General features: G+C 48.3%; 1 protein-coding gene across 2 annotated transcripts; it reads left to right on the top strand.

Annotated features, from left to right (window-relative positions):
- The first annotated feature begins 83661 nt into the window (after positions 1-83661).
- On the top strand, positions 83662-247741 carry LOC134983048 (glucose-6-phosphate exchanger SLC37A1-like). Of its 2 annotated transcripts, none has more exons than XM_063948746.1 (20): positions 83662-83757; positions 111999-112106; positions 122948-123029; positions 124080-124209; positions 124295-124373; positions 139416-139551; positions 140326-140402; positions 143188-143354; positions 153895-153929; positions 157013-157090; positions 172013-172147; positions 183090-183180; positions 193227-193289; positions 194486-194571; positions 211273-211321; positions 216249-216322; positions 227640-227718; positions 229553-229650; positions 229935-229999; positions 243687-247741. In XM_063948746.1, the coding sequence occupies exons 2-20, from the start codon at positions 112051-112053 to the stop codon at positions 243700-243702; spliced, it is 1596 nt and encodes a 531-aa protein (XP_063804816.1). In that variant the 5' UTR covers positions 83662-83757; positions 111999-112050; the 3' UTR covers positions 243703-247741. The 2 variants fall into 2 exon arrangements, with proteins under 2 accessions (XP_063804816.1, XP_063804817.1); XM_063948747.1 differs by lacking the exon at positions 83662-83757 and adding an exon at positions 83794-83879.
- The last annotated feature ends 40617 nt before the right edge of the window (positions 247742-288358 follow it).

Genomic DNA, 288358 nt, shown 5'->3' with positions numbered 1-288358 from the left:
CAGCATGGCAGTGCCCTATAACCAATGTCCTCACTCCACATGGCACTGCCCTATGACCAATGTCCTCAGCATGGCACTGCCCTATAATCAATGTCCTCACTCAGCATGGCACTGCCCTATGACCAATGTCCTCAACATGGCACGCACTTCCCTATGACCAATGTCCTCACTCAGCATGGTACTGCCGTATGACGAATGTCCTCACTCCGCATGGCACTACCCTTTGACCAATGTCCTCACTCAGCATTGCACCGCCCAATGTCCTCAGTATGGCACTGCCCTATGACCAATGTCTTCAGCATAGCACTGCCCCATGACCAATGTCCTCACTCAGCATGGCACCGCCCTATGACCAATATCCTCACTCAGCATGGCACCACCCTATGACCAATTTTCCCAGCATGACACCGCCCTATGACCAATGTCCTCACTCAGCATGGCACCCCCCTTTTACCAATGTCCTCATCATGGCACCGCCCTATGATAAATGTCCTCAGCATGGCACTGCCCTATGACCAATGTCCTCACTCAGCATGGCACCGCCCTATGACCAATGTCCTCACTTAGCATGGCACTGCCCTATGACCAACATCCTCAGTATGGCACTGCCCCATAACCAATGTCCTGACTCGGCATAGCACCGCACTATGACCAATGTCCTCACTCAGCATGGCACCGCCCTATGACCAATGTTCCCAGCATGGCACCGCCCTATGACCAAAGACCTCACTCAGCATGGCACCGCCCAATGACCTGAGTATGGCACTGCCCTATGACCAAAGTCCTCACTCAGCATGGCACCGCCCTATGACCAGTGTCCTCACTCAGCATGGCACTGCCCTAAGACCAATGTCCTCAGCATTGCACCATCCTTTGACCAATGTCCTTAGCATGATACCGTCCTATGACGAATGTCCTCATTCAGCATATCACTGCCCTATGACCAAAGTCCTCACTCAGTATGGCACCGCCATACGACCAATGTTCCCAGTATGGCACTGCCCTATGACCAATGTCCTCAGCATGGCATCGTCCAGTGACCAATGTCCTCAGTATGGCACTGCCCTATGACCAATGTCCTCAGCATAGCACTGCCCTATGTCCAATGTCTTCACTCAGCATGGCACCGCCCTATGACCAATTTTCCCAGCATGACACCGCCCTATGACCAGTGTCCTCACTCAGCATGGCACCCCCCTATGAACAATGTCCTCAGCATGGCACTGCCCTATGACCAATGTCCTCAGCATGGCACCGCCCAATGACCAATGTCCTCACTCAGCATGGCACCGCTCTGACCAATGTCCTCACTCTGCATGGCACTGCCCTATGATCAATGTCCTCACTCAGCATTGCACCGCCCAATGACCAATGTCCTCAGTATGGCACTGCCCTATGACCAATGTCCTCAGCATAGCACTGCCCCATGACCAATGTCCTCACTCCGCATGGCACCGCCCTATGACCAATGTCCTCACTCAGCATGGCACCGCCCTATGACCAATGTTTCCAGCATGGCACCGCCCTATGACCAAAGTCCTCACTCGGCATGGCACCGCCCAATGACCAATGTCCTCAGTATGGCACTGCTCTATGACCAATGTCCTCAGTATGGCACTGCCCAATGACCAATGTCCTCACTCCGCATGGCACTGCCCTTTGACCAATGTCCTCACTCAGCATGGCACCGTCCTATAACCAATGTCCTCAGCATGGCACAACCCTATGACCAATGTCCTCACTCCACATGGCACTGTCCTATAACCAGTGTCCTCACTCAGCATGGCACGGCCCAATGACCAATGTCCTCAGTATGGCACTGCCCTTTGACCAGTGTCCTCACTCAGCACGGCACTGCCCTATCACCAATGTCCTCAGTATGGCACTATCCTATCACCAGTGACCTCACTCAGCATGGCACTGCCCTATGACCAATGTCCTCAGTATGGCACTGCCCTATTACCAATGTCCTCACTCAGCATGGCACTGCCCTATGACCAATGTCCTCAGCATGGCACAACCCTATGACCAATGTCCTCACTCCACATGGCACTGTCCTATGACCAGTGTCCTCACTCAGCATGGCACCGTCCTATAACCAATGTCCTCAGCATGGCACAACCCTATGACCAATGTCCTCACTCCACATGGCACTGTCCTATGACCAGTGTCCTCACTCAGCATGGCACGGCCTTATGACCAATGTCCTCAGTATGGCACTGCCCTATGACCAATGTCCTCACTCAGCACGGCACTGCCCTATCACCAATGTCCTCAGTATGGCACTATCCTATCACCAGTGACCTCACTCAGCATGGCACTGCCCTATGACCAATGTCCTCAGTATGGCACTGCCCTATTACCAATGTCCTCACTCAGCATGGCACTGCCCTATGACCAATGTCCTCAGCATGGCACTGCCCTATGACCAATGTCCTCAGTATGGCACTGCCCTATCACCAATGTCCTGATTCAGCACGGCACTGCCCTATCACCAATGCCCTGACTCAGCACGGCACTGCTGACCTGCATCATCCATCAGTCAGTAGTTGTTGTTGGATATACAACCATGCGGCCATTGGGGTGTTGATGGCATTAGAGTGAGAAATGTCAGCCCTCAGTACTCACCAGGCAGATGAAACAGAGGTAAGGGCAGTAACAGAAGCAGGGGATGCCGATCCTGATGGTGGCAAATCAATAAAACGTCTGTCATATCCAGTGTCCATAAGATCCTTGGTGGCTACTGTCACGTCTGCCCATTCAGTGGTGACGGACAAATAAAACAGGAGTCCTATCTTAGGAGACTGATATGGAAAGCCAAGGCCAAAAAATGTCTGTACGATGTGTTACTAACAGCAACGACTGCAACGGTGTCTTTTATTTATTACTAGTTCTTTCTGCAGCAGGGTACACTGGTATTCCATAGGGAATACATCAGGGTGTAGAGCAGGGCCGGATCTAGGGGGGGTGGGGCGAAGGGGGCGACCGCCCCCCCCCCCTAACACAGTCATAGCCACACCCACTTTTGAGCAGAAGAGAGCTCTCTGGGGAGATCCTGAGGCAGAACGATGTGCTGCAGCTTATACCACAGCAGCACAGAGGAGCCAGGATAGCAAGGGTTACAGAGCATTTGCCCCTCACTTGCTGGTGTGTGGGTACTAGGGCTAATAAATACAATTACCCCATAGCACAGTCACATGTACATATGTAGCCCCTATAATATATGATCATATATGGGGGATAAATGTATATAATTGTATGATATAAACTACACATGGGTGTGAAGTCCAGAACAATAATAGCCCAGGTTTATAGGGATATGGACCATGGGGATCAAAGTGGCATGAGCTGGGCTTGAGACTTTTCTAGAAGTACCTCATGCAGGGAAGTTAAGTGCCCGCATGCCAAAGATGAACTGAGAGAGCTGGAGGGAGAGACGACAGTTAAACGGACGGAGAAGGAGTGCCTGGGACTCAGCTGGAGGAGACAGAGCTGCGTACTGCCTGAGGACTCTAAAAAGTGCGACAGACCTGGCTCTGGACGGCGGCTCTGGGGGAGAGAGACTGATCAAGTTCCCCGGCGGCCCCCGGTGAAGTGGATAGCGAGACCGCAGTGTGGACGTCTGCGGCGAGCGGCAACGGGCTCCGACATCAGCAAATCCCGCTGGGCGGAGCGGAAGAGGAGTCTCCTGATCGTGACCCCGTGTGGCGGTGGGCAGCGAGATTGGCGAGTCCACAGCCATGCTATCCCTCGCTGGGCGGATCAAGAGGCGGAGCTGTCCCACAAATCAGGCCCCAAAGTGGTGAGTGACAGTGGGAGGTGGCCGGGAGCGGCGAGTGACAGCGGGAGGCGGGTCTGAAAGCTTCCCTCAGCAAGCTGCACTCCGTAGACTAAACCAACGGCCAGGGACAGCCCCGATGAGGCGGAACAGGAGTGCCTTGTAAAATTATCTCCTACTGAGCTCCCGCAGCAGCACCCCTGTTATAGATACAACCAATTACATTATACAGCTAACCCCAGATACAATGTTACATTTATTGAGCTTAGGCCCATGAAGTCCAGTACCAGAAAAATTAATCTTAAACAGCGCAGACATGATTATTGACAGGCTATAGGGATGGGACTGGTTATGTGTGCATAATGGAATGTAACTGGCAGCTTGAATACTACTGCATACTTCCCTGTATGCTTTCATCCTATGCATCACACTGCTGTCCACAAAGACTCTACTAACTGTTTCATTGCCAGCTAGACAGCAACTAATTGCATGCTCTCCCTTTTTCGCTATCAGAAGGTTCCTAGGAATAGCACAGGATTACTAATTCGCCACGTAATTGACCCTGGAAGACATTATTACTCTTCACAAGTTATTATAGGGAGACAAGAATTTGGGATTAAATCCAAGCGCTATTGTTGACGACTCAACCGACTAGAGATACATTGTTTCTACATACGCAGGATATTGGGGTATATGCAATTGCGGTCGAATTCGCGGCAATTATCGCCGTTTTTTTAATTCGACCAAATTCGCCAGGTGAATCCCGGCAGGTGCCTGCCGAGATTCACCATATTCAATGAAAAACGGATTCGCCAGAATCGCGGGCGAAAATCGGCCGATTTGGCGGATTTTGCCGCGATTTTAAAAAACGGGAAAAAACGTGAAAAACCTGGAAAAAAAAATGGCGTGGGGTCCCCCCTCCAAAGCATAACCAGCCTCGGGCTCTTTGAGCTGGTCCTGGTTCTAAAAATGCAGGGGAAAAATTGGCCAGGGATCCCCCGTATTTTTAAAACCAGCACCGGGCTCTGCGCCTGATGCTGGTGCCAAAAATACGGGGGACAAAAAGAGTAGGGGTCCCCCGTATTTTTAACACCAGCATCGGGCTCCACTAGCTGGACAGATAATGCCACAGCCGGGGGTCACTTTTATGCCGTGCCCTGCGGCCGTGGCATCAAAAATCCAACTAGTCACCCCTGGCCGGGGTACCCTGGGGGAGTGGGGACCCCTTCAATCAAGGGGTCCCCCCCCCAGCCACCCAAGGGCCAGGGGTGAAGCCCGAGGCTGTCCCCCCCCATCCAATGGGCTGCGGATGGGGGGGCTGATAGCCTTTGTGAAAATTAAAAGATATTGTTTTTTCCATTAGTACTACAAGTCCCAGCAAGCCTCCCCCGCAAGCTGGTACTTGGAGAACCACAAGTACCAGCATGCGGGAGAAAAACGGGCCCGCTGGTACCTGTAGTACTACTGGGGAAAAAATACCCAAATAAAAACAGGACACACACACCTTGATAGTAAAACTTTATTTCATACACCGACACACACATACTTACCTATGTTGACACGCCGACTGCCACGGTCTCCGACGATCCGAGGTACCTGTGAAAAAATGGTACTCACCTTCCAGCGTCCAGAGGTACATCCACGTCCAGGGTATAATCCACGTACTTGGTAAAAAAAAAAAACGAACACGATCCACCGGACTAATGAAAGGGGTCCAATGTTTTCACATTAGACTCCTTTCCCCGAATGCCGGGACACCACGTGACTCCTGTCACTGATGTCCCTTCAGCCAATCAGGAAGCGCTACTTCCGTGGCGCTCACCTGATTGGCTGTGCGCCGTCTGGACTCTGACAGCGCCTCGCAAAGCCGCTCCATTACTTTCAATGGTGGGAACTTTGCGGGTAGCGGTGGGGTCACCCGCCGGTCAGCCGCTGACCGGCGGGTGACCTCACCGCTAGCCGCTAAGTTCCCACCATTGAATATAATGGAGGGAGCTATGCGATGCGCTGTCTGAGTTCAGACAGCGATCAGCCAATCAGGTGAGCGCAACGAAGTTGCGCTTCCTGGTTGGCTTAGAGACCTGTCAGTGACAGCTGTCACTGACAGGTCTCATTCGTGGAAAGGTGTCCCATGTGTCAGCATGGGACCCCTTTCAGTCCGTTATGGAGCGGGTATTTGCAATTTATTTTTTTGCCAAGTACGTGGATTTATCTCTGGACCCTGGTTGAGGTGAGTATATTGAACTTTTCTTTTCAGGTATCCGTGGATTCTACATGGAGAAGAGGACCGATGTCGGCGTGTGAACATAGGTAAGTATGTGTGTGTCGGTTGTGTGTAATAAAGTTTTACTGTCGACGGTGTGTGTGTCCTGTTTTTATTTGGGTATTTTTTTCCCATTAGTACTACAGGTACCAGCGGGCCCGTTTTTCTCCCGCATGCTGGTACTTGTGGTTCTCCAAGTACCAGCTTGCGGGGGAGGCTTGCTGGGACTTGTAGTACTAATGGAAAAAACAATATCTTTCTATCACAAAAGGCTATCAGCCCTCCCATCCGCAGCCCATTGGATGGGGGGGGACAGCCTCGGGCTTCACCCCTGGCCCTTGGGTGGCTGGGGGGGGGGACCCCTTGATTGAAGGGGTCCCCACTCCCCTAGGGTACCCCGGCCAGGGGTGACTAGTTGGATATTTAATGCCACGGCCGCAGGGCACGGCATAAAAGTGACCCCCGGCTGTGGCATTATCTGTCCAGCTAGTGGAGCCCGATGCTGGTGTTAAAAATACGGGGGACCCCTAGTCTTTTTGTCCCCCGTATTTTTGGCACCAGCATCAGGCGCAGAGCCCGGTGCTGGTTTTAAAAATACGGGGGATCCCCTGTCAATTTTTTCCCCGCATTTTTAGAACCAGGACCAGCTCAATGAGCCCGAGGCTGGTTATGCTTTGGAGGGGGGACCCCACGCCATTTTTTTTTATGATTTTACCCTTCCAGCATAAAAAAAAAAATAAAAAAAAAAAAAATCAATATTTTAAAAAATATATAAATAATATTTGTGCCTCCCAAAAAAAAAAAAAAAGTACCTAATCCCTTCTAATATAAATAGATCTGCTATTCCCAAAAAAAACAACACCAAAAAAAACATGTTTAAAATTTTTTTATTTGTTTTCACCCTCCAAAGTGTGGCGGATTGAAAATGACGAATTTGCTGTCTAAAAGCACTGCTGTCGAATTTCCAAACTTGAATTGAATATGCTTTGGTCGAATTTCAGCACTTGTATCATTGCAGAAAAGTCGAATTTGCAAAAATTCGAATTTCAAAAAGTCGAATTTTGAAAGTCCGTTTTTTGGTCGGAAAGCACTGGATTGCATAGGGGAATTTTTTTTTTTGGTCGAAAATGACCCGAAATTCGACAATTTCGGGAATTCGACCACAATTGCATATACCCCATTGTGTTGCTACGGCCTGGATAGCTTACTAACTCTTAGTGACTAGTAGTTTGGTACCCTATTTACAGTACCACTATTGGATTTTAAAACAACAGTTGTGGCCACACCTAACCATTGAACTTTAAAGTGATCACTTAAGGTAACTTATTAGGTAAACTGCGCAGAAGGTACAAGGTAAAACCCGGGTCCATAGTCCATCAGACTGTGGTTATTTTATATTTTTTGTATTGCATGCATTGACTTTGTGGCATCATATTGTAATAAGTATTGTTTTAGCGGATGTAAAGCATTATTTGATTTGATCTACATGATGATCTGGCAAGATAGGAGCTTATACAAAAGTGACGGCCTGCACCCATCTTCAACGGGAACGAAAATACTAACTGAACAGTTTGGATGCTTCATCAAGAGCTATTTAAACTAACAAAGGGGGGCAGTGAACCAAATAGGAATAAAGAAATCTGCTCCCCCAACACAGAGGTATTGTTTCTGCAGGCAAAGGGAATAGGAAGCATATCCACAGCAACAGAAGATAATTCAGATCAAAACCAAATAAAAATAGGCAGAGAGAAGAACATAGCTAGGAACAGAAAAAGCACAAACAAAACTCTAAAAGCTATGTGTGCAAATGCTAGGAGCTTAGGAAATAAAATCCCAGAACTAACTGCAATAATGACAAGGGATGATCTAGACATTGTGGCAATTACAGAGTCATGGTACAATGAAAATCATGACTGGGACATAGCTATACCGGGATATACTTTGTTTAGGAAGGACAGAATTGGAAAAATCGGGGGAGGGGTAGCAATGTATGTAAAAAATGCCATAAATACTACATTAATACAAAGTATTGAAGAAAAAACTGAGGCCCTTTGGGTGACCATAGAAACAGGGGAAAAGTTGATTATTCGTATTGGCGTGATATACAGGCCACCAGGTCAGGAAGAGGAACTTGACAAGAACCTATTGCAGGACATAACTAAAATGGCATTAAAAGGAGAGGTAATAATCATGGGAGACTTTAATCTTCCTGATGTAAACTGGGAGGTGTCTGTTGCTAGTTCCACTAGAAGTAGGAACATTTTAAATTCCCTTCAGGGAGCATCCCTCCACCAATTGGTGAGGGAGCCCACTCGGAAAGACGCAATATTAGACTTAATACTTACAAATGGAGACAGATTATCAGACGTAAAAGTGGGTGAAAACCTCGGATCCAGTGATCATCAAGCAGTATGGTTCAGCATTAAGACAGAGACTGACTCGTCCCATACAAAAACAAAGGTGTTGGATTTTAGGAAGGCTGATTTTGTAGGGATGGGAAAATGTGTAAGCGATTCTTTGGCAGAGTGGAGGAACTTGGAAACAGTGCAGGAGAGGTGGAAAACATTCAAATGTGCAATATTGAAGGCAACAGACCTTTGTATCAAAACTGTTAGGAAAAACACAAGGAAAAGGAAGCCAGTGTGGTTTGCAAAAGAAGTAGCAAATATTGTGAGAGCAAAAAAGATGGCTTTTAGGAAATATAAGCAGACACAAAATAATGAAGACAAAAAGATATATCTTGTTAGACAGAAGGAGACAAAGAAGGTAATCAGATGTGCAAAGGCACAAGCTGAGGAGAAAATGGCCCAGTCAGTGGGTAAAGGAGGCAAAACTTTTTTTAGGTATATAAGCGAAAAAAGAAAAACAAAAGGCGGAATTATAAAACTAAAGACGGACACTGGGAATCTTGTTGAGGGAGACAATTTAATAGCAGATCATCTTAATGATTATTTTTGCTCAGTATTTACTACTGAAAGAGAGGGGAAGGGGCCACAGTTAAGTTGCAGGGATATTCAGGAAAATGAAACAAGTACATTTACAGAGGAGAAGGTCCTAACAGAACTCTCAAAGCTGAAAGTGGACAAATCTATGGGGCCAGATGGGATACATCCAAGGATACTAAAAGAACTTAAAGAGGTGCTGGTAGCACCATTGACAGAATTATTCAACCAGTCATTAGCTACAGGAGAAATTCCAGGGGACTGGAAAAGAGCAAACGTAGTCCCACTGCACAAAAGTGGAAGCAAGGAAGAGGCAAACAACTACAGACCAGTGAGTCTTACATCAGTAGTAGGGAAATTGATGGAAACACTCTTAAAAGAAAGAGTTGTAGATCATCTCAAATCCGGCAATTTACTGGATCCCAAACAGCATGGATTCACTGGGGGAAGATCATGTCAAACAAATCTTATTGACTTTTTTGATTGTGTGACTAAAGTGATGGATAAAGGTGGAGCCATGGATATAGCTTATCTTGACTTTAGTAAGGCTTTTGACACAGTTCCACATCGCAGACTGCTAAATAAACTTGAAAGTTTGGGATTGGATATTAGGATTATTGAATGGATAAGATCTTGGTTGAAGGATAGAAAACAGAGAGTTGTGGTAAATGGAGTGCATTCACAGGAGGGAAATGTTACCAGTGGAGTACCCCAGGGATCTGTACTTGGACCAGTGCTTTTCAATATCTTTATTGGTGACATTGCAAATGGGATTAAAGGGAAAGTATGCCTTTTTGCAGATGACACAAAGGTATGCAACAGGGTAGACACACCAGGTGGGGTAAAACAAATGATTGAGGATCTAGGTAGACTAGAGGAATGGTCAAGAGTCTGGCAATTACAGTTTAATGCCAAAAAATGCAAAATCATGCACTTGGGTCTCAAAAATCCTAAAGCTAAATACAGTATTAATGGCACTATACTGGAAACTACTGAGGAGGAAAGGGATCTAGGAGTCACTATTTCAGATGACTTAAAGGCAGGTAAGCAATGTAACAAGGCAATGAGGAAGGCTAGTCAGATGCTTGGCTGCATTGGGAGAGGAATCAGCAGCAGAAAGAAAGAAGTAATAATGCCACTGTATAGGTCATTGGTACGGCCTCATCTAGAATACTGTATTCAGTTCTGGAGGCCATATCTTCAAAAGGATATTAATACATTAGAAACTGTACAAAGGAGGGCAACTAAAATGGTGCATGGCCTACATCACAAAACATACCCAGAAAGACTAAGAAATCTCAATATGTATAGTTTGGAGCAGAGAAGAGAAAGGGGGGACATGATAGAAACTTTCAAATATATGAAGGGTTTTAACAAAGTCCAGGAGGGAAACATTCTCCAAATGAAGAGAAGCAATAGGACACGAGGACATGCACTGAGACTGGAGGGGGGGAGGTTCAGGGGAAATTTGCGGAAAAATTATTTCACAGAAAGGGTAGTGGACAAGTGGAATAGCCTCCCATCAGAGGTGGTAGAGGCTAAGACAGTAGAGCAATTTAAACATGCATGGGATAGACATAAGGATATCCTTACAAAGAAATAAGGATCAAATAAGGTTAGTGATAAAAAAATAATATATAAAAAAAAAAAAAAGGGGCAGACTAGATGGGCCAAGTGGTTCTTATCTGCCGACAAATTCTATGTTTCTATGTTTCTAATTAAATGTTAAGGGTGACAATAAAGTTACTTACCTAAGGTCGCCTGTCCGGTGTATTCACGAGATCCTGATCCTGGAGAGTCCTGTACCGTGAGGGCAACCTGAAAACCAAGAAAGTATCGGATTAAGTAGGTAAGGCGATCTCCCTATATTAAATCAATATCTACGGAAAGACACTCACAACACCCACTGCCTATATTAGGGAGGGTTCTCTCAAGCAAACCCGGGTGTATCTATATTTGCTTGAGTGGAGGCACGCCAAATTATACATAGCCCTCAATATAGTGAAGGGGTAGGAGGGTTACATTTGGAGGCACTGCTGAGATCCGGAGACAGGGGTCTCTGTTTACCAGACAGATAGAATGGAGGGGATTAGTAAGGAAGATATTTTTCGTTGGTGCAGAGAGAAGGATATAGATGTCGAATGTAGCTTCGGATTGAGAGGAAATTTGACCAGTGCTAGTGAGGATAGTATGCTCAACGCGGTGAAATTTCTTTATGGAGTTAGTGAGCCGAGTATTGTTGATAAATGGAAAGGGTCCAAAGGTACTATTACCGCTATTTTAATCACTAATAAGAACCCACTAGATCCAATGTTACTCCCTGGCATGGTGGTGGTGGATGGAGTCCTGGGATGGAAAGTCCACCTGGTGTGGCCTGAAAGGAACGCTAGTGGAGAAGAAGATGGTCCATCTTGTGATGAACAAGGAACTGGGGAACCACAATTCGGATGTGGTGTCCCGACCACCAGCCCTGATACTGATCAACTCACCCACCCAAAGGAAGCTGTGGAGAATCAGGTAGAAACTGTCGTGGGCAAGATGGTTAGCCACTTGGAGAGGTGGCACTTCGAAGGCGGATATCGTCGACTTAGGATATTCTCGGGAATCACACCGGTACCAGCAGGGGAGGAGACCTACGAGCTGTGGAGGGAGGCAGCCACGCAACATTCTGAAGAGTGGCAGTGCCCTGAACATATTAAACGGCAGCGGGTGGTTGAAAGCCTACGAGGGCCGGCTATGGGGGTGATTCAAGCCACCCGGAGGAGCAATCCCACTGCTACTCTGAAAGACTATGTGGAGGCTCTAGATTTTTCCTTTGGTACCTTGGAAGACGTAGGTGATCTACTGGCTCGACTCAACCATACATACCAGGAGCCAGGAGAAACCTTGACACATTACGTGTATAGAGTCGATAGGTTAATATACAAAATTGTAGATAAAGGGGGGATCGAGAAGGAGGCGGTGGACAGAAGAAGACTCACACAGGTACTAAAGGGGGCATTAACCAACAGTCCTGTAGCGCAAAGGCTCCGATGCACCATGAATGCTAATCAGCCTCCGACATTGAATGAGCTCGTGCGAGAAGTGAAACTGGAAGAGGTACAAATAGAAAACCGTGAGAGAACCATCAAGAAGGTCAAAGTAGTTGTACCGACCCCTTCTCCACCCTCTATAGATGAGCGACTGGTGAAGTTAATAGAGGAGCAGAATAAAAAAATTGAACAGCTAATAGCCCTACAGACTAATCCTCCTTATAGTCAGGGGATACATCCTGACTCTGGGAGGGGAATAAGTGTAAGGCGGGAAAGTCGATTCCCCATAATTTGCTATAGTTGTGGACAATCGGGTCATAGATCATTTGAGTGCCCCATGTATGGACACTTCCGAAGAGGAAATAGTAATAGCAATAGTTACCGGAGACGACCGTCCCCACCGGAAAACTCCAACGGGAGTTCTGTGGACCGCTCACAGGCTCCCCAATAATTACTGTACATGCCATGGGGAGTGCTCAGTGGTCCAATGAAATTCCTGAGAGCCTGATGGGCCATGCACCAAGAATAAAGGCTATGATCAACGGACACGCCTGTACAGTCCTGCTGGACAGTGGATCACAAATATCCATCATATTTGAATCCTGGTATCAGACCCATTTACAGGATGTACCCATACATCCTCTTAGTGGACTCACCATCTGGGGGTTGAGTGAGCAAAAATACCCCTATTTAGGATATATTATCACTCAAATTACCTTCGACCCTGGGTTGATTTCCCCCAATGAAATGGTACCGTTTGTGGCATTGGTTTGTCCGGATTCCCCCGGAGATAATGGAGATCTGCCAGTGATTGTTGGGACAAACACCAATATGTATAAGAGTCTCATAAAATGGTGTGAGAAACAAGACTTGAATGACTTACCGATCAAGATAGACAGTCATATGGCGCAGTGTCGACAAGGAGAAGTTGGTTCAGAGACCGGTACATCCATACCCGATTCAGGGGTCAACAAGCTGGAGGCCTGTTTCCAAGGTAGCGACATAGACGCAAGGAACAAAAGTCTACTATTGGAACAATTACAGCTGCGAGAGTCGGTATTCTCCCAAAGTGAGTGGGACCTAGGAACGGCAAAGGATGTAGAGCATCATATTAAATTAACCAATGACACCCCATTTAGGGAAAGGTCTAGGAGATTAGCTCCAGCAGATTTCGAGGATGTGCGGGCGCATCTAAGAAATCTGCTGGAGAATCAGGTGATTGCTGACTCAGTGAGCCAGTATGCATCCCCCATTGTTGTTGCACGGAAGAAAAGTGGGGAGATTCGGCTGTGCATTGATTACAGGACCTTAAATAGCCGTACAGTGCCGGATCAATATACCGTACCGAAAATTGAAGAGGCATTGGATTGTCTACAAGGCAGCCAATGGTTTTCCGTTTTGGACTTGAGGTGCGGTTATTACCAGATTCCGATGAACATCGAGGATAGAGCTAAGACCGCTTTCATCTGTCCAATCGGATTTTTTGAATTTCTAAAAATGCCACAGGGTATCACAGGAGCGCCAGCCACCTTCCAGAGGACCATGGAGAAGACCGTAGGCGATATGTGCTACAGAGAAGTCTTGGTTTATTTAGACGATATCATAGTATTCGGAAAGACACTGGAAGAACACAATGAAAGACTCTTAAAGGTTTTAGACAGACTTCAATGTCGCGGGTTAAAGCTCTCTATTGAGAAATGCCAAATGCCAACTGTCGATCTACAGTAAAGTACCTCGGACATATTGTCAGCCGGTAGGGGATCTCTACTGATCCAGACAAAGTAGCCACGGTGAGAAATTGGCCACAACCTAAAAACCTTAAGGATCTCCAGTCCTTCTTAGGGTTTTGTGGCTATTACAGGAAATTTGTGCCGCAATACTCTAAATTGGCTAGACCGTTAACCAATCTGACCAGAGGATATCCACCGAGTGCCCAGAAAAGAAAGCCCCACACCAAGGAGGCAAAAGAGTACTTATGCCCTCGGGAAACTTTTGGAGATAGGTGGGACGCAGAATGTGAGGAGGCATTTATCCACCTAAAAGAGAGTCTATCAAAGTCACCAGTGTTAGCGTATGCCGACCCTGAACTCCCTTATGAAGTTCACATCGACGCCTCCTTTGAGGGACTTGGGGGAGTGCTGTACCAGTGGAGGGATGGACAGCTCAGGCCTATTGCATATGTCAGTCGTGGTCTATCTGGAAGTGAGAGGAATTATCCAGTACATAAGCTGGAGTTTTTGGCCCTTAAATGGGTGATTAGTGAAAAATTCCATGACTACCTATATGGAGCCTCATTTACTGTACATACGGATAATAATCCCTTGACATATGTACAATCCACCGCTAAACTGGATGCCACTGGTCATCGATGGTTGGCCACATTATTGAATTATAACTTTACTATCAAATATAGACCAGGTGTAAACAACCAGGATGCAGATGCTCTATCTAGAAGGGTCGATAATGAAGTCTCTACCTCCTCCGATGAATGGATAGAAGTTCCGGCTGCTATGGTCAGGGGGCTGTGTCATCCAGTTCGAGCAACTCCTCCGGTACCCTTGGCCGCTATAGTTACCACTGGGGCCTCGGCCCAAGCAATCCCGGCCTCTTATCGATGGTTTGACCCTTCTGCCATGGACGGGTTAGAAAGGATACCACCAGATGACCTAGCACAAGAACAGAAGAAAGATATTCACATTGGACCTATTATACACTACCTGGAGAAGCCCTCTTCCTCCGTCCCAATGTCAGGCCTCTCTAAAGAAGCTAGAATAGAAAAGATTAAGAATCTCCGGATAAAGAGAGGATTGCTTTACCGATTTACCAGAAGGTCTAAAGGCGCTACAAGAATGCAACTAGTGTTACCAGTCAGGTATAAGACCATAGTACTGCAAGCGTTACATGATAATCATGGTCATTTAGGGCAGGAAAAAACCTTGGGACTGGTCACTGAAAGATTCTTTTGGCCATTCATGAGTCGAGACGTGGAACAATTTTGCAAGTCCTGTGGAAACTGTGTGTTGAGGAAAACGATACCCCGGACGACGGCTCCACTAGTCAACATCAAGAGTTCGGGACCCTTTGACCTGGTATGCATCGACTTTTTATCTCTAGAGGGACCTGATGGACGTGACAGCCATATCTTGGTAGTCACTGATCATTTTACTAGGTATGCTCAGGCCTATGTAACTCCAAATCAACGAGCGGGGACTGTGGCTCGTACCCTGTGGGAGAAATTCTTTGTTCACTACGGGCTACCGGCCCGGATACATTCCGATCGAGGACGAGAATTTGAGAGCCATCTTATTAAAGAACTGTGTCACTGTTGCGGTATTAAAAAGTCGCGAACAACTCCATACCATCCACAAGGAGATCCACAACCGGAACGGTTCAATCGTACCCTATTAAATATGCTTGGCACCTTGAATCCACAACAGAAGCTGAAGTGGAAACAGCATATAACTTATCTGGTCCATGCATATAATTGCACCAAGAATGATGCCACTGGGTATTCCCCTTATCTACTCATGTTTGGTAGGGAAGCCAGATTACCCATCGATGTGTGTTTACCGACACAAATTAACCCTGCTTCTTGGGGTTCTCATTCTCATTATTTCACGATCCGGGTATCTGGAGGCCATTTCTCACCCATCAGATGCCTCCTAAGGCTGGCTCAGCGTTCCAGGACCGGATTCCGCTGTTCCCACATGCAGAATGTCAGAGTGGTGATTTCATCAGCCGCGGCCTCCGCTGTGCCCGCGTGGTTAAATGTGCGCTTGTCAGTCTGGCGTCTCCTGTCTCCTGTGGCCGGCGTCGCCATTACTGTTTCAATTCTCACATGGATTACAAACCAAACTTCCCTCCAAGTGTCTGCATGGGCGCAGCCATCTTGGATTTTGTCATCTGATCATTTCCACCAATCTGCTGTCTGTATTGTTGATTTGCATAATTGCCTAGCCAACCCCTTCCTTGCTGCAGGTATAAGTAAGCTGTGCCTGAGCAAGGAAGGCGTCAGTGCTTTGGTTGTCTAACCTAGTTCCAGTTTGTCTCTCTCCTGTGGTTGTCTTCCAGGTTCCAGCTCCTGTCTCCAGACTTCTGCTACAGAGACCCGCACCAGCATTCCATCTGCGGTGTAGCCTGACTCTCCGATCCATTCTGGACTCACCTGTTTCCAGCTCAAACAATCACCTGCTTCCAGCCCAGCTTCCAGCAGTGTACAGCTTCTCTTAAAGGGCCGGTGTCCTTTCTGCAGTTTACCACTCTCCACCGGTATTATTATTTCACCGCTCTCAAACAATCACCTGCTTCCAGCCCAGCTTCCAGCAGTGTACAGCTCCTCTTAAAGGGCCGGTGTCCTTTTCTGCAGTTTACCACTCTCCACCGGTATTATTATTTCACCGCTCTCAAACTCCAAACTTCATTATTATTTCATCGCTCTCAAGTTTGTTTATTATTTAACTGGTCCCAGCCAGTATCCACCCCGTATCAACAACAGTCTGGTTCCAGCCAGTATCCACAGCAGCCGTTTTATCTCCAGCAGCCCAGCCTTTCCTGGAACACCGGCTGGTACGATCCTGGGTTCTCTCCATTGCTACAGTCAGGCCTGGTAAGAACTTTCCAACTAGAAGATTATAAGAACTGTCTCACACTACCAGTGCCTGTGGCCCTTGCCACCCTGTAGTACCCAGGAATTGTATTTATCCTCTGTTGACTTTTATGTTTCCTTTTACTGCTGCTGTGTTACGGAGTTTGTCATAATAAACATCATTGACTTTTATCCTGGTTGTCGTGGTCACGCCTTCGGGCAGTTATTCTACATGTTACTTACATGTCTAGGGGTCTGATACAACCTCCCAGGTTCCGTTACATCTCAGCCCCTACAACTGAGGCTGCCTCCCGTCAGCTCAGGCCCTCAGTTGTGACACATTATTTATTGCAACTCCGACAGCAATTACACGAAGCATACCAATTGGCTCGAACTACTGCCGGGAAAATGGGAGAAAGGAACAAAACACAGTATGACCGGAAAGTGATAGAGCATTGTTTACAGCCCGGGGACCGGGTTTTACTCAAAGTATTAGGTGCTCCTAGACGGCAGAAAATCAGGAACCGATGGAAGGAGGAACCATATGTAGTAGTGAAACAGCTTCCCGATATTCCTGTGTATCAGCTAACTCCGGAGAACGAGGGGACGATAGTGACTTATCATAGACAACACCTTCTGCCTATCGCGCAGGATATCAGATGGAATGAGTCCAGGCCACAAATGGATCAAAGTGGAAAACACAGAACATCACCTTCATCATACATCCCAGAATCGTTCTATCGGGAAGACGATGAAAGGGAGCTGGAAATGGAACAGTTTGGGTGCGGAGTATACTATAAGGATGACGGCTGCATGGGACATAGTAGTACGAGTAAGTTGGACCGAGAACAGTCCGAAGTGCAGTTAACCACCCAAGACTGGGGGGTAGTGGATACGATTAGTAACCAAGAAGAGGAATGGGAAGAATCTACTAATCCAGGGAAGGATAATATCGGGAGTACTAGTGAAACCAATACGAGTAATGAAGAGTGTACTAACGTCACTACATTAGGTTATGGACCGTCATCACCACGGCCCCAGAGGATAAGAAAACCGCCCAGAATTCTTACTTATGAACGATTGGGTTTACCCACTGAGGTTCCCCTGATAATCCATCCTCGGGTGGTATTGCCATGGCCTTATTTTGGATGTGGGATATGAAGCGGTAAAGGAACCTGATAGGAAAGTTAAGGAGTATCCAGGTGTCTCGCATATCATAGGGGTGGTGATACCGATGCAGTGCATTTCGGAATCCCCAGGGGGAGAATGTAGCCCCTATAATATATGCTCATATATGGGGGATAAATGTATATAATTGTATGATATGTATGATATAAACTACACATGGGTGTGAAGTCCAGAACAATAATAGCCCAGGTTTATAGGGATATGGACCATGGGGATCAAAGTGGCATGAGCTGGGCTTGAGACTTTTCTAGAAGTACCTCATGCAGGGAAGTTAAGTGCCCGCATGCCAAAGATGAACTGAGAGAGCTGGAGGGAGAGACGACAGTTAAACGGACGGAGAAGGAGTGCCTGGGACTCAGCTGGAGGAGACAGAGCTGCGTACTGCCTGAGGACTCTAAAAAGTGCGACAGACCTGGCTCTGGACGGCGGCTCTGGGGGAGAGAGACTGATCAAGTTCCCCGGCGGCCCCCGGTGAAGTGGATAGCGAGACCGCAGTGTGGACGTCTGCGGCGAGCGGCAACGGGCTCCGACATCAGCAAATCCCGCTGGGCGGAGCGGAAGAGGAGTCTCCTGATCGTGACCCCGTGTGGCGGTGGGCAGCGAGATTGGCGAGTCCACAGCCACGCTATCCCTCGCTGGGCGGATCAAGAGGCGGAGCTGTCCCACAAATCAGGCCCCAAAGTGGTGAGTGACAGTGGGAGGTGGCCGGGAGCAGTGAGTGACAGCAGGAGGCGGGTCTGAAAGCTTCCCTCAGCAAGCTGCACTCCGTAGACTAAACCAACGGCCAGGGACAGCCCCGATGAGGCGGAACAGGAGTGCCTTGTAAAATTATCTCCTACTGAGCTCCCGCAGCAGCACCCCTGTTATAGATACAACCAATTACATTATACAGCTAACCCCAGATACAATGTTACATTTATTGAGCTTAGGCCCATGAAGTCCAGTACCAGAAAAATTAATCTTAAACAGCGCAGACATGATTATTGACAGGCTATAGGGATGGGACTGGTTATGTGTGCATAATGGAATGTAACTGGCAGCTTGAATACTACTGCATACTTCCCTGTATGCTTTCATCCTATGCATCACACTGCTGTCCACAAAGACTCTACTAACTGTTTCATTGCCAGCTAGACAGCAACTAATTGCATGCTCTCCCTTTTTCGCTATCAGAAGGTTCCTAGGAATAGCACAGGATTACTAATTCGCCACGTAATTGACCCTGGAAGACATTATTACTCTTCACAAGTTATTATAGGGAGACAAGAATTTGGGATTAAATCCAAGCGCTATTGTTGACGACTCAACCGACTAGAGATACATTGTTTCTACATTCGCAGGATATTGTGTTGCTACGGCCTGGATAGCTTACTAACTCTTAGTGACTAGTAGTTTGGTACCCTATTTACAGTACCACTGTTGGATTTTAAAACAACAGTTGTGGCCACACCTAACCATTGAACTTTAAAGTGATCACTTAAGGTAACTTATTAGGTAAACTGCGCAGAAGGTACAAGGTAAAACCCGGGTCCATAGTCCATCAGACTGTGGTTATTTTATATTTTTTGTATTGCATGCATTGACTTTGTGGCATCATATTGTAATAAGTATTGTTTTAGCGGATGTAAAGCATTATTTGATTTGATCTACATGATGATTAATTAAATGTTAAGGGTGACAATAAAGTTACTTACCTAAGGTCGCCTGTCCGGTGTATTCACGAGATCCTGATCCTGGAGAGTCCTGTACCGTGAGGGCAACCTGAAAACCAAGAAAGTATCGGATTAAGTAGGTGAGGCGATCTCCCTATATTAAATCAATATCTACGGCAAGACACTCACAACACCCACTGCCTATATTAGGGAGGGTTCTCTCAAGCAAACCCGGGTGTATCTATATTTGCTTGAGTGGAGGCACGCCAAATTATACATAGCCCTCAATATAGTGAAGGGGTAGGAGGGTTACACATAGAACGATCACAAAGCTCTATCTCAGTCTCACTCAAAAAGTTCAGTCAGAATTGAGAGAGGAGGAGTTAGGATTGCAGATGGGAGGAGTTGGGACTGTAGAGGGAGGAGTCGAGATTAAACAGTAAACCGCCCTCCCTAAAGAAAAGTCTAGATCCGTCCCTGGTGTAGAGTAGGATCTTCAACTGAGGCACCAACAGGCTAAAGCTTTGACTGTTCCCAGGATGCACTGCACCGCCTCCTCTGTAACTCCGCCCCCAGGCACTGCAGCTCAGTTTGTAAGTTGGTCCCTGCAGAGCAGGCAGCCCTGAAAAGAGCATTTTTAGAAGACTTTAAGGGCCGCAGCACTTTCTATGTCACTCTGACATCCTGTGCTGCGGCTCCATCACCTCCCCCAGCAGCGCTGCATACTCCCGCGGCCGGGTTCCCAGGTACTTGCAGCAGAGGCGCACCGGTCATCAGGCACACCACCACTGACGTTCTCCTGGATAGTGTGGCTGCACATCAGGGAGGAGGTAAGAGAGCCCCCCAGGTGGGACCCGCCAGTTAATCGTGATCCGGTCGTGGTCCCAGGAGACGGACCGCACCGCTGGCATGGACACTGTGCCGCACAGGGACCCTATTACATCCACCAGGTCAGGAAGCGCAGGTTGTTTCACATGGGCTCCACAGTACCCGGTGATGAGGACCAGCATTGGGGATAAGGCGCTGACCTGTAGCCCCTCCCCCAGCTTCGGGCGCCATCTACTGCTGGTGTTCCCGCCCTGGAGCTGCATCTCTCTCTCTCTCTCACTCCCTGACAGAGATTTTGGCGCCATCTTTACTACGAGCTGGGCTGATCTCCGGGACTGCAGGGCTCTGTCTCCTCTGTAAAGCCGCCTGTCTCAGTGTATTGTACATGTCATTTAGACAGTGTTAGTTAAGAACAAGTGTACTGCTATCTGAATATTTAGTACAAGTATTCTGTGATATACATCCAGTATCTACTGTGCATTGTTATATCTGTATACATACATATCTCTATGTAGTGTTACTAGCCCAGTGCAGTTTTATTGTTATATGTAATAACTTCTGCATTGTACCTGTGACTGAGTGTGCCTGTAGCTGCTGTGTGGATTCCATCATTCTCCTGTATCACATATTACTATCACTATAATCTGTACCCTGGGGGCTAGGTGCGTCAGGGTCCTGTGTGTGTGTGTGCATGTGTGTGTGTGTGTGTGTGTGTGTGTGTGTGTGTGTATATATATATATATATATATATATATATATATATATATATATACACACACAATTTGATATTTTTACTGTGTGTTTATCACCTCATATTGCTTAAATCCTCTGTTTGTGCTCTGTGTTTATGGTTACATAACGAGGTTATTTGCAGGTATTGTGTTTGTCTGGCTATATTGTACTGTTACGCCCTAAGGCTACGTTCCCTATAATGTCTGCTACACAGGGCGGGAAATCTGCAGACGCTTCTGCATCCTGCAGTACTGGCGCCACGGATTTACCTGAGGGGGAAGTTTTAGCTGCTGGTGCAGATACGGAGTGCCATACACCCAGTCTACCTGCAGTACCTGTGGCCAATCAGGAACCACCTTGGGCACCGTTCTCAAGTATGCTGAGTACACTTGTGACACGTCTTGCGCCCCCTGTGGGACCTCCTGTGCCATTGCAGCCACATATTGTCCCTGTAGTTAATCCGCCCTGGGCTGATACTCTGTCTACTCAATTAAATCAATCCTTGGTTAGACTAAAATCTACCCCACACCCTTCTGGGGCCAAGGGGTCATCTAAAAGGGCCATTTCTTCTTCACAATCCACTAATATTTTGGATAATTCTTCAGATGAGGATAGGGAATATACTGATCCGTCAGACACTGATACAGTTGTTTCTGATGAGGAATCTACAACCCAGGTTGATGTTCCTGACCTGGTGGAGGCTATTAAGTTAATTCTTCAAACAGATGATGACATTAAGCCTACAACTTTGTCTAAGAAACCTGATAAGTTCAAACGTCAGAAGGTTGCTATGGTAGGCTTACCACATTCTGACCATTTAATTGACATACGTCAGGAACCCTGGTCTTCAGCAGGAAATACATTTTCCCTGTCTAAAAAGATGCCAGCTCGTTAATCTATCCAAGCGGAGTTGAGTAACAAGTGGGAAACTACACCGCTGGTGGACTCTCATGTCGCCCATCTTGTGGTGTCATCTACTCTGCCTGTCACCACTGTCACCTCACTTAAGGAACCAACAGATAAGCGTGTGGAGGGATGCCTGAAGTCTATTTACTCCCTTACAGGTGCTGTACATAGACCCACTATGGCAGCCTCCTGGGCTGCGAAAGGAATTGAAGCATGGGTTCAGGCAATTGAGGATGAGCTGCCCTAGGATTTTTCTGACACTGCCAGACAATATCTGTCTTACATTACAACAGCCTCCCACTATATTCAGGAGGTGGCCTCTGATGCAGGGGTCATGGTGGCCAAGGCGTCTACTACGTCTATCCTGGCTCGTCGTATTATGTGGTTGAGGTCCTGGAAGGTGGACCTGGACTCCAGAAAGACCTTGGAGGTGCTCCCTTTTAAGGAAGATATCCTATTTGGGGAAGATCTGAACAAGATTGTAATTGATTTGGCTACTGCCAAGACTGCGTGTCTACCAAATACTAATCCTTCTGTTCCGAAGGCTAAGAGTACCACCTTTTGTTCCTTTCGGCCTCCAGGAAAAGCAAAGGGTCAGTCGTACGACAGGTTCATGCTTCCAAAACCACTAAACCTAAATCTAAACAATCCTGGGCTGCCCGTCAACCTGCTTCCAAACAACACAAGCCTGCTGCATGATGGGGCGGGCCAACCCCTGGGGTACCCCAGGGTGGGAGGCCAACTTCTGCAGTTCGCCCAGGCCTGGTTAGAGACCACTTCAGATGCCTGGGTGCAGCAAATTGTCTCTCACGCAATCTTTTTCAAGAAACGTTCCCCTCCCCAGTTTTGTACAATGGTTATCCCTGCGGATCCATTAAAAGCGCAAGCTTTACACTTGGTTGTACAATCCCTCCTGGATACAGGAGTGGTAGTGCTGTTGCCTCTGTCTCAGAGAGGCAGGGGATACTATTCGACCCTGTTTCTAGTTCTTAAGCCAAATGGGTCCTTCCGGCTTATACTCAATCTCCAATAATTGAACAAGTTTGTAGGAGTATCCAAATTCCGTATGGAAACTGCGCTCTATAGTGCTGGCCATGGAACCCGAAGACTATATGGTATCACTGGACATACAGGATGCTTACCTGCATATACTATTTGCCATGTCGCATCAGCAATATCTGCGGTTTGCTATTGGCAACCTACATTATCAATTTCAGACACTGCCTTTTGGATTGGCCATGGCCCCTCGAATCTTCACCAAGGTCATGGCCGTGATGACGGCTCTTCTCTGCTGTCGGGGAATTAGAATCCTGCCGTATCTGGATGACTTGCTGATCCTGGCGAACTTCCAAGAGATTCTCCTCAGTCATCTGGAACTGATGGTCCAATTCCTACAAGCCCACGGGTGGCTCATCAACTGGAAAAAGTCCTCGCTGGTCCCTGCTCGGAGCATGGTGCACCTGGGGTCACTACTGGACACACACAACCAGCAATTGTATTTGTCTCCAGAGAAAATTCTGAAACTTCAGGACAGGATCAGATATTTCCTCTCTCACCAAAGAGTGTCGATACACTCGGCAAAACAAGTACTAGGCCTCATGGTGTCGGATTTCAACATGGTAGAGTACGCTCAACTCCATTCCCGCCCTCTGTAGAGGTTAATCCTTTCCAAGTGTGTCCCTCATCGGATCAGGTCTCAAATGATCTCCTTGACTCCGGAGGTTTGTCTGTCACTGAGCTGGTGGCTACAGGACCAACAGTTGAGCAGGGGCCGTCCCTTCTGGATCTCCAACTGGGTCCTCTTGACAACGGATGCCAGTCTGCGGGGTTGGGGTGCGGTGTTGTAGCAACACTCTCTCCAGGGTCGGTGGACCAGAAAGGAATCTCTCCTCCCGATAAACATTTTGCGGGCAGTGTTCAATGCGTTGACACTGGCCCTGCCTCTAGTACAGAACAGGCCTGTTCAAGTACAATCAGACACCACCACGGTGGTGTACATAAATCATCAAGGCGGCACTCAAAGCCACAAGGCAATGCTGGAAGTATCAAAGATCCCCCGTGGGGTGGAATGCTATCTGCCAGCAATGTCAGCAGTGTTCATTCCCGGAGTTCTCAACTGGGAAGTGGATTTCCTAAATCATCAGGACATTCACACTGGAGAGTAGAGTCTTCATCCGGAAATCTTTCAACTCCTAGTGGACAAGTGGGGTCTACCAGATGTAGACCTGATGGCATCTCGACAAAATCACAAAGTTCTGGTCTTCGGATCAAGGACAAGGGATCCTCAAGCAGCATTCGTGGACGCACTGGCAATTCCATGGAACTTACAGCTGCCATACTTGTTCCCAACAGTGTCACTCCTGCCCAGGGTACTGCGGAAGTTCAAGAAAGAAAGAGGAATACTTCTTCTAGTCGCTCCAGCGTGGCCCAAACGGCATTGGTTCTCAGACCTCCAGGGTCTATCGATAGAGCATCCTCTTATACTTCCTCAACTCCCAGACCTCCTCGTTCAGAACCCTTGTGTCTACCCTGACCTGGCCAGACTGGCTTTGAAGGCGTGGCTCTTGAAGCTTCACTCCTGAGGGTCAAGGGATTATCTGAGGCGGTTATTCAAACTATGTTAAAAGCCCGTAAACCGGCTTCTGCACGGATTTATCATAGGGTCTGGAATTCTTACTTCACCTGGTGTGCTGGCAAGAATTATGATGCATATACTTTCAAAACTTCCAGACTTTTGGCTTTTCTGCAACAGGGCCTGGACTTAGGTCTTTGGCCTGCCTCAAGGTTTATATTTCTGCCTTGTCAGTGTGGTTTCAGAGAAAAATTGCCTCTCTCCCTGACGTTCATACTTTCACTCAGGGTGTTTTATGGATTCAGCCTCCCTATGTCCCTCCGGTGGCTCCATGGGATCTGTCTGTTGTTGTGAATGTCCTACAAGAGTCTCCATTTGAGCCTCTTGAGTCTGTGGACCTTAAATATCTTACGCTTAAGGTCGTGTCTTTACTGGCTATTGCCTCTGCTAGGAGGGTGTCAGACTTAGGCGCTTTGTCCTGTCGTCCACCCTTTCAGATTTTTTCACCATGACCGGGCAGTTCTTAGAACTCGCCATGGTTATCTACCTAAGGTGGTGTCATCTTTTCATCTTAACCAAGAGATTGTAGTTCCGGCCTTCATCTTTCCTGGTTTGTACTCAAAAGAGCGGTCTTTGGATGTGGTAAGGGCTTTCCGTATTTATTTCCCTCAGGAGGTCCGATTCTCTTTTTGTACTTTTTGGTTTTCACAAACGTGGCTGGCCTGCGAATAAGCAAACCTTGGCCAGATGGATTAGAATGGTGATTGCACAAGCCTATGCGCAGACCGGACTTCCAGCTCCTGCTGCTATCAAAGAACATTCTACTCGGGCTGTTGGAACTTCTTGGGCGGCCCGCTGTGGCACGTCCGCTGAACAATTGTGTAAGGCGGCTACGTGGTCCTCTGTGAACACGTTCATCAGGTTCTATGCCTTTGATACTTCCGCCTCCCAGGATGCTTCCTTTGGACGCCGGGTTCTTGTGCCCTCCACAGTGCGTCCCCTCCCGTGAGGAACTGCTTTGGGACATCCACGATGTTATTCCCTGTGGAATACCAGTGTACCCCGCTGCAGAAAAGGAGACATGATAAGACTTAAGTCTGGTAAGAGGTACACTGGTAAGAGGTTCATTGGGTTCCACAGTGCGCCCACCCTGACACACCTTGCTTCTTTGGGTTGTATGGCATTAGCCGCTGGTCCCTTCTCCTGTCGTGAGAATGTGGTTCTATGTGGCTAACATCTGCCTTTTCTCTTATCTGCTCCTGCATTGGACTGAGCTCCAGTGCCTTTAGGTGGGATTAAAGAGGAGGCGGTGCAATGCATCCTGGGAACAGTCAAAAATTTAGCCTGTTAGTGCCTCTGATCGAGATCCAACTCAACACCCTTATGTTATTCCCTGTGAAATCCAGTGTACCTCGCAGAAAGAGATTTAACCATGGTAATTCTACCATAAATCTCCTTTTATGTAGCACCTCCCATATCCCGCAGCACTTTACAGAGAGCATATTAGTCAGTCACAGCAGCCCCTACCCCAGTGAAGCTAACAATCTATGTTCTCATTCACTACTAGCAGTTCTGTTTTGTGTGCTAAAGCATCCTGTCACAAAACGGAGGTTTACAGCACTTCCCAGTCGCACTTTGACCTACCTGCGGCGCAGTCCAAATCACTGTCCACCATTCGCTGATCCATTCAGCGTCCCGCACTGTCAATCACAGCATCCATTTCAGGATAGTTAGGCTTCAGCTCCTTCCCGGCCTGCTAGGCCTCAGTCCACTCTGCAGCCTAGCCTGGAGTACTGCATGTTCCTTCCTGATCAGCTGACTCTGCAGAGAACTCTCCAACCAGGTAGTGTTGCCCTGACATGTGATTCCTTCAGCCTATCACCAGAGAGCAAGGGGTATATATTCCAGCTCTAAGCAATGGGAAGCTGTTAGTGCAGGCTTTCCCAACCACGGTCCTCAAGGCACACCAACAGTGCAGGTTTTAGTGATATCCAGGCTGCAGCACAGATGGTTAAATCAAATTAACTGAGCTACTAATTAACTCACCTGTGCTGAAGCCTGGCTATCACTAAAACCTGCACTGTTGGTGTGCCTTGAGGACCGTGGTTGGGAATGTCTGTGTTAGTGCTTTGTTGTCCTCAAGCCTGTAGAGAGCGCCTGCAATCTCCTGCTTAAAGAGACAGTGCATTACCATCTTCAGCACTTCCTGACTCCTATCTACAGGTTATCTGCAAACCTGCATTGCTGGTTATCTCATTTCCAGTATACCTGCAAACCTGCACCGCTGGCTATCTCATCTCCAAGATATCTGCAAACCTGCATCGCTGGCTATCTCATCTCCAGGATATCTGCAAACCTGCATCGCTGGCTATCTCATCTTCAGGATATCTGCAAACCTGCACCGCTGGCTATCTCATCTCCAAGATATCTGCAAACCTGCACCGCTGGCTATCTCATCTCCAAGATATCTGCAAACCTGCACCGCTGGCTATCTCATCTCCAGGATATCTGCAAACATGCACCGCTGGCTATCTCATCTCCAGGATATCTGCAAACATGCACCGCTGGCTATCTCATCTCCAGGATATCTGCAAACCTGCACCGCTGGCTATCTCATCTCCAGGATATCTGCAAACCTGACTGCTGGCTATCTCATCTCCAGGATATCTGCAAACCTGACTGCTGGCTATCTCATCTCCAGGATATCTGCAAACCTGACTGCTGGCTATCTCATCTCCAGGATATCTGCAAACCTGCACCGCTGGCTATCTCATCTCCAGGATATCTGCAAACCTGCATCACTGAGTATCCTGTGCTGCTGGTTCAATCCCAGCTTCCAGCTATCGGTTTTCTACCCCAAGTGTCACTCAACTGTTATTGCACTGGTATCCCAAGTGTTCTAGTTCCCCGTAGTTGTATAAGCCATAGACTGTAGCCAAACCTGCCACGCCTGTATGAGCAAGTCATATATCAAGCCTGCACTATTCCATCCTCTGGACTCCAGCCAACTAGCTACTAGACCTCGTCCGGTTCCACAAGTACCAACAGCCGTGACACATCATGGAAACTTGTGCTCATGTATGTTCTCTGCTACCTGGTGGGCTGCTCCTGCTCTGATAAGGTTCCGGTATCAATGGTCAACCATGTTATGGTCGACAGTCATTAGGTTGACCACTATTGGTCGACATTGGCATGGTCAACATGGACAAATGGTTGACATACGGAAATGGTCGACACATGAAAGCTTGACGCATAAAAAAGTTGACATGAGTTTTTTATTTAATTTTAATTTTTGGTGTCGTTTTTTGCGTAAAGTGACAGGGAACCCCAATTAGTGCACCGCGTCCCCTCGCATGGCTCGCCATGCATTGGGTAAGGTGCCTCGCTGCGCTCGGCACAGATTACCGTTACTGATCGTAGTCCACGTGGATCGTAAAGTATAGAAAAGCTCCCCAAAAGACAAAAAAAATGAGAAAAACTCATGTTGACTTTTCATGTGTCCATGTTGACCAATAGTGGTTAACCTAATGATTGTCGACCATAACATGGTCAACCATCCAAACGGATACCCTCTGATAGACACTAATACTTGTGCTTATACATGGTCTCTGCTCTCTGGTGGGCTGCTCCTACTCTGATAGACACTAATACTTCTGCTCCCTGGTAGGCTGCTCCTACTCTGATAGACGCTAATACTTCTGCTCATGTATGGTCTCTGCTCCCTGGTGCGCTGCTCCTACTCTGATAGACACTAATACTTCTGCTCCCTGGTAGGCTGCTCCTACTCTGATAGACGCTAATACTTCTGCTCATGTATGGTCTCTGCTCCCTGGTGCGCTGCTCCTACTCTGATAGACACTAATACTTCTGCTCCCTGGTAGGCTGCTCCTACTCTGATAGACGCTAATACTTCTGCTCCCTGGTGTGCTGCTCCTACTCTGATAGACACTAATACTTCTGCTCATGTATGGTCTCTGCTCCCTGGTGTGCTGCTCCTACTCTGATAGACGCTAATACTTCTGCTCATGTATGGTCTCTACTCCCTGGTGTGCTGCTCCTACTCTGATAGACACTAATACTTCTGCTCATGTATGGTCTCTGCTCCCTGGTGTGCTGCTCCTGCTGTGATAGACGCTAATACTTCTGCTCATGTATGGTCTCTGCTCCCTGGTGTGCTGCTCCTACTCTGAGAGACGCTAATACTTCTGCTCATGTATGGTCTCTGCTCCCTGGTGGGCTGCTCCTACTCTGATAGACGCTAATACTTCTGCTCATGTATGGTCTCTGCTCCCTGGTGTGCTGCTCCTACTCTGATAGACGCTAATACTTCTGCTCATGTATGGTCTCTGCTCCCTGGTGGGCTGCTCCTACTCTGATAGACGCTAATACTTCTGCTCATGTATGGTCTCTGCTCCCTGGTGTGCTGCTCCTACTCTGATAGACACTAATACTTCTGCTCATGTATGGTCTCTGCTCTCTGGTGTGCTGCTCCTACTCTGATAGACGCTAATACTTCTGCTCATGTATGGTCTCTGCTCCCTGGTGTGCTGCTCCTACTCTGATAGACGCTAATACTTCTGCTCATGTATGGTCTCTGCTCCCTGGTGTGCTGCTCCTACTCTGATAGACGCTAATACTTCTGCTCATGTATGGTCTCTGCTCCCTGGTGTGCTGCTCCTACTCTGATAGACACTAATACTTCTGCTCATGTATGGTCTCTGCTCCCTGGTGTGCTGCTCCTGCTCTGATAGACGCTAATACTTCTGCTCATGTATGGTCTCTGCTCCCTGGTGTGCTGCTCCTACTCTGATAGACGCTAATACTTCTGCTCATGTATGCTCTCTGCTCCCTGGTGTGCTGCTCCTACTCTGATAGACGCTAATACTTCTGCTCATGTATGCTCTCTGCTCCCTGGTGTGCTGCTCCTACTCTGATAGACGCTAATACTTCTGCTCATGTATGGTCTCTGCTCCCTGGTGTGCTGCTCCTACTCTGAGAGACGCTAATACTTCTGCTCATGTATGGTCTCTGCTCCCTGGTGGGCTGCTCCTACTCTGATAGACGCTAATACTTCTGCTCATGTATGGTCTCTGCTCCCTGGTGTGCTGCTCCTACTCTGATAGACGCTAATACTTCTGCTCATGTATGGTCTCTGCTCCCTGGTGGGCTGCTCCTACTCTGATAGACGCTAATACTTCTGCTCATGTATGGTCTCTGCTCCCTGGTGTGCTGCTCCTACTCTGATAGACACTAATACTTCTGCTCATGTATGGTCTCTGCTCTCTGGTGTGCTGCTCCTACTCTGATAGACGCTAATACTTCTGCTCATGTATGGTCTCTGCTCCCTGGTGTGCTGCTCCTACTCTGATAGACGCTAATACTTCTGCTCATGTATGGTCTCTGCTCCCTGGTGTGCTGCTCCTACTCTGATAGACACTAATACTTCTGCTCATGTATGGTCTCTGCTCCCTGGTGTGCTGCTCCTGCTCTGATAGACGCTAATACTTCTGCTCATGTATGGTCTCTGCTCCCTGGTGTGCTGCTCCTACTCTGATAGACGCTAATACTTCTGCTCATGTATGCTCTCTGCTCCCTGGTGTGCTGCTCCTACTCTGATAGACGCTAATACTTCTGCTCATGTATGGTCTCTGCTCCCTGGTGTGCTGCTCCTACTCTGATAGACGCTAATACTTCTGCTCATGTATGGTCTCTGCTCCCTGGTGTGCTGCTCCTGCTGTGATAGACGCTAATACTTCTGCTCATGTATGGTCTCTGCTCCCTGGTGGGCTGCTCCTACTCTGATAGACGCTAATACTTCTGCTCATGTATGGTCTCTGCTCTCTGGTGTGCTGCTCCTACTCTGATAGACACTAATACTTCTGCTCATGTATGGTCTCTGCTCCCTGGTGTGCTGCTCCTACTCTGATAGACGCTAATACTTCTGCTCATGTATGGTCTCTGCTCCCTGGTAGGCTGCTCCTGCTGTGATAGACGCTAATACTTCTGCTCATGTATGGTCTCTGCTCCCTGGTGGGCTGCTCCTGCTGTGATAGACACTAATACTTCTGCTCATGTATGGTCTCTGCTCCCTGGTGTGCTGCTCCTACTCTGATAGACGCTAATACTTCTGCTCATGTATGGTCTCTGCTCCCTGGTGTGCTGCTCCTACTCTGATAGACACTAATACTTCTGCTCATGTATGGTCTCTGCTCCCTGGTGTGCTGCTCCTGCTCTGATAGACGCTAATACTTCTGCTCATGTATGGTCTCTGCTCTCTGGTGTGCTGCTCCTACTCTGATAGACACTAATACTTCTGCTCATGTATGGTCTCTGCTCCCTGGTGTGCTGCTCCTGCTCTGATAGACGCTAATACTTCTGCTCATGTATGGTCTCTGCTCTCTGGTGTGCTGCTCCTACTCTGATAGACGTTAATACTTCTGCTCATGTATGGTCTCTGCTCTCTGGTGTGCTGCTCCTACTCTGATAGACACTAATACTTCTGCTCATGTATGGTCTCTGCTCCCTGGTGTGCTGCTCCTGCTGTGATAGACGCTAATACTTCTGCTCCCTGGTGTGCTGCTCCTATTCTGATAGACACTAATACTTCTGCTCATGTATGGTCTCTGCTCCCTGGTGGGCTGCTCCTGCTGTGATAGACGCTAATACTCCTGCTCATGTATGGTCTCTGCTCCCTGGTGTGCTGCTCCTACTCTGATAGACACTAATACTTCTGCTCATGTATGGTCTCTGCTCTCTGGTGTGCTGCTCCTACTTTGATAGACGTTAATACTTCTGCTCATGTATGGTCTCTGCTCCCTGGTGGGCTGCTCCTACTCTGATAGACACTAATACTTCTGCTCATGTATGGTCTCTGCTCTCTGGTGTGCTGCTCCTACTCTGATAGACGCTAATACTTCTGCTCATGTATGGTCTCTGCTCCCTGGTGTGCTGCTCCTACTCTGATAGACACTAATACTTCTGCTCATGTATGGTCTCTGCTCTCTGGTGTGCTGCTCCTACTCTGATAGACACTAATACTTCTGCTCATGTATGGTCTCTGCTCTCTGGTGTGCTGCTCCTACTCTGATAGACGCTAATACTTCTGCTCATGTATGGTCTCTGCTCCCTGGTGTGCTGCTCCTACTCTGATAGACACTAATACTTCTGCTCATGTATGGTCTCTGCTCTCTGGTGTGCTGCTCCTACTCTGATAGACGCTAATACTTCTGCTCATGTATGGTCTCTGCTCCCTGGTGTGCTGCTCCTACTCTGATAGACACTAATACTTCTGCTCATGTATGGTCTCTGCTCCCTGGTGTGCTGCTCCTGCTGTGATAGACGCTAATACTTCTGCTCATGTATGGTCTCTGCTCTCTGGTGTGCTGCTCCTACTCTGATAGACGCTAATACTTCTGCTCATGTATGGTCTCTGCTCTCTGGTGTGCTGCTCCTACTCTGATAGACGCTAATACTTCTGCTCATGTATGGTCTCTGCTCCCTGGTGTGCTGCTCCAACTCTGATAGACGCTAATACTTCTGCTCATGTATGGTCTCTGCTCCCTGGTGTGCTGCTCCTACTCTGATAGACGCTAATACTTCTGCTCATGTATGGTCTCTGCTCCCTGGTGTGCTGCTCCTGCTGTGATTTACGCTAATACTTCTGCTCATGTATGGTCTCTGCTCCCTGGTGGGCTGCTCCTACTCTGATAGACACTAATACTTCTGCTAATGTATGGTCTCTGCTCCCTGGTGGGCTGCTCCTACTCTGATAGACACTAATACTTCTGCTCATGTATGGTCTCTGCTCTCTGGTGTGCTGCTCCTACTCTGATAGACGCTAATACTTCTGCTCATGTATGGTCTCTGCTCTCTGGTGTGCTGCTCCTACTCTGATAGACGCTAATACTTCTGCTCATGTATGGTCTCTGCTCCCTGGTGTGCTGCTCCTACTCTGATAGACGCTAATACTTCTGCTCATGTATGGTCTCTGCTCCCTGGTGTGCTGCTCCTGCTGTGATTTACGCTAATACTTCTGCTCCTGTATGGTGTCTGCTCCCTGGTGTGCTGCTCCTACTCTGATAGACGCTAATACTTCTGCTCATGTATGGTCTCTGCTCCCTGGTGTGCTGCTCCTACTCTGATAGACACTAATACTTCTGCTCATGTATGGTCTCTGCTCCCTGGTGGGCTGCTCCTGCTGTGATAGACGCTAATACTTCTGCTCATGTATGGTCTCTGCTCCCTGGTGTGCTGCTCCTACTCTGATAGACGCTAATACTTCTGCTCATGTATGGTCTCTGCTCCCTGGTGTGCTGCTCCTACTCTGATAGACATTAATACTTCTGCTCATGTATGGTCTCTGCTCCCTGGTGTGCTGCTCCTACTCTGATAGACGCTAATACTTCTGCTCATGTATGGTCTCTGCTCCCTGGTGTGCTGCTCCTACTCTGATAGACGCTAATACTTCTGCTCATGTATGGTCTCTGCTCCCTGGTGGGCTGCTCCTGCTGTGATAGACACTAATACTTCTGCTCATGTATGGTCTCTGCTCCCTGGTGTGCTGCTCCTACTCTGATAGACGCTAATACTTCTGCTCATGTATGGTCTCTGCTCCCTGGTGTGCTGCTCCTACTCTGATAGACACTAATACTTCTGCTCATGTATGGTCTCTGCTCCCTGGTGGGCTGCTCCTGCTGTGATAGACGCTAATACTTCTGCTCACGTATGGTCTCTGCTCCCTGGTGCGCTGCTCCTACTCTGATAGACGCTAATACTTCTGCTCATGTATGGTCTCTGCTCCCTGGTGGGCTGCTCCTACTCTGATAGATGCTAATACTTCTGCTCCCTGGTGGGCTGCTCCTACTCTGATAGATGCTAATACTTCTGCTCATGTATGGTCTCTGCTCCCTGGTGGGATAGCGTCTACTTTGATAGACGCTAATACTTCTGCTCATGTATGGTCTCTGCTTCCTGGTGGGATAGCGTCTACTTTGATAGACGCTAATACTTCTGCTCATGTATGGTCTCTGCTCCCTGGTGTGCTGCTCCTACTCTGATAGACGCTAATACTTCTGCTCATGTATGGCCTCTGCTCCCTGGTGGGCTGCTCCTACTCTGATAGACGCTAATACTTCTGCTCCCTGGTGGGCTGCTCCTACTCTGATAGACGCTAATACTTCTGCTCATGTATGGTCTCTGCTCCCTGGTGGGCTGCTCCTACTCTGATAGACGCTAATACTTCTGCTCCCTGGTGGGCTGCTCCTACTCTGATAGATGCTAATACTTCTGCTCATGTATGGTCTCTGCTCCCTGGTGGGATAGCGTCTACTTTGATAGACGCTAATACTTCTGCTCATGTATGGTCTCTGCTCCCTGGTGTGCTGCTCCTACTCTGATAGACGCTAATACTTCTGCTCATGTATGGTCTCTGCTCCCTGGTGTGCTGCTCCTACTCTGATAGACGCTAATACTTCTGCTCCCTGGTGGGCTGCTCCTACTCTGATAGACGCTAATACTTCTGCTCCCTGGTGGGCTGCTCCTACTCTGATAGATGCTAATACTTCTGCTCATGTATGGTCTCTGCTCCCTGGTGGGATAGCGTCTACTTTGATAGACGCTAATACTTCTGCTCATGTATGGTCTCTGCTCCCTGGTGTGCTGCTCCTACTCTGATAGACGCTAATACTTCTGCTCATGTATGGTCTCTGCTCCCTGGTGTGCTGCTCCTACTCTGATAGACGCTAATACTTCTGCTCCCTGGTGGGCTGCTCCTACTCTGATAGATGCTAATACTTCTGCTCATGTATGGTCTCTGCTCCTTGGTGGGATAGCGTCTACTTTGAAAGACGCTAATACTTCTGCTCATGTATGGTCTCTGCTCCCTGGTGTGCTGCTCCTACTTTGATAGACGCTAATACTTCTGCTCATGTATGGTCTCTGCTCCCTGGTGTGCTGCTCCTACTCTGATAGACACTAATACTTCTGCTCCTGTATGGTCTCTGCTCCCTGGTGGGCTGCTCCTACTCTGATAGACGCTAATACTTCTGCTCATGTATGGTCTCTGCTCCCTGGTGTGCTGCTCCTACTCTGATAGACGCTAATACTTCTGCTCATGTATGGTCTCTGCTCCCTGGTGGGCTGCTCCTGCTGTGATAGACGCTAATACTTCTGCTCATGTATGGTCTCTGCTCCCTGGTGTGCTGCTCCTACTCTGATAGACGCTAATACTTCTGCTCATGTATGGTCTCTGCTCCCTGGTGTGCTGCTCCTACTCTGATAGACGCTAATACTTCTGCTCCCTGGTGGGCTGCTCCTACTCTGATAGATGCTAATACTTCTGCTCATGTATGGTCTCTGCTCCCTGGTGGGATAGCGTCTACTTTGATAGACGCTAATACTTCTGCTCATGTATGGTCTCTGCTCCCTGGTGTGCTGCTCCTACTCTGATAGACGCTAATACTTCTGCTCATGTATGGTCTCTGCTCCCTGGTGTGCTGCTCCTACTCTGATAGACGCTAATACTTCTGCTCATGTATGGTCTCTGCTCCCTGGTGGGCTGCTCCTGCTGTGATAGACGCTAATACTTCTGCTCATGTATGGTCTCTGCTCCCTGGTAGGCTGCTCCTACTCTGATAGACGCTAATACTTCTGCTCATGTATGGTCTCTGCTCCCTGGTGTGCTGCTCCTACTCTGATAGACGCTAATACTTCTGCTCCTGTATGGTCTCTGCTCCCTGGTGGGCTGCTCCTACTCTGATAGACACTAATACTTCTGCTCATGTATGGTCTCTGCTCCCTGGTGGGCTGCTCCTACTCTGATAGACGCTAATACTCCTGCTCATGTATGGTCTCTACTCCCTGGTGTGCTGCTCCTACTCTGATAGACACTAATACTTCTGCTCATGTATGGTCTCTGCTCCCTGGTGTGCTGCTCCTACTCTGATAGACGCTAATACTTCTGCTCATGTATGGTCTCTGCTCCCTGGTGTGCTGCTCCTACTTTGATAGACGCTAATACTTCTGCTCATGTATGGTCTCTGCTCCCTGGTGTGCTGCTCCTACTCTGATAGACACTAATACTTCTGCTCCTGTATGGTCTCTGCTCCCTGGTGTGCTGCTCCTACTTTGATAGACGCTAATACTTCTGCTCATGTATGGTCTCTGCTCCCTGGTGTGCTGCTCCTACTCTGATAGACGCTAATACTTCTGCTCATGTATGGTCTATGCTCCCTGGTGGGCTGCTCCTACTCTGATAGACGCTAATACTTCTGCTCATGTATGGTCTCTGCTCCCTGGTGTGCTGCTCCTACTTTGATAGACGCTAATACTTCTGCTCATGTATGGTCTCTGCTCCCTGGTGTGCTGCTCCTACTTTGATAGACGCTAATACTTCTGCTCATGTATGGTCTCTGCTCCCTGGTGTGCTGCTCCTACTCTGATAGACACTAATACTTCTGCTCCTGTATGGTCTCTGCTCCCTGGTGGGCTGCTCCTACTCTGATAGACGCTAATACTTCTGCTCATGTATGGTCTCTGCTCCTTGGTGTGCTGCTCCTACTTTGATAGACGCTAATACTTCTGCTCATGTATGGTCTCTGCTCCCTGGTGTGCTGCTCCTGCTGTGATAGACGCTAATACTTCTGCTCATGTATGGTCTCTGCTCCCTGGTGGGCTGCTCCTGCTGTGATAGACGCTAATACTTCTGCTCATGTATGGTCTCTGCTCCCTGGTGTGCTGCTCCTACTCTGATAGACACTAATACTTCTGCTCCTGTATGGTCTCTACTCCCTGGTGGGCTGCTCCTACTCTGATAGACACTAATACTTCTGCTCCTGTATGGTCTCTGCTCCCTGGTGGGCTGCTCCTGCTGTGATAGACGCTAATACTTCTGCTCATGTATGGTCTCTGCTCCTTGGTGTGCTGCTCCTACTTTGATAGACGCTAATACTTCTGCTCATGTATGGTCTCTGCTCCCTGGTGTGCTGCTCCTGCTGTGATAGACGCTAATACTTCTGCTCATGTATGGTCTCTGCTCCCTGGTGGGCTGCTCCTGCTGTGATAGACGCTAATACTTCTGCTCCTGTATGGTGTCTGCTCCCTGGTGGGCTGCTCCTGCTGTGATAGACGCTAATACTTCTGCTCCCTGGTGGGCTGCTCCTACTCTGATAGACGCTAATACTTCTGCTCATGTATGGTGTCTGCTCCCTGGTGTGCTGCTCCTACTCTGATAGACGCTAATACTTCTGCTCATGTATGGTGTCTGCTCCCTGGTGTGCTGCTCCTGCTGTGATAGACGCTAATACTTCTGCTCATGTATGGTGTCTGCTCCCTGGTGTGCTGCTCCTACTCTGATAGACGCTAATACTTCTGCTCATGTATGGTCTCTGCTCCCTGGTGTGCTGCTCCTACTCTGATAGACACTAATACTTCTGCTCCTGTATGGTCTCTGCTCCCTGGTGTGCTGCTCCTACTCTGATAGACACTAATACTTCTGCTCCTGTATGGTCTCTACTCCCTGGTGGGCTGCTCCTGCTGTAATAGACGCTAATACTTCTGCTCATGTATGGTCTCTACTCCCTGGTGTGCTGCTCCTGCTGTGATAGACACTAATACTTCTGCTCATGTATGGTCTCTGCTCCCTGGTGTGCTGCTCCTACTCTGATAGACGCTAATACTTCTGCTCATGTATGGCCTCTGCTCCCTGGTGTGCTGCTCCTACTCTGATAGACGCTAATACTTCTGCTCATGTATGGTCTCTACTCCCTGGTGCGCTGCTCCTACTCTGATAGACGCTAATATTTGTGCTCATGTATGGTCTCTGCTCCCTGGTGTGCTGCTCCTACTCTGATAGACACTAATACTTCTGCTCATGTATGGTCTCTGCTCCCTGGTGTGCTGCTCCTACTCTGATAGACACTAATACTTCTGCTCATGTATGGTCTCTGCTCCCTGGTGGGCTGCTCCTGCTGTGATAGACGCTAATACTTCTGCTCATGTATGGTCTCTGCTCCCTGGTGGGCTGCTCCTACTCTGATAGACGCTAATACTTCTGCTCATGTATGGTCTCTGCTCCCTGGTGGGCTGCTCCTACTCTGATAGACGCTAATACTCCTGCTCATGTATGGTCTCTGCTCCCTGGTGTGCTGCTCCTACTCTGATAGACGCTAATACTTCTGCTCATGTATTGTCTCTACTCCCTGGTAGGCTGCTCCTGCTGTGATAGACGCTAATACTCCTGCTCATGTATGGTCTCTGCTCCCTGGTGGGCTGCTCCTACTCTGATAGACGCTAATACTTCTGCTCATGTATGGTCTCTGCTCCCTGGTGGGCTGCTCCTGCTGTGATAGACACTAATACTTCTGCTCATGTATGGTCTCTGCTCCCTGGTGTGCTGCTCCTACTCTGATAGACGCTAATACTTCTGCTCATGTATGGTCTCTGCTCCCTGGTGGGCTGCTCCTGCTGTGATAGACGCTAATACTCCTGCTCATGTATGGTCTCTACTCCCTGGTAGGCTGCTCCTGCTGTGATAGACACTAATACTTCTGCTCATGTATGGTCTCTGCTCCCTGGTGTGCTGCTCCTACTCTGATAGACGCTAATACTTCTGCTCATGTATGGTCTCTGCTCCCTGGTGGGCTGCTCCTGCTGTGATAGACACTAATACTTCTGCTCATGTATGGTCTCTACTCCCTGGTGGGCTGCTCCTGCTGTGATAGACGCTAATACTTCTGCTCATGTATGGTCTCTACTCCCTGGTAGGCTGCTCCTGCTGTGATAGACACTAATACTTCTGCTCATGTATGGTCTCTGCTCCCTGGTGGGCTGCTCCTGCTGTGATAGACGCTAATACTTCTGCTCATGTATGGTCTCTACTCCCTGGTGTGCTGCTCCTGCTGTGATAGACGCTAATACTTCTGCTCATGTATGGTCTCTGCTCCCTGGTAGGCTGCTCCTGCTGTGATATACAAGAAAACTTGTGCTCATATCATATCCTCTATAGAGAGGGGGTATAGCGAGTATTATGAATTAGAGAGGGGGTATAGCAAGTAATTGGAGGAGTTATAGAGGGGGGTATATGGAGTAATAGGAGGAGTAATAGAGAGGTGGTCTAGCACGTAATAGGAGGAGTTATAGAGAGGGGTATAGTGAGTAATAGGAGGAGTTGTAGAAAGGGGGTATAGCGAATAATAGGAGGAGTTTTAGAGAGAGGGTATAGCGAGTAATATAAGTTATAGAGAGCGGGTAAAGTGAGTAATAGGAGGAGTTCAAAGAGCGGGTCTAGCGAGTAATAGGAGGAGTTATAGAGAGGGGTATAGTGAGTAATAGGAGTTATAGAGAGGGGGTACAGAGAGTAATAGATGGAGTTATAGAGAACAAGTATAGCAAGTATTATAAATTATAGAGAGGGGGTATAGCGAGTAATAGGAGGAGTTATAGATGGGGTATAGGGAGGAATATGAGGCGTTATAGATGGGGTATAGGGAGGAATAGGAGGCGTTATAGAGGGGGTATAGGGAGATATAGGAGGAGTTATAGAGAGGGGGTAAAGGGAGGAATAGGAGGGGTTATAGAGAGGTGTTCTAGGGAGGAATAGGAGGGGTTATAGAGAGGGGGTCTAGTGAGTAATAGGAGTTTTAGAGAGGGGGTCTAGTGAGTAATAGGAGTTATAGAGAGGGGGTCTAGTGAGTAAAAGAAGTTATAGAGAGGGGGTACAGGAAGTAAAAGATGGAGTTATAGAGAACAAGTATAGCGAGTATTATTAATTATAGAGAGGGGGTATAGCGAGTAATAGGAGGAGTTATAGAGGGGGTATAGGGAGGAATAGGAGGAGTTATAGAGGGGGTATAAGGAGGAATAGGAGGGGTTCTAGAGAGGGGGTATAGGGAGGAATAGGAGGGGGTATAGGGAGGAATAGGAGGGGTTATAGAGAGGAGGTATAGGGAGGAATAGGAGGGGTTATAGAGAGGGAGTATAGGGAGGAATAGGAGGGGTTATAGAGAGGGGGTCTAGGGAGTAATAGGTGGAGTTATAGAGAGGGTGTATAGGGAGTAATAGGGGTTATAGAGAGGGGGTCTAGTGAGTAATAGGCGGAGTTATAGAGAGGGGGTCTAGTGAGGAATAGGAGGAGTTATAGAGAGGGGGTCTAGTGAGGAATAGGAGGAGTTGTAGAGAGGGGGTATAGGGAGGCGTTATAGAGAGGGGGTATAGGGAGGAATAGGAAGAGTTATAGGGGGGTATAGGGAGGAATAGGAGGAGTTATAGGGGGTATAGGGAGTAATAGGAGAAGTTATAGAGAGGGGGTCTAGCGAGTAATAGGTGGAGTTATAGAGAGGGTGTATAGGGAGTAATAGGGGTTATAGAGAGGGGGTCTAGTGAGTAATAGGAGGAGTTATAGAGAGGGGGTCTAGTGAGGAATAGGAGCAGCTGTGAGGTGGAAATATATGAAGTAACGAGGTAAATTCCAGAGAGGGTTATAGGGAGTAATGGTAGGAGTTAGAGAGCGGCGTATAGGGAGTAAAAGGAGTTATAGGGAGGAGTTATAGCTAGTAATAGGAGGAGTTATAGAGAGGGGGTATAGCGAGTAACAGGAGGAGTCATAGAGAGGTATATAGGAAGTAACAGGATGAGTTAGAGAGAGGGTATAGCGAGTAATAGGAGTAGTCATACAGAGGAGTTATAGGGAGTAACAGGATTTGTTTTAGAGAGAGGGTATAGTGAGTAATAGGAGGAAGTAAAGAGCAGGTATAGCGAGTAATAGGAGGAGTTATAGAGAGACGGTATAGCGAGTAATAGGATGAGTTTTAGAGAGGAGGTATAGGGAGTAATAGGAAGAGTTAGAGTGAAGGTGTAGTGAGTAATAGAAGGAGTTTAGAGAGGGGGTATAGTGAGTAATAGGAGGCCTTATAGAGAATGGGTATAACTAGTAATAAGTGGAGTTTTAGAGAGGGTGGTATAGTAATAGGAGGAGTTATAGAGAGGGAGTATAGGGAGTAGTAAGAGGGCTTATAGATAGGTGGTATAGTGAGTAATAGGAGGAGTTTAGAGATGGGGTATAGGGAGTAATGTGAGAAGATTAGAGAGGGAGTAATAGGAGGAGTTATATAGAGAAAGAGAATAGGGAGTAAAAGGACGAGATATAGAGAGGGGGCATAGTGGGTAATAGGAGGAGATGAGAAAGGGGTTTATAGGGAGTATTAGAAGGAGATTATATAGGGGGTATAGTGAGTAATAGGAGGACTTGGAGAGAAGCGTATAGGGAGTAATAAGAGAGGGTATAGTGAGTAATAAGAGGAGTTATAGAGAGGGGGTATAGTGAGTAATAGGAGGAGTTATAGAGAGGTGGTACAGGGAGTAATAAGAGAAGTTTTAGAGGGAGTAATAAGGCTTTATAGAGAGGTGGTATATAGAGTAATAGGAGGAGTTTAGAGAGGGGGTACAGGGAGTTATAGATAAATGGTATAGGGAATAATAGGAGGAGTAATAGAGATGGGGTATAGGGAGTAATAAGTGGATTTGTAGAGAGGGGTATATGGCGTAATAGGATGAGTTATAGAGAGGGGGTATAGGAAGTAAAAAGAGGAGTTATAGAGTGGAGGTGTATTGAGTATACCCCTTCTTTAAACTTCTCCTATTACTCAATACACCTCCACTCTATAACTCCTCCTTTTACTTCCCATAACCCCTCTCTATAACTCATCCTATTACTCCCTATACCCCTCTCTACAAATCCACTTTTTACTCCCTATACCACATCTCTATTACTCCTCCTATTATTCCCTATACCATTTCTCTATAACTCCCTGTACCCCCTCTCTTTAAACTCCTCCTATTACTCCGTATACCACCTCTCTATAAAGCCTCTTATTACTCCCTCTATAACTTCTTTTTATTACTCCCTGTACCACCTCTCTATAACTCCTCCTATTACTCACTATACCCCTTCTTTAAACTTCTCCTATTAGTGAGTAATAGGAGGCATTATAGAGAGGGTGTATAATGGGTAATAAGAGGAGTTATAGAGAGGGGGTTTAGGGAGTTAGGTGGTATAAGGAGTAATAATAGGAGTTATAGAGAGGGTGTATAGGGAGTAATAGGAGGAGGTATAGAGAGGTTGTTTAGAAAATTCTAGGAGGAGTAATAGAGATGGGGTATAGGGAGCAATAAGATGATTTATAAAGAGGGTGTACAGGGAGTAATAGGAGGAGTTATAGAGAGGGGGTATATGGAGTAAAAGGAGGATTTATAGATAGGTGGTATATTGAGTAATAGGAGGAATTTAGAGAGGGGGTATAGTCATACTTACCTACCTTGCTGCCTCCTCTTCCGGGAGGAGGCAGCGTTGTAGGTGTATGGGGGGCATGGCCGGCAGCAGGAGAGCCGGTTCGGAGGCGTGGCCGGCAGTAGAATGGGCGGTCCGGGGCGTGGCTTTGCGCTCGCGTCATCGTGACTCCGCCCCCCGCTGTGCCGAGAAACGAGGCGCTGCACAGCGGGGGGCAGAGCTACGATGACGCGATTCAGCGCGAATCGCGTCTTCGGACCCCCTCGGGCCGCCCGCACGTTCTCTGCTGCGGGCGGCCGAGGGGGAGAGCGGGAGGCTTGCCCACCTTTCCGGGGGGCCGGGAGGGTCACCCGATTTTTAGGAGCCTCCCGGCCATTCCGGGAGTGTAGGCAAGTATGGGTATAGTGAGTAATAAGAGGAGTTATAGAGATGGGGTATAGGGAGTAATAGGAGGAGGTATAGGGAGTACTAAGAGGATTTATAGAGAGGAGGTACAGTGAGTAATAGCAGGAGCGATAGAGAGGGTGTATAGGCAGTAATAGGAGGATTTATAGAGAGGCGGTATAGGAAGTAATAGGATTTATAGAGAGGGGGTATAAGAAGTAATAGGAGGAGTTTAGAGAGGGGGTATAGTGAGTAATAGGAGGAGATATGGGTATAGTAAGTAATAGGAGGAGATTAGAGAGGGGGTATAGGCAGTAATAGGAGGAGTTATAGAGAGGGGGTATAGGGAGTAATAGGAGGATTTATAGAGAGGGGGTATAGGGAGTAATAGGAGGACATTAGAGAGGTAGTATAGGGAGTAATAGCAGCAGCTGTAGAGGGGGATTATATGGAGAATTGGAAGGGTTTATAGAGAGGGGGTATAGGGAGTAATAGGAGGAGATTAGAGAGGTGGTATAGGGAGTAATTTGGAGGATTTATAGAGAGGGGGTATAGGGAGTGATAGGAGGACATTAGAGAGGGAGTATAGGGAGTAATAGGAGGAGATTAGAGAGGGGTATAGGGAGTAATAGGAGGATTTGTAGAGAGGGGGTATAGGGAGTAATAGGAGGATTTATAGAGAGGGGGTATAGGGAGTAATAGGAGGATTTATAGAGAGGGGGTATAGGGAGTAATAGGAGGATTTGTAGAGAGGGGGTATAGGGAGTAATAGGAGGATTTATAGAGAGGGGGTATAGGGAGTAATAGGAGGATTTATAGAGAGGGGGTATAGGGAGTAATAGGAGGATTTATAGAGAGGGGGTATAGGGAGTAATAGGAGGATTTATAGAGAGGGGGCATAGGGAGTGATAGGACATTAGAGAGGGGGTATAGGGAGTAATAGGAGGAGATTAGAGAGGGGTATAGTGAGTAATAGCAGCAGCTGTAGAGGGGGATTACATGGAGAATTGGGAGGATTTATAGAGAGGGGGTATAGGGAGTAATAGGAGGAGATTAGAGAGGGGGTATAGGGAGTATTAGGAGGAGATTAGAGAGGGGTATAGTGAGTAATAGCTGCAGCTGTAGAGGGGGATTATATGGAGAATTGGAAGGGTTTATGGAGAGGAGGTATAGGGAGTATTAGGAGGAGATTAGAGAGGGGGTATAGGGAGTAATAGGAGGAGATTAGAGAGGGGGTATAGGGAGTAATAGGAGGAGATTAGAGAGGGGGTATAGGGAGTATTGGGAGGAGATTAGAGAGGGGGTATAGGGAGTAATAGCAGCAGCTGTAGAGGGGGATTATATGGAGAATTGGGAGGGTTTATAGAGAGGGGGTATAGGGAGTAATAGGAGGAGATTAGAGAGGGGGTATAGGGAGTAATAGGAGGAGATTAGAGAGGGGGTATAGGAAGTATTAGGAGGAGATTAGAGAGGGGTATAGTGAGTAATAGCAGCAGCTGTAGAGGGGGATTATATGGAGAATTGGGAGGGTTTATAGAGAAGGGGTATAGGGAGTAATAGGAGGAGATTAGAGAGGGGGTATAGGGAGTAATAGGAGGAGATTAGAGAGGGGGTATAGGGAGTAATAGGAGGAGATTAGAGAGGGGGTATAGGGAGTAATAGGAGGAGATTAGAGAGGGGGTATAGGGAGTAATAGGAGGAGATTAGAGAGGGGGTATAGGGAGTAGAGGAGATTAGAGAGGGGTATAGTGAGTAATAGCAGCAGCTGTAGAGGGGGATTATATGGAGAATTGGGAGGGTTTATAGAGAGGGGGTATAGGGAGTAATAGGAGGAGATTAGAGAGGGGGTATAGGGAGTAATAGGAGGAGATTAGAGAGGGGGTATAGGGAGTAATAGGAGAAGATTAGAGAGGGGGTATAGGGAGTAATAGGAGGAGATTAGAGATAGGGTATAGGGAGTAATAGGAGGAGATTAGAGAGGGGGTATAGGGAGTAATAGGAGGAGATTAGAGAGGGGGTATAGGGAGTAATAGGAGGAGATTAGAGAGGGGGTATAGGGAGTATTAGGAGGAGATTAGAGAGGGGTATAGTGAGTAATAGCAGCAGCTGTAGAGGGGGATTATATGGAGAATTGGGAGGGTTTATAGAGAGGGGGTATAGGGAGTAATAGGAGGAGATTAGGGAGGGGTATAGGGAGTAATAGGAGGAGATTAGAGAGGGGGTATAGGGAGTATTAGGAGGAGATTAGAGAGGGGTATAGTGAGTAATAGCAGCAGCTGTAGAGGGGGATTATATGGAGAATTGGGAGGGTTTATAGAGGGGGTATAGGGAGTAATAGGAGGAGATTAGAGAGGGGGTATAGGAAGTAATAGGAGGAGATTAGAGAGGGGGTATAGGGAGTAATAGGAGGAGATTAGAGATAGGGTATAGGGAGTAATAGGAGGAGATTAGAGGGGGTATAGGGAGTATTAGGAGGAGATTAGAGAGGGGTATAGTGAGTAATATCAGCAGATGTAGAGGGGGATTATATGGAGATTTGGGAGGGTTTATAGAGAGGGGGTATAGGGAGTAATAGGAGGAGATTAGGGAGGGGGTATAGGGAGTAATAGGAGATTAGAGAGGGGGTATAGGGAGTATTAGGAGGAGATTAGAGAGGGGTATAGTGAGTAATAGCAGCAGCTGTAGAGGGGGATTATATGGAGAATTGGGAGGGTTTATAGAGAGGGGGTATAGGGAGTAATAGGAGGAGATTAGAGAGGGGGTATAGGGAGTATTAGGAGGAGATTAGAGAGGGGTATAGTGAGTAATAGCAGCAGCTGTAGAGAGGGATTATATGGAGAATTGGGAGGGTTTATAGAGAGGGGGTAATAGGAGGAGATTAGAGAGGGGGTATAGGGAGTAATAGGAGGAGATTAGAGAGGGGGTATAGGGAGTAATAGGAGGAGATTAGAGAGGGGGTATAGGGAGTAATAGGAGGAGATTAGTGAGGGGGTATAGGGAGTAATAGGAAGAGATTAGAGAGCGGGTATAGGGAGTAATAGGAGGAGATTAGAGATAGGGTATAGGGAGTAATAGGAGGAGATTAGAGATAGGGTATAGGGAGTAATAGGAGGAGATTAGAGAGGGGGTATAGGGAGTATTAGGAGGAGATTAGAGAGCGGTATAGTGAGTAATAGCAGCAGCTGTAGAGGGGGATTATATGGAGAATTGGGAGGGTTTATAGAGAGGGGGTATAGGGAGTAATAGGAGGAGATTAGAGAGGGGGTATAGGGAGTATTAGGAGGAGATTAGAGAGGGGTATAGTGAGTAATAGCAGCAGCTGTAGAGGGGGATTATATGGAGAATTGGGAGGGTTTATAGAGAGGGGATATAGGGAGTAATAGGAGGAGATTAGAGAGGGGGTATAGGGAGTAATAGGAGGAGATTAGAGAGGAGGTATAGGGAGTAATAGGAGGAGATTAGAGAGGGGGTATAGGGAGTATTAGGAGGAGATTAGAGAGGGGTATAGCGAGTAATAGCAGCAGCTGTAGAGGGGGATTATATGGAGAATTGGGAGGGTTTATAGAGAGGGGGTAATAGGAGGCGATTAGAGAGGGGGTATAGGGAGTAATAGGAGGAGATTAGAGAGGGGGTATAGGGAGTAATAGGAGGAGATTAGAGAGGGGGTATAGGGAGTAATAGGAGGAGATTAGTGAGGGGGTATAGGGAGTAATAGGAGGAGATAAGAGAGCGGGTATAGGGAGTAATAAGAGGAGATTAGAGATAGGGTATAGGGAGTAATAGGAGGAGATTAGAGATAGGGTATAGGGAGTAATAGGAGGAGATTAGAGATAGGGTATAGGGAGTAATAGGAGGAGATTAGAGAGGGGGTATAGGGAGTATTAGGAGGAGATTAGAGAGGGGTATAGTGAGTAATAGCAGCAGCTGTAGAGGGGGATTATATGGAGAATTGGGAGGGTTTATAGAGAGGGGGTATAGGGAGTAATAGGAGGAGATAAGAGAGGGGGTATAGGGAGTATTAGGAGGAGATTAGAGAGGGGTATAGTGAGTAATAGCAGCAGCTGTAGAGGGGGATTATATGGAGAATTGGGAGGGTTTATAGAGAGGGGATATAGGGAGTAATAGGAGGAGATTAGAGAGGGGGTATAGGGAGTAATAGGAGGAGATTAGAGAGGAGGTATAGGGAGTAATAGGAGGAGATTAGAGAGGGGGTATAGGGAGTAATAGGAGGAGATTAGAGAGGGGGTATAGGGAGTAATAGGAGGAGATTAGAGAGGAGGTATAGGGAGTAATAGGAGGAGATTAGAGAGGGGGTATAGGGAGTATTAGGAGGAGATTAGAGAGGGGTATAGCGAGTAATAGCAGCAGCTGTAGAGGGGGATTATATGGAGAATTGGGAGGGTTTATAGAGAGCGGGTATAGGGAGTAATAGGAGGAGATTAGAAATAGGGTATAGGGAGTAATAGGAGGAGATTAGAGATAGGGTATAGGGAGTAATAGGAGGAGATTAGAGATAGGGTATAGGGAGTAATAGGAGGAGATTAGAGAGGGGGTATAGGGAGTATTAGGAGGAGATTAGAGAGGGGTATAGTGAGTAATAGCAGCAGCTGTAGAGGGGGATTATATGGAGAATTGGGAGGGTTTATAGAGAGGGGATATAGGGAGTAATAGGAGGAGATTAGAGAGGGGGTATAGGGAGTAATAGGAGGAGATTAGAGAGGGGGTATAGGGAGTATTAGGAGGAGATTAGAGAGGGGGTATAGGGAGTAATAGGAGGAGATTAGAGAGGGGGTATAGGGAGTAATAGGAGGAGATTAGAGAGGAGGTATAGGGAGTAATAGGAGGAGATTAGAGAGGGGGTATAGGGAGTAATAGGAGGAGATTAGAGAGGGGGTATAGGGAGTAATAGGAGGAGATTAGAGAGGAGGTATAGGGAGTAATAGGAGGAGATTAGAGAGGGGGTATAGGGAGTATTAGGAGGAGATTAGAGAGGGGTATAGTGAGTAATAGCAGCAGCTGTAGAGGGGGATTATATGGAGAATTGGGAGGGTTTATAGAGAGGGAGTAATAGGAGGAGATTAGAGAGGGGGTATAGGGAGTAATAGGAGGAGATTAGAGAGGGGGTATAGGGAGTAATAGGAGGAGATTAGAGAGGGGGTATAGGGAGTATTAGGAGGAGATTAGAGAGGGGTATAGTGAGTAATAGCAGCAGCTGTAGAGGGGGATTATATGGAGAATTGGGAGGGTTTATAGAGAGGGGGTATAGGGAGTAATAGGAGGAGATTAGAGAGGGGGTATAGGAAGCAATAGGAGGAGATTAGAGAGGGGGTATAGGGAGTAATAGGAGGAGATTAGAGAGGGGGTATAGGGAGTAATAGGAGGAGATTAGAGAGGGGGTATAGTGAGTAATAGGAGGAGATTAGAGATAGGGTATAGGGAGTAATAGGAGGAGATTAGAGAGGGGGTATAGGGAGTAATAGGAGAAGATTAGAGAGGGGGTATAGGGAGTATTAGGAGGAGATTAGAGAGGGGTATAGTGAGTAATAGCAGCAGATGTAGAGAGGGATTATATGGAGATTTGGGAGGGTTTATAGAGAGGGGGTATAGGGAGTAATAGGAGGAGATTAGGGAGGGGGTATAGGGAGTAATAGGAGGAGATTAGAGAGGGGGTATAGGGAGCATTAGGAGGAGATTAGAGAGGGGTATAGTGAGTAATAGCAGCAGCTGTAGAGGGGGATTATATGGAGAATTAAAAGGGTTTATGGAGAGGGGGTATAGGGAGTAATAGGAGGAGATTAGAGAGGGGGTATAGGGAGTATTGGGAGGAGATTAGAGAGGGGGTATAGGGAGTAATAGCAGCAGCTGTAGAGGGGGATTATATGGAGAATTGGGAGGGTTTATAGAGAGGGGGTATAGGGAGTAATAGGAGGAGATTAGAGAGGGGGTATAGGGAGTAATAGGAGGAGATTAGAGAGGGGGTATAGGAAGTATTAGGAGGAGATTAGAGAGGGGTATAGTGAGTAATAGCAGCAGCTGTAGAGGGGGATTATATGGAGAATTGGGAGGGTTTATAGAGAAGGGGTATAGGGAGTAATAGGAGGAGATTAGAGAGGGGGTATAGGGAGTAATAGGAGGAGATTTGAGAGGGGGTATAGGGAGTAATAGGAGGAGATTAGAGAGGGGGTATAGGGAGTAATAGGAGGAGATTAGAGAGGGGGTATAGGGAGTAATAGGAGGAGATTAGAGAGGGGGTATAGGGAGTAGAGGAGATTAGAGAGGGGTATAGTGAGTAATAGCAGCAGCTGTAGAGGGGGATTATATGGAGAATTGGGAGGGTTTATAGAGAGGGGGTATAGGGAGTAATAGGAGGAGATTAGAGAGGGGGTATAGGGAGTAATAGGAGGAGATTAGAGAGGGGGTATAGGGAGTAATAGGAGAAGATTAGAGAGGGGGTATAGGGAGTAATAGGAGGAGATTAGAGATAGGGTATAGGGAGTAATAGGAGGAGATTAGAGAGGGGGGTATAGGGAGTAATAGGAGGAGATTAGAGAGGGGGTATAGGGAGTATTAGGAGGAGATTAGAGAGGGGGTATAGGGAGTATTAGGAGGAGATTAGAGAGGGGTATAGTGAGTAATAGCAGCAGCTGTAGAGGGGGATTATATGGAGAATTGGGAGGGTTTATAGAGAGGGGATATAGGGAGTAATAGGAGGAGATTAGAGAGGGGGTATAGGGAGTAATAGGAGGAGATTAGAGAGGGGGTATAGGGAGTATTAGGAGGAGATTAGAGAGGGGGTATAGGGAGTAATAGGAGGAGATTAGAGAGGGGGTATAGGGAGTAATAGGAGGAGATTAGAGAGGAGGTATAGGGAGTAATAGGAGGAGATTAGAGAGGGGGTATAGGGAGTAATAGGAGGAGATTAGAGAGGGGGTATAGGGAGTAATAGGAGGAGATTAGAGAGGAGGTATAGGGAGTAATAGGAGGAGATTAGAGAGGGGGTATAGGGAGTATTAGGAGGAGATTAGAGAGGGGTATAGTGAGTAATAGCAGCAGCTGTAGAGGGGGATTATATGGAGAATTGGGAGGGTTTATAGAGGGGGTATAGGGAGTAATAGGAGGAGAATAGAGAGGGGGTATAGGAAGTAATAGGAGGAGATTAGAGAGGGGGTATAGGGAGTACTAGGAGGAGATTAGAGATAGGGTATAGGGAGTAATAGGAGGAGATTAGGGAGGGGGTATAGGGAGTAATAGGAGGAGATTAGAGAGGGGGTATAGGGAGTATTAGGAGGAGATTAGAGAGGGGTATAGTGAGTAATAGCAGCAGCTGTAGAGGGGGATTATATGGAGAATTGGGAGGGTTTATAGAGAGGGGGTATAGGGAGTAATAGGAGGAGATTAGAGAGGGGGTATAGGAAGTATTAGGAGGAGATTAGAGAGGGGTATAGTGAGTAATAGCAGCAGCTGTAGAGAGGGATTATATGGAGAATTGGGAGGGTTTATAGAGAGGGGGTAATAGGAGGAGATTAGAGAGGGGGTATAGGGAGTAATAGGAGGAGATTAGAGAGGGGGTATAGGGAGTAATAGGAGGAGATTAGAGAGGGGGTATAGGGAGTAATAGGAGGAGATTAGTGAGGGGGCATAGGGAGTAATAGGAGGAGATTAGAGAGCGGGTATAGGGAGTAATAGGAGGAGATTAGAGATAGGGTATAGGGAGTAATAGGAGGAGATTAGAGATAGGGTATAGGGAGTAATAGGAGGAGATTAGAGAGGGGGTATAGGGAGTATTAGGAGGAGATTAGAGAGGGGTATAGTGAGTAATAGCAGCAGCTGTAGAGGGGGATTATATGGAGAATTGGGAGGGTTTATAGAGAGGGGGTATAGGGAGTAATAGGAGGAGATTAGAGAGGGGGTATAGGGAGTATTAGGAGGAGATTAGAGAGGGGTATAGTGAGTAATAGCAGCAGCTGTAGAGGGGGATTATATGGAGAATTGGGAGGGTTTATAGAGAGGGGATATAGGGAGTAATAGGAGGAGATTAGAGAGGGGGTATAGGGAGTAATAGGAGGAGATTAGAGAGGGGGTATAGGGAGTATTAGGAGGAGATTAGAGAGCGGTATAGTGAGTAATAGCAGCAGCTGTAGAGGGGGATTATATGGAGAATTGGGAGGGTTTATAGAGAGGGGGTATAGGGAATAATAGGAGGAGATTAGAGAGGGGGTATAGGGAGTATTAGGAGGAGATTAGAGAGGGGTATTGTGAGTAATAGCAGCAGCTGTAGAGGGGGATTATATGGAGAATTGGGAGGGTTTATAGAGAGGGGATATAGGGAGTAATAGGAGGAGATTAGAGAGGGGGTATAGGGAGTAACAGGAGGAGATTAGAGAGGGGGTATAGGGAGCAATAGGAGGAGATTAGAGAGGAGGTATAGGGAGTAATAGGAGGAGATTAGAGAGGGGGTATAGGGAGTATTAGGAGGAGATTAGAGAGGGGTATAGCGAGTAATAGCAGCAGCTGTAGAGGGGGATTATATGGAGAATTGGGAGGGTTTATAGAGAGGGGGTAATAGGAGGCGATTAGAGAGGGGGTATAGGGAGTAATAGGAGGAGATTAGAGAGGGGGTATAGGGAGTAATAGGAGGAGATTAGAGAGAGGGTATAGGGAGTAATAGGAGGAGATTAGTGAGGGGGTATAGGGAGTAATAGGAGGAGATAAGAGAGCGGGTATAGGGAGTAATAAGAGGAGATTAGAGATAGGGTATAGGGAGTAATAGGAGGAGATTAGAGATAGGGTATAGGGAGTAATAGGAGGAGATTAGAGATAGGGTATAGGGAGTAATAGGAGGAGATTAGAGAGGGGGTATAGGGAGTATTAGGAGGAGATTAGAGAGGGGTATAGTGAGTAATAGCAGCAGCTGTAGAGGGGGATTATATGGAGAATTGGGAGGGTTTATAGAGAGGGGGTATAGGGAGTAATAGGAGGAGATAAGAGAGGGGGTATAGGGAGTATTAGGAGGAGATTAGAGAGGGGTATAGTGAGTAATAGCAGCAGCTGTAGAGGGGGATTATATGGAGAATTGGGAGGGTTTATAGAGAGGGGATATAGGGAGTAATAGGAGGAGATTAGAGAGGGGGTATAGGGAGTAATAGGAGGAGATTAGAGAGGAGGTATAGGGAGTAATAGGAGGAGATTAGAGAGGGGGTATAGGGAGTATTAGGAGGAGATTAGAGAGGGGTATAGCGAGTAATAGCAGCAGCTGTAGAGGGGGATTATATGGAGAATTGGGAGGGTTTATAGAGAGCGGGTATAGGGAGTAATAGGAGGAGATTAGAAATAGGGTTTAGGGAGTAATAGGAGGAGATTAGAGATAGGGTATAGGGAGTAATAGGAGGAGATTAGAGATAGGGTATAGGGAGTAATAGGAGGAGATTAGAGAGGGGGTATAGGGAGTATTAGGAGGAGATTAGAGAGGGGTATAGTGAGTAATAGCAGCAGCTGTAGAGGGGGATTATATGGAGAATTGGGAGGGTTTATAGAGAGGGGATATAGGGAGTAATAGGAGGAGATTAGAGAGGGGGTATAGGGAGTAATAGGAGGAGATTAGAGAGGGGGTATAGGGAGTAATAGGAGGAGATTAGAGAGGAGGTATAGGGAGTAATAGGAGGAGATTAGAGAGGGGGTATAGGGAGTATTAGGAGGAGATTAGAGAGGGGGTATAGGGAGTAATAGGAGGAGATTAGAGAGGGGGTATAGGGAGTAATAGGAGGAGATTAGAGAGGAGGTATAGGGAGTAATAGGAGGAGATTAGAGAGGGGGTATAGGGAGTAATAGGAGGAGATTAGAGAGGGGGTATAGCGAGTAATAGGAGGAGATTAGAGAGGGGTATAGCGAGTAATAGCAGCAGCTGTAGAGGGGGATTATATGGAGAATTGGGAGGGTTTATAGAGAGGGGGTAATAGGAGGAGATTAGAGAGGGGGTATAGGGAGTAATAGGAGTAGATTAGAGAGGGGGTATAGGGAGTAATAGGAGGAGATTAGAGAGGGGGTATAGCGAGTAATAGGAGGAGATTAGAGATAGGGTATAGGGAGTAATAGGAGGAGATTAGAGAGGGGGTATAGGGAGTATTAGGAGGAGATTAGAGAGGGGTATAGTGAGTAATAGCAGCAGATGTAGAGAGGGATTATATGGAGATTTGGGAGGGTTTATAGAGAGGGGGTATAGGGAGTAATAGGAGGAGATTAGGGAGGGGGTATAGGGAGTAATAGGAGGAGATTAGAGAGGGGGTATAGGGAGTATTAGGAGGAGATTAGAGAGGGGTATAGTGAGTAATAGCAGCAGCTGTAGAGGGGGATTATATGGAGAATTGGGAAGGTTTATAGAGAGGGGGTATAGGGAGTAATAGGAGGAGATTAGAGAGGGGGTATAGGAAGCAATAGGAGGAGATTAGAGAGGGGGTATAGGGAGTAATAGGAGGAGATTAGAGAGGGGGTATAGGGAGTAATAGGAGGAGATTAGAGAGGGGGTATAGTGAGTAATAGGAGGAGATTAGAGATAGGGTATAGGGAGTAATAGGAGGAGATTAGAGAGGGGGTATAGGGAGTATTAGGAGGAGATTAGAGAGGGGTATAGCGAGTAATAGCAGCAGCTGTAGAGGGGGATTATATGGAGAATTGGGAGGGTTTATAGAGAGGGGGTATAGGGAGTAATAGGAGGAGATTAGGGAGGGGGTATAGGGAGTAATAGGAGGAGATTAGAGAGGGGGTATAGGGAGTATTAGGAGGAGATTAGAGAGGGGTATAGTGAGTAATAGCAGCAGCTGTAGAGGGGGATTATATGGAGAATTGGGAGGGTTTATAGAGAGGGGGTATAGGGAGTAATAGGAGGAGATTAGAGAGGGGGTATAGGGAGTAATAGGAGGAGATTAGAGAGGGGGTATAGGGAGTAATAGGAGGAGATTAGAGAGGGGGTATAGGGAGTATTAGGAGGAGATTAGAGAGGGGTATAGTGAGTAATAGCAGCAGCTGTAGAGGGGGATTATATGGAGAATTGGGAGGGTTTATAGAGAGGGGGTATAGGGAGTAATAGGAGGAGATTAGAGAGGGGGTATAGGAAGCAATAGGAGGAGATTAGAGAGGGGGTATAGGGAGTAATAGGAGGAGATTAGAGAGGGGGTATAGGGAGTAATAGGAGGAGATTAGAGAGGGGGTATAGGGAGTAATAGGAGGAGATTAGAGAGGGGGTATAGGGAGTAATAGGAGGAGATTAGAGAGGGGGTATAGGGAGTAATAGGAGAAGATTAGAGAGGGGGTATAGGGAGTATTAGGAGGAGATTAGAGAGGGGTATAGTGAGTAATATCAGCAGATGTAGAGAGGGATTATATGGAGATTTGGGAGGGTTTATAGAGAGGGGGTATAGGGAGTAATAGGAGGAGATTAGGGAGGGGGTATAGGGAGTAATAGGAGGAGATTAGAGAGGGGGTATAGGGAGCATTAGGAGGAGATTAGAGAGGGGTATAGTGAGTAATAGCAGCAGCTGTAGAGGGGGATTATATGGAGAATTAAAAGGGTTTATGGAGAGGGGGTATAGGGAGTAATAGGAGGAGATTAGAGAGGGGGTATAGGGAGTATTGGGAGAAGATTAGAGAGGGGGTATAGGGAGTAATAGCAGCATCTGTAGAGGGGGATTATATGGAGAATTGGGAGGGTTTATAGAGAGGGGGTATAGGGAGTAATAGGAGGAGATTAGAGAGGGGGTATAGGGAGTAATAGGAGGAAATTAGAGAGGGGGTATAGGAAGTATTAGGAGGAGATTAGAGAGGGGTATAGTGAGTAATAGCAGCAGCTGTAGAGGGGGATTATATGGAGAATTGGGAGGGTTTATAGAGAAGGGGTATAGGGAGTAATAGGAGGAGATTAGAGAGGGGGTATAGGGAGTAATAGGAGGAGATTAGAGAGGGGGTATAGGGAGTAATAGGAGGAGATTAGAGAGGGGGTATAGGGAGTAATAGGAGGAGATTAGAGAGGGGGTATAGGGAGTAATAGGAGGAGATTAGAGAGGGGGTATAGGGAGTAGAGGAGATTAGAGAGGGGTATAGTGAGTAATAGCAGCAGCTGTAGAGGGGGATTATATGGAGAATTGGGAGGGTTTATAGAGAGGGGGTATAGGGAGTAATAGGAGGAGATTAGAGAGGGGGTATAGGGAGTAATAGGAGGAGATTAGAGAGGGGGTATAGGGAGTAATAGGAGAAGATTAGAGAGGGGGTATAGGGAGTAATAGGAGGAGATTAGAGATAGGGTATAGGGAGTAATAGGAGGAGATTAGAGAGGGGGGTATAGGGAGTAATAGGAGGAGATTAGAGAGGGGGTATAGGGAGTATTAGGAGGAGATTAGAGAGGGGGTATAGGGAGTATTAGGAGGAGATTAGAGAGGGGTATAGTGAGTAATAGCAGCAGCTGTAGAGGGGGATTATATGGAGAATTGGGAGGGTTTATAGAGAGGGGATATAGGGAGTAATAGGAGGAGATTAGAGAGGGGGTATAGGGAGTAATAGGAGGAGATTAGAGAGGGGGTATAGGGAGTATTAGGAGGAGATTAGAGAGGGGGTATAGGGAGTAATAGGAGGAGATTAGAGAGGGGGTATAGGGAGTAATAGGAGGAGATTAGAGAGGAGGTATAGGGAGTAATAGGAGGAGATTAGAGAGGGGGTATAGGGAGTAATAGGAGGAGATTAGAGAGGGGGTATAGGGAGTAATAGGAGGAGATTAGAGAGGAGGTATAGGGAGTAATAGGAGGAGATTAGAGAGGGGGTATAGGGAGTATTAGGAGGAGATTAGAGAGGGGTATAGTGAGTAATAGCAGCAGCTGTAGAGGGGGATTATATGGAGAATTGGGAGGGTTTATAGAGGGGGTATAGGGAGTAATAGGAGGAGAATAGAGAGGGGGTATAGGAAGTAATGGGAGGAGATTAGAGAGGGGGTATAGGGAGTAATAGGAGGAGATTAGAGATAGGGTATAGGGAGTAATAGGAGGAGATTAGAGAGGGGGTATAGGGAGTATTAGGAGGAGATTAGAGAGGGGTATAGTGAGTAATGTCAGCAGATGTAGAGAGGGATTATATGGAGATTTGGGAGGGTTTATAGAGAGGGGGTATAGGGAGTAATAGGAGGAGATTAGGGAGGGGGTATAGGGAGTAATAGGAGGAGATTAGAGAGGGGGTATAGGGAATATTAGGAGGAGATTAGAGAGGGGTATAGTGAGTAATAGCAGCAGCTGTAGAGGGGGATTATATGGAGAATTGGGAGGGTTTATAGAGAGGGGGTATAGGGAGTAATAGGAGGAGATTAGAGAGGGGGTATAGGAAGTATTAGGAGGAGATTAGAGAGGGGTATAGTGAGTAATAGCAGCAGCTGTAGAGAGGGATTATATGGAGAATTGGGAGGGTTTATAGAGAGGGGGTAATAGGAGGAGATTAGAGAGGGGGTATAGGGAGTAATAGGAGGAGATTAGAGAGGGGGTATAGGGAGTAATAGGAGGAGATTAGAGAGGGGGTATAGGGAGTATTAGGAGGAGATTAGAGAGGGGTATAGTGAGTAATAGCAGCAGCTGTAGAGGGGGATTATATGGAGAATTGGGAGGGTTTATAGAGAGGGGGTATAGGGAGTAATAGGAGGAGATTAGAGAGGGGGTATAGGGAGTATTAGGAGGAGATTAGAGAGGGGTATAGTGAGTAATAGCAGCAGCTGTAGAGGGGGATTATATGGAGAATTGGGAGGGTTTATAGAGAGGGGATATAGGGAGTAATAGGAGGAGATTAGAGAGGGGGTATAGGGAGTAATAGAATGAGATTAGAGGGGGGGTATAGGGAGTAATAGGAGGAGATTAGAGAGGAGGTATAGGGAGTAATAGGAGGAGATTAGAGAGGGGGTATAGGGAGTATTAGGAGGAGATTAGAGAGGGGTATAGCGAGTAATAGCAGCAGCTGTAGAGGGGGATTATATGGAGAATTGGGAGGGTTTATAGAGAGGGGGTAATAGGAGGCGATTAGAGAGGGGGTATAGGGAGTAATAGGAGGAGATTAGAGAGGGGGTATAGGGAGTAATAGGAGGAGATTAGAGAGGGGGTATAGGGAGTAATAGGAGGAGATTAGAGAGGGGGTATAGGGAGTATTAGGAGGAGATTAGAGAGGGGTATAGTGAGTAATAGCAGCAGCTGTAGAGGGGGATTATATGGAGAATTGGGAGGGTTTATAGAGAGGGGGTATAGGGAGTAATAGGAGGAGATTAGAGAGGGGGTATAGGGAGTAATAGGAGGAGATTAGAGAGGGGGTATAGGGAATAATAGGAGGAGATTAGAGAGGGGGTATAGGGAGTAATAGGAGGAGATTAGAGAGGGGGTATAAGGAGTAATAGGAGGATATTAGAGAGGGGGTATAGGGAGTATTAGGAGGAGATTAGAGAGGGGTATAGTGAGTAATAGCAGCAGATGTAGAGAGGGATTATATGGAGATTTGGGAGGGTTTATAGAGAGGGGGTATAGGGAGTAATAGGAGGAGATTAGGGAGGGGTATAGGGAGTAATAGGAGGAGATTAGAGAGGGGGTATAGGGAGTATTAGGAGGAGATTAGAGAGGGGTATAGTGAGTAATAGCAGCAGCTGTAGAGAGGGATTATATGGAGAATTGGGAGGGTTTATAGAGAGGGGGTAATAGGAGGAGATTAGAGAGGGGGTATAGGGAGTAATAGGAGGAGATTAGAGAGGGGGTATAGGGAGTAACAGGAGGAGATTAGAGAGGGGGTATAGGGAGTAATAGGAGGAGATTAGAGAGGGGGTATAGGGAGTAATAGGAGGAGATTAGAGAGGGGGTATAGGGAGTAATAGTAGGAGATTAGAGATAGGGTATAGGGAGTAATAGGAGGAGATTAGAGATAGGGTATAGGGAGTAATAGGAGGAGATTAGAGAGGGGGTATAGGGAGTAATAGGAGGAGATTAGAGAGGGGGTATAGGGAGTATTAGGAGGAGATTAGAGAGGGGTATAGTGAGTAATAGCAGCAGCTGTAGAGGGGGATTATATGGAGAATTGGGAGGGTTTATAGAGAGGAGGTATAGGGAGTAATAGGAGGAGATTAGAGAGGGGGTATAGGGAGTATTAGGAGGAGATTAGAGAGGGGTATAGTGAGTAATAGCAGCAGTTGTAGAGGGGGAATATATGGAGAATTGGGAGGGTTTATAGAGAGGGGGTATAGGGAGTAATAGGAGGAGATTAGAGAGGGGGTATAGGGAGTAATAGGAGGAGATTAGAGAGGGGGTATAGCGAGTAATAGGAGGAGATTAGAGATAGGGTATAGGGAGTAATAGGAGGAGATTAGAGAGGGGGGTATAGGGAGTATTAGGAGGAGATTAGAGAGGGGTATAGTGAGTAATAGCAGCAGATGTAGAGAGGGATTATATGGAGATTTGGGAGGGTTTATAGAGAGGGGGTATAGGGAGTAATAGGAGGAGATTAGGGAGGGGGTATAGGGAGTAATAGGAGGAGATTAGAGAGGGGGTATAGGGAGTATTAGGAGGAGATTAGAGAGGGGTATAGTGAGTAATAGCAGCAGCTGTAGAGGGGGATTATATGGAGAATTGGGAGGGTTTATAGAGAGGGGGTATAGGGAGTAATAGGAGGAGATTAGAGAGGGGGGTATAGGGAGTAATAGGAGGAGATTAGAGAGGGGGTATAGGGAGTAATAGGAGGAGATTAGAGAGGGGGTATAGGGAGTATTAGGAGGAGATTAGAGAGGGGTATAGTGAGTAATAGCAGCAGCTGTAGAGGGGGATTATATGGAGAATTGGGAGGGTTTATAGAGAGGGGGTATAGGGAGTAATAGGAGGAGATTAGAGAGGGGGTATAGGAAGCAATAGGAGGAGATTAGAGAGGGGGTATAGGGAGTAATAGGAGGAGATTACGAGAGGGGGTATAGGGAGTAATAGGAGGAGATTAGAGAGGGGGGTATAGTGAGTAATAGGAGGAGATTAGAGATAGGGTATAGGGAGTAATAGGAGGAGATTAGAGAGGGGGTATAGGGAGTATTAGGAGGAGATTAGAGAGGGGTATAGCGAGTAATAGCAGCAGCTGTAGAGGGGGATTATATGGAGAATTGGGAGGGTTGAGAGGGGGTAATAGGAGGAGATTAGAGAGGGGGTATAGGGAGTAATAGGAGTAGATTAGAGAGGGGGTATAGGGAGTAATAGGAGGAGATTAGAGAGGGGGTATAGCGAGTAATAGGAGGAGATTAGAGATAGGGTATAGGGAGTAATAGGAGGAGATTAGAGAGGGGGTATAGGGAGTATTAGGAGGAGATTAGAGAGGGGTATAGTGAGTAATAGCAGCAGATGTAGAGAGGGATTATATGGAGATTTGGGAGGGTTTATAGAGAGGGGGTATAGGGAGTAATAGGAGGAGATTAGGGAGGGGGTATAGGGAGTAATAGGAGGAGATTAGAGAGGGGGTATAGGGAGTATTAGGAGGAGATTAGAGAGGGGTATAGTGAGTAATAGCAGCAGCTGTAGAGGGGGATTATATGGAGAATTGGGAGGGTTTATAGAGAGGGGGTATAGGGAGTAATAGGAGGAGATTAGAGAGGGGGTATAGGGAGTAATAGGAGGAGATTAGAGAGGGGGTATAGCGAGTAATAGGAGGAGATTAGAGATAGGGTATAGGGAGTAATAGGAGGAGATTAGAGAGGGGGTATAGGGAGTATTAGGAGGAGATTAGAGAGGGGTATAGTGAGTAATAGCAGCAGATGTAGAGAGGGATTATATGGAGATTTGGGAGGGTTTATAGAGAGGGGGTATAGGGAGTAATAGGAGGAGATTAGGGAGGGGGTATAGGGAGTAATAGGAGGAGATTAGAGAGGGGGTATAGGGAGTATTAGGAGGAGATTAGAGAGGGGTATAGTGAGTAATAGCAGCAGCTGTAGAGGGGGATTATATGGAGAATTGGGAGGGTTTATAGAGAGGGGGTATAGGGAGTAATAGGAGGAGATTAGAGAGGGGGTATAGGGAGTAATAGGAGGAGATTAGAGAGGGGGTATAGGGAGTAATAGGAGGAGATTAGAGAGGGGGTATAGGGAGTATTAGGAGGAGATTAGAGAGGGGTATAGTGAGTAATAGCAGCAGCTGTAGAGGGGGATTATATGGAGAATTGGGAGGGTTTATAGAGAGGGGGTATAGGGAGTAATAGGAGGAGATTAGAGAGGGGGTATAGGAAGCAATAGGAGGAGATTAGAGAGGGGGTATAGGGAGTAATAGGAGGAGATTAGAGAGGGGGTATAGGAAGCAATAGGAGGAGATTAGAGAGGGGGTATAGGGAGTAATAGGAGGAGATTAGAGAGGGGGTATAGGGAGTAATAGGAGAAGATTAGAGAGGGGGTATAGGGAGTATTAGGAGGAGATTAGAGAGGGGTATAGTGAGTAATAGCAGCAGATGTAGAGAGGGATTATATGGAGATTTGGGAGGGTTTATAGAGAGGGGGTATAGGGAGTAATAGGAGGAGATTAGGGAGGGGGTATAGGGAGTAATAGGAGGAGATTAGAGAGGGGGTATAGGGAGCATTAGGAGGAGATTAGAGAGGGGTATAGTGAGTAATAGCAGCAGCTGTAGAGGGGGATTATGTGGAGAATTAAAAGGGTTTATGGAGAGGGGGTATAGGGAGTAATAGGAGGAGATTAGAGAGGGGGTATAGGGAGTATTGGGAGGAGATTAGAGAGGGGGTATAGGGAGTAATAGCAGCAGCTGTAGAGGGGGATTATATGGAGAATTGGGAGGGTTTATAGAGAGGGGGTATAGGGAGTAATAGGAGGAGATTAGAGAGGGGGTATAGGGAGTAATAGGAGGAGATTAGAGAGGGGGTATAGGAAGTATTAGGAGGAGATTAGAGAGGGGTATAGTGAGTAATAGCAGCAGCTGTAGAGGGGGATTATATGGAGAATTGGGAGGGTTTATAGAGAAGGGGTATAGGGAGTAATAGGAGGAGATTAGAGAGGGGGTATAGGGAGTAATAGGAGGAGATTAGAGAGGGGGTATAGGGAGTAATAGGAGGAGATTAGAGAGGGGGTATAGGGAGTAATAGGAGGAGATTAGAGAGGGGGTATAGGGAGTAATAGGAGGAGATTAGAGAGGGGGTATAGGGAGTAGAGGAGATTAGAGAGGGGTATAGTGAGTAATAGCAGCAGCTGTAGAGGGGGATTATATGGAGAATTGGGAGGGTTTATAGAGAGGGGGTATAGGGAGTAATAGGAGGAGATTAGAGAGGGGGTATAGGGAGTAATAGGAGGAGATTAGAGAGGGGGTATAGGGAGTAATAGGAGAAGATTAGAGAGGGGGTATAGGGAGTAATAGGAGGAGATTAGAGATAGGGTATAGGGAGTAATAGGAGGAGATTAGAGAGGGGGGTATAGGGAGTAATAGGAGGAGATTAGAGAGGGGGTATAGGGAGTATTAGGAGGAGATTAGAGAGGGGGTATAGGGAGTATTAGGAGGAGATTAGAGAGGGGTATAGTGAGTAATAGCAGCAGCTGTAGAGGGGGATTATATGGAGAATTGGGAGGGTTTATAGAGAGGGGATATAGGGAGTAATAGGAGGAGATTAGAGAGGGGGTATAGGGAGTAATAGGAGGAGATTAGAGAGGGGGTATAGGGAGTATTAGGAGGAGATTAGAGAGGGGGTATAGGGAGTAATAGGAGGAGATTAGAGAGGGGGTATAGGGAGTAATAGGAGGAGATTAGAGAGGAGGTATAGGGAGTAATAGGAGGAGATTAGAGAGGGGGTATAGGGAGTAATAGGAGGAGATTAGAGAGGGGGTATAGGGAGTAATAGGAGGAGATTAGAGAGGAGGTATAGGGAGTAATAGGAGGAGATTAGAGAGGGGGTATAGGGAGTATTAGGAGGAGATTAGAGAGGGGTATAGTGAGTAATAGCAGCAGCTGTAGAGGGGGATTATATGGAGAATTGGGAGGGTTTATAGAGGGGGTATAGGGAGTAATAGGAGGAGAATAGAGAGGGGGTATAGGAAGTAATAGGAGGAGATTAGAGAGGGGGTATAGGGAGTAATAGGAGGAGATTAGAGATAGGGTATAGGGAGTAATAGGAGGAGATTAGAGAGGGGGTATAGGGAGTATTAGGAGGAGATTAGAGAGGGGTATAGTGAGTAATGTCAGCAGATGTAGAGAGGGATTATATGGAGATTTGGGAGGGTTTATAGAGAGGGGGTATAGGGAGTAATAGGAGGAGATTAGGGAGGGGGTATAGGGAGTAATAGGAGGAGATTAGAGAGGGGGTATAGGGAGTATTAGGAGGAGATTAGAGAGGGGTATAGTGAGTAATAGCAGCAGCTGTAGAGGGGGATTATATGGAGAATTGGGAGGGTTTATAGAGAGGGGGTATAGGGAGTAATAGGAGGAGATTAGAGAGGGGGTATAGGAAGTATTAGGAGGAGATTAGAGAGGGGTATAGTGAGTAATAGCAGCAGCTGTAGAGAGGGATTATATGGAGAATTGGGAGGGTTTATAGAGAGGGGGTAATAGGAGGAGATTAGAGAGGGGGTATAGGGAGTAATAGGAGGAGATTAGAGAGGGGGTATAGGGAGTAATAGGAGGAGATTAGAGAGGGGGTATAGGGAGTAATAGGAGGAGATTAGTGAGGGGGCATAGGGAGTAATAGGAGGAGATTAGAGAGCGGGTATAGGGAGTAATAGGAGGAGATTAGAGATAGGGTATAGGGAGTAATAGGAGGAGATTAGAGATAGGGTATAGGGAGTAATAGGAGGAGATTAGAGAGGGGGTATAGGGAGTATTAGGAGGAGATTAGAGAGGGGTATAGTGAGTAATAGCAGCAGCTGTAGAGGGGGATTATATGGAGAATTGGGAGGGTTTATAGAGAGGGGGTATAGGGAGTAATAGGAGGAGATTAGAGAGGGGGTATAGGGAGTAATAGAATGAGATTAGAGAGGGGGTATAGGGAGTAATAGGAGGAGATTAGAGAGGAGGTATAGGGAGTAATAGGAGGAGATTAGAGAGGGGGTATAGGGAGTATTAGGAGGAGATTAGAGAGGGGTATAGCGAGTAATAGCAGCAGCTGTAGAGGGGGATTATATGGAGAATTGGGAGGGTTTATAGAGAGGGGGTAATAGGAGGCGATTAGAGAGGGGGTATAGGGAGTAATAGGAGGAGATTAGAGAGGGGGTATAGGGAGTAATAGGAGGAGATTAGAGAGGGGGTATAGGGAGTAATAGGAGGAGATTAGTGAGGGGGTATAGGGAGTAATAGGAGGAGATTAGAGAGCGGGTATAGGGAGTAATAGAAGGAGATTAGAGATAGGGTATAGGGAGTAATAGGAGGAGATTAGAGATAGGGTATAGGGAGTAATAGGGGGAGATTAGAGATAGGGTATAGGGAGTAATAGGAGGAGATTAGAGAGGGGGTATAGGGAGTATTAGGAGGAGATTAGAGAGGGGTATAGTGAGTAATAGCAGCAGCTGTAGAGGGGGATTATATGGAGAATTGGGAGGGTTTATAGAGAGGGGGTATAGGGAGTAATAGGAGGAGATTAGAGAGGGGGTATAGGGAGTATTAGGAGGAGATTAGAGAGGGGTATAGTGAGTAATAGCAGCAGCTGTAGAGGGGGATTATATGGAGAATTGGGAGGGTTTATAGAGAGGGGATATAGGGAGTAATAGGAGGAGATTAGAGAGGGGGTATAGGGAGTAATAGGAGGAGATTAGAGAGGGGGTATAGGGAGTATTAGGAGGAGATTAGAGAGGGGGTATAGGGAGTAATAGGAGGAGATTAGAGAGGGGGTATAGGGAGTAATAGGAGGAGATTAGAGAGGAGGTATAGGGAGTAATAGGAGGAGATTAGAGAGGGGGTATAGGGAGTAATAGGAGGAGATTAGAGAGGGGGTATAGGGAGTAATAGGAGGAGATTAGAGAGGAGGTATAGGGAGTAATAGGAGGAGATTAGAGAGGGGGTATAGGGAGTATTAGGAGGAGATTAGAGAGGGGTATAGCGAGTAATAGCAGCAGCTGTAGAGGGGGATTATATGGAGAATTGGGAGGGTTTATAGAGGGGGTATAGGGAGTAATAGGAGGAGAATAGAGAGGGGGTATAGGAAGTAATAGGAGGAGATTAGAGAGGGGGTATAGGGAGTAATAGGAGGAGATTAGAGATAGGGTATAGGGAGTAATAGGAGGAGATTAGAGAGGGGGTATAGGGAGTATTAGGAGGAGATTAGAGAGGGGTATAGTGAGTAATGTCAGCAGATGTAGAGAGGGATTATATGGAGATTTGGGAGGGTTTATAGAGAGGGGGTATAGGGAGTAATAGGAGGAGATTAGGGAGGGGGTATAGGGAGTAATAGGAGGAGATTAGAGAGGGGGTATAGGGAGTATTAGGAGGAGATTAGAGAGGGGTATAGTGAGTAATAGCAGCAGCTGTAGAGGGGGATTATATGGAGAATTGGGAGGGTTTATAGAGAGGGGGTATAGGGAGTAATAGGAGGAGATTAGAGAGGGGGTATAGGAAGTATTAGGAGGAGATTAGAGAGGGGTATAGTGAGTAATAGCAGCAGCTGTAGAGAGGGATTATATGGAGAATTGGGAGGGTTTATAGAGAGGGGGTAATAGGAGGAGATTAGAGAGGGGGTATAGGGAGTAATAGGAGGAGATTAGAGAGGGGGTATAGGGAGTAATAGGAGGAGATTAGAGAGGGGGTATAGGGAGTAATAGGAGGAGATTAGTGAGGGGGCATAGGGAGTAATAGGAGGAGATTAGAGAGCGGGTATAGGGAGTAATAGGAGGAGATTAGAGATAGGGTATAGGGAGTAATAGGAGGAGATTAGAGATAGGGTATAGGGAGTAATAGGAGGAGATTAGAGAGGGGGTATAGGGAGTATTAGGAGGAGATTAGAGAGGGGTATAGTGAGTAATAGCAGCAGCTGTAGAGGGGGATTATATGGAGAATTGGGAGGGTTTATAGAGAGGGGGTATAGGGAGTAATAGGAGGAGATTAGAGAGGGGGTATAGGGAGTAATAGAATGAGATTAGAGAGGGGGTATAGGGAGTAATAGGAGGAGATTAGAGAGGAGGTATAGGGAGTAATAGGAGGAGATTAGAGAGGGGGTATAGGGAGTATTAGGAGGAGATTAGAGAGGGGTATAGCGAGTAATAGCAGCAGCTGTAGAGGGGGATTATATGGAGAATTGGGAGGGTTTATAGAGAGGGGGTAATAGGAGGCGATTAGAGAGGGGGTATAGGGAGTAATAGGAGGAGATTAGAGAGGGGGTATAGGGAGTAATAGGAGGAGATTAGAGAGGGGGTATAGGGAGTAATAGGAGGAGATTAGTGAGGGGGTATAGGGAGTAATAGGAGGAGATTAGAGAGCGGGTATAGGGAGTAATAGAAGGAGATTAGAGATAGGGTATAGGGAGTAATAGGAGGAGATTAGAGATAGGGTATAGGGAGTAATAGGGGGAGATTAGAGATAGGGTATAGGGAGTAATAGGAGGAGATTAGAGAGGGGGTATAGGGAGTATTAGGAGGAGATTAGAGAGGGGTATAGTGAGTAATAGCAGCAGCTGTAGAGGGGGATTATATGGAGAATTGGGAGGGTTTATAGAGAGGGGGTATAGGGAGTAATAGGAGGAGATTAGAGAGGGGGTATAGGGAGTATTAGGAGGAGATTAGAGAGGGGTATAGTGAGTAATAGCAGCAGCTGTAGAGGGGGATTATATGGAGAATTGGGAGGGTTTATAGAGAGGGGATATAGGGAGTAATAGGAGGAGATTAGAGAGGGGGTATAGGGAGTAATAGGAGGAGATTAGAGAGGGGGTATAGGGAGTATTAGGAGGAGATTAGAGAGGGGGTATAGGGAGTAATAGGAGGAGATTAGAGAGGGGGTATAGGGAGTAATAGGAGGAGATTAGAGAGGAGGTATAGGGAGTAATAGGAGGAGATTAGAGAGGGGGTATAGGGAGTAATAGGAGGAGATTAGAGAGGGGGTATAGGGAGTAATAGGAGGAGATTAGAGAGGAGGTATAGGGAGTAATAGGAGGAGATTAGAGAGGGGGTATAGGGAGTATTAGGAGGAGATTAGAGAGGGGTATAGCGAGTAATAGCAGCAGCTGTAGAGGGGGATTATATGGAGAATTGGGAGGGTTTATAGAGGGGGTATAGGGAGTAATAGGAGGAGATTAGAGATAGGGTATAGGGAGTAATAGGAGGAGATTAGAGATAGGGTATAGGGAGTAATAGGAGGAGATTAGAGATAGGGTATAGGGAGTAATAGGAGGAGATTAGAGAGGGGGTATAGGGAGTATTAGGAGGAGATTAGAGAGGGGTATAGTGAGTAATAGCAGCAGCTGTAGAGGGGGATTATATGGAGAATTGGGAGGGTTTATAGAGAGGGGATATAGGGAGTAATAGGAGGAGATTAGAGAGGGGGTATAGGGAGTAATAGGAGGAGATTAGAGAGGGGGTATAGGGAGTAATAGGAGGAGATTAGAGAGGAGGTATAGGGAGTAATAGGAGGAGATTAGAGAGGGGGTATAGGGAGTATTAGGAGGAGATTAGAGAGGGGTATAGTGAGTAATAGCAGCAGCTGTAGAGGGGGATTATATGGAGAATTGGGAGGGTTTATAGAGAGGGGGTATAGGGAGTAATAGGAGGAGATTAGGGAGGGGGTATAGGGAGTAATAGGAGGAGATTAGAGAGGGGGTATAGGGAGTATTAGGAGGAGATTAGAGAGGGGTATAGTGAGTAATAGCAGCAGCTGTAGAGGGGGATTATATGGAGAATTGGGAGGGTTTATAGAGGGGGTATAGGGAGTAATAGGAGGAGATTAGAGAGGGGGTATAGGAAGTAATAGGAGGAGATTAGAGAGGGGGTATAGGGAGTAATAGGAGGAGATTAGAGATAGGGTATAGGGAGTAATAGGAGGAGATTAGAGAGGGGGTATAGGGAGTATTAGGAGGAGATTAGAGAGGGGTATAGTGAGTAATATCAGCAGATGTAGAGAGGGATTATATGGAGATTTGGGAGGGTTTATAGAGAGGGGGTATAGGGAGTAATAGGAGGAGATTAGGGAGGGGGTATAGGGAGTAATAGGAGGAGATTAGAGAGGGGGTATAGGGAGTATTAGGAGGAGATTAGAGAGGGGTATAGTGAGTAATAGCAGCAGCTGTAGAGGGGGATTATATGGAGAATTGGGAGGGTTTATAGAGAGGGGGTATAGGGAGTAATAGGAGGAGATTAGAGAGGGGGTATAGGGAGTATTAGGAGGAGATTAGAGAGGGGTATAGTGAGTAATAGCAGCAGCTGTAGAGAGGGATTATATGGAGAATTGGGAGGGTTTATAGAGAGGGGGTAATAGGAGGAGATTAGAGAGGGGGTATAGGGAGTAATAGGAGGAGATTAGAGAGGGGGTATAGGGAGTAATAGGAGGAGATTAGAGAGGGGGTATAGGGAGTAATAGGAGGAGATTAGTGAGGGGGTATAGGGAGTAATAGGAGGAGATTAGAGAGCGGGTATAGGGAGTAATAGGAGGAGATTAGAGATAGGGTATAGGGAGTAATAGGAGGAGATTAGAGATAGGGTATAGGGAGTAATAGGAGGAGATTAGAGAGGGGGTATAGGGAGTATTAGGAGGAGATTAGAGAGGGGTATAGTGAGTAATAGCAGCAGCTGTAGAGGGGGATTATATGGAGAATTGGGAGGGTTTATAGAGAGGGGGTATAGGGAGTAATAGGAGGAGATTAGAGAGGGGGTATAGGGAGTATTAGGAGGAGATTAGAGAGGGGTATAGTGAGTAATAGCAGCAGCTGTAGAGGGGGATTATATGGGGAATTGGGAGGGTTTATAGAGAGGGGATATAGGGAGTAATAGGAGGAGATTAGAGAGGGGGTATAGGGAGGAATAGGAGGAGATTAGAGAGGGGGTATAGGGAGTATTAGGAGGAGATTAGAGAGGGGTATAGTGAGTAATAGCAGCAGCTGTAGAGGGGGATTATATGGAGAATTGGGAGGGTTTATAGAGAGCGGGTATAGGGAGTAATAGGAGGAGATTAGAGATAGGGTATAGGGAGTAATAGGAGGAGATTAGAGATAGGGTATAGGGAGTAATAGGAGGAGATTAGAGATAGGGTATAGGGAGTAATAGGAGGAGATTAGAGAGGGGGTATAGGGAGTATTAGGAGGAGATTAGAGAGGGGTATAGTGAGTAATAGCAGCAGCTGTAGAGGGGGATTATATGGAGAATTGGGAGGGTTTATAGAGAGGGGATATAGGGAGTAATAGGAGGAGATTAGAGAGGGGGTATAGGGAGTAATAGGAGGAGATTAGAGAGGAGGTATAGGGAGGAATAGGAGGAGATTAGAGAGGGGGTATAGGGAGTATTAGGAGGAGATTAGAGAGGGGGTATAGGGAGTAATAGGAGGAGATTAGAGAGGGGGTATAGGGAGTTATAGGAGGAGATTAGAGATAGGGTATAGGGAGTAATAGGAGGAGATTAGAGATAGGGTATAGGGAGTAATAGGAGGAGATTAGAGAGGGGGTATAGTGAGTAATAGGAGGAGATTAGAAAGGGGGTATAGGGAGTAATAGGAGGAGATTAGAGAGGAGGTATAGGGAGTAATAGGAGGAGATTAGAGAGGGGGTATAGGGAGTAATAGGAGGAGATTAGAGAGGGGGTATAGGGAGTAATAGGAGGAGATTAGAGAGGAGGTATAGGGAGTAATAGGAGGAGATTAGAGAGGGGGTATAGGGAGTATTAGGAGGAGATTAGAGAGGGGTATAGCGAGTAATAGCAGCAGCTGTAGAGGGGGATTATATGGAGAATTGGGAGGGTTTATAGAGAGGGGGTAATAGGAGGAGATTAGAGAGGGGGTATAGGGAGTAATAGGAGGAGATTAGAGAGGGGGTATAGGGAGTAATAGGAGGAGATTAGAGAGGGGGTATAGCGAGTAATAGGAGGAGATTAGAGATAGGGTATAGGGAGTAATAGGAGGAGATTAGAGAGGGGGTATAGGGAGTATTAGGAGGAGATTAGAGAGGGGTATAGTGAGTAATAGCAGCAGATGTAGAGAGGGATTATATGGAGATTTGGGAGGGTTTATAGAGAGGGGGTATAGGGAGTAATAGGAGGAGATTAGGGAGGGGGTATAGGGAGTAATAGGAGGAGATTAGAGAGGGGGTATAGGGAGTATTAGGAGGAGATTAGAGAGGGGTATAGTGAGTAATAGCAGCAGCTGTAGAGGGGGATTATATGGAGAATTGGGAGGGTTTATAGAGAGGGGGTATAGGGAGTAATAGGAGGAGATTAGAGAGGGGGTATAGGGAGTAATAGGAGGAGATTAGAGAGGGGGTATAGGGAGTAATAGGAGGAGATTAGAGAGGGGGTATAGGGAGTATTAGGAGGAGATTAGAGAGGGGTATAGTGAGTAATAGCAGCAGCTGTAGAGGGGGATTATATGGAGAATTGGGAGGGTTTATAGAGAGGGGGTATAGGGAGTAATAGGAGGAGATTAGAGAGGGGGTATAGGAAGCAATAGGAGGAGATTAGAGAGGGGGTATAGGGAGTAATAGGAGGAGATTAGAGAGGGGGTATAGGGAGTAATAGGAGGAGATTAGAGAGGGGGTATAGTGAGTAATAGGAGGAGATTAGAGATAGGGTATAGGGAGTAATAGGAGGAGATTAGAGAGGGGGTATAGGGAGTAATAGGAGAAGATTAGAGAGGGGTATAGGGAGTATTAGGAGGAGATTAGAGAGGGGTATAGTGAGTAATAGCAGCAGATGTAGAGAGGGATTATATGGAGATTTGGGAGGGTTTATAGAGAGGGGGTATAGGGAGTAATAGGAGGAGATTAGGGAGGGGGTATAGGGAGTAATAGGAGGAGATTAGAGAGGGGGTATAGGGAGCATTAGGAGGAGATTAGAGAGGGGTATAGTGAGTAATAGCAGCAGCTGTAGAGGGGGATTATATGGAGAATTGGAAGGGTTTATGGAGAGGAGGTATAGGGAGTATTAGGAGGAGATTAGAGAGGGGGTATAGGGAGTAATAGGAGGAGATTAGAGAGGGGGTATAGGGAGTATTGGGAGGAGATTAGAGAGGGGGTATAGGGAGTAATAGCAGCAGCTGTAGAGGGGGATTATATGGAGAATTGGGAGGGTTTATGGAGAGGAGGTATAGGGAGTATTAGGAGGAGATTAGAGAGGGGGTATAGGGAGTAATAGGAGGAGATTAGAGAGGGGGTATAGGGAGTAATAGGAGGAGATTAGAGAGGGGGTATAGGAAGTATTAGGAGGAGATTAGAGAGGGGTATAGTGAGTAATAGCAGCAGCTGTAGAGGGGGATTATATGGAGAATTGGGAGGGTTTATAGAGAAGGGGTATAGGGAGTAATAGGAGGAGATTAGAGAGGGGCTATAGGGAGTAATAGGAGGAGATTAGAGAGGGGGTATAGGGAGTAATAGGAGGAGATTAGAGAGGGGGTATAGGGAGTAATAGGAGGAGATTAGAGAGGGGGTATAGGGAGTAATAGGAGGAGATTAGAGAGGGGGTATAGGGAGTAGAGGAGATTAGAGAGGGGTATAGTGAGTAATAGCAGCAGCTGTAGAGGGGGATTATATGGAGAATTGGGAGGGTTTATAGAGAGGGGGTATAGGGAGTAATAGGAGGAGATTAGGGAGGGGGTATAGGGAGTAATAGGAGGAGATTAGAGAGGGGGTATAGGGAGTATTAGGAGGAGATTAGAGAGGGGTATAGTGAGTAATAGCAGCAGCTGTAGAGGGGGATTATATGGAGAATTGGGAGGGTTTATAGAGGGGGTATAGGGAGTAATAGGAGGAGATTAGAGAGGGGGTATAGGAAGTAATAGGAGGAGATTAGAGAGGGGGTATAGGGAGTAATAGGAGGAGTATAGAGATAGGGTATAGGGAGTAATAGGAGGAGATTAGAGAGGGGGTATAGGGAGTAATAGGAGGAGAATAGAGAGGGGGTATAGGGAGTATTAGGAGGAGATTAGAGAGGGGTATAGTGAGTAATATCAGCAGATGTAGAGAGGGATTATATGGAGATTTGGGAGGGTTTATAGAGAGGGGGTATAGGGAGTAATAGGAGGAGATTAGGGAGGGGGTATAGGGAGTAATAGGAGGAGATTAGAGAGGGGGTATAGGGAGTATTAGGAGGAGATTAGAGAGGGGTATAGTGAGTAATAGCAGCAGCTGTAGAGGGGGATTATATGGAGAATTGGGAGGGTTTATAGAGAGGGGGTATAGGGAGTAATAGGAGGAGATTAGAGAGGGGGTATAGGGAGTATTAGGAGGAGATTAGAGAGGGGTATAGTGAGTAATAGCAGCAGCTGTAGAGAGGGATTATATGGAGAATTGGGAGGGTTTATAGAGAGGGGGTAATAGGAGGAGATTAGAGAGGGGGTATAGGGAGTAATAGGAGGAGATTAGAGAGGGGGTATAGGGAGTAATAGGAGGAGATTAGAGAGGGGGTATAGGGAGTAATAGGAGGAGATTAGTGAGGGGGTATAGGGAGTAATAGGAGGAGATTAGAGAGCGGGTATAGGGAGTAATAGGAGGAGATTAGAGATAGGGTATAGGGAGTAATAGGAGGAGATTAGAGATAGGGTATAGGGAGTAATAGGAGGAGATTAGAGAGGGGGTATAGGGAGTATTAGGAGGAGATTAGAGAGGGGTATAGTGAGTAATAGCAGCAGCTGTAGAGGGGGATTATATGGAGAATTGGGAGGGTTTATAGAGAGGGGGTATAGGGAGTAATAGGAGGAGTATAGAGATAGGGTATAGGGAGTAATAGGAGGAGATTAGAGAGGGGGTATAGGGAGTAATAGGAGGAGATTAGAGAGGGGGTATAGGGAGTATTAGGAGGAGATTAGAGAGGGGTATAGTGAGTAATATCAGCAGATGTAGAGAGGGATTATATGGAGATTTGGGAGGGTTTATAGAGAGGGGGTATAGGGAGTAATAGGAGGAGATTAGGGAGGGGGTATAGGGAGTAATAGGAGGAGATTAGAGAGGGGGTATAGGGAGTATTAGGAGGAGATTAGAGAGGGGTATAGTGAGTAATAGCAGCAGCTGTAGAGGGGGATTATATGGAGAATTGGGAGGGTTTATAGAGAGGGGGTATAGGGAGTAATAGGAGGAGATTAGAGAGGGGGTATAGGGAGTATTAGGAGGAGATTAGAGAGGGGTATAGTGAGTAATAGCAGCAGCTGTAGAGAGGGATTATATGGAGAATTGGGAGGGTTTATAGAGAGGGGGTAATAGGAGGAGATTAGAGAGGGGGTATAGGGAGTAATAGGAGGATATTAGAGAGGGGGTATAGGGAGTAATAGGAGGAGATTAGAGAGGGGGTATAGGGAGTAATAGGAGGAGATTAGTGAGGGGGTATAGGGAGTAATAGGAGGAGATTAGAGAGCGGGTATAGGGAGTAATAGGAGGAGATTAGAGATAGGGTATAGGGAGTAATAGGAGGAGATTAGAGATAGGGTATAGGGAGTAATAGGAGGAGATTAGAGAGGGGGTATAGGGAGTATTAGGAGGAGATTAGAGAGGGGTATAGTGAGTAATAGCAGCAGCTGTAGAGGGGGATTATATGGAGAATTGGGAGGGTTTATAGAGAGGGGGTATAGGGAGTAATAGGAGGAGATTAGAGAGGGGGTATAGGGAGTATTAGGAGGAGATTAGAGAGGGGTATAGTGAGTAATAGCAGCAGCTGTAGAGGGGGATTATATGGAGAATTGGGAGGGTTTATAGAGAGGGGATATAGGGAGTAATAGGAGGAGATTAGAGAGGGGGTATAGGGAGTAATAGAAGGAGATTAGAGAGGGGGTATAGGGAGTAATAGGAGGAGATTAGAGAGGAGGTATAGGGAGTAATAGGAGGATATTAGAGAGGGGGTATAGGGAGTATTAGGAGGAGATTAGAGAGGGGTATAGCGAGTAATAGCAGCAGCTGTAGAGGGGGATTATATGGAGAATTGGGAGGGTTTATAGAGAGGGGGTAATAGGAGGCGATTAGAGAGGGGGTATAGGGAGTAATAGGAGGAGATTAGAGAGGGGGTATAGGGAGTAATAGGAGGAGATTAGAGAGGGGGTATAGGGAGTAATAGGAGGAGATTAGTGAGGGGGTATAGGGAGTAATAGGAGGAGATTAGAGAGCGGGTATAGGGAGTAATAGGAGGAGATTAGAGATAGGGTATAGGGAGTAATAGGAGGAGATTAGAGATAGGGTATAGGGAGTAATAGGAGGAGATTAGAGATAGGGTATAGGGAGTAATAGGAGGAGATTAGAGAGGGGGTATAGGGAGTATTAGGAGGAGATTAGAGAGGGGTATAGTGAGTAATAGCAGCAGCTGTAGAGGGGGATTATATGGAGAATTCGGAGGGTTTATAGAGAGGGGGTATAGGGAGTAATAGGAGGAGATTAGAGAGGGGGTATAGGGAGTATTAGGAGGAGATTAGAGAGGGGTATAGTGAGTAATAGCAGCAGCTGTAGAGGGGGATTATATGGAGAATTGGGAGGGTTTATAGAGAGGGGATATAGGGAGTAATAGGAGGAGATTAGAGAGGGGGTATAGGGAGTAATAGGAGGAGATTAGTGAGGGGGTATAGGGAGTAATAGGAGGAGATTAGAGAGCGGGTATAGGGAGTAATAGGAGGAGATTAGAGATAGGGTATAGGGAGTAATAGGAGGAGATTAGAGATAGGGTATAGGGAGTAATAGGAGGAGATTAGAGAGGGGGTATAGGGAGTATTAGGAGGAGATTAGAGAGGGGTATAGTGAGTAATAGCAGCAGCTGTAGAGGGGGATTATATGGAGAATTGGGAGGGTTTATAGAGAGGGGGTATAGGGAGTAATAGGAGGAGATTAGAGAGGGGGTATAGGGAGTATTAGGAGGAGATTAGAGAGGGGTATAGTGAGTAATAGCAGCAGCTGTAGAGGGGGATTATATGGGGAATTGGGAGGGTTTATAGAGAGGGGATATAGGGAGTAATAGGAGGAGATTAGAGAGGGGGTATAGGGAGTAATAGGAGGAGATTAGAGAGGAGGTATAGGGAGGAATAGGAGGAGATTAGAGAGGGGGTATAGGGAGTATTAGGAGGAGATTAGAGAGGGGTATAGTGAGTAATAGCAGCAGCTGTAGAGGGGGATTATATGGAGAATTGGGAGGGTTTATAGAGAGCGGGTATAGGGAGTAATAGGAGGAGATTAGAGATAGGGTATAGGGAGTAATAGGAGGAGATTAGAGATAGGGTATAGGGAGTAATAGGAGGAGATTAGAGATAGGGTATAGGGAGTAATAGGAGGAGATTAGAGAGGGGGTATAGGGAGTATTAGGAGGAGATTAGAGAGGGGTATAGTGAGTAATAGCAGCAGCTGTAGAGGGGGATTATATGGAGAATTGGGAGGGTTTATAGAGAGGGGATATAGGGAGTAATAGGAGGAGATTAGAGAGGGGGTATAGGGAGTAATAGGAGGAGATTAGAGAGGAGGTATAGGGAGGAATAGGAGGAGATTAGAGAGGGGGTATAGGGAGTATTAGGAGGAGATTAGAGAGGGGGTATAGGGAGTAATAGGAGGAGATTAGAGAGGGGGTATAGGGAGTAATAGGAGGAGATTAGAGAGGAGGTATAGGGAGTAATAGGAGGAGATTAGAGAGGGGGTATAGGGAGTAATAGGAGGAGATTAGAGAGGGGGTATAGGGAGTAATAGGAGGAGATTAGAGAGGAGGTATAGGGAGTAATAGGAGGAGATTAGAGAGGGGGTATAGGGAGTATTAGGAGGAGATTAGAGAGGGGTATAGCGAGTAATAGCAGCAGCTGTAGAGGGGGATTATATGGAGAATTGGGAGGGTTTATAGAGAGGGGGTAATAGGAGGAGATTAGAGAGGGGGTATAGGGAGTAATAGGAGGAGATTAGAGAGGGGGTATAGGGAGTAATAGGAGGAGATTAGAGAGGGGGTATAGCGAGTAATAGGAGGAGATTAGAGATAGGGTATAGGGAGTAATAGGAGGAGATTAGAGAGGGGGTATAGGGAGTATTAGGAGGAGATTAGAGAGGGGTATAGTGAGTAATAGCAGCAGATGTAGAGAGGGATTATATGGAGATTTGGGAGGGTTTATAGAGAGGGGGTATAGGGAGTAATAGGAGGAGATTAGGGAGGGGGTATAGGGAGTAATAGGAGGAGATTAGAGAGGGGGTATAGGGAGTATTAGGAGGAGATTAGAGAGGGGTATAGTGAGTAATAGCAGCAGCTGTAGAGGGGGATTATATGGAGAATTGGGAGGGTTTATAGAGAGGGGGTATAGGGAGTAATAGGAGGAGATTAGAGAGGGGGTATAGGGAGTAATAGGAGGAGATTAGAGAGGGGGTATAGGGAGTAATAGGAGGAGATTAGAGAGGGGGTATAGGGAGTATTAGGAGGAGATTAGAGAGGGGTATAGTGAGTAATAGCAGCAGCTGTAGAGGGGGATTATATGGAGAATTGGGAGGGTTTATAGAGAGGGGGTATAGGGAGTAATAGGAGGAGATTAGAGAGGGGGTATAGGAAGCAATAGGAGGAGATTAGAGAGGGGGTATAGGGAGTAATAGGAGGAGATTAGAGAGGGGGTATAGGGAGTAATAGGAGGAGATTAGAGAGGGGGTATAGTGAGTAATAGGAGGAGATTAGAGATAGGGTATAGGGAGTAATAGGAGGAGATTAGAGAGGGGGTATAGGGAGTAATAGGAGAAGATTAGAGAGGGGTATAGGGAGTATTAGGAGGAGATTAGAGAGGGGTATAGTGAGTAATAGCAGCAGATGTAGAGAGGGATTATATGGAGATTTGGGAGGGTTTATAGAGAGGGGGTATAGGGAGTAATAGGAGGAGATTAGGGAGGGGGTATAGGGAGTAATAGGAGGAGATTAGAGAGGGGGTATAGGGAGCATTAGGAGGAGATTAGAGAGGGGTATAGTGAGTAATAGCAGCAGCTGTAGAGGGGGATTATATGGAGAATTGGAAGGGTTTATGGAGAGGAGGTATAGGGAGTATTAGGAGGAGATTAGAGAGGGGGTATAGGGAGTAATAGGAGGAGATTAGAGAGGGGGTATAGGGAGTATTGGGAGGAGATTAGAGAGGGGGTATAGGGAGTAATAGCAGCAGCTGTAGAGGGGGATTATATGGAGAATTGGGAGGGTTTATGGAGAGGAGGTATAGGGAGTATTAGGAGGAGATTAGAGAGGGGGTATAGGGAGTAATAGGAGGAGATTAGAGAGGGGGTATAGGGAGTAATAGGAGGAGATTAGAGAGGGGGTATAGGAAGTATTAGGAGGAGATTAGAGAGGGGTATAGTGAGTAATAGCAGCAGCTGTAGAGGGGGATTATATGGAGAATTGGGAGGGTTTATAGAGAAGGGGTATAGGGAGTAATAGGAGGAGATTAGAGAGGGGCTATAGGGAGTAATAGGAGGAGATTAGAGAGGGGGTATAGGGAGTAATAGGAGGAGATTAGAGAGGGGGTATAGGGAGTAATAGGAGGAGATTAGAGAGGGGGTATAGGGAGTAATAGGAGGAGATTAGAGAGGGGGTATAGGGAGTAGAGGAGATTAGAGAGGGGTATAGTGAGTAATAGCAGCAGCTGTAGAGGGGGATTATATGGAGAATTGGGAGGGTTTATAGAGAGGGGGTATAGGGAGTAATAGGAGGAGATTAGGGAGGGGGTATAGGGAGTAATAGGAGGAGATTAGAGAGGGGGTATAGGGAGTATTAGGAGGAGATTAGAGAGGGGTATAGTGAGTAATAGCAGCAGCTGTAGAGGGGGATTATATGGAGAATTGGGTGGGTTTATAGAGAGGGGGTATAGGGAGTAATAGGAGGAGATTAGGGAGGGGTATAGGGAGTAATAGGAGGAGATTAGAGAGGGGGTATAGGGAGTATTAGGAGGAGATTAGAGAGGGGTATAGTGAGTAATAGCAGCAGCTGTAGAGGGGGATTATATGGAGAATTGGGAGGGTTTATAGAGGGGGTATAGGGAGTAATAGGAGGAGATTAGAGAGGGGGTATAGGAAGTAATAGGAGGAGATTAGAGAGGGGGTATAGGGAGTAATAGGAGGAGTATAGAGATAGGGTATAGGGAGTAATAGGAGGAGATTAGAGAGGGGGTATAGGGAGTAATAGGAGGAGATTAGAGAGGGGGTATAGGGAGTATTAGGAGGAGATTAGAGAGGGGTATAGTGAGTAATATCAGCAGATGTAGAGAGGGATTATATGGAGATTTGGGAGGGTTTATAGAGAGGGGGTATAGGGAGTAATAGGAGGAGATTAGGGAGGGGGTATAGGGAGTAATAGGAGGAGATTAGAGAGGGGGTATAGGGAGTATTAGGAGGAGATTAGAGAGGGGTATAGTGAGTAATAGCAGCAGCTGTAGAGGGGGATTATATGGAGAATTGGGAGGGTTTATAGAGAGGGGGTATAGGGAGTAATAGGAGGAGATTAGAGAGGGGGTATAGGGAGTATTAGGAGGAGATTAGAGAGGGGTATAGTGAGTAATAGCAGCAGCTGTAGAGAGGGATTATATGGAGAATTGGGAGGGTTTATAGAGAGGGGGTAATAGGAGGAGATTAGAGAGGGGGTATAGGGAGTAATAGGAGGAGATTAGAGAGGGGGTATAGGGAGTAATAGCAGGAGATTAGAGAGGGGGTATAGGGAGTAATAGGAGGAGATTAGTGAGGGGGTATAGGGAGTAATAGGAGGAGATTAGAGAGCGGGTATAGGGAGTAATAGGAGGAGATTAGAGATAGGGTATAGGGAGTAATAGGAGGAGATTAGAGATAGGGTATAGGGAGTAATAGGAGGAGATTAGAGAGGGGGTATAGGGAGTATTAGGAGGAGATTAGAGAGGGGTATAGTGAGTAATAGCAGCAGCTGTAGAGGGGGATTATATGGAGAATTGGGAGGGTTTATAGAGAGGGGGTATAGGGAGTAATAGGAGGAGTATAGAGATAGGGTATAGGGAGTAATAGGAGGAGATTAGAGAGGGGGTATAGGGAGTAATAGGAGGAGATTAGAGAGGGGGTATAGGGAGTATTAGGAGGAGATTAGAGAGGGGTATAGTGAGTAATATCAGCAGATGTAGAGAGGGATTATATGGAGATTTGGGAGGGTTTATAGAGAGGGGGTATAGGGAGTAATAGGAGGAGATTAGGGAGGGGGTATAGGGAGTAATAGGAGGAGATTAGAGAGGGGGTATAGGGAGTATTAGGAGGAGATTAGAGAGGGGTATAGTGAGTAATAGCAGCAGCTGTAGAGGGGGATTATATGGAGAATTGGGAGGGTTTATAGAGAGGGGGTATAGGGAGTAATAGGAGGAGATTAGAGAGGGGGTATAGGGAGTATTAGGAGGAGATTAGAGAGGGGTATAGTGAGTAATAGCAGCAGCTGTAGAGAGGGATTATATGGAGAATTGGGAGGGTTTATAGAGAGGGGGTAATAGGAGGAGATTAGAGAGGGGGTATAGGGAGTAATAGGAGGAGATTAGAGAGGGGGTATAGGGAGTAATAGGAGGAGATTAGAGAGGGGGTATAGGGAGTAATAGGAGGAGATTAGTGAGGGGGTATAGGGAGTAATAGGAGGAGATTAGAGAGCGGGTATAGGGAGTAATAGGAGGAGATTAGAGATAGGGTATAGGGAGTAATAGGAGGAGATTAGAGATAGGGTATAGGGAGTAATAGGAGGAGATTAGAGAGGGGGTATAGGGAGTATTAGGAGGAGATTAGAGAGGGGTATAGTGAGTAATAGCAGCAGCTGTAGAGGGGGATTATATGGAGAATTGGGAGGGTTTATAGAGAGGGGATATAGGGAGTAATAGGAGGAGATTAGAGAGGGGGTATAGGGAGTAATAGAAGGAGATTAGAGAGGGGGTATAGGGAGTAATAGGAGGAGATTAGAGAGGAGGTATAGGGAGTAATAGGAGGATATTAGAGAGGGGGTATAGGGAGTATTAGGAGGAGATTAGAGAGGGGTATAGCGAGTAATAGCAGCAGCTGTAGAGGGGGATTATATGGAGAATTGGGAGGGTTTATAGAGAGGGGGTAATAGGAGGCGATTAGAGAGGGGGTATAGGGAGTAATAGGAGGAGATTAGAGAGGGGGTATAGGGAGTAATAGGAGGAGATTAGAGAGGGGGTATAGGGAGTAATAGGAGGAGATTAGTGAGGGGGTATAGGGAGTAATAGGAGGAGATTAGAGAGCGGGTATAGGGAGTAATAGGAGGAGATTAGAGATAGGGTATAGGGAGTAATAGGAGGAGATTAGAGATAGGGTATAGGGAGTAATAGGAGGAGATTAGAGATAGGGTATAGGGAGTAATAGGAGGAGATTAGAGAGGGGGTATAGGGAGTATTAGGAGGAGATTAGAGAGGGGTATAGTGAGTAATAGCAGCAGCTGTAGAGGGGGATTATATGGAGAATTGGGAGGGTTTATAGAGAGGGGGTATAGGGAGTAATAGGAGGAGATTAGAGAGGGGGTATAGGGAGTATTAGGAGGAGATTAGAGAGGGGTATAGTGAGTAATAGCAGCAGCTGTAGAGGGGGATTATATGGAGAATTGGGAGGGTTTATAGAGAGGGGATATAGGGAGTAATAGGAGGAGATTAGAGAGGGGGTATAGGGAGTAATAGGAGGAGATTAGAGAGGGGGTATAGGGAGTATTAGGAGGAGATTAGAGAGGGGGTATAGGGAGTAATAGGAGGAGATTAGAGAGGGGGTATAGGGAGTAATAGGAGGAGATTAGAGAGGAGGTATAGGGAGTAATAGGAGGAGATTAGAGAGGGGGTATAGGGAGTAATAGGAGGAGATTAGAGAGGGGGTATAGGGAGTAATAGGAGGAGATTAGAGAGGAGGTATAGGGAGTAATAGGAGGAGATTAGAGAGGGGGTATAGGGAGTATTAGGAGGAGATTAGAGAGGGGTAGAGCGAGTAATAGCAGCAGCTGTAGAGGGGGATTATATGGAGAATTGGGAGGGTTTATAGAGAGCGGGTATAGGGAGTAATAGGAGGAGATTAGAGATAGGGTATAGGGAGTAATAGGAGGAGATTAGAGATAGGGTATAGGGAGTAATAGGAGGAGATTAGAGATAGGGTATAGGGAGTAATAGGAGGAGATTAGAGAGGGGGTATAGGGAGTAATAGGAGGAGATTAGAGAGGGGGTATAGGGAGTAATAGGAGGAGATTAGAGAGGAGGTATAGGGAGTAATAGGAGGAGATTAGAGAGGGGGTATAGGGAGTATTAGGAGGAGATTAGAGAGGGGTATAGTGAGTAATAGCAGCAGCTGTAGAGGGGGATTATATGGAGAATTGGGAGGGTTTATAGAGAGGGGGTATAGGGAGTAATAGGAGGAGATTAGAGAGGTAGTATAGGAAGCAATAGGAGGAGATTAGAGAGGGGGTATAGGGAGTAATAGGAGGAGATTAGAGAGGAGGTATAGGGAGTAATAGGAGGAGATTAGAGAGGGGGTATAGGGAGTAATAGGAGGAGATTAGAGAGGGGGTATAGGGAGTAATAGGAGGAGATTAGAGAGGAGGTATAGGGAGTAATAGGAGGAGATTAGAGAGGGGGTATAGGGAGTATTAGGAGGAGATTAGAGAGGGGTATAGCGAGTAATAGCAGCAGCTGTAGAGGGGGATTATATGGAGAATTGGGAGGGTTTATAGAGAGGGGGTAATAGGAGGAGATTAGAGAGGGGGTATAGGGAGTAATAGGAGGAGATTAGAGAGGGGGTATAGGGAGTAATAGGAGGAGATTAGAGAGGGGGTATAGCGAGTAATAGGAGGAGATTAGAGATAGGGTATAGGGAGTAATAGGAGGAGATTAGAGAGGGGGTATAGGGAGTATTAGGAGGAGATTAGAGAGGGGTATAGTGAGTAATAGCAGCAGATGTAGAGAGGGATTATATGGAGATTTGGGAGGGTTTATAGAGAGGGGGTATAGGGAGTAATAGGAGGAGATTAGGGAGGGGGTATAGGGAGTAATAGGAGGAGATTAGAGAGGGGGTATAGGGAGTATTAGGAGGAGATTAGAGAGGGGTATAGTGAGTAATAGCAGCAGCTGTAGAGGGGGATTATATGGAGAATTGGGAGGGTTTATAGAGAGGGGGTATAGGGAGTAATAGGAGGAGATTAGAGAGGGGGTATATGGAGTAATAGGAGGAGATTAGAGAGGGGGTATAGGGTGTAATAGGAGGAGATTAGAGAGGGGGTATAGGGAGTAATAGGAGGTGATTAGAGAGGGGGTATAGGGAGTAATAGGAGGAGATTAGAGAGGGGGTATAGGGAGTATTAGGAGGAGATTAGAGAGGGGTATAGTGAGTAATAGCAGCAGCTGTAGAGGGGGATTATATGGAGAATTGGGAGGGTTTATAGAGAGGGGGTATAGGGAGTAATAGGAGGAGATTAGAGAGGGGGTATAGGAAGCAATAGGAGGAGATTAGAGAGGGGGTATAGGGAGTAATAGGAGGAGATTGGAGAGGGGGTATAGGGAGTAATAGGAGGAGATTAGAGAGGGGGTATAGTGAGTAATAGGAGGAGATTAGAGAGGGGGTATAGGGAGTAATAGGAGGAGATTAGAGAGGGGGTATAGGGAGTAATAGGAGAAGATTAGAGAGGGGGTATAGGGAGTATTAGGAGGAGATTAGAGAGGGGTATAGTGAGTAATAGCAGCAGATGTAGAGAGGGATTATATGGAGATTTGGGAGGGTTTATAGAGAGGGGGTATAGGGAGTAATAGGAGGAGATTAGGGAGGGGGTATAGGGAGTAATAGGAGGAGATTAGAGAGGGGGTATAGGGAGCATTAGGAGGAGATTAGAGAGGGGTATAGTGAGTAATAGCAGCAGCTGTAGAGGGGGATTATATGGAGAATTGGGAGGGTTTATAGAGAGGGGGTATAGGGAGTAATAGGAGGAGATTAGAGAGGGGGTATATGGAGTAATAGGTGGAGATTAGAGAGGGGGTATAGGGAGTATTAGGAGGAGATTAGAGAGGGGTATAGTGAGTAATAGCAGCAGCTGTAGAGAGGGATTATATGGAGAATTGGGAGGGTTTATAGAGAGGGGGTAATAGGAGGAGATTAGAGAGGGGGTATAGGGAGTAATAGGAGGAGATTAGAGAGGGGGTATAGGGAATAATAGGAGGAGATTAGAGAGGGGGTATAGGGAGTAATAGGAGGAGATTAGAGAGGGGGTATAAGGAGTAATAGGAGGATATTAGAGAGGGGGTATAGGGAGTATTAGGAGGAGATTAGAGAGGGGTATAGTGAGTAATAGCAGCAGATGTAGAGAGGGATTATATGGAGATTTGGGAGGGTTTATAGAGAGGGGGTATAGGGAGTAATAGGAGGAGATTAGGGAGGGGTATAGGGAGTAATAGGAGGAGATTAGAGAGGGGGTATAGGGAGTATTAGGAGGAGATTAGAGAGGGGTATAGTGAGTAATAGCAGCAGCTGTAGAGAGGGATTATATGGAGAATTGGGAGGGTTTATAGAGAGGGGGTAATAGGAGGAGATTAGAGAGGGGGTATAGGGAGTAATAGGAGGAGATTAGAGAGGGGGTATAGGGAGTAACAGGAGGAGATTAGAGAGGGGGTATAGGGAGTAATAGGAGGAGATTAGAGAGGGGGTATAGGGAGTAATAGGAGGAGATTAGAGAGGGGGTATAGGGAGTAATAGTAGGAGATTAGAGATAGGGTATAGGGAGTAATAGGAGGAGATTAGAGATAGGGTATAGGGAGTAATAGGAGGAGATTAGAGAGGGGGTATAGGGAGTAATAGGAGGAGATTAGAGAGGGGGTATAGGGAGTATTAGGAGGAGATTAGAGAGGGGTATAGTGAGTAATAGCAGCAGCTGTAGAGGGGGATTATATGGAGAATTGGGAGGGTTTATAGAGAGGAGGTATAGGGAGTAATAGGAGGAGATTAGAGAGGGGGTATAGGGAGTATTAGGAGGAGATTAGAGAGGGGTATAGTGAGTAATAGCAGCAGCTGTAGAGGGGGATTATATGGAGAATTGGGAGGGTTTATAGAGAGGGGGTATAGGGAGTACTAGGAGGAGATTAGAGAGGAGGTATAGGGAGTAATAGGAGGAGATTAGAGAGGGGGTATAGGGAGTAATAGGAGGAGATTAGAGAGGGGGTATAGGGAGTAATAGGAGGAGATTAGAGCGGAGGTATAGGGAGTAATAGGAGGAGATTAGAGAGGAGGTATAGGGAGTAATAGGAGGACATTAGAGAGGGGGTATAGGGAGTATTAGGAGGAGATTAGAGAGGGGTATAGTGAGTAATAGCAGCAGCTGTAGAGGGGGATTATATGGAGAATTGGGAGGGTTTATAGAGAGGGGGTATAGGGAGTAATAGGAGGAGATTAGAGAGGGGGTATAGGGAGTAATAGGAGGAGATTAGAGAGGGGGTATAGGGAGTAATAGGAGGAGATTAGAGAGGGGGTATAGGGAGTAATAGGAGGAGATTAGAGATAGGGTATAGGGAGTAATAGGAGGAGATTAGAGATAGGGTATAGGGAGTAATAGGAGGAGATTAGAGAGGGGGTATAGTGAGTAATAGGAGGAGATTAGAGAGGGGGTATAGGGAGTAATAGGAGGAGATTAGAGAGGAGGTATAGGGAGTAATAGGAGGAGATTAGAGAGGAGGTATAGGGAGTAATAGGAGGACATTAGAGAGGGGGTATAGGGAGTATTAGGAGGAGATTAGAGAGGGGTATAGTGAGTAATAGCAGCAGCTGTAGAGGGGGATTATATGGAGAATTGGGAGGGTTTATAGAGTGGAGGTCTAGGGAGTAATAGGAGGAGATTAGAGAGGGGGTATATAGGGAGTATTAGGAGGAGATTAGAGAGGGTTATAGTGAGTAATAGCAGCAGCTGTAGAGGGGGATTATAATGAGAATTGGGAGGGTTTATAGAGAGGGGGTATAGGGAGTAATAGGAGGAGATTAGAGAGGGGGTATAGGGAGTATTAGGAGGAGATTAGAGAGGGTTATAGTGAGTAATAGCAGCAGCTGTAGAGTGGGATTATAATGAGAATTGGGAGGGTTTATAGGGTGCATTAGTTTAGTAACATTTGGTTCCGTGTTGGCGAAACTTTTTTTGTTGGTTTATTTTTAGTGAATTATAAATGAATATTCAGGAGATCTGTAACCGGTTTCTTTCCGTTCACTGTCTTCTAATATCCTTCAGTAGATCCTGCAGACTAGAGTATTGGAAATACCTGTATTACTATCATGTCATTATTAGGTCTGATTGATATCCCATGTTACATATAGGAATATAAAGAGCAATGAAGGTTGTACTATAATATTGTCCTATATATATAATCAGCTGCATTCCAGCCTATGACGCAGGAGCTTTGTGTGTCTGTGCATTATTAGATATTAGTGTCACAGTTGTGTTTCTGGTACAACCTGTCTGGGCACCTGCAGGTATTGGGGGAGGAGACACAGGTGCTGTCAGTGTGCACAAGGAAGGCGGTGGCTCAGTGCCTCTCAGTAACCAGGAGGCAGCCAGAGACTCTGCAGCAGGTGAGCGATGTGTCTGTGTGTTATGTGTGATATGTGTGACGTTACTGGTTGTGTCACAGCACATGCAGCTCCTGGGTGTGGATCATGTATCATTGCAAGTCTATTTCCTCTTACTGATGCTGGTGCGTTGTGTGAAGTTTTATTCCTGTGACCTGTAGTTTCCTCTTTGCTGTGTATATATGTGTGTGTGTGTGTGTGTATATATATATATATTGTGTGAAGTTTTATTCCTGTGACCTGTAGTTTTCCTCTGTGCTGTGTATATATGTATATGTGTATATGTGTGTGTGTGTGTGTGTATATATATATATTGTGTGAAGTTTTATTCCTGTGACCTGTAGTTTCCTCTGTGCTGTGTATATATGTATGTGTGTGTGTGTGTGTGTGTGTGTGTGTGTGTGTATATATATATATATATATATCTATATATATATATATATATATATCTATATATATATATATATATATATCTATATATATATAAAGTTTTATTCCTGTGACCTGTAGTTCCTCTGTGCTGTGTGTTTGCTTTACACGTTTATTTAGTGTTTTATTATGATGCTAAGAGACCCGCACCCACTGATTATACTGACTGACACCTGGCTGTGTACTGTGTGTGTAACTATATATAATGTCACTAGAACCGTGCGTGTAACTATATATAATGTCGCTAGAACCGTGCATGTAACTATATATAATGTCACTAGAACCGTGCCCTCCTGTATACGGCCAGTCAGGGGTTCCCAAACTGTTTTGTGTCACGGTGCCTTAGAGTATCAGAATCTTATTCACGTCGCCCCTGGACCAAAAGCTTCTTATAGAAGAATTCAGAAATAAATCTGAAATGAAGTAAGTTGTTATATGTCGTCCTCGGGGTCAGGTGTGTGGTGGGAGACGGGATACGTCTGTTTCTCCACATGTTATATGTCGTCCTCAGGGTCAGGTGTGTGGTGGGAGACGGGATACGTCTGTTTCTCCACATGTTATATGTCGTCCTCAGGGTCAGGTGTGTGGTGGGAGTCACGTCTGTTTCTCCACATGTTATATGTCGTCCCCAGGGTCAGGTGTGTGGTGGGAGACGGGATACGTCTGTTTCTCCACATGTTATATGTCGTCCTCAGGGTCAGGTGTGTGGTGGGAGTCACGTCTGTTTCTCCACATGTTATATGTCGTCCTCAGGGTCAGGTGTGTGGTGGGAGACGGGATATGTCTGTTTCTCCACATGTTATATGTCGTCCTCAGGGTCAGGTGTGTGGTGGGAGACGGGATATGTCTGTTTCTCCACATGTTATATGTCGTCCTCACGGTCAGGTGTGTGGTGGGAGACGGGAGTCACGTCTGTTTCTCCACATGTTATATGTCGTCCTCGGGGTCAGGTGTGTGGTGGGAGACGGGAGTCACGTCTGTTTCTCCACATGTTATATGTCGTCCTCAGGGTCAGGTGTGTGGTGGGAGACGGGATACGTCTGTTTCTCCACATGTTATATGTCGTCCTCAGGGTCAGGTGTGTGGTGGGAGACGGGAGTCACGTCTGTTTCTCCACATGTTATATGTCGTCCTCACGGTCAGGTGTGTGGTGGGAGACGGGATATGTCTGTTTCTCCACATGTTTATATGTCGTCCTCAGGGTCAGGTGTGTGGTGGGAAACGGGAGTCACGTCTGTTTCTCCACATGTTATATGTCGTCCTCACGGTCAGGTGTGTGGTGGGAGACGGGATATGTCTGTTTCTCCACATGTTTATATGTCGTCCTCCGGGTCAGGTGTGTGGTGGGAGACGGGAGTCACGTCTGTTTCTCCACATGTTATATGTCGTCCTCAGGGTCAGGTGTGTGGTGGGAGACGGGATACGTCTGTTTCTCCACATGTTATATGTCGTCCTCAGGGTCAGGTGTGTGGTGGGAGACGGGAGTCACGTCTGTTTCTCCACATGTTATATGTCGTCCTCACGGTCAGGTGTGTGGTGGGAGACGGGATATGTCTGTTTCTCCACATGTTTATATGTCGTCCTCCGGGTCAGGTGTGTGGTGGGAGACGGGAGTCACGTCTGTTTCTCCACATGTTATATGTCGTCCTCACGGTCAGGTGTGTGGTGGGAGACGGGAGTCACGTCTGTTTCTCCACATGTTATATGTCGTCCTCACGGTCAGGTGTGTGGTGGGAGACGGGAGTCACGTCTGTTTCTCCACATGTTATATGTCGTCCTCCGGGTCAGGTGTGTGGTGGGAGACGGGAGTCACGTCTGTTTCTCCACATGTTATATGTCGTCCTCAGGGTCAGGTGTGTGGTGGGAAACGGGAGTCACGTCTGTTTCTCCACATGTTATATGTCGTCCTCGGGGTCAGGTGTGTGGTGGGAGACGGGAGTCACGTCTGTTTCTCCACATGTTATATGTCGTCCTCGGGGTCAGGTGTGTGATGGGAGACGGGAGTCACGTCTGTTTCTCCACATGTTATATGTCGTCCTCAGGGTCAGGTGTGTGGTGGGAGACGGGAGTCACGTCTGTTTCTCCACATGTTCTATGTCGTCCTCAGGGTCAGGTGTGTGATGGGAGACGGGAGTCACGTCTGTTTCTCCACATGTTATATGTCGTCCTCAGGGTCAGGTGTGTGATGGGAGACGGGAGTCACGTCTGTTTCTCCACATGTTATATGTCGTCATCAGGGTCAGGTGTGTGGTGGGAGACGGGATATGTCTGTTTCTCCACATGTTATGATTGTCAGACACCAGCGCTGGTTTTCCCTGTAACATTGAACTTAATTACTTTTAATTGGTCCTGGACCATCAATTCAAGGCCCCCCTGCAAGTGTCCCGAGGCGTCCCGGGGGGCCACCACACATCCCAGGGGGCCACCGCACACACAACCACTGAGCTATAGTATTCTGTGGGATATATATTATACTGTGGCAGGGGTATGTACTATGCTGCTGGGAAGTTGTCCCCATCCTCCCCATTCCCTGTGTCTGCACCCCCATAGTGCACTTGTGTATCCACCGTCCCACTCTCTGTGGCAGGGGTATATACTGTACTGCGGCAGGGGTATATACTAAATCACTGGGTAATTGTGCCCCCCATTCCCTGTGTCTGCACCCCCATAGTGTACTTGTGTATCCACCCCGCCAGTCACTGTGAAGTTTTAGCATAATCCTCTGCATACAGATAAGGGTGTAATGAGCCCTTGGGGGGGGTGTACAGCAGACAGATTAGAGTTTATGCTGTCTCTGACTACAGATAAGAGACGTCTCATTGTGTTTTCTAATCTCATTGTCTTTGTGGGATCTTGTGCATTTGTCTGACTTGTTTATTATGTAGATTTTGTCCTGTTGTGGTTCTGTGATTGTATCAGGTAGAACAATTGCCACACGGCTGTGATTGTGTGCAATGTGATTGTGTGCAATATGATTGCGGCCTAGTTATGAAGCTATAAGGAATGTTGATAATATAATGTTCTCGCCCTGGTATAATCCGCATTTATCAGGTGTTGGCGATACCAGTCCGCAGCGACAATAGGGAATGAGGCCATGTTTAGGACTGCGTGCGCTGACCTGGAAACGCTGATTTCAGCTTTTAGTTCCTTTTATTATATGAAGAAAAAGATGAAATATTGTCTACAACGCCTGTACTCAGACGCCACGTCTCCTATTGTGCTGATTATATTGTGTACACTTCTGTAACGCCTCACTGGCGCCTCCTGCAGCAGGAACCTGGATCCGGAGCCCGTCTGGAAGAATCAGACATAACAACATACGGGATAGATGGTAAGATAATGTAACCATCTGTGCTGAAACAGGGATATACTTATAACCTGGCATGCCAGTGAGGACCTCTGACATACCACATGAAGGGCTGGATGCATCATCGCTTGGAGAGTGATAAAGTCAACCAATCAGCTCCTCTCATGTCTCAGACGCAGCTGTATCATGGCAGTTGGTAGCTGATTGGTTGGTATTTTATCTCTCTCCATTTTATCACTGTCCAAGCAATGATGCATCTGTCCCTTCATGTGGTATGTCAGAGGCCCTCATTAGCATGCCAGGTTTTCAGTATATCCATGTCTCAGCACAGATGGTTAAATCACACTGACTGAGGTAATAATTAAGTCACCTGTGGCCAAGCAGGGTATACTACAACCTGGACCGTTGAGGACCTCTTATGTATGATTTACCTGCAGCCTGGAGGATCCTGGGTCATATTACTGGGGTATATCACTATATTATTATATTATATTGTTCATGTGAAGCGCCATTGTCCCAATTATCATTGTCTGTATAGGTTTGTGTATTAGAAGTTGTTGATGACGGAGGCGGCTTCCTGTTGCGCTTGTGTAAGTGTCGCAGCCTCCTCTGTACACCGTCTCCAACCGCGTCGTGTCTGGGATTTACATTTCTAACAAACACATGCAGCATTTATAGAGGGATTATTACATTGCCGGATATAGATGTGCGCTATAGAGGGATCATTACATTGCCGGATACAGATGTGCGTTATAGAGGGATCATTACATTGCCGGATATAGATGTGCGTTATAGAGGGATCATTACATTGCCGGATACAGATGTGCGCTATAGAGGGGTCATTACATTGCTGGATACAGATGTGCGTTATAGAGGGATTATTACATTGCTGGATACAGATGTGTGTTATAGAGGGATCATTACATTGCCGGATACAGATGTGCGTTATAGAGGGATTATTACATTGCTGGATACAGATGTGTGTTATAGAGGGATCATTACATTGCTGGATACAGATGTGCGCTATAGAGGGATTATTACATTGCCGGATACAGATGTGCGCTATAGAGGGGTCATTACATTGCTGGATACAGATGTGCGTTATAGAGGGATTATTACATTGCTGGATACAGATGTGTGTTATAGAGGGATCATTACATTGCCGGATACAGATGTGCGTTATAGAGGGATCATTACATTGCTGGATACAGATGTGCGCTGTAGAGGGATCATTACATTGCTGGATATAGATGTGCGCTATAGAGGGATCATTACATTGCCGGATATAGATGTGCGCTATAGAGGGATCATTACATTGCCGGATACAGATGTGCGCTATAGAGGGGTCATTACATTGCTGGATACAGATGTGCGTTATAGAGGGATCATTACATTGCCGGATACAGATGTGCGTTATAGAGGGATCATTACATTGCTGGATATAGATGTGCGCTATAGAGGGATCATTACATTGCCGGATACAGATGTGCACTATAGAGGGATTATTACATTGCCAGATACAGATGTGCGCTATAGAGGGATTATTACATTGCTGGATACAGATGTGTGTTATAGAGGGATCATTACATTGCCGGATACAGATGTGCGTTATAGAGGGATTATTACATTGCTGGATACAGATGTGTGTTATAGAGGGATCATTACATTGCTGGATACAGATGTGCGTTATAGAGGGATCATTACATTGCTGGATACAGATGTGCTCTATAGAGGGATCATTACATTGCCGGATATAGATGTGCGCTATAGAGGGATCATTACATTGCCGGATACAGATGTGCGCTATAGAGGGATTATTACATTGCTGGATATAGATGTGCGCTATAGAGGGATTATTACATTGCCGGATATAGATGTGCGTTATAGAGGGATCATTACATTGCCGGATACAGATGTGCGTTATAGAGGGATCATTACATTGCTGGATATAGATGTGCGTTATAGAGGGATTATTACGTTGCCGGATACAGATGTGTGTTATAGAGGGATCATTACATTGCCGGATATAGATGTGCGTTATAGAGGGATCATTACATTGCTGGATATAGATGTGCGTTATAGAGGGATCATTACATTGCCGGATATAGATGTGCGTTATAGAGGGATCATTACATTGCCGGATATAGATGTGCGTTATAGAGGGATCATTACATTGCTGGATATAGATGTGCGTTATAGAGGGATCATTACATTGCTGGATATAGATGTGCGTTATAGAGGGATCATTACATTGCTGGATACAGATGTGCGTTATAGAGGGATCATTACATTGCTGGATACAGGTGAGCGTTATAGAGGGATCATTACATTGCCGGATACAGGTGAGCGCTATAGAGGGATCATTACATTGCTGGATACAGGTGAGCGCTATAGAGGGATCATTACATTGCTGGATACAGATGTGCGTTATAGAGGGATCATTACATTGCCGGATATAGATGTGCATTATAGAGGGATCATTACATTGCTGGATATAGATGTGCGTTATAGAGGGATTATTACATTGCCGGTTATAGAGGGATCATTACATTGCTGGATATAGATGTGCGTTATAGAGGGATTATTACATTGCCGGATATAGATGTGCGTTATAGAGGGATTATTACATTGCTGGATATAGATGTGCGCTATAGAGGGATTATTACATTGCTGGATATAGAGGTGCGCTATAGAGGGATCATTACATTGCTGGATATAGATGTGCGTTATAGAGGGATTATTACATTGCTGGATACAGATGTGTGTTATAGAGGGATCATTACATTGCTGGATACAGATGTGCGTTATAGAGGGATCATTACATTGCTGGATATAGATGTGCGTTATAGAGGGATCATTACATTGCTGGATACAGATGTGCGTTATAGAGGGATTATTACATTGCCGGATACAGATGTGCGCTATAGAGGGATTATTACATTGCCGGATACAGATGTGCGTTATAGAGGGATTATTACATTGCTGGATACAGATGTGCGCTATAGAGGGATCATTACATTGCCGGATACAGATGTGCGCTATAGAGGGATCATTACATTGCCGGATACAGATGTGCGCTATAGAGGGATTATTACATTGCTGGATACAGATGTGCGTTATAGAGGGATTATTACATTGCTGGATACAGATGTGCGCTATAGAGGGATTATTACATTGCCGGATACAGATGTGCGTTATAGAGGGATCATTACATTGCAGGATATAGATGTGCGTTATAGAGGGATTATTACATTGCTGGATACAGATGTGCGTTATAGAGGGATTATTACATTGCTGGATACAGATGTGCGCTATAGAGGGATTATTACATTGCCGGATACAGATGTGCGCTATAGAGGGATTATTACATTGCTGGATACAGATGTGCGCTATAGAGGGATTATTACATTGCCGGATACAGATGTGCGCTATAGAGGGATTATTACATTGCTGGATACAGATGTGTGTTATAGAGGGATTATTACATTGCTGGATACAGATGTGCGTTATAGAGGGATCATTACATTGCTGGATACAGATGTGTGTTATAGAGGGATCATTACATTGCCGGATACAGATGTGTTATAGAGGGGTCATTACATTGCTGGATACAGATGTGTGTTATAGAGGGATCATTACATTGCTGGATACAGATGTGCATTATAGAGGGATCATTACATTGCCGGATACAGATGTGCGCTATAGAGGGATTATTACATTGCTGGATACAGATGTGCGTTATAGAGGGATTATTACATTGCCGGATACAGATGTGCGCTATAGAGGGATTATTACATTGCTGGATACAGATGTGCACTATAGAGGGATCATTACATTGCCGGATACAGGTGAGCGCTATAGAGGGATCATTACATTGCCGGATTCAGATGTGCGTTATAGAGGGATTATTACATTGCTGGATACAGGTGAGCGCTATAGAGGGATTATTACATTGCTGGATACAGATGTGTGTTATAGAGGGGTCATTACATTGCTGGATACAGATGTGCGTTATAGAGGGATCATTACATTGCTGGATACAGATGTGTGTTATAGAGGGATTATTACATTGCTGGATACAGGTGAGCGCTATAGAGGGATCATTACATTGCCGGATACAGATGTGCGTTATAGAGGGATTATTACATTGCTGGATACAGGTGAGCGCTATAGAGGGATCATTACATTGCCGGATATAGATGTGCATTATAGAGGGATCATTACATTGCTGGATATAGATGTGCGTTATAGAGGGATTATTACATTGCCGGTTATAGAGGGATCATTACATTGCTGGATATAGATGTGCGTTATAGAGGGATTATTACATTGCCGGATATAGATGTGCGTTATAGAGGGATTATTACATTGCTGGATATAGATGTGCGCTATAGAGGGATTATTACATTGCTGGATATAGAGGTGCGCTATAGAGGGATCATTACATTGCTGGATATAGATGTGCGTTATAGAGGGATTATTACATTGCAGGATACAGATGTGCGTTATAGAGGGATCATTACATTGCTGGATACAGATGTGCGTTATAGAGGGATCATTACATTGCTGGATACAGATGTGCGTTATAGAGGGATTATTACATTGCCGGATACAGATGTGCGCTATAGAGGGATTATTACATTGCCGGATACAGATGTGCGCTATAGAGGGATTATTACATTGCCGGATACAGATGTGCGCTATAGAGGGATTATTACATTGCCGGATACAGATGTGCGTTATAGAGGGATTATTACATTGCTGGATACAGATGTGTGTTATAGAGGGATCATTACATTGCTGGATACAGATGTGTGTTATAGAGGGATCATTACATTGCTGGATACAGATGTGTGTTATAGAGGGATCATTACATTGCTGGATACAGATGTGTGTTATAGAGGGATCATTACATTGCTGGATACAGATGTGCGCTATAGAGGGATTATTACATTGCTGGATACAGATGTGTGTTATAGAGGGATCATTACATTGCCGGATACAGATGTGCGCTATAGAGGGATCATTACATTGCCGGATACAGATGTGCGCTATAGAGGGATTATTACATTGCTGGATACAGATGTGCGTTATAGAGGGATTATTACATTGCTGGATACAGATGTGCGCTATAGAGGGATTATTACATTGCTGGATACAGATGTGCGCTATAGAGGGATTATTACATTGCCGGATACAGATGTGCGCTATAGAGGGATTATTACATTGCCGGATACAGATGTGCGTTATAGAGGGATCATTAAATTGCAGGATATAGATGTGCGTTATAGAGGGATTATTACATTGCTGGATACAGATGTGTGTTATAGAGGGATCATTACATTGCCGGATACAGATGTGCGCTATAGAGGGATTATTACATTGCTGGATACAGATGTGCGTTATAGAGGGATTATTACATTGCTGGATACAGATGTGCGCTATAGAGGGATTATTACATTGCCGGATACAGATGTGCGTTATAGAGGGATCATTAAATTGCAGGATATAGATGTGCGTTATAGAGGGATCATTAAATTGCAGGATATAGATGTGCGTTATAGAGGGATCATTACATTGCCGGATACAGATGTGCGCTATAGAGGGATTATTACATTGCTGGATACAGATGTGCGTTATAGAGGGATTATTACATTGCTGGATACAGATGTGCGCTATAGAGGGATTATTACATTGCTGGATACAGATGTGCGCTATAGAGGGATTATTACATTGCTGGATACAGATGTGCGCTATAGAGGGATTATTACATTGCCGGATACAGATGTGCGTTATAGAGGGATCATTAAATTGCAGGATATAGATGTGCGTTATAGAGGGATTATTACATTGCTGGATACAGATGTGTGTTATAGAGGGATCATTACATTGCTGGATACAGATGTGCGTTATAGAGGGATTATTACATTGCTGGATACAGATGTGCGCTATAGAGGGATTATTACATTGCCGGATACAGATGTGCGCTATAGAGGGATTATTACATTGCTGGATACAGATGTGCGCTATAGAGGGATTATTACATTGCCGGATACAGATGTGCGCTATAGAGGGATTATTACATTGCTGGATACAGATGTGTGTTATAGAGGGATTATTACATTGCTGGATACAGATGTGTGTTATAGAGGGGTCATTACATTGCTGGATACAGATGTGCGTTATAGAGGGATTATTACATTGCCGGATACAGATGTGCGCTATAGAGGGATTATTACATTGCTGGATACAGATGTGCACTATAGAGGGATCATTACATTGCCGGATACAGGTGAGCGCTATAGAGGGATCATTACATTGCCGGATTCAGATGTGCGTTATAGAGGGATTATTACATTGCTGGATACAGGTGAGCGCTATAGAGGGATTATTACATTGCTGGATACAGGTGAGCGCTATAGAGGGATCATTACATTGCCGGATACAGATGTGCGTTATAGAGGGATTATTACATTGCTGGATACAGGTGAGCGCTATAGAGGGATCATTACATTGCTGGATACAGGTGAGCGCTATAGAGGGATTATTACATTGCTGGATACAGATGTGCGCTATAACGGCATTATTACGTCATAGTGACGACATCCGTTCTGCCCTGGCTCTAGTACCAGGAAGCAATTTGACTTTCAGGATAGAAGAATGTTCCGTGTTGGTGAAAGGTTGCAACGATCATTTAATACTGTACAACCAATAAACTCCTCTCACCGCACAAACCACAGACGGATGTGAGTTCTGCTTCCTGGATGTTACATAGAGCTCTGCTCATTACCACTATACTAATTGCTCTGTCACACGTGGCTGCTGCTGTGTCCTGTTCCTGTCCTGAATCCTGGACGCCTGCCCTGCTGGTATGTCTGTGTCCTGTCCTCCTGAATCCTGCACGCCTGCCCTGCTGGTATGTCTGTGTCCTGTTCCTGTCCTCCTGAATCCTGCACACCTGCCCTGCTGGTATGCCTGTTCCTGTCCTGAATCCTGCACACCTGCCCTGCTGGTATGTCTGTGTCCTGTCCTGAATCCTGCACACCTGCCCTGCTGGTATGTCTGTGTCCTGTTCCTGTCCTCCTGAATCCTGCACACCTGCCCTGCTGGTATGTCTGTGTCCTGTTCCTGTCCTCCTGAATCCTGCACGCCTGCCCTGCTGGTATGTCTGTGTCCTGTCCTCCTGAATCCTGGACGCCTGCCCTGCTGGTATGTCTGTGTCCTGTTCCTGTCCTCCTGAATCCTGCACACCTGCCCTGCTGGTATGCCTGTTCCTGTCCTGAATCCTGCACGCCTGCCCTGCTGGTATGTCTGTGTCCTGTTCCTGTCCTCCTGAATCCTGCACACCTGCCCTGCTGGTATGTCTGTGTCCTGTCCCTGTCCTCCTGAATCCTGCACGCCTGCCCTGCTGGTATGCCTGTGTCCTGTTCCTGTCCTGAATCCTGGACGCCTGCCCTGCTGGTATGCCTGTGTCCTGTCCTCCTGAATCCTGGACGCCTGCCCTGCTGGTATGTCTGTGTCCTGTCCTGAATCCTGCACACCTGCCCTGCTGGTATGTCTGTGTCCTGTCCCTGTCCTCCTGAATCCTGCACGCCTGCCCTGCTGGTATGTCTGTGTCCTGTCCCTGTCCTCCTGAATCCTGCACACCTGCCCTGCTGGTATGCCTGTGTCCTGTCCTGCTGAATCCTGGACGCCTGCCCTGCTGGTATGTCTGTGTCCTGTTCCTGTCCTCCTGAATCCTGCACACCTGCCCTGCTGGTATGTCTGTGTCCTGTCCCTGTCCTCCTGAATCCTGCACGCCTGCCCTGCTGGTATGTCTGTGTCCTGTTCCTGTCCTCCTGAATCCTGCACACCTGCCCTGCTGGTATGTCTGCGTCCTGTCCCTGTCCTCCTGAATCCTGCACGCCTGCCCTGCTGGTATGCCTGTGTCCTGTTCCTGTCCTGAATCCTGGACGCCTGACCTGCTGGTATGCCTGTGTCCTGTCCTCCTGAATCCTGGACGCCTGCCCTGCTGGTATGTCTGTGTCCTGTCCTGAATCCTGCACACCTGCCCTGCTGGTATGTCTGTGTCCTGTCCCTGTCCTCCTGAATCCTGCACGCCTGCCCTGCTGGTATGTCTGTGTCCTGTCCCTGTCCTCCTGAATCCTGCACGCCTGCCCTGCTGGTATGTCTGTGTCCTGTCCTCCTGAATCCTGCACGCCTGCCCTGCTGGTATGTCTGTGTCCTGTCCTGAATCCTGCACACCTGCCCTGCTGGTATGTCTGTGTCCTGTCCCTGTCCTCCTGAATCCTGCACACCTGCCCTGCTGGTATGTCTGTGTCCTGTCCTCCTGAATCCTGCACGCCTGCCCTGCTGGTATGTCTGTGTCCTGTCCTCCTGAATCCTGCACGCCTGCCCTGCTGGTATGTCTGTGTCCTGTCCTCCTGAATCCTGCACGCCTGCCCTGCTGGTATGCCTGTGTCCTGTCCTAAATCCTGCACGCCTGCCCTGCTGGTATGCCTGTGTCCTGTTCCTGTCCTGAATCCTGCACGCCTGCCCTGCTGGTATGCCTGTGTCCTGTTCCTGTCCTCCTGAATCCTGCACGCCTGCCCTGCTGGTATGTCTGTGTCCTGTCCTCCTGAATCCTGCACGCCTGCCCTGCTGGTATGTCTGTGTCCTGTCCTGAATCCTGCACACCTGCCCTGCTGGTATGTCTGTGTCCTGTCCCTGTCCTCCTGAATCCTGCACACCTGCCCTGCTGGTATGTCTGTGTCCTGTCCTCCTGAATCCTGCACGCCTGCCCTGCTGGTATGTCTGTGTCCTGTCCTCCTGAATCCTGCACGCCTGCCCTGCTGGTATGCCTGTGTCCAGTCCTAAATCCTGCACGCCTGCCCTGCTGGTATGCCTGTGTCCTGTTCCTGTCCTGAATCCTGCACGCCTGCCCTGCTGGTATGCCTGTGTCCTGTTCCTGTCCTCCTGAATCCTGCACACCTGCCCTGCTGGTATGTCTGTGTCCTGTCCTGAATCCTGCACACCTGCCCTGCTAGTATGTCTGTGTCCTGTCCTCCTGAATCCTGCACACCTGCCCTGCTGGTATGCCTATGTCCTGTCCTGCTGAATCCTGGACGCCTGCCCTGCTGGTATGTCTGTGTCCTGTTCCTGTCCTCCTGAATCCTGCACGCCTGCCCTGCTGGTATGTCTGTGTCCTGTCCTCCTGAATCCTGCACACCTGCCCTGCTGTTATGTCTGTGTCCTGTCCTCCTGAATCCTGCATGCCTGCCCTGCTGGTATGCCTGTGTCCTGTTCCTGTCCTGAATCCTGGACGCCTGCCCTGCTGGTATGCCTGTGTCCTGTCCTCCTGAATCCTGGACGCCTGCCCTGCTGGTATGTCTGTGTCCTGTTCCTGTCCTCCTGAGTCCTGGACGCCTGCCCTGCTGGTATGTCTGTGTCCTGTTCCTGTCCTCCTGAATCCTGCACGCCTGCCCTGCTGGTATGCCTGTGTCCTGTTCCTGTCCTGAATCCTGGACGCCTGCCCTGCTGGTATGCCTGTGTCCTGTCCTCCTGAATCCTGGACGCCTGCCCTGCTGGTATGTCTGTGTCCTGTCCTGAATCCTGCACACCTGCCCTGCTGGTATGTCTGTGTCCTGTCCCTGTCCTCCTGAATCCTGCACGCCTGCCCTGCTGGTATGTCTGTGTCCTGTCCCTGTCCTCCTGAATCCTGCACGCCTGCCCTGCTGGTATGTCTGTGTCCTGTCCTCCTGAATCCTGCACGCCTGCCCTGCTGGTATGTCTGTGTCCTGTCCTAAATCCTGCACGCCTGCCCTGCTGGTATGTCTGTGTCCTGTCCCTGTCCTCCTGAATCCTGCACGCCTGCCCTGCTGGTATGTCTGTGTCCTGTCCTAAATCCTGCACGCCTGCCCTGCTGGTATGCCTGTGTCCTGTTCCTGTCCTGAATCCTGCACACCTGCCCTGCTGGTATGTCTGTGTCCTGTTCCTGTCCTCCTGAATCCTGCACGCCTGCCCTGCTGGTATGTCTGTGTCCTGTCCTCCTGAATCCTGCACACCTGACCTGCTGGTATGCCTGTGTCCTGTCCTCCTGAATCCTGCACGCCTGCCCTGCTGGTATGTCTGTGTCCTGTCCTCCTGAATCCTGCACACCTGACCTGCTGGTATGCCTGTGTCCTGTCCTCCTGAATCCTGCACGCCTGCCCTGCTGGTATGTCTGTGTCCTGTCCTCCTGAATCCTGCACGCCTGCCCTGCTGTTATGTCTGTGTCCTGTTCCTGTCCTCCTGAATCCTGCACACCTGCACTGCTGGTATGCCTCGTCTGTCCTGTCCTCCTGAATCCTGCACACCTGCACTGCTGGTATGCCTCTGTCCTGTCCTGCTGGTATGCCTGTGTCCTGTCCTCCTGAATCCTGGACACCTGCCCTGCACGTATGTCTTTGTCCATACTTCTCTCCTCTGTGACATGTTCTGTATACTCAGGGAATATGCTCTGTATACTCGGGGAGTATGCTCTGCGCTGGTATCGCACAGCTGATCCATCCTTCTCTCCTCTGTGACATGTTCTGTATACTCGGGGAATATGCTCTGCGCTGGTATCGCACAGCTGATCCATCCTTCTCTCCTCTGTGACATGTTCTGTATACTTGGGGAATATGCTCTGCGCTGGTATCGCACAGCTGATCCATCCTTCTCTCCTCTGTGACATACATGTTCTGTATACTCGGGGAGTATGCTCTGCGCTGGTATCGCACAGCTGATCCATCCTTCTCTCCTCTGTGACATACATGTTCTGTATACTCGGGGAATATGCTCTGCGCTGGTATCACACAGCTGATCCATCCTTCTCTCCTCTGTGACATGTTGTGTGTACTCGGGGAATATGCTCTGCGCTGGTATCGCACAGCTGATCCATCCTTCTCTCCTCTGTGACATGTTCTGTATACTCAGGAAGTATACTCTGCGCTGGTAGCACACAGCTGATCCATCCATCTCTCCTCTGTGACATGTTCTGTATACTCGGGGAGTATGCTCTGCGCTGGTAGCACACAGCTGATCCATCCTTCTCTCCTCTGTGACATACATGTTCTGTATACTCTGGGAATATGCTCTGCGCTGGTATCGCACAGCTGATCCATCCTTCTCTCCTCTGTGACATGTTCTGTATACTCGGGGAGTATGCTCTGCGCTGGTATCGCACAGCTGATCCATCCTTCTCTCCTCTGTGACATATATGTTCTGTATACTCGGGGAGTATGCTCTGTACTGGTATCACACAGCTGATCCATCCTTCTCTCCTCTGTGACATACATGTTCTGTATACTCGGGTAATATGCTCTGCGCTGGTATCGCACAGCTGATCCATCCTTCTCTCCTCTGTGACATACATGTTCTGTATACTCGGGGAATATGCTCTGCGCTGGTATCACACAGCTGATCCATCCTTCTCTCCTCTGTGACATGTTCTGTATACTCGGGGAGTATGCTCTGCGCTGGTATCGCACAGCTGATCCATCCTTCTCTCCTCTGTGACATACATGTTCTGTATACTCGGGGAATATGCTCTGCGCTGGTATCGCACAGCTGATCCATCCTTCTCTCCTCTGTGACAGGTTCTGTATACTCGGGGAATATGCTCTGCGCTGGTATCACACAGCTGATCCATCCTTCTCTCCTCTGTGACATACATGTTCTGTATACTCGGGGAATATGCTCTGCGCTGGTATCACACAGCTGATCCATCCTTCTCTCCTCTGTGACATGTTCTGTATACTCGGGGAATATGCTCTGCGCTGGTATCGCACAGCTGATCCATCCTTCTCTCCTCTGTGACATACATGTTCTGGATACTCGGGGAATATGCTCTGCGCTGGTATCGCACAGCTGATCCATCCTTCTCTCCTCTGTGACAGGTTCTGTATACTCGGGGAATATGCTCTGCGCTGGTATCACACAGCTGATCCATCCTTCTCTCCTCTGTGACATACATGTTCTGTATACTCGGGGAATATGCTCTGCGCTGGTATCACACAGCTGATCCATCCTTCTCTCCTCTGTGACATGTTCTGTATACTTGGGGAATATGCTCTGCGCTGGTATCACACAGCTGTTCCATCCTTCTCTCCTCTGTGACATACATGTTCTGAATACTCGGGGAGTATGCTCTGCGCTGGTATCACACAGCTGATCCATCCTTCTCTCCTCTGTGACATGTTCTGTATACTCGGGGAGTATGCTCTGCGCTGGTATCGCACAGCTGATCCATCCTTCTCTCCTCTGTGACATATATGTTCTGTATACTCGGGGAGTATGCTCTGTACTGGTATCACACAGCTGATCCATCCTTCTCTCCTCTGTGACATACATGTTCTGTATACTCGGGGAATATGCTCTGCGCTGGTATCACACAGCTGATCCATCCTTCTCTCCTCTGTGACATGTTCAGTATACTCGGAGTATGCTCTGCGCTGGTATCGCACAGCTGATCCATCCTTCTCTCCTCTGTGACATACATGTTCTGTATACTCGGGGAATATGCTCTGCGCTGGTATCGCACAGCTGATCCAACCTTCTCTCCTCTGTGACATACATGTTCTGGATACTCGGGGAATATGCTCTGCGCTGGTATCGCACAGCTGATCCATCCTTCTCTCCTCTGTGACAGGTTCTGTATACTCGGGGAGTATGCTCTGCGCTGGTAGCACACAGCTGATCCATCCTTCTCTCCTCTGTGACATGTTCTGTATACTCTGGGAGTATGCTTTGCGCTGGTAGCACACAGCTGATCCATCCTTCTCTCCTCTGTGACATACATGTTCTGTATACTCGGGGAGTATGCTCTGCGCTGGTATCGCACAGCTGATCCATCCTTCTCTCCTCTGTGACATACATGTTCTGTATACTCGGGGAATATGCTCTGCGCTGGTATCGCACAGCTGATCCATCCTTCTCTCCTCTGTGACATACATGTTCTGTATACTCGGGGAGTATGCTCTGCGCTGGTATCGCACAGCTGTTCCATCTTTCTCTCCTCTGTGACATACATGTTCTGTATACTCGGGGAATATGCTCTGCGCTGGTATCGCACAGCTGATCCATCCTTCTCTCCTCTGTGACATACATGTTCTGTATACTCGGGGAGTATGCTCTGCGCTGGTATCACACAGCTGATCCATCCTTCTCTCCTCTGTGACATGCTCTGTATATTCGGGGAGTATGCTCTGCGCTGGTATCCCACAGCTGATCCATCCATCTCTCCTCTGTGACATGTTCTGTATACTCGGGGAATATGCTCTGCGCTGGTATCGCACAGCTGATCCATCCTTCTCTCCTCTGTGACATGTTCTGTATACTCGGGGAGTATGCTCTGCGCTGGTATCCCACAGCTGATCCATCCTTCTCTCCTCTGTGACATACATGTTCTGTATACTCGGGGAGTATGCTCTGCGCTGGTATCCCACAGCTGATCCATCCTTCTCTCCTCTGTGACATGTTCTGTATACTCGGGGAGTATGCTCTGCGCTGGTATCACACAGTTGATCCATCCTTCTCTCCTCTGTGACATACATGTTCTGTATACTCGGGGAATATGCTCTGCGCTGGTATCGCACAGCTGATCCATCCTTCTCTCCTCTATGACATACATGTTCTGTATACTCGGGGAATATGCTCTGCGCTGGTATCGCACAGCTGTTCCATCCTTCTCTCCTCTGTGACATACATGTTCTGTATACTCGGGGAATATGCTCTGCGCTGGTATCGCACAGCTGTTCCATCCTTCTCTCCTCTGTGACATACATGTTCTGTATACTCGGGGAGTATGCTCTGCGCTGGTATCGCACAGCTGATCCATCCTTCTCTCCTCTGTGACATACATGTTCTGTATACTCGGGGAGTATGCTCTGCGCTGGTATCGCACAGCTGATCCATCCTTCTCTCCTCTGTGACATGCTCTGTATACTCGGGGAGTATGCTCTGCGCTGGTATCGCACAGCTGTTCCATCCTTCTCTCCTCTGTGACATACATGTTCTGTATACTCGGGGAGTATGCTCTGCGCTGGTATCGCACAGCTGATCCATCCTTCTCTCCTCTGTGACATGTTCTGTATACTCGGGGAGTATGCTCTGCGCTGGTATCCCACAGCTGATCCATCCTTCTCTCCTCTGTGACATACATGTTCTGTATACTCGGGGAGTATGCTCTGTGCTGGTATCGCACAGCTGATCCATCCTTCTCTCCTCTGTGACATGCTCTGTATACTCGGGGAGTATGCTCTGCGCTGGTATCCCACAGCTGATCCATCCTTCTCTCCTCTGTGACATACATGTTCTGTATACTCGGGGAATATGCTCTGCGCTGGTATCGCACAGCTGATCCATCCTTCTCTCCTCTGTGACATGTTCTGTATACTCGGGGAATATGCTCTGCGCTGGTATTGCACAGCTGATCCATCCTTCTCTCCTCTGTGACATGTTCTGTATACTCGGGGAGTATGCTCTGCGCTGGTATCCCACAGCTGATCCATCCTTCTCTCCTCTGTGACATACATGTTCTGTATACTCGGGGAGTATGCTCTGCGCTGGTATCGCACAGCTGATCCATCCTTCTCTCCTCTGTGACATGTTCTGTATACTCAGGGAGTATGCTCTGCGCTGGTATCGCACAGCTGATCCATCCTTCTCTCCTCTGTGACATGTTCTGTGTACTCGGGGAATATGCTCTGCGCTGGTATCTCACAGCTGATCCATCCTTCTCTCCTCTGTGACATACATGTTCTGTATACTCGGGGAATATGCTCTGCGCTGGTATCACACAGCTGATCCATCCTTCTCTCCTCTGTGACATGTTCTGTGTACTCGGGGAATATGCTCTGCGCTGGTATCGCACAGCTGATCCATCCTTCTCTCCTCTTGTGACATGCTCTGTATACTCGGGGAATATGCTCTGCGCTGGTATCGCACAGCTGTTCCATCCTTCTCTCCTCTGTGACATACATGTTCTGTATACTCGGGGAATATGCTCTGCGCTGGTATCGCACAGCTAATCCATCCTTCTCTCCTCTGTGACATAGGACTGCCCGCTGCCCTACACTGGTGCGGAGGTCCAGGCAGCCCACCACTGTGCACGGCAAGCAGCAGTCTATGTGTGATGCTGCCGGCTGAGAGCTCTGCACAGGGGAACCTCAGGACTTGGGTTCTGCATTGCACCATTCATGCTGCTCTAGGTCTATTAATGTTGCACCCTGCTGATCTGCAGTCATGTGTCACTCTCCCATAGACATATATCATACTCGCCCATCTTGTTGTTCTGATAAAACAATAAAATGGATTGCTGCACAAAAGTTTTGGACAAGGTGATAAAATAATGCCCTCGAGCTGCCACTGACACATCAGGAGTTGCGCTGACTGTAATCTGGTATATACAGTACTGCACGTTTATACTGTATGTGATCAGTGGGAGTGACCCATCTGAATTGCCTAGGTGGGAGCTTTAGCTACAGTATGCCATACTTACCTACCTTCAATTTCTCCTCTCCCGGAGAAGCCCGCAGAGGAGATGATTCCGGAGACTTCGGGGGGAGGAGTTGGGCTGTGACATCATCAAGCCCCGCCCCAGATTGTAAAATGCTGTGATTCGTGGGTCAGTGGGAAGGGGGCGTGGCTAAAATTACACAATTTACGTCTTTTGAACCCCTCCCCTCAGACCCGCGAATACGGGAGGTTATCTCTTCATCCTGCCCGCATCACTATGGTGCGAGTAGAATGCGGGAGACCTGCCTACACTTCTAGGGGTGCTAGGGACTACACCCAAAAAACGGGAGCCTCCTGCAGCTTCCGGGAGAGTAGGCAGTATGTGTACAGAACACTTTAAGGTCTCTCCTTTTACTTAGTGGTGTTTTGTAACTGGAATAACATTCATTTTAGTTTTGTGTGATTTTATCACAATTGCCGGTATGGGGTTTTCTTTTCTTTATTGACGTAGCATAACTGGAATAAAAAGTAAATCTACATTGTATGTCCCCCCCCTCCTCTCCTATACTAGGTAGGTGCCTCTATACTCCTCTCTTACACTAGGTAGGTACCACTGATCAGCTGCTGGGCTGTACACGCACTGGGGGTTTCGGGGGGTAGGTGCCTCTATACTTCTCTCTTACACTAGGTAGGTACCACTGATCTGCGGCTGGGCTGTACACGCACTGGGGGTTTCGGGGGGTAGGTGCCTTTATACTCCTCTATTACACTAGGTAGGTACCACTGATCTGCGGCTGGGCTGTACACGCACTGGGGGTTTCGGGGGGTAGGTGCCTCTATACTCCTCTCTTACACTAGGTAGGTACCACTGATCTGCGGCTGGGCTGTACACGCACTGGGGGTTTCGGGGGGTAGGTGCGTGCCTCTATACTCCTCTCTTACACTAGGTAGGTACCACTGATCTGCGGCTGAGCTGTACACGCACTGGGGGTTTCGGGGGGTAGGTGCGTGCCTCTATACTCCTCTCTTACACTAGGTAGGTACCACTGATCTGCGTCTGGGCTGTACACGCACTGGGGGTTTCGGGGGGTAGGTACGCTGCATTAGTTCTATGTGAAACAGTTGCACGTGTGTCAGACGGGGATGTATCCATGTGACCAAAATCTTGCCTAGTGCATCATATTGGTTACTGCTGGCTCGGAGTCCAGGAGCAGAGCATTGTGTCCTCCTGGAGAGGGTCATGTTGGGAGGTATGACATAGGTATGAGCACTGGGTCAGTATTAGGTTACAGCACAGGTGATGGTAATCATACAGTAAGAGGGAAGAGCAGGAGCAGAGCATTGTGTCCTCCTGGAGAGGTCATGTTGGGAGGTATGACATAGGTATGAGCACTGGGTCAGTATTGAGGTACAGCACAGGTGATGGTAATCATACAGTAATAGGGATGTGCAGGAGCAGGGCATTGTGTCCTCCTGGAGAGGTCATGTTGGGAGGAATGACATAGGTATGAGCACTGGGTCAGTATTAGGGTACAGCACAGGTGATGGTAATCATACAGTAAGAGGGAAGAGCAGAGCATTGTGTCCTCCTGGAGAGGTCATGTTGGGAGGAATGACATAGGTATGAGCACTGGGTCAGTATTAGGGTACAGCACAGATGATGGTAATCATACAGTAAGAGGGAAGAGCAGAGCATTGTGTCCTCCTGGAGAGGTCATGTTGGGAGGTATGACATAGGTATGAGCAGTGGGTCAGTATTGGGGTACAGCACAGGTGATGGTAATCATACAGTAAGAGGGAAGAGCAGGAGCAGAGCATTGTGTCCTCCTGGAGAGGTCATGTTGGGAGGTATGACATAGGTATGAGCACTGGGTCAGTATTAGGGTACAGCACAGGTGATGGTAATTATACAGTAAGAGGAAAGAGCAGGAGCAGAGCATTGTGTCCTCCTGTAGAGGGTCATGTTGGGAGGTATGACATAGGTGTGAGCACTGGGTCAGTATTAGGGTACAGCACAGGTGATGGTAATCATACAGTAAGAGGGAAGAGCAGAGCATTGTGTCCTCCTGGAGAGGTCATGTTGGGAGGAATGACATAGGTATGAGCACTGGGTCAGTATTAGGGTACAGCACAGGTGATGGTAATTATACAGTAAGAGGGAAGAGCAGGAGCAGAGCATTGTGTCCTCCTGGAGAGGTCATGTTGGGAGGTATGACATAGGTATGAGCACTGGGTCAGTATTACGGTACAGCACAGGTGATGGTAATCATACAGTAAGAGGGAAGTACAGGAGCAGAGCATTATGTCCTCCTGGAGAGGGTCATGTTGGGAGGAATGACATAGGTATGAGCACTGGGTCAGTATTAGGGTACAGCACAGGTGATGGTAATCATACAGTAAGAGGGAAGAGCAGGAACAGAGCATTGTGTCCTCCTGGAGAGGGTCATGTTGGGAGGTATGACATAGGTATGAGCACTGGGTCAGTATTAGGGTACAGCACAGGTGATGGTAATCATACAGTAAGAGGGAAGAGCAGGAGCAGAGCATTGTGTCCTCCTGGAGAGGTCATGTTGGGAGGTATGACATAGGTATGAGCACTGGGTCAGTATTAGGGTACAGCACAGGTGATGGTAATCATACAGTAAGAGGGAAGAGCAGGAGTAGAGCATTGTGTTCTCCTGGAGAGGTCATGTTGGGAGGTATGACATAGGTATGAGCACTGGGTCAGTATTAGGGTACAGCACAGGTGATGGTAATCATACAGTAAGAGGGAAGAGCAGGAGCAGAGCATTGTGTCCTCCTGGAGAGGTCATGTTGGGAGGTATGACATAGGTATGAGCACTGGGTCAGTATTAGGGTACAGCACAGGTGATGGTAATTATACAGTAAGAGGAAAGAGCAGGAGCAGAGCATTGTGTCCTCCTGGAGAGGGACATGTTGGGAGGTATGACATAGGTATGAGCACTGGGTCAGTATTAGGGTACAGCACAGGCGATGGTAATAATACAGTAAGAGGGAAGTGCAGGAGCAGAGCATTGTGTCCTCCTGGAGAGGGTCATGTTGGGAGGTATGACATAGGTATGAGCACTGGGTCAGTATTAGGGTACAGCACAGGTGATAGTAATCATACAGTAAGAGGGAAGAGCAGGAGCAGAGCATTATGTCCTCCTAGAGAGGGTCATATTGGGAGGTATGACATAGGTATGAGCACCGGGTCAGTATTGGGGTACAGCACAGGTGATGGTAATCATACAGTAAGAGGGAAGAGCAGGAGCAGAGCATTATGTCCTCCTAGAGAGGGTCATATTGGGAGGTATGACATAGGTATGAGCACCGGGTCAGTATTAGGGTACAGCACAGGTGATAGTAATCATACAGTAAGAGGGAAGAGCAGGAGCAGAGCATTATGTCCTCCTGGAGAGGTCATGTTGGGGGGTATGATATAGGTATAAGCACTGGGTCAGTATTGGGGTACAGCACAGGTGATGGTAATCATACAGTAAGAGGGAAGAGCAGGAGCAGAGCATTGTGTCCTCCTGGAGAGGGTCATGTTGAGAGGTATGACATAGGTATGAGCACTGGGTCAGTATTGGGGTACAGCACAGGTGATGGTAATCATACAGTAAGAGGGAAGAGCAGGAGCAGAGCATTGTGTCCTCCTAGAGAGGGTCATATTGGGAGGTATGACATAGGTATGAGCACCGGGTCAGTATTGGGGTACAGCACAGGTGATGGTAATCATACAGTAAGAGGGAAGAGCAGGAGCAGAGCATTATGTCCTCCTGGAGAGGTCATGTTGGGGGGTATGATATAGGTATAAGCACTGGGTCAGTATTAGTGTACAGCACAGGTGATGGTAATCATACAGTAAGAGGGAAGAGCAGGAGCAGAGCATTGTGTCCTCCTGGAGAGGTCATGTTGGGAGGTATGACAGGTATGAGCACTGGGTCAGTATTAGGGTACAGCACAGGTGATGGTAATCATACAGTAAGAGGGAAGAGCAGGAGCAGAGCATTGTGTCCTGGAGAGGTCATGTTGGGAGGTATGACATAGGTATGAGCACCGGGTCAGTATTAGGGTACAGCACAGGTGATGGTAATCATACAGTAAGAGGGAAGAGCAGGAGCAGAGCATTGTGTCCTCCTGGAGAGGTCATGTTGGGAGGTATGACATAGGTATGAGCACTGGGTCAGTATTAGGGTACAGCACAGATGATGGTAATTATACAGTAAGAGGGAAGAGCAGGAGCAGAGCATTGTGTCCTCCTGGAGAGGGTCATGTTGGGAGGTATGACATAGGTATGAGCACTGGGTCAGTATTAGGGTACAGCACAGGTGATAGTAATCATACAGTAAGAGGGAAGAGCAGGAGCAGAGCATTATGTCCTCCTAGAGAGGGTCATATTGGGAGGTATGACATAGGTATGAGCACTGGGTCAGTATTGGGGTACAGCACAGGTGATGGTAATCATACAGTAAGAGGGAAGAGCAGGAGCAGAGCATTATGTCCTCCTGGAGAGGTCATGTTGGGGGGTATGATATAGGTATAAGCACTGGGTCAGTATTAGTGTACAGCACAGGTGATGGTAATCATACAGTAAGAGGGAAGAGCAGGAGCAGAGCATTGTGTCCTGGAGAGGTCATGTTGGGAGGTATGACATAGGTATGAGCACCGGGTCAGTATTAGGGTACAGCACAGGTGATGGTAATCATACAGTAAGAGGGAAGAGCAGGAGCAGAGCATTGTGTCCTCCTGGAGAGGTCATGTTGGGAGGTATGACATAGGTATGAGCACTGGGTCAGTATTAGGGTACAGCACAGGTGATGGTAATCATACAGTAAGAGGGAAGAGCAGAGCATTGTGTCCTCCTGGAGAGGTCATGTTGGGAGGAATGACATAGGTATGAGCACTGGGTCAGTATTAGGGTACAGCACAGATGATGGTAATCATACAGTAAGAGGGAAGAGCAGAGCATTGTGTCCTCCTGGAGAGGTCATGTTGGGAGGTATGACATAGGTATGAGCAGTGGGTCAGTATTGGGGTACAGCACAGGTGATGGTAATCATACAGTAAGAGGGAAGAGCAGGAGCAGAGCATTGTGTCCTCCTGGAGAGGTCATGTTGGGAGGTATGACATAGGTATGAGCACTGGGTCAGTATTAGGGTACAGCACAGGTGATGGTAATTATACAGTAAGAGGAAAGAGCAGGAGCAGAGCATTGTGTCCTCCTGTAGAGGGTCATGTTGGGAGGTATGACATAGGTGTGAGCACTGGGTCAGTATTAGGGTACAGCACAGGTGATGGTAATCATACAGTAAGAGGGAAGAGCAGAGCATTGTGTCCTCCTGGAGAGGTCATGTTGGGAGGTATGACATAGGTATGAGCACTGGGTCAGTATTACGGTACAGCACAGGTGATGGTAATCATACAGTAAGAGGGAAGTACAGGAGCAGAGCATTATGTCCTCCTGGAGAGGGTCATGTTGGGAGGAATGACATAGGTATGAGCACTGGGTCAGTATTAGGGTACAGCACAGGTGATGGTAATCATACAGTAAGAGGGAAGAGCAGGAGCAGAGCATTGTGTCCTCCTGTAGAGGGTCATGTTGGGAGGTATGACATAGGTATGAGCACTGGGTCAGTATTAGGGTACAGCACAGGTGATGGTAATCATACAGTAAGAGGGAAGAGCAGGAGCAGAGCATTGTGTCCTCCTGGAGAGGTCATGTTGGGAGGTATGACATAGGTATGAGCACTGGGTCAGTATTAGGGTACAGCACAGGTGATGGTAATTATACAGTAAGAGGGAAGAGCAGGAGCAGAGCATTGTGTCCTCCTGGAGAGGTCATGTTGGGAGGTATGACATAGGTATGAGCACTGGGTCATTATTAGGGTACAGCACAGGTGATGGTAATCATACAGTAAGAGGGAAGAGCAGGAGCAGAGCATTGTGTCCTCCTGGAGAGGTCATGTTGGGAGGTATGACAGGTATGAGCACTGGGTCAGTATTAGGGTACAGCACAGGTGATGGTAATCATACAGTAAGAGGGAAGAGCAGGAGCAGAGCATTGTGTCCTCCTGGAGAGGTCATGTTGGGATGTATGACATAGGTATGAGCACTGGGTCAGTATTAGGGTACAGCACAGGTGATGGTAATTATACAGTAAGAGGGAAGAGCAGGAGCAGAGCATTGTGTCCTCCTGGAGAGGTCATGTTGGGAGGTATGACATAGGTATGAGCACTGGGTCATTATTAGGGTACAGCACAGGTGATGGTAATCATACAGTAAGAGGGAAGAGCAGGAGCAGAGCATTGTGTCCTCCTGGAGAGGTCATGTTGGGAGGTATGACAGGTATGAGCACTGGGTCAGTATTAGGGTACAGCACAGGTGATGGTAATCATACAGTAAGAGGGAAGAGCAGGAGCAGAGCATTGTGTCCTCCTGGAGAGGTCATGTTGGGATGTATGACATAGGTATGAGCACTGGGTCAGTATTAGGGTACAGCACAGGTGATGGTAATCATACAGTAAGAGGGAAGAGCAGGAGCAGAGCATTGTGTCCTCCTGGAGAGGTCATGTTGGGAGGTATGACATAGGTATGAGCACTGGGTCAGTATTAGGATACAGCACAGGTGATGGTAATCATACAGTAAGAGGGAAGTGCAGGAGCAGAGCATTGTGTCCTCCTGGAGAGGTCATGTTGGGAGGTATGACATAGGTATGAGCACTGGGTCAGTATTAGGGTACAGCACAGGTGATGGTAATTATACAGTAAGAGGAAAGAGCAGGAGCAGAGCATTGTGTCCTCCTGGAGAGGGTCATGTTGGGAGGTATGACATAGGTATGAGCACTGGGTCAGTATTAGGGTACAGCACAGGCGATGGTAATAATACAGTAAGAGGGAAGTGCAGGAGCAGAGCATTGTGTCCTCCTGGAGAGGGTCATGTTGGGAGGTATGACATAGGTATGAGCACTGGGTCAGTATTAGGGTACAGCATAGGTGATGGTAATTATACAGTAAGAGGGAAGAGCAGGAGCAGAGCATTGTGTCCTCCTGGAGAGGTCATGTTGGGGGGTATGATATAGGTATGAGCACTGGGTCAGTATTAGGGTACAGCATAGGTGATGGTAATTATACAGTAAGAGGGAAGAGCAGGAGCAGAGCATTGTGTCCTCCTGGAGAGGTCATGTTGGGGGGTATGATATAGGTATAAGCACTGGGTCAGTATTAGGGTACAGCACAGGTGATGGTAATCATACAGTAAGAGGGAAGAGCAGGAGCAGAGCATTGTGTCCTGGAGAGGGTCATGTTGGGAGGTAGTACATAGGTATGAGCACTGGGTCAGTATTAGGGTACAGCACAGGTGATAGTAATCATACAGTAAGAGGGAAGAGCAGGAGCAGAGCATTATGTCCTCCTGGAGAGGGTCATATTGGGAGGTATGACATAGGTATGAGCACTGGGTCAGTATTGGGGTACAGCACAGGTGATGGTAATCATACAGTAAGAGGGAAGAGCAGGAGCAGAGCATTATGTCCTCCTGGAGAGGTCATGTTGGGGGGTATGATATAGGTATAAGCACTGGGTCAGTATTAGTGTACAGCACAGGTGATGGTAATCATACAGTAAGAGGGAAGAGCAGGAGCAGAGCATTGTGTCCTCCTGGAGAGGTCATGTTGGGAGGTATGACATAGGTATGAGCACTGGGTCAGTATTAGGGTACAGCACAGGTGATGGTAATCATACAGTAAGAGGGAAGAGCAGGAGCAGAGCATTGTGTCCTCCTGGAAAGGTCATGTTGGGAGGTATGACATAGATATGAGCACTGGGTCAGTATTGGGGTACAGCACAGGTGATGGTAATCATACAGTAAGAGGGAAGAGCAGGAGCAGAGCATTGTGTCCTCCTGGAGAGGTCATGTTGGGAGGTATGACATAGGTATGAGCACTGGGTCAGTATTAGGGTACAGCACAGGTGATGGTAATCATACAGTAAGAGGGAAGAGCAGGAGCAGAGCATTGTGTCCTCCTGGAGAGGTCATGTTGGGAGGTATGACATAGGTATGAGCACTGGGTCAGTATTAGGGTACAGCACAGGTGATGGTAATCATACAGTAAGAGGGAAGAGCAGGAGCAGAGCATTGTGTCCTCCTGGAGAGGTCATGTTGGGAGGTATGACATAGGTATGAGCACTGGGTCAGTATTAGGGTACAGCACAGGTGATGGTAATAATACCTGGAGAGGTCATGTTGGGAGGTATGACATAGGTATGAGCACTGGGTCAGTTTTAGGGTACAGCACAGGTGATGGTAATAATACCTGGAGAGGTCATGTTGGGAGGTATGACATAGGTATGAGCACTGGGTCAGTATTAGGGTACAGCACAGGTGATGGTAATCATACAGTAAGAGGGAAGAGCAGGAGCAGAGCATTGTGTCCTCCTGGAGAGGTCATGTTGGGAGGTATGACATAGGTATGAGCACTGGGTCAGTATTAGGGTACAGCACAGGTGATGGTAATAATACCTGGAGAGGTCATGTTGGGAGGTATGACATAGGTATGAGCACTGGGTCAGTATTAGGGTACAGCACAGGTGATGGTAATAATACCTGGAGAGGTCATGTTGGGAGGTATGACATAGGTATGAGCACTGGGTCAGTATTAGGGTACAGCACAGGTGATGGTAATAATACCTGGAGAGGTCATGTTGGGAGGTATGACATAGGTATGAGCACTGGGTCAGTATTAGGGTACAGCACAGGTGATGGTAATAATACCTGGAGAGGTCATGTTGGGAGGTATGCTCATATATGCGCGTGTAAATCTGGCTGATACAAGCCAGTGCCTCTCCAGCCATTTACCTCACCGCACGTCACGGCTTCAGACTGACAGTAACAAAACCTGTACAGGGGTCTATCCCCCCCAAGAAGTACCTCCCCAACCACTGGCCAAGTCCGGTATTGGAGATGCGCTGAGGTAGGGACACAGTTCAGTATAAATAATGATCTGTAGGGGGCAGCACAGGACAATGACTGTCTTCTGTTTTGTTGCAGCCGGACCTGTCTCCATAAGTAAGCCGAGCTCTACATCATCTCTGGGCAGTAAATGGCTGTTGTGCCCCCCGGAATCCGTGTCCTGCTATCTTTTTCAAAAGACCAGTGGTGAGTACCCCAGGATCCCACGTATTCCTACCTCCATTCTGCTATCCCGCACACATACCATAGCTATACATTGCAAAGTAGCTGTTCCACAGAGAATGCTGGCGTAGGATGTCTGACTCTGTATAAGGACAGAAAGGTGAGGGTAACGCAGAGAACAATGACGTAGGATGTCTGACTCTGTATAAGGAGAGACAGGTGAGGGTAACGTAGAGACTAATGACGTAGGATGTCTGACTCCGTATAAGGACAGAAAGGTGAGAGTAATGCAGAGAATAATGACGTAGGATGTCTGACTCTGTATAAGGAGAGAATGGTGAGGGTAACGCAGAGAATAATGACGTAGGATGTCTGACTCCGTATAAGGACAGAAAGGTGAGGGTAACGCAGAGAATAATGACGTAGGATGTCTGACTCTGTATAAGGACGGAAAGGTGAGGGTAACGCAGAGAATAATGACGTAGGATGTCTGACTCCGTATAAGGTCGGAAAGGTGAGGGTAACGCAGAGACTAATAACGTAGGATGTCTGACTCTGTATAAGGAGAGAAAGGTGAGGGTAACGCAGAGACTAATGACGTAGCATGTCTGCTCTGTATAAGGACAGAAAGGTGAGGGTAATGCAGAAACTAATGACGTAGGATGTCTGACTCTGTATAAGGAGAGAAAGGTGAGGGTAACGCAGAGACTAATGATGTAGGATGTCTGACTCTGCGTTAACCTCACCTTTCTGTCCTTATACAGAGTCAGACATCCTACATCATTAGTCTCTGCGTTACCCTCACCTTTCTCTCCTTATACAGAGACTAATGATGTAGGATGTCTGACTCCGTATAAGGACAGTAAGGTGAGGCTAGCGCAGAGACTAATGATCAAGGATGTCTGACTCTGTATAAGGACAGAAAGGTGAGGGTAACGCAGAGACTAAGTATGTAGGATTTCTGACTTTGTATAATGACAGAAAGGTGAGGGTAATGCAGAGACTAATGACGTAGGATGTCTGACTCCGTATAAGGACAGTAAGGTGAGGCTAAAGCAGAGAATAATTATGTATGATGTCTGACTCTGTATAAGGAGAGACAGGTGAGGGTAACTTAGAGACTAATGACGTAGGATGTCTGACTCTGTATAAGGAGAGAATGGTGAGGGTAATGCAGAGACTAATGACGTAGGATGTCTGACTCTGTATAAGGAGAGAATGGTGAGGGTAACGCAGAGAATAATGACGTAGGATGTCTGACTCCGTATAAGGACAGAAAGGTGAGAGTAATGCAGAGAATAATGACGTAGGATGTCTGACTCCGTATAAGGACAGAAAGGTGAGAGTAATGCAGAGAATAATGACGTAGGATGTCTGACTCCGTATAAGGACAGTAAGGTGAGGCTAAAGCAGAGAATAATTATGTATGATGTCTGACTCTGTATAAGGAGATTTTATACAAAAAATACCAAGAGAGGTAAGAAAGAACTCTCCTAAGGTGGGGCACTCGAATGGTATTGATATCTATGTGCTACACCATTGGATCAATTATAGGGAGGAAAATATGAGAAGAGTATAGGAAAAGATAGAATTAGAAAAACATGCTACTAAAACTTAACTTTTAATGAATCAATATTAGAAATAAATGAGAGATTGCACTCTCGATCTAAATTGATGTGATTTTTAGATCAAGAGAGTGCAATCTCTCATTTATTTCTAATATTGATTCATTAAAAGTTAAGTTTTAGTAGCATGTCTTTCTAATTCTATCTTTTCCTATACTCTTCCCATATTTTCCTCCAATGGTGTAGCACATAGATATCAATACCATTCGAGTGCCCCACCTTAGGAGAGTTCTTTCTTACCTCTCTTGGTATTTTTTGTATAAAAACTGATTCTAACTCTCAGGGAGCACCCCCCATCCTGTTTATTTAAAAAAAAAAAAAAAGGACACATGAGTGTCAAACACAGAAACTTGGGGAAAGGGTATCATTGAATATTTTTTCACACTGTCCTTATGATTCTGACCAAATAACTGTCCCTAACACTGTGCGGTCAGTAAATTCTTCCATTCTGTATAAGGAGAGACAGGTGAGGGTAACGCAGAGACTAATGACGTAGCATGTCTGACTCTGTATAAGGAGAGAAAGGTGAGGGTAACGCAGAGACTAATGACGTAGGATGTCTGACTCCGTATAAGGACAGAAGGTGAGGGTAATGCAGAGAATAATGACGTAGGATGTCTGACTCTGTATAAGGAGAGAAAGGTGAGGGTAACGCAGAGACTAATGACGTAGGATGTCTGACTCCATATAAGGACAGAAGGTGAGGGTAACGCAGAGACTAATGACGTAGGATGTCTGACTCCGTATAAGGACAGAAAGGTGAGGATAACGCAGAGAATAATGACGTAGGATGTCTGACTCCGTATAAGGACAGAAGGTGAGGGTAATGCAGAGAACAATGACGTAGGATGTCTGACTCCGTATAAGGACAGAAAGGTGAGGATAACGCAGAGACTAATGACGTAGGATGTCTGACTCCGTATAAGGACAGAAAGGTGAGGATAACGCAGAGACTAATGACGTAGGATGTCTGACTCCGTATAAGGACAGAAAGGTGAGGATAACGCAGAGACTAATGACGTAGGATGTCTGACTCCGTATAGGGACAGAAGGTGAGGGTAATGCAGAGAACAATGAAGGCCATCGCTTATGACAACGGATAAAACACATGATCTGACGGACCCTGATTGGAATGAATGTTGGCGCTCAGCGGTGCGGGCATTGGCTAGACGGCTGCACTGGGGATTGTACGAGGGCAGTGACTGGTAAAGTGCACACCGCGTGGCCAGCTGACAAAGAACTGGGTCTTGATGTAAATGGCTACGGAATGCTCGAGCGGAACAGAGAGAGGACGGACTTGTTCAGCCCCACAGATGGGCAACCGTGCGCCACATTACTGATACTGTGATTGAGGGACGGATGCAGACGCCTCTCGGTGCACAGTACAATGTGTGAGCTACACATTGCGCTCTACTGCAGACAGCGTGTGACGCCTCCACTGGTCTGGAGAGTCATGGCGATGTGAGAGGGATCTATGCTTCTGTGCTGTTGTCTCCATATCCTCACCCTACTACCTGTATGATCTATGTGCCATGATGTGCTGACCAATAGCGGTGTTCCTGCGTCGCTCCGCCCTGCGTGTAGCAGGCAGCCATGGTGTATGGACGGAGATCTTGGTTCTGTAGCCCATACAATGTAATGTGTGGTGCGCTGTTCAATGGCCGGCCATCTGCATGGCTCCAAGGTTCAGATTATTCATTATTTCATGCACGGTTACCTCGTGCATATATTACCTTAGTGGAGCTCCCCCTGCTGGCGTGGTGGATGTGAGGGCAGATGACTACCATCACTATCTATCTATATAATAGCCCAGATCTGTGACTCTGTGCCTATGTGTCTAACGCTGGGCGTCGCTAGGAGCTCTCATTGGTTTAGCAGCTGGTCTATCACACCCAGTCCACAGCTGATTGGGCGAGAAACGCCCTCCCACACAGGTTACATCCAATGGGAGGTTCTGCCCTTTGGCTGCTGTGTTTTCACAGAGCAGGATTAACAATGGGTCTGATGGAGCTGCAGCTCCAGGCCCACACCCCGATATAGGCCCCCTGCATCTGCAGCAACACACCCTCCAACACTTTACACACAAACATTGATACACATTCGAATAGGGGGCGTGGCCACGGGTGCAGTGCCGTGGCCACGCCCCTTTTCCTATACTTTCTATGGAAGTTTGTAGAGCCAGAAATCTGTACAGACCATAAAAAAAAGATCCTGTACCTGCCAGAAAGGTGCAGCTGGAGGGTATGTATCTGCAGCAAGTCTCTGCGCTGTATATAGGGGAAAAAATAGGATTTTAATACCTACCAGTAAATCTTTTTCTTAGTCCGTAGAGAATGCTGGGGACTCAAAAAGGACCATGGGGCATAGACGGGATCCGCAGGCGACATGGGCACACTATAACACTTTTACTGGGTGTGAACTGGCTCCTCCCTCTATGCCCCTCCTCAAGACCTCAGTTATAGGAACTGTCAGGGGAGACGGACATTTCAAGGAAAAGGATTTTGTTAAACTAAGGTGAGACACATTCCAGCTCACACCTCAAACACGCCGTACAACATGGCATACAACTAAACCCAGTTAACAGTGTGAACCAAAAAAGATCAGCAACAGCCTGACCCTTACCAAACACAACCTTGGTGTAACTTAAACAATAACTATGTACAATTACTGCAGATACAGCCCGCACTGGGACGGGCGCCCAGCATCCTCTACGGACTAAGAGAAAAGGATTTACCGGTAGGTATTAAAATCCTATTTTCTCGTTCGTCCTAGAGGATGCTGGGGTCTCCAAAAGGACCATGGGGATTATACCAAAGCTCCAGACTGGGCGGCAGAGTGCGGATGACTCTGCAGCACCGATTGAGCAAACAGGAGGTCCTCCTCAGCCAGGGTATCAAACTTGTAGAACTTAGCAAAGGTGTTTGATCCAGGCCAAGTAGCAGCTCGGCAAAGCTGTAATGCAGAGACCCCTCGTGCAGCCGCCCAGGATGAGCCCACCTTCCTAGTGGAATGAGCCTTCACCAATTTCGGTAACTGCAATCCAGCCGTAGAATGCGCCTGCTGAATCGTGTTACAGATCCAGCGAGCAATAGTCTGCTTAGAAGCAGGAGCGCCAACATCTTTGGCCGCATACAGGACAAACAGAGCCTCTGTTTTCCTCACCCGAGCCGTTCTGGCTACATACATTTTCAAAGCTCTGACCACATCAAGGGACTTTGAATCAGCCAAGGCTTCAGTAGCCACAGACACGACAATAGGTTGGTTCATGTGAAACGAAGAAACCACCTTCGGTAGAAATTGTTGACGAGTTCTCAACTCCACTCTATCCTCATGAAAAATTTGATGGGGGCTTTGTGAGACAAAGCTGCCAATTCGGACACCCGCCTTGCGGATGCCAAGGCCAATAGCATGACCACTTCCAAGTAAGAAATTTCAACTCAACCTTTTGTAAAGGCTCAAACCAATGTGACATAATGAACTGTAACACCACGTTAAGGTCCCACGGTGCCACGAGGGGCACAAATGGAGGTTGGATGTGCAGCACGCCTTTCACGAAGGTCTGTACTTCTGGAAGCGAAGCCAACTCCCTTTGAAAGAAAATTGATAATGCCGAAACCTGCACTTTAATGGAGCCTAACTTCAGGCCCGCATCCACACCCGCTTGCAAAAAATGGAGGAACCGACCCAGCTGAAATTCTTCCGTAGGAGCCTTCTTGGCTTCACACCAAGACACACATATTTTCTCCAAATACGGTGATATTGCTTCGCCGTTACCTCCTTTCTAGCCTTAAGTAGAGTGGGGATGACTTCCCCGGGAATACCCTTTCTGGCTAGGATTTGGCGTTCAACCGCCACGTAGTCAAACGCAACTGCGGTAAGTCCTGGAACACGAATGGTCCCTGCTGTAACAGATCCTCTCTTAGAGGAAGAGGCCAGGGATCTCCTGTGAGTAATTCCTGAAGATCCGGATACCAGGCACTCCGTGGCCAATCTGAAACAACGAGTATCGCCTGGACCCTTGTTCTTCTTATGATCCTTATCACCTTTGGGATGAGTGGAAGTGGAGGGAACACATAGACCGACTGAAACACCCACGGTATCACCAGAGCGTCTACCGCTTCTGCTTGAGGGTCCCTCGACCTGGAACAATATGTCGGCAGCTTCTTGTTGAGGCGCGACGCCATCATGTCTATTTGAGGAAGTCCCCAACCACTTGTCACTTCCGCAAAGACCTCTTGATAAAGACCCCACTCTCCTGGATGGAGATCGTGTCTGTTGAGGAAGTCTGCTTCCCAGTTGTCCACGCCTGGAATGAAGACCGCTGACAGAGCGCTTGCATGCTTTTCCACCCAGCGAAGGATCCTGGTGGCCTCCGCCATCGCTGCTCTGCTCTTCGTCCCGCCCTGGCGGTTTTTCCGAGCCACGGCTGTTATGTTGTCCGACTAAATCAGGATGGGCAGGTCGTGAAGATGTTCCGCTTGTAGCAGGCCGTTGTAGATGGCCCTTAATTCCAGAATGTTTATGTGCAGACAAGCTTCCTGGCTTGACCATTTTCCCTGGAAATTTCACTGTGTGACTGCTCCCCAACCTCGGAGACTCTCGTCCGTGGTCACCAGAATCCAATCATGGATACCGAACCTGCGACCTTCTAGAAGGTGAGAACTTTGGAGCCACCACAGGAGAGAAACCCTGGTCCTGGGGGACAGAGTTATTTTCCGGTGCATCTGTAGATGGGACCCTGACCACTTTCCAGTAGGTCCCACTGAAACGTTCTTGCATGGAACCTGCCAAACGGAATGGCCTCGTAGGCCGCCACCATTTTCCGCAGCACTCGAGTGCATTGATGAATCAACACTCTTGGCGGTTTCAGAAGTTCCTTGACCATGTTCTGGATTTCCTGAGCTTTTTCCAATGGGAGAAAAATCCTCTGCCGTTCCGTGTCCAGGATCATGCCCAAAAACTACAGCCGAGTTGTCGGAATCAACTGCGACTTTGGCATATTTAGGAGCAGCACCTGCAGGGAGAGCGCAAGGCTTTTTAGCAACTGCTCCTGTGATCTCGCCTTTATCAGGAGATCGTCCAATTACGGGATAATTGTGACCCCTTGCTTGCGCAGGAGCACCATCATTTCCGCCATTACCTTGGTGAAAATCCTCGGGCCGTGGAAAGACGAAACGGCAACGTCTGAAATTGGTAGTGACAATCCTGATGCGGAGGATAAATGGGGACATGCAGATAAGCATCCTTTATGTCCACTGACACAATCAAATATCCCCCTTCCAGACTGGAAATCACCGCTCGGAGAGACTCCATCTTCAATTTGAAACTTTTCAAATACACATTGAGGGATTTTAAATTCAGAATTGGTCTGACCGAGCCGTCCAGGCCTGAATAAAACCCTTCTCTCCGCTGTGACGGGGGAACCTCGACAATGACCCGCTGCTCACATACTACCTCTCTTTCCAGAAGAGAAGCTGGCAAGGCTGATTTTAAAAATTGGCATGGGGGCACGTCTTGAAACTCCAGCTTGTAACCTTGGGTCACAATTTCCAGTACCCAAGGATCCAGGCCCGAGAGAACCCAGACCTGACTGAAGAGTTGAAGACGCGCTCCCACCGGTGCGGACTCCCCCAGGGGAGCCCCAGCGTCATGCGGTGGATTTGGCAGAAGCCGGGGAGGACTTCTGCTCCTGGGAGCTTGCCACAGCCGGCGATCTCTTTCCCCTTCCCTTACCTCTTGCCGCAAGGAAGGATGACCCACGTCCTTTCCGGAATTTCTGCGACCGAAAGGACTGCATTTGATATGGAGGCATTTTCTTTTGCTGTGGAGGAACAAAAGGCAGAAAAGAGATCTTACCCGCGGTAGCTGTAGAAACCAGGTCCGCAAGGCCTTCACCAAACAAAACCCCACCCTTGTAGGGCAGAGCCTCCATAGCCTTCTTCGAATCAGCATCACCATGCCATTGATGAGTCCACACATTGCCCTTCTAGCCAAGACTGCCATGGCATTGGCCCTTGATCCCAAGAGGCCAATATCCCTCGCCGTCTCTTTTAAATAGACTGCAGCGTCCCTGATATGACCCAGAGTCAACAGCACGCTATCACGATCCAGGGTGTCTATGTCCGATGACAAATTATCCGCCCACTTTTCAATCGCGTTCCTCACCCACGCCGAAGCGACAGCCGGTCTGAGGAGTGTACCTGTCGTGACATAAAAAGATTTCAAGGTAGCTTCCTGCCTCCGATCAGCAGGATCTTTTAAGGGACGCCATTTCAGGAGATGGTAGTGCCACTTTCTTGGATAAGCGCGCTAGAGCTTTGTCTACCGTGGGTGTTGTCTCCCACCCAACCCTATCCTGAGAAGGAAACGGGTATGCCATAGCAATTCTCCTGGGAATGTGCCACCTCTTGTCTGGCGTTTCCCAGGCTTTTTCAAAAAGAGCGTTCAGTTCATGAGAGGGAGGAAACGTATCCTCCGGTTTCTTCCCCTTATACATACAGACCCTTGTATCAGGGACAGCGGGGTCTTCCGTAATACTTTTATAGTCACAATCATATATTGAATACTCTTAGCCACCTTAGGATGCAACTTCGCATCATTATAGTCGACACTGGAATCAGAATCCGTGTCGGTATCAGTGTCTGCTATCTGTGTAAATGAACGGTTTTGGGACCCCGAGGGGGGCCTGAGTGTGTGGTATCACGTCTCCCATGGATTGCGTCCATGCTTGGTTCTGAGACAACCTCTTGTGCAACAAAGCCACGCTGTTATTCAACACACTCCACATCTCAACCCAATCAGCAGTCGACGGTGCCGACAGTCACTCTTTCATTTTGTTCAGCTTTCACACTAACCTCCTCCTGGGAAGAGCATTCAGTTTCTGCCATGTCGACACGCATGTACCGACACCACCACACACACTGGGCTAAAGGGGACAGACCCACAATAAGGCCTTTCAGAGAGACGGAGAAGGAGTTTGCCAGCTCACACCCAGCGCCACACCAGTCTGAAAAGCACAATGCCCCAGACCTATAAGCGCTTGTAATATAATACCACCAATCACCAAATTATGTGCCCCCCCCCCCCCCTTCGTTTTGAGCACCCTGTTACTTGTGACAGCAGTGGAAGGGCCAGGAGCAGCGTCTCTGCAGCAAGCTGTGGAGAGAAGATGGCGCTGGTCAGAGCTGAGGAGGAAGCCCCGCCCCCTACAAGGCGTGCTTCGGTCCCGCTATAATTATACTGGCGGGGGTCTCAAAACAGTGCCTATGCACTTTATTTTAGCCAGATGCACCCATGCAGTGCCTGTGTCAGCGGGAGCAATGGCGCACAGCGCTACCACAGCGCGGTACCTCAGGAAGACTGAAGTCTTCTGCCACCTTCCGATGTCTTCTTTGCTTCGGTTACTCACCTGTCTTCAATCTTCTGGCTCTGTGAGGGGGACGGCGGCACGGCTCTGGGAACGAGCAGCTTGGCGACCCAAGTGATTGGACCCTCTGGAGCTAATGGTGTCCAGTAGTCTAAGAAGCAGAGCCCATCAGTCTCACAGAAGTTGGTCTGACTTCTCTCCCCTCAGTCCCACGCTGCAGGGAGCCTGTAGCCAGCAGGTCTCCCTGAAAATAATAAACCTAACATAAAGTCTTTTCAGAGAAACTCAGGAGAGCTCCCTGTGTGTGTCCAGTCTCTCCTGGGCACAGAATCTAACTGAGGTCTGGGGGAGGGGCATAGAGGGAGGAGCCAGTGCACACCCATTCAAAGTTCTTATAGTGTGCCCATGTCTCCTACGGATCCTGTCTATACCCCATGGTCCTTTTGGAGTCCCCAGCGTCCTCTAGGACGAAGGAGAAAACATCCTTTTACTGCAGCGTCCTATGTTCTGCTGCCAGTCCACCTGCCCCCTCCGCCATCAACAATACCCACTCCCTAGCCGCGGCGCAGGTGGAACAAAAGCTGCTGCGGCCGCCGGCATAGATGTGGATGAGAGCGGCGCAGCGGAAGGCTTTCATAGCCGTCCCTGCGCCGCATACTCTCTGAGCCCCGAAGCCTCCTCTGCGCGTGATGTTATAGAATTGCCTCCCCGCCACAGCCGCGCCCAGATCCCCAGAGGCCCTGACTCCGCAACACAGCACCTGGGCGCCGGCCTGGAAGCCCCGAGATGGCGAATGTAACGGATAGAGAGGGTGATATCGCGGAGGGTAATGTCTGGACGCTGAATCAATGTAAAAGGTGACAGTGCAGTGCAGTGGGTGTGCAGTGTCACTGACACTGCACAGCACTCTCACCTTTTATATTGATTCAGTCAGTTCTGCCAGCCAGTGTCCCAACGCGCCGCATTACAGGGAAGTACACGCACTAAATAAACTACAGCTCCCAGCAGCCCTTAGTGCCGAAGCATTCTGATGCTAAGGGCTGCTGGGAGCTGTAGTTTATTGTGTGCATCTTCTTCCCTGTAATGCGGCGCGTTGGGACACCGGCGCTAACAATAGTGACTGGCTGCTGTGCGAGTCTCCGGAGAGCCACTGCCAAAGAGAGGACAGCACAATGACCTCAATTCTCTCCTCTTTTGTCAAAGCCATCTTCAGGTACCTGCAACAAAAAGTGTTGTAACTTTAGAACCATAAATGCTATTTCACATCTGTTTCCAGCAATTAACTTTTCAGCAAATTCTGATGATGTTTGACATGTTACACGATCCCCTTTCTATTAAAAAACTGGACTTAGATTCAAGATGGCTGATTTCAAGATGGCGCCAATGTTTGGTACATACCCTAAAAGAGCCCACCTCACCCATACCTTACTGGAGTATTCAGTTTTCCCATTTCCTGCACAGTTTCTGAAACAAGGGGGTGTTTTGCGACTTTTGAATCAATCAAAATTTTATATATATATATATATATATATATATATATATTGTGTTTTACAGTGTATGTATATCTACAGTATTTAGTATTTTCCCTCATCTATGGTCTATTATACCATTTAACTAGCAGTAACTTACTTCCCTTCTCCTCTTAACCTACCTCCAGTAGTATAATTTTGACCTACCTGTATGAGGTTGTAAGCCTCTGTACACCGTAATGCCTAGTCACCCCTCCTCCTGGTATTACACCTTCATGGCCACCACCACTTCAGGGACACGATGCAGGTAAATGTATGATCAGGGTAAGGACCCCCTGACACCCCTACCATCTCTAATGCTTCCATTATCTGGTCAGCCACTTACTGATACTTATTCTTTCACAGGTTCCGTGCTCTGGTCCTGGTCCTGACCTACCTTCTCTATTGCAGTTTCCATCTGTCCAGGAAGCCGATCACCATCGTCAAGGTAACCATGATGTGTATAGGGCGTAAGGTTGGGCTCAGGACTGGCTTTGGAGGTAGAGCAGGCGTGCCACTAGGGGGCGTAGCGGGGATACAAGTGTATTAGCCTAGTATGGCTGCTTGCTGTAATCAGGCACTAGCTGGTTGGGTGAGCTGTAAAACAAGGACTAGTCTATAATGGCTATAGTACCCGGGCTACTTAGCGAAGCTGGTTATATGACTTACAGCAGAAGGACTAGTTAGTGATGCAGAAGGACTAGTTAGTGAAGGACTAGTTAGTGAAGCTGGTTATATGAGCAACAGCAGAAGGACTAGTTAGTGATGCAGAAGGACTAGTTAGTGAAGGACTAGTTAGTGAAGCTGGTTATATGAGCAACAGCAGAAGGACTAGTTAGTGAAGCTGGTTATATGAGCAACAGCAGAAGGACTAGTTAGTGATGCAGAAGGACTAGTTGGTGAAGGACTAGTTAGTGAAGCTGGTTATATGAGCAACAGCAGAAGGACTAGTTAGTGATGCAGAAGGACTAGTTAGTGATGCAGAAGGACTAGTTAGTGAAGGACTAGTTAGTGAAGCTGGTTATATGAGCAACAGCAGAAGGACTAGTTAGTGATGCAGAAGGACTAGTTAGTGAAGGACTAGTTAGTGAAGCTGGTTATATGAGCAACAGCAGAAGGACTAGTTAGTGAAGCTGGTTATATGAGCAACAGCAGAAGGACTAGTTAGTGATGCAGAAGGACTAGTTGGTGAAGGACTAGTTAGTGAAGCTGGTTATATGAGCAACAGCAGAAGGACTAGTTAGTGAAGGACTAGTTAGTGAAGCTGGTTATATGAACAACAGCAGAAGGACTAGTTAGTAAAGCTGGTTATATGAGCTACATCAGAAGGACTAGTTAGTGAAGCAGAAGGATTAGTTAGTGAAGCTGGTTATACGAGTTACAGCAGATGACTAGTTAGTGAAGCTGGTTACATGAGCTACAGCAGAAGGACTAGTTAGTGATGCAGAAGGACTAGTCTGCAGAGAGTAATAAAGGTGTTTCTGACGTCTGTTCTCAGGGAGAATTACACAAACACTGTTCTGAACCCAACGAGATTGAACTTCACAGCTACAAGGAGTTTGTTATCTTGAAGCAGTCGGCTGCGCACGCTGTGCACAATGCGTCTCGCTGCGGCTGGGCCCCATTCGGTGAGACCTTCTAATGACTTCTCCTGTGTTAGTCTCTGTAGGTTCCATATGCACAATTCCGCTCACCTTTCCCATCTCTCCTCAGATAAGAAGAACTATAAACAGTTACTGGGTGCCTTGGACTACTCCTTCCTATGTGCGTATGCTGTGGGGATGTTCCTCAGGTGAGTGAGGAGTAATGGACCAGCCTGGGGAAGAATCAGTCCTCTGTCCCCTGATCCACCTCCTGTATCTTATGTGTAGATGCTGATGTCACAGGTGTAACAGGACCAGCGCAGTGATGTCACAGGTGTAACAGGACCAGCGCAGTGATGTCACATACACTGGTCGCGCAGTGAAACGGATGTGTGATATATGTCCCAGTTCTGTAAATGTCTACCCCAGGGATCTATACTGGGACCAGTGCTCTCTAATATCTTTATTGGGGACATTGAAAACAGTATTGAAGGGAAGGTATGACTTTGTGCAGATGACACCAGGAGGGGTAAAATAAATCATTGAGGATCTAGGTAGACTCGAGGAATGGTCAGGAGTGTGGAAATTACAGTTTCTCTAACGTCCTAGTGGATACTGGATTAGTCTAGTATCATGGGGTATAGATGGGGTCCATTGGAGGCTGGCACTTTAAATTTCTTCAGAGTCTGCTGGCCCCTCCCTGCTATGCCCCTCCCACATACACAGTTTAGAAAAATGTGCCCAAGGACCCGGGTGCATTCTCTTGAGCTCCAGCGAGTTTTCTTCAGAATTTGTATTAGTTTATTATTTTCGGTTAGAGCTGGCCGGCACCAGTCTGCCTGCGTTGTGGGACTTAGGGTGGGACCAAACAGTATCCCTGCTGTCAGGGCATAGCTCCTTAAGGGGGTTGCTTTGCTCGCCCACAGCGGTGAGCGCTCTCCCCCACAGCATGCCGTCACCCCTAATGGCGAGTACAGAATCGGGGTCCCGGTTAGTGGGTCCCCAGTTCCGCTGGCAGCTTTAGGACGGCGGGCACACAGCTCAGAGAGGGGCTGCTGTTGTCCCTCTGTATAAGCCCACAAAGTGGCGCTGATGCCAGAAAGGGGTTTTAACCCCATTTTCTGTGTATATTGTAACCCTGCCAGTATAAATTGTGTGGGAACACCGCGCGCCAGTAAGGGGGCGGGGCTTCCTGGAGAGCGGGACCAGCGGCTCAGGGCGCCAGTTCCTGCTGCTTCACAGACAGGCTGCATGCAGAGAAGCGCTGCTCCTCCAAGGACCCTCAAAAGCAGCGTATTTGATACCAAGGGGGTTTGTGATGGGGTGGAGTGATATACTATGTGTATATATAATATTTTAGGTCCCTCCTATAAGGTTCCTAGTTACTGCCGGCACAGCACTGCTTTAGCTGTAGAGGCAAGGTGTGCTGGTTGTCTCCCTCACCCTAACAGGCTCTCTGGGTTACTGTGTTTTCACCTGTGTGTGTGTGTGTGTGTGTGTGTGTGTGTGTTCTGCTGTGCAGTATGTTGGGCAAGAAAGTCATGTGTCAGTCCTGCAGCACAAAGCTTTCCCCTCCCCGGGGGGATCTCTGTTGTGTGCACAGTGCAGCCCTCCATTCACAAGGAATCAGCACTCAGGAGCCAGTGTGGCTGATCTCAATTAAAGGGATGATTACAGACATATCATCTGAACTGGCTACTGCCAGGCAGGAGAGGCAAGATTTAAAAAATTCTATGACTGATTTTATGTTACAGAATTCTGACCAGAGGCCAGCTTCTCAGCCTCCTCTGCTTATTTCACAGAAATGCACACTGCCCCATGTTCTCCATTCTGACTCTGATGACGATATGCCAGACCTTGAGGAGGGGGGAGTGGAAGCCCTTATATACTCTATTTGGGATGTACTGAATATTCCTGATCAGGAGACGGAAATAGTGGAAGAGTCATTTTTTTTTAATGTAAAACCAAAATCTACTGCTACGTTTCCAGTCTCAAAAGAATTAAACACGCTGTTTAAGAAATCATGGGTTATTCCTGATAAGAAATTTCAGATACCTAAGCGGTTACTGACATGGTTTCCTTTTCCCCCTGAGGATAGAAAGGTGTGGGAAAAATCCTCCTACAGTGGATACTTTGGTGTCCAGGCTGTCATGTAAGCTTGTCCTGCCAGTACCGGGCGCTATCTCCTTAAAAGACCCTGCTGATTGCAAAATTGAAAATTGAGACTACGCTGAAATCTATTTACACAGCAGTGGGAGTTGCTCAGAGACCCACAATTGTTTGTGGTTGTATTACATGGGCCATTAAATGGACGGATAATATAATTAAAGTTTTTGACACTATGCCTCAGGATGAGATTGTCACACTCCTGCAGCATGTGGAGGATTCTGCTAATTTCATGAGTGAAGCAATCAAAGAGATTGGCCTGATAAATGCACGCTCTACAGCTATGGCCGTGTTGGCACGCAAAGCGTTATGGCTGCGGCAGTGGACAGCGGATTCTGATTCCAAAAGGGGTGTTGAGAATCTTCCCTTTATGGGGGAGGCTTTATTTGGTGAAGAACTAAATAAGTGGATTTCACAAGTGACGGCAGGTAAGTCGACCTATCTACCATCGGTGGCCCCTCCGGCTAGACGTGCTTATCCCGGCCCCTCTCTGCTGTCCTTTTGAGTGGCCAGGTTTAGGGGCAAAGCCAGGGTTGGTTCCAACGCCGCAAGATGAAACTGAGGTAAACCGTGCTGACTAGCGGCCGCTGGTTCCCTGGAGTAGAGCGCAGGTTCTGCCTCTTCCAAGCCCTCCGCCTGACGATTGGCCCCATCTTCGGGAAGACTTACAGGTGAGTGAGCGCCTCAAATTTTTCACAATTTAGGTACGAGAACGAATCTACAGGGGCTTACCAGTTGGAGTTTCAAACGCTCCCACCTCACAGACTCTTCACGTCAAGCTTGCCAGATTCACCTAAAACAAGGGATACCTTGCAAGAAGCCATTCAAAACTTGCAGGGAATGCAGGTCATTGTTCCAGTCCCACCTCTACTCCAAAACAAAGGCTTTTATTCCAGCATGAAAAACAAAGAAATAGGGAATGCACCTGGCGCTAATCACCGACCAGAGTAGAAGCAGCAGATCTCTGAGGGATGATCCAAACACCCTCTGGTAAAGAATATACAAACAAGAAGTGAGACAGCGCTACTGACCCTGGTTTAGAGATTAAAATTATATTTATACAGTGTACATACACAAAGATGACAAAAAAATATTTCTAAATATAAACAAGAAAAGGTACCGGCCAGTACCACATTGAATTAATAAAATTTCATCATAAATTACAATTCTTAATTAATTGCACATCTATAAATGAATAATTTTTACGAATTTAATATTAATAATAATATACACATATAAAATTGCCCTAGCGAATTAATGAGAAAATATATATATATATATATATATATATATATATATATATATATATATATATATATATATATATATATATATATGCTCTGAGCTTTAAATAAATGCTGTATTGGCAGTCCCGGTATTTAACACAATGACTTTTTATGTCCCAATGAACAAGCATATATTTCCTTTATCCAGGCAGCCTTTCAATCATCCAAAATATGGCAAGGTTAGTATTGTTATGTAGCCACACAGAGTTCGCTAAGCAGCAATAGAAGAAGCAGTCCTGTGAGATTTACAAGAAATGATTGCCAGTAGCCAATATTAGAAGCAGGATTAGTAGATTAGGTTAGCCCCTGTTGTACATTACTTCAGGATTAGAGCACATTTTAGCAAAGCACTCAAATAGATGTTATCCTTTCCAGCTGCACAGGCTAGCAGCATGCAGTTATTGGGGTCACCAAAGCTTCACAACACTCATAACCCTGTGCACTAAGGTATGAGTGATAACAATTCACCGGCCGGTAAATGAACGTAGTGAGCCACACACCCAATTTTTGCAGGGGGTGAGAGACTGTCTCTAGACTCTGGACTCACAGTACTTGTCTTTCTCCCTCTCAAACGCGTTTCTCCGCCTCAGGGTCCGTTTTCAGCGGCTTCATCAGTGTCAGATGTGTCTGCCTGTTTCATTGAATCTTTAAATACCGGACTCGCCGGTTCGCGCATGCGCATTGTGCTCGCGGTTCGCGCATGCGCATTGCGCTCGCGGTTCAAGCCTCGCTATCGGCTGTGTGCACTGAGCATGTGCGGCCAGTGTATTCATTGACCAAATACCTTTTTATTATTTCAAGCCTCCTGTGCATTTCAACAGTGGCTATTTTATACATACAATATCCAGAGCCATATAAACAGGGTCAAGGGCACCCTTTAATCCTATTAATCAAACAGCACATCTTAAATGTAAAATTTAAATAATTTAAATAATAACGATCATGATCATTTCATAGAAATATTAATCGTCATCACTTTAAAAATCTGCACTCAATACAATATCTATTTATTATCCACCTTATTTTTCTATATATACGAACACATACATACACACATACATACGTGTATGCATATATGTTCATATGTGTCCATAATAATTCACACACAAGTATTGTCAATCAGATCCCGAACAAATGCCATCTAGTGGCCAATCTTTATATGGACATGACCTAATAAACCACATATATAAATATATCAGTCTCCACTACAGAGTTTCCAGAATCTCTCCTAAATAATCACTATATCAGACCAATTCACATTATTAATTCTCCAACTATATTCTGCAATACATATTTCTATTAATTAAATCGCAATATGAACATTGTTAATTCTTAATTATTCATTATTCAAAATGGTATCACATCTCTTCTGACCCCAAATATATTTTTTATCCATATAACGTCAACCCAACTCAATATATTAAAGATTTACCTATAACCCCAATGGGGTCAATCATTTACTTATAATACCTCATATATCTCTCCAATGAGGAAAATAAACACTGTCAAGAAAGAATTTATATATACAGATCCTTAAATTCCATTCAATTCCACCGTATCATTAAGGCCGCCCGGCACCAACGTGTCCATTTTATATATCCAGAACGCTTCCCTTCTACATAGAAGGTTATACCGATCTCCTCCTCGTACTGTGTTCTTTATTTGTTCAATAGCTATCATTGAACTATTTTCAAATTTTGAATTCTGGCATTGTGCTATATGGCTGGACAGTGGGTGCCGTGCGCCTTTGGATACATTTCGTCTATGTTCCATGTACCTAATGTGCATAGTTCGTGTAGTCCTTCCAATGTATAGTTTCCCACATACACAGGTGATCACATAGATGATATATGTGGAATTACAATTCAAAAATTCCCCTATCAAAAATTCTTCTCCAGTGTTAGAAGATGTAAACGTAGTACTTTTTCTAGGTGTATTTTTACAGGACCAACAACTAGACCTACCACATTTGTGGAACCCTTTTGGTTTTTCTGGTAACCACATTTTTTCTGATTTCAGTGGTTTCGATCTTTCAAAATGACTCGGGACCAAAATGGAACGCAGATTATCTGCCTTCCTAAAAATTGTTACTCCCTTTGGATCCAATTGAGGTTTGAGGACTTCATCCAACATTAAAAGGGGCATATTCTTCTTAATGACCCGTTCAATTTGACGGGCACACCCATTATATTGTGTGATGAAAGACATACTACTTTTATCGTTCTCCTCAACAGTATATTCACCCATTACCTTTTTTCCTTTTGTTAATCTCTTAGGTTTCAATAGTGTTTCCCTATCCATACATTCAACTTCATACTTAAAAGGAACAGACACCGAGTGATCCTAACAGCCATAGGACTAACTGAATGTGATGTGTTTTATTTATTCATTTATTTTTTAATATGAGGAGAGTAATTGTTAATTTTACTTATTACATGTGTTTTTACTAAAAATAAATTGGTAAAGTATTGCATTAATCCGACCACTTCATTATTAGCGCTGCCAATCCATAATTTTTCTCTTACCTGTTGGTCTACCTGTTCTCTCCAATTCCTGTCATTCCCAGATTTCTGAAAAGACTAAAAAGGGAAATCGTTCACACAATTCTAAATTCCCCAGATTGGCCTTGCCAGGCTTGGTATGCGGATCTCCTAGCCATGTACCTTGAAGAGCCCTGACCTCTGCCACTTCAGGAAGATACTCTTCTGCAAGGACCATTTGTCTATCCAGACTTACCGTGGCTACGTTTGATGGCATAGAAGTTGAAAGGGAGATTTTACCCAGGAAAGGTCTTCCCGGCAAGTTTACTGTATCTCTACTATGGTCCAAGCATGGAAGGTGGTCACGTCAGTACATTACCATTGCATATGGAAGAAGTATGTCTCTTGGTGTGAGGATCGACTGGATTCTACTGTGGCTTTTCATCTAGGTCGGTTCTTACTCTCCCTGCAGGCAGGTGTGAATATGGGCCTATGCTTAGGCTCCATCAAGGTTCAGATCACAGCCTTGTCTATCTTCTTCCAGAGACAGTTGGCTGTTATCCTGGAAGTCCAGACGTTCTTGAAGGGTGTCCTTCGTATTCAACCAACTTTTGTGCCTCCTATGGTGCCATGGGATCTCAATTTGGTTCTGACCTTTCTCCAATCAGACTGGTTTGAACCTTTACACAGGGTGGACATGAAGTATTTGACATGGAAGACTGTCATGTTGTTGGCCTTGGCCTCTGCGAGGCGTGTTTCAGAGTTAGGGGCCTTGTTCTGTAAAAGCCCTTATCTGATGTTCCATGAGGATAGAGCGGAGCCCAGGACTTGCCTGCAATTTTTACCTAAGGTGTTGTCTGCGTTTCACATCAATCAGCCAATAGTGGTTCCTGTGGTGTCTGACACGTCTGATACGCCAAAGTCCTTGGATGTGATTCGGGCTTTGAAGGTTTATGTCAAGGGAACAGCTCATCACAGGAAATCTGATTCGCTTTTTGTTCTCTATGACGCTACCAAGATTGGTTGTCCTGCTTCAAAGCAGGCAGTTGTGCATTGAATCAGGCTTATGGTCCAACATACAGCAGCTTTGCCACTGCTGAGGTCTGTTTAGGCCCACTCCACGCGGTCGGGGGGTTCTTCTTGGGTGGCTGCCGGGGTGGTGTCTCTGCTTTACAGTTACGACGAGCTCCTACTTGATCAGGTCGGAACACGTTTGTTAAAATTTACAGGTTCAATACCCTGGCTACAGAGGACCTTCAGTTTGGTCAATCGGTTTTGCAGGGGTCTCGGCACTCTCCCGCCTGGTTTGGGAGCTTTGGGACTTCCTCATGATACTAGACCATTCCAGTATTCCCTGGGAAGTTAGAGAAAATAGGAATTTAATGCCTACCTGTAATTCCTTTTCTCGTAGTCCATAGGGGATACTGGGCGCTCGCCTCTGTGCTTCATTTTTTTTTCTGCAGGTGTTGTTCTTGTTTGGGTCTGCTGTTGCTGTTCCTATTTTCAAGTTGTGGTTTGTATTGCTATCCTATTGTTGTGTTGTGTGCTGGTTCGTTTCTCACTACTTTCTTGTCTATTTTCCTCCTCCTCAAAATATGTCCATCTCCTTGGTCAGTTTTTCTAGACTAAGTCTGCAGGAGGGGCATAGAGGGAAGGAGCCAGTACACAGGAGAAATTTTAAGTGCCAGGCTCCAATGGACCCCATTTATACCCCATGATACTAGACCATCCCAGTATCCCCTACGGGCTACAAGAAAAGGAATTACCAGTAGGTATTAAATTCCTATTTTTATGCCAAAAAATGCAAAATCATGCACTTGGGTTTCAGAAATTCAAAGGCTAAATACAGTATCAGGGTACTATACTAGAAACTACCGAGGAGGAAAAGAATCTAGGAGTCACTATTTCAGGTGACATAAAGGATAAATATAGTATTAATGGCACTATACTGGAAACTACTGAGGAGGAAAGGGATCTAGGAGTCACTATCTCAGGTGACATAAAGGATAAATATAGTATTAATGGCACTATACTGGAAACTACTGAGGAGGAAAGGGATCTAGGAGTCACTTGACATAAAGGATAAATATAGTATTAATGACAGTATACTGGAAACTACTGAGGAGGAAAGGGATCTAGGAGTCACTATCTCAGGTGACATAAAGGATAAATATAGTATTAATGGCACTATACTGGAAACTACTGAGGAGGAAAGGGATCTAGGAGTCACTATCTCAGGTGACATAAAGGATAAATATAGTATTAATGGCACTATACTGGCAACTACTGAGGAGGAAAGGGATCTAGGAGTCACTTGACATAAAGGATAAATATAGTATTAATGACAGTATACTGGAAACTACTGAGGAGGAAAGGGATCTAGGAGTCACTTGACATAAAGGATAAATATAGTATTAATGGCACTATACTGGGAGCTACTGAGGAGGAAAGGGATCTAGGAGTCACTATCTCAGGTGACATAAAGGATAAATATAGTATTAATGGCACTATACTGGCAACTAGTGAGGAGGAAAGGGATCTAGGAGTCACTATTTCAGGTGACATAAAGGATAAATATAGTATAATGGCACTATACTGGGAACTACTGAGGAGGAAAGGGATCTAGGAGTCACTATCTCAGATGACATAAAGGATAAATATAGTATTAATGGCACTATACTGGAAACTACTGAGGAGGAAAGGGATCTAGAAGTCACTATTTCAGGTGACATAAAGGATAAATATAGTATTAATGGCTCTATACTGGAAACTACTGAGGAGGAAAGGGATCTAGGAGTCACTATTTCAGGTGACTTAAAGGATAAATATAGTATTAATGGCACTATACTGGAAACTACTGAGGAGGAAAGGGATCTAGGAGTCACTATTTCAGGTGACATAAAGGATAAATATAGTATAATGGCACTATACTGGAGACTACTGAGGAGGAAAGGGATCTAGGAGTCACTATCTCAGGTGACATAAAGGATAAATACAGTATTAATAGCACTATACTGGAAACTACTGAGGAGGAAAGGGATCTAGAAGTCACTATTTCAGGTGACATAAAGGACAAATATAGTATTAATGGCTCTATACTGGAAACTACTGAGGAGGAAAGGGATCTAGGAGTCACTATTTCAGGTGACATAAAGGATAAATATAGTATTAATGGCTCTATACTGGAAACTACTGAGGAGGAAAGGGATCTAGGAGTCACTATCTCATGTGACATAAAGGATAAATACAGTATTAATGGCACTATACTGGAAACTACTGAGGAGGAAAGGGATCTAGGAGTCACTATTTCAGGTGACATAAAGGATAAATATAGTATTAATGGCACCATACTGGAAACTACTGAGGAGGAAAGGGATCTAGGAGTCACTATCTCAGGTGACATAAATTATAAATATAGTATTAATGGCACTATACTGGAAACTACTGAGGAGGAAAGGGATCTAGGAGTCACTTGACATAAAGGATAAATATAGTATTAATGGCACTATACTGGAAACTACTGAGGAGGAAAGGGATCTAGGAGTCACTTGACATAAAGGATAAATATAGTATTAATGGCACTATACTGGAAACTACTGAGGAGGAAAGGGATCTAGGAGTCACTTGACATAAAGGATAAATATAGTATTAATGGCACTATACTGGAAACTACTGAGGAGGAAAGGGATCTAGGAGTCACTATTTCAGGTGACATAAAGGACAAATATAGTATTAATGGCTCTATACTGGAGACTACTGAGGAGGAAAGGGATCTAGAAGTCACTATCTCAGGTGACATAAAGGATAAATATAGTATTAATGACACTATACTGGGAACTACTGAGGAGGAAAGGGATCTAGGAGTCACTATCTCAGGTGACATAAAGGATAAATACAGTATTAATGGCACTATACTGGAAACTACTGAGGAGGAAAGGGATCTAGAAGTCACTATTTCAGGTGACATAAAGGACAAATATAGTATTAATGGCTCTATACTGGAGACTACTGAGGAGGAAAGGGATCTAGGAGTCACTATCTCAGGTGACATAAAGGATAAATATAGTATTAATGGCACTATACTGGGAACTACTGAGGAGGAAAGGGATCTAGGAGTCAGTATTTCAGGTGACATAAAGGATAAATATAGTATAATGGCACTATACTGGAACTACTGAGGAGGAAAGGGATCTAGAAATCACTATCTCAGATGACATAAAGGATAAATATAGTATTAATGGCACTATACTGGAAACTACTGAGGAGGAAAGGGATCTAGAAGTCACTATTTCAGGTGACTTAAAGGATAAATATAGTATTAATGGCTCTATACTGGATACTACTGAGGAGGAAAGGGATCTAGGAGTCACTATTTCAGGTGACATAAAGGCTAAATATAGTATTAATGGCACTATACTGGGGACTACTGAGGAGGAAAGGGATCTAGGAGTCACTATTTCAGGTGACATAAAGGATAAATATAGTATTAATGGCACTATACTGGGGACTACTGAGGAGGAAAGGGATCTAGGAGTCACTATCTCAGGTGACATAAAGGATAAATATAGTATTAATGGCACTATACTGGGGACTACTGAGGAGGAAAGGGATCTAGGAGTCACTATTTCAGGTGATATAAAGGATAAATATAGTATTAATGGCGCTATACTGGAACTACTGAGGAGGAAAGGGATCTAGGAGTCACTATCTCAGGTGACATAAAGGATAAATATAGTATTAATGGCACTATACTGGGGACTACTGAGGAGGAAAGGGATCTAGGAGTCACTATCTCAGGTGACATAAAGGATAAATATAGTATTAATGGCTCTATACTGGAAACTACTGAGGAGGAAAGGGATCTAGGAGTCACTATCTCAGGAGACATAAATGATAAATATAGTATTACTGGCTCTATACTGGAAACTACTGAGGAGGAAAGGGATCTAGGAGTCACTATTTCAGGTGATATAAAGGATAAATATAGTATTAATGGCGCTATACTGGAACTACTGAGGAGGAAAGGGATCTAGGAGTCACTCTCTCAGGTGACATAAAGGATAAATATAGTATTAATGGCACTATACTGGAAACTACTGAGGAGGAAAGGGATCTAGGAGTCACTATTTCAGGTGATATAAAGGATAAATATAGTATTAATGGCGCTATACTGGAACTACTGAGGAGGAAAGGGATCTAGGAGTCACTATTTCAGGTGATATAAAGGATAAATATAGTATAATGGCTCTATACTGGAAACTACTGAGGAAAGGGATCTAGGAATCACTATCTCAGGTGACATAAAGGATAAATATAGTATTAATGGCACTATACTGGGAACTACTGAGGAGGAAAGGGATCTAGGAGTCACTATTTCAGATGACATAAAGGATAAATATAGTATTAATGGCTCTATACTGGAGACTACTGAGGAGGAAAGGGATCTAGGAGTCACTATCTCAGATGACATAAAGGATAAATATAGTATAATGGCTCTATACTGGAAACTACTGAGGAGGAAAGGGATCTAGGAATCACTATCTCAGGTGACATAAAGGATAAATATAGTATTAATGGCACTATACTGGGAACTACTGAGGAGGAAAGGGATCTAGGAGTCACTATTTCAGATGACATAAAGGATAAATATAGTATTAATGGCTCTATACTGGAGACTACTGAGGAGGAAAGGGATCTAGGAGTCACTATTTCAGATGACATAAAGGCAGGTAAGCAATGTAACACAGCAATGAGGAAGGCTAGTTAGATGTATAGGTCATTGGTGCGGCCTCATCTAGAATACTGTGTTCAATACAAAAAAATACACGAGGACATGATAGAGACTGTCACATATATCAGGGGTATCACCACGGTACAGGAGGAGACATTCCTCACAGGGAGAGAAGTAATAGAACACGAGGACGTGATAGAGACTGTCACATATATCAGGGGTATCACCACGGTACAGGGGGAGACATTCCTCACAGGGAGAGAAGTAATAGGACACGAGGACATGATAGAGACTGTCACATATACCAGGGGTATCACCACGGTACAGGGGGAGACATTCCTCACAGGGAGAGAAGTAATAGACCACGAGGACATGAGAGAGACTGTCACATATATCAGGGGTATCACCACGGTACAGGAGGAGACAATCCTCACAGGGAGAGAAGTAATAGGACACGAGGACATGAGAGAGACTGTCACATATATCAGGGGTATCACCACGGTACAGGAGGAGACATTCCTCACAGGGAGAGAAGTAATAGGACACGAGGACATGATAGAGACTGTCACATATATCAGGGGTATCACCACGGTACAGGGGGGAGACATTCCTCACAGGGAGAGAAGTATTATGACACGAGGACATGATAGAGACTGTCACATATATCAGGGGTATCACCACGGTACAGGAGGAGACATTCCTCACAGGGAGAGAAGTAATAGGACACGAGGACATGAGAGAGACTGTCACATATATCAGGGGTATCACCACGGTACAGGAGGAGACATTCCTCACAGGGAGAGAAGTATTAGACACGAGGACATGATAGAAACTGTCACATATATCAGGGGTATCACCACGGTACAGGAGGAGACATTCCTCACAGGGAGAGAAGTAATAGGACACGAGGACATGAGAGAGACTGTCACATATATCAGGGGTATCACCACGGTACAGGGGGAGACATTCCTCACAGGGAGAGAAGTCATTAGACCACGAGGACATGAGAGAGACTGTCACATATATCAGGGGTATCACCACGGTACAGGAGGAGACATTCCTCACAGGGAGAGAAGTAATAGGACACGAGGACATGAGAGAGACTGTCACATATATCAGGGGTATCACCACGGTACAGGGGGAGACATTCCTCACAGGGAGAGAAGTCATTAGACCACGAGGACATGAGAGAGACTGTCACATATATCAGGGGTATCACCACGGTACAGGAGGAGACATTCCTCACAGGGAGAGAAGTATTAGACACGAGGACATGATAGAAACTGTCACATATATCAGGGGTATCACCACGGTACAGGGGGAGATATTCCTCACAGGGAGAGAAGTAATAGGACACGAGGACATGAGAGAGACTGTCACATATATCAGGGGTATCACCACGGTACAGGGGGAGACATTCCTCACAGGGAGAGAAGTAATAGACCACGAGGACATGAGAGAGACTGTCACATATATCAGGGGTATCACCACGGTACAGGAGGAGACATTCCTCACAGGGAGAGAAGTAATAGGACACGAGGACATGAGAGAGACTGTCACATATATCAGGGGTATCACCACGGTACAGGGGGAGATATTCCTCACAGGGAGAGAAGTAATAGGACACGAGGACATGAGAGAGACTGTCACATATATCAGGGGTATCACCACGGTACAGGGGGAGACATTCCTCACAGGGAGAGAAGTAATAGACCACGAGGACATGAGAGAGACTGTCACATATATCAGGGGTATCACCACGGTACAGGAGGAGACATTCCTCACAGGGAGAGAAGTAATAGGACACGAGGACATGAGAGAGACTGTCACATATATCAGGGGTATCACCACGGTACAGGAGGAGACATTCCTCACAGGGAGAGAAGTAATAGGACACGAGGACATGAGAGAGACTGTCACATATATAAGCGGTATCACCACGGTACAGGAGGAGACATTCCTCACAGGGAGAGAAGTAATAGGACACGAGGACATGAAAGAGACTGTCACATATATCAGGGGTATCACCACGGTACAGGGGGAGACATTCCTCACAGGGAGAGAAGTAATAGGACACGAGGACATGCACTGAAACTGGAGGGAAGGAGTGTCAGGGGAAATGATGCCACAGAAAGGGAAGTGGGCAAGTGGAATAGCCTCCCAGCATAGGTGGTAGAGGGTAAGACGTGATTAATGTAAACATGATCAAAATACAAAAACCTGGCGCCACTGATACAATAAAAACAGGACTGCGCTTCTCATCCAGGTATGAATATTTATTGCACAATTTAGCATATATTAAAATACTATAAGACACCGGCCGGTATCACACACAATAATTATAATTGCAGCTTTTATGGTTTAATTAGCAACAGAACTAAATATTAGAATATATATGTCATGGTTATGGAGCATTTAGCGGGTCATACGTATTATAAATATATATATATATATATATATATATATATATATCAATACGTATAACCCGCTAAATGCTCCATAACCATGATTTTAGCAGCAGGCACTCTCTCAATGTATATGCATATTAGTGTAAAGTCCAGCTATATATATGCAGGAGTTAATCAGCTTATATTACCCATCTCCGGACTCCATGCATTTTCCAACAGCCAATTTTTTAAATGTGCAGGCGTCCCTGCAATTCACCTTATACACAGTAAGTCTAATACATGAGTTCTCTGTTAGTAAGTTTAATAAGCACAATGGGAATAGAGCCTACTCCTTATTCCCCTTCGCACTGGGGTCCACGTGCGATCAACCTTCTCTTCCCCCTTTAGATGTTTGCAATGGGGTAGTTAGGCAGTTTACTTGGCCGGCCGGTAACTCACGTGTCGGAGGATATACACTCCTCTTACTTTGACAACCACAAACGCGTTTCCCCGCTTATATTGATCATCAGCGGCTTCCTCCGTGTATATGTTTTAATGTAAACATGCATGATATAGACATAAGGATATCCTCACACAGAAATAAGGATCAAATATGGTTTGAGGTTACCATATGGTTAAATAAGTGGTTCCTATCTGCCGTCACATTCTGTGTTTCTATGTCGTTTTTACAACATTATATTATTATATACTCTGTTTAAGGATATTATGCACGAGACTTAAAGGCAATTATGTAAAAGTTGATCATGTGCCGAGCCTCTAATTTAAACACTGGAAAATCGAAGTGTCCCTTTCTAGTAAATGTGCTAGTGTTCATTCTACCACCCTGTACCTTTCACAACCCATGCTGTTCCTCTTTCCTGCCTGGGGTGTCGCTCTCTGCTGTGGTGATTCTAGCACACTCTGGTCTGTATCTCAGTGCTGAGGAACACAGGGGGCTAGAATGAACACTATGTGCAGGGCCTCTGGTATAGACATGGCAGCCCTCCGTATCATTGCCTGCACGCCACAGAGCTCCTGAGGAAAATGGAGCAAAGACTGTTTACCAGACATCGTGTCGGCACATTGCACAAACCTGAATTACAGTAACGATCCAGCAAATCTTTGAACTGACGCGTTCCACATTGTAGAGCAGCTTCTCGTCTGAGAATTTACAGTGTATCCTCTTTTCTCCCCCTCTCAGTGGGATGATCGGAGAACGTTTACCCCTCCGGTACTTCCTCTCCTGGGGCATGGTGGCCAGTGGCTTCTTCACCATTCTCTTCGGATTAGGCTACTTCTACAATATCCACAATCTGACCTACTATATCATCATCCAGGTGAGTGGCGCCCTGTACAGACCCTGCGCAGGGTGCATACGCCCACGGTACAGTGATGCAGGTTTCAGCTGTGGACTTGTCGCTGTCTGTACACTCGGCGTGCTATTAGTCCTCAGCCTTGTATACTGCCATATTTCTTCCTATCCCTGGCTCTGCGACACACCCTCGCTGACCCTTGCTGCAGTGAGCTCGTCCCGTTACAGCCCAGACACTCCTCATGGCTGCAAGTGCAACTGAAATGCGTGCACTTTGGGGTCTGTTTACGAAGCCTTGGATGGTGATAAAGTAGCAGCCAATCAGCTCCTGTCATGTTACAGGCTGGGTTTGAGGATCTGGTTGGCCGATACTTTATCTCCGTCCACTTCACCTCCATCCAAGGCTTTAGTAACTAGACCCCCTTGTTTGCAGAGTGAAAACATACAACATCTGTTCTGCAAATAGGCGAACATTCTGGATCAAGTCCATTGGAAGCTTCATTGTGTCCCAGATCCAGAATGGGATTCCTAATAGATTGTAAGCTCTTGTTACCAGGGCATTTACTCCATTTATCTCTCAGTAGTGTTGTTTATTGTGCTCCTAATATCAATATATTTCATTATTACAATGTTGGCTTTTTATTTACATTTATTTATATAATTCACCGTATTCCATTACAGATGTTATAACCAGTAATAAAATAACCATGAATATTTACAAAGATGTCTTGATGCTCGGTATAGTATTGTCCCCTTTATGTAAGTCTTCTATTTACTTAGTGATATTTTCTCTTCCCAGGTGTTTAATGGTTTGGTCCAGACCACAGGATGGCCATGTGTTGTAACCTGTATCGGAAACTGGTTTGGGAAAGGACGGTGAGAGAGGAAAATAAATCCCATTGGCCCAATAGGCTGGACGTAATAAAAGCTGATCGTTGGCAGCAGGAGGGGGACTGAAGGGTCCTCCCTTGTGGGGGTGGTTTGGGGTTCCGACACCAGGTTACTCCGTGGGCGATGGTGTAGTGGGTTACACCCTGGTAGGGGTGGTTTGGGGTTCTGGCAGTGGTACTCCCTGGTGGGGATGGTTTGTGGTTCTGGCAGTGGTTACTCCCTGGTGGGTGGTGTAGTGTGTTCCTCCCTGGTGGGGGTGGTTTGGGGTTCTGGCAGTGGTTACTCCCTGGTGGGGGGTGGTTTGGGGTTCCAGGAGTGGTTACTGCCTGGTGGGTGGTGTAGTGTTCCTCCCTGGTGGGGGTGGTTTGGGGTTCTGGCAGTGGTTACTCCCTGGTGCGAATGGTTTAGGGTTTGGGCAGTGGTTAATCCCTGGTGGGGGTGGTTTGGGGTTCTGGCAGTGGTTACTCCCTGGTGGGGGTGGTTTGGGGTTCGGGCAGTGGTTACTCCCTGGTGGGTGGTGTAGTGTTCCTCCCTGGTGGGGGTGGTTTGAAGTTCTGGCAGTGGTTACTCCCTGGTGGGGGTGGTTTGGGGTTCTGGCAATGGTTACTCCCTGTTGGGGGTGGCTTGGGTTTCTGGCAGTGGTTACTCCATGGTGGGGGTAGTTTGAGGTTCGGGCAGTGGTTCCTCCTTGGTGGGGGTGGTTTGGGGTTCTGGCAATGGTTACTCCCTGGTGGGGGGTGGTTTGGGGTTCGGGAAGTGGTTACTCCCTGGTGGATGGTGTAGTGTGTTCCTCCCTGGTGGGGGTGGTTTGGGGTTCTGGCAATGGTTACTCCCTGGTGGGGGGTGGTTTGGGGTTCGGGCAGTGGTTACTCCCTGGTGGATGGTGTAGTGTGTTCCTCCCTGGTGGGGGTGGTTTGGGGTTCCGGGAGTGGTTACTGCCTGGTGGGTGATGTAGTGTTCCTCCCTGGTGGGGGTGGTTTGGGGTTCTGGCAGTGGTTACTCCCTGGTGGGGGTGGTTTGGGGTTCGGGCAGTGGTTACTTCCTGGGGGTGGTGGTTTGGGGTTCTGGCTGGTGGTTACTCCCTGGTGGGTGGTGTAGTGTTCCTCCCTGGTGGGGATGGTTTGAGGTTCTGGCATTGGTTACTCCCTGGTGGTGGTGGTTTGGGTTTCTGGCAGTGGTTACTCCCTGGTGCGAGTGGTTTAGGGTTTGGGCAGTGGTTACTCCCTGGTGGGGGTGGTTTGGGGTTCTGGCAGTGGTTACTTCCTGGTGGGGGTGGTTTGGGGTTCTGGCAGTGGTTACTTCCTGGGGGTGGTGGTTTGGGGTTCTGGCTGGTGGTTACTCCCTGGTGGGTGGTGTAGTGTTCCTCCCTGTTGTGGATGGTTTGAGGTTCTGGCAGTGGTTACTCCCTGGTGGGGGTGGTTTGGGGTTCTGGCAATGGTTACTCCCTGGTGGGTGGTGTAGTGTGTTCCTCCCTGGTGGGGGTGGCTTGGGTTTCTGGCAGTGGTTACTCCATGGTGGGGGTAGTTTGAGGTTTGGGCAGTGGTTCCTCCCTGGTGGGGGTGGTTTGGGGTTCTGGCAATGGTTACTCCCTGGTGGGTGGTGTAGTGTGTTCCTCCCTGGTGGGGGTGGTTTGCGGTTCTGGCAGTGGTTCCTCCCTGGTGGGGGTGGTTTGGGGTTCTGGAAGTGGTTACTCCCTGGTGGATGGTGTAGTGTGTTCCTCCCTGGTGGGGGTGGTTTGGGGTTCTGGCAGTGGTTAATCCCTGGGGGTGGTGGTTTGGGGTTCTGGCTGTGGTTACTCCCTGGTGGGGGTGGTTTTGGGGTTCTGGCAGTGGTTACTCCCTGGCGGGTGGTGCAATGGGTTAATCCCTGGTGGGGGTTGTTTAGGGTTCTGCCAGTGGTTACTCCCTGGTGGGTGGTGTAGTGTGTTCCTCCCTGGTGGGGGTGGTTTGCGGTTCTGGCAATGGTTCCTCCCTGGTGGGGGTGGTTTGGGGTTCTGGAAGTGGGTTACTCTCTGGTGGATGGTGTAGTGTGTTCCTCCCTGGTGGGGGTGGTTTGGGGTTCTGGCAGTGGTTAATCCCTGGGGGTGGTGGTTTGGGGTTCTGGCTGTGGTTACTCCCTGGTTGGGGGTGGTTTTGGGGTTCTGGCAGTGGTTACTCCCTGGCGGGTGGTGCAATGGGTTAATCCCTGGTGGGGGTGGTTTAGGGTTCTACCAGTGGTTACTTCCTGGTGGGTGGTGTAGTGTGGTCCTTCCTGGTGGGGGTGGTTTGGGGTTCTGGCAGTGGTTACTCCCTGGTGGGGGTGGTTTTGGGGTTCTGCAGTGGTTACTCCCTGGTGGGGGTGGTTTGAGGTTCTAGCAGTGGTTCCTCCCTGGTGGGGGTGGTTTGGAGTTCTGGCAATGATTACTCCCTGGTGGGTGGTGTAGTGTGTTCCTCCCTGGTGGGGGTGGTTTGGGGTTCTGGCAGTGGTTCCTCCCCGGTGGGTGGTGTAGTGTGTTACTCCCTGGTGGGTGTGGATTTTGGGGTTCTGGCAACAGGTTATCTCCTGGCAGGTGGAGCAGTGGGTTAGCCGCTGATGGAGCAGAGGGGGCAGCGGGCTATTTCTTGGTGGGGGAGGAGAAGGAGGATGAGGGTATGACCGCTGTGATAATACTGTAGGTGACAGTAACGGCCGGTAGACCAGACTTAGAGACGGTTTGCTGGTAGTTTTATATGTGACTGTAATGTATCGTCTGTTGGCGCGCTATCCAGTATCTCTCTATCTCCCCCTACAGGAGAGGCTTCATTATGGGCGTATGGAACTCACACACGTCGGTTGGGAATATTCTGGGATCTCTGATCGCTGGATTCTGGGTGTCTACATGTTGGGGAATGTCCTTCATAGTTCCCGGCCTAATAATCTGTGTGATGGGCGCCATCTGCTTCTTCTTCCTCATAGAGCGTATGTACTAAGCCGCTCATCCTATATGGCACATTGAGGGTGAATTATATTATCTCTGTATGCTATAGAACAGGCAGTCCCAAGCACGGTCCTCAAGGAACACCAACAGTGCAGGTTTTAGTGATATCCAGGCTGCAGCACAGATGGTTAAATCAAAATACCTGAGCTACTAATTAAGTCACCTGTGCTGAAGCCTGGATATCGCTAAAACCTGCACTGTTGGTGTGCCTTGAGGACCGTGGTTGGGACTGCCTGCTATAGAACATAAGTTCTCAAACTCGGTCCTCAGGACCCCACACAGGGCATGTTTTGAAGGCCTCCTCACAGAATTGCAAGTGAAATAATTAGCTCCACCTGTGGGCCTTTTAAAATGTGTCAGTGAGTAATTAATACACCTGTGCACCTGCTGGGTTACCTGCAAAACATGCGCTGTGTGGGGTCCTGAGGACCGAGTTTGAGAACCTCTGCTATAGAAAATACATGGCTGTTACTGGAATTGTACGCTGCTCCTTTATTCTACACTGAGGCGCCATAGAGGGATAAATTGTCCCCAAGACATAGCGCTTTCTCAACCTTTATTTTCTGATTTCACTGCGACAAACCGGTGACGTTTCTGTGCCATCCCCCATGTGCTGTCGGTGGTACGTTCTCCTGTATCTGTGCCGTCCCCCATGTGCTGTCGGTGGTACGTTCTCCTGTATCTGTGCCGTCCCCCATGTGCTGTCGGTGGTACGTTCCTCTGTATCTGTGCCGTCCCCCATGTGCTGTCGGTGGTACGTTCTCCTGTATCTGTGCCGTCCCCCATGTGCTGTCGGTGGTACGTTCCTCTGTATCTGTGCCGTCCCCCATGTGCTGTCGGTGGTACGTTCCCCTGTATCTGTGCCGTCCCCCATGTGCTGTCGGTGGTACGTTCTCCTGTATCTGTGCCGTCCCCCATGTGCTGTCGGTGGTACGTTCTCCTGTATCTGTGCCGTCCCCCATGTGCTGTCGGTGGTACGTTCTCCTGTATCTGTGCCGTCCCCCATGTGCTGTCGGTGGTACGTTCTCCTGTATCTGTGCCGTCCCCCATGTGCTGTCGGTGGTACGTTCCCCTGTATCTGTGCCGTCCCCCATGTGCTGTCGGTGGTACGTTCTCCTGTATCTGTGCCGTCCCCCATGTGCTGTCGGTGGTACATTCCTCTGCATCTGTGCCGTCCCCCATGTGCTGTCGGTGGTACGTTCTCCTGTATCTGTGCCGTCCCCCATGTGCTGTCGGTGGTACGTTCTCCTGTATCTGTGCCGTCCCCCATGTGCTGTCGGTGGTACGTTCCCCTGTATCTGTGCCGTCCCCCATGTGCTGTCGGTGGTACGTTCTCCTGTATCTGTGCCGTCCCCCATGTGCTGTCGGTGGTACGTTCCTCTGTATCTGTGGCGTCTCCCGTGCGCTGTCGGTGGTACATTCCTCTGTGTCTGTGGCGTCTCACGTGTGCTGTCGGTGGTACATTCCTCTGTATCTGTGACGTCTCCCGTGCGCTGTCGGTGGTACATTCCTCTGTATCTGTGCCGTCCCCCATGAGCTGTCGGTGGTACATTCCTCTGTATCTGTGGCGTCTCCCGTGTGCTGTCGGTGGTACGTTCCTCTGTATCTGTGGCGTCTCCCGTGTGCTGTCGGTGGTACATTCCTCTGCATCTGTGGCGTCTCCCGTGCGCTGTCGGTGGTACATTCCTCTGCATCTGTGGCGTCTCCCGTGTGCTGTCGGTGGTACATACCTCTGTATCTGTGGCATCTCCCGTGCGCTGTCAGTGGTACATTCCTCTGTGTCTGTGGCGTCTCCCGTGCGCTGTCGGTGGTACATTCCTCTGCATCTGTGGCGTCTCCCGTGCGCTGTCGGTGGTACATTCCTCTGTATCTGTGGCGTCTCCCGTGCGCTGTTGGTGGTACGTTCCTCTGTATCTGTGCCGTCCCCCATGTGCTGTCGGTGGTACATTCCTCTGCATCTGTGGTGTCTCCCGTGCGCTGTCGGTGGTACATTCCTCTGTATCTGTGGCGTCTCCCGTGTGCTGTAGGTGGTACGTTCCTCTGTATCTGTGGCGTCTCCCGTGCGCTGTCGGTGGTACGTTCCTCTGTATCTGTGGCGTCTCCCGTGCGCTGTCGGTGGTACATTCCTCTGTAGCTGTGGCGTCTCCCGTGTGCTGTCGGTGGTATATTCCTCTGTATCTGTGGTGTCTCCCGTGTGCTGTCGGTGGTATATTCCTCTGTATCTGTGCCGTCCCCCATGTGCTGTCGGTGGTACGTTCCTCTGTATCTGTGGCGTCTCACGTGCGCTGTCGGTGGTACATTCCTCTGTATCTGTGGCATCTCACGTGTGCTGTCGGTGGTACATACCTCTGTATCTGTGGCATCTCCCGTGCGCTGTCAGTGGTACATTCCTCTGCATCTGTGGCGTCTCCCATGTGCTGTCAGTGGTACATTCCTCTGTATCTGTGCCGTCCCCCATGTGCTGTCGGTGGTACGTTCCTCTGTATCTGTGCCGTCCCCCATGTGCTGTCGGTGGTACGTTCCTCTGTATCTGTGCCGTCCCCCATGTGCTGTCGGTGGTACATTCCTCTGTATCTGTGGCGTCTCCCGTGTGCTGTCGGTGGTACATTCCTCTGCATCTGTGGCGTCTCCCGTGCGCTGTCGGTGGTACATTCCTCTGCATCTGTGGCGTCTCCCGTGTGCTGTCGGTGGTACGTTCCTCTGTATCTGTGGCGTCTCCCGTGTGCTGTCGGTGGTACGTTCCTCTGTATCTGTGGCGTCTCCCGTGCGCTGTCGGTGGTACGTTCCTCTGTATCTGTGGCGTCTCCCGTGCGCTGTCGGTGGTACGTTCCTCTGTATCTGTGGCGTCTCCCGTGTGCTGTCGGTGGTACATTCCTCTGTATCTGTGGCGTCTCCCGTGTGCTGTCGGTGGTACATTCCTCTGCATCTGTGGCGTCTCCCGTGTGCTGTCGGTGGTACGTTCCTCTGTATCTGTGGCGTCTCCCGTGTGCTGTCGGTGATACGTTCCTCTGCATCTGTGGCGTCTCCCGTGTGCTGTCGGTGGTACGTTCCTCTGTATCTGTGGCGTCTCCCGTGTGCTGTCGGTGGCACGTTCCTCTGTATCTGTGCCGTCTCCCGTGTGCTGTCGGTGGCACGTTCCTCTGTATCTGTGGCGTCTCCCGTGTGCTGTCGGTGATACGTTCCTCTGCATCTGTGGCGTCTCCCGTGTGCTGTCGGTGGTACGTTCCCCTGTATCTGTGGCGTCTCCCGTGTGCTGTCGTGGTACGTTCCTCTGTATCTGTGGCGTCTCCTGTGTGCTGTCGGTGGTACGTTCCTCTGTATCTGTGGCGTCTCCCGTGTGCTGTCGGTGGTAAATTTCTCTGTATCTGTGGCGTCTCCCGTGTGCTGTCGGTGGTACGTTACTCTGTATCTGTGGCGTCTCCCGTGTGCTGTCGGAGGTACATTCCTCTGTATCTGTGGCGTCTCCCGTGTGCTGTCGGTGGTACATTCCTCTGTATCTGTGGCGTCTCCCGTGTGCTGTCGGTGGTACATTCCTCTGCATCTGTGGCGTCTCCCGTGTGCTGTCGGAGGTACATTCCTCTGTATCTGTGGCGTCTCCCGTGTGCTGTCGGTGGTACATTCCTCTGTATCTGTGGCGTCTCCCGTGTGCTGTCGGTGGCACGTTCCTCTGTATCTGTGCCGTCCCCCGTGTGCTGTCGGTGGTACATTCCTCTGTATCTGTGGCGTCTCCCGTGTGCTGTCGGTGGCACGTTCCTCTGTATCTGTGCCGTCCCCCGTGTGCTGTCGGTGGTACATTCCTCTGTATCTGTGGCGTCTCCCGTATGCTGTCGGTGGTACATTCCTCTGTATCCGTGGCGTCTCCCGTGTGCTGTCGGTGGCACATTCCTCTGTATCTGTGGCGTCTCCCGTGTGCTGTCGGTGGTACATTCCTCTGTATCCGTGGCATCTCCCGTGTGCTGTCGGTTGTACGTTCTTCTGTATCTGTGGCGTCTCCCGTGTGCTGTCGGTGGTACATTCCTCTGCATCTGTGGCGTCTCCCGTGTGCTGTCGGAGGTACATTCCTCTGTATCTGTGGCGTCTCCCGTGTGCTGTCGGTGGTACATTCCTCTGTATCTGTGGCGTCTCCCGTGTGCTGTCGGTGGTACATTCCTCTGCTTCTGTGGCGTCTCCCGTGTGATGTCGGTGGTACGTTCCTCTGTATCTGTGGCGTCTCCCGTGTGCTGTCGGTGGTACATTCCTCTGTATCTGTGGCGTCTCCCGAGCGCTGTCGGTGGTACGTTCCTCTGTATCTGTGGCGTCTCCCGTGTGCTGTATTCCTCTGTATCTGTGGAGTCTCCCGTGTGCTGTCGGTGGTACATTCCTCTGCATCTGTGGCGTCTCCCGTGTGCTGTCGGTGGTACATACCTCTGCATCTGTGGCGTCTCCCGTGTGCTGTCGGTGGTACGTTCCTCTGCATCTGTGGCGTCTCCCGTGTGCTGTCGGTGGTACATACCTCTGCATCTGTGGCGTCTCCCGTGTGCTGTCGGTGATACGTTCCTCTGCATCTGTGGCGTCTCCCGTGTGCTGTCGGTGGTACATACCTCTGCATCTGTGGCGTCTCCCGTGTGCTGTCGGTGATACGTTCCTCTGCATCTGTGGCGTCTCCCGTGTGCTGTCGGTGGTACGTTCCTCTGCATCTGTGGCGTCTCCCGTGTGCTGTCGGTGATACGTTCCTCTGCATCTGTGGCGTCTCCCGTGTGCTGTCGGTGGTACGTTCCTCTGCATCTGTGGCGTCTCCCGTGTGCTGTCGGTGGTACGTTCCTCTGCATCTGTGGCGTCTCCCGTGTGCTGTCGGTGATACGTTCCTCTGCATCTGTGGCGTCTCCCGTGTGCTGTCGGTGGTACGTTCCTCTGTATCTGTGGCGTCTCCCGTGTGCTGTCGGTGGTAAATTTCTCTGTATCTGTGGCGTCTCCCGTGTGCTGTCGGTGGTACGTTACTCTGTATCTGTGGCGTCTCCCGTGTGCTGTCGGAGGTACATTCCTCTGTATCTGTGGCGTCTCCCGTGTGCTGTCGGTGGTACATTCCTCTGTATCTGTGGCGTCTCCCGTGTGCTGTCGGTGGTACATTCCTCTGCATCTGTGGCGTCTCCCGTGTGCTGTCGGAGGTACATTCCTCTGTATCTGTGGCGTCTCCCGTGTGCTGTCGGTGGTACATTCCTCTGTATCTGTGGCGTCTCCCGTGTGCTGTCGGTGGTACATTCCTCTGCATCTGTGGCGTCTCCCGTGTGCTGTCGGTGGTACATTCCTCTGTATCTGTGGCGTCTCCCGTGTGCTGTCGGTGGTACATTCCTCTGCATCTGTGGCGTCTCCCGTGCGCTGTCGGTTTTACGTTCCTCTGTGTCTGTGGTGTCTCCCGTGTGCTGTCGGTGGTACGTTCCTCTGTATCTGTGGCATCTCACGTGTGCTGTCGGTGGTACATACCTCTGTATCTGTGGCGTCTCCCGTGTGCTGTCGGTGGTACGTTCCTCTGTATCTGTGGCGTCTCCCGTGTGCTGTCGGTGGTACGTTCCTCTGTATCTGTGGCGTCTCCCGTGCGCTGTCGGTGGTACGTTCCTCTGTATCTGTGGCGTCTCCCGTGTGCTGTTGGTGGTACATTCCTCTGCATCTGTGGCGTCTCCCGTGTGCTGTCGGTGGTACGTTCCTCTGTATCTGTGCCGTCTCCCGTGTGCTGTCGGTGGCACGTTCCTCTGTATCTGTGCCGTCCCCCGTGTGCTGTCGGTGGTACATTCCTCTGTATCTGTGGCGTCTCCCGTGTGCTGTCGGTGGTACATTCCTCTGTATCCGTGGCGTCTCCCGTGTGCTGTCGGTGGCACATTCCTCTGTATCTGTGGCGTCTCCCGTGTGCTGTCGGTGGTACATTCCTCTGTATCCGTGGCGTCTCCCGTGTGCTGTCGGTTGTACGTTCTTCTGTATCTGTGGCGTCTCCCGTGTGCTGTCGGTGGTACGTTCCTCTGTATCTGTGGCGTCTCCCGTGTGCTGTCTGTGGTACTTTCCTCTGTATCTGTGGCGTCTCCTGTGTGCTGTCGGTGGTACGTTCTTCTGTATCTGTGGCGTCTCCCATGTGCTGTCGGTGGTATGTTCCTCTGTATGTGTGGCATCTCCCATGTGCTGTCGGTGGTACGTTCCCCTGTATCTGTGGCGTCTCCCATGCACTGTCGGTGGTACATTCCTCTGTATCTGTGGCGTCTCCCGTGTGCTGTTGGTGGTACATTCCTCTGTATCTGTGGCGTCTCCCGTGTGCTGTCGGTGGCACGTTCCTCTGTATCTGTGCCGTCCCCCGTGTGCTGTCGGTGGTACATTCCTCTGTATCTGTGGCGTCTCCCGTGTGCTGTCGGTGGTACATTCCTCTGTATCCGTGGCGTCTCCCGTGTGCTGTCGGTGGCACATTCCTCTGTATCTGTGGCGTCTCCCGTGTGCTGTCGGTGGTACATTCCTCTGTATCCGTGGCGTCTCCCGTGTGCTGTCGGTTGTACGTTCTTCTGTATCTGTGGCGTCTCCCGTGTGCTGTCGGTGGTACGTTCCTCTGTATCTGTGGCGTCTCCCGTGTGCTGTCTGTGGTACTTTCCTCTGTATCTGTGGCGTCTCCTGTGTGCTGTCGGTGGTACGTTCTTCTGTATCTGTGGCGTCTCCCATGTGCTGTCGGTGGTATGTTCCTCTGTATGTGTGGCATCTCCCATGTGCTGTCGGTGGTACGTTCCCCTGTATCTGTGGCGTCTCCCATGCACTGTCGGTGGTACATTCCTCTGTATCTGTGGCGTCTCCCGTGTGCTGTCGGTGGTACGTTCCTCTGTGTCTGTGGCGTCCCCCATGTGCTGTCGGTGGTACGTTCCCCTGTATCTGTGGCGTCTCCCATGCACTGTCGGTGGTACATTCCTCTGTATCTGTGGCGTCTCCCGTGTGCTGTCGGTGGTACATTCCTCTGTATCTGTGGCGTCTCCCGTGTGCTGTCGGTGGTACGTTCCCCTGTATCTGTGGCGTCTCCCGTGTGCTGTCGTGGTACGTTCCTCTGTATCTGTGGCGTCTCCTGTGTGCTGTCGGTGGTACGTTCCTCTGTATCTGTGGCGTCTCCCGTGTGCTGTCGGTGGTAAATTTCTCTGTATCTGTGGCGTCTCCTGTGTGCTGTCGGTGGTACGTTACTCCTTATCTGTGGCGTCTCCCGTGTGCTGTCGGTGGTACATTCCTCTGTATCTGTGGCGTCTCCCGTGTGCTGTCGGTGGTACATTCCTCTGCATCTGTGGCGTCTCCCGTGTGCTGTCGGAGGTACATTCCTCTGTATCTGTGGCGTCTCCCGTGTGCTGTCGGTGGTACATTCCTCTGTATCTGTGGCGTCTCCCGTGTGCTGTCGGTGGTACATTCCTCTGTATCCGTGGCGTCTCCCGTGTGCTGTCGGTGGTACATTCCTCTGTATCTGTGGCGTCTCCCGTGTGCTGTCGGTGGTACATTCCTCTGCATCTGTGGCGTCTCCCGTGTGCTGTCGGAGGTACATTCCTCTGTATCTGTGGCGTCTCCCGTGTGCTGTCGGTGGTACATTCCTCTGTATCTGTGGCGTCTCCCGTGTGCTGTCGGTGGTACATTCCTCTGTATCCGTGGCGTCTCCCGTGTGCTGTCGGTTGTACGTTCTTCTGTATCTGTGGCGTCTCCCGTGTGCTGTCGGTGGTACGTTCCTCTGTATCTGTGGCGTCTCCCGTGTGCTGTCTGTGGTACTTTCCTCTGTATCTGTGGCGTCTCCCATGTGCTGTCGGTGGTACGTTCTTCTGTATCTGTGGCGTCTCCCATGTGCTGTCGGTGGTATGTTCCTCTGTATGTGTGGCATCTCCCATGTGCTGTCGGTGGTACGTTCCCCTGTATCTGTGGCGTCTCCCATGCACTGTCGGTGGTACATTCCTCTGTATCTGTGGCATCTCCCGTGTGCTGTCGGTGGTACGTTCCTCTGTGTCTGTGGCGTCCCCCATGTGCTGTCGGTGGTACGTTCCCCTGTATCTGTGGCGTCTCCCATGCACTGTCGGTGGTACATTCCTCTGTATCTGTGGCGTCTCCCGTGTGCTGTCGGTGGTACATTCCTCTGTATCTGTGGCGTCTCCCGTGTGCTGTCGGTGGTACGTTCCCCTGTATCTGTGGCGTCTCCCGTGTGCTGTCGTGGTACGTTCCTCTGTATCTGTGGCGTCTCCTGTGTGCTGTCGGTGGTACATTCCTCTGTATCTGTGGTGTCTCCCGTGTGCTGTCGGTGGTACATTCCTCTGTATCTGTGGCGTCTCCCGTGTGCTGTCGGTGGTACGTTCCTCTGTATCTGTGGCGTCTCCCGTGTGCTGTCGGTGGTAAATTTCTCTGTATCTGTGGCGTCTCCCGTGTGCTGTCGGTGGTACGTTACTCTGTATCTGTGGCGTCTCCCGTGTGCTGTCGGTGGTACATTCCTCTGTATCTGTGGCGTCTCCCGTGTGCTGTCGGTGGTACATTCCTCTGCATCTGTGGCGTCTCCCGTGTGCTGTCGGAGGTACATTCCTCTGTATCTGTGGCGTCTCCCGTGTGCTGTCGGTGGTACATTCCTCTGTATCTGTGGCGTCTCCCGTGTGCTGTCGGTGGTACATTCCTCTGCATCTGTGGCGTCTCCCGTGTGCTGTCGGTGGTACATTCCTCTGTATCTGTGGCGTCTCCCGTGTGCTGTCGGTGGTACATTCCTCTGCATCTGTGGCGTCTCCCGTGCGCTGTCGGTTTTACGTTCCTCTGTGTCTGTGGTGTCTCCCGTGTGCTGTCGGTGGTACATTCCTCTGTATCTGTGGCGTCTCACGTGTGCTGTCGGTGGTATATACCTCTGTATCTGTGGCGTCTCCCGTGTGCTGTCGGTGGTATATTCATCTGTAGCTGTGGCGTCTCCTGTGTGCTGTCGGTGGTAAATTTCTCTGTATCTGTGCCGTCTCCCGTGTGCTGTCGGTGGTACGTTCCTCTACATCTGTGGTGTCTCCCGTGTGCTGTCGGTGGTACATTCCTCTGTATCTGTGGCGTCTCCCGTGTGCTGTCGGTGGTACATTCCTCTGTATCTGTGGCGTCTCCCGTGTGCTGTCGGTGGTACGTTCCCCTGTATCTGTGGCGTCTCCCGTGTGCTGTCGGTGGTACGTTCCTCTGTATCTGTGGCGTCTCCTGTGTGCTGTCGGTGGTACATTCCTCTGTATCTGTGGCGTCTCCCGTGTGCTGTCGGTGGTACGTTCCTCTGTGTCTGTGGCGTCCCCCATGTGCTGTCGGTGGTACGTTCCCCTGTATCTGTGGCGTCTCCCATGCACTGTCGGTGGTACATTCCTCTGTATCTGTGGCGTCTCCCGTGTGCTGTCGGTGGTACATTCCTCTGTATCTGTGGCGTCTCCCGTGTGCTGTCGGTGGTACGTTCCCCTGTATCTGTGGCGTCTCCCGTGTGCTGTCGTGGTACGTTCCTCTGTATCTGTGGCGTCTCCTGTGTGCTGTCGGTGGTACGTTCCTCTGTATCTGTGGCGTCTCCCGTGTGCTGTCGGTGGTAAATTTCTCTGTATCTGTGGCGTCTCCTGTGTGCTGTCGGTGGTACGTTACTCTGTATCTGTGGCGTCTCCCGTGTGCTGTCGGTGGTACATTCCTCTGTATCTGTGGCGTCTCCCGTGTGCTGTCGGTGGTACATTCCTCTGCATCTGTGGCGTCTCCCGTGTGCTGTCGGAGGTACATTCCTCTGTATCTGTGGCGTCTCCCGTGTGCTGTCGGTTGTACGTTCTTCTGTATCTGTGGCGTCTCCCGTGTGCTGTCGGTGGTACGTTCCTCTGTATCTGTGGCGTCTCCCGTGTGCTGTCTGTGGTACTTTCCTCTGTATCTGTGGCGTCTCCCGTGTGCTGTCGGTGGTACGTTCTTCTGTATCTGTGGCGTCTCCCATGTGCTGTCGGTGGTATGTTCCTCTGTATCTGTGGCGTCTCCCATGCACTGTCGGTGGTACATTCCTCTGTATCTGTGGCATCTCCCGTGTGCTGTCGGTGATACATTCCTCTGTATCTGTGGCGTCTCCCGTGCGCTGTCAGTTTTACGTTCCTCTGTGTCTGTGGTGTCTCCCGTGTGCTGTCAGTTTTACGTTCCTCTGTGTCTGTGGTGTCTCCCGTGTGCTGTCGGTAGTACATACCTCTGTATCTGTGGCGTCTCCCGTGTGCTGTCAGTGGTATATTCATCTGTATCTGTGGTGTCTCCCGTGTGCTGTCCGTGGTACATTCCTCTGTATCTGTGGCGTCTCCCGTGTGCTGTCGGTGGTACATTCCTCTGTATCTGTGGCGTCTCCTGTGTGCTGTCGGTGGTACGTTCCTCTGTATCTGTGGCGTCTCCCGTGCGCTGTCAGTTTTACGTTCCTCTGTGTCTGTGGCGTCTCCCGTGTGCTGTCGGAGGTACATTCCTCTGTATCTGTGCCGTCTCCCGTGTGCTGTCGGTGGTACATTCCTCTGTATCTGGTTTCATGGATTGACCATTTGTATGTTCTGTTTTCAGATCCCCGGGACATTAGGTGTGATGTGTCCCCTCTGGTAATTATACTCTGGTTATATAATATTATACTATTAGTGTTCCTGCTTTTCCTATAACTCCTCACCACTACCTCACTGGGGGTCTCTTACCCAAATCCCTCCAGCTCTCCCCCATCCTTACCCAGCCCTCACCTGTCCTCCCCCATCCTTACCCAGCCCTCACCTGTCCTCCCCCATCCTTACCCAGCCCTCACCTGTCCTCCCCCATCCTTACCCAGCACTCCCCTGTCCTCCCCCATCCTTACCCAGCCCTCACCTGTCCTCCCCCATCCTTACCCAGCCCTCACCTGTCCTCCCCCATCCTTACCCAGCCCTCACCTGTCCTCCCCCATCCTTACCCAGCCCTCACCTGTCCTCCCCCATCCTTACCCAGCCCTCCTCTGTCCTCCCCCATCCTTACCCAGCCCTCACCTGTCCTCCCCCATCCTTACCCAGCCCTCACCTGTCCTTCCCCATCCTTACCCAGCCCTCCCCTGTCCTCCCCCATCCTTACCCAGCCCTCACCTGTCCTCCCCCATCCTTACCCAGCCCTCACCTGTCCTCCCCCATCCTTACCCAGCCCTCACCTGTCCTCCCCCATCCTTACCCAGCCCTCACCTGTCCTCCCCCATCCTTACCCAGCCCTCACCTGTCCTCCCCCATCCTTACCCAGCCCTCACCTGTCCTCCCCCATCCTTACCCAGCCCTCACCTGTCCTCCCCCATCCTTACCCAGCCCTCACCTGTCCTCCCCCATCCTTACCCAGCCCTCACCTGTCCTCCCCCATCCTTACCCACCCCTCACCTGTCCTTCCCCATCCTTACCCAGCCCTCACCTGTCCTCCCCCATCCTTACCCAGCCCTCCCCTGTCCTCCCCCATCCTTACCCAGCCCTCACCTGTCCTCCCCCATCCTTACCCAGCCCTCCCCTGTCCTCCCCCATCCTTACCCAGCCCTCCCCCATCCTTACCCAGCCCTCACCTGCCCTCCCCTATCCTTACCCAGCCCTCACCTGCCCTCCCCTATCCTTACCCAGCCCTCCTCTGTCCTCCCCCATCCTTACCCAGCCCTCACCTGTCCTCCCCCATCCTTACCCAGCCCTCACCTGTCCTCCTCCATCCTTACCCAGCCCTCCCCTGTCCTCCCCCATCCTTACCCAGCCCTCACCTGTCCTCCCCCATCCTTACCCAGCCCTCACCTGTCCTTCCCCATCCTTACCCAGCCCTCACCTGTCCTCCCCCATCCTTACCCAGCCCTCACCTGCCCTCCCCTATCCTTACCCAGCCCTCCTCTGTCCTCCCCCATCCTTACCCAGCCCTCACCTGTCCTCCCCCATCCTTACCCAGCCCTCACCTGTCCTCCTCCATCCTTACCCAGCCCTCACCTGTCCTCCCCCATCCTTACCCAGCCCTCACCTGTCCTCCCCCATCCTTACCCAGCCCTCACCTGTCCTCCCCCATCCTTACCCAGCCCTCACCCATCCTTACCCAGCCCTCACCTGCCCTCCCCTATCCTTACCCAGCCCTCCTCTGTCCTCCCCCATCCTTACCCAGCCCTCCTCTGTCCTCCCCCATCCTTACCCAGCCCTCACCTGTCCTTCCCCATCCTTACCCAGCCCTCACCTGTCCTCCCCCATCCTTACCCAGCCCTCACCTGTCCTCCCCCATCCTTACCCAGCCCTCACCTGTCCTCCCCCATCCTTACCCAGCCCTCACCTGTCCTCCCCCATCCTTACCCAGCCCTCACCTGTCCTCCCCCATCCTTACCCAGCCCTCACCTGTCCTCCCCCATCCTTACCCAGCCCTCCCCCATCCTTACCCAGCCCTCACCTGTCCTCCCCCATCCTTACCCAGCCCTCACCTGTCCTCCCCCATCCTTACCCAGCCCTCACCTGTCCTCCCCCATCCTTACCCAGCCCTCACCTGTCCTCCCCCATCCTTACCCAGCCCTCACCTGTCCTCCCCCATCCTTACCCAGCCCTCACCTGTCCTCCCCCATCCTTACCCAGCTTTCCCCTGTCCTCCCCCATCCTTACCCAGCCCTCCCCTGTTCTCCCCCATCCTTACCCAGCCCTCACCTGTCCTCCCCCATCCTTACCCAGCCCTCACCTGTCCTCCCCCATCCTTACCCAGCCCTCACCTGTCCTCCCCCATCCTTACCCAGCCCTCACCTGTCCTCCCCCATCCTTACCCAGCCCTCACCTGTCCTCCCCCATCCTTACCCAGCCCTCCCCCATCCTTACCCAGCCCTCCTCTGTCCTCCCCCATCCTTACCCAGCCCTCACCTGTCCTCCCCCATCCTTACCCAGCCCTCACCTGCCCTCCCCCATCCTTACCCAGCCCTCACCTGTCCTCCCCCATCCTTACCCAGCCCTCACCTGTCCTCCCCCATCCTTACCCAGCCCTCACCTGTCCTCCCCCATCCTTACCCAGCCCTCACCTGTCCTCCCCCATCCTTACCCAGCCCTCACCTGTCCTCCCCCATCCTTACCCAGCCCTCACCTGTCCTCCCCCATCCTTACCCAGCCCTCCCCTGTCCTCCCCCATCCTTACCCAGCCCTCCCCTGTCCTCCCCCATCCTTACCCAGCCCTCCCCTGTCCTCCCCCATCCTTACCCAGCCCTCACCTGTCCTCCCCCATCCTTACCCAGCCCTCCCCTGTCCTCCCCCATCCTTACCCAGCCCTCCCCCGTCCTTACCCAGCCCTCCCCCATCCTTACCCAGCCCTCACCTGTCCTCCCCCATCCTTACCCAGCCCTCACCTGTCCTCCCCCATCCTTACCCAGCCCTCACCTGTCCTCCCCCATCCTTACCCAGCCCTCCCCTGTCCTCCCCCATCCTTACCCAGCCCTCCCCTGTCCTCCCCCATCCTTACCCAGCCCTCCTCTGTCCTCCCCCATCCTTACCCAGCCCTCCCCTGTCCTCCCCCATCCTTACCCAGCCCTCCCCTGTCCTCCCCCATCCCTACCCAGCCCTCCCCTGTCCTCCCCCATCCTTACCCAGCCCTCCCCTGTCCTCCCCCATCCTTACCCAGCCCTCCCCTGTCCTCCCCGCAGAGCAATGTCTCCTCTTCCTCTTCTGTATGTAACGCTTGTTTTCCTGATCAGACCCCGCCCACCTCATCCTGTAATGGATTCAAGATCCACAATCAAGTAGTAAGAGCTGAAGAGTCTGCAGCAGACAAGGTAAGTGCTCTGTGCCGTGTAGGTATGTGCTGGAAGTCGCAGCCAGGTCTGATGTTAGGGTCATGGTGGGATGAGGAGTGCATGGGAAATTGCTTATACGCCAACTATCTACCTGTGTGGTATCGGCATTATGTCCGTGTCGGCATTGTGACTGAATATACCAAAATATATATATGGCTTTTACTGCAATTGTACAAGATGGAGTAGAATGTCGTCTACCCCTGTGCTAGTGGTCAGTGTGTCGGCGAGCGTCATCTATCCCTGTACTACTTGTCGGTGTGTCGGTGTGCGTCGTCTGCCCCAGTGCTAGTTGTCGGTGTGCGTCGTCTACCCCTGTGCTAGTTGTCGGTGTGCGTCGTCTACACCTGTGCTAGATGTCGGTGTGCGTCGTCTACCCCTGTGCTAGATGTCGGTGTGCGTCGTCTACCCTTGTGCTAGATGTCGGTGTGCGTCGTCTACCCCTGTGCTAGATGTCGGTGTGCGTCGTCTACCCCTGTGCTAGATGTCGGTGTGCGTCGTCTACCCCTGTGCTAGTTGTCGGTGTGCGTCGTCTACCCTTGTGCTAGATGTCGGTGTGCGTCGTCTACCCTTGTGCTAGATGTCGGTGTGCGTCGTCTACCCTTGTGCTAGATGTCGGTGTGCGTTGTCTACCCCTGTGTTCGTTGTCGGTGTGCGTCGTCTACCCCTGTGCTAGATGTTGGTATGCGTCGTCTGCCCCTGTGCTATTTGTCGGTGTGCGTCGTCTACCCCTGTGCTAGATGTTGGTATGCGTCGTCTACCCCTGTGCTAGTTGTCGGTGTGCGTCGTCTACCCCTGTGCTAGATGTCGGTGTGCGTCGTCTACCCCTGTGCTAGTTATCGGTGTGCGTCGTCTACCCCTGTGCTAGATGTCGGTGTGTGTCGTCTGCCCCTGTGCTAGATGTCGGTGTGCGTCGTCTGCCCCTGTGCTAGTTGTCGGTGTGTGTCGTCTGCCCCTGTGCTAGTTGTCGGTGTGCGTCGTCTACCCCTGTGCTAGTTGTCGGTGTGCGTCGTCTACCCCTGTGCTAGATGTCGGTGTGTGTCGTCTGCCCCTGTGCTAGTTGTCGGTGTGCGTCGTCTGCCCCTGTGCTAGTTGTCGGTGTGTGTCGTCTGCCCCTGTGCTAGTTGTCGGTGTGCGTCGTCTACCCCTGTGCTAGTTGTCGGTGTGCGTCGTCTACCCCTGTGCTAGATGTCGGTGTGCGTCGTCTACCCCTGTGCTAGATGTCGGTGTGCGTCGTCTACCCCTGTGCTAGATGTCGGTGTGCGTCGTCTGCCCCTGTGTTCGTTGCCGGCGAGCGTCGTCTACCCCTGTGCTAGTGGTCAGTGTGTCGGTGTGCGTCGTCTGCCCCTGTGCTAGTGGTCAGTGTGTCGGTGTGCGTCGTCTGACCCAGTGCTAGTTGTCGGTGTGTCGGTGTGCGTCGTCTGCCCCAGTGCTAGTTGTCGGTGTGCGTCGTCTACCCCTGTGCTAGTTATCGGTGTGCGTCGTCTACCCCTGTGCTAGATGTCGGTGTGCGTCGTCTACCCCTATGCTAGTTGTCGGTGAGCGTCGTCTGCTCCTGTGCTAGTTGTCGGTGTGCGTCGTCTGCCCCTGTGCTAGTTGTCGGTGTGCGTCGTCTACACCTGTGCTAGATGTCGGTGTGCGTCGTCTACCCCTGTGCTAGTTGTCGGTGTGCGTCGTCTACCCCTGTGCTAGTTGTCGGTGTGCGTCGTCTACCCCTGTGCTAGTTGTCGGTGTGCGTCGTCTACCCCTGTGCTAGTTGTCGGTGTGCGTCGTCTACCCCTGTGCTTATTGTCGGTGTGCGTCGTCTACACCTGTGCTAGTTGTCGGTGAGCGTCGTCTGCTCCTGTGCTAGTTGTCGGTGAGCGTCGTCTGCTCCTGTGCTAGTTGTCGGTGTGCGTCGTCTGCCCCTGTGCTAGTTGTCGGTGTGCGTCGTCTACACCTGTGCTAGATGTCGGTGTGCGTCGTCTACCCCTGTGCTAGATGTCTGTGTGCGTCGTCTACCCCTGTGCTAGATGTCGGTGTGCGTCGTCTACCCCTGTGCTAGTTGTCGGTGTGCGTCGTCTAACCCTGTGCTAGTTGTCGGTGTGCGTCGTCTACCCCTGTGCTAGATGTCGGTGTGCGTCGTCTGCCCCTGTGTTCGTTGCCGGCGAGCATCGTCTACCCCTGTGCTAGTGGTCAGCGAGCGTCGTCTACCCCTGTGCTAGTGGTCAGTGTGTCGGTGTGCGTCGTCTACCCCTGTGCTAGTGGTCAGTGTGTCGGTGTGCGTCGTCTGCCCCAGTGCTAGTTGTCGGTGTGCGTCGTCTACTCCTGTGCTAGTTGTCGGTGTGCGTCGTCTACCCCTGTGCTAGATGTCGGTGTGCGTCGTCTACCCCTGTGCTAGTTGTCGGTGTGCGTCGTCTACCCCTGTGCTAGTTGTCGGTGTGCGTCGTCTACCCCTGTGCTAGATGTCGGTGTGCGTCGTCTACCCCTGTGCTAGTTGTCGGTGTGCGTCGTCTAACCCTGTGCTAGTTATCGGTGTGCGTCGTCTACCCCTGTGCTAGATGTCGGTGTGCGTCGTCTACCCCTGTGCTAGTTGTCGGTGTGCGTCGTCTACCCCTGTGCTAGTTGTCGGTGTGCGTCATCTGCCCCTGTGCTAGTTGTCGGTGTGCGTCGTCTACCCCTGTGCTAGATGTCAGTGTGCGGCGTCTACCCCTGTGCTAGTTGTCTGTGTGCGTCGTCTACCCCTGTGCTAGTTGTCTGTGTGCGTCGTCTGCCCCTGTGTTCGTTGCCGGCGAGCATCGTCTACCCCTGTGCTAGTGGTCAGCGAGCGTCGTCTACCCCTGTGCTAGTGGTCAGTGTGTCGGTGTGCGTCGTCTACCCCTGTGCTAGTGGTCAGTGTGTCGGTGTGCGTCGTCTACCCCTGTGCTAGATGTCGGTGTGCGTCGTCTGCCCCTGTGTTCGTTGCCGGCGAGCATCGTCTACCCCTGTGCTAGTGGTCAGCGAGCGTCGTCTACCCCTGTGCTAGTGGTCAGTGTGTCGGTGTGCGTCGTCTACCCCTGTGCTAGTGGTCAGTGTGTCGGTGTGCGTCGTCTGCCCCAGTGCTAGTTGTCGGTGTGCGTCGTCTACTCCTGTGCTAGTTGTCGGTGTGCGTCGTCTACCCCTGTGCTAGTTGTCGGTGTGCGTCGTCTACCCCTGTGCTAGATATCGGTGTGCGTCGTCTGCCCCTGTGCTAGTTGTCGGTGTGCGTCGTCTACCCCTGTGCTAGATGTCGGTGTGCGTCGTCTACCCCTGTGCTAGATGTCGGTGTGCGTCGTCTACCCCTGTGCTAGATGTCGGTGTGCGTCGTCTACCCCTGTGCTAGTTGTCGGTGTGCGTCGTCTACCCCTGTGCTAGTTGTCGGTGTGCGTCATCTGCCCCAGTGCTAGTTGTCGGTGTGCGTCGTCTGCTCCTGTGCTAGTTGTCGGTGTGCGTCGTCTACCCCTGTGCTAGTTGTCGGTGTGCGTCGTCTGCTCCTGTGCTAGTTGTCGGTGTGCGTCGTCTGCCCCAGTGCTAGTTGTCGGTGTGCGTCGTCTACCCCTGTGCTAGTTATCGGTGTGCGTTGTCTACCCCTGTGCTAGTTGTCGGTGTGCGTCGTCTGCTCCTGTGCTAGTTGTCGGTGTGCGTCGTCTACCCCTGTGCTAGTTATCGGTGTGCGTCGTCTACCCCTGTGCTAGTTATCGGTGTGCGTTGTCTACCCCTGTGCTAGTTGTCGGTGTGCGTCGTCTGCTCCTGTGCTAGATGTCTGTGTGCGTCGTCTGCCCCAGTGCTAGTTGTCGGTGTGCGTCGTCTACCCCTGTGCTAGTTGTCGGTGTGCGTCGTCTGCTCCTGTGCTAGTTGTCGGTGTGCGTCATCTGCCCCAGTGCTAGTTGTCGGTGTGCGTCGTCTACCTCTGTGCTAGTTATCGGTGTGCGTTGTCTACCCCTGTGCTAGTTGTCGGTGTGCGTCGTCTGCCCCAGTGCTAGTTGTCGGTGTGCGGCGTCTACCCCTGTGCTAGTTGTCGGTGTGCGTCGTCTACCCCTGTGCTAGATGTCGGTGTGCGTCGTCTACCCCTGTGCTAGTTGTCGGTGTGCGGCGTCTACCCCTGTGCTAGATGTCGGTGTGCGTCGTCTACCCCTGTGCTAGTTGTCGGTGTGCGTCGTCTACCTCTGTGCTAGTTATCGGTGTGCGGCGTCTACCCCTGTGCTAGTTGTCGGTGTGCGTCGTCTACCCCTGTGCTAGTTGTCGGTGTGCGTCATCTACCCCTGTGCTAGTTGTCGGTGTGCGTCGTCTACCCCTGTGCTAGATGTCGGTGTGCGTCGTCTACCCCTGTGCTAGATGTCGGTGTGCGGCGTCTACCCCTGTGCTAGTTGTCGGTGTGTCGGCGAGCGTCATCTATCCCTGTACTAGTTGTCGGTGTGTCGGTGTGCGTCGTCTGCCCCTGTGCTAGTTGTCGGTGTGCGTCGTCTACCCCTGTGCTAGATGTCGGTGTGCGGCGTCTACCCCTGTGCTAGTTGTCGGTGTGCGTCATCTACCCCTGTGCTAGTTGTCGGTGTGCGTCGTCTACCCCTGTGCTAGATGTCGGTGTGCGTCGTCTACCCCTGTGCTAGATGTCGGTGTGCGGCGTCTACCCCTGTGCTAGTTGTCGGTGTGCGTCATCTACCCCTGTGCTAGTTGTCGGTGTGCGTCGTCTACCCCTGTGCTAGTTGTCGGTGTGCGTCGTCTGCCCCTGTGTTCGTTGCCGGCAAACGTCGTCTACCCCTGTGCTAGTGGTCAGTGTATCGGTGTGCGTCGTCTGCCCCTGTGCTAGTTGTCGGTGTGCGTCGTCTACCCCTGTGCTAGTTGTCGGTGTGCGTCGTCTACCCTTGTGCTAGATGTCGGTGTGCGTCGTCTACCCTTGTGCTAGATGTCGGTGTGCGTCGTCTACCCTTGTGCTAGATGTCGGTGTGCGTCGTCTACCCCTGTGCTAGTTGTCGGTGTGCGTCGTCTACCCTTGTGCTAGATGTCGGTGTGCGTCGTCTACCCTTGTGCTAGATGTCGGTGTGCGTCGTCTACCCCTGTGCTAGTTGTCGGTGTGCGTCGTCTACCCCTGTGCTAGTTGTCGGTGTGCGTCGTCTACCCCTGTGCTAGATGTCGGTGTGCGTCGTCTGCCCCTGTGCTAGTTGTCTGTGTGCGTCGTCTACCCCTGTGCTCGTTATCGGTGTGCGTCGTCTACCCCTGTGCTAGATGTCGGTGTGCGTCGTCTACCCCTGTGCTAGTTGTCGGTGTGCGTCGTCTACACCTGTGCTAGTTGTCGGTGAGCGTCGTCTGCTCCTGTGCTAGTTGTCGGTGTGCGTCGTCTGCCCCTGTGCTAGTTGTCGGTGTGCGTCGTCTACACCTGTGCTAGATGTCGGTGTGCGTCGTCTACCCCTGTGCTAGTTGTCGGTGTGCGTCGTCTGCCCCTGTGCTAGTTGTCGGTGTGCGTCGTCTGCCCCTGTGCTAGTTGTCGGTGTGCGTCGTCTGCCCCTGTGCTAGTTGTCGGTGTGCGTCGTCTGCCCCTGTGCTAGTTGTCGGTGTGCGTCGTCTACCCCTGTGCTAGATGTCGGTGTGCGTCGTCTACCCCTGTGCTAGATGTCGGTGAGCGTCGTCTGCCCCTGATAATGTACAGGATTATCTAGCCTTGTCCTACGCGGGTTGCTGGAAGTATTGCATCATAGCGCTTCCGTCATAGTTTATGGTTTGAGGCGACGTTGTGGCCATTCCAGTATAATTTTATTGGATCAGTTGTGTTAGATGTATAACGTGGTACAGCCAGGAAACTGTGTCACACACATGTCATGGACCACCACCCAAGCGGGGATTCTGGACAGTGGTCGGGATTCCAACCCTCGGCATTTGTGAACCATGAAGTCTGTTCTCAGCCCGGCAGCCCTGCTCTCGTCTCTGATAGGAAGGGAATGAGAGACCAGGCAGGGGGCATGAGAGAGTAAGTGGCTGTGCCATTCCATGTAATTACATCTCAAATGCAGCAGGAGGTGTCTTCTTACTCTATGGTATGACAGTATGATGGGAGCTGGCATATAGGGTTTGTTACTCTATGGTATGAGAGTATGATGGGAGCTGGCGTATAGGGGTTGTTACTCTATGGTATGACAGTATGACGGGAGTTGGAGTATAGAGGTTGTTACTCTATGGTATGATGGGAGCTGGCGTATAGGGGTTGTTACTCTATATGGTATGACAGTATGATGGGAGTTGGAGTATAGGGGTTGTTACTCTATGGTATGACAGATGGTATGATGGGAGTTGGAGTATAAGGGGTTGTTACTCTATGGTATGACAGTAAGATGGGAGCTGGAGTATAGGGGTTGTTACTCTATGGTATGACAGTATGATGGGAGCTGGCATATAGGGTTTGTTACTCTATGGTATGACAGTATGATGGGAGTTGGCGTATAGGGGTTGTTACTCTATGGTACGACAGTATGACGGGAGTTGGAGTATAGCGGTTGTTACTCTATGGTATGACAGTTGGTATGATGGGAGTTGGAGTATAAGGGGTTGTTACTCTACGGTATGACAGTATGATGGGAGCTGGCATATAGGGCTTGTTACTCTATGGTATGAGAGTATGATGGGAGCTGGCGTATAGGGGTTCTTACTCTATGGTACGACAGTATGACGGGAGTTGGAGTATAGAGGTTATTACTCTATGGTATGATGGGAGCTGGCGTATAGGGGTTGTTACTCTATGGTACGACAATATGACGGGAGTTGGAGTATAGAGGTTGTTACTCTATGGTATGATGGGAGCTGGCGTATTGGGGTTGTTACTCTATGGTATGAGAGTATGATGGGAGCTGGCGTATAGGGGTTGTTACTCTATATGGCATGACAGTATGATGGGAGTTGGAGTATAGCGGTTGTTACTTTATGGCACGACAGTATGACGGGAGTTGAAGTATAGAGGTTGTTACTCGATGGTATGATGGGAGTTGGAGTATAAGGGGTTGTTACTCTATGGTATGACAGAATGATGGGAGTTGGCGTATAGGGGTTGTTACTCTGGTATGACAGTATGACGGGAGTTGGCGTATAGGGGTTGTTACTCTATGGTACGACAGTATGACGGGAGTTGGAGTATAGCGGTTGTTACTCTATGGTATGACAGTTGGTATGATGGGAGTTGGAGTATAAGGGGTTGTTACTCTACGGTATGACAGTATGATGGGAGCTGGCATATAGGGCTTGTTACTCTATGGTATGAGAGTATGATGGGAGCTGGCGTATAGGGGTTCTTACTCTATGGTACGACAGTATGACGGGAGTTGGAGTATAGAGGTTATTACTCTATGGTATGATGGGAGCTGGCGTATAGGGGTTGTTACTCTATGGTACGACAATATGACGGGAGTTGGAGTATAGAGGTTGTTACTCTATGGTATGATGGGAGCTGGCGTATTGGGGTTGTTACTCTATGGTATGAGAGTATGATGGGAGCTGGCGTATAGGGGTTGTTACTCTATATGGCATGACAGTATGATGGGAGTTGGAGTATAGCGGTTGTTACTTTATGGCACGACAGTATGACGGGAGTTGAAGTATAGAGGTTGTTACTCGATGGTATGATGGGAGTTGGAGTATAAGGGGTTGTTACTCTATGGTATGACAGTATGATGGGAGTTGGCGTATAGGGGTTGTTACTCTGGTATGACAGTATGACGGGAGTTGGAGTATAGGGGTTGTTACTCTGTGGTATGACAGTATGATGGGAGTTGGCGTATAGGGGTTGTTACTCTGGTATGACAGTATGACGGGAGTTGGAGTATAGCGGTTGTTCCTCTATGGTATGACAGTATGATGGGAGTTGGAGTATAGGGGTTGTTACTCTGTGGTATGACAGTATGATGGGAGCTGGCGTATGGGGGTTGTTACTCTATGGTATGACAGTATGATGGGAGTTAGCGTATAGGGTTTGTTACTCTATGGTACGACAGTATGACGGGAGTTGGAGTATAGATGTTATTACTCTATGGTATGATGGGAGCTGGCGTATAGGGGTTGTTACTCTATGGTACGACAGTATGACGGGAGTTGGAGTATAGGGGTTGTTACTCTATGGTATGACAGATGGTATGATGGGAGTTGGAGTATAAGGGGTTGTTACTCTATGGTATGACAGTATGATGGGTGTTCGTGTATATAGAGGTTGTTACTCTGGTATGACAGTATGATGGGAGCTGGCGTATAGGGCTTGTTACTCTATGGTATGAGAGTATGATGGGAGCTGGCGTATAGGGGTTCTTACTCTATGGTACGACAGTATGACGGGAGTTGAAGTATAGAGGTTGTTACTCGATGGTATGATGGGAGTTGGAGTATAAGGGGTTGTTACTCTATGGTATGACAGTATGATGGGAGTTGGCGTATAGGGGTTGTTACTCTGGTATGACAGTATGACGGGAGTTGGAGTATAGGGGTTGTTACTCTATGAATGGAGAAAAAAAAAAAAAAATTTGCTGCGCCTGTGTCAATCACTTATATATTATTCCAGACTAATATCTTAATTCTCAAATTTTACAGTGCAAAAAATGTATACGTTCGCCTCTATAGGGAGTTATGTGTTACTCTCAATTAATAGAACAGAAAGGAAAAAATAGAGGCGCTCATTTCATTTCAACACTGTAAAAATCTAAATTCATCACAACCAAGGGGTAATAAAAATTAAATATTTATTCTTAAATTAAATGAATAAATTTATATGTACAAAACCATTTTATTATGCACAGAATATATATAAAAATCTCAGTTAATAATCCCTATTCTCACACATTTGCCACATATACAATAAAGTGCTCATATAAATTGCTTGTGCTGCTACAACAAACAATTAAGAAAGTGATACACACTGATCAGTTGTCGGCAGTCTCAGTGTATCAGCTGTTGTAACACTGTAGCCAAGACTGTTATAAACCACCAGTCAGGTAGAGCACAATTACTGAAAGAGAGTGCATTTGTTGAAGACAATAAATTTGCGTCTTGTGAATATTAAGATGTATGATACAATGTCTCAATGTTCCAGAAACCAATTAATTGGAAATATTTGTTGAATTACCTCTCCAGTTGGGCTAGAAGACCCGAGCGTCCTCAGGTCGATGCAAATTGCCCAATATGCAGTGGAACGGAGAGTCTGTCCATACACTTCAGAATCCCGCAGTTGTCTAATTCTTCCCCTGGGCGTGCACCGCCCGCTGCAGTGTGTGGGGAGAGACAGGTGTGCGGCTGATTAACTCGAAGCCGCTATGGGAATCCGGCAATCTGTAATACTTCTCTGATACTCTCTGGACTTGTGCTGTCCGTGAGTGGTGAGAGGGGGAGAAGTTGACGTCCAACCGCTGCCCGTATGCTGAGCTGATGCTGCGGTGGTGTGACAGTATGACGGGAGTTGGAGTATAGGGGTTGTTACTCTATGGTATGACAGATGGTATGATGGGAGTTGGAGTATAAGGGGTTGTTACTCTATGGTATGACAGTATGATGGGAGTTGGCGTATAGGGGTTGTTACTCTGGTATGACAGTATGACGGGAGTTGGAGTATAGGGGTTGTTACTCTGGTATGACAGTATGACGGGAGTTGGAGTATAAGGGTTTGTTACTCTATGGTATGACAGTATGATGGGAGTTGGCGTATAGGGGTTGTTACTCTGGTATGACAGTATGACGGGAGTTGGAGTATAGGGGTTGTTACTCTATGGTATGACAGTATGATGGGAGCTGGCGTATAGGGGTTGTTACTCTATGGTATGACAGTATGACGGGAGTTGGAGTATAGGGGTTGTTACTCTATGGTATGACAGATGGTATGATGGGAGTTGGAGTATAAGGGGTTGTTACTCTATGGTATGACAGTATGATGGGTGTTCGTGTATATAGAGGTTGTTACTCTGGTATGACAGTATGATGGGAGCTGGCGTATAGGGCTTGTTACTCTATGGTATGAGAGTATGATGGGAGCTGGCGTATAGGGGTTCTTACTCTATGGTATGACAGTATGACGGGAGTTGGAGTATAGAGGTTATTACTCTATGGTATGATGGGAGCTGGCGTATAGGGGTTGTTACTCTATGGTACGACAATATGACGGGAGTTGGAGTATAGAGGTTGTTACTCTATGGTATGATGGGAGCTGGCGTATAGGGGTTGTTACTCTATGGTACGACAGTATGACGGGAGTTGGAGTATAGATGTTATTACTCTATGGTATGATGGGAGCTGGCGTATAGGGGTTGTTACTCTATGGTACGACAGTATGACGGGAGTTGGAGTATAGGGGTTGTTACTCTATGGTATGACAGATGGTATGATGGGAGTTGGAGTATAAGGGTTTGTTACTCTATGGTATGACAGTATGATGGGTGTTCGTGTATATAGAGGTTGTTACTCTATGGTATGACAGTATGATGGGAGCTGGCGTATAGGGGTTGTTACTCTGGTATGACAGTATGACGGGAGTTGGAGTATAGGGGTTGTTACTCTATAGTATGACAGTATGATGGGAGCTGGCGTATAGGGGTTGTTACTCTATGGTATGACAGTATGACGGGAGTTGGAGTATAGCGGTTGTTCCTCTATGGTATGACAGTATGATGGGAGTTGGAGTATAAGGGTTGTTACTCTGTGGTATGACAGTATGATGGGAGCTGGCGTATGGGGGTTGTTACTCTATGGTATGACAATATGATGGGAGTTAGCGTATAGGGTTTGTTACTCTATGGTACGACAGTATGACAGGAGTTGGAGTATAGATGTTATTACTCTATGGTATGATGGGAGCTGGCGTATAGGGGTTGTTACTCTATGGTACGACAGTATGACGGGAGTTGGAGTATAGGGGTTGTTACTCTATGGTATGACAGATGGTATGATGGGAGTTGGAGTATAAGGGGTTGTTACTCTATGGTATGACAGTATGATGGGTGTTCGTGTATATAGAGGTTGTTACTCTGGTATGACAGTATGATGGGAGCTGGCGTATAGGGCTTGTTACTCTATGGTATGAGAGTATGATGGGAGCTGGCGTATAGGGGTTCTTACTCTATGGTACGACAGTATGACGGGAGTTGGAGTATAGAGGTTATTACTCTATGGTATGATGGGAGCTGGCGTATAGGGGTTGTTACTCTATGGTACGACAATATGACGGGAGTTGGAGTATAGAGGTTGTTACTCTATGGTATGACAGTATGATGGGAGCTGGCGTATAGGGGTTGTTACTCTATGGTACGACAGTATGACGGGAGTTGGAGTATAGATGTTATTACTCTATGGTATGATGGGAGCTGGCATATAGGGGTTGTTACTCTATGGTACGACAGTATGACGGGAGTTGGAGTATAGCGGTTGTTACTCTATGGTGTGACAGTATGACGGGAGTTGGAGTATAGAGGTTGTTACTCTATGGTATGACAGATGGTATGATGGGAGTTGGAGTATAAGGGGTTGTTACTCTATGGTATGACAGTATGATGGGAGTTGGCGTATAGGGGTTGTTACTCTATGGTATGACGGGAGTTGGAGTATAAGGGGTTGTTACTCTATGGTATGACAGTATGATGGGAGCTGGCGTATAGGGGTTGTTACTCTATGGCAGGCTTTCCCAACCACGGTCCTCAAGGCACACCAACAGTGCATGTTTTAGTGATATCCAGGCTTCAGCACAGGTGACTTAATTAGTAGCTCAGTTATTTTGATTGAACCATCTGTGCTGCAGCCTGGATATCACTAAAACCTGCACTGTTGGTGTGCCTTGAGGACCGTGGTTGGGAAAGCCTGCTCTATGGTATGACAGTATGACGGGAGTTGGAGTATAGCGGTTGTTCCTCTATGGTATGACAGTATGATGAAAGTTGGAGTATAGGGGTTGTTACTCTGTGTTATGACGGTATTATGGGAGCTGGCGTATGGGGGTTGTTACTCTATGGTATGACAGTATGATGAGAGTTAGCGTATAGGGGTTGTTACTCTATGGTACGACAGTATGACGGGAGTTGGAGTATAGGGGTTGTTACTCTATGGTATGACAGATGGTATGATGGGAGTTGGAGTATAAGGGGTTGTTACTCTATGGTATGACAGTATGATGGGTGTTCGTGTATATAGAGGTTGTTACTCTATGGTATGACAGTATGATGGGAGCTGGCGTATAGGGGTTGTTACTCTATGGTATGACAGTATGATGGGAGCTGGCATATAGGGTTTGTTACTCTGGTATGACAGTATGACGGGAGTTGGAGTATAGGGGTTGTTACTCTATGGTATGACGGGAGCTGGCGTATAGGGGTTGTTACTCTATGGTATGACAGTATGACGGGAGTTGGAGTATAGCGGTTGTTACTCTATGGTGTGACAGTATGACGGGAGTTGGAGTATAGGGGTTGTTACTCTATGGTATGACAGATGGTATGATGGGAGTTGGAGTATAAGGGGTTGTTACTCTATGGTATGACAGTATGATGGGAGCTGGCGTATAGGGGTTGTTACTCTATGGTATGACAGTATGACGGGAGTTGGAGTATAGCGGTTGTTACTCTATGGTATGACAGTATGACGGGAGTTGGAGTATAAGGGGTTGTTACTCTATGGTATGACAGTATGATGGGAGCTGGCGTATAGGGGTTGTTACTCTATGGTATGACAGTATGACGGGAGTTGGAGTATAGCGGTTGTTCCTCTATGGTATGACAGTATGATGAAAGTTGGAGTATAGGGGTTGTTACTCTGTGGTATGACGGTATTATGGGAGCTGGCGTATGGGGGTTGTTACTCTATGGTATGATGAGAGTTAGCGTATAGGGGTTGTTACTCTATGGTACGACAGTATGACGGGAGTTGGAGTATAGAGGTTATTACTCTATGGTATGATGGGAGCTGGCGTAAAAGGGATGTTACTCTATGGTACGACAGTATGACGGGAGTTGGAGTATAGGGGTTTTTACTCTATGGTATGACAGATGGTATGATGGGAGTTGGAGTATAAGGGGTTGTTACTCTATGGTACGACAGTATGACAGGAGTTGGAGTATAGGGGTTGTTACTCTATGGTATGACAGATGGTATGATGGGAGTTGGAGTATAAGGGGTTGTTACTCTATGGTACGACAGTATGACAGGAGTTGGAGTATAGGGGTTGTTACTCTATGGTATGACAGATGGTATGATGGGAGTTGGAGTATAAGGGGTTGTTACTCTATGGTACGACAGTATGACAGGAGTTGGAGTATAGGGGTTGTTACTCTATGGTATGACAGATGGTATGATGGGAGTTGGAGTATAAGGGGTTGTTACTCTATGGCATGACAGTATGACAGGAGTTGGAGTATAGGGGTTGTTACTCTATGGTATGACAGATGGTATGATGGGAGTTGGAGTATAAGGGGTTGTTACTCTATGGTATGACAGTATGACAGGAGTTGGAGTATAGGGGTTGTTACTCTATGGTACGACAGTATGACAGGAGTTGGAGTATAAGGGGTTGTTACTCTATGGTACGACAGTATGACAGGAGTTGGAGTATAGGGGTTGTTACTCTATGGTACGACAGTATGACAGGAGTTGGAGTATAGCGGTTGTTACTCTATGGCAGGCTTTTTCAACCAGTGTGCCGCGACCAGTTACAAGGTGTGCCGCAGAGCCAGAGCAGCTTCCTGCACCTTCAGAGTGAACTGTTGGCCCATGCTCTTCTTAGAGGATCAGTCTTGCTCCGGCTGTGACCTATGCCTTGAAAGTGGTGTGATATCATAGGTCACGGCCGCCGCGTCTCACCACCCAGCCAGTCCACTTGCCTGAATACACATCTTCCAGTTCCCACCTGCATCCACAGCTTTCCTTGCCAACCCACATCCACACCTGCCCGATCGCCCGCTGCTCAGTATTCACAGAACTCCACTATGAACAGCCCCCGTCACTGAGGGACAGGGAGGAGGACAGCTGATAATAATATTTGTTATTTTATTTCTCCTGTGGGGAACAGTAGGATTTCAATAGGATTTATGTGGGGAGAATAAGAATTTATGGATGTATGGGGGGAACAATGTGAATAATTCATGTGGGGAGCAATAGGATTTATGTAGGGAGCAACATGATTTATGTGGGGAGCAATGTGATTGTTTTTTCTGTGTAGGCCAATGTATGTTTGTGTGGATTTTTTTTTTTTTTTACTATGAGGGCCAATGTGTGTGTATTGTTCGATGTGCCACGAGTAAAAAAAAAGGTTGAAAATCACTGCTCTATGGTATGACAGATGGTATGATGGGAGTTGGAGTATAAGGGGTGTTACTCTATGGTATGACAGTATGACGGGAGTTGGAGTATAGGGGTTGTTACTCTATGGTATGATGGGAGTTGGAGTATAGAGGTTGTTACTCTATGGTATAACCGCATGACAGGAGTTGGAGTATAGGGGTTGTTACTCTATGGTATGACCGCATGACGGGAGTTGGAGTATAGGGGTTGTTACTCTATGGTATGACGGGAGTTGGAGTATAGGGGTTGTTACTCTATGGCAGTGGTTCTCAAACTCGGTCCTCAGGACCCCACACAGTGCATGTTTTGCAGGTAACCCAGCAGGTGCACAGGTGTATTAATTACTCACTGACACATTTTAAAAGGTCCACAGGTGGAGCTAATTATTTCACTTGTGATTCTGTGAGGAGACCTGCAAAACATGCACTGTGTGGGGTCCTGAGGACCGAGTTTGAGAACCTGTGCTCTATGGTAAGAAAGTATGACGGGAGTTGGAGTATAGGGGTTGTTACTCTATGGTATGACAGATGCTATAATGGCTTTATACTCTTTGGGTTGGTAAATAGTTTCCTTGTTACCTGCTGTATATAAAGTACATTTTCTATTAATTCCCTTTTTCCTTTCTGTCAGAGCTGGGAGGTACAGAATATGCTGGGGCCCAGTCCAGTGTACCCCACACACCACATTGTCATCCTACAGAAGGACCCCAGTAATGGAAGGAGTGGAACGTCTGCCATCAGCTTTTTTGGGGCTCTGCAAATACCGGTGAGATAAGAGGAGATAAGAGGAAGCGATAACAAATCGATGACCTAAAACTACCCAACGCCATTCCATCTAAGTGTTCTTCCATACCGGGCAGATGGGGTCTCCACAGACTAGAGGTTCAGCAATAAAAAGTCCTAAACTTGTGGAAATAATCCACGAAGAGGCAAAACTCTCTCCTGATGTGATCAATTGGATTTAAACCGTTGATAGAGTGAAACCTGTGTTGTCTGTATTACATATGTCGGGATCAGTATGAATTCCCGACATTGAGCGCCGCATGTCCCCTCACAGGCTTGCCACGCTATTCTATTCCCCTCCACTGTACTCGCCACGCTATTCTATTCCCCCTCTCAGGCTCGCCACGCTATTCTATTCCCCCTCGCAGGCTCACCTCGCTATTCTATTCCCCCTCACTGCGCTCGCCACGCTATTCCTTTCCCCTCACTGCGCTTATTACGCTATTCTATTCCCCCTCGCAGGCTCGCCACGCTATTCTATTCCCCCTCTCTGCGCTCACCACGCTATTCTATTCCCCCTCTCAGGCTCGCCACGCTATTCTATTCCCCCTCTCTGCGCTCACCACGCTATTCTATTCCCCCTCACAGGCTCACCACACTATTCTATTCCCCATCGCAGGCTCGCCACGCTATTCTATTCCCCCTCTCTGCGCTCACCACGCTATTCTATTCCCCCTCTCAGGCTCGCCACGCTATTCTATTCCCCCTCTCTGCGCTCACCACGCTATTCTATTCCCCCTCACAGGCTCACCACACTATTCTATTCCCCATCGCAGGCTCGCCACGCTATTCTATTCCCCCTCTCTGCGCTCACCACGCTATTCTATTCCCCCTCACAGGCTCACCACACTATTCTATTACCCCTCACAGGCTCACCACACTATTCTATTACCCCTCGCAGGCTCGCCACGCTGTTCTATTCCCCCTCGCTGCACTCGCCACGCTATTCTGTTCCCCCTCGCTGCACTCGCCACGCTATTCTGTTCCCCCTCGCTGCACTCGCCACGCTATTCTGTTCCCCCTCGCTGCACTCGCCACGCTATTCTGTTCCCCCTCACAGGCTCACCACACTATTCTATTCCCCCTCACAGGCTCACCACACTATTCTATTCCCCCTCACAGGCTCACCACACTATTCTATTACCCCTCGCAGGCTCACCACACTATTCTATTACCCCTCGCAGGCTTGCCACGCTGTTCTATTCCCCCTCGCTGCACTCGCCACGCTATTCTGTTCCCCCTCACAGGCTCACCACACTATTCTATTCCCCCTCACAGGCTCACCACACTATTCTATTCCCCCTCACAGGCTCACCACACTATTCTATTCCCCCTCACAGGCTCACCACACTATTCTATTCCCCCTCACAGGCTCGCCACACTATTCTATTCCCCCTCACAGGCTCACCACACTATTCTATTACCCCTCGCAGGCTTGCCACGCTGTTCTATTCCCCCTCGCTGCACTCGCCACGCTATTCTGTTCCCCCTCTCAGGCTCACCACACTATTCTATTCCCCCTCACAGGCTCACCACACTATTCTATTCCCCCTCACAGGCTCGCCACACTATTCTATTCCCCCTCACAGGCTCACCACACTATTCTATTACCCCTCGCAGGCTTGCCACGCTGTTCTATTCCCCCTCGCTGCACTCGCCACGCTATTCTGTTCCCCCTCTCAGGCTCACCACACTATTCTATTCCCCCTCACAGGCTCACCACACTATTCTATTACCCCTCGCAGGCTTGCCACGCTGTTCTATTCCCCCTCGCTGCACTCGCCACGCTATTCTGTTCCCCCTCTCAGGCTCGCCACACTATTCTATTCCCCCTCACTGCGCTCACCACGCCTCGCTGCGCCCACCATGCTATTCTATTGCCTCTCATAGGCTCTCCACTCTATTCTATTCCCCATTGCAGGCTCGCCACTCTATTCTATTCCCCATCGCAGGCTCACTACGCTATTCTATTCCCCCTCTCAGGCTCGCCATGCTATTCTATTCCACCGCACTGCGCTTACTACGCTATTCTATTCCCCCTCTCAGGCTCGCCAAGCTATTCTATTCCCCCTCTCAGGCTCGCCAAGCTATTCTATTCCCCCTCTCAGGCTCGACACGCTATTCTATTCCCTCTCATTGCACTCACCACGCTATTTTGTTCCCCCTCACAGGCTCACCACACTATTCTATTCCCCCTCACAGGCTCACCACACTATTCTATTCCCCCTCACAGGCTCACCACACTATTCTATTCCCCCTCACAGGCTCGCCACACTATTCTATTCCCCCTCACAGGCTCACCACACTATTCTATTACCCCTCGCAGGCTTGCCACGCTGTTCTATTCCCCCTCGCTGCACTCGCCACGCTATTCTGTTCCCCCTCTCAGGCTCACCACACTATTCTATTCCCCCTCACAGGCTCACCACACTATTCTATTACCCCTCGCAGGCTTGCCACGCTGTTCTATTCCCCCTCGCTGCACTCGCCACGCTATTCTGTTCCCCCTCTCAGGCTCGCCACACTATTCTATTCCCCCTCACTGCGCTCACCACGCCTCGCTGCGCCCACCATGCTATTCTATTGCCTCTCATAGGCTCTCCACTCTATTCTATTCCCCATTGCAGGCTCGCCACTCTATTCTATTCCCCATCGCAGGCTCACTACGCTATTCTATTCCCCCTCTCAGGCTCGCCATGCTATTCTATTCCACCGCACTGCGCTTACTACGCTATTCTATTCCCCCTCTCAGGCTCGCCAAGCTATTCTATTCCCCCTCTCAGGCTCGCCAAGCTATTCTATTCCCCCTCTCAGGCTCGACACGCTATTCTATTCCCTCTCATTGCACTCACCACGCTATTTTGTTCCCCCTTGTAGGCTCGCCACGCTATTCTATGCCCCCTTGTAGGCTCGCCACGCTATTCTATTCCCCCTAGCAGGCTCGCCACGCTATTCTATTCCCCCTCACTGCGCTCGCCGCGCTAATTCTATTCCCCCTCACTGCGCTCGCCGCGCTAATTCTATTCCCCCTCACTGCGCTCGCCACGCTATTCTATTCCCCCTCACTGCGCTTACCATGCTATTCTATTCCCCCTCGCAGGCTCGCCACGCTATTCTATTCCCCCTCACTGCGCTCGCCACGCTATTCTATTCCCCCTCGCAGGCTCGCCACGCTATTCTATTCCCCCTCTCAGGCTCACCATGCTATTCTATTCCTCATCACTGCGCTCACCACGCTATTCTATTACTCCTCATAGGCTTTCCACTCTATTCTGTTCCCCATCGCAGGCTCGCCACTCTATTCTATTCCCCATCGCAGGCTCGCCACTCTATTCTATTCCCCATCGCAGGCTCACTACGCTATTCTATTCCCCCTCTCAGGCTCGCCATGCTATTCTATTCCACCGCACTGCGCTTACTACGCTATTCTATTCCCCCTCTCATGCTCGCCAAGCTATTCTATTCCCCCTCTCAGGCTCGCCAAGCTATTCTATTCCCCCTCTCAGGCTCGACACGCTATTCTATTCCCTCTCATTGCACTCACCACGCTATTTTGTTCCCCCTTGTAGGCTCGCCACGCTATTCTATTCCTCCTTGTAGGCTCGCCACGCTATTCTATTCCCCCTTGTAGGCTCACCACGCTATTCTATTCCCCCTAGCAGGCTCGCCACGCTATTCTATTCCCCCTCACTGCGCTCACCATGCTATTCTATTCCTCCTCACTGTGCTCACCATGCTATTCTATTCCCCCTCACAGGCTCACCACACTACTCTGTTCCCCCTCGCAGGCTTGCCACACTATTCTGTGCCCCCTTGCTGCGCTCACCACGCTATTCTATTACCCCTCTCACGCTCGCCACGCTATTCTATTCCCCCTCACTGCACTCGCCACGCTATTCTATTCCCCATTGCAGGCTTGCCACGCTATTCTATTCCCCATCACAGGCTTGCCACTCTATTCTGATCCCCATCGCAGGCTCGCCACTCTATTCTATTCCCCATCGCAGGCTCGCCACTCTATTCTATTCCCCATCGCAGGCTCATTATGCTATTCTATTCCCCCTCTCGCCAAGCTATTCTATTCCACCTCACTGCGCTCACCACGCTACTCTATTCCCCCTCACTGCGCTCACTACGCTACTCTATTCCCACTCACTGCGCTCGCCACGCTATTCTATTAACCCTCTCAGGCTTGCCACGCTATTCTATTCCCCATCACTGCGCTTACCACGATTTTCTATTCCCCCTCGCAGGCTCGCCACGCTATTCTATTCCCCCTCACTGCGCTCGCCGCGCTAATTCTATTCCCCCTCACTGCGCTCACCACGCTATTCTATTCCCCCTCACTGCGCTTACCATGCTATTCTATTCCCCCTCGCAGGCTCGCCACGCTATTCTATTCCCCCTCACTGCGCTCGCCACGCTATTCTATTCCCCCTCACTGCGCTTGCCACGCTATTCTATTCCCCCTTGCAGGCTCGCCACGCTATTCTATTCCCCCTCTCAGGCTCACCACGCTATTCTATTCCTCATCACTGCGCTCACCACGCTATTTATTTACTCCTCATAGGCTTTCCACTCTATTCTGTTCCCCATCGCAGGCTCGCCACTCTATTCTATTCCCCATCGCAGGCTCGCCACTCTATTCTATTCCCCATCGCAGGCTCATTATGCTATTCTATTCCCCCTCTCATGTTCGCCAAGCTATTCTATTCCCCCTCACTGTGCTCAAGACGCTATTCTATTCCCCCTCACAGGCTCGCCACGCTATTCTATTCCCCCTCACTGCGCTCGCCACGCTATTCTGTTCCCCCTCGCAGGCTCGCCAAGCTATTCTATTCCCCCTCTCAGGCTCAACACGCTATTCTATTCTCCCTCACTGCGCTCGCCACGCTATTCTATTCTCCCTCACTGCGCTCGCCACGCTATTCTATTCTCCCTCACTGCGCTCGCCACGCTATTCTATTCCCCCTCTCAGGCTCGCCACGCTATTCTATTCCTCATCACTGCGCTCACCACGCTATTCTATTGCCCCTCATAGGCTTTCCACTCTATTCTGTTCCCCATCGCAGGCTTGCCACTCTATTCTATTCCCCATCGCAGGCTCGCCACTCTATTCTATTCCCCACCGCAGGCTCATTATGCTATTCTATTCCCCCTCTCATGCTCGCCAAGCTATTCTATTCCCCCTCTCAGGCTCAACATGCTATTCTATTCCCCCTAGCAGGCTCGCCACGCTATTTTATTCTCCCTCACTGCGCTCGCCACGCTATTCTATTCTCCCTCACTGCGCTCGCCACGCTATTCTATTCTCCCTCACTGCGCTCGCCACACTATTCTATTCCCCCTCCCAGGCTCACCCCGCTATTCTATTCTCCCTCACTGCGTTCGCCACGCCATTCTATTCCCCCTTGCTGTGCTTGCCACGCTATTCTATTCCCCCTCGCTGCGCTCGCCACGCTATTCTATTCCCCCTCACTGCACCTGCCACGCCATTCTATTCCCCCTCACTGTGCTCGCCACGCTATTCTATTACTCCTCTCAGGCTTGCCACGCTATTCTATTCCCCCTCACTGCGCTCACCACGCTATTTTATTAACCCTCTCAGGCTCGCCATGCTATTCTATTCCCCCTCGCAGGCTCACCTCGCTATTCTATTCCCCCTCACTGCGCTCGTCACGCTATTCCTTTCCCCTCACTGCGCTTATTACGCTATTCTATTCCCCCTCGCAGGCTCGCCATGCTATTCTATTCCTCCTCTCAGGCTCACCACGCTATTCTATTCCCCCTCACTGTACTCACCACGCTATTCTATTACTCCTCTCAGGCTCGCCACGCTATTATATTCCCCCTCACTGCGCTCGCCATGCTATTCTGTTCCCCCTCGCAGAATCGCCAAGCTATTCTATTCCCCCTCTCAGGCTTGACACGCTATTCTATTCCCCCTAGCAGACTCGCCACGCTATTCTATTCTCCCTCACTGCGCTCGCCACGCTATTCTATACTCCCTCACTGCGCTCGCCACGCTATTCTATACTCCCTCACTGCGCTCGCCACGCTATTCTATTCTCCCTCACTGTACTCACCACGCTATTCTATTCCCCTCACTGTGCTCACCACGCTATTCCATTCTCCCTCACTGCGCTCGCCACGCTATTCTATTCTCCCTCACTGCGCTCGCCACGCTATTCTATTCCCCCTCTCAGGCTCGCCACGCTATTCTATTCCCCCTCTCAGGCTCGCCACGCTATTCTATTCCTCCTCTCAAGCTCGCCACGCTATTTTATTACCCCTCTCAGGCTCGCCATGCTATTCTATTCCCCCTCACTGCGCTTACCACGCTATTCTGTTCCCCCTTGCAGGCTCGCCACGCTGTTCTATTCCCCGTCGCTGCACTCACCACGCTATTCTATTCCCCCTCTCAGGTTCGCCACGCTATTCTATTCCCCCTCATAGGCTCGCCACTCTATTATATTCTCCATCGCAGGCTCACATCGATATTCTATTACCCCTCTGACTCACAACGCTATTCTATTCCCCCTCGCAGGCTCGGCAAGCTATTCTATTCCCCCTCTCGGGCTCGCCACGCTATTCTATTCTCCCTCACTGCGCTCGCCACGCTATTCTATACTCCCTCACTGCGCTCGCCACGCTATTCTATACTGCCTCACTGCGCTCGCCACGCTATTCTATTCTCCCTCACTGTACTCACCACGCTATTCTATTCCCCTCACTGTGCTCACCACGCTATTCTATTCTCCCTCACTGCGCTCGCCACGCTATTCTATTCTCCCTCACTGCGCTCGCCACGCTATTCTATTCCCCCTCTCAGGCTCGCCACACTATTCTATTCCTTCTCTCAAGCTCGCCACGCTATTTTATTACCCCTCTCAGGCTCGCCATGCTATTCTATTCCCCCTCACTGCGCTTACCACGCTATTCTGTTCCCCCTTGCAGGCTCGCCACGCTGTTCTATTCCCCGTCGCTGCACTCACCACGCTATTCTATTCCCCCTCTCAGGTTCGCCACGCTATTCTATTCCCCCTCATAGGCTCGCCACTCTATTATATTCTCCATCGCAGGCTCACAGCGATATTCTATTACCCCTCTGACTCACAACGCTATTCTATTCCCCCTCGCAGGCTCGGCAAGCTATTCTATTCCCCCTCTCGGGCTCGACACGCTATTCTATTCCCCCTCTCAGGCTCGTCACACTATTCTATTCCCCCTCACTGCGCTCGCCACGCTATTCTATTCCCCCCTCTCTGCGCTCACCATGCTATTCTATTCCCCCTCGCAGGCTCACCACGCTATTCTATTCCACCCCGGGTGGTGGCGTGGCCCAATATCCTAGTGGGAATGCTGGGCATCTGTCGGGATTTTAACCTCCAGCATTGTTTCCGCTGCCGGGATCCCGACAGTTAGGAAATGATCTGCACACCTCTGTTCATTTATACATAACCAGCTGTGATTGGAGTGATCTCCCCCACCTGTAGCACTAATCCTTTTCCCACTACCACTCCCTGGACCCTCTGCAGTCCAGCATACAGCAACATGTGCAGTCCCCGCTCTCTCACTGCCCGGTGTGCCGCTGCACTGCTATACAGTGGTAGTGGTCATTCCCCCCGTACCCAGGACAGTCTGAGCTCTCAACTGACTATACCATATCTATCTGGCTGTACTGGGCCTGTGTGAGGTCTCTGTGGTATGGATGGGCACCTAGCTGTACTGGGCCTGTGTGAGGTATCTGTGGAATGGATGGGCACCTGGCTGTACTGGGCCTGTGTGAGGTCTATGTGGTACGGATGGGCACCTGGCTGTACTGGGCCTGTGTGAGGTCTCTGTGGTATGGATGGGCACCTGGCTGTACTGGGCCTGTGTGAGGTCTATGTGGTATGGATGGGCACCTGGCTGTACCAGGCCTGCGTGAGGTCTCTGTGGTACGGATGGGCACCTGGCTGTACCGGGCCTGTCTGAGGTCTGTGGTTTGGATGGACACCTGGCTGTACTGGCCCTTGTGTGAGGGCACTGTGGTATGGATGGACACCTGGCTGTACTGGGCCTGTGTGAGGTCTCTGTGGTATGGATGGTCACCTGCCTGGCTGTACTGGGCCTGTGTGAGGTCTCTGTGGTATGGATGGTCACCTGCCTGGCTGTACTGGGCCTGTGTGAGGTCTCTGTGGTACGGATGGGCACCTGGCTGTACTGGGCCTGTGTGAGGTCTCTGTGGTATGGATGAGCACCTGGCTGTACTGGGCCTGTGTGAGGTCTCTGTGATACGGATGGGCACCTGGCCTGTGTGAGGTCTCTGTGGTACGGATGGGCACCTGGCTGTACCGGGCCTGTGTGAGGTCTCTGTGGTATGGATGGGCACCTGGCTGTACTGGGCCTGCGTGAGGTCTCTCTGGTATGGATGGGCACCTGGTTGTACTGGGCCGGTGTAAGGTCTATGTGGTATTGATGGACACCTGCCTGTACTGGACCGGTGTGAGGTCTCTGTGGTACGGATGGGCACCTGGCTGCAGGGCCGTCTTAACAGCAGTGTGGGCCCCTGGGCACAGCAATGCACTGGTGCCCCTACCCATCCTCCAGGGGGGGTGCTATCAGCGGCAGCTTTGATGTCCCGTGGGTGGTAGGGAGTGTACTATCTTCTGCTCAGCATATAAGACCTGGAGCAGTAATTTCTGCTAATTACTACTTTACTGCACAGATGGGGTGAGAGGGAGAACACAAAACTGTAGAAGGTGTCATTGGGATCAATGAAGGAGCCCCGGTACATGACTTCCAGGGTGGTATGGGGTGTTTAATATGTAAGGGAAGGGTCGATAGTGGAGTGGGCTTAATATTCAAAATTTTCTGGTGAGAGAGCAGCTTGCTTGACTGCAGATATCTCAAGTTCCTGGAAAAAGATTTCTTAGCTCTGAATGGGATAAAAAATTAGAGTGTCTCACCTGTCACGAGGTACTGGGGACTTGGGGATCAGAGTTCAGGAGCCAGAGCAATCCACCAACGAATATATAAAACTGTATATTAGGTGTGTGGAGCTTGAGCAGGGACCAGCTGCTTGAAGGCTGATATCTCTGATTCTAGGCATAATAGAGAAAAAACTGCCAGTGTCCACCGAAAGTGGAGAGTCCCAGTTTTTGAACTGTACCCTCAGAAAAATTCTAAGTTCATACAGAACCTGAGATATCTGGCTGGGAAGAGCAATTAACAGGCTTGGATGGGGACCACTGCTTTGAAGTCGGATATCTCTGGTTCCCTATGGCCGATTTTGAAAAATCTGGTACCTCTGGAAAGAGGGGACCCTCAGATATCAGCCTATGGCCCTTATACTCCTGGGGCCCTTGGGCAAGAGCCCATTGAGCCCATACGAAAAGACGGCCCTGCCTGGCTGTACTGGGCCTGTGTGAGGTCTCTGTGGTACGGATGGGCACCTGGCTGTACTGGGCCTGTGTGAGGTCTCTGTGGTATGGATGGGCACCTGGCTGTACTGGGCCTGTGTGAGGTCTCTGTGGTATGGATGGGCACCTGGCTGTACTGGGCCGGTGTGAGGTCTATGTGGTATGGATGGGCACCTGGCTGTACTGGGCCTGTGTGAGGTCTCTGTGGTACGGATGGGCACCTGGCTGTACTGGGCCTGTGTGAGGTCTCTGTGGTACGGATGGGCACCTGGCTGTACTGGGCCTGTGTGAGGTCTATGTGGTACGGATGGGCACCTGGCTGTATTGGCCCTTGTGTGAGGTCTCTGTGGTATGGATGGTCACCTGCCTGGCTGTACTGGGCCGGTGTGAGGTCTATGTGGTATGGATGGGCACCTGGCTGTACTGGGCCTGTGTGAGGTCTCTGTGGTACGGATGGGCACCTGGCTGTACTGGGCCTGTGTGAGGTCTCTGTGGTACGGATGGGCACCTGGCTGTACTGGGCCTGTGTGAGGTCTCTGTGGTACGGATGGGCACCTGGCTGTACTGGGCCTGTGTGAGGTCTCTGTGGTATGGATGGGCACCTGGCTGTACTGGGCCTGTGTGAGGTCTCTCTGGTATGGATGGGCACCTGGTTGTACTGGGCCGGTGTGAGGTCTATGTGGTATGGATGGGCACCTGGCTGTACTGGGCCTGTGTGAGGTCTCTGTGGTACGGATGGGCACCTGGCTGTACTGGGCCTGTGTGAGGTCTCTGTGGTACGGATGGGCACCTGGCTGTACTGGGCCTGTGTGAGGTCTCTGTGGTATGGATGGGCACCTGGCTGTACTGGGCCGGTGTGAGGTCTATGTGGTATGGATGGGCACCTGGCTGTACTGGGCCTGTGTGAGGTCTCTGTGGTACGGATGGGCACCTGGCTGTACTGGGCCTGTGTGAGGTCTCTGTGGTACGGATGGGCACCTGGCTGTACTGGGCCTGTGTGAGGTCTCTGTGGTACGGATGGGCACCTGGCTGTATTGGCCCTTGTGTGAGGTCTCTGTGGTATGGATGGTCACCTGCCTGGCTGTACTGGGCCGGTGTGAGGTCTATGTGGTATGGATGGGCACCTGGCTGTACTGGGCCTGTGTGAGGTCTCTGTGGTACGGATGGGCACCTGGCTGTACTGGGCCTGTGTGAGGTCTCTGTGGTACGGATGGGCACCTGGCTGTACTGGGCCTGTGTGAGGTCTCTGTGGTACGGATGGGCACCTGGCTGTACTGGGCCTGTGTGAGGTCTATGTGGTATGGATGGGCACCTGGCTGTACCAGGCCTGTGTGAGGTCTCTGTGGTACGGATGGGCACCTGGCTGTACTGGGCCTGTGTGAGGTCTCTGTGGTACGGATGGGCACCTGGCTGTACTGGGCCTGTGTGAGGTTTCTACAGTATATGGCGGTACATAATGGTAACTGAGCGTATGTGCCACTAGTGGGACGTGATTTGTGACTTGTGTTCTTTCTCTTACAGGGCGTGGTGGAATTCTCCATGTGTTTGTTATTTGCTAAACTGGTCAGTTACACGTTTCTGTTCTGGCTGCCGCTGTATATGGCAAGTGTAGGTGAGTATATATAGACCAATGCCGTCTCCTGTATAAAGGGTTTACTCTCAGAGCCAGCCATGTAAAGCCACACCTGGACTGACTTTAGTGCAGGAGGTTGCAGGTTTATTTCCATTATTCATCATTTCTTATTCTAAACATTCTATCATAATCGTACATAGCAAAATACCTCTGCCGATGCCTCCCCTTACTCTATATAAACACTCCCTATAACACCTGTTACTCTGTATTTGTTAGGATCTCCTGCTCTGTGCTGCCACGTCGCCATGGCAACCGGGAGGCAAGTGTTAGCGAAGTAACCTGAGCGCAGCTTATACTCCGGTCCGGGTTTTTACTGTGCAGTGGTTACAGGCTCTGTGCACGGCAGGGAATCCGGTGCTGGTTTTGTGCTCACAGTCTGTGAGGTCTGAGTGGGGCAGCACCTGCTATATAAACCATCCTCTCAGGCTAGGCAGGTGCTGCTGAATGTTTGTTAGTCAGTTCCAGAGAGTTAGCTAGTACTGTGTTACTTTGTATTTACTTGTTGCTTACTGCAAATAGGCCTTGGGATTCAGTACTTCATTCTGCCAATCCGGACCTAGCAGTAAGACTGGAGTCAGTTGTTTAACCTGCTGGGGTTCTTTTGCTATTCTGTGAACCCAGCAGGTTTGCGGCCGTACTCTCAGACCTGCTTGCTTAATCCTCCCTCACTGTGCAGGTCGTCCAGGTGTCAGTTTAGTGGCAGTAAACTGAACCTGTGCCCTGCAAGTGGGGGTTAGGATTGTGGATACTCTCCTTGTGTCTATATTTCTATCTCTGACCAAGGAGTTTATTTCCACACCCGTTGGTAACCTTTTAGGGTTTCTTCTGTTGCTCTTAGCAACATCATTTCGGGTGCTCCACATGTTAAATCACTACATCTCGCCTCATTGTCCGCTCTATTCCATCTGAGCATTCCTGACACTAGGGAGACACCCAATTCCTGAGCCTTCGGGCTTCTTTGTTCACTTTGTGTTTAGAAGTTATTCCCTCACCTTCTGTGTATGTTATGTTATACTCCCAAGTCTGTCTGTGAGTTTGTTTGCTTTGCATCCCTCTCTGTTCATACACCGGTATACTCCTGTCAGCACTGGTGTGCGTAACATATTCAGCAGCCCTACTCCTGTTGAAATTTTGTGGGAATATGGAGCATACCCCTCAAAATACTTTGCAACAGGTGGTCGATCAGGTGCAGGTCCTGTCTCGACAATTTAATGAGATGTCCATTAAAATGAACACCCCGCAGGCCGCTAGCGGAGCTCCCGCAGCAGCAGCGGCAAGTTCAGGGGTCAAGGAGCCGAAAGTAAATCTCCCAGATCGTTTTTCTGGAGATCGCTCGCAGTTCTTTTGTTTCAAGGAGAGCTGTAAGTTATATTTCAGGCCTTAGGCCCCAGTCTTCTGGGGTGGAGGTCAGCGGGTGGGCATAGTGATTTCCTTGCTACAAGGAGACCCACAGGTCTGGGCATATGGGTTACATCCTGACTGTCCGTCGCTTAAAAGTGTTGGTGCTTTTTTTACGGCACTGGGCATTTTGTATGATGACCCTGACAAGATGGCTTCAGCCGAGGCTCAGATTACGGTCCTTAAGCAAGGGCGACGGCCAGCTGAGGTTTATAGTACGAAGTTTCGGAGGTTGGCTCATGATACCCAGTGGAATGACCCATCCCTGAGAAACCAGTACCGAAGGGGCCTTTCTGACCAGATAAAGGACCAACTGGTACAATATCCCTCGCCTGATAGCTTAGATCAGCTCATGCAGTTATCCATCCGGGTGGATAGACGGCTGAGAGAGCGTAGGCTTGAAAGGGAGACCGCAGTTTCCTTTTTTCCCAAGGAAACCTCAGACTCTGAGGAATATTCCGAGGAGCCTATGCAGATTGGGGCTACCCGCCTCTCCTCGCGTGAGAAGACGCGGAGGAGACAGCAGGGTTTGTGTTTGTACTGTGCGAATAAAGGTCATGTTGTAGTATCATGCCCAGAAAAGCCGGAAAACTTCAGGGCCTGAGGGTGATGGGAAATATCCTGTCAGGCCAGAAGTCAGAATTTCCCAAAAAGACTTTTCTCATTCCGGTGACTTTGGAGATCCTCGGCCAAACTGTTAAGACTGAGGCCTTTGTTGACAGTGGGGCCGATGGGGTTTTCATGGACCGTCAATTCGCCCAGGAACACTCTGTTCCCTCAGTACCTTTGGCATCAGAGATTGAGATCTGTGGGTTAAACGGGGAACCATTGTCCCAGGGTAAAATTACCTCCCGCACCAGCCAAATTCCTTTGTTTATTGGAGCCACACACTCTGAAAAATTGTCTTTCTATGTGACTGTCTGTTCTTTTGCCCCATTGGTTTTGGGGTTACCCTGGTTAAGGGCCCATAACCCTCAATTTGACTGGGTCTCTGGGGAGATTCTTAGTTGGGGTAGTGATTGTTTCAGGAGTTGCTTGAGCCTTCCAGTCAGGCTCTCGCAGCTAAGTTTGCCAGGATTGCCAGGATGTTATGCAGATTTTGCGGATGTGTTCTCCAAAAAAGTTGCGGAGGTACTACCTTCCCATCGCCCCTATGACTGTGCCATTGATTTGTTGCCGGATGCTAAGCTTCCCAAGAGCAGGTTGTACTCCCTGTCACGTCCTAAGACTCAGGCTATGGCAGAGTACATTCAGGAGAACTTGGCTAAGGGATTTATCAGACCCTCACAGTCCCCAGTTGGGTCGGGGTTCTTCTTCGTGGGTAAAAAGGACGGTTCGTTGCGACCCTGCATCGACTTCAGGGAATTGAACCGTATCACGATTAAAAACTCGTACCCACTGCCTCTCATTTCGGTTTTGTTTGACCAGCTTCGTTCTGCCACCATTTTTTCTAAGATTGACCTACGCGGTGCCTACAATCTAATCCGAATAAGAGAGGGGGATGTATGGAAGACTGCCTTTAATACCCACTCAGGGCATTATGAATATTTGGTGATGCCTTTTGGGCTCTCTAATGCCCCGGCAGTCTTCCAGGAATTCATGAACGATGTGCTCAGGGAATATTTGGATAGATTCTTAGTTGTTTATCTTGATGACATCCTAATCTTCTCCCATTCCCTGGAGGAACATCGGAAGCATGTACGCTTAGTCCTCCAGAAACTCAGAGACCACCAGCTTGGGGCGAAGCTGGAGAAGTGCGAATTTGAAGTCCAGCAAATCGCATTTCTAGGATATATTATCTCCTCAGAAGGTTTCCAAAAGGAGGGTTCTAAGGTACAGGCAGTCCTGGATTGGGTGCAGCCCACTAGTTTGAAGGTGCTTCAGCGTTTTCTGGGCTTTGCAAATTTTTATAGACTATTTATCGCTGGATTTTCGTCTATAGTGGCCCCCTCGGTGGCACTCACTAAGAAAGGGGCGTATGTTGCTCACTGGTCTTGTGAGGCCAAAGCGGCCTTTGCCCGTCTCAAAAGGGCATTTGTTTCGGCCAAGGTGCTGCGACACCCAGATCCAGAGCGTCTTTTTGTGGTGGAGGTGGATGCCTCTGAGATGGGTATTGGGGCAGTGCTCTCTCAGATGGGGGTGTCTGATAATCGCCTTCATCCTTGTGCTTACTTTTCCCGTAAATTTTCGTCTGCCGAGATTAATTATGACGTGGGTAACCGGGAATTGTTGGCCATAAAGGATGCACTCGGGGAGTGGAGACACTGGCTTGAGGGGGCTAAGTTTGTGGTCTCAATTCTCACCGACCATAAGAATCTGGCATATTTAGAGTCAGCGAAGCTGCTCAATGCCAGGCAGGCACGATGGGCTTTGTTTTTTGCTCGCTTTAATTTTTTGATAACATATCGCCCTGGGTCAAAAAACATCAAGGCTGATGCGCTCTCGCTGAGTTTTGCTCCAGTCCAAGAGACCACCGAGGAGCCATTGCCCATTGTGTCCCCATCATGTATTAAAGTGGCATTACCCTGGACCTCTTGTCATTAGTTCTTAGAGCACAGGAGCAGGCTCCTCCAGACCTTCCGGTAGGTCTCTTGTTTGTGCCTCCTATGTTAAGACAGCGAGTGTTCCTGGAATTCCATGCCAAGAGGTCGGCAGGGCATCCGGGTATTGCCAGAACTTGGGAGTTGCTGTCTAGGGCGGTGTGGTGGCCCTCGGTGGCTAGGGATGTGGATCAGTGGGTTCGGGCATGTGACGTTTGTGCCTGAAATAAAACTCCTAGAGGGGTTCCTGTCGGCCCATTACATCCACTCTCTATTCCCTCTAAGCCATGGACCCACATTTCCATGGATTTTGTGGTGGACTTGCCCAAATCCTCGGGGATGACAGCCATTTGGGTTGTCGTTGACAGGTTTTCGAAGATGGCGCATTTCGTTCCACTGGTTGGGTTGCCATCGGCCAGACACCTGTCTGAGTTATTTATGCAGCATGTTGTGCGCCTCCACGGGTTGCCACTTGATGTGGTCTCTGACAGTGGATCCCAGTTTGTGGCCAAATTCTGGAGGGCATTTTGTTCTGATCTCCAGATTTCTGTGAGCTTGTCCCTGTGGCTCTATGCTGGTTATAGTTCCTGTCCATGGCTCTATGCTGGTTATAGTTCCTGTCCCCGTGGCTCTATGCTGGTTATAGTTCCTGTCCGTGGCTCTATGCTGGTTATAGTTCCTGTCAGTGGCTCTATGCTGGTTATAGTTTCTCCTGTTCTAGGCTACCTTGCTTGATTCCATTTTCTTTCTGCCTCAGATGCTGTGTGAATTTTCCACACAAACTCCTTTCTTGTGCTTTCAGAATCCTCCATTTATTCCTGTTACCATTTGTTGCATCTTTCTGTCATATGCATCTGCCACTACTACTGCCATAACATTACATACCCTTACGCCATATCCCCTCATTTCTACAGCTTTCACTTCATACATTATTTCTGCCCTTCTACCAGTTTTCTGTACCAATATTAGACTAGTTTCCTTCATCTAGTTAATCTCTGCTGACTGATATCTCTGGTCGTCTCGGGGGTAAGCTTGTACTGTCGCCCTGGTGGGCATCCCAGTACCGGTAGACATATATAAAGTCTTAAGGGAAAAGTGGCTCTTATAGGCAAGAAGACATGCTGAGTGTTACTCTATGAGTCTTACACCCAGGCATCCAGGGCTATCGTCAGAAGATCAACACAAGTCAAGTTCTTCATTGCCATCGTGTCAAGGTTCTCATCATCCAATCAGTTCTCCGCAAGACACCGTACAGGTACACCCTTCAGTTCTTAACAGTGCAACCAACCTACAGAACCGTAGTCTTGAGGGTCGCCCATTTCTGGATGGATCCAGTGCAACAAAATTCTGCTCAGATCCTAGCTGGCCAGATCCAGGGTTTGACCCAGCAGCTACAGGATTTTTCCCTTTGTGTGGAATCCCAGGAGATTCGTAGGTCCCAGACCGCCTCGTCACCTAACCCTAGGGAGCCAAAACTCAACCTCCCTGACTGCTTTACCGGGGACCGTAAAAACATTTAGTAAATTTTCGGGAAAGATGCAAGCTTTATTTTAGGCTCAGGCCTCACTCTTCTGGTTTGGAGACCCAGCGAGTAGGAATAATCAATTCTCTCTTTCAGGGTGACCCAGCAATCTTGGGCCTTTGGTCTTCCAGCAGATCACTCCAGTCTGCATTCTTTGGATGCCTTCTTTAAGGCCCTTCTGAAATTTATTGAACCGAATTTCACTGCTGGGCCAATGATTGTGGTTGGAATTATCCAGCTCTTCGGAGTACGTTCCGTTTAGGCCTTACGGAGCAAATAAAAGACCATCTTGTCCAGTATCTGACTCCAGCAGCTTTGGACGTCCTTATGGAATTAGCTATCAAGGTAGATAAGCGGATTCAGGAACGTAACCTCGAGAAGGAGGCTTCCTCACAATCAACTCTGTGGACTGTACCAGTGGTTGTGGAAGACACTGCAGAGCCCATGCAGATTGGGGCTTACCACTTGACTCCTCAGGAGAAAGCTAGGTGCCGTAACCTGGGGTTGTGCCTATACTGTGGAGGAAAGGGGCACTTGGCAAGTGGCTGTCCCCAAAAGGCGGAAAACAAGTAGACCTAAGTAAAAAGAAAAAAAAAAGGGTATTTTCTCAGGTCTTTCATTAATTTATTTTTTTGCTTCCTGCTGAGATTTCCACCTCAGTCACCCAGATTATAGTTCAGGCCTTCTTGGATTCGGGTGCTGCCGGTAATTTTATGGATTTGGAATTTGCTCATGCCCATGGAATTCCCATGGAAGATCTGAACTCACCCATTTCTGTCTGTGGTTTGGATGGGAATCTGCTCCTTAACGGTCGTGTGGGTGCCCGGACATCCGTTCTGCATTTTTCGGTTGGAGTTTTACATTTGGAGGAATTGTCCTTTTTCCTTGTTTATTGTCTGTTAACTCCTATTGTCCTGGGCCTGCCCTGGCTAAAAACTCATACCCAGTTTTCAACTGGACTACCGTTGATCTAGTTATTGGGGTTCAGCGTGTACTGTCAAATGTTTAACTGCAAAGGTATAGAAAAAACACCCTAAGGTGAATTTTCTCCAGGCGCTGATGAGGGAGGTGCACCACAGCAGCTAAAACAAATGGGGTTGGTCAGACCCCCAAAAACATAAATGGATAGGAAAGGATTGAAGCGCTAAAATGGTCAAATATGAGAGCAAAAGGTCACATGAAAATGCACATTTATTATGATAAATGAACTTAAAAATGATTAAAAAAATTTGGTAACACTGTAGAAATGGAGTGCTGAATAATGGGGGACACAATGAAGTGTCCAAACGTTATGTCTCTCCCAGTCCTGGTAATATTGCATAGACAATTCACACCTGTTCCAATAAAGCAGTCCCTTATTAGTTATGCTCAAGGTATCCCGTTAATGTTCCATCAGGTATTATAGTTACCACCAGCGAATGTCCAAGGTGTTAAGCGGATAGGCATCCGCAGCGGCTTGTTCCTTGTTAAGCTGTGGATGATGGAGGATCTTCAGAACGGGTCCACAAGAAGAGCCAATGGTGGGGACCTGGTCCAGGTGGATGGTCTTCAGGAAAGGATAGTGAGTGGTAGGTACACACAGCACCAGTCGCCAACGCGTTTCGTTGCGATCACGCAACTTTTTCAAGGTGCTCTCATATTTGACCATTTTAGCGCTTCAATCCTTTCCTATCCATTACTGTCAAATGTTTGGCTGTTCCATCCGGTTCTGGAGGGGTTACCCACCCAATATCTCGCCTTCGCTGATGTTTCTAAGCAACAAGCTGAATCTTTACCTCCCCATCATCCTTATAACTGTGCTATTAATTTAATGCCTGGAGCTAAACTCCCCAAAGGTTGGCTATATGCATTGTCGGCCATGGAGGAGTACATTTCGGAGAGTTTGAAAACAGGCTTTATTCGCTCTGCTAAATCACCGGTGGGAGACGTTTTTTTCTTTGTGGGCAAGAAAGACTACTCGTTGTGGCCATGTATTGACTACAGAGGTCTGAATAAAGTGACGAATAAAAATTCTTATCCTTTTACCTTTAATTTCTGTTTTGTTTGATCAACTGAGGGAGGCTACAATCTACTCCAAAATCGATTTGCGAGGTGCACACAACCTGATTCGGATCAGACAAGGTGACAAGTGGAAGACCGCCTTTAATACTCATTCAGGTCACTATGAGTATTTATTTAGTGATGCCGTTTGGACTTTCAAATGCCCCCGCTGTCTTCCAGGATCTCATTAATGATGTACTTCGAGAATTCTTGGGAAAGTTTGTGGTCGTCTATTTAGATGATGTTTTAATTTATTCAAGTACTGTCGATGAACATCGGGTCCATGTCAAAACGGTTCTCTCCAAACTCAGGGTGAATCATCTTTTCGCTAAATTGGAGAAGTGTGAGTCTGAGGTAGAGGAGGTAGCCTTCTTGGGATACATTATCACGTACAAACGGTTTTCTATGGAGCTTAAAACTCTAGGCAATCCTAGATTGGGTCCGTCCCACAAGTTTGAAAGCCATTCAACGCTTCCTCAGTTTTTCTAATTATTACAGGAGGTTTATCCATTCCTTCTCTACCATTTGTAGCTCCCATTGTGACTTTAACCAAGAAAGGTGCGGATCCCACTCGTTGGTCACCACAGGCGATTAAAGCTTTTGAGGATCTCAAAAAAGCATTTATCTCTGCTCCTATCCTCCGGGATCATGATCCCGATCTGCCCTTTGTAGTAGAAGTAGATGCTTCTGGGAGTAGGAGCAACTCTCTCTCAAGAAGATCCAGTTGACCACAAACTTCACCCCTGTGCCTATTTCTCACGTACTGTAAGTTTTCTCTTCTGCTGAAGTCAATTATGACATTGAAAATAGAGAACTCTTGGCCATCAAATGGTCTCTGAAGGAGTGGAGACACTGGTTAGCAGGAGGAAGGCATGCATTAACGGTATTTACCAATCACAAAAATCTGGCTAACATTAAATCAGCGAGGAGGTTAAACTCTCGACAGGCCAGATGGGCACTGTTTTTTGCTAGATTACATTTTTTTTATAACTTTTAGGCCAAAGAATAACTTTTAGGCTAAAGAATGTAAAGGCTGACGCTCTATCCCGGAGTTTTGTGCCAAGTCAAGAAGTCTCTAGCTCCCCGGTGCCTATTATTTCTCCAAAATGCATCCTTGCTGGTCTCACCATGGATCTCGAATCACTCATTCAGTCAGCACAGGCTCCATCTGAAACTCCCTCTGGATTTCTGTTTGAACCAGAGAAATATTATATATGCTTTCTATCAGAGTTCCATTTCAATAAAACCTCAGGGCATCCAGGGATTACTAAAACTTTGGACCTTCTCTTATGTTCTGTGTGGTTTCCGACAATCAAAACTGATGTACGGGAGTTCATAAGGGCGTGTAATGTCTGTGCCAAAAACAAGTCTCTTACAGTTCTTCCCTCAGGACACTTTCTACCTTTATCAGTACCCACCAAACCATGGACTCATTTATCTATGGCTGCTGTTGTGAATCTGCCGAAATCCTCCAAGTGCTTGGTCATCTGGGTTGTAGTCGACCGTTTCAATAAGATGGCTCACCTTATTCCCCTGTCCAAATTACCTGGTGTCAAAGATCTTGCCTTTTTGTTCATTCAACACATCTTTGGAATTCATAGGTTACCTCTAGACATTGTCACTAATAGGGTCACCCAATTTGTGGCACATATATGGAAGTCTTTTTGTTCTGAATTTGGATCAACGTCAGTTTGTCTTCAGGGTATCATCCACAATCCAGACAGAGCGGGTTAATGAATCCTTGGAGCAGTATCTTCGGTGTTACATTTCTAAATGTCGGGATGATTGGGTTGACCATCTACCCTTTGCAGAGTTTGCATATAATAATTCTGGACATTCTTCGACTTCCATGTCTCCATTCTTTAGTGTATCTGGCTTTCCCCAGCATTACATATTGCTGTTATCTGCAGCATTGTTGAAAACCACAACGTGCCAGATGAGCAAGTGTGCAATTGTCTAGATTTTCTGTTGGCAGCAGTGGTGCACCTTCCCTGATGTTATGTAGTTGCGATTTACCCTCAAAATTGTTGGACATGAAAATTCAAATTTTGTGTTGATTTCGGAGATAGTGATCCATCTCTTTGACACCTCACGTAAAGTCGCTCAAATTGTCATACACTGCCATCTTCATTGCAGTTATATTACCTGTTTATGGTACTTCAATTGCGGAAGATACCGTCTAATGCTGGTGTCGGGTGGCATGTCCTGGGACTGAAAGCGTCAGTCTCGGATTATGCTATATAAATCTCCCCTATAACTCCTCCTATTATACAGTAACTCCTCCCATTCCTCACTAGGACTCCTCCCATTCCTCACTAGGATGCCTATTACACAATATAACGCCTCCCGTTACACAGTATAACACCTCCCATTCCTCACTATAATGCCTCCTATTACGCAGTATAACGCCTCCTATTACACAACATAACGCCTTTCTCTATGACCCCATGTAATTGCACCCTATAGAATGTGCCCTTATAATGTGTGATCCTTTCCAAAGTGCATCCTGCTTCTTGTCCCTGCAGGTCATATGGATGCACGACACGCTGGGGACTTATCTACACTGTTTGACGTTGGTGGAATTATAGGTGAATTTTACATTTTGTGTATCGTAAGGGGCGAATCACAAGTTTGGGGATTTATACATCAATGAAAATTAATTTCATTCAATTCATTTTTTTTAACAATAATTAATTAGAGGTCAGATCTTTTACTGGGTGTATTAGACACCATTAGTACATAATGGCATGTACATTAACCAGGGTAAGAGCTTATGATTAGGCCTGTTGAAGGCATTGTTTGGAGATAGCTAGGGAGCACCCTTGTTGTGACCTGAAGAGTCTGTGGGCATGACCTGGGGAGTGTCTGTGAACATGGCTTCTTGTGTTGTTGCCAAAGACATGGCCTGAGGTGGGTGTGTGGGCAGGGCCTGAGGTGGGTCTGTGGACAGGACCTGGGAAGGGTGTTGCTTGGGCCAAGTCTGTGGGTATTGCTCAGGTAGAGTCTGTGGTGAGGACCTGAGGTGGGTCTGTGGTGAGGACCTGGGGTGGGTCTGTGGTGAGGACCTGGGGTGGGTCTGTGGTGAGGACCTGGGGTGGGTCTGTGGTGAGGACCTGGGGTGGGTCTGTGGTGAGGACCTGAGGTGGGTCTGTGGTGAGGACCTGAGGTGGGTCTGTGGTGAGGACCTGAGGTGGGTCTGTGGTGAGGACCTGAGGTGGGTCTGTGGTGAGGACCTGAGGTGGGTCTGTGGTGAGGACCTGAGGTGGGTCTGTGGTGAGGACCTGAGGTGGGTCTGTGGTGAGGACCTGAGGTGGGTCTGTGGTGAGGGCCTGAGGTGGGTCTGTGGTGAGGGCCTGAGGTGGGTCTGCAGGCAGGGCCTGAGAAGGGTATTGCTTGGGCGAAGTCTGTGGGCAGGGCCTGAGGTGGGTCTGTGGACAGGACCTGGGAAGGGTGTTGCTTGGGAAAAGTCTGTGGGTATCGCTCAGGTAGGGTCTCTGGTGACGGCCTGAGGTAGGGTCTCTGGTGAGGACCTGAGGTAGGGTCTCTGTTGAGGGCCTGAGGTAGGGTCTGTGGGCAGGGCCTGAGGTAGGGTCTGCGGGCAGGACCTGGGATGGGTATTGCTTGGGCAAAGTCTGTGGGTATTGCTCGGGTAGGGTATGTGGGCAGGGCCTGAGGTGGGTCTGTGGGCAGGGCCTGAGAAGGGTATTGTTTGGGCAAAGTCTGTGGGTAATTCTACGTTAAGCTTTAACAAAAACCTGAAAATCTTTGGTTATTCTTGGTACAGGTGGAATTCTAGCCGGAGTGATCTCCGATAAATCTCACAAACGAGCAACAACTTGTGGAATGATGTTGTTTTGTGCAGCGCCCACTGTGAGTATGATGGCAGCAAGACAGTAAGACCAATAGGCACAAGCTAATGGCTACCATGGGTTGGTGACTATATAAAAGCCATGGGCTCAGGTTAGTGGCTGTATAAAGGCCACGGGCACAGGTTACTGACCATATAAATGCCACGGGCACAGGTTACGGACCATATAAATGCCATGGGCACAGGTTAGTGACCATATAAAGGTCACGGGCGCAGGTTAGTGACCATATAAAGGCCACAGGCGCAGGCTAGTGGCTGTATAAATGCCACGGGCACAGGTTAGTGGCTGTATAAAGGCCACGGGCACAGGTTAGTGGCTGTATAAAGGCCACGGGCACAGGTTAGTGGCTGTATAAAGGCCACGGGCACAGGTTAGTGGCTGTATAAAGGCCACGGGCACAGGTTATTATTATTACATTTTATTTATAGGGCACCACAAGTGTTTCGCAGCGCCATACAAAGGACAGTACAGGGAGACAAAACTTAGCATAACAGTAAATAAATAACAAAAATGGAGTGCAGGTAACAAAGAGCAACACAGTTCTCACAACATAATACAGCTTAGATGTAAGTAGCGAAGGAGTAATCATTGTACTACTTGGGGCTGGCGGCCATAGATAGAGAGGAGCCATTTACAAGCACGAGAAAAAGCAGGTAAAGATGGTCGCTAAGTGAAATGTGTCAAGAAGAGGGCTTAGATAAGAGGAAAGAGGGCCCTGCTCTGAAGAGCTAACAATCTAGTGGGGAGGGGCAACAGACAGATGACATGAAGTGCAAGCAAGCAGGTAGAAGCCTGATGGTGGTATGCGAGCAAAGCAGAGATGTCTAAGGCATGGGGCAGGGGGATGGAGGCGCAGCCTAAGGACTAGGTTATGCATTGGAGGGGTACGCTTTGATAAATAGGTGGGTTTTCAGTGCCCGTTTGAAGCTTTGCAAGGTCGGGGAGAGTCTAATGGAGCGGGGGAGCGCATTCCACTGAAGGGGTGCAGCACAGGCAAAATCCTAAACTCGTGCATGGGAAGCAGTGACCAAGGCAGAGGAGAGGCGACGGTCATCAGCCGACCGTAGGGGGCGGGAGGGAGTATGAAGGGAAAGGAGGTTGGAGATGTAGGGAGCAGTGGAACTGGAGATGGCCTTGTATGTGAGGGTGAGGAGTTTGAAGAGGATTCTGTAGGGGAATGGGAGCCAGTGTAGATTTTGTCGAAGGGGAGTGGCAGAAGTGGAGCGGCGGGAGAGGAAGATGAGCCTAGCTGCGGAGTTGAGGACAGATTGGAGGGGAGCGATGTGGGAGCAAGTGAGGCCAGTGAGGAGGACATTGCAGTAGTCGAGATGTGAGATGACCAGTGAGTGGATGATGAGTTTAGTTGCACTCTGGGAGAGGAATGGCCTGATGCGAGCAATGTTGCGTAGCTGGAACCGACAAGATTGCGCCAGAGCTTGGATTTGGGGTGCAAAGGAGAGGGAGGAGTCAAGAGTGATGCCCAGGCAGCGGAGTTGGGAAACGGGGGAGATGATAGTGTTGTCAACAGTGATAGAGATATTTGTAGGGGGTGGTGCTCTGGCTGGGGGAAAGATAATAAGTTCAGTTTTATCCATGTTGAGCTTCAGAGAGCGCTCAGACATCCAGGAGGAGATGGCAGAGAGACAGCTGGAGACCTGAGAGAGGACAGAGAGGGACAGATCAGGAGAGGAGAGGAGAGGTAGAGTTGTGTGTCATCAGCATAGAGGTGGTATTGAAGGCCAAAGGAGTTAATGAGCGCACCAGGGAAGAGGTGTACAGGAAGAACAGAAGGGGGCCTAGGACAGAACCTTGAGGGACACCAACAGGAAGGATGGAAGGGTGTGAGGTGGTTCCGGAGGCAGACACAGAGAAGGAGCAGTTAGTGAGGTATGAGGTAAACCAGTCAAGGACGGTGCTAGAGAGGCCAACATTTTGGAGTGTGTGGACGAGGAGAGGATGATCCATTGTGTCAAAGGCAGCAGAGAGGTCCAGAAGGATGAGCAAAGAGAAGTGGCCCTTGGATTTGGCCGAAAGCATGTCACTGGTGACTTTCACCAGGGCTGTCTCGGTGGAGTGGAGTGGGCGAAAGCCAGATTGTAGTGGCTGTATAAAGGCCACGGGCACAGGTTAGTGGCTGTATAAAGGCCACGGGCACAGGTTAGTGGCTGTATAAAGGCCACGGGCACAGGTTAGTGGCTGTATAAAGGCCACGGGCACAGGTTAGTGGCTGTATAAAGGCCACGGGCACAGGTTAGTGGCTGTATAAAGGGCACAGGTTAGTGGCTGTATAAAGGCCACAGGCACAGGTTAGTGGCTGTATAAAGGCCACGGGCACAGGTTAGTGGCTATATAAAGGCCACGGGCACAGGTTGGTTACGATGCACTAAGTAGGCATATTACTATGACCACTGACTTAGTACTTTGTTAGGGCATCTTTTTCACGGATTACGGTTGTAATTATTCTAGGCATGGATTCTATTAACGCTTGGTATTCTTTATGGGGAATATTAACCACATGCTATGAACTGCATGTTCCTGGAGGTCTGATGGTAGCAGATTTAGTAGGATCCATGCTTTGTGCTGTTGTCTCCATATTGTCTCCATCTGCATGGTGTAACTGAACACCTGATATGTCAGATCACATGACCCATTTCCAATCCTTTATATCCCAGCATTCCTGAGCTGACTGGAGGCGTCACACGTTGTCTGCAGTAGAGCGCAATGTGTAGCTCACACATTGTACTGTGCACCGAGAGGCGTCTGCATCCGTCCCTGAATCAGAGTATCAGTAATGTGGCGCACGGTTGCCCATCTGTGGGGCTGAACATTCAGTAGCCATTTACATCCAGACCCAGTTCTTTGTCAGCTGGCCACGCGGTGTGCACTTACCAGTCACTGCCCTCGTACAATCCCCAGTGCAGCCGTCTAGCCAATGCCCGCACCGCTGAGCGCCAACATTCATTCCAATCAGGGTCCATCAGATCATGTGTTTTATCCGTTGTCATAAGTGATGGCCTTCATTGTTCTCTGCATTACCCTCACCTTCTGTCCTTATACGGAGTCAGACATCCTACGTCATTATTCTCTGCGTTATCCTCACCTTTCTGTCCTTATACAGAGTCAGACATCCTACGTCATTATTCTCTGCGTTACCCTCACCTTTCTCTCCTTATACAGAGTCAGACATCCTACTTCATTATTCTCTGCATTACATTCACCTTTCAGTTCTTATACGGAGTCAGACGTCAGTCTCTTCGTTGGCCTCACCTTTATCTCCTTATATGGAGTCAGACATCCTACGTCATTAGTCTCTGCATTACCCACACCTTTCTCTCCTTATACAGAGTCAGACATCCTACGTCATTAGTCTCTGCATTACCCACACCTTTCTCTCCTTATATGGAGTCAGACATCATACGTCATTATTCTCTGCGTTACCCTCACCTTTCTCTCCTTATACAGAGTCAGACATCCTACGTCATTATTCTCTGCGTTACCCTCACCTTTCTCTCCTTATACAGAGTCAGACATCCTACGTCATTAGTCTCTGCATTACCCACACCTTTCTCTCCTTATATGGAGTCAGACATCCTACGTCATTATTCTCTGCGTTACCCTCACCTTTCTCTCCTTATACAGAGTCAGACATCCTACGTCATTATTCTCTGCATTACCCTCACCTTTCTGTCCTTATATGGAGTCAGACATCCTACGTCATTATTCTCTGCGTTACCCTCACCTTCTGTCCTTATACAGAGTCAGACATCCTACGTCATTATTCTCTGCATTACCCTCACCTTCTGTCCTTATACAGAGTCAGACATCCTACGGCATTATTCTCTGCGTTATCCTCACCTTTCTGTCCTTATACAGAGTCAGACATCCTACGTCATTATTCGCTGCGTTACCCTCACCTTTCTCTCCTTATACAGAGTCAGACATCCTACTTCATTATTCTCTGCATTACATTCACCTTTCAGTTCTTATACGGAGTCAGACGTCAGTCTCTTCGTTGGCCTCACCTTTATCTCCTTATATGGAGTCAGACATCCTACGTCATTAGTCTCTGCATTACCCACACCTTTCTCTCCTTATACAGAGTCAGACATCCTACGTCATTAGTCTCTGCATTACCCACACCTTTCTCTCCTTATATGGAGTCAGACATCATACGTCATTATTCTCTGCGTTACCCTCACCTTTCTCTCCTTATACAGAGTCAGACATCCTACGTCATTGTTCTCTGCGTTACCCTCACCTTTCTCTCCTTATACAGAGTCAGACATCCTACGTCATTAGTCTCTGCATTACCCACACCTTTCTCTCCTTATATGGAGTCAGACATCCTACGTCATTATTCTCTGCGTTACCCTCACCTTTCTCTCCTTATACAGAGTCAGACATCCTACGTCATTAGTCTCTGCATTACCCACACCTTTCTCTCCTTATATGGAGTCAGACATCCTACGTCATTATTCTCTGCGTTACCCTCACCTTTCTCTCCTTATACAGAGTCAGACATCCTACGTCATTATTCTCTGCATTACCCTCACCTTTCTGTCCTTATATGGAGTCAGACATCCTACGTCATTATTCTCTGCGTTACCCTCACCTTTCTCTCCTTATACGGAGTCAGACATCCTACGTCATTAGTCTCTGCATTACCCTCACCTTTCTGTCCTTATACAGAGTCAGACATCCTACGTCATTAGTCTCTGCATTGCCCTCACCTTTCTGTCCTTATACAGAGTCAGACATCCTACGTCATTATTCTCTGCATTACCCTCACCTTTCTCTCCTTATACGGAGTCAGACATCCTACGTCATTAGTCTCTGTGGTACCCTCACCTTTCTGTCCTTATACGGAGTCAGACATCCTACGTCATTAGTCTCTGCATTACCCTCACCTTTCTGTCCTTATACAGAGTCAGACATCCTACGTCATTAGTCTCTGCGTTACCCTCACCTTCTGTCCTTATACAGAGTCAGACATCCTACGTCATTAGTCTCTGCATTACACTCACCTTTCTCTCCTTATATGGAGTCAGACATCCTACGTCATTAGTCTCTGCGTTACCTTCACCTTTCTCTCCTTATACAGAGTCAGACATCCTACGTCATTAGTCTCTGCGTTACCCTCACCTTTCTCTCCTTATATGGAGTCAGACATCCTACGTCATTAGTCTCTGCGTTACCTTCACCTTTCTCTCCTTATACGGAGTCAGACATCCTACATCATTAGTCTCTGCATTGCCCTCACCTTTCTCTCCTTATACAGAGTCAGACATCCTACGTCATTAGTCTCTGTGGTACCCTCACCTTTCTGTCCTTATACGGAGTCAGACATCCTACGTCATTAGTCTCTGCATTACCCTCACCTTTCTGTCCTTATACAGAGTCAGACATCCTACGTCATTAGTCTCTGCGTTACCCTCACCTTCTGTCCTTATACAGAGTCAGACATCCTACGTCATTAGTCTCTGCATTACACTCACCTTTCTCTCCTTATATGGAGTCAGACATCCTACGTCATTAGTCTCTGCGTTACCTTCACCTTTCTCTCCTTATACAGAGTCAGACATCCTACGTCATTAGTCTCTGCGTTACCCTCACCTTTCTCTCCTTATATGGAGTCAGACATCCTACGTCATTAGTCTCTGCGTTACCTTCACCTTTCTCTCCTTATACGGAGTCAGACATCCTACATCATTAGTCTCTGCATTGCCCTCACCTTTCTCTCCTTATACAGAGTCAGACATCCTACGTCATTAGTCTCTGCGTTACCCTCACCTTTCTCTCCTTATACAGAGTCAGACATCCTACGTCATTATTCTCTGCGTTACCCTCACCTTCTGTCCTTATACAGAGTCAGACATCCTACGTCATTATTCTCTGCATTACCCTCACCTTTCTGTCCTTATACAGAGTCAGACATCCTACGTCATTATTCTCTGCATTACCCTCACCTTTCTCTCCTTATACGGAGTCAGACATCCTACGTCATTAGTCTCTGCATTGCCCTCACCTTTCTCTCCTTATACAGAGTCAGACATCCTACGTCATTAGTCTCTGCATTACCCTCACCTTTCTGTCCTTATACAGAGTCAGACATCCTACGTCATTATTCTCTGCATTACCCTCACCTTTCTCTCCTTATATGGAGTCAGACATCCTACGTCATTAGTCTCTGCGTTACCTTCACCTTTCTCTCCTTATACGGAGTCAGACATCCTACGTCATTAGTCTCTGCATTACCCTCACCTTTCTGTCCTTATATGGAGTCAGACATCCTACGTCATTAGTCTCTGCATTGCCCTCACCTTTCTGTCCTTATACAGAGTCAGACATCCTACGTCATTATTCTCTGCATTACCCTCACCTTTCTCTCCTTATACGGAGTCAGACATCCTACGTCATTAGTCTCTGTGGTACCCTCACCTTTCTGTCCTTATATGGAGTCAGACATCCTACGTCATTAGTCTCTGTATAAGGACAGAAAGGTGAGGGTAACGCAGAGAATAATGACGTAGGATGTCTGACTCTGTATAAGGACAGAAAGGTGAGGGTAATGCAGAGTCAGACATCCTACGTCATTAGTCTCTGCATTGCCCTCACCTTTCTGTCCTTATACAGAGTCAGACATCCTACGTCATTATTCTCTGCATTACCCTCACCTTTCTCTCCTTATACGGAGTCAGACATCCTACGTCATTAGTCTCTGTGGTACCCTCACCTTTCTGTCCTTATATGGAGTCAGACATCCTACGTCATTAGTCTCTGCATTACCCTCACCTTTCTCTCCTTATATGGAGTCAGACATCCTACGTCATTAGTCTCTGCGTTACCCTCACCTTTCTCTCCTTATATGGAGTCAGACATCCTACGTCATTAGTCTCTGCGTTACCTTCACCTTTCTCTCCTTATACGGAGTCAGACATCCTACATCATTAGTCTCTGCATTGCCCTCACCTTTCTCTCCTTATACAGAGTCAGACATCCTACATCATTAGTCTCTGCATTACCCTCACCTTTCTCTCCTTATATGGAGTCAGACATCCTACGTCATTATTCTCTGCGTTACCCTCACCTTCTGTCCTTATACAGTGTCAGACATCCTACGTCATTATTCTCTGCATTACCCTCACCTTTCTCTCCTTATATGGAGTCAGACATCCTACGTCATTAGTCTCTGCGTTACCTTCACCTTTCTCTCCTTATACGGAGTCAGACATCCTACGTCATTAGTCTCTGCATTACCCTCACCTTTCTGTCCTTATACAGAGTCAGACATCCTACGTCATTAGTCTCTGCATTACCCTCACCTTTCTCTCCTTATATGGAGTCAGACATCCTACGTCATTAGTCTCTGCGTTACCTTCACCTTTCTCTCCTTATACGGAGTCAGACATCCTACGTCATTAGTCTCTGCATTACCCTCACCTTTCTGTCCTTATATGGAGTCAGACATCCTACGTCATTAGTCTCTGCATTGCCCTCACCTTTCTGTCCTTATACAGAGTCAGACATCCTACGTCATTAGTCTCTGCATTACCCTCACCTTTCTGTCCTTATACAGAGTCAGACATCCTACGTCATTATTCTCTGCGTTACCCTCACCTTCTGTCCTTATACAGTGTCAGACATCCTACGTCATTATTCTCTGCATTACCCTCACCTTTCTCTCCTTATATGGAGTCAGACATCCTACGTCATTAGTCTCTGCGTTACCTTCACCTTTCTCTCCTTATACGGAGTCAGACATCCTACGTCATTAGTCTCTGCATTACCCTCACCTTTCTGTCCTTATACAGAGTCAGACATCCTACGTCATTAGTCTCTGCATTACCCTCACCTTTCTCTCCTTATATGGAGTCAGACATCCTACGTCATTAGTCTCTGCGTTACCTTCACCTTTCTCTCCTTATACGGAGTCAGACATCCTACGTCATTAGTCTCTGCATTACCCTCACCTTTCTGTCCTTATATGGAGTCAGACATCCTACGTCATTAGTCTCTGCATTGCCCTCACCTTTCTGTCCTTATACAGAGTCAGACATCCTACGTCATTATTCTCTGCATTACCCTCACCTTTCTCTCCTTATACGGAGTCAGACATCCTACGTCATTAGTCTCTGTGGTACCCTCACCTTTCTGTCCTTATATGGAGTCAGACATCCTACGTCATTAGTCTCTGCATTACCCTCACCTTTCTGTCCTTATACAGAGTCAGACATCCTACGTCATTAGTCTCTGCATTGCCCTCACCTTTCTGTCCTTATACAGAGTCAGACATCCTACGTCATTATTCTCTGCATTACCCTCACCTTTCTCTCCTTATACGGAGTCAGACATCCTACGTCATTAGTCTCTGTGGTACCCTCACCTTTCTGTCCTTATATGGAGTCAGACATCCTACGTCATTATTCTCTGCATTACCCTCACCTTTCTCTCCTTATACGGAGTCAGACATCCTACGTCATTAGTCTCTGCATTGCCCTCACCTTTCTGTCCTTATACAGAGTCAGACATCCTACGTCATTATTCTCTGCATTACCCTCACCTTTCTCTCCTTATACGGAGTCAGACATCCTACGTCATTAGTCTCTGTGGTACCCTCACCTTTCTGTCCTTATATGGAGTCAGACATCCTACGTCATTATTCTCTGCATTACCCTCACCTTTCTCTCCTTATACGGAGTCAGACATCCTACGTCATTAGTCTCTGCATTGCCCTCACCTTTCTCTCCTTATACAGAGTCAGACATCCTACGTCATTAGTCTCTGCATTACCCTCACCTTTCTGTCCTTATACAGAGTCAGACATCCTACGTCATTATTCTCTGCATTACCCTCACCTTTCTCTCCTTATATGGAGTCAGACATCCTACGTCATTAGTCTCTGCGTTACCTTCACCTTTCTCTCCTTATACAGAGTCAGACATCCTACGTCATTATTCTCTGCATTACCCTCACCTTTCTGTCCTTATATGGAGTCAGACATCCTACGTCATTATTCTCTGCGTTACCCTCACCTTTCTCTCCTTATACGGAGTCAGACATCCTACGTCATTAGTCTCTGCATTACCCACACCTTTCTCTCCTTATACGGAGTCAGACATCCTACGTCATTAGTCTCTGCATTACCCTCACCTTTCTGACCTTATACAGAGTCAGACATCCTACGTCATTAGTCTCTGCATTGCCCTCACCTTTCTGTCCTTATACAGAGTCAGACATCCTACGTCATTATTCTCTGCATTACCCTCACCTTTCTCTCCTTATACGGAGTCAGACATCCTACGTCATTAGTCTCTGTGGTACCCTCACCTTTCTGTCCTTATACGGAGTCAGACATCCTACGTCATTAGTCTCTGCATTACCCTCACCTTTCTGTCCTTATACAGAGTCAGACATCCTACGTCATTAGTCTCTGCGTTACCCTCACCTTCTGTCCTTATACAGAGTCAGACATCCTACGTCATTAGTCTCTGCATTACACTCACCTTTCTCTCCTTATATGGAGTCAGACATCCTACGTCATTAGTCTCTGCGTTACCTTCACCTTTCTCTCCTTATACAGAGTCAGACATCCTACGTCATTAGTCTCTGCGTTACCCTCACCTTTCTCTCCTTATATGGAGTCAGACATCCTACGTCATTAGTCTCTGCGTTACCTTCACCTTTCTCTCCTTATACGGAGTCAGACATCCTACATCATTAGTCTCTGCATTGCCCTCACCTTTCTCTCCTTATACAGAGTCAGACATCCTACGTCATTAGTCTCTGTGGTACCCTCACCTTTCTGTCCTTATACGGAGTCAGACATCCTACGTCATTAGTCTCTGCATTACCCTCACCTTTCTGTCCTTATACAGAGTCAGACATCCTACGTCATTAGTCTCTGCGTTACCCTCACCTTCTGTCCTTATACAGAGTCAGACATCCTACGTCATTAGTCTCTGCATTACACTCACCTTTCTCTCCTTATATGGAGTCAGACATCCTACGTCATTAGTCTCTGCGTTACCTTCACCTTTCTCTCCTTATACAGAGTCAGACATCCTACGTCATTAGTCTCTGCGTTACCCTCACCTTTCTCTCCTTATATGGAGTCAGACATCCTACGTCATTAGTCTCTGCGTTACCTTCACCTTTCTCTCCTTATACGGAGTCAGACATCCTACATCATTAGTCTCTGCATTGCCCTCACCTTTCTCTCCTTATACAGAGTCAGACATCCTACATCATTAGTCTCTGCATTACCCTCACCTTTCTCTCCTTATATGGAGTCAGACATCCTACGTCATTAGTCTCTGCGTTACCCTCACCTTTCTCTCCTTATACAGAGTCAGACATCCTACGTCATTATTCTCTGCGTTACCCTCACCTTCTGTCCTTATACAGAGTCAGACATCCTACGTCATTATTCTCTGCATTACCCTCACCTTTCTGTCCTTATACAGAGTCAGACATCCTACGTCATTATTCTCTGCATTACCCTCACCTTTCTCTCCTTATACGGAGTCAGACATCCTACGTCATTAGTCTCTGCATTGCCCTCACCTTTCTCTCCTTATACAGAGTCAGACATCCTACGTCATTAGTCTCTGCATTACCCTCACCTTTCTGTCCTTATACAGAGTCAGACATCCTACGTCATTAGTCTCTGCATTACCCTCACCTTTCTGTCCTTATACAGAGTCAGACATCCTACGTCATTATTCTCTGCATTACCCTCACCTTTCTCTCCTTATATGGAGTCAGACATCCTACGTCATTAGTCTCTGCGTTACCTTCACCTTTCTCTCCTTATACGGAGTCAGACATCCTACGTCATTAGTCTCTGCATTACCCTCACCTTTCTGTCCTTATATGGAGTCAGACATCCTACGTCATTAGTCTCTGCATTGCCCTCACCTTTCTGTCCTTATACAGAGTCAGACATCCTACGTCATTATTCTCTGCATTACCCTCACCTTTCTCTCCTTATACGGAGTCAGACATCCTACGTCATTAGTCTCTGTGGTACCCTCACCTTTCTGTCCTTATATGGAGTCAGACATCCTACGTCATTAGTCTCTGTATAAGGACAGAAAGGTGAGGGTAACGCAGAGAATAATGACGTAGGATGTCTGACTCTGTATAAGGACAGAAAGGTGAGGGTAATGCAGAGTCAGACATCCTACGTCATTAGTCTCTGCATTGCCCTCACCTTTCTGTCCTTATACAGAGTCAGACATCCTACGTCATTATTCTCTGCATTACCCTCACCTTTCTCTCCTTATACGGAGTCAGACATCCTACGTCATTAGTCTCTGTGGTACCCTCACCTTTCTGTCCTTATATGGAGTCAGACATCCTACGTCATTAGTCTCTGCATTACCCTCACCTTTCTCTCCTTATATGGAGTCAGACATCCTACGTCATTAGTCTCTGCGTTACCCTCACCTTTCTCTCCTTATATGGAGTCAGACATCCTACGTCATTAGTCTCTGCGTTACCTTCACCTTTCTCTCCTTATACGGAGTCAGACATCCTACATCATTAGTCTCTGCATTGCCCTCTACTTCTCTCCTTATACAGAGTCAGACATCCTACATCATTAGTCTCTGCATTACCCTCACCTTACTCCTCCTTATATGGAGTCAAGACATCCTACGTCATTATTCTCTGCGTTACCCTCACCTTCTCTCCTTATACGGAGTCAGACATCCTACATCATTAGTCTCTGCATTGCCCTCACCTTTCTCTCCTTATACAGAGTCAGACATCCTAACATCATTAGTCTCTGCATTACCCTCACCTTTCTCTCCTTATATGGAGTCAGAACATCCTACGTCATTAGTCTCTGCGTTACCTTCACCTTTCTCTCCTTATCGGAGTCAGACATCCTACATCATAGTCTCTGCATTGCCCTCACCTTTCTGCTCCTTATACAGGAGTCAGACATCCTACAGTCATTAGTCTCTGCATTACCCTCACCTTTCTCGTCACTTATATGGAGTCAGACATCCTACGTCATTAGTCTCTTGCATTACCCTCACCTTTCTGTCCTTATACAGAGTCATACATCCTACGTCATTATGGTCTCTGGCGGTTACCCTCATTATATGGAGTCAGACATCCTACGTCATTAGTCTCTGCATTACCCTCACCTTTCTGTCCTTATATGGAGTCAGACATCCTACGTCATTAGTCTCTGCATTGCCCTCACCTTTCTGTCCTTATACAGAGTCAGACATCCTACGTCATTATTCTCTGCATTACCCTCACCTTTCTCTCCTTATACGGAGTCAGACATCCTACGTCATTAGTCTCTGTGGTACCCTCACCTTTCTGTCCTTATATGGAGTCAGACATCCTACGTCATTAGTCTCTGTATAAGGACAGAAAGGTGAGGGTAACGCAGAGAATAATGACGTAGGATGTCTGACTCTGTATAAGGACAGAAAGGTGAGGGTAATGCAGAGTCAGACATCCTACGTCATTAGTCTCTGCATTGCCCTCACCTTTCTGTCCTTATACAGAGTCAGACATCCTACGTCATTATTCTCTGCATTACCCTCACCTTTCTCTCCTTATACAGAGTCAGACATCCTACGTCATTATTCTCTGCGTTACCCTCACCTTCTGTCCTTATACAGAGTCAGACATCCTACGTCATTATTCTCTGCATTACCCTCACCTTTCTGTCCTTATACAGAGTCAGACATCCTACGTCATTATTCTCTGCATTACCCTCACCTTTCTCTCCTTATACGGAGTCAGACATCCTACGTCATTAGTCTCTGCATTGCCCTCACCTTTCTCTCCTTATACAGAGTCAGACATCCTACGTCATTAGTCTCTGCATTACCCTCACCTTTCTGTCCTTATACAGAGTCAGACATCCTACGTCATTATTCTCTGCATTACCCTCACCTTTCTCTCCTTATATGGAGTCAGACATCCTACGTCATTAGTCTCTGCGTTACCTTCACCTTTCTCTCCTTATACGGAGTCAGACATCCTACGTCATTAGTCTCTGCATTACCCTCACCTTTCTGTCCTTATATGGAGTCAGACATCCTACGTCATTAGTCTCTGCATTGCCCTCACCTTTCTGTCCTTATACAGAGTCAGACATCCTACGTCATTATTCTCTGCATTACCCTCACCTTTCTCTCCTTATACGGAGTCAGACATCCTACGTCATTAGTCTCTGTGGTACCCTCACCTTTCTGTCCTTATATGGAGTCAGACATCCTACGTCATTAGTCTCTGTATAAGGACAGAAAGGTGAGGGTAACGCAGAGAATAATGACGTAGGATGTCTGACTCTGTATAAGGACAGAAAGGTGAGGGTAATGCAGAGTCAGACATCCTACGTCATTAGTCTCTGCATTGCCCTCACCTTTCTGTCCTTATACAGAGTCAGACATCCTACGTCATTATTCTCTGCATTACCCTCACCTTTCTCTCCTTATACGGAGTCAGACATCCTACGTCATTAGTCTCTGTGGTACCCTCACCTTTCTGTCCTTATATGGAGTCAGACATCCTACGTCATTAGTCTCTGCATTACCCTCACCTTTCTCTCCTTATATGGAGTCAGACATCCTACGTCATTAGTCTCTGCGTTACCCTCACCTTTCTCTCCTTATATGGAGTCAGACATCCTACGTCATTAGTCTCTGCGTTACCTTCACCTTTCTCTCCTTATACGGAGTCAGACATCCTACATCATTAGTCTCTGCATTGCCCTCACCTTTCTCTCCTTATACAGAGTCAGACATCCTACATCATTAGTCTCTGCATTACCCTCACCTTTCTCTCCTTATATGGAGTCAGACATCCTACGTCATTATTCTCTGCGTTACCCTCACCTTCTGTCCTTATACAGTGTCAGACATCCTACGTCATTATTCTCTGCATTACCCTCACCTTTCTCTCCTTATATGGAGTCAGACATCCTACGTCATTAGTCTCTGCGTTACCTTCACCTTTCTCTCCTTATACGGAGTCAGACATCCTACGTCATTAGTCTCTGCATTACCCTCACCTTTCTGTCCTTATATGGAGTCAGACATCCTACGTCATTAGTCTCTGCATTGCCCTCACCTTTCTGTCCTTATACAGAGTCAGACATCCTACGTCATTATTCTCTGCATTACCCTCACCTTTCTCTCCTTATACGGAGTCAGACATCCTACGTCATTAGTCTCTGTGGTACCCTCACCTTTCTGTCCTTATATGGAGTCAGACATCCTACGTCATTATTCTCTGCATTACCCTCACCTTTCTCTCCTTATACGGAGTCAGACATCCTACGTCATTAGTCTCTGCATTGCCCTCACCTTTCTCTCCTTATACAGAGTCAGACATCCTACGTCATTAGTCTCTGCATTGCCCTCACCTTTCTGTCCTTATACAGAGTCAGACATCCTACGTCATTATTCTCTGCATTACCCTCACCTTTCTCTCCTTATACGGAGTCAGACATCCTACGTCATTAGTCTCTGTGGTACCCTCACCTTTCTGTCCTTATATGGAGTCAGACATCCTACGTCATTAGTCTCTGTATAAGGACAGAAAGGTGAGGGTAACGCAGAGAATAATGACGTAGGATGTCTGACTCTGTATAAGGACAGAAAGGTGAGGGTAATGCAGAGTCAGACATCCTACGTCATTAGTCTCTGCATTACCCTCACCTTTCTGTCCTTATACAGAGTCAGACATCCTACGTCATTATTCTCTGCATTACCCTCACCTTTCTCTCCTTATACGGAGTCAGACATCCTACGTCATTAGTCTCTGTGGTACCCTCACCTTTCTGTCCTTATATGGAGTCAGACATCCTACGTCATTAGTCTCTGCATTACCCTCACCTTTCTGTCCTTATACAGAGTCAGACATCCTACGTCATTAGTCTCTGCATTGCCCTCACCTTTCTGTCCTTATACAGAGTCAGACATCCTACGTCATTAGTCTCTGCATTGCCCTCACCTTTCTGTCCTTATACAGAGTCAGACATCCTACGTCATTAGTCTCTGCATTACCCTCACCTTTCTGTCCTTATACAGAGTCAGACATCCTACGTCATTAGTCTCTGTATAAGGACAGAAAGGTGAGGGTAACGCAGAGAATAATGACGTAGGATGTCTGACTCTGTATAAGGACAGAAAGGTGAGGGTAATGCAGAGTCAGACATCCTACGTCATTAGTCTCTGCATTACCCTCACCTTTCTGTCCTTATACAGAGTCAGACATCCTACGTCATTATTCTCTGCATTACCCTCACCTTTCTCTCCTTATACGGAGTCAGACATCCTACGTCATTAGTCTCTGTGGTACCCTCACCTTTCTGTCCTTATATGGAGTCAGACATCCTACGTCATTAGTCTCTGCATTACCCTCACCTTTCTGTCCTTATACAGAGTCAGACATCCTACGTCATTAGTCTCTGCATTGCCCTCACCTTTCTGTCCTTATACAGAGTCAGACATCCTACGTCATTATTCTCTGCATTACCCTCACCTTTCTCTCCTTATACGGAGTCAGACATCCTACGTCATTAGTCTCTGTGGTACCCTCACCTTTCTGTCCTTATATGGAGTCAGACATCCTACGTCATTAGTCTCTGCATTACCCTCACCTTTCTGTCCTTATACAGAGTCAGACATCCTACGTCATTATTCTCTGCATTACCCTCACCTTTCTCTCCTTATACGGAGTCAGACATCCTACGTCATTAGTCTCTGTGGTACCCTCACCTTTCTGTCCTTATATGGAGTCAGACATCCTACGTCATTATTCTCTGCATTACCCTCACCTTTCTCTCCTTATACGGAGTCAGACATCCTACGTCATTAGTCTCTGCATTGCCCTCACCTTTCTCTCCTTATACAGAGTCAGACATCCTACGTCATTAGTCTCTGCATTACCCTCACCTTTCTCTCCTTATACAGAGTCAGACATCCTACATCATTAGTCTCTGCATTGCCCTCACCTTTCTGTCCTTATACAGAGTCAGACATCCTACATCATTATTCTCTGCGTTACCCTCACCTTTCTCTCCTTATACAGAGTCAGACATCCTACGTCATTAGTCTCTGTGGTATAGCTACTTTGCCTGAAATTGCGCAGTGGTCATAGTAACATGTCCTCGCAGCATGTAAAGCCCGTAGGTGTACGTCCAGGTTTCTTTCTTTGTTGCAAACCATTTTTTTTATGTTTTTTCAATTAAATCATTAAAAAAATAGTATAAAGTCCTCAGTCAAAAATAAAGACAGGAAACACTGATTGTCCAATGTAGAAAACCCTTCGACCCAGCCAACAATACACGGTGTACATGTGATGTTAGGAGCGCGCGCTGGGTTCCCGGTTGTCGCATTCTCTGTAGTGTCAGCCTCTTGATGACATACTGTGTGACGGCTCTGCTCGGGGTAATGGATGTACTTGTCACAGAGGGGAGCGCTTGGCTCGTACTAGGTAAATTTAAGAACAGTTTAATGCACCTGGTATATCAGAGCACACGGTCTCTCCTCATAGTACATACACCTACTGGCATCTGCAAGTCATGGGAATTGCTAGTCGTATCTATAACACAGGAGAAGGAGCGGCACTTGCTGGGAATAAGCCCCCTCAGGCATGTGACTGTATGCGGCATTATAGCTGTAGTGCTTCTAAGATACCCATCATCCTCTGCTCTCTTGTTTTACAGCTCTACTTCTTCACGGCTGTCAGTAACACTGGACCGGTATATACCGTGTGTACGTCTGTGACTCCATCTGGGCAGTCTCCCGTCTCTGTCTCGCTATCACACACATGTCACGACTCTCTCTCCCCATCTGTCACACGCGGGTCACTGACTCTTTCTGTCTGTCACACGCGGGTCACTGACTCTCTCTGTCTGTCACACGCGGGTCACTGACTCTCTCTGTCTGTCACACGCGGGTCACTGACTCTCTCTCCGTTTGTCACACGCGGGTCACTGACTCTCTCCGTCTGTCACACGCGGGTCACTGACTCTCTCTGTCTGTCACACGCGGGTCACTGACTCTCTCTGTCTGTCACACGCGGGTCACTGACTCTCTCTGTCTGTCACACGCGGGTCACTGACTCTCTCTGTCTGTCACACGCGGGTCACTGACTCTCTCCGTCTGTCACACGCGGGTCAGTGACTCTCTCTCCGTTTGTCACACGCGGGTCACTGACTCTCTCTTCTGTCACACGCGGGTCACTGACTCTCTTCTGTCACACGCGGGTCACTGACTCTCTCTTCTGTCACACGCGGGTCACTGACTCTCTCCGTCTGTCACACGCGGGTCAGTGACTCTCTCTCTTCTGTCACACGCGGGTCACTGACTCTCTCTTCTGTCACACGCGGGTCACTGACTCTCTTCTGTCACACGCGGGTCACTGACTCTCTCTTCTGTCACACGCGGGTCACTGACTCTCCATCTGTCACATGCGGGTCACTGACTCCATCTGTCACACGTGGGTCACTGACTCTTTCTCTTCTGTCACACGCGGGTCACTGACTCTCTCTGTCTGTCACACGCGGGTCACTGACTCTCTCTGTCTGTCACACGCGGGTCACTGACTCTCTCTCTCTCCGTCTATCACACGCGGGTCACTGACTCTCTCTCTCCCCGTCTGTCACACGCGGGTCACTGACTCTCTCTCTCTCCCCGTCTGTCACACGCGGGTCACTGACTCTCTCTCCGTCTGTCACACGCGGGTCACTGACTCTCTCTCCATCTGTCACACGCGGGTCACTGACTCATCTGTCACACGTGGGTCACTGACTCTTTCTCCTCTGTCACACGCGGGTCACTGACTCTCTCTCTCCATCTGTCACACACGCGGGTCACTGACTCTCTCTCCATCTGTCACATGCGGGTCACTGACTCCATCTGTCACACGTGGGTCACTGACTCTCTCCCTCCGTCTGTCACACGCGGGTCACTGACTCTCTCCCTCCGTCTGTCACACGCGGGTCACTGACTCTCTCTCTCCGTCTATCACACGCGGGTCACTGACTCTCTCTCTCTCCGTCTATCACACGCGGGTCACTGACTCTCTCTCTCTCCGTCTATCACACGCGGGTCACTGACTCTCTCTCTCTCCCCGTCTGTCACACGCGGGTCACTGACTCTCTCTCTCTCCCCGTCTGTCACACGCGGGTCACTGACTCTCTCTCCGTCTGTCACACGCGGGTCACTGACTCTCTCTCCGTCTGTCACACGCGGGTCACTGACTCTCTCCCCGTCTGTCACACGCGGGTCACTGACTCTCTCTCCGTCTGTCACACGCGGGTCACTGACTCTCTCCGTCTGTCACACGCGGGTCACTGACTCTCTCTCCGTCTGTCACACGCGGGTCACTGACTCTCTCTCTCCATCTGTCACATGCATGTCACTGACTCTCTCTCTCTCCATCTGTCACATGCATGTCACTGACTCTCTCTCTCTCTCTCCATCTGTCACACGCATGTCACTGACTCTCTCTCCGTCTGTCACACGCGGGTCACTGACTCTCTCTCTCTCTCCATCTGTCACATGCATGTCACTGACTCTCTCTCTCTCTCCATCTGTCACACGCGGGTCACTGACTCTCTCTCCGTCTGTCACACGCGGGTCACTGACTCTCTCTCCGTCTGTCACACGCGGGTCACTGACTCTCTCCATCTGTCACATGCATGTCACTGACTCTCTATCTGTCACACGCATGTCACTGACTCTCTCTCTCTCCATCTGTCACACGCAGGTCACTGACTCTCTCCATCTGTCACACGCGGGTCACTGACTCTCTCTCTCCATCTGTCACACGCGGGTCACTGACTCTCTCCATCTGTCACACGCGGGTCACTGACTCTCTCCCTCCATCTGTCACACGCATGTCACTGACTCTCTCCATCTGTCACATGCATGTCACTGACTCTCTCCATCTGTCACATGCATGTCACTGACTCTCTACATCTGTCACACGCATGTCACTGACTCTCTCCATCTGTCACACGCGGGTCACTGACTCTCTCTCTCCATCTGTCACACGCGGGTCACTGACTCTCTCTCTCCATCTGTCACACGCGGGTCACTGACTCTCTCCCTCCATCTGTCACACGTATGTCACTGACTCTCTCCATCTGTCACATGCATGTCACTGACTCTCTCCATCTGTCACATGCATGTCACTGACTCTCTCCATCTGTCACACGCATGTCACTGACTCTCTCTCTCTCTCCATCTGTCACACGCAGGTCACTGACTCTCTCCATCTGTCACACGCGGGTCACTGTCTCTCCATCTGTCACACGCGGGTCACTGACTCTCTCTCTCCATCTGTCACATGCATGTCACTGACTCTCTCCCTCCATCTGTCACACGCATGTCACTGACTCTCTCTCCATCTGTCACATGCATGTCACTGACTCTCTCCATCTGTCACATGCATGTCACTGACTCTCTCCATCTGTCACATGCATGTCACTGACTCTCTCTCCATCTGTCACATGCATGTCACTGACTCTCTCTCCATCTGTCACATGCATGTCACTGACTCTCTCTCCATCTGTCACATGCATGTCACTGACTCTCTCCATCTGTCACATGCATGTCACTGACTCTCTCCATCTGTCACACGCAGGTCACTGACTCTCTCCATCTGTCACATGCATGTCACTGACTCTCCATCTGTCACACGCAGGTCACTGACTCTCTCCATCTGTCACATGCATGTCACTGACTCTCTCTCCATCTGTCACACGCATGTCACTGACTCTCTCTCCATCTGTCACACGCATGTCACTGACTCTCTCTCCATCTGTCACATGCATGTCACTGACTCTCTCCATCTGTCACACGCATGTCACTGACTCTCTCTCTCCATCTGTCACATGCATGTCACTGACTCTCTCCATCTGTCACACGCATGTCACTGACTCTCTCTCTCTCCATCTGTCACACGCGGGTCACTGACTCTCCATCTGTCACACGCATGTCACTGACTCTCTCTCTCTCCATCTGTCACACGCGGGTCACTGACTCTCTCTCCATCTGTCACACGCGGGTCACTGACTCTCTCTCCATCTGTCACATGCATGTCACTGACTCTCTCCATCTGTCACACGCATGTCACTGACTCTCTCTCTCTCCATCTGTCACACGCGGGTCACTGACTCTCTCTCTCTCTCTCTCCATCTGTCACACGCATGTCACTGACTCTCTCTCTCTCCATCTGTCACACGCGGGTCACTGACTCTCTCTCCATCTGTCACACGCGGGTCACTGACTCTCTCTCTCTCCATCTGTCACACGCATGTCACTGACTCTCTCTCTCTCCATCTGTCACACGCGGGTCACTGACTCTCTCTCTCTCTCCATCTGTCACACGCATGTCACTGACTCTCTCTCTCTCCATCTGTCACACGCGGGTCACTGACTCTCTCTCCATCTGTCACACGCAGGTCACTGACTCTCTCTCTCCATCTGTCACATGCATGTCACTGACTCTCTCTCCATCTGTCACACGCATGTCACTGACTCTCTCTCCATCTGTCACACGCATGTCACTGACTCTCTCTCCATCTGTCACATGCATGTCACTGACTCTCTCCATCTGTCACACGCATGTCACTGACTCTCTCTCTCCATCTGTCACATGCATGTCACTGACTCTCTCCATCTGTCACACGCATGTCACTGACTCTCTCTCTCTCCATCTGTCACACGCGGGTCACTGACTCTCTCTCTCTCCATCTGTCACACGCATGTCACTGACTCTCTCTCTCTCCATCTGTCACACGCATGTCACTGACTCTCTCTCCATCTGTCACACGCGGGTCACTGACTCTCTCTCTCTCCATCTGTCACACGCATGTCACTGACTCTCTCTCCATCTGTCACACGCATGTCACTGACTCTCTCTCCATCTGTCACACGCATGTCACTGACTCTCCATCTGTCACACGCATGTCACTGACTCTCCATCTGTCACATGCATGTCACTGACTCTCTCTCTCCATCTGTCACATGCATGTCACTGACTCTCTCTCCATCTGTCACACGCATGTCACTGACTCTCTCTCCATCTGTCACACGCATGTCACTGACTCTCCATCTGTCACATGCATGTCACTGACTCTCTCCATCTGTCACACGCATGTCACTGACTCTCTCTCTCCATCTGTCACATGCATGTCACTGACTCTCTCCATCTGTCACACGCAGGTCACTGACTCTCTCTCCATCTGTCACATGCATGTCACTGACTCTCTCCATCTGTCACACGCATGTCACTGACTCTCTCCATCTGTCACACGCGGGTCACTGACTCTCTCTCTCTCCATCTGTCACATGCATGTCACTGACTCTCTCTCTTCATCTGTCACACGCATGTCACTGACTCTCTCTCCATCTGTCACACGCATGTCACTGACTCTCTCTCCATCTGTCACATGCATGTCACTGACTCTCTCCATCTGTCACACGCATGTCACTGACTCTCTCTCTCCATCTGTCACATGCATGTCACTGACTCTCTCCATCTGTCACACGCATGTCACTGACTCTCTCTCCATCTGTCACACGCGGGTCACTGACTCTCTCTCCATCTGTCACACGCGGGTCACTGACTCTCTCTCTCCATCTGTCACACGCATGTCACTGACTCTCGCTCTCTCTCTCTCTGACCCAGTGATGCTGCTGGTCTGCGGAGCTCTGGTAAATGGGCCATATTCCCTTATCACAACGGCAGTGTCTGCTGACCTGGTGAGTAAATGTTCCATGCTGACCATAGGATGCATCTGCTTGCGCCATTACTCTCTGCTGGGTTTACTGTAGAGTCGCTGGCACTTGTCTGTGCATCTACATGTGCTGTTATATGTCCGTGCACTGAGTAGAATGCTGGTCCTGGATCAGTTTCCATAAACAGCCCTATACTGGCTCAACTAGGACTCTAAACTTTAGCAAAGCAAATTTTGGAAATATGAGGGTATTTTTCAGGGATATTGAATGGGAAGGTTTGTTTTTAGGAAAAAATACTACGGAGAAATGGGAGGTACTAAAATTCCTGCTAGCTAAAAATACACTCAAATATATTCCTATGAGTAGCAAAAAAAGGAATAAAAATCATAAACCGATGTGGCTTAACAAAAAGATTAAGGAATTTATGGGCAAGAAAAGGCGAGCATTTAAAAAATACAAATCTGACGGGGAAGCAGAGTCATTTCAGCAATATAAGGAATGTAACAAAAATTGCAAAAAGGAAATAAGAGCGGCTAAAGTAGAAACTGAAAAACTAGTAGCAAAGGAAAGCAAAGCGAATCCCAAAAAATTCTTTAAATACATTAATAGCAAGAGATTAAAAAAGGAGAGTATAGGCCCTTTAAAAGACAAGTTGGGAGTCTTAAGCAGAAATGATAATGACATAGCGGACACACTAAATTAGTTTTTTTCAACAGTATTCACTAGAGAGGACCTAATTCAGGGACTGACACACAATCTCAATAATGACAATATCACACTGATAGGTACTTATTTAAGCGAGGAAGTAGTCTGTGACCGATTAAAACATTTAAAGATTAATAAATCACCAGGGCCCGATGGTATTCACCCAAGGGTTCTAATGGAGCTTCACTCTGAACTGGCAACACCGCTATCTTTGATCTTTAAGGATTCAGTTATATCAGGTATGGTTCCCAAAGACTGGCGTATAGCGGAAGTACTGCCTATATTCAAAAAGGGAAGTAAAGCTGAACCAGGTAATTATAGACCAGTTAGTCTTACATCTATAGTGGGGAAAGTATTATAAGGTATTCTAAGAGATAGTATTCAGAAGTTCCTTGAAGTCAATAAGGTCATTAAAAGGAATCAACATGGGTTTATGAAGGACAGATCCTGTCAAACCAACTTACTTGGCTTTTATGAAACAGTAAGCGCAAACCTAGATCAGGGTAAAGAGGTGGATGTGATCTTTTTAGATTTTGCCAAAGCATTCGACACTGTACCACATATGAGACTTATCTACAAGCTACAATAAACAGGGCTAGGAAGCACAATATGTACTTGGGTCAAAAACTGGTTAGATAATAGGGAGCAGCACGTTGTGGTTAATGGATCCTTTTCAACTTGGACTGAAGTGCTAAGTGGTGTGCCGCAAGGCTCAGTATTAGGACCGCTATTGTTCAGTATTTTCATTAACGACCTAACAGAAGGTCTAGAGAGCATGGTGTCAATTTTTGCAGATGATACCAAATTGTGTAAGGCTATAAATACAGAGGAGGATGCCGAGTCTCTTCAGAACGACTTAGTTAAATTAGAAGCATGGGCAACCAAATGGAGAATGTGCTTCAACACAGACAAGTGTAAGGTAATGCACTGTGGTAACAAGAACAAAAATAACACCTACCTACTAAATGGGTAAAATTAGGGGATTCTGTACTGGAAAAGGACTTGGGTGTCCTCATAGATAGCAAACTAAGCAGTAGTACCCAAAGTAGGACTGCAGCAAAGAAGGCTAATAAGATATTAGCATGCATAAAACGGGGAATTGATGCTAGGGACGAGAGTATTATACTCCCATTATATAAATCATTTGAGAGGCCACACATTGAATACTGTGTACAATTTTGGGCACCTTACTACAAAAAGGATATCCTGGAGCTAGAAAAGGTTCAGAGGTGGGCGACCAAACTAATTAAGGGTATGGAGACGCTGGAATACGAGGAAAGGCTTGCAAGACTAGGCATGTTTACACTGGAAAAGAGGAGATTAAGAGGGGACATGATCAACATTTACAAATATATAAGGGGACAATATACAGATCTTGCGCAGGACCTGTTTTTGGTTAGATCAACACAGAGAACTTGTGGATAACACCTCAGGTTAGAGGAGAGGAGATTCCACACAATATGGCGTAAAGGCTTTTTTACGGTAAGGACAATACGTGTTTGGAATTCCTTGCCTGAGGGAGTTGTAATGGCCAACTCAGTCAACACCTTTAAGAATGGGTTAGATAAATTCCTAATGGATAAGGATATCCAGGGTTACAGGGCATAGTCACGCACTATGGTTATTATAAAAAAGAGGGGTAAAACGTAACGGCAGTCATCAACTTCAGTCAAAATTTTATACAAAATAATTGTGCAAAGGAGACCACAAATAGGTTGAACTCGATGGACAATTGTCTTTTTTCAACCTTAGATACTATGTTACTATGTTAAGGAATTCTCTGACCTTGTTTTTATCAGGGTTATGTCACTGACCAAAGCAGGCCCAGCCCGTGTATGGCCTCTAGCCTGGATGGATGTACCAGTAACTACAGGATGGCTAGACTGGCAAATATCCAGTGGCCAACAAGGTGAAGGGGCCCACCCCAAAATCAGTCGCTAAACACTGCAGACTAAATATGTGATTTGGCAATTTATTTGTCTGGAGACCATACTATTATATTACTGTCATGGTTGTTGGTACTTGTGGGACCAGACAAGGTCTAGTAGGTAGTTGGCTGGAGTCCCAAGGATGGAATAGTGCAGGCTTGTTATATGTCCTGCTCATACAGACGTGGCGGGTCCGGCTAAAGTATATGGCTGGCCACACGTGATTGTACAACTACGGGGAACTAGAACACTGGAGATACCAGTGCAATGATAGTTGAGTGACACTTGTGGTAGATTTTGATAGCTGGAAGCTGGGGTTGAACCAGCAGTTCAGGATAGCTGGAAGCTGGGGTTGAACCAGCAGTTCAGGATAGCTGTAAGCTGGGGTTGAATCAGCATTTCGTGATAGCTGGAAGCTGCGGTTGAACCAGCAGTTCAGGATAGCTGTAAGCTGGGGTTGAACCAGCAGTTCAGGATAGCTGGAAGCTGGGGTTGAACCAGCAGTACAGGATAGCTGGAAGCTGGGGTTGAACCAGCAGTTAGGATAGCTGGAAGCTGGTGGGGTTGAACCAGCAGTTCAGGATAGCTGGAAGCTGGGGTTGAATCAGCAGTTCAGGATAGCTGGAAGCTGGGGTTGAACCAGCAGTTCAGGATAGCTGGAAGCTGGGGTTGAACCAGCAGTTCAGGATAGCTGGAAGCTGGGGTTGAACCATCAGTTCAGGATAGCTGGAAGCTGGGGTTGAACCAGCAGTTCAGGATAGCTGGAAGCTGGTGGGGTTGAACCAGCAGTTCAGGATAGCTGGAAGCTGGTGGGGTTGAACCAGCAGTTCAGGATAGCTGGAAGCTGGGGTTGAACCAGCAGTTCAGGATAGCTGGAAGCTGGGGTTGAACCAGCAGTTCAGGATAGCTGGAAGCTGGGGTTGAACCAGCAGTTCAGGATAGCTGGAAGCTGGGGTTGAACCAGCAGTTCAGGATAGCTGGAAGCTGGGGTTGAACCAGCAGTTCAGGATAGCTGGAAGCTGGGGTTGAACCAGCAGTTCAGGATAGCTGGAAGCTGGAGTTGAATCAGCAGTTCAGGATAGCTGGAAGCTGGGTTTGAACCAGCAGTTCAGGATAGCTGGAAGCTGGGGTTGAGCCAACAGTTCAGGATAGCTGGATAGGATACTCAGTGATGCAGGCTTGCAGATATCCTGGAGATAGGAGCCAGGAAGTGCTGAAGTTGGTAGTGCACTTTAAGCAGGAGATTACAGGTGCTCTCTACAGGCTTGAGGACAACAAAGCACATATACCCCATGCTCTCTGGTTATAGGCTGAAGGAATCACATGTCAGGCAAACACTACATGGTTGGAGAGTTCTCTGCTGAGTCAGCTGATCAGGAAGTAACATGCAGTTCTCCAGACTAGACTTCAGAGTGGACTGAGGCCTAGCAGGCCGGGGAGGACCGAAGCCTAACTATTCTGAAATGGATGCTGTGACTGACAGCGCGGGACGCCGGATGGACCAGCAAATGGCAGACAGCTCTTTGGTCTGCACCGCAGGTAGGTCAAAGTGCGACTGGGAAGCACTGTAAACCTCTGTTTTATGACAGTACCCCCTCCTTTAGGAGTGGCCACTGGGCACTTCTTTGGCTTTTGCGGAAACCTAGAATGGAATCTTTTAACAAGAAGCGGAGCATGGACATCCTCCGAAGATCCAAGATCTCTCCTCAGGTCCATATCTTCTCCAGTCAATGAGGTATTGAAGACATCTGTAGCGGATTCGGGAGTCCAGGATCTTTTCAATCTCTAACTCGGACCAGAGGGAGGTTGAGACTGAAACCGATTCAGAATCAGAGTCTTGTGTAGGGAGACATAGAAGGAGTTTGGAATGCGGAGATGAGGAAGTTTGAGTTGAAAGGTGACAGGGTTGATTACCTTCTGAATGGTGAATGAACCAATGTACCGGGGTGCAAATTTCATAGATGGTACTCAAAGATGAAGGGTTCATGTAGAGATTCCCACTCTGTCACCAGCTTGAAGATGAGGAATAGCTTTTCTCTTCTGATCCGCAAATAGTTTGTATCACTTGGAATACTTTTTTAATGCAAAATGGACTGATTTCCAAATTGAGGAAAAGTCTTTGAAGCGCAGCTTGAACCGCTGGGATGTCCAGAGGTGGTATGGACTGGAATTCTGGGACCTGTGGATGTTGCCCAAAAACGGTGAAGAAGGTTGTTGAATCCAAAGAGGAATGATAAGTATTATTATGAGAGAATTCAGCCCAGGGGAGTAAGTCGACCCAATTATCTTGAGAGGAGGAAAGAAACATGCAGAGGAATGTCTCTAAATCTTGGTTAACTCGCTCAATCTGTCCGTTACTCTGAAGATGCTAAGCTGTGGAGAATTTCAACTTGATTTGAAGAGAAGCGCAAAGAGATTTCCAGAACTTTGCAACAAATTGGACTCCACGATCCGAAACTATTTCTCTTGGTAATCCATTATGATGGAAGATCTCAGAGATAAACAACTTGGAGAGTTGAGGAGCAGACGGCAGACCAGAGAACAGGATAAAATGCGCAATTTTAGAGAAGCGGTCTGCGATGACCCAGACACTGCTTTTTCCCTGTGATGGAGGAAGATCAGTGATGAAGTCCATCGATATGTGAGTCCATGGACGGACTGGAATGTGTAATGGCCCCACAGGTGCTTGACAGAACGACTTATGCTGGGCGCATCTAACACAGGAGGCAATGAAAGTTTAAGTGTCTTGTTGCATGGTGGGCCACCAATAGGATCTTCTCAGGAATTCCAAAGTTTTTTGAGTCCCTACATGACCTGAGAAGAGAGATAGGAGTGTGCCCATTGTAGAAGTTGCTTGCGAAGATTGGGAGCAACGAAAATCTTACCAGGAGGAGGAGTAGAGTTAGTTTTGATTGAAGCAAAAACTGCCGGATTGAGGATGGGACGAGGTTCCTCCGTAGACCGTTCCTCTTCAGGGCAGAGGGAACGGGAAAGAGCATCTGCCTTCCCATTCTGGGAGCCAGTACGGTAGGTGAGCTTGAAATTGAAGTGAGAAAAGAATTGATACCACTGCCCCTGGCGAGGAGAGCAGCATTGAAGACTCTTGAGGAACAGAAGATTCTGATGATCCGATAAAACGGTAATTGGGAATTGAGCTACTTCTAAGAGGTATCGCCACTCTTCAAAAGCAAGTTTAATTGCCAATAATGCCTTTTCCCCAATAGGATAATTATTCTTGGTGGAAGAGAATTTTCTTGAAAAATAAGCACAAGGATGAATTTTTTCATCAGAGAATAGCTGAGAACTTCTCCCGCGCCCTCAGAAGAAGCGTCGACTTTCAGGATGAATGGCCGAAAAATGTCTGATTTGCTGAAGCACAGGGGCTGACATGAATGATTCTCTTAATAGACGAAAAGCTTGTTTTGCTTCGGGAGGCTAAACAGTCGGGTTGGCATTTTTGCTAGTGAGAGATGTGATAGGAGCCACCAAAGTTGAGAAGCCACAAATATTTTCTGTAATAATTGGGGAACCCTAGAAAGCGCTGAGTTGCCTTGAGAGTTGAAGGCTCATTCCAGGAGAGAATGGCTTTGACCTTTTCTGGATACATATGCACAGATTAGAACCGGAAATAATGTAACCCAAGAATGCAATGGATGGCATTTCAAAGACGCACTTCTCAAGTTTGCAGAACAATTGATGCTTCCTCAATCTTCTGAGCACTTCTTGGACTTGCTGATGATATTTGTAGGTCACGGGAGAAGATTAAAATGTCATGTATATATACCACAACAGACTGGTACAATAAATCTCGGAAGATTTCATTGAGGAAGTGCTGGAACACTGCTGGTGCATTACTGAGACCGAATGGCATTACCAAATACTGGTAATGCCAATTGCGAGTGTTAAATGCGATCTTCCATTCATCGCCGGCACGTATACGAATTAAATTATATGCCCTTCTTAGATCCAGTTTTGAAAAAAAAATTGTGGCTCCTTTAACCCGATCGAAAAGTTCAGTTATTAAGGGTAGTGGACAGCGATTCTTGACACTAATGTCATTTAACCCCCTGTAATCGATACAGAGTGGAGTCCTCCAACCTTCTTTTTTTACAAAGAAGAAACCTGCTTCTGCAGGCGAAGATGAGGGACGAAGATCAAGGTTCTCCTTGATATACTCTGACATAGCAGATGTTTCAGGAATGGACAAAGGATAAGTTCTTCCTCTGGGTGGAGATTTGCCAGATATAAGGTCAATGGGGCAGTCCCATTCTCTATACGGTGGTAATTTGTCTGCTCCTCCCTTACTAAAGACATCCGAAAATGGGTGATATTGCTCAGGGAGATCATCAGGAATAGGAACCTACGCCTGACGAGCTGGAATGACCTTGCGAAGGCACTTGTCATGACACTTAGAACGTCAGGAAAGAATTTGCATAGAAGTCCAGTCCAATTGAGGATTATGCTGCTGGAGTCAAGGAAGTCCGAGAACGAGAGGATGAGTTGCTCTGGAGATAACTAAGAATGAGAGGGCCTCGGAATGTAACACCCCCATCTGGAGGGTTAAATTGTCTCTTGGAGAATAGTCCCATGAGGTATAGGACTACCATCTACTGCTGTGAGAGTGATGACTTGAGAAAGCTTCCTAGTAGGTATCTGATATTTGCACACCAGGTCAGCCGAAATGACATTTTCTGCAGCGCCGGAATCTAGTAGAGCAGGAAAATTTCAGAACTGGCGGGAAGCTGCAGAGAAACATAGATAATGGAATCCTCCTTGCTTGGGGAGTTTTTTTACGCTTCCTAGCTTCGACCCTCCTCCGGAGACTAGGAGACTAGTTGTCAGTTGGTGGTCACTTTCTCCACAGTACATTCAGAGATTCATCTGACGACGTTGTTTCTCTTTTGCAGACAACTTGGAGAGATTTATCTGCATAGGCTCAACAGCTAAAAAAGGAGAAGGAAGGCGAGGAGGTGGACGTGGCCTATCTCGATCGAGACCAGATTTTTCTCTCAGACGAAGATCGATTTTATTACCTAAAGACATAAGATCTTTGAGAGTAGAAGGTATATCGTGAGAAGCTAGGTCATATTTGAGCTTTTCAGAGAGGCCATGCCAGAAAGCCATGGTCAAGGCTTCCTTGTTCCATTGGAGTTCAGATGCCAGAGTTTGAAAGTCAATTATGTACTGTCCAACTGTCCTAGAGCCTTGGCGGATTCTCATGATATCAATGGAAGCGGACATTGAGTGTCCAGGCTCGTCGAAGATTCAGCGAAAAAACTATAAAAACCTTGAGTAGTCACTGAGAATGGGATCTGATCTCTCCCACAGAGGAGATACCCACTCAAGGGCTTTTCCGGACAGGAGAGAAACGATGAATGTCACCTTAGACTTGGAGGAGGGAACATTTTCAGGAAGAAGAGTGAAATGCACATCAGAGATTTAGAATCCCCTACAGAGCTTGGGATTTCCATTGAATTTCTCTGGTGTAGGGAGGCGGGGTATCCGGACTCCAGGTCGACAGCACAAAGGTCGACACACTTTAGGTCGACGCCAATTGGTCGACACACATTAGGTCGACATGGTCAAAATGTCGACAGGGTCAAAAGGTCGACAGGAACAAGGTCGACATGGAAAAAGGTCGACATGAGTTTTTCATGATTTTTTTCTTTTTTTGAACCTTTTCATACTTAACGATCCACGTGGACTACGATTGGAACGGTAAAGTGTGCCGAGCGAAGCGGTAGCGGAGCGAAGGCACCATGCCCGAAGCATGGCGAGTGAAGCGAGCCATGCGAGGGGACGCGGTGCACTAATTCGGGTTCCCGGTCACTCTACGAAGAAAACGACACCAAAAAAACATAAAAAACTCATGTCGACCTTTTCCATGTCGACCTTTTGACCCTGTCGACCTTTTGACCCTGTCCACCTAATGTGTGTCGACCAATTGGTGTCGACCTAAAGTGTGTCGACCTTTGTGCTGTCGACCCTGAGTCCCAGACCCGGGAGGCGGATAGCCTTGGAAGATGCAAAAGGACATTGGTGAACTTCACGGGCAGTAGAGTGAGACGAGGGTGTAGCCAAAGATGCTTGAAACCCGTCTTGCCGAGCAGCGAGGTCCTGTAAAGGCTGGTATACACGGGAGAGATGTGTGCTGAGCGATGCGGGGGGATGACGGGGGGGCGCTTATTTCACCCAGCGGGTGAAATGAGCGACGTGGTAGATTGGCCTGCATGCAGGCTCAATCTAGCACCGACGATAGCGCTGTGGGGGGTACACACAAATGATCTGTGCTTAAAATCTAAGCAATCTAGTCAGATTTCTTAGATTTTAAGCATGGATCTCTCCGTGAGTACCCCCCTTAACCCCCTTACCATCTGTCGCTGCATTCTTTCCAGACCCTCCAGGCGTGCCACTATAGCTTGCAGCACATCGGCACTTAAACCAACACTGCCTGCCGGATCCATTTGGTCAGTGCTTACTGCCACGGTTGTTGGTACTTGTAGAACCGGACGAGGTCTAGTAGCTAGTTGGCTGGAGTCCCGAGGATGGAATAGTGCCGGCTTGATATATGACTTGCTCATACAGGCGTGGCAGGTTCGGCTAAAGTCTATGGCTGGCCACAGGTGTTTGTACAACTACGGGGAACTAGAACACTGGGGATACCAGTGCAATCATAGTTGAGTGACACTTGTGGTAGAGAATGATAACTGGAAGCTGGAATTTAACCAGCAGTTCAGGATAGCTGGAAGCTGGGATTTAACCAGCAGTACAGGATAGCCGGAAGCCGGGATTGAACCAGCAGTTCAGGATAGCTGGAAGCTGGGATTAAACCAGCAGTACAGGACAGCTGGAAGCTGGGATTAAACCAGCAGTGCAGGTTTGCAGGTATACTGGAGATGAGATAACCAGCAATGCAGGTTTGCAGATAACCTGTAGATAGGAGTCAGGATGTACTGAAGTTGGTAATGCGCTGTCTCTTTAAGCAGGAGATTGCAGGCGCTCTCTACAGGCTTGAGGACAACAAAGCACTGACAGCTTCCCAGTGCTTGGAGCTGGAATATATACCCCTAGCTCACTGGTGATAGGCTGAAGGAATCACATGTCAGGGAAACACTACCTGGTTAGAGAGTACTCTGCAGAATCAGCTGATCAGGAAGTAACATGCAATACTCCAGGCTAGGCTTCAGAGTAGCTGAGGCCTAGCAGGCCGGGAAGGAGCTGAAGCCTATCTATCCTGAAATGTATGCTGTGACTGACAGCGTGGGATGCCGGATAGACAAGTGAATGGCGGACAGCGCTTTGGACTGTGCCGCAGGTAGGTCAAAGTGCGACTGGGAAGCAAAGATGCCGACTTCTGGGCTGCTCTCTCCGGGAGAGAGCAGCCCGTCGGCTCAGCAGGGAAGGCCGAGCAGTGAAGTGACGAGACAGGGGGGCGGGCCAGAGGCGGAATGGGGGTGGGCCAGAGGCGGGACAGGGCGTGGTTTCCGGTCACACCATTTAAGCCACGCCCCCGCTGTGTAATTCCGCGATTACCGGCATTATACAGCAGGGGGCGTGGTTACGATGACGCGATTCAACAAGAATCGCGTCATCACCTGCCCGGACCGCCCACTTTACTCGTTAACTGGGCGCGGGCAGGGGGTGACCCCCGTAAATCGGGAGACTTGCCTGCGCTTCCGGGAGTCACCCATTTTTCGGGAGCCTCCCGGTCATTCCGGGAGGGTAGGCAAGTATGCTGGGAAGTGCTGTAAACCTCCGTTTTGTGACAATCACTATTTAGTTCAATTAGCTTTGTGACTTCTGGGGACGTGGCCTAACTGCCATCAAGTGAGGACACGTTTTCAGAGAGCTTTGCTGACTCTAATATCTACCATCCAGAGGTGTCCTTCATTGTCACCTTGCCAAGCTGAAGGGCTCTGGCTCCCCGGCAGTGGTAGAGGCTTTCAACAGGCCACGTTTCCAAGCTTCGGCATTTGGATAGGCCTTTATCCGTTGTCTGGATCATCATCATCTGCTGTGGCCACGCTGATGCTGCTGCTGCCTGCTGGGCCCGCCTGATGCTCCGCAGTGTGCCACTTACCTGAGGAAGCTCCTCTGTCATTAGGATCCGCCTGTGGAGGTTGGTGTCCCTGCAAGTAACCCCGCGGCTGCCCGTTGGTGTGTCTGTTCCCTGGGAGTGCCTCTGACCAGCATTCTGACAATTCCCTCATCTCCTCCCGGTTCCCTATTTGGCTCTGTTGGTACCTGCACAGCTGCAGCGATTGCGCACATGCGGACATCCCGCCCTTTCTTTAATGATTTAGAATTGTGACTAATAAGATGATACAGTGGTGACACAGTAAGAGGGGATGACCATTATAACCGTAGTGGCTTGCAGACTATGATAAAATATATACACCTGAGGGTTTATAGAAATCAAATAGGAGGCCACCTTGAGATATTGCCAGCGGCCTCCAAGCCCCTAGTCACGCCACGGACTCTAGACGGATACTGGCATTGAGAACATGGGGCTCTACAGATATATTTGCCAGTTACATGAAACAGGAGCCATTGTGATACAAGGGTGTTATACATTCAGTATATTCACATCCGGATCATCATTTCATTTATAACAGTAATGCAATAATGTCACTGGATGGAAAACCCGTCCTGCAGAAGTTTTTTTTCTCTCTTTGGAACCTTTTTTGCATTCACATCTGTCTTTGCAGGGGACTCACAAGTCTTTGAAAGGAAATTCACATGCGCTGTCTACTGTTACTGCCATTATAGATGGCACTGGATCCGTGGGTGAGTCCCTAATCCATTGCTAGAACCTTTTCTTGTGCTGTCCTTGTCTTCTAGATCCCTGCACTATTGTCTTCTTCTCTCCAATACTATATGACTGCATGTCCTCCTTCCTTCATGTGCCCGCACGGTTCCTATTCTCTTTGGTCCAGGCTGACTTTCTCTTGTCTTCTGTCCCTGCTCGGTCATCCTCTCTTCATTCCATGCTGCTTTCTCCTGTCCCTCCACGGTCCCCCTCTCTTCTCTCCTGTCCCTTCTTGGGCCCCCTTCTCTTCACTTCTCTCATCCCACTCCCATTCCTCCACAGTCCCCCTTCGCGTCTCTCCAGCCCCTTTTCCGCTCCTCTTCTCCTCTCTCCTGTCCCTTCTCGGTCCCCCTTCTCTTCTCTCCTATCCCTTCTTGGTCCCCCTTCTCTTCTCTTCTCTTCTCTCCTGGCCCTTCTTGGTCACCCTTCTCTTCACTTCACTTCTCTCTCATCCCTCTCCCATTTCTCCACAGTCCTCCTTCACTTCTCTCCAGCCCCTCTCCCACTCCCCTTCTCCTCTCTCCTGGCCCTTCTTGGTCACCCTTCTCCTTTCTCCTCTCTCCTGGCCCTTCTTGGTCCCCCTTCTCCTTTCTCCTCTCTCCTGGCCCTTCTTGGTCACCCTTCTCTTCACTTCACTTCTCTCTCATCCCTCTCCCATTTCTCCACAGTCCTCCTTCACTTCTCTCCAGCCCCTCTCCCACTCCCCTTCTCCTTTCTCCTCTCTCCTGGCCCTTCTTGGTCACCCTTCTCCTTTCTCCTCTCTCCTGGCCCTTCTTGGTCCCCCTTCTCCTTTCTCCTCTCTCCTGGCCCTTCTTGGTCACCCTTCTCTTCACTTCTCTCTCATCCCTCTCCCATTTCTCCACAGTCCTCCTTCGCTTCTCTCCAGCCCCTCTCCCACTCCCCTGGTCCCCCTTCTCGTCTCTCCTGTCCCTTCTTGGTCCCCCTTCTCCTCTCTCCTGCCCTTTCTTTGTCCGCCTTCTCTTCACTTCTCTCCCATTCCTCCACAGTCCTCATTCGCTTCTCTCCAGCCCCTCTCCTGCTCCCCTTCTCCTCTCTCCTATCCCTCCACGGTCCCCCTTCTCTTCCATCTCTCTCCCATCCCTCCATGGTTCCCCTTCTCCTCTCACTCATATCCATCTACTGTTCCTCCCTTGTCCCCCTTCTCTTCTCTGTCCCTCTCTCGCCCTCCCCCCTTCTTTTCTCTCCCATCCCTCTACCATCCCCCTTCTCTTCTCTCCCATCCCTCTACCATCCTTGCATGGTCCCCCCTTTCTCTTCTCTCCTGTCCCTCACCCATCTCCCTTTATCTCCAGTACCTCTACAATCCCTGCATGGTCTCCCTTCTCTACTCTCCCATCCTTGAACAGCCTCCCTTCTCTTCTCTCCCGTCTCTCCCGGGTTCCCCGTACAGTCACTCATCACTGTACCTTTATCTTGTTCCTTGCTTTATTGCCTACATATGTGTCCACATACACCTATCTTGGTGGCAGAGTGTCTAAGTCAGGCATTCCCAACCACGGTCATCAAGGCACACCAACAGTGCAGGTTTTAGTGATATCCAGGCTGCAGCACATGTGGTTAAACCAAAATAACTGAGCTACTAATTAAGTTATCTGTGCTGAAGCCTGGATATCACTAAAACCTGCACTGTTGGTGTGTCTTGAGGACCGTGGTTGGGAATGCCTGGTCTAAGTTATGCCATAAGGCACATATAGAATGGGAATGGGTGACACATCTGTATACCCTGGTATTGATATTCTGGCTCTGCAGTTTATTTGATTTCTGTTCTCACCTTTTACGTCTCTAATGCAGGTGCTGCTCTTGGTCCTTTGCTAGCCGGCCTCCTGTCCCCGTATGGCTGGCACAATGTGTTCTTCATGCTCATGATAAGTGATGCCTGCGCCTTGCTGGTGAGTACTCATTGTATTACTGATGATGGCCCAGTACTCTTACCTGTCATATCCGGATGTGCTGCCTGAATACTGACACACCCTGTCTCCTATGTCACCTGTCTTTCTGTGGTGTCACGCGTGTGTGTCTGTATGATGTCACCTGTCTGCCTGTGATGCTTTCTATGTGCATAATCTCACCTTCTAGTTGGGATATCACCTGTAAGGCTGTGATGTCACCTGTTTATGTATGATGTCACCATCTGTGAAGTTTTGTGTCTCACATAGTTTCTTTGTTTCCTCAGTTTTTGCTGCGTCTTATTAAGAAAGAAATACAATGCGTCCGACAAACTGGAGTTGAGCAGACAGAGTATGTTCTTACATGTGTCCTATATGCACATATGTGTCTTCTGAGCAGCGTGTGGAATATGTCATTAGTGTCTTCCTCTCCTGCCCCGCCACAGTACTACCCTCTCCTGCCCCGCCACAGTACTACCCTCTCCTGCCCCGCCACAGTACTACCCTCTCCTGCCCCGCCACAGTACTACCCTCTCCTGCCCCGCCACAGTACTACCCTCTCCTGCCCCGCCACAGTACTACCCTCTCCTGCCCCGCCACAGTACTACCCTCTCCTGCCCCGCCACAGTACTACCCTCTCCTGCCCCGCCACAGTACTACCCTCTCTTGCCCCGCCACAGTACTACCCTCTCTTGCCCCGCCACAGTACTATCCTCTCCTGCCCCGGCACAGTACTATCCTCTCCTGCCCCGGCACAGTACTATCCTCTCCTGCCCCGGCACAGTACTATCCTCTCCTGCCCTGCCACAGTACTACCCTCTCCTGCCCTGCCACAGTACTACCCTCTCCTGCCCTGCCACAGTACTACCCTCTCCTGCGCGGCCACAGTACTACCCTCTCCTGCCCCGGCACAGTACTACCCTCTCCTGCCCCGGCGCAGTAATACCCTCCCCTGCCCCGGCGCCGTAATACTCTCCCCTGCCCCGGTGCAGTAATACCCTCTCCTGTATCTGTACAGTAATACCCTCCCCTGCGGTGGCACAGTAATACTCTCTCCTGCGGAGGCACAGTAATACGCTCCCCTGCGGTGGCACAGTAATACTCTCCTTTGCTGCGGCACAGTAATACCCTCTCCTGTACTATCCTCTCCTGCCCCGCCACAGTACTATCCTCTCCTGCCCCGCCACAGTACTACCCTCTCCTGTCCCGCCACAGTACTACCCTCTCCTGTCCCGCCACAGTACTACCCTCTCCTGTCCCGCCACAGTACTACCCTCTCCTGTCCCGCCACAGTACTACCCTCTCCTGCCCCGCCACAGTACTACCCTCTCCTGCCCCGCCACAGTACTACCCTCTCCTGCGCGGCCACAGTACTACCCTCTCCTGCCTCGCCACAGTACTACCCTCTCCTGCGCGGCCACAGTACTACCCTCTCCTGCCCCACCACAGTACTACCCTCTCCTGCCCCGCCACAGTACTACCCTCTCCTGCCCCGCCACAGTACTACCCTCTCCTGCCCCGCCACAGTACTACCCTCTCCTGCCCCGCCACAGTACTACCCTCTCCTGCCCCGCCACAGTACTACCCTCTCTTGCCCCGGCACAGTACTACCCTCTCTTGCCCCGCCACAGTACTACCCTCTCCTGCGCGGCCACAGTACTATCCTCTCCTGCCCCGGCACAGTACTACCCTCCCGTGCCCCGGCGCAGTACTACCCTCCCGTGCCCCGGCGCAGTAATACCCTCCCGTGCCCCGGCGCCGTAATACTCTCCCCTGCCCCGGCGCAGTAATACCCTCCCCTGCCCCGGCGCAGTAATACCCTCCCCTGCCCCGGCGCAGTAATACCCTCCCCTGCCCCGGCGCAGTAATACTCTCTCCTGTATCTGTACAGTATTACTGCGCCGGGGCAGGGGAGGGTATTACTGCGCCGGGGCAGGGGAGGGTATTACTGCGCCGGGGCAGGGGAGGGTATTACTGCGCCGGGGCAGGGGAGGGTATTACTGCGCCGGGGCAGGGGAGGGTATTACTGCGCCGGTGCAGTAATACTCTCTCCTGTGTCTGTACAGTAATACCCTCCCCTGCCCTGGCACAGTAATACTCTCTGCTGCCCCGGCACAGTAATACTCTCCCCTGCCCCGGCACAGCAAGACCCTCTCCTGCCCGGGCACAGTAATACTATCTCCTGTGTCTGTACAGTAATACCCTCCCCTGCGGTGGCACAGTAATACTCTCCCCTGCCCTGGCACAGTAATACTCTCCCCTGCCCCGGCGCAGTAATACCCTCCCCTGCCCCGGCGCAGTAATACCCTCTCCTGTATCTGTACAGTAATACCCTCCCCTGCCCTGGGACAGTAATACTCTCTCCTGCGGTGGCACAGTAATACGCTCCCCTGCGGTGGCACAGTAATACTCTCCTTTGCCGCGGCACAGTAATACCCTCTCCTGTACTATCCTCTCCTGCCCCGCCACAGTACTATCCTCTCCTGCCCCGCCACAGTACTACCCTCTCCTGCCCTGCCACAGTACTACCCTCTCCTGCCCTGCCACAGTACTACCCTCTCCTGCCTCGCCACAGTACTACCCTCTCCTGCGCGGCCACAGTACTATCCTCTCCTGCCCCGGCACAGTACTACCCTCCTGTGCCCCGGCGCAGTAATACCCTCCCGTGCCCCGGCGCAGTAATACCCTCCCGTGCCCCGGCGCCGTGATACTCTCCCCTGCCCCGGCGCAGTAATACCCTCCCGTGCCCCGGCGCCGTAATACTCTCCCCTGCCCCGGCGCAGTAATACCCTCCCCTGCCCCGGTGCAGTAATACTCTCTCCTGTGTCTGTACAGTAATACCCTCCCCTGCCCTGGCACAGTAATACTCTCTGCTGCCCCGGCACAGTAATACTCTCCCCTGCCCCGGCACAGCAAGACCCTCTCCTGCCCGGGCACAGTAATACTATCTCCTGTGTCTGTACAGTAATACCCTCCCCTGCGGTGGCACAGTAATACTCTCCCCTGCCCTGGCACAGTAATACTCTCCCCTGCCCCGGCGCAGTAATACCCTCCCCTGGCGCAGTAATACCCTCTCCTGTCAGAGCCGGATTAAGTCGCTGGGGGGCCCGGGGTACTTAAAACAGGGGGGCCCCTATTCAAGAGAGGAGGAGGAGGACCGGGGGGGGTGGGGGATGTCACTCGCATACCATACACTGAATGAATTGCGCTCCCGTCCCCGCCAACCGCACAGCAGAGCGACGGATCAGCTCTCCAATCATGTATGAATGAAGCAGCCTGCCGCTCAGCCATTGGGGCAGCCTACTTCACTCATACGTTATTGGACAGCTGAACCGTCCGTGCGTTTCACAGTTTTTTGGTCTATTCGACCCCCCCCAAAAAAGGCATGGCGAAAACGGTGCAAAACACTGTCGAAAACTCCCGCTATTGGCTACCAAATGGTCGAATTAGTGCCGATTTTCCGACTGTCGGAAAACTTGGCACTAATTGAATATCCCCCTATGCCTCAGACATGGGCACACTAGTCATGTGCATGGCTATATCTGTAGATGTCGATATATGTACTGTATACACACACATAGTAAAACACACACATTAGAATACATATATACACACACATCCATAGAGAAAAAACACCCACACCTACAGCTAAACACACATAGCAAAACACATATATACACACAAACCAGACTTACCGACTTCTGGGCTGCTCTCTACGGGAGAGAGCAGCCCGTCGGCTCAACAGGGGGGAGCTGGATGCCAGATGACGTGCAAGGGGGGCGGGCCAGAGGCGGGGCGGGACGGGGCGGATCGGAGGTGGAACGGGGCGTGGCTTCAGAATCGCGTCATTTAAGCCACGCCCCCCGCTGTGTAATGCCGCGATTACCGGCATTATACAGCAGGGGGCGTGGTTACGATGACGCGATTCAACAAGAATCGCGTCATCGCCTGCCCGGACCGCCCACTTTACTCGTTAAGTGGGCGGCGGGCAGGGGGTGACCCCCGTAAATCGGGAGACTTGCCTGCTCTTCCGGGGGGCCGGGAGGGTCACCCGTTTTTCGGGAGCCTCCCGGCCATTCCGGTAGGGTAGGCAAGTATGCACAAACACGCACCCATAGGAAAACACATACACACACTAAACACCAATAGCAAAACACATACACACACACCCATAGCAAAACAAACACACAAACAGCTAAACATACACACACAGCCAGCAAAACACACACACCCTTGTATTTACAGTACATGTGTTTTCTTTATCTACAACTTACTTTGCTGCACCTCCTGGCTCTGACTCCCTGGTTCCGGCAAGGCTCTTCATGCAGGGGGTGAGTGCTGACGTTTCCAGAGCACACACTGCTGCCCTGTCAGTGACTCTCCCTCCTGCCCCCCCCCCCCCCCCTTCTCCCAGCATGCAGTGCAGTCACAGAGACAGTGGACAACACAGAGCCAGCAGGAAACTGTTAGCTGCTGCAGCATCGTGGTGTCGAGTTGAAGGGTGATGAAATCACCCTTCTGACTCACTGGCACCGTGTCCTGTGTGCAGACTACCTTCTTTGTCAGGGCCCACGGCGCAGCGGCAGGCAGTGTGTAATGAGTCAGGCTGACTCATTACATTGCTGCCGGCTGTGGGCCCCTTCATAGCGCTGGGCCTCTGTGTATTGCACCGGCTGCCCTGACGCAAGTTCTGCCGCTGATGGTGTAGCAGGGGGCCCTTTTTGGAAGGGGGGCCCGGGGGTACGTATCCCCGGGACCCCCCCCTTAATCCGGCTCTGTCTCCTGTATCTGTACAGTAATACCCTTCCCTGCCCTGGGACAGTAATACGCTCCCCTGCGGTGGCACAGTAATACCCTCTCCTGTACTATCCTCTCCTGCCCCGCCACAGTACTATCCTCTCCTGCCCCGCCACAGTACTATCCTCTCCTGCCCCGCCACAGTACTATCCTCTCCTGCCCCGCCACAGTACTATCCTCTCCTGCCCCGCCACAGTACTATCCTCTCCTGCCCCGCCACAGTACTATCCTCTCCTGCCCCGCCACAGTACTATCCTCTCCTGCCCCGCCACAGTACTATCCTCTCCTGCCCCGCCACAGTACTATCCTCTCCTGCCCCGCCACAGTACTACCCTCTCCTGCACGGCCACAGTACTACCCTCTCCTGCCCCGGCACAGAACTACCCTCTCCTGCCCCAGCACAGAACTACCTTCTCCTGCCCCGCCACAGAACTACCTTCTCCTGCCCCGCCACAGTACTACCCTCTCCTGCCCCAGCACAGAACTACCTTCTCCTGCCCCGCCACAGAACTACCTTCTCCTGCCCCGCCAAAGTACTATCCTCTCCTGCCCCGCCACAGTACTATCCTCTCCTGCCCCGCCACAGTACTATCCTCTCCTGCCCCGCCACAGTACTATCCTCTCCTGCCCCGCCACAGTACTATCCTCTCCTGCCCCGCCACAGTACTATCCTCTCCTGCCCCGCCACAGTACTACCCTCTCCTGCCCCGCCACAGTACTATCCTCTCCTGCCCTGCCACAGTACTATCCTCTCCTGCCCCGCCACAGTACTACCCTCTCCTGCCCCGGCACAGAACTACCCTCTCCTACCACGGCACAGTACTACCCTCTCCTGCACGGCCACAGTACTACCCTCTCCTGCCCCGGCACAGAACTACCCTCTCCTGCCCCAGCACAGAACTACCTTCTCCTGCCCCGCCACAGAACTACCTTCTCCTGCCCCGCCACAGTACTACCCTCTCCTGCCCCGGCACAGAACTACCCTCTCCTGCCCCAGCACAGAACTACCTTCTCCTGCCCCGCCACAGAACTACCTTCTCCTGCCCCGCCAAAGTACTATCCTCTCCTGCCCCGCCACAGTACTATCCTCTCCTGCCCCGCCACAGTACTACCCTCCCCTGCCCCGGCACAGTACTACCCTCCCCTGCCCCGGCGCAGTACTACCCTCCCCTGCCCCGGCGCAGTAATACCCTCCCCTGCCCCGGCGCAGTAATACCCTCCCCTGCCCCGGCGCAGTAATACCCTCCCCTGCCCCGGCGCAGTAATACCCTCCCCTGCCCCGGTGCAGTAATACTGTACAGATACAGGAGAGAGTATTACTGCGCCGGGGCAGGGGAGGGTATTACTGCGCCGGGGCAGGGGAGGGTATTACTGCGCCGGGGCAGGGGAGGGTATTACTGCGCCGGGGCAGGAGATAGTACTACTGTGCCACCGCAGGAGAGAGTATTACTGTTCCAGGGAAGGGGAGGGTATTACTGTACAGATACAGGAGAGGGTATTACTGCGCCGGGTCAGGGGAGGGTATTACTGCGCCGAGGCAGGGGAGAGTATTACTGTGCCAGGGCAGGAGAGAGTATTACTGTGTCACCGCAGGGGAGGGTATTACTGTACAGACACAGGAGAGAGTATTACTGTGCCCGGGCAGGAGAGGTTCTTGCTGTGCCGGGGCAGGAGAGAGTATTACTGTGCCAGGGCAGGGGAGGGTATTACTGTACAGATACAGGAGAGAGTAATACCCTCCCCTGCCCTGGCACAGTAATACTCTCTCCTGCCCCGGCACAGCAAGACCCTCTCCGGCCTGGGCACAGTAATACTCTCTCCTGTGTCTGTACAGTAATACCCTCCCCTGCGGTGGCACAGTAATACTTTCTCCTGCCCCGGCGCAGTAATACCCTCCCCTGCTCCGGCGCAGTAATACCCTCTCCTGTATCTGTACAGTAATACTCTCTCCTGCCCTGGCACAGTAATACTCTCTCCTGCGGTGGCACAGTAATACGCTCCCCTGCGGTGGCACAGTAATACTCTCCCCTGCCGCGGCACAGTAATACCCTCTCCTGTGTCTGTACAGTAATACCCACCCATGCTCTTGCGCAGTAATTCCCTCTCCTGCCCTGGCACAGTAATACCCTCTCCTGCCGTGGCACGGTAATACCCTCTCCTGTGTCTTTACAGTAATACCCTCTCCTGCCCTGGCAATGTAATACCCTCTCCTGCCGGGGCACAGTAATACCCTCTCCTGTGTCTGTACAGTAATACTCTCCCATGCCCTGGCACAGTAATACCCTCTCCTGTGTCTGTACAGTAATACCCACCCATGCCCTTGCGCAGTAATACCCTCTCCTGCCCTGGCACAGTAATACCCTCTCCTGCCGGGGCACAGTAATACCCTCTCCTGTGTCTTTACAGTAATACCCTCTCCTGTGTCTTTACAGTAATACCCTCTCCTGTGTCTTTACAGTAATACCCTCTCCTGCCCTGGCACAGTAATACCCTCTCCTGTGTCTGTACAGTAATACCCTCTCCTGTGTCTGTACAGTAATACTCTTCCCTGCCCTGGCACAGTAATACCCTCTCCTGCCCTGGCGCAGTAATACCCTCTCCTGCCCTGGCGCAGTAGTACCCTCTCCTGCTGCGGAACGGTAATACCCTCTCCTGCTGCGGAACGGTAATACCCTCTCCTGTGTCTTTACAGTAATACCCTCTCCTGCCCTGGCACAGTAATACCCTCTCTTGTGTCTGTACAGTAATACCCTCTCTTGTGTCTGTACAGTAATACCCTCTCCTGTGTCTGTTCAGTAATACCCTCTCCTGCCGCGGCACAGTAATACCCTCTCCTGCCGCGGCACAGTAATACCCTCTTCTGTGTTTGTACAGTAATACCCTCTCCTGTGTCTGTACAGTAATACTCTCCCCTGCCCCGGCGCAGTAATACTCTCCCCTGCCCTGGCACAGTAATACCCTCTCCTGTGTCTTAACAGTAATACCCTCTCCTGCCCTGGCACAGTAATACCCTCTCCTGCTGCGGCACAGTAATACCCTCTCTTGTGTCTGTACAGTAATACCCTCTCCTGTGTCTGTACAGTAATACCCTCTCCTGTGTCTGTTCAGAAATACCCTCTCCTTCCGCGGCACAGTAATACCCTCTCCTGTGTCTGTACAGTAATACCCTCTCCTGTGTCTGTACAGTAATACCCTCTCCTGTGTCTGTTCAGTAATACTCTCCCCTGCCGCGGCACAGTAATACCCTCTCCTGTGTCTGTACAGTAATACCCTCTCCTGTGTCTGTTCAGTAATACTCTCCCCTGCCGCGGCACAGTAATACCCTCTCCTGTGTCTGTACAGTAATACTCTCCCCTGCCCCGGCGCAGTAATACCCTCTCCTGTGTCTGTACAGTAATACCCAATCCTGTGTCTGTACAGTAATACTCTCCCCTGCCCCGGCGCAGTAATACTCTCCCCTGCCTTGGCACAGTAATACCCTCTCCTGTGTCTGTACAGTAATACTCTCCCATGCCCTGGCACAGTAATACCCTCTCCTGTGTCTGTACAGTAATACTCTCCCCTGCCCTGGCACAGTAATACCCTCTCCTGTGTCTGTACAGTAATACTCTCCCATGCCCTGGCACAGTAATACCCTCTCCTGTGTCTGTACAGTAATACTCTCCCCTGCCCCGGCACAGTAATACCCTCTCCTGCCGCGGCGCAGCAATACCCTCTCCTGTGTCTGTACAGTAATACTCTCCCCTGCCCTGGCACAGTAATACCCTCTCCTGTGTCTGTACAGTAATACCCTCTCCTGCCCTGGCACAGTAATACCCTCTCCTGTATCTGTACAGTAATACTCTCCCCTGCCCCGGCGCAGTAATACTCTCCCCTGCCCTGGCACAGTAATACCCTCTCCTGTGTCTGTACAGTAATACTCTCCCATGCCCTGGCACAGTAATACCCTCTCCTGTGTCTGTACAGTAATACTCTCCCCTGCCCCGGCGCAGTAATACCCTCTCCTGTGTCTGTACAGTAATACTCTCCCCTGCCCTGGCACAGTAATACCCTCTCCTGTGTCTGTACAGTAATACTCTCCCCTGCCCCGGCGCAGTAATACCCTCTCCTGCCGCGGCGCAGCAATACCCTCTCCTGTGTCTGTACAGTAATACTCTCCCCTGCCCTGGCACAGTAATACCCTCTCCTGTGTCTTTACAGTAATACCCTCTCCTGCCCTGGCACAGTAATACCCTCTCCTGCTGCGGCACAGTAATACCCTCTCCTGTGTCTGTACAGTAATACCCTCTCCTGTGTCTCTTCAGAAATACCCTCTCCTGCCGCGGCACAGTAATACCCTCTCCTGTGTCTGTACAGTAATACCCTCTCCTGTGTCTGTACAGTAATACCCTCTCCTGTGTCTGTTCAGTAATACTCTCCCCTGCCGCGGCACAGTAATACCCTCTCCTGTGTCTGTACAGTAATACCCTCTCCTGTGTCTGTTCAGTAATACTCTCCCCTGCCGCGGCACAGTAATACCCTCTCCTGTGTCTGTACAGTAATACTCTCCCCTGCCCCGGCGCAGTAATACCCTCTCCTGTGTCTGTACAGTAATACCCAATCCTGTGTCTGTACAGTAATACTCTCCCCTGCCCCGGCGCAGTAATACTCTCCCCTGCCTTGGCACAGTAATACCCTCTCCTGTGTCTGTACAGTAATACCCTCTCCTGTGTCTGTACAGTAATACCCTCTCCTGTGTCTGTTCAGTAATACTCTCCCCTGCCGCGGCACAGTAATACCCTCTCCTGTGTCTGTACAGTAATACCCTCTCCTGTGTCTGTTCAGTAATACTCTCCCCTGCCGCGGCACAGTAATACCCTCTCCTGTGTCTGTACAGTAATACTCTCCCATGCCCTGGCACAGTAATACCCTCTCCTGTGTCTGTACAGTAATACTCTCCCCTGCCCCGGCGCAGTAATACCCTCTCCTGTGTCTGTACAGTAATACCCAATCCTGTGTCTGTACAGTAATACTCTCCCCTGCCCCGGCGCAGTAATACTCTCCCCTGCCTTGGCACAGTAATACCCTCTCCTGTGTCTGTACAGTAATACTCTCCCATGCCCTGGCACAGTAATACCCTCTCCTGTGTCTGTACAGTAATACTCTCCCCTGCCTTGGCACAGTAATACCCTCTCCTGTGTCTGTACAGTAATACTCTCCCATGCCCTGGCACAGTAATACCCTCTCCTGTGTCTGTACAGTAATACTCTCCCCTGCCCTGGCACAGTAATACCCTCTCCTGTGTCTGTACAGTAATACTCTCCCCTGCCCTGGCACAGTAATACCCTCTCCTGTGTCTGTACAGTAATACTCTCCCATGCCCTGGCACAGTAATACCCTCTCCTGTGTCTGTACAGTAATACTCTCCCCTGCCCCGACACAGTAATACCCTTTCCTGCCGCGGCGCAGCAATACCCTCTCCTGTGTCTGTACAGTAATACTCTCCCCTGCCTTGGCACAGTAATACCCTCTCCTGTGTCTGTACAGTAATACTCTCCCATGCCCTGGCACAGTAATACCCTCTCCTGTGTCTGTACAGTAATACTCTCCCATGCCCTGGCACAGTAATACCCTCTCCTGTGTCTGTACAGTAATACTCTCCCCTGCCCTGGCACAGTAATACCCTCTCCTGTGTCTGTACAGTAATACTCTCCCCTGCCCTGGCACAGTAATACCCTCTCCTGTGTCTGTACAGTAATACTCTCCCGTGCCCTGGCACAGTAATACCCTCTCCTGTGTCTGTTCAGTAATACTCTCCCCTGCCGCGGCACAGTAATACCCTCTCCTGTGTCTGTACAGTAATACTCTCCCCTGCCCCGGCGCAGTAATACCCTCTCCTGTGTCTGTACAGTAATACCCAATCCTGTGTCTGTACAGTAATACTCTCCCCTGCCCCGGCGCAGTAATACTCTCCCCTGCCTTGGCACAGTAATACCCACTCCTGTGTCTGTGCAGTAATACCCTCTCCTGTGTCTGTACAGTAATACCCTCTCCTGTGTCTGTTCAGTAATACTCTCCCCTGCCGCGGCACAGTAATACCCTCTCCTGTGTCTGTACAGTAATACCCTCTCCTGTGTCTGTTCAGTAATACTCTCCCCTGCCGCGGCACAGTAATACCCTCTCCTGTGTCTGTACAGTAATACCCTCTCCTGCCCTGGCACAGTAATACCCTCTCCTGTATCTGTACAGTAATACTCTCCCCTGCCCCGGCGCAGTAATACTCTCCCCTGCCCTGGCACAGTAATACCCTCTCCTGTGTCTGTACAGTAATACTCTCCCCTACCCTGGCACAGTAATACCCTCTCCTGTGTCTGTACAGTAATACTCTCCCCTGCCCCGGCGCAGTAATACCCTCTCCTGTGTCTGTACAGTAATACTCTCCCCTGCCCTGGCACAGTAATACCCTCTCCTGTGTCTGTACAGTAATACTCTCCCCTGCCCTGGCACAGTAATACCCTCTCCTGTGTCTGTACAGTAATACTCTCCCCTGCCCTGGCACAGTAATACCCTCTCCTGTGTCTGTACAGTAATACTCTCCCCTGCCCTGGCACAGTAATACCCTCTCCTGTGTCTGTACAGTAATACCCTCTCCTGCCCTGGCACAGTAATACCCTCTCCTGTGTCTGTACAGTAATACTCTCCCCTGCCCTGGCACAGCAATACCCTCTCCTGTGTCTGTACAGTAATACTCTCCCCTGCCCTGGCACAGTAATACCCTCTCCTGTGTCTGTACAGTAATACCCTCTCCTGCCCTGGCACAGTAATACCCTCTCCTGTATCTGTACAGTAATACTCTCCCCTGCCCCGGCGCAGTAATACTCTCCCCTGCCCTGGCGCAGCAATACCCTCTCCTGTGTCTGTACAGTAATACTCTCCCCTGCCCTGGCACAGTAATACCCTCTCCTGTGTCTGTACAGTAATACTCTCCCATGCCCTGGCACAGTAATACCCTCTCCTGTGTCTGTACAGTAATACTCTCCCCTGCCCTGGCACAGTAATACCCTCTCCTGTGTCTGTACAGTAATACTCTCCCCTGCCCTGGCACAGTAATACCCTCTCCTGTGTCTGTACAGTAATACTCTCCCCTGCCCTGGCACAGCAATACCCTCTCCTGTGTCTGTACAGTAATACTCTCCCCTGCCCTGGCACAGTAATACCCTCTCCTGTGTCTGTACAGTAATACCCTCTCCTGCCCTGTCACAGTAATACCCTCTCCTGTATCTGTACAGTAATACTCTCCCCTGCCCCGGCGCAGTAATACTCTCCCCTGCCCTGGCGCAGCAATACCCTCTCCTGTGTCTGTACAGTAATACTCTCCCCTGCCCTGGCACAGTAATACCCTCTCCTGTGTCTGTACAGTAATACTCTCCCATGCCCTGGCACAGTAATACCCTCTCCTGTGTCTGTACAGTAATACTCTCCCATGCCCTGGCACAGTAATACCCTCTCCTGTGTCTGTACAGTAATACTCTCCCCTGCCCTGGCACAGTAATACCCTCTCCTGTGTCTGTACAGTAATACTCTCCCATGCCCTGGCACAGTAATACCCTCTCCTGTGTCTGTTCAGTAATACTCTCCCCTGCCGCGGCACAGTAATACCCTCTCCTGTATCTGTACAGTAATACTCTCCCCTGCCCCGGCGCAGTAATACCCTCTCCTGTGTCTGTACAGTAATACCCAATCCTGTGTCTGTACAGTAATACTCTCCCCTGCCCCGGCGCAGTAATACTCTCCCCTGCCTTGGCACAGTAATACCCTCTCCTGTGTCTGTACAGTAATACCCTCTCCTGTGTCTGTTCAGTAATACTCTCCCCTGCCGCGGCACAGTAATACCCTCTCCTGTGTCTGTACAGTAATACCCTCTCCTGTGTCTGTTCAGTAATACTCTCCCCTGCCGCGGCACAGTAATACCCTCTCCTGTGTCTGTACAGTAATACCCTCTCCTGCCCTGGCACAGTAATACCCTCTCCTGTATCTGTACAGTAATACTCTCCCCTGCCCCGGCGCAGTAATACTCTCCCCTGCCCTGGCACAGTAATACCCTCTCCTGTGTCTGTACAGTAATACTCTCCCCTGCCCTGGCACAGTAATACCCTCTCCTGTGTCTGTACAGTAATACTCTCCCCTGCCCCGGCGCAGTAATACCCTCTCCTGTGTCTGTACAGTAATACTCTCCCCTGCCCTGGCACAGTAATACCCTCTCCTGTGTCTGTACAGTAATACTCTCCCCTGCCGCGGCACAGTAATACCCTCTCCTGTGTCTGTACAGTAATACTCTCCCCTCCCCTGCCCTGGCACAGTAATACCCTCTCCTGTGTCTGTACAGTAATACTCTCCCCTGCCCGGCGCAGTAATACCCTCTCCTGCCGCGGCGCAGTAATACCCTCTCCTGTGTCTGTACAGTAATACTCTCCCCTGCCCTGGCACAGTAATACCCTCTCCTGTGTCTGTACAGTAATACTCTCCCCTGCCCTGGCACAGTAATACCCTCTCCTGTGTCTGTACAGTAATACTCTCCCCTGCCCCGGCGCAGTAATACCCTCTCCTGTGTCTGTACAGTAATACTCTCCCCTGCCCCGGCGCTGTAATACCCTCTCCTGTGTCTGTACAGTAATACTCTCCCCTGCCCTGGCACAGTAATACCCTCTCCTGTGTCTGTACAGTAATACTCTCCCCTGCCCTGGCACAGTAATACCCTCTCCTGTGTCTGTACAGTAATACTCTCCCCTGCCCTGGCACAGTAATACCCTCTCCTGTGTCTGTACAGTAATACTCTCCCCTGCCCCGGCGCAGTAATACCCTCTCCTGTGTCTGTACAGTAATACTCTCCCCTGCCCTGGCACAGTAATACCCTCTCCTGTGTCTGTACAGTAATACTCTCCCCTACCCCGGCGCAGTAATACCCTCTCCTGCCGCGGCGCAGCAATACCCTCTCCTGTGTCTGTACAGTAATACTCTCCCCTGCCCTGGCACAGTAATACCCTCTCCTGTGTCTGTACAGTAATACTCTCCCCTGCCCTGGCACAGTAATACCCTCTCCTGTGTCTGTACAGTAATACTCTCCCCTGCCGCGGCGCAGTAATACCCTCTCCTGTGTCTGTACAGTAATACTCTCCCCTGCCCTGGCACAGTAATACCCTCTGAGCTGGTAAGTAGCCTCTGCTTTCTCTCACAGTCCTCACTGGGAATCTTCTCTGTTACAGGTGGAAGGAACATTAAGGATCGCCTGTGTACAAGGAGTAGAAGTTACTGGATAATGTCACCTGTACCTGCCTGATAGACGCTATGAGCACCCAATATTGTCCCCGCTGTTTTCACCTCCTGGACTCCTCCTCATTGTTACAGAATGGATATGCCCCGCCCCCTATACAGCGCAGGCGTCCGTAGTCCCAGCAGGAGACACTTGAGTCGGCCATTGTTGGCTTAATTTTGCAGAACACGGTGGAGAACAAATACTGACGTGTACCAAGCTGGCGTAATACTGTACATTCAATGTGACATCTCAGGTTCTGTAACGGTCTGAAAACGTCTACACTATTAGTATTATACATTGTACCGCTACTGCCAGTATACATATACATGTGCAGGGGTGCCGTCGGTCACAATCCAGACACATTGTGGTAGGTAGGCTAACCCTACTCCTTATCCTTCCCTTAACCCCCCTACCTGTAGCCTAACCCTACTCCTTCCATACCCGCAGCCTAACCCTACTCCTTCCATACCCGCAGCCTAACCCTGCTCCTTCCATACCCGCAGCCTAACCCTACTCCTTCCATACCCGCAGCCTAACCCTGCTCCTTCCATACCCGCAGCCTAACCCTGCTCCTTCCATACCCGCAGCCTAACCCTACCCCTTCCATACCCGCAGCCTAAACCTACTCCTTCCATACCCGCAGCCTAACCCTGCTCCTTCCATACCCGCAGCCTAACCCTACTCCTTATCCTTCCCTTAACCCCCCTACCTGTAGCCTAACCCTACCCCTTCCATACCCGCAGCCTAACCCTACTCCTTATCCTTCCCTTAACCCCCCTACCTGTAGCCTAACCCTACCCCTTCCATACCCGCAGCCTAACCCTACTCCTTCCATACCCGCAGCCTAACCCTGCTCCTTCCATACCCGCAGCCTAACCCTACTCCTTCCATACCCGCAGCCTAACCCTACTCCTTATCCTTCCCTTAACCCCCCTACCTGTAGCCTAACCCTAACCCTTCCATACCCGCAGCCTATCCCTACCCCTTCCATACCCACAGCCTAACCCTACTCCTTATCCTTCCCTTAACCCCCCTACCTGTAGCCTAACCCTACCCCTTCCATACCCGCAGCCTAACCCTACCCTTTCCATACCCGCAGTCTAACCCTACTCCTTACCCTCCCACTAATCTCCCTACCCACAGCCTAACCCTACCCCTTCCATACCCGCAGCCTAACCCTACTCCTTCCATACCCGCAGCCTAACCCTACCCCTTCCATACCCGCAGCCTATCCCTACCCCTTCCATACCCACAGCCTAACCCTACTCCTTATCCTTCCCTTAATCCCCCCTACCTGTAGCCTAACCTCCCTGCCCCTTCCATACCCGCTGCCTAACCCTACTCCTTATCCTTCCCTTAACCCTCCCTACCTGCAGCCTACCCCTTCCATACCCGCAGCCTAACCCTACCCCTTCCATACCCGCAGCCTAACCCTACCCCTCCATACCCGCAGCCTAACCCTGCTCCTTCCATACCCGCAGCCTAACCATACACCTTATCTTTCCCTTAACCTCTCCTTCCTGCAGCCTAACCCTACTCTTTATCCTTCCCTTAACCCTCCCTACCTGCAGCGCAACCCTTCCATATCCGAATCTTATCCCTACTCCTTATCCTTCCCTTAACCCCCGTACCTGCAGCCTAACCCTACTCCTTATCCTTCCCTTAACCCTCCCTACCTGCAGCCTAACCCTACTCCTTATCCTTCCCTTAACCCTCCCTACCTGCAGCCTAGATATAAAATACTCCATACAGAGAATAATATGGGAGTGTATATATAAAATACTCCATTCAGAGAATAATGGGGGGTGTAGATATAAAATACTCCATTCAGAGAATAATATGGGGGGTGTAGATATATAAAATACTTCATACAGAGAATAATACGGGGGTGTAGATATAAATTACTTCATACAGAGAATAATAAGGGGTGTAGATATAAAATACTCCATACAGAGAATAATATGGGGGTGTAGATATAAAATACTCCATACAGAGAATAATATGGGGGGTGTAGATATAAAATACTCCATACAGAGAATAATATGGGGGGGGGGGGGGGGGGTAGATCTAAAATACTCCATACAGAGAATAATATGTACATAGATAGATAGTAGTCAAGCGATCGATTTCTGAAAGTGTATTTATATATTTATTTAATCTATGATTGGTCAGGGCTGTGCCAGTTTTTGAACCTCAAAAGGACAGTGGCCTATCACAGAGTGGGTGTGGGAATGTGGGTGTGGCTGATCCGCTCCGGGTGGGGTTGGGATGAATCGAAGGTTGCGCTAATTTCATTTATTTATATTTTGTTTTGGAAGATCTATAAAGGCCTAATTCAGATGCAGTTGGAGCTGCGGTCACTTCTGTACGGTGACGCGACAGTGATGGCGCTGTATAGTGACGGCGCTGTATGGTGACGCGGCAGTGCCAGCGCTGTATGGTGACGCGGCAGTGACGGCGCTGTATAGTGACGCGGCAGTGACGGCGCTGTATGGTGACGCGGCAGTGACGGCGCTGTATAGTGACGCGGAAGTGACGGCGCTGTATGGTGACGCGGCAGTGACGGCGCTGTATAGTGACGCGGCAGTGACGGCGCTGTATAGTGACGCGGCAGTGACGGCGCTGTATAGTGACGCGGCAGTGCCAGCGCTGTATAGTGACGCAGCAGTGCCAGCGCTGTATGGTGACGCGGTAGTGACGCGGCAGGAAACGTCTGTTACATGTACATGCCCCCTGCTGCACTAGTGATCTGACCTGTGTCCTATGATGCAGCGTGGGATCACTGGACTCACCATCAGTGCAACCACAGAGACCCCCGGCCTCTTCCCTCCCACAATACAGCATCAGACGGTCGGTGTAATCACATCACTGTCACTTGGGATGTCGTGGATACCCCAAGAGGGAGAATAGTTGTCGGTAGGCCGGCTGTCGGGATGATGAGCGCCGGGATACTGACAGCCGGTATATCGAGTGCCACCCCTAGGTTGTATCTCACTTTGTTATGCCTGAGTACGAGATGGCCACATGAAGCCGTGCTCCTGGGAGGGGGCTACGTGAGGCCATGTTCCTGGGCGGTGGATACGTGGGTCCGTGTTCCTGGGAGGTGACCACGTGGGGCCGTGTTCTTGGATGGTGGTCACATGAGGCTGTGTTCCTGGGTGGTGGCCATGTGGGGCTGTGTTCCTGGGTGGTAGCCACGTGGGGCCGTGTTCCTGGGTGGTAGCCACGTGGGGCCGTGTTCCTGGGTGGTAGCCACGTGGGGCCATGTTCCTGGGTTGTAGCCACGTGGGGCCATGTTCCTGGGTGGTGGCCGCATGGGGCCATGTTCCTGGGAAGTGGCCACGTGAGGCCGTGTTCCTGGGAGGTGGCCACGTGAGGCCGTGTTCCTGGGAGGTGGCCACGTGAGGCCGTGTTCCTGGGAGGTGGCCACGTGAGGCCGTGTTCCTGGGAGGTGGCCACGTGAGGCCGTGTTCCTGGGAGGTGGCCACGTGAGGCCGTGTTCCTGGGAGGTGGCCACGTGAGGCCGTGTTCCTGGGAGGTGGCCACGTGAGGCCGTGCTCCTGGGAGGTGGCCGCATGGGGCCGTGCTCCTGGGAGGTGGCCGCATGGGGCCGTGTTCCTGGGTGGTGGCCGCGTGGGGCCGTGTTCCTGGGAGGTGGCCACGTGGGGCCGTGTATTTGAAGTCTATCTACTTACCTGCCTTATCTGTGTATCGGTTTTCTGACCGGTCTGTCAGTATCTCAGGGATGTATTTACGAGGCGTGATGGCGAATGCTGTTCCTAGCCATGTCTTGCATTAAGCATCCGGAATAAACGCAATCAGAAGTTCCAGGTTTTCCTGCGTCGGCGGCCTGGAGTCACAGTAGAAATTCCGTTCTCAGGATATTTCCGTTCTATGTACTGGACACTAAATGTGATCCGTGTGTAGTAATGAAAGTGCAGGATTCTAATTTTCTTATACTGTGTGCCTATGTAATAAAGGGGGTCCTAGCCCCATCCAATCATCTGCTGGCGTCCTGTCATTTCTTGGTGTCGCTGCGCAGTATTATATGGACAGTATCGGGGTATATTGGGACTGTGCAGATGTATACTGTATTATAATTCTTACAGGATCTCCTCTACGCCTGGATTCTCCATTATCTCATGATATATAGGATGGGAACCACTGTCAGGATAACAGAGAAATATATAGAAATGTGCAAAAATAGACTCTCACCCCTACAATCCGCCCTGAATACAGCGGCGAGGCTGATCTTACCCGCTAGACGTTCGCCGTCTGATGATCCGCTCTGTCAGTCCCTCCATTGGTTACCGGTATTCTACCGTATTCAATATAAAATACTTGTACATATGGCTAGTAACCAAACTGCACCAATGTACATCTCTTCGCTTATCTCTAAATATATATATATATATATATATATATATATATATATGACCCAGGGGAGGCGGCACTCGACGGACTCCACATATAAGACGACACGGTGCTGCCACTTGTACAGGGCTAACGTTTCGGATCTGTTTAATTCTTCATCAGAGTACAATAACATCAGTGTGAGACACTCACCTCTATAGATCCCTGTCCAGTGATGACGAGCACCACACAGCGCGGCAACCTCCGGCGGCAGGCCTGACGTCATCAGCTTGCGGCAGAGCCAGTCCGGTCGCTTGCGTTGCCACCCAACGAGCAGAGACAGTTACAGAACAAGAACACGTCATCATCTACACAACATTGTAACCATATAGTGTAACTGTGCATAATGTAACAGCAAAGTCAGAGTATACACCATACCAATGTCCGGGCAGATTAACCCCCGAGTGGCATTCAATATATTCACTGCCATAGCATGGTCATGGTTACCAATAGGGACGGGGCACAGTCTCACAGAGCCGGCCCTAACCAATATGATGCCCTAGGAAAGATTGTGGCTGGTGCCCCCTAACACCGCGGCTAGTTCCGCCTCTGACCTTTCACCCCTTTCTCAACATAATCACCCCTCACTCATAGCAGTCCTTTAGTGCTCCTACCTCCCTATATTTTAAATAGGAACAGTGGGCACATTCGGCGCACAACCCAAAAAGGGACGTGTTCTTGCTGGGAAGGGGCATGGCCACACAACAGTACCCCAATTCCAATTACGCCACACAGTAGTGCAACGTTATTCACATTATATCATGCGATAGTGTCCCTTGTTCATGCTACATCACACAGTAGTCCCACTTTACCTTATATACGTTACGTCTCACAGTAATGTCCCATATTCACATTACACCACACTGAATTTCTCATTATTAATATTACACCACACCATAATGATCTTTATTCACATTAGACAACACAGTAGTGCCCTTTCTATACGTTACGCCACACAGTAGAGCACCTTATACACATAATGCCACACAGTAGTAATGCCTTTATACACATAATACCACACAGTAATGCCCCTTACACATATGATACACATTATTAATGTCCTTATAAACATAATGCACCTTACACATTATGCCAACCTTTATTAATGCCCTTATACATATAATGTCCCTTACACATATACCGCACATTATTAATGCCCTTATACACATAATGACACACATAATGTCCCTTACACATATGCCGCACATTATTAATGCCCTTATACACATAATGACACACATAATGTCCCTTACACATATGCCACACATTATTAATTAATTTATACACATGACACACACAATGCCCCTTACTTACACATAAGCCGAACACTATTGCACAACCAACCCACCCACCCGCACACAGCCGCTAACACTGTGACCTCTACCTGGGGTGAGTCAGCTGGCAGCTCTAACGTTGGGCACCTTTTATGCCGAAAATGCATCTTATTTGCATTGCTGTGTGACTAGTATGCAGAAGCAGTTTCTGATGATTAAAATGATATGTGGCATGCCTATATTCTGTGTTCGACTGTGGTTGTATCTGCATACGAAATGCTATGTTACAGTGATTTCCAGGAATACTCTGTAACATAGCATTTCATATGCAGATTTATGTTAGGGTCTCCTGCCCTGTGCTGCCACGTCGTCATGGCAACCGGGGGACAAGTGCTAGTGGAGTAACCTGAGCGCAGCTGATACTCCGGTTCGGGTCTTTTGCTGTTCAGTGGTTATAGGCTCTGTGCACGGCAGGGGATCCGGTGCTGGTTTTTGTGCTCACAGTCTGTGAGGTCTGAGTGGGGCGTGGACAGCACCTGCTTTATAAGGCCTCTTTTCAGGGTAAGCAGATGCTGCTGAATCTTTGTTGGTTAGTCAGTTCATGAAAGTTAGCCAGTACTGTGTAGCTTTGTATTTGTTTGTTGCTTACTGCAAATAGGCCTGGGGATTTGGTATTACACTCTGCCAATCCAGACCTAGCAGTAAGACTGGAGTCAGTCGTTTAGCTTGCTGGGGTTCTGTTACTACTCTGTGAACTTAGCAAGTTTGCGGCTGTATTCTAAGACTTGCCTGTCTAATCCTGTCTCACTGTGCAAGGTGTCAGGGGTCAGTTTAGTGGCAGTAAGCTAAAACCTGTGCACTGCAAGTGAGAATCAGGATTGTGGAGACTCTCCTTGTGTCTATCATTCCATCTCTGTCCAAGGAGTTTACTGCCACACCCGTTGGTAACCCTTTAGGGTTTTGCTGTTGCCCTTAGCAACAGCATTTCGGGTTCTCTACGTATTAAAACACAACATCTTGCTTTTTCCATCTGTGCAGTTCTAATACAAGGGAGATACCCAGTTCCTTAGCCTCTGGGCTTCTCTGTTCACTTTGTGTCTATTTTGTTACCCTATCACCTTCTGTGTACGTTATGTCATATTCCCCAGTTTGTCTGTGAGTCCATTTGTTTTGCATAACAGTTCAAACACCAGTACATTCCTGCAGACACTGGAGTGCATAACAGTTCTGACACCAGTACTTTCCTGCAGGCACTGGTGTGCATAACAATTTAGCTGCAGTCACACACAGACTATAGGCATGCTGCATATCATTTTAATCAGCAGAAGCTGCTTGTGTCCCATGACATGCCAAACGCCCTAGGCAATTACCTAGTTTGCCTATGCCTAGGGCCGGCTCTGCAGTCACAATAGGACGCAGTTACCCATGGTTACAGTGTGACAAATGATACAGTAATAGAATGCAACAAATAATGAGTCAGGTCAAGAAGATCACATTATGGAACTGAGCACCAGACCAGGTAACTGCAGAACGTGAGGATACGGGGTCTCTGATCACTCGGGTAAACACAGAACAGGTATATAGGATGTGAGGATACGGGGTCTCTGATCACTCGGGTAAACACAGAACAGGTATATAGGATGTGAGGATACGGGGTCTCTGATCACTCGGGTAAACACAGAACAGGTATATAGGATGTGAGGATACGGGGTCTCTGATCACTCAGGTAAACGCAGAACAGGTATATAGGATGTGAGGATACGGGGTCTCTGATCACTCGGGTAAACACAGAACAGGTATATAGGATGTGAGGATACGGGGTCTCTGATCACTCGGGTAAACGCAGAACAGGTATATAGGATGTGAGGATACGGGGTCTCTGATCACTCGGGTAAACGCAGAACAGGTATATAGGATGTGAGGATACGGGGTCTCTGATCACTCGGGTAAACACAGAACAGGTATATAGGATGTGAGGATACGGGGTCTCTGATCACTCGGGTAAACACAGAACAGGTATATAGGATGTGAGGATACGGGGTCTCTGATCACTCAGGTAAACACAGAACAGGTATATAGGATGTGAGGATACGGGGTCTCTGATCACTCAGGTAAACACAGACCTGGTATATAGGATGTGAGGATACGGGGTCTCTGATCACTCGGGTAAACACAGAACAGGTATATAGGATGTGAGGATACGGAGTCTCTGATCACTCGGGTAAACGCAGAACAGGTATATAGGATGTGAGGATACGGAGTCTCTGATCACTCAGGTAACTGCAGAACAGGTATATAGGATGTGAGGATACGGAGTCTCTGATCACTCGGGTAAACACAGAACAGGTATATAGTATGTGAGGATACGGGGTCTCTGATCACTCGGGTAACTGCAGAACAGGTATATAGGATGTGAGGATACGGGATCTCTGATCACTCGGGTAACTGCAGAACAGGTATATAGGATGTGAGGATACGGGGTCTCTGATCACTCGGGTAAACACAGAACAGGTATATAGGATGTGAGGATACGGGGTCTCTGATCACTCAGGTAAACACAGAACAGGTATATAGGATGTGAGGATACGGGGTCTCTGATCACTCAGGTAAACACAGAACAGGTATATAGGATGTGAGGATACGGGGTCTCTGATCACTCGGGTAAACACAGAACAGGTATATAGGATGTGAGGATACGGGGTCTCTGATCACTCGGGTAACTGCAGAACAGGTATATAGGATGTGAGAATACGGGGTCTCTGATCACTCGGGTAACTGCAGAACAGGTATATAGGATGTGAGGATACGGGGTCTCTGATCACTCAGGTAAACACAGAACAGGTATATAGGATGTGAGGATACGGGGCCTCTGATCACTCAGGTAAACACAGAACAGGTATATAGGATGTGAGGATACGGGGTCTCTGATCACTCAGGTAAACGCGGAACAGGTATATAGGATGTGAGGATACGGGGTCTCTGATCACTCGGGTAAACGCGGAACAGGTATATAGGACGTGAGGATACGGGGTCTCTGATCACTCGGGTAACTGCAGAACAGGTATATAGGATGTGAGGATACGGAGTCTCTGATCACTCAGGTAACTGCAGAACAGGTATATAGGATGTGAGGATACGGGGTCTCTGATCACTCGGGTAAACACAGAACAGGTATATAGGAAGTGAGGATGCGGGGTCTCTGATCACTCAGGTAAACACAGAACAGGTATATAGGATGTGAGGATACGGGGTCTCTGATCACTCAGGTAAACATAGAACAGGTATATAGGATGTGAGGATACGGAGTCTCTGATCACTCAGGTAAACACAGAACAGGTATATAGGACGTGAGGATATGGAGTCTCTGATCACTCAGGTAACTGCAGAACAGGTATATAGGATGTGAGGATACGGATTCTCTGATCACTCAGGTAAACACAGAACAGGTATATAGGACGTGAGGATACGGGGTCTCTGATCACTCGGGTAACTGCAGAACAGGTATATAGGATGTGAGGATACGGGATCTCTGATCACTCAGGTAACTGCAGAACAGGTATATAGGAAGTGAGGATGCGGGGTCTCTGATCACTCAGGTAAACGCGGAACAGGTATATAGGATGTGAGGATACGGGGTCTCTGATCACTCAGGTAAACGCGGAACAGGTATATAGGACGTGAGGATACGGGGTCTCTGATCACTCGGGTAACTGCAGAACAGGTATATAGGATGTGAGGATACGGAGTCTCTGATCACTCAGGTAACTGCAGAACAGGTATATAGGATGTGAGGATACGGGGTCTCTGATCACTCGGGTAAACACAGAACAGGTATATAGGATGTGAGGATACGGGGTCTCTGATCACTCGGGTAAACACAGAACAGGTATATAGGATGTGAGGATACGGGGTCTCTGATCACTCGGGTAAACACGGAACAGGTATATAGGATGTGAGGATACGGGGTCTCTGATCACTCGGGTAAACACGGAACAGGTATATAGGATGTGAGGATACGGGGTCTCTGATCACTCGGGTAAACACGGAACAGGTATATAGGATGTGAGGATACGGGATCTCTGATCACTCGGGTAAACACGGAACAGGTATATAGGACGTGAGGATACGGAGTCTCTGATCACTCGGGTAAACACAGAACAGGTATATAGGATGTGAGGATACGGGGTCTCTGATCACTCGGGTAAACACAGAACAGGTATATAGGATGTGAGGATACGGGGTCTCTGATCACTCAGGTAACTGCACAACAGGTATATAGGATGTGAGGATACGGAGGCTCTGATCAATCAGGTAAACACAGAACAGGTATATAGGATGTGAGGATACGGATTCTCTGATCACTCAGGTAAACACAGAACAGGTATATAGGATGTGAGGATACGGAGTCTCTGATCACTCAGGTAACTGCAGAACAGGTATATAGGATGTGAGGATACGGAGTCTCTGATCACTCGGGTAAACACAGAACAGGTATATAGGATGTGAGGATACGGGGTCTCTGATCACTCAGGTAAACACGGAACAGGTATATAGGACGTGAGGATACGGAGTCTCTGATCACTCAGGTAACTGCAGAACAGGTATATAGGATGTGAGGATACGGGGTCTCTGATCACTCGGGTAACTGCAGAACAGGTATATAGGATGTGAGGATACGGGGTCTCTGATCACTCAGGTAAACACGGAACAGGTATATAGGACGTGAGGATACGGAGTCTCTGATCACTCAGGTAACTGCAGAACAGGTATATAGGATGTGAGGATACGGAGGCTCTGATCAATCAGGTAAACACAGAACAGGTATATAGGATGTGAGGATACGAAGGCTCTGATCACTCAGGTAAACACAGAACAGGTATATAGGATGTGAGGATACGGGGTCTCTGATCACTCAGGTAAACACAGAACAGGTATATAGGATGTGAGGATACGGGGTCTCTGATCACTCAGGTAACTGCTGAACAGGTATATAGGATGTGAGGATACGGGGTCTCTGATCACTCAGGTAACTGCAGAACAGGTATATAGGATGTGAGGATACGGGGTCTCTGATCACTCGGGTAAACACAGAAAAGGTATATAGGATGTGAGGATACGGGGTCTCTGATCACTCGGGTAACTGCAGAACAGGTATATAGGATGTGAGGATACGGGGTCTCTGATCACTTGGGTAAACGCAGAACAGGTATATAGGACGTGAGGATACGGGGTCTCTGATCACTCGGGTAAACGCAGAACAGGTATATAGGACGTGAGGATATGGGGTCTCTGATCACTCAGGTAAACGCAGAACAGGTATATAGGATGTGAGGATACGGGGTCCCTGATCACTCGGGTAAACGCAGAACAGGTATATAGGATGTGAGGATACGGGGTCTCTGATCACTCGGGTAAACACAGAACAGGTATATAGGATGTGAGGATACGGATTCTCTGATCACTCAGGTAAACACAGAACAGGTATATAGGACGTGAGGATACGGAGTCTCTGATCACTCAGGTAACTGCAGAACAGGTATATAGGATGTGAGGATACGGGGTCTCTGATCACTCGGGTAACTGCAGAACAGGTATATAGGATGTGAGGATACGGGGTCTCTGATCACTCAGGTAAACACGGAACAGGTATATAGGACGTGAGGATACGGAGTCTCTGATCACTCAGGTAACTGCAGAACAGGTATATAGGATGTGAGGATACGGGGTCTCTGATCACTCGGGTAACTGCAGAACAGGTATATAGGATGTGAGGATACGGAGGCTCTGATCAATCAGGTAAACACAGAACAGGTATATAGGATGTGAGGATACGGAGGCTCTGATCACTCAGGTAAACACAGAACAGGTATATAGGATGTGAGGATACGGAGTCTCTGATCACTCAGGTAACTGCACAACAGGTATATAGGATGTGAGGATACGGGGTCTCTGATCACTCGGGTAAACACAGAACAGGTATATAGGACGTGAGGATACGGATTCTCTGATCACTCAGGTAAACACAGAACAGGTATATAGGACGTGAGGATACGGAGTCTCTGATCACTCAGGTAAACACATAACAAAGCTAAATATTTATCTTATTAAAAACACGTTAAAGGTTAAAGAACACAGTACGCAATTGGCGCAAAAAGTACCGCAAAGGTACTCCCTTAACTATACCTTAAGGAATGTACTTATACTGTAAACCTCTGTGTAGTGGTAGAGTGTAAATGCAACACAGTGTAACCTTATTAACTTCAAAGCTGTTAGAGCGTCACCGACGCTCTGAGAGTACTTAACACTATAAGAAATACACAGATACCTGGGCTTAGGGTCTAACGCCTTATATATATATTATGGATGGTATGCTTGCAAAAGAATAATACAATACAACTATACACTACCAATATAACATAGACTAACTAACCAGATAACTGCACAGGAAATACAATACAATACAATACAATTACGTTTAAGGGAAAATGAGAGAAAGAGGAGAAGAGAGAGAGAGAGAGAGAGAGAAATGGCTCACCATAACAATACAGACAATATGATTGCAGCGAAGCTTACACATGTGAGGAACAATCGCTGCGCAGTTATTCAATGCTGAGAATCTTTGTGGAGAAAATACTTGACCTTACCCATACTGGCAGTCCCTATATACACAACCCTACAATACCGCATGGGACAGAAGCTAGACTCCATTTTATTAAAGCTCCCATGATTCCAAAGACTGCACCACATGGTTGAAAGGGGGAGGGGAAAATACCCGGCAGCAGCCATTTTAGATTTGCAGGTCCAAACACATGGCACTCTCTGCTACACCACAATCACATAGCAGAAGACACAAGACTCCATTTTATTCCAAAATGTCCAAGCCTCAGAACAATGCATTTGTTCTGATTTTACAATTCCAAACCATCTAAATCACCTTTCACAATTTCAATCCAACTTCCTAGAACCATCTTATTCACTTTCACATTCCAAACAACTTCAGTATCTCAATAACTAGAGCATATTCATCACAAGACCAGATCACAATGTAACCACACATCTCAGCCCGCCACTGCCACAAGCACTTGCCCAAACGCAACTGCATGGTGGTATTTATGATTAACAAGATATATATTATAACTAACCAGTACAATCTATTTTAAATCACCATAGGCAAACAAATACCACAAATGCTATGCTACAGGTTGTCTAATGTCCCAGCTACCATCACAGATTCCCAGATCTATCACACAAACACCCAACAATCACACAACCAAGTTACAATATCCTATTTAAACCAGAAAGCAATCTGTCTATATTTCCTTATCTAGCCATGTGAATTCAATACTTAGCCTTTGGTGCCTGGTGATGATCCAGCCATGCTTCTGGGAGCTTTGTTCTGAGTGTAGCTATCATTACATCTGTTCTCTGAGGCCACCAGCAAAAACTGACCCCCAACCCCCCCAGACAGGAACTATCCTCCTGTGTGTCTGTTCCTAGGGGAGGGGTCTCTCTCTCTCCTTTGTATATGTTAATCAGGTTCAGCCCTGAAAATCTTAGTAAAAGGTTGGCTTGATCATCCATTGTTCTCAACAAAGTGATCTTTGCTTTTATACATATAATCATATCTATCCGCTGCAATGTCCCACAACTTCACAACCAGCATCAAACTAACCCACACATCATTCTGCTTGCTTCAATACCAAACATGATGGGCGCATCTGGTTCTGTTCAGATAATACATATTCATGACATCAATTCATCAGCCAATTCTAAATCTCCATGATGTCTGGTGCTTGACATTATTATAACCATGTACTGTATGAAACAAGCGCCGAATCCATCTCCGTGCCATGTCCGAGCAAATGCGTGTGTTTCCATATATTGCTGTGCTCGCTGCGCATATTTGCAAGTATAGCGACTTAAATGTGTGTGTGGTTTGTATGTTCTCTCTATGTAATATTTTTGACTTTGACAGTCCACCCTTTGGCAGTCACCAATAACTGCCACTTCCTAAAACATTTCAAAAAGAGAAAAATATATGTCATATGTAAATACATTTCTATGATTGGGTAAGGGAGGAGAGAGGAGAAGGTGGGAAAAAGGTATGACCTAGTGAGATAGCAGAAGTATGTATGTATGAATCCATGTTTGGGGGGTCATGTATCATCGTGCCGTACGTGTTTTAAATCAAGCTTCGAGGTATTGCGAAGTATACATTTGAATTCCTTCTTATCCCGTACTAAGGGTCTGTGGATGGGCTGTCAAACTTTACCGAGCTCGTTTCGGCTTTTGGTTGCAACAAAATGGGGGAGCACATTTTAGTTGATGATACATGAATGGGGGAATATGTGATTGCTGATATCTGTGCCTGTATTCCCTATCGACTATGTGTGTCACTACCTGAGGGTTGTAGAAATGAAGATAAAGAACACTTATGGTAAATGCAGTGGTATTCTATGTCAGGTTAATGTACATTTGTCGGTTGAAGTCTTGTTCGGTGTCTGTTGGTTGCAGTCTTCTTTGTGCTTTTGCCCATAAGGTGCGAGCAAAAGCTTATGTCAATGTCCATAGATTTACAAAAGTGTTGGGCTGGCGTAATTTTAAAATTTCTAGGGAAACTGGGGATCTATGGCATTGTTCATCAAAAATCTGTGTATAAGGTTGTCAAAACTTCTTCTTTAATCCATCTGTTGTCTGTATATCGGCTCATCAAATTCCTCGTCCAAGTGGGTCTTTTTACCTTGGAGGAAAACGGAAAAACAGGTGAAAGAAACGGACCGTATAATCGCATTTTCATCACATCATTGTGTTATGATTCCAGTACTTCCGACCAGGGGAGATCTTTTGACAAAGGCCGGAGTACTGGAAGGGAATGCTGGTAACGGGAGCAGGAAAACCTAGTAACCCCTGGCGCCCTAACTCCGTTGTCTCGCCCGTGTTATCAGAAATCCCCTGCGTGACTATGGTTGCTTGAGCCCATGGCAGCCGCGTTTGAAGGGTGGATTATGTCTGCCCAACTCCGATGCCCCCTCAGGTCTTAATGGGAGACAAAGGGAAATCCGAGACAGGGTGATAACAAGGGGCCCTCTGACTAAACAACCAGGCCAGGGGCTACAAGCTAACTAAACTAAAACCAGAAGTATGTGCGGACAAACCGCCATGGAAAAGGACAACCAAAAACCCACTAGTCTGTTACTCCTACCCAGCACCGCTGGATACCAGAGTGGATTTGTGGGAGCGGAATCCTCCGCAAAAGCTCCGAAACACAATATAACAAATAATAAAATAGTGAGCGGTCAAGCCGCAACACACGGCTACGCCGCGACTCACGAACACCACAGGATGTTTAAGGGTGCTCGGTCAGGACTCCAGGAACAGATGACAACTTCCGAGTACTGGACCACTGAGGACAGGAACGACCGGATAGAGCAGGACTGGAACACTCTCTGCAACTGATACAGCAAACAGGAAGCTATAACCGGCGTCTGTGAGAAGCCCAGGAAGTGTTCTTAACAGAGAGTCCTCCAATCAGCTGTTTGGAGGTTGATTGGATAAAATGCCATGCAGCTGCCAAACTGCATGGCCAGGGAAACAGATCAGTGATGATTACAATTGAACCTAGCAACGGGGAACGCAGTCCGCAAGTGGCGTCCCCGTTGCTAAGGTCCGTGCGGCTCCGTGCGCCCGGCGTCTAGCGTTGCTAGGGAGCCGGCGGCTGTCCGCATACGGCGTCCCTGGTTGCTAGGCGCCGGGCCGCACTGACGAGCGGACCCTCGGCGCCTAACAGTACCCCCCCCTTGAGGAGGGGTCAAGGAACCCCTAAAGCCAGGTTTCCGAGGAAATTCTCGAAAAAATGCCCTCTTGAGCCTCGGGGCATGGAGATCCTTATCCAGGACCCAAGACCTTTCTTCTGGACCATAACCTCTCCAGTGTACCAGAAAATAAAGCCGACCCCGGGACAATTTGGAATCGAGAACCTTCTCCACCAAGAACTCCTGATGACCCTGTACATCTACTGGTGATTTCCCCTGAGAGATCTTTCGAGGAAATCTACTAGAAGAAACGTATGGTTTCAACAAGGAGCAATGGAACGTATTTCCGATCCGGAGAGCTCTTGGTAAACGTAACCGGAAAGCAACTGGATTGATTTTTTTTATAATATGAAATGGTCCAATAAATTTGGGGCCCAATCTGGCTGAGGTTTGTCGAAGTTTAATGTTGCGAGTCGACAACCATACCCTATCTCCTACTTTAAAAGTGCAAGGCCGCCGGAGCCTGTCAGAAAATGTTTTCTCCCGAAATGCCGCTTTTCTGAGAGCAAGGTGCACTTTTCTCCAAATGAGTCTGAGATGAGAGGTTAAGGTTAGCGAGGAGACAGAGGAATGTTGAAAAAAGGAATTAGCTCTGGGGTGAAAACCAAAAACTGTAAAGAATGGAGACACATTGGTGGAGGAATGACAGGAATTGTTGTAAGCAAACTCCGCCAAAGGAAGAAACTCGGACCAATCATTTTGGAGTTTGGCTGAGTACAAACGCAAATACTGTTTTAATGATTGATTAACTCGTTCGGTCTGCCCGTTGGATTGGGGATGGTAGCCAGACGTTAAAGACAATTTCATCTTTAATGAGGCACAAAAAGACTTCCAAAACTGTGCAATGAATTGTGGACCCCGATCAGAAACAATATCAGTGGGTAACCCATGGAGTCTGAAAACATGGCGGAGGAACAAAACTGCCAATCCCTGGGCAGATGGCAGTCGGGGAAGAGCAATGAAATGGGCCATCTTGCTAAAACGGTCCACTACTACCCATATGACTCGGCATCCGGCTGACAGAGGGAGGTCTACCACAAAATCCATGGAAATATGAGACCATGGCCTGAGAGGAACATTTAAGGGCATAAGTTGCCCGATAGGCAAGGAACGGGGAACTTTATGCTGTGCACAGACTTGACAAGAAAAAACAAACTCCTTAATGTCTTTAGAAAGACCAGGCCACCATACTGAGCGGGAGACTAATTCCAAAGTCTTAGAGATCCCCGGATGCCCGGCAACTTTGCTATCATGAAACTCAGTCAAAACAGTTGCTCTCAAAAATTCAGGGACATAAAGACGACCAGCAGGAGTATTTCCAGGAGCTTGATGTTGAAGCTGCTTTAACTGGGTAAATAAATCTTGTGTGAGGCCTGCCCGAATGACTGAAGACGGAAGTATGGGAGTAACAGGACTGTTATCATGAACTGGAAGAAAACTGCGTGACAGGGCATCCGCCTTGGTATTCTTGGAACCTGGCCTGAAGGTGATAAAAAACTTGAAACGAGTAAAAAATAAAGCCCAACGAGCCTGCCGGGCATTCAGCCGTTTAGCTGATTCGATGTACTGAAGATTTTTGTGATCAGTCAAAACTGAAATGGTATGTGTTGCTCCCTCAAGCCAATGCCTCCACTCCTCGAAAGCCCATTTAATAGCCAGTAATTCCCGGTTACCAACATCGTAGTTGGATTCAGCAGATGAGAATTTCCTGGACATAAAGGCACAAGGATGTAATTCTAGAGAGTCCGGATCCTTCTGAGACAGGATAGCCCCTACTCCAACCTCCGAAGCATCAACCTCAACAATGAAAGGCAATTCTGGGTTGGGATGTCTGAGGACTGGGGCTGAGACGAAGGCTTGTTTCAAGGCCTGAAAAGATAACTCAGCTTCACGTGACCAGTTGGTTGGATCCGCTCCCTTCTTAGTCAGGGCCACAATGGGAGCAACCAGGTCGGAAAAAGAATGAATAAATCTTCGATAATAATTCGCAAACCCTAAAAAGCGCTGAATTGCTTTTAAGTTGGTGGGTTGCGCCCAACTAAGGATGGCTTGGAGCTTCTTTGGTTCCATACAGAATCCCCGAGGGGAAATAATGTACCCTAAAAAGGATACCTCCGTGACATGAAATTCACACTTCTCCAGCTTGGCATATAGGTGATTTTCACGTAATTTTTTAAGAACCTGACGCACCTGGGTAACATGTTGTTCAATAGAGTCAGAATAGATCAAGATATCGTCTAAGTAAACGACCACGAATCTTCCAAGAAAATCACGGAGCACATCGTTAATGAGATCCTGGAAGACTGCCGGAGCGTTAGACAGGCCGAATGGCATAACCAGATACTCGTAGTGACCCGACTGAGTACTGAATGCCGTTTTCCACTCATCTCCTGATTTGATTCGGATGAGGTTATACGCTCCTCTCAGGTCAATCTTAGAAAAAATCACAGCCGAACGTAGCTGATCAAAGAGGACAGAAATCAGCGGCAAAGGGTAAGTATTCTTTACTGAGATCTTATTCAAGGCTCTAAAGTCAATGCAAGGTCTGAGTGATCCGTCTTTCTTCTCCACAAAGAAGAAGCCTGCACTTAAAGGGGATTTAGATGGCCTGATAAATCCTTTTCCTAGGCTCTCTTTAACATACTCATTCATGGCCACAGTTTCTGGTCCGGACAATGCATATAACCTTCCCTTTGGCAATGTGGCACCAGGAATTAGCTCAATAGCACAATCATAAGGCCGATGGGGAGGCAGAATGTCCGCATTGCCCTTGGAAAATACATCAACAAAATCCTGGTATTCCACGGGAATGGGTTCAGGAATGGCAGCTGCTATTCTGATGGGAAACGTAATACATTCCTTATTACAGATGGTACCCCATTGTGAGATCTCCCCCGACTGCCAATCAATGATGGGATTATGAAAGGCCAGCCAAGGGTGACCTAGAACCACTGGAACTGCTGGGCAATGGGTAAGGAAAAATTCAATCTTTTCGGAGTGAAGAGCTCCTACCGAAAGTAGAACAGGGGGTGTACAGAGGGAAATAACCCCATTGGACAAGGGACTCCCATCTAAACCATGCATGGTGATACGCCTACCCAAGGTTAACTGGGGAATACCTAAGGCCTTGGCCCACGTTAAGTCCATAAAGTTCCCTGCAGCTCCACTGTCAACAAACGCCGACACCGAAGAACAGAGGCTGCCAAAGGAAACTTTAGCTGGGACTAACAGGGAATTATTCGAGGAGATAAGCTGCAGACCAAAGTGAACCCCCTCACAATTCACTTGGTCGAGGCGTTTCCCGACTTGTTCGGACAGTTACGGGCAATATGTCCCTTACCCCCACAGTACAAACAAAGACCAGAATTTTGCCTTCTGGTTCTTTCTTCAGGAGACAGCTTGGAGAGACCCATCTGCATGGGTTCCTCTATGTCCACAGGAATGGAAAAAACACAAGGAGTAGACCCGACAGGTGCTCCTTTCTCAGCCCTCCGCTCTCTGAGGCGACGATCAATCTTAATAGATAGCTCCATGAGTTTATCGAGAGTCTCAGGAGCGGGATACTGAAGGAGACTGTCTTTTATAGACTCAGATAAGCCGAGGCGAAACTGACTGCGCAGGGCTGGGTCATTCCAGCCACAGTCGTTCGACCAACGGCGAAACTCCGTACAATAAATCTCTGCGGGATTCCTACCCTGTCTGAGAGCACGTAACTGACTCTCGGCGGATGCCTCTCTATCAGGGTCATCATACAAAAGCCCTAACGACCCCAGAAAGGCGTCTACCGACAACAATGCCGGATCCTCTGTTCTTAAACCAAAAGCCCAGGTCTGGGGATCCCCCTGAAGTAAAGAAATAATAATTCCGACCCGCTGAGCTTCAGTACCTGAGGAGATTGGTCTTAAACGAAAATAAAGTTTACAAGACTCTTTAAAATTAAAAAACTGCTTTCTATCACCAGAAAAACGGTCAGGCAAATGCATTTTCGGTTCAGGGACGACCCTCGGGGAAGTCCGTAAAAGATCTTCCTGCGACTTCACCCGGAGGGAAAGATCCTGAACCATCTGAGTAAGTTCTTGAATCTGGCTAACTAGAAGCTGGCCAGGATTTGGCCCTAAACCAGTGGGATTCATGAGGCCGACAAATCTTCCAAACTGAATAAGGGAAAAAATCAAACCCTGTTTAATTTTAAGTTTTGGTGTGGATGGTTATAATGTGTTATGATTCCAGTACTTCCGACCAGGGGAGATCTTTTGACAAAGGCCGGAGTACTGGAAGGGAATGCTGGTAACGGGAGCAGGAAAACCTAGTAACCCCTGGCGCCCTAACTCCGTTGTCTCGCCCGTGTTATCAGAAATCCCCTGCGTGACTATGGTTGCTTGAGCCCATGGCAGCCGCGTTTGAAGGGCGGATTATGTCTGCCCAACTCCGATGCCCCCTCAGGTCTTAATGGGAGACAAAGGGAAATCCGAGACAGGGTGATAACAAGGGGCCCTCTGACTAAACAACCAGGCCAGGGGCTACAAGCTAACTAAACTAAAACCAGAAGTATGTGCGGACAAACCGCCATGGAAAAGGACAACCAAAAACCCACTAGTCCGTTACTCCTACCCAGCACCGCTGGATACCAGAGTGGATTTGTGGGAGCGGAATCCTCCGCAAAAGCTCCGAAACACAATATAACAAATAATAAAATAGTGAGCGGTCAAGCCGCAACACACGGCTACGCCGCGACTCACGAACACCACAGGATGTTTAAGGGTGCTCGGTCAGGACTCCAGGAACAGACAACTTCCGAGTACTGGACCACTGAGGACAGGAACGACCGGATAGAGCAGGACTGGAACACTCTCTGCAACTGCAAACAGGAAGCTATAACCGGCGTCTGTGAGAAGCCCAGGAAGTGTTCTTAACAGAGAGTCCTCCAATCAGCTGTTTGGAGGCTGATTGGATAAAATGCCATGCAGCTGCCAAACTGCATGGCCAGGGAAACAGATCAGTGATGATTACAATTGAACCTAGCAACGGGGAACGCAGTCCGCAAGTGGCGTCCCCGTTGCTAAGGTCCGTGCGGCTCCGTGCTAGGGAGCCGGCGGCTGTCCGCATACGGCGTCCCTGGTTGCTAGGCGCCGGGCCGCACTGACGAGCGGACCCTCGGCGCCTAACACATTGTTTCTACAGTTGGGTCATAAATCAAATCCATTGAAATTACAGTTTCCTCACTCCTTAGACTCATTACCTCAGGTAGTATTTTTCCAATATAACACAATCCTTCAGAGTTTGGGGCAAGCCACTTTATACGCCTTCCTCCCGCATATGAAATATGCATCATCGGGGAGAACATATGGGACGGAGTAGGACATAACCATATTACACATCTTCCATGTGAACTCTCCTAACCCTAATTCTCCCATCTGTTTAGTACACCTATCAGTTTGTACGATCTGTGCACTGTATCCTAGAGATACCTCTCCAACTCTCGTGATCCTATTTCCTAGGGTATACCTATATCGGAAAGATTTTTTTCTTACCGGCTATGTGGCGTATAAGCTCTGTATCTGTCGGCATTCTATCTGCTCTATACGAAAAGGTCATGGTTTGGTTGCTCCATGACACTTCCCAATTTCCCGGCTTTCGGGGATTGGTAATGTTAAAACATAGTAGGGATCTATCCACATGATATTGGTGGAGCTTCAAACTAGGAGGACTGGAGATATTAAACCTCCTGTCCACCGGTCTCCCACCCTTTAGCTCAAGTACCTCCCCTGCCGTTAAAGGAAATGGTACTAGCCCTGATTTGCTGTGGCCCTGAGGTACTTGAGAGCATACCCAACAATCTGTTTGATTTAACACACTACCCACTAAGGAGTGATAGTCACTCAATGGATGCCGGTCCATATGGATATTAAAACTGGATTGGCATTTCTTAATGCACCCATCCTCAACTACATTGTTACAGAGCCTACAGATACAGTTTTCTTCAGCTAACAATCCTTAAAAGAAAATGTTTACAGATAACATGGCTGCTGGATCGTTTCCGGTACTCGCCTTTGCTCGGTGCTTGTGTTGCTATTGGAAATTTACACCTCCGTCTTAGTCATTGGAACCTTTCTGGATCCTTTCTTGACCTCACTGGTACTCTCACCGAAACAGACTGCTCGGGTCAACGTCATGGTCAACAGGAAAATCCATATCACAGTCTCTTGGGGCAAGTCCATCTTACAGGAGGAGAAAAGAAGAAATTTGTAATGGGGTACAGAAAATCAGTTTGAGGGGGAAGAGAGACTTGTTACGATAATAAGTTCTCTAGTCTTTGTTGTTCTTCTTGTTCTGCTGTCTTCTCAAAGGTGCTGTCTCTCAGTCTTCCAAACGAACATTCTGGTGATGCAATATTCCCTCCAAACCAGCGATCTTTTTGTAAGGAGCAAAAATCTTGCATCACCATTTGTCTAACTGATGGGTGACATACCATCTTTAAAACATGAAAGCATGAGTGAGAAGAGAGAGAAAACAACAGCAAAAAAACAAAAACAAAAGAGAGAGAACAATTTATATGCATGTGTATATTACTTAAATCAACAATAGCCATCAATAGGAAAAGAGAAAAAAAAATTTTTCAAACATTTTAAAACATTGTCAGATCGTCAGGCTGTCATATCTACATGTCCAATGGTTTCTTTGCGCCGTCCCTCCCCCCAGCACCATACTCCACTTTCTGTATCTGGCCAGGATACATTGATGCGGATAGGTCATGCTGGGGTTTGGTAGACTTCTGCAAAGACCAAGCGGATATGCAATGTTTGAGTCCTTACTAATAATCGTCAAAGATGGGGAGATAGAGAGAGAGAGAAAAAAAAACATTTCACAGATACATTTACAATGTTTCACCCGGTCATTCCTGTGTCTTCAGTGAATGACCTCCCAATTTATTAACCGTTACCTCAGGTTTACCATCAGTCCTAATGATCACCTTTCCCTGACTACATATCATGGGTGTGGCCCAAAATTCTTCCTATATGATCCCTGATTATAATTGTGTGTGTTATATTCATGCTCATTTTCATGTCTAGGGGGTTTATATACCTTGTGTGTGTTTCCAGACCTGCAATCTCTTGCAAAATGGCCTTCCTTCTGGCAATTATAACACCTTGTCACCTTTGACTTACCCACAAGGATCTGAGGCTTCTTTGCTTCCCCGTGCTTGCTGATGTTTTGCTCATGCTCAACAGCGGACCTTCTCAGTGCAACCACCGAGATATTTCTCCAGTTTGGGTTGGTGGTCTGTACCCTTGTTCTCAACACCTCCTTTAAACCATTCATTAATACTTTAACCGCCATTTCTCTATGCTTCACATTTGTTTTAATGTTTTCTATACCTGTATACCTAATCATGTCCTGCAACGCCCGGTGGAAATAATTTGAAGTACTCTCCCCTTGGTTTTGTCTTATGGAGAAGATTTTGTTCCACTCGACAATGGCTGTGAAATATACCTCTAACTGTTGGTTGATCTGCTTAATACATTCCTGATTGTGTTCCTCCGTGTCTAATTTACAATCAGCAATGAATTTTTTCAGGGTCAACACTGGAGGGCAAACATGTCCTCAGCACTGTTCGCCACTCTTTGTTGGTGGGTTCTGTGGAGTTTCCTAGTTCTTTAACAAACCTTTGACATGCTACTAGATTTTTCCTAGGATCAGGAAATTCAGACATAATTGATCTCAATTCGGTCCGGGACCAGAGACAGCGCATTGCACTGTCCTTGACGGGAATGATTCCCTGATCGTCAGTCTTCCCATTGGGGACTGCGATCACCCTGACCGGATCAAACTCAACTACATCATCTTGTGTTGGTCTTACAATATGGGGTACATCTGTTTGTGCGTGATATAAAACATTGTACGTACCTGTGGACACGACCTCACCTGACCCTCCGTTAGGGGGTTTGATTATTGCCTTTACCGATTTGGTCGCGTCCACATGGATGTCTTGTGTGATGGTTGCTGGAAGAGGTGCCGACATCGTTCTGGGCTCACTTTCTTGTTCGTATTCCTGAGGGACGTTTGACATGGGGTGCGACTTGCATGGGTTAATAGTTGTACATTTAACACTTTCATTTTTATAAACCTTATTACGTTTGTTACATTCAGTCTTAATATAGTTACTAAGTGCACTTTTATCACACCCCATTGTGCCTTTCTCCGCAACCATAATCCTCTCCATTGCCATGTCTCTCCTCTCAAGATGAAAGTTAGGTATGTAAGTTACATTTCTTTGCATTTCACTTTCCTGTAGCCATAACTGCAAACAATCATCATGTTTAACCCGTTGTTTCCAGTATTTTATGAGACAGATCCTCCGCCTTAAATTATGCAATACCTCTGAGTCAAAACTACCTATTCCGGGAAATGGTGCCTTATCCCCCGCAGTCATTCGTGTCCATTCATCACAAAAGGTCTCAGTGTGGGGACCATACTTCCCCCACATTACTAACCGAGCAGACCCTCGGGGTCTGCAAGCCTCTGGAGTCTGAATCCTGACTGCTGAACGTCTCTGTGTTGTGCACTTGGCTGCCATTGTGGACCTCTTTAACACAGAAAAACTTCCTTAAATGCACCAGACACAGAAATCTACGTTGGAAATCCTTAAAGCTCTTCCACTGAACTTCTTCTGCTCCGAGTATCTCCGGTCCGCCTTCTAGCAGACACGTGTAGCCGTTGCAGGCCCTATCTCTAGAGATTTTACCAGTGAAAATTCTCTTCCTTTTTTTTTTCTTTACACAAATCACGCTTGCATGTGCTTCCCACAACACGTATGAGGGCAATTTACCTCGTATCACGTTGCGTTATTGGTCACACCTACAACCGTGCGGTCCAATCGTACCCCTTATAGACACTTGTTGCCCATAAATGGTAGGATCATTGGAGCCTCCCTACTGTGCTCCAAAACAGCCAGAGCGTAATACAACGAAAACTTTATCACACTCTGTTGCACGTTTTCACTCAGACCGTGCTCATCACGTTCCACTAAAGATCACACAGATCACAAAGTCCACAAAGCGGAATTCAATACTGTTTTATCACATAGATCACAAAGTCCACAAAGCGGGATTCAATACACTCATACCGTTTTCAACCCACTATCATTCTTATAGTTTTCTGATCAGAAAAATAATTTCCCGTAGTCTGATAGCTCTCCCCAGAGGCGTTACAGTAAAGTAAGGTATTTAAACTAAGTTTTGGAAACTGAAATCAATTTGTGCTATGATCACGTGGCTATACTATACCGCCCCCACTAGAACAATGCTATTGTGCGATTTGAGTTTTGGTGGGCGTACCCAGACGCTCCGTTGCGTAATATACGCTGCGTGCGTCGGCCTTTGTGTTGCGTTCGCGAGTCTCAGTCTTTTGTTAGAGACACGTGTACGCTGGCCACAAAAATACAATTAGCACGTTTATCAATTCAAATGGCAAACAGGAAGGTGAGATATGTGAAAGTACACAGATGAAAATGCAATTCTAAATTTAATCTAATAACATACATTGATGTAAGCACACGCATATAGATTTTACATATAAGTACCAATCACTATTACTTATGATTGACTATGATACAGATTAAATAAATGCATTAAAAAACTCATTAAATGATGATTTCTTTTTGACAATGGATGGCTGATTATTTCCTGAGTCAACTGAAAATCAGCCGTTCAAAAAAAAAATAAAAAAAAAATATTGACCTTCCCAAAATGGCCGCTCCTCCCCCTTCCACCTCCATGAGGGTCACACAAAATGGTGGACAGACCATGCGGCCTCTCCTGCCATAAAGAAAATCACCATGCTAGCTCCCAAAGTAACTTTTAAATGTACTTTTAAACCTACTTAAACAGATAAACAATCTAATCTTAATCAAACACGATATGATCCATTTGAACCTGGTTTTGCGACAATAAAAATACATTTTAGCATCTTAAATATTATGAGAAACGCCTTGTCCCTTAAAATTTCCTATCAGCGTCTTACTGATACCACAATACATTAACGTGGATGTTTTTTTTTTTTTTTTCTTTCAGCATTTTGCGAGATGTCCATCATTAGCCGGTCAATTACAGCCGCGTTTGTAATGTACAGTGCATCATTAAGATCGTGATATCCCGGATGAGCCCCCATCTAACAAAGCTAAATATTTATCTTATTAAAAACACGTTAAAGGTTAAAGAACACAGTACGCAATTGGCGCAAAAAGTACCGCAAGGGTACTCCCTTAACTATACCTTAAGGAATGTACTTATACTGTAAACCTCTGTGTAGTGGTAGAGTGTAAATGCAACACAGTGTAACCTTATTAACTTCAAAGCTGTTAGAGCGTCACCGACGCTCTGAGAGTACTTAACACTATAAGAAATACACAGATACCTGGGCTTAGGGTCTAACGCCATATATATATATTATGGATGGTATGCTTGCAAAAGAATAATACAATACAACTATACACTACCAATATAACATAGACTAACTAACCAGATAACTGCACAGGAAATACAATACAATACAATACAATTACGTTTAAGGGAAAATTAGAGAAAGAGGAGAAGAGAGAGAGAGAGAAAAATGGCTCACCATAACAATACAGACAATATGATTGCAGCGAAGCTTACACATGTGAGGAACAATCGCTGCGCAGTTATTCAATGCTGAGAATCTTTGTGGAGAAAATACTTGACCTTACCCATACTGGCAGTCCCTATATACACAACCCTACAATACCGCATGGGACAGAAGCTAGACTCCATTTTATTAAAGCTCCCATGATTCCAAAGACTGCACCACATGGTTGAAAGGGGGAGGGGAAAATACCCGGCAGCAGCCATTTTAGATTTGCAGGTCCAAACACATGGCACTCTCTGCTACACCACAATCACATAGCAGAAGACACAAGACTCCATTTTATTCCAAAATGTCCAAGCCTCAGAACAATGCATATGTTCTGATTTTACAATTCCAAACCATCTAAATCACCTTTCACAATTTCAATCCAACTTCCTAGAACCATCTTATTCACTTTCACATTCCAAACAACTTCAGTATCTCAATAACCAGAGCATATTCATCACAAGACCAGATCACAATGTAACCACACATCTCAGCCCGCCACTGCCACAAGCACTTGCCCAAACGCAACTGCATGGTGGTATTTATGATTAACAAGATATATATTATAACTAACCAGTACAATCTATTTTAAATCACCATAGGCAAACAAATACCACAAATGCTATGCTACAGGTTGTCTAATGTCCCAGCTACCATCACAGATTCCCAGATCTATCACACAAACACCCAACAATCACACAACCAAGTTACAATATCCTATTTAAACCAGAAAGCAATCTGTCTATATTTCCTTATCTAGCCATGTGAATTCAATACTTAGCCTTTGGTGCCTGGTGATGATCCAGCCATGCTTCTGGGAGCTTTGTTCTGAGTGTAGCTTCATTACATCTGTTCTCTGAGGCCACCAGCAAAAACTGACCCCCAACCCCCCCAGACAGGAACTATCCTCCTGTGTGTCTGTTCCTAGGGGAGGGGTCTCTCTCTCTCCTTTGTATATGTTAATCAGGTTCAGCCCTGAAAATCTTAGTAAAAGGTTGGCTTGATCATCCATTGTTCTCAACAAAGTGATCTTTGCTTTTATACATATAATCATATCTATCCGCTGCAATGTCCCACAACTTCACAACCAGCATCAAACTAACCCACACATCATTCTGCTTGCTTCAATACCAAACATGATGGGCGCATCTGGTTCTGTTCAGATAATACATATTCATGACATCAATTCATCAGCCAATTCTAAATCTCCATGATGTCTGGTGCTTGACATTATTATAACCATGTACTGTATGAAACAAGCGCCGAATCCATCTCCGTGCCATGTCCGAGCAAATGCGTGTGTTACCATATATTGCTGTGCTCGCTGCGCATATTTGCAAGTATAGCGACTTAAATGTGTGTGTGGTTTGTATGTTCTCTCTATGTAATATTTTTGACTTTGACACACAGAACAGGTATATAGGACGTGAGGATACGGAGTCTCTGATCACTCAGGTAAACACAGAACAAGTATATAGGAGGTGAGGATACGGGGTCTCTGATCACTCAGATAAACACAGAACAGGTATATAGGATGTGAGGATACGGAGTCTCTGATCACTCAGGTAAACACAGAACAGGTATATAGGATGTGAGGATACGGGGTCTCTGATCACTCAGGTAAACACAGAACAGGTATATAGGATGTGAGGATACGGAGTCTCTGATCACTCGGGTAAACACAGAACAGGTATATAGGATGTGAGGATACGGAGTCTCTGATCACTCGGGTAAACACAGAACAGGTATATAGGATGTGAGGATACGGGGTCTCTGATCACTCGGGTAAACACGGAACAGGTATATAGGACGTGAGGATACGGGGTCTCTGATCACTCAGGTAAACAAGGAACAGGTATATAGGATGTGAGGATACGGAGTCTCTGATCACTCAGGTAACCGCAGAACAGGTATATAGGATGTGAGGATATGGGGTCTCTGATCACTCGGGTAAACACAGAACAGGTATATAGGACGTGAGGATACGGGGTCTCTGATCACTCGGGTAAACACAGAACAGGTATATAGGATGTGAGGATACGGGGTCTCTGATCACTCAGGTAAACACAGAACAGGTATATAGGATGTGAGGAAACGGGGACTCTGATCACTCAGGTAAACACAGAACAGGTATATAGGATGTGAGGATACGGAGTCTCTGATCACTCAGGTAACTGCATAACAGGTATATAGGATGTGAGGATACGGAGTCTCTGATCACTCAGGTAAACACAGAACAGGTATATAGGATGTGCGGATACGGGGTCTCTGATCACTCGGGTAAACACAGAACAGGTATATAGGATGTGAGGATACGGGGTCTCTGATCACTCGGGTAAACACGGAACAGGTATATAGGACGTGAGGATACGGAGTCTCTGATCACTCAGGTAACTGCAGAACAGGTATATAGGATGTGAGGATACGGGGTCTCTGATCACTCGGGTAACTGCAGAACAGGTATATAGGACGTGAGGATACGGAGTCTCTGATCACTCAGGTAACTGCAGAACAGGTATATAGGACGTGAGGATACGGATTCTCTGATCACTCGGGTAAACACAGAACAGGTATATAGGACGTGAGGATACGGATTCTCTGATCACTCGGGTAAACACGGAACAGGTATATAGGACGTGAGGATACGGGGTCTCTGATCACTCGGGTAAACACGGAACAGGTATATAGGACGTGAGGATACGGGGTCTCTGATCACTCGGGTAAACACGGAACAGATATATAGGATGTGAGGATACGGATTCTCTGATCACTCAGGTAAACACGGAACAGGTATATAGGATGTGAGGATACGGAGTCTCTGATCACTCAGGTAAACACAGAACAGGTATATAGGAAGTGAGGATACGGGGTCTCTGATCACTCAGGTAAACACGGAACAGGTATATAGGATGTGAGGATACGGGGTCTCTGATCACTCAGGTAAACACGGAACAGGTATATAGGATGTGAGGATACGGGATCTCTGATCACTCAGGTAAACACGGAACAGGTATATAGGATGTGAGGATACGGGGTCTCTGATCACTCGGGTAAACACAGAACAGGTATATAGGATGTGAGGATACGGAGTCTCTGATCACTCGGGTAAACACGGAACAGGTATATAGGATGTGAGGATACGGGGTCTCTGATCACTCGGGTAAACACGGAACAGGTATATAGGACGTGAGGATACGGGGTCTCTGATCACTCAGGTAAACAAGGAACAGGTATATAGGATGTGAGGATACGGGGTCTCTGATCACTCAGGTAAACACGGAACAGGTATATAGGACGTGAGGATACGGAGTCTCTGATCACTCAGGTAACTGCAGAACAGGTATATAGGATGTGAGGATACGGGGTCTCTGATCACTCGGATAACTGCAGAACAGGTATATAGGACGTGAGGATACGGGATCTCTGATCACTCAGGTAAACAAGGAACAGGTATATAGGATGTGAGGATACGGGTTCTCTGATCACTCGGGTAAACACAGAACAGGTATATAGGATGTGAGGATACGGGGTCTCTGATCACTCAGGTAAACGCGGAACAGGTATATACGATGTGAGGATACGGGGTCTCTGATCACTCAGGTAACTGCAGAACAGGTATATAGGATGTGAGGATACGGGGTCTCTGATCACTCAGGTAACTGCAGAACAGGTATATAGGATGTGAGGATACGGGGTCTCTGATCACTCGGGTAACTGCAGAACAGGTATATAGGACGTGAGGATACGGAGTCTCTGATCACTCAGGTAACTGCAGAACAGGTATATAGGATGTGAGGATACGGGGTCTCTGATCACTCAGGTTAACACAGAACAGGTATATAGGACGTGAGGATACGGGGTCTCTGATCACTCAGGTAAACGCAGAACAGGTATATAGGATGTGAGGATACGGGGTCTCTGATCACTCAGGTAAACACAGAACAGGTATATAGGATGTGAGGATACGGGGTCTCTGATCACTCAGGTAAACGCAGGACAGGTATATAGTATGTGAGGATACGGGGTCTCTGATCACTCGGGTAAACACAGAACAGGTATATAGGATGTGAGGATACGGGATCTCTGATCACTCAGGTAAACACAGAACAGGTATATAGGATGTGAGGATACGGAGTCTCTGATCACTCAGGTAACTGCAGAACAGGTATATAGGACGTGAGGATACGGGATCTCTGATCACTCAGGTAAACACAGAACAGGTATATAGGATGTGAGGATACGGGTTCTCTGATCACTCGGGTAAACACAGAACAGGTATATAGGATGTGAGGATACGGGGTCTCTGATCACTCAGGTAAACGCGGAACAGGTATATACGATGTGAGGATACGGGGTCTCTGATCACTCAGGTAACTGCAGAACAGGTATATAGGATGTGAGGATACGGGGTCTCTGATCACTCAGGTAAACACAGAACAGGTATATAGGATGTGAGGATACGGGATCTCTGATCACTCGGGTAAACACAGAACAGGTATATAGGATGTGAGGATACGGAGTCTCTGATCACTCAGGTAAACACAGAACAGGTATATAGGATGTGAGGATACGGAGTCTCTGATCACTCAGGTAAACACAGAACAGGTATATAGGACGTGAGGATGCGGGGTCTCTGATCACTCAGGTAAACACAGAACAGGTATATAGGATGTGAGGATACGGGGTCACTGATCACTCAGGTAAACACAGAACAGGTATATAGGATGTGAGGATACGGGGTCTCTGATCACTCGGGTAAACACGGAACAGGTATATAGGATGTGAGGATACGGGGTCTCTGATCACTCGGGTAAACACGGAACAGGTATATAGGATGTGAGGATACGGGATCTCTGATCACTCGGGTAAACGCGGAACAGGTATATACGATGTGAGGATACGGGGTCTCTGATCACTCAGGTAACTGCAGAACAGGTATATAGGATGTGAGGATACGGGGTCTCTGATCACTCAGGTAAACACAGAACAGGTATATAGGATGTGAGGATACGGAGTCTCTGATCACTCAGGTAAACACGGAACAGGTATATAGGATGTGAGGATACGGGGTCTCTGATCACTCAGGTAAACACGGAACAGGTATATAGGATGTGAGGATACGGGGTCTCTGATCACTCGGGTAAACGCGGAACAGGTATATAGGATGTGAGGATACGGGGTCTCTGATCACTCGGGTAAACGCGGAACAGGTATATAGGATGTGAGGATACGGGGTCTCTGATCACTCAGGTAAACACAGAACAGGTATATAGGATGTGAGGATACTGGATCTCTGATCACTCGGGTAAACACAGAACAGGTATATAGGATGTGAGGATACGGGGTCTCTGATCACTCAGGTAAACGCAGGACAGGTATATAGTATGTGAGGATACGGGGTCTCTGATCACTCGGGTAAACACAGAACAGGTATATAGGATGTGAGGATACGGGATCTCTGATCACTCGGGTAAACGCGGAACAGGTATATAGGATGTGAGGATACGGGGTCTCTGATCACTCGGGTAAACGCGGAACAGGTATATAGGATGTGAGGATACGGGGTCTCTGATCACTCAGGTAAACACAGAACAGGTATATAGGATGTGAGGATACTGGATCTCTGATCACTCGGGTAAACACAGAACAGGTATATAGGATGTGAGGATACGGGGTCTCTGATCACTCAGGTAAACGCAGAACAGGTATATAGGATGTGAGGATACGGGTTCTCTGATCACTCGGGTAAACACAGAACAGGTATATAGGATGTGAGGATACGGGGTCTCTGATCACTCAGGTAAACGCGGAACAGGTATATACGATGTGAGGATACGGGGTCTCTGATCACTCAGGTAACTGCAGAACAGGTATATAGGATGTGAGGATACGGGGTCTCTGATCACTCAGGTAAACACAGAACAGGTATATAGGATGTGAGGATACGGGATCTCTGATCACTCGGGTAAACACAGAACAGGTATATAGGACGTGAGGATGCGGGGTCTCTGATCACTCAGGTAAACACAGAACAGGTATATAGGATGTGAGGATACGGGGTCACTGATCACTCAGGTAAACACGGAACAGGTATATAGGATGTGAGGATACGGGGTCTCTGATCACTCGGGTAAACACGGAACAGGTATATAGGATGTGAGGATACGGGGTCTCTGATCACTCGGGTAAACACGGAACAGGTATATAGGATGTGAGGATACGGGATCTCTGATCACTCGGGTAAACGCGGAACAGGTATATACGATGTGAGGATACGGGGTCTCTGATCACTCAGGTAACTGCAGAACAGGTATATAGGATGTGAGGATACGGGGTCTCTGATCACTCAGGTAAACACGGAACAGGTATATAGGATGTGAGGATACGGAGTCTCTGATCACTCAGGTAAACACGGAACAGGTATATAGGATGTGAGGATACGGGGTCTCTGATCACTCAGGTAAACACGGAACAGGTATATAGGATGTGAGGATACGGGGTCTCTGATCACTCGGGTAAACACAGAACAGGTATATAGGATGTGAGGATACGGAGTCTCTGATCACTCGGGTAAACACGGAACAGGTATATAGGATGTGAGGATACGGGATCTCTGATCACTCGGGTAAACGCGGAACAGGTATATAGGATGTGAGGATACGGGGTCTCTGATCACTCGGGTAAACGCGGAACAGGTATATAGGATGTGAGGATACGGGGTCTCTGATCACTCAGGTAAACACAGAACAGGTATATAGGATGTGAGGATACTGGATCTCTGATCACTCGGGTAAACACAGAACAGGTATATAGGATGTGAGGATACGGGGTCTCTGATCACTCAGGTAAACACGGAACAGGTATATAGGACGTGAGGATATGGAGTCTCTGATCACTCAGGTAACTGCAGAACAGGTATATAGGATGTGAGGATACGGGGTCTCTGATCACTCGGGTAACTGCAGAACAGGTATATAGGACGTGAGGATACGGAGTCTCTGATCACTCAGATAAACACAGAACAGGTATATAGGATGTGAGGATACGGGGTCTCTGATCACTCAGGTAAACACAGAACAGGTATATAGGATGTGAGGATACGGAGTCTCTGATCACTCAGGTAAACACGGAACAGGTATATAGGATGTGAGGATACGGGATCTCTGATCACTCGGGTAAACGCGGAACAGGTATATACGATGTGAGGATACGGGGTCTCTGATCACTCAGGTAACTGCAGAACAGGTATATAGGATGTGAGGATACGGGGTCTCTGATCACTCAGGTAAACACAGAACAGGTATATAGGATGTGAGGATACGGAGTCTCTGATCACTCAGGTAAACACGGAACAGGTATATAGGATGTGAGGATACGGGGTCTCTGATCACTCAGGTAAACACAGAACAGGTATATAGGATGTGAGGATACGGGGTCTCTGATCACTCGGGTAAACACAGAACAGGTATATAGGATGTGAGGATACGGGATCTCTGATCACTCGGGTAAACGCGGAACAGGTATATAGGATGTGAGGATACGGGGTCTCTGATCACTCGGGTAAACGCGGAACAGGTATATAGGATGTGAGGATACGGGGTCTCTGATCACTCAGGTAAACACAGAACAGGTATATAGGATGTGAGGATACTGGATCTCTGATCACTCGGGTAAACACAGAACAGGTATATAGGATGTGAGGATACGGGGTCTCTGATCACTCAGGTAAACACGGAACAGGTATATAGGACGTGAGGATATGGAGTCTCTGATCACTCAGGTAACTGCAGAACAGGTATATAGGATGTGAGGATACGGGGTCTCTGATCACTCGGGTAACTGCAGAACAGGTATATAGGACGTGAGGATACGGAGTCTCTGATCACTCAGATAAACACAGAACAGGTATATAGGATGTGAGGATACGGGGTCTCTGATCACTCAGGTAAACACAGAACAGGTATATAGGATGTGAGGATACGGAGTCTCTGATCACTCAGGTAAACACGGAACAGGTATATAGGATGTGAGGATACGGGGTCTCTGATCACTCGGGTAAACACGGAACAGGTATATAGGACGTGAGGATACGGGGTCTCTGATCACTCAGGTAAACACGGAACAGGTATATAGGACGTGAGGATACGGGGTCTCTGATCACTCAGGTAAACACAGAACAGGTATATAGGATGTGAGGATACTGGATCTCTGATCACTCGGGTAAACACAGAACAGGTATATAGGATGTGAGGATACGGGGTCTCTGATCACTCAGGTAAACACAGAACAGGTATATAGGATGTGAGGATACGGAGTCTCTGATCACTCAGGTAACTGCAGAACAGGTATATAGGATGTGAGGATACGGGGTCTCTGATCACTCGGGTAACTGCAGAACAGGTATATAGGACGTGAGGATACGGAGTCTCTGATCACTCCGGTAACTGCAGAACAGGTATATAGGACGTGAGGATACGGAGTCTCTGATCACTCAGGTAAACGCGGAACAGGTATATAGGACGTGAGGATACGGGATCTCTGATCACTCAGGTAAACGCGGAACAGGTATATAGGACGTGAGGATACGGATTCTCTGATCACTCAGGTAAACGCGGAACAGGTATATAGGACGTGAGGATACGGGATCTCTGATCACTCAGGTAAACGCGGAACAGGTATATAGGACGTGAGGATACGGGGTCTCTGATCACTCAGGCAAACGCGGAACAGGTATATAGGACGTGAGGATACGGATTCTCTGATCACTCGGGTAAACACAGAACAGGTATATAGGACGTGAGGATACGGATTCTCTGATCACTCGGGTAAACACGGAACAGGTATATAGGACGTGAGGATACGGGGTCTCTGATCACTCGGGTAAACACGGAACAGGTATATAGGACGTGAGGATACGGGGTCTCTGATCACTCGGGTAAACACGGAACAGATATATAGGATGTGAGGATACGGAGTCTCTGATCACTCAGGTAAACACGGAACAGGTATATAGGATGTGAGGATACGGGGTCTCTGATCACTCAGGTAAACACGGAACAGGTATATAGGATGTGAGGATACGGATTCTCTGATCACTCAGGTAAGCACAGAACAGGTATATAGGATGTGAGGATACGGGGTCTCTGATCACTCGGGTAAACACAGAACAGGTATATAGGATGTGAGGATACGGAGTCTCTGATCACTCAGGTAAACACAGAACAGGTATATAGGAAGTGAGGATACGGGGTCTCTGATCACTCAGGTAAACACGGAACAGGTATATAGGATGTAAGGATACGGGGTCTCTGATCACTCAGGTAAACACAGAACAGGTATATAGGATGAGAGGATACGGAGTCTCTGATCACTCAGGTAAACACAGAACAGGTATATAGGATGTGAGGATACGGAGTCTCTGATCACTCAGGTAAACACAGAACAGGTATATAGGACGTGAGGATGCGGGGTCTCTGATCACTCCGGTAAACACAGAACAGGTATATAGGATGTGAGGATACGGGGTCACTGATCACTCAGGTAAACACAGAACAGGTATATAGGATGTGAGGATACGGGGTCTCTGATCACTCGGGTAAACACAGAACAGGTATATAGGATGTGAGGATACGGGGTCTCTGATCACTCGGGTAAACACAGAACAGGTATATAGGATGTGAGGATACGGAGTCTCTGATCACTCGGGTAATCACAGAACAGGTATTTAGGATGTGAGGATACGGAGTCTCTGATCACTCGGGTAATCACAGAACAGGTATATAGGATGTGAGGATACGGGGTCTCTGATCACTCGGGTAAACACAGAACAGGTATATAGGATGTGAGGATACGGAGTCTCTGATCACTCGGGTAAACACAGAACAGGTATATAGGACGTGAGGATACGGGGTCTCTGATCACTCGGGTAAACACAGAACAGGTATATAGGACGTGAGGATACGGGGTCTCTGATCACTCGGGTAAACACAGAACAGGTATATAGGACGTGAGGATACGGGGTCTCTGATCACTCGGGTAAACACAGAACAGGTATATAGGACGTGAGGATACGGGATCTCTGATCACTCGGGTAAACACAGAACAGGTATATAGGATGTGAGGATACGGAGTCTCTGATCACTCAGGTAACTGCAGAACAGGTATATAGGATGTGAGGATACGGAGTCTCTGATCACTCGGGTAAACACAGAACAGGTATATAAAATGTGAGGATACGGGGTCTCTGATCACTCAGGTAAACGCAGAACAGGTATATAGGATGTGAGGATACGGGGTCTCTGATCACTCAGGTAAACACAGAACAGGTATATAGGATGTGAGGATACGGGGTCTCTGATCACTCAGGTAAACGCAGAACAGGTATATAGGATGTGAGGATACGGGGTCTCTGATCACTCAGGTAAACGCGGAACAGGTATATAGGATGTGAGGATACTGGATCTCTGATCACTCGGGTAAACACAGAACAGGTATATAGGATGTGAGGATACGGGGTCTCTGATCACTCAGGTAAACACGGAACAGGTATATAGGACGTGAGGATATGGAGTCTCTTATCACTCAGGTAACTGCAGAACAGGTATATAGGATGTGAGGATACGGGGTCTCTGATCACTCGGGTAACTGCAGAACAGGTATATAGGACGTGAGGATACGGAGTCTCTGATCACTCAGATAAACACAGAACAGGTATATAGGATGTGAGGATACGGGGTCTCTGATCACTCAGGTAAACACAGAACAGGTATATAGGATGTGAGGATACGGAGTCTCTGATCACTCAGGTAAACACGGAACAGGTATATAGGATGTGAGGATACGGGGTCTCTGATCACTCAGATAAACACAGAACAGGTATATAGGATGTGAGGATACTGGATCTCTGATCACTCGGGTAAACACAGAACAGGTATATAGGATGTGAGGATACGGGGTCTCTGATCACTCAGGTAAACACAGAACAGGTATATAGGATGTGAGGATACGGAGTCTCTGATCACTCAGGTAACTGCAGAACAGGTATATAGGATGTGAGGATACGGGGTCTCTGATCACTCGGGTAACTGCAGAACAGGTATATAGGACGTGAGGATACGGAGTCTCTGATCACTCCGGTAACTGCAGAACAGGTATATAGGACGTGAGGATACGGAGTCTCTGATCACTCAGGTAAACGCGGAACAGGTATATAGGACGTGAGGATACGAGATCTCTGATCACTCAGGTAAACGCGTAACAGGTATATAGGACGTGAGGATACGGATTCTCTGATCACTCAGGTAAACGCGGAACAGGTATATAGGACGTGAGGATACGGGATCTCTGATCACTCAGGTAAACGCGGAACAGGTATATAGGACGTGAGGATACGGGGTCTCTGATCACTCAGGCAAACGCGGAACAGGTATATAGGACGTGAGGATACGGATTCTCTGATCACTCGGGTAAACACAGAACAGGTATATAGGACGTGAGGATACGGATTCTCTGATCACTCGGGTAAACACGGAACAGGTATATAGGACGTGAGGATACGGGGTCTCTGATCACTCGGGTAAACACGGAACAGGTATATAGGACGTGAGGATACGGGGTCTCTGATCACTCGGGTAAACACGGAACAGATATATAGGATGTGAGGATACGGGGTCTCTGATCACTCAGGTAAACACGGAACAGGTATATAGGATGTGAGGATACGGATTCTCTGATCACTCAGGTAAACACAGAACAGGTATATAGGATGTGAGGATACGGGGTCTCTGATCACTCGGGTAAACACAGAACAGGTATATAGGATGTGAGGATACGGGATCTCTGATCACTCGGGTAAACGCGGAACAGGTATATAGGATGTGAGGATACGGGGTCTCTGATCACTCGGGTAAACGCGGAACAGGTATATAGGATGTGAGGATACGGGGTCTCTGATCACTCAGGTAAACACAGAACAGGTATATAGGATGTGAGGATACTGGATCTCTGATCACTCGGGTAAACACAGAACAGGTATATAGGATGTGAGGATACGGGGTCTCTGATCACTCAGGTAAACACGGAACAGGTATATAGGACGTGAGGATATGGAGTCTCTGATCACTCAGGTAACTGCAGAACAGGTATATAGGATGTGAGGATACGGGGTCTCTGATCACTCGGGTAACTGCAGAACAGGTATATAGGACGTGAGGATACGGAGTCTCTGATCACTCAGATAAACACAGAACAGGTATATAGGATGTGAGGATACGGGGTCTCTGATCACTCAGGTAAACACAGAACAGGTATATAGGATGTGAGGATACGGAGTCTCTGATCACTCAGGTAAACACGGAACAGGTATATAGGATGTGAGGATACGGGGTCTCTGATCACTCGGGTAAACACGGAACAGGTATATAGGACGTGAGGATACGGGGTCTCTGATCACTCAGGTAAACACGGAACAGGTATATAGGACGTGAGGATACGGGGTCTCTGATCACTCAGGTAAACACAGAACAGGTATATAGGATGTGAGGATACTGGATCTCTGATCACTCGGGTAAACACAGAACAGGTATATAGGATGTGAGGATACGGGGTCTCTGATCACTCAGGTAAACACAGAACAGGTATATAGGATGTGAGGATACGGAGTCTCTGATCACTCAGGTAACTGCAGAACAGGTATATAGGATGTGAGGATACGGGGTCTCTGATCACTCGGGTAACTGCAGAACAGGTATATAGGACGTGAGGATACGGAGTCTCTGATCACTCCGGTAACTGCAGAACAGGTATATAGGACGTGAGGATACGGAGTCTCTGATCACTCAGGTAAACGCGGAACAGGTATATAGGACGTGAGGATACGGGATCTCTGATCACTCAGGTAAACGCGGAACAGGTATATAGGACGTGAGGATACGGATTCTCTGATCACTCAGGTAAACGCGGAACAGGTATATAGGACGTGAGGATACGGGATCTCTGATCACTCAGGTAAACGCGGAACAGGTATATAGGACGTGAGGATACGGGGTCTCTGATCACTCAGGCAAACGCGGAACAGGTATATAGGACGTGAGGATACGGATTCTCTGATCACTCGGGTAAACACAGAACAGGTATATAGGACGTGAGGATACGGATTCTCTGATCACTCGGGTAAACACGGAACAGGTATATAGGACGTGAGGATACGGGGTCTCTGATCACTCGGGTAAACACGGAACAGGTATATAGGACGTGAGGATACGGGGTCTCTGATCACTCGGGTAAACACGGAACAGATATATAGGATGTGAGGATACGGAGTCTCTGATCACTCAGGTAAACACGGAACAGGTATATAGGATGTGAGGATACGGGGTCTCTGATCACTCAGGTAAACACGGAACAGGTATATAGGATGTGAGGATACGGATTCTCTGATCACTCAGGTAAGCACAGAACAGGTATATAGGATGTGAGGATACGGGGTCTCTGATCACTCGGGTAAACACAGAACAGGTATATAGGATGTGAGGATACGGAGTCTCTGATCACTCAGGTAAACACAGAACAGGTATATAGGAAGTGAGGATACGGGGTCTCTGATCACTCAGGTAAACACGGAACAGGTATATAGGATGTAAGGATACGGGGTCTCTGATCACTCAGGTAAACACAGAACAGGTATATAGGATGTGAGGATACGGAGTCTCTGATCACTCAGGTAAACACAGAACAGGTATATAGGATGTGAGGATACGGAGTCTCTGATCACTCGGGTAATCACAGAACAGGTATTTAGGATGTGAGGATACGGAGTCTCTGATCACTCGGGTAATCACAGAACAGGTATATAGGATGTGAGGATACGGGGTCTCTGATCACTCGGGTAAACACAGAACAGGTATATAGGATGTGAGGATACGGAGTCTCTGATCACTCGGGTAAACACAGAACAGGTATATAGGACGTGAGGATACGGGGTCTCTGATCACTCGGGTAAACACAGAACAGGTATATAGGACGTGAGGATACGGGGTCTCTGATCACTCGGGTAAACACAGAACAGGTATATAGGACGTGAGGATACGGGGTCTCTGATCACTCGGGTAAACACAGAACAGGTATATAGGACGTGAGGATACGGGATCTCTGATCACTCGGGTAAACACAGAACAGGTATATAGGATGTGAGGATACGGAGTCTCTGATCACTCAGGTAACTGCAGAACAGGTATATAGGATGTGAGGATACGGAGTCTCTGATCACTCGGGTAAACACAGAACAGGTATATAAAATGTGAGGATACGGGGTCTCTGATCACTCAGGTAAACGCAGAACAGGTATATAGGATGTGAGGATACGGGGTCTCTGATCACTCAGGTAAACACAGAACAGGTATATAGGATGTGAGGATACGGGGTCTCTGATCACTCAGGTAAACGCAGAACAGGTATATAGGATGTGAGGATACGGGGTCTCTGATCACTCAGGTAAACGCGGAACAGGTATATAGGATGTGAGGATACTGGATCTCTGATCACTCGGGTAAACACAGAACAGGTATATAGGATGTGAGGATACGGGGTCTCTGATCACTCAGGTAAACACGGAACAGGTATATAGGACGTGAGGATATGGAGTCTCTTATCACTCAGGTAACTGCAGAACAGGTATATAGGATGTGAGGATACGGGGTCTCTGATCACTCGGGTAACTGCAGAACAGGTATATAGGACGTGAGGATACGGAGTCTCTGATCACTCAGATAAACACAGAACAGGTATATAGGATGTGAGGATACGGGGTCTCTGATCACTCAGGTAAACACAGAACAGGTATATAGGATGTGAGGATACGGAGTCTCTGATCACTCAGGTAAACACGGAACAGGTATATAGGATGTGAGGATACGGGGTCTCTGATCACTCAGATAAACACACAACAGGTATATAGGATGTGAGGATACTGGATCTCTGATCACTCGGGTAAACACAGAACAGGTATATAGGATGTGAGGATACGGGGTCTCTGATCACTCAGGTAAACACAGAACAGGTATATAGGATGTGAGGATACGGAGTCTCTGATCACTCAGGTAACTGCAGAACAGGTATATAGGATGTGAGGATACGGGGTCTCTGATCACTCGGGTAACTGCAGAACAGGTATATAGGACGTGAGGATACGGAGTCTCTGATCACTCCAGTAACTGCAGAACAGGTATATAGGACGTGAGGATACGGAGTCTCTGATCACTCAGGTAAACGCGGAACAGGTATATAGGACGTGAGGATACGAGATCTCTGATCACTCAGGTAAACGCGGAACAGGTATATAGGACGTGAGGATACGGATTCTCTGATCACTCAGGTAAACGCGGAACAGGTATATAGGACGTGAGGATACGGGATCTCTGATCACTCAGGTAAACGCGGAACAGGTATATAGGACGTGAGGATACGGGGTCTCTGATCACTCAGGCAAACGCGGAACAGGTATATAGGACGTGAGGATACGGATTCTCTGATCACTCGGGTAAACACAGAACAGGTATATAGGACGTGAGGATACGGATTCTCTGATCACTCGGGTAAACACGGAACAGGTATATAGGACGTGAGGATACGGGGTCTCTGATCACTCGGGTAAACACGGAACAGGTATATAGGACGTGAGGATACGGGGTCTCTGATCACTCGGGTAAACACGGAACAGATATATAGGATGTGAGGATACGGGGTCTCTGATCACTCAGGTAAACACGGAACAGGTATATAGGATGTGAGGATACGGATTCTCTGATCACTCAGGTAAACACAGAACAGGTATATAGGATGTGAGGATACGGGGTCTCTGATCACTCGGGTAAACACAGAACAGGTATATAGGATGTGAGGATACGGAGTCTCTGATCACTCAGGTAAACACAGAACAGGTATATAGGAAGTGAGGATACGGGGTCTCTGATCACTCAGGTAAACACGGAACAGGTATATAGGATGTGAGGATACGGGGTCTCTGATCACTCAGGTAAACACGGAACAGGTATATAGGATGTGAGGATACGGGGTCTCTGATCACTCAGGTAAACACGGAACAGGTATATAGGATGTGAGGATACGGGGTCTCTGATCACTCGGGTAAACGCAGAACAGGTATATAGGACGTGAGGATACGGGGTCTCTGATCACTCGGGTAAACGCAGAACAGGTATATAGGATGTGAGGATACGGGGTCTCTGATCACTCAGGTAAACACGGAACAGGTATATAGGATGTGAGGATACGGAGTCTCTGATCACTCAGATAAACACAGAACAGGTATATAGGACGTGAGGATACGGGGTCTCTGATCACTCGGGTAAACACAGAACAGGTATATAGGATGTGAGGATACGGAGTCTCTGATCACTCGGGTAAACACGGAACAGGTATATAGGATGTGAGGATACGGGGTCTCTGATCACTCGGGTAAACACGGAACAGGTATATAGGATGTGAGGATACGGAGTCTCTGATCACTCGGGTAAACACAGAACAGGTATATAGGATGTGAGGATACGGGGTCTCTGATCACTCGGGTAAACACAGAACAGGTATATAGGACGTGAGGATACGGGGTCTCTGATCACTCAGGTAAACACAGAACAGGTATATAGGACGTGAGGATACGGGGTCTCTGATCACTCAGGTAAACACAGAACAGGTATATAGGACGTGAGGATACGGGGTCTCTGATCACTCGGGTAAACACAGAACAGGTATATAGGACGTGAGGATACGGGGTCTCTGATCACTCGGGTAAACACAGAACAGGTATATAGGACGTGAGGATACGGGGTCTCTGATCACTCGGGTAAACACAGAACAGGTATATAGGACGTGAGGATACGGGATCTCTGATCACTCGGGTAAACACAAAACAGGTATATAGGATGTGAGGATACAGGGTCTCTGATCACTCAGGTAACTGCAGAACAGGTATATAGGATGTGAGGATACGGAGTCTCTGATCACTCAGGTAAACACAGAACAGGTATATAGGACGTGAGGATACGGGGTCTCTGATCACTCAGGTAAACACAGAACAGGTATATAGGATGTGAGGATACTGGATCTCTGATCACTCGGGTAAACACAGAACAGGTATATAGGATGTGAGGATACGGAGTCTCTGATCACTCAGGTAACTGCAGAACAGGTATATAGGATGTGAGGATACGGAGTCTCTGATCACTCGGGTAAACACAGAACAGGTATATAAAATGTGAGGATACGGGGTCTCTGATCACTCAGGTAAACGCAGAACAGGTATATAGGATGTGAGGATACGGGGTCTCTGATCACTCAGGTAAACACAGAACAGGTATATAGGATGTGAGGATACGGGGTCTCTGATCACTCAGGTAAACAAGGAACAGGTATATAGGATGTGAGGATACGGAGTCTCTGATCACTCAGGTAAACACAGAACAGGTATATAGGATGTGAGGATACGGGGTCTCTGATCACTCGGGTAAACACAGAACAGGTATATAGGATGTGAGGATACGGGGTCTCTGATCACTCGGGTAAACACAGAACAGGTATATAGGATGTGAGGATACGGGGTCTCTGATCACTCGGGTAAACACAGAACAGGTATATAGGATGTGAGGATACGGGGTCTCTGATCACTCAGGTAAACACAGAACAGGTATATAGGACGTGAGGATACGGGGTCTCTGATCACTCGGGTAAACACAGAACAGGTATATAGGATGTGAGGATACGGGGTCTCTGATCACTCAGGTAACTGCAGAACAGGTATATAGGATGTGAGGATACGGGGTCTCTGATCACTCGGGTAAACGCAGAACAGGTATATAGGATGTGAGGATACGGGGTCTCTGATCACTCAGGTAAACGCAGAACAGGTATATAGGACGTGAGGATACGGGGTCTCTGATCACTCAGGTAAACACAGAACAGGTATATAGGATGTGAGGATACTGGATCTCTGATCACTCGGGTAAACACAGAACAGGTATATAGGATGTGAGGATACGGAGTCTCTGATCACTCAGGTAACTGCAGAACAGGTATATAGGATGTGAGGATACGGAGTCTCTGATCACTCGGGTAAACACAGAACAGGTATATAAAATGTGAGGATACGGGGTCTCTGATCACTCAGGTAAACGCAGAACAGGTATATAGGATGTGAGGATACGGGGTCTCTGATCACTCGGGTAAACACAGAACAGGTATATAGGATGTGAGGATACGGGGTCTCTGATCACTCGGGTAAACGCAGAACAGGTATATAGGATGTGAGGATACGGGGTCTCTGATCACTCAGGTAAACGCAGAACAGGTATATAGGACGTGAGGATACGGGGTCTCTGATCACTCAGGTAAACGCAGAACAGGTATATAGGATGTTAGGATACGGGGTCTCTGATCACTCAGGTAAACGCAGAACAGGTATATAG

The sequence above is a fragment of the Pseudophryne corroboree genome, assembly GCF_028390025.1.
Source record: "Pseudophryne corroboree isolate aPseCor3 chromosome 2 unlocalized genomic scaffold, aPseCor3.hap2 SUPER_2_unloc_2, whole genome shotgun sequence".
Taxonomy (NCBI): domain Eukaryota; kingdom Metazoa; phylum Chordata; class Amphibia; order Anura; family Myobatrachidae; genus Pseudophryne; species Pseudophryne corroboree.
This window is presented reverse-complemented; position numbering and strand designations above follow the sequence as displayed.

What these genes read in the sequence shown, in the direction of transcription:
- LOC134983048 (XM_063948746.1), top strand. Translation starts at nt 112,051, where the DNA reads ATGGCTGTTGTGCCCCCCGGAATCCGTGTCCTGCTATCTTTTTCAAAA. An exon ending in AGCCGATCACCATCGTCAAG is followed by an intron (nt 123,030 to 124,079) that starts GTAACCATGATG and finishes GTCTGTTCTCAG; the next exon opens with GGAGAATTACACAAACACTG. An exon ending in GTGATGCCTGCGCCTTGCTG is followed by an intron (nt 229,651 to 229,934) that starts GTGAGTACTCAT and finishes TTGTTTCCTCAG; the next exon opens with TTTTTGCTGCGTCTTATTAA.